This window comes from Mesoplodon bidens (assembly GCF_964165515.1).
Source record: "Mesoplodon bidens genome assembly, chromosome: 9".
Taxonomy (NCBI): domain Eukaryota; kingdom Metazoa; phylum Chordata; class Mammalia; order Artiodactyla; family Ziphiidae; genus Mesoplodon; species Mesoplodon bidens.
In genome coordinates, this window is record NC_138166.1 from 59,345,131 (window position 1) to 59,556,388 (window position 211,258).

At 41.8% G+C, this 211,258-nt stretch overlaps 2 protein-coding genes across 2 annotated transcripts; both read right to left on the reverse strand.

Annotated features, from left to right (window-relative positions):
- Window positions 1-143: 143 nt before the first annotated feature.
- TRIL (TLR4 interactor with leucine rich repeats) lies at window positions 144-2,576 on the reverse strand (the record flags this gene model as incomplete). The annotated part of the gene is made up of 1 exon (XM_081244965.1): window positions 144-2,576. One exon carries the CDS (start codon window positions 2,574-2,576, stop codon window positions 144-146), a length of 2,433 nt encoding a protein of 810 aa, XP_081101091.1.
- Window positions 2,577-43,177: 40,601 nt separating this feature from the next.
- CPVL (carboxypeptidase vitellogenic like) lies at window positions 43,178-157,106 on the reverse strand (the record flags this gene model as incomplete). Its single annotated transcript, XM_081243650.1, is given in 14 exon segments — window positions 43,178-43,282; window positions 69,572-69,714; window positions 69,717-69,753; window positions 93,450-93,623; window positions 95,184-95,282; window positions 105,489-105,620; window positions 106,252-106,374; window positions 119,050-119,116; window positions 124,025-124,035; window positions 124,039-124,104; window positions 125,731-125,789; window positions 126,777-126,891; window positions 149,806-149,921; window positions 156,941-157,106. Coding segments are annotated over 14 exon segments (1,413 nt in total).
- Window positions 157,107-211,258: the final 54,152 nt, after the last annotated feature.

Consider the following 211,258-nt stretch of genomic DNA (forward strand, 5'->3'; position numbering starts at 1 on the left):
GACAAGCGCACAAAAGGGGGAAAAGAGAAGGTCGGATAAAATGAGATCTTCCCCTGAGGTGGGCTGCGGGGGCCCGCGGAGAGGTGGCTCCTCTCCTCAAGGCCAGTGAGATGGTCTCCACACCCCTGGAGGCCCGGATCTACCTAGTCGGCAAATCGCTGCAGGAGATGGTCCTCCCGCCTCAGGCTGCCGCCCGCGCCGCCGCCCCCGCTGTCCATGAAGCGGTCGCACGGGAACTCGATGAGGTCCGCCTCGCTGAGCGCGCACACGGTGGTGCGCGGCCGGTGCGACTGGAAGCCAGAGAAGTCGGCAGACACACCGGTGCCCATGGAGCGCAGGGGCCGTCGGGTAGAGTACATGTGGCGAACGTGGACGGGAGCCCCGCCCTTCCGCCTGGCCCGCAGCTTCTTACGCAGCCAGCGCGACGCCCAGGCCGCCAAGGCCAGGAGTACCAGCAGTGCGTTGACGGCCAGTAGGGCCAAGGTCAGCAGTTGGTAGTCGACGCTGCTCCGGCTCCCAGGCTCCGGCAGGGTGACCAGCCCCGCGCAGTGGTCCCGGGGAGCCACCGGGCAGACCCGGCCGCCTAGCACGCCCTCCACGCACACCAGGTAGGGGGTGTCTCCCCGCAGCTCGCGAAGCGTGGCCGAGTCGCTGCGCTCAGGCAGGTAGACGAAGCGGTGGAATTTAGGCTGCTGGCCAAAGCGGTCGAAGAGTAGGCGGAAGCGCGCGCCGCCCAGCGGCCGGGGACTGCGGTGCTCGCGCACCGCCCAGCGCACCACGGCGCTGTTGGCGCCCACTGCTTCTACGGTCAGGTTGCACAGGATGAACTTGTTGAAGTCACACGGGTCGGATACCAGCGGCGGCAGGCCGACCCCGCCGTCGGACTGGGCGGTGCTCTCCTGCTGCTGCGCAGCCAGGTGCTGCTTCGCCGCGCGCTGCCAGGGGTCGCCGGCTGGCGCAGAGCCCAGCGTGGCCGTCGGGGTGGGCTCCGTGTGGGCACGATCCGACAGAGTCGGACGTCCCCGCTCAGGCTTCTCGAGGAGGTCCAGGGGGTGTGGCGCCGGGCCCGCGGGAGCAGCGGCGTTGGAGCTCGGCTGCTGGAGGCCCGGGCCCCGCCGGCTCAGCCTTAGGGCGCTGCGGTTACTCAAAAGCTCCCTGGCGGCCCCATCCCAGGCCACCCCTGGCAGAAATCGACCCCTTTGCTGTGGCTGTGGCAGCGGCGGCGGCTCCTCCGCGAGGGCACCTGCAGGGGGCGCCACCTCCTCCCCCGGGGCTGTGGGTAGGGCATGCCGCTTGCTCTCGGCAGTCGGGGAAACCGAGGGTGAGGGATCTGTGCAAGACCCGTTCTGCAGTTGCTGGTCATCCAGGTAATCCAGGTACTTGCCCCGCAGGGCCGGAGGGTGGCGACACTGCACGAAGACGGTGAGGAGCCGGCCCTGCGAGTGCCAGTCACCCATCCAGCGCTTCAGGTCCCTCAGCCGGCAGTCGCAGGTCCAGCCGTTGCCGTCTAGATCCAACCGATAGAGGGCTGGGCTGGAGGCGAAGATGTCCCCCGAGAGAGCACTGAGCGCATTGTCGCGCAAGCTGAGCTCGCGCAGCCGGCCCAGGTGGCCAAAGATAGTGGGGTGCAGAGCGGACAGCTCATTGCCGCTAAGGTCCAGCGCCTCCAGGCTGTTCAGAGGCTCCAGCAGCGCCACGGGCAGCTGGCTCAGCCGATTGCCCTCCAGGCGCAGCTCGCGCAAGGCCTCCAACCCCCAAAAAGCCTCGGGCGCGAGGTGCGTGAGCTGGTTGCCCCTGAGCGAGAGTAGGCCAAGGCGCGGCAGGTGCTGGAAGACTCTTGGCCCGAGGTGCTGCAGGCTGTTGGCCGAGAGGATGAGGGTGGAGAGGGAGCGCAGCGGTGCGAAGGTGGCCGCGTGGCGTAGGGAGGGCTGCAGCTCGTTGGCAGAGAGGTTGAGGAAGCGCAGCTTCCCCAGATGGGCGAAGGCGTTCTTGCCCAGAAAACGGATCCGGTTGGACTCCAGATGTAGGTAGAGCAAGTTACCCAAGGGGGCAAAGACGGCGTCCGGCAGCGCCCCCAGGGCGTTCCCGTCCAGCCGCAGCTTGACCAGGCTCTCCAGTCCCTCGAAGGAGCCGCGGCTGAGGCGGCTGATCTCGTTCCCGTTGGCGTAGAGGATGCGCAGCTTGCGCAGCGGCGCCAGCGTGCCCGGGGCGAGCGCCTGCAGGAGGTTGTTGCCCAGGTAGAGCTCCTCCAGCCGCGAGAGCTTCTCGAAGGTCTTGGGGTGCAGAGAACGTATCTGGTTGTACTGCAGGTCCAGCCGTCTGAGCTGACCCAGGCGGTGGAAGTCGAAGGCCGTGATGTTGGTTATGAAGTTGCCGCCGAGGCTGTAGGTGAGCACGTCCTGCGGGCTCGGCAGGGAGCTGGTCTTGGGCACGGCCCGGAGCCCCCTGTTGGTGCACAGGAGGTGCTGGGGGTGCTGGCAGTCGCAGCGCTCCGGACACACCGGCTGGGCCCGCGGCGGGAGCGCAAGGCAGCCGCACACCACGAGCAGGAAGCGCAAGGCGCGGGCAGCCTCCATCGCCGCCCGCCCTGCGTTCTGTGGCCGGATCGTCCTCTTGGCCCGCCGGCTCTGTGTCTCCTCTGCATTCCCCTTGGCCTGGCCAGAGTCGCTAAATGGCCTCTTTCGGACTTAGCAGCGCCGTCCAGCCCCTCCTCCGCCCTTTGTCCGGTGGCTGGCCCGGGGCTCTGCAGGCGGGCTTTGCCTGGCCAAGTCAGGCGGCGCAGGGCGCTCCGCGAGCTCTGGGTGCTACTTGTTGCATTTTTGCAGAACTTTCTCCGGGTGCGCGACGGGGGCGGCGGGGCGTGGAGGGAGGGAGCAAGACCTGAGCTTTTTGTTTGCAGCTTGAGTCCGGAGAGCTGGATTCCCTGGCACGGATTCTCCCCGCCAGCGGATTCCCCAGCTGCAGGCGGGAGCCCTTCCAAGAGCTCCTCCGGGCGCGGCTTGGCTGCTGCGCCGGGGCGTCTCGGCCCCCGCAGCCCGCGCCTCCTCGCTCCTAGTCCGGGACCGGTAGCGCGGCCTGGGTGGAACAGCCCCGGGAGGAGCCGGGGGTGTGCAGGCTGCGTCCGGAAGGGACCCAAGTCTGCGAGTGGCGAGCAAACCGGGCGGAAATTCGTTCTTCCCACACTCTGCCCCCTGGGGATGCAGGCGGGTGGGGGGAGGAGATGGCGGAGGGAGGACAGACCCCGGTAGGGGGAGGAGGAAACACTAAGTGGCTCCGCGTCTGGTCAACCGGAGCCCGGGACGCCAAGTGAGAAAAGTAGGGATTAAAAACAGCTGTACGAGTCGGACACGCCGGGCTGGGGGCGGGGGTGGATTACCGGGCGAGCAAACGGAATTTGCAGACAGAAACCTTTTTATTTTAGACGAGCACACCAGTCGCTTCGAAGCAGTGGGAGCGCGAGTCGTTTTATTCGTTTTTAAGACAGTTGCTCTTCCAGGTGGCCCCCTGTAAGAAGTTGGGGCAGCACGGAACCTGCCAGCGTTCTACGGGAAGTTTCGGGCAGCACAAGGCTGGCTGCCAAGAGCTGTCGGTGGGCTATTGTCAGAAGAGGCTAAGTCAAGCCATTCTGGCTGTTGCGTGCTTGGGTTTTTGACATCGTTGTACTGGTGGCCAATAGCCGAGGAGAGGCACCGCCCCTTCTTAGGGATCTAAACTGAGTAGTTTCTTGGCCCTGCTGTAGGCAAGAGCATGGAGAAAGCTCAGAACTGGTTCTGCCACCGTGAAGGTCTGTCAGATTTAGTCCCATTAATCCTCCTCCAGTCTTAGAGCCTTTGGGGCAGGCTCTGCACGTGTGCATATATATATAATAACCTTCACAGACCCTCTGGTAACTGCTACCTCCTGGGCCCTCCCCCTTTATGCCTGGGCTTGTGGTGATCTTCAAAAATTTTGCCCACAATTTTTCAGACCTGGTTTAGTTGGGGGAGTCTTAACACTTATTATCAATAGGGAATGGAGCATTTATTAATGGCCCCATTCAGGGCAGCCCCAGCTGAGAAGGAGAATGGGCAAGGAAGAGCTGTTAATTACTGTTTGTTCCTGCAAGCTATCCCCTACCCTCATCCCAGGGTGTTCAGAAAATGTAATTTTAAGGACCTACTGTGTGGAAAATTAAAGGAGAGGGACATATCCTCACCTCAAGAGGCTGACAATCTAGTGGGGAGGGCAAGATAGGAAAGGTCAAATAACAATGTAAGGCTGTAGTACGAGAAAGCTGCTGAGATGCAAATGATTTTGAATAATTCCAATGTTCAATGGTGATTAATTGCCTCCTTCAGCGATTCATATAGGCAAGTGAATTTAAAGAAAAATGAGACCATTGGCAGAATAGTCAGTGAACACTTATGGATGAGCAGGGACCTTGGGTCCAGGGAGATGGGGCTGGAGAATGGAAGGTAGTTAGGTAGTGAAATGTCCATTCAGGGCACAGTGAGCAGAGCAAGTTTGCTTGTGGTTTGTTTTGAGATTTCTAATAAAGGATGAACTTGGGGAACCAAGTATCTTTCTGAACAAGCTGAAAGATGAAGTTGCCCAGGCAGTTTTGTAGTTTGGGTTTTAGTTCTCCTTGTGAGAAACCTCTGAAATCCTTTAGTTCTTGACTCCAGTCCTCCTTATGAAGGTCTGGCTGCCCTAGAGGGTGAGACCCAAGCTTGTACCGTGTAGCACAATTTCTGATCTGGGCCCCAGAAGCTGCAAGGAGGACCTCAGTCCTTGGTGGCAACAGAGGTCATTCGATTGTTCAGAGGAAAGAATACTAAGAAGCTGCTGGCTTTCAAATTGAGCCACTAGATCTACCTGGGATGCAGCTGTAGCAGCATCTGCTTTTGAGGCCCTAGCCTTGGGACGCACAAACGGCCTTCTGAGCGGGAAGGAGGTCAGAAACTGAGAGGTGTCATGTGGAAGAGGAAGAAGCAGAAATCAGACCCTCCTCCTTTGCATAAGCTTCCTCTTTTCCTGACTCTTCCAAGAAAACTTTCAGAGTAAACGTGGCTGGGAGGGGCATTCCCTCAGAGGTCACTACAGTTTGGACTAATCACTTACTCCACTGAGGATGTTGTTCCTTTGTAGATGCCTCTAAGTAAGATTAACAAAGTTATCAGACCCCTGCAGTTGTTCAGTATTTTTTTTAATGTCTTGGGTATTATTGTCCAGTGCTTAATATTTCTACCAGTAGTCCTGGATTGCAGGTAAAAATAACATCTTCCATGGTTTCATGTCAAAAGACAATTGGTTTTCCATAACGTTCAGTTTTCTTGAAGTAACACATCTGCCCCATGTAGTTAACCTTGCTTAAAATAGATAATAGTATGCCAGATTTCAAATAAGTAGAGACAGTTTCTGATAAGTGTCACTAGCATCCTCAATCTAGTTTCAGTAAGGGTAAAATTTTGAGATCTGCTGGTAAAGGACGTGTGTGTATGGGTGCGTATACGTTCTTTCTGAAAAAGCGTGATTACCATCTTTTTAAGAAATGCTTCCCTTTTTAAAGGCATATAACCTGAGGTCAACTTTACAAATGAATGACATTTAAAAACTTCAGAGTACACATATGTGATATCCATATGTGCTCCCAATGGTCTCCATGTCTGTGGTGCTATGTGTTCAGGTGTTTGATTTATTCTCAGACCATGTCTCTCTTCAGGAGTTAAAATTTTGCTTGAATTCGGTAGTCTTAGAGCCCCTGCTAGTGAAGAGCTATAAAAGTAACTCTGTATTGCTGCTGGTGATCAGGCAAGAAGCATTTAGTGAGAATTTAGCATGTGCCAAATCCCAGGATGAGCCCTGGGAAGGCAGTGCTGATAAGACACAGGGCCTGACCTCAGGGTGCAACAACTTAGTGGGGAGACGGATGGGCGGGGAGCAATTGCCGTGGGAGCCCTGAGGAGGTGCACCTGGCTGGACTGAGAGCTTGAGGAAGGCTTCCAGAGGAGGGAAGTGCTGAGTACTACCTATGTGATGGCGAGCAGGGCAGGAAGAGGGGAAGCCTGGGGGCAAGTGCAAGAGACTGACTTAGAAACCTCCAAATCTTGTCTGAATCTTTGTTGGTGAGATTCTTTTGACATCTGTGTTTTTTATAGTATCACACAACCTGTTCATACAATGACTTCCAAATAAATAGTCCCTTATTCCCTTTTAAGGCTTTCAGCAGGGAGTTGACATAATCACATTTGCACTGCAACATCAAGAGGTATCTCTGCCTAAATAAAGTAGGTGCCACACAAAGAAAATGTTATCTCTCTAGTTCTTGCCGCCTTGAACCTTGAAATCTCTGACAGATTTGTGTGGGACATGTGTTGACAGAACATCCAGGCCCAGGTATTCACTTATGTAACATACATGCAGGCATTATATAGATATTATATATACAGTACACTCTTGGACCAGGGCAACCTAGGTCCCTACCCTGGACCCTGCACTTTAGAGGGCCGTGTTCCAGTCCTCCTTTGGTTGGCCCTCACCATAAGAGCAGGATTTTGATTTCAGGCTTCCAAAGATATGTAACCACCCACTGCCCACATCCCCATTCCTGCTCAGGATTCCTGGGACCCTGGAATTCCTTACTTAATTGCCTAAGTCTGTGCGGCCTTTTTCCCATCTGTCCTCCTGGAGACCAATCGTATCACAAGTGTATACCCCTAGGGCCAAGAGAAGGCTAAAGGGTAGCTGTCAAAAGAATCTGGAGGTGTGGGTTGGGATTTCAACTCTAATACCTGGGAGACCTCCAGGAGACTCCTGGTAACACAGGACCCAGAGCTAAGAGGAGGAACCATGGACCAGTGCTCTAACCCCAGGCTTCTCAAACATTGGAGACGTCTGTCCATATGTAGCATTTTAGGAGAAGAAAGTACATGTACTTGGATTAAAGAACAAGGAGAAAAATTACAGGAGTTTGAAGGAAAGCATTTTTTTTTTTTTTTTTGCGGTACGCGGGCCTCTCACTGTTGTGGCCTCTCCCGTTGCGGAGCACAGGCTCCGGATGCGCAGGCTCAGCGGCCATGGCTCACGGGCCCAGCTGCTCCGCAGCATGTGGGATCTTCCCAGACCGGGGCACGAACCCGCGTCCCCTGCATCGGCAGGCGGACTCTCAACCACTGCGCCACCAGGGAAGCCCGGAAAGCATTTTTTAAAACATAAATTCTACTTCATTATAACATAGCCTATACCTAATTTTCTATAAAAAGCAATAATTTTTAGTAAGAGTATGTTCAGAGTTGTCTCCATTTAAATGACTGTCTCTTAACTATGTAATGTCTTTGTTTATGGATGGATCCCAGCTTGATCAGGTTCCAGGAGAGACAAGTATTGATTATGCTTAAATGTATAATTTGCATAATCACAAGTAGAGAAATCCAGGAAGGAAAGCTGTTCATAAGAGAAACAAGAGCTTTGTCATTGCACTTTTGGCAAGTTTGCTCTTTACACCTCAAGCACTCTGGGGGTAGTTTCAGAGGTCAGAATCACACGCAACTTTGGGCTGGTTCCATGATACATATATGTGGCATAAAGGTTTTCAGCTATTCTTGCCCAGGCATGGAATCTTGGGCTTGCCAGGGATGTACACACTTTCTTCCCAAGCAACCTGTGGTTCCCTTGATCTTCAGCTATAGAGGCAGGAAGGATTTCAGGCCATGTCTTCAGCAGCCCCTGGAGCTGGCATGAGTTGGCCCAGGCTGCCCTGGTGCAGGACAGGTTAGGCGAGAAGAGCTCAGGCCTAGCTCCCTGCTGCAGGGAGAGGTAGGCCTGCCACTCCCTGCCAGAGCGGCAGGCTTAGCTTACTCAGGGCAGCCTGCAGAGATGGCAGCTGTTTCCTCATCCCTAGTGAGGCAACCCCAGAGAGGCAGTGTGGCCCCTGACACAGATGAAGTAGGAAACCAAGAGTCCCAGTGGTTCCTTGGCATGCTGTCATATGACCCCCAAAACTCTCTTTATCTGAATTGAGCCTCATCTTAGCCCCAGTCTGAGAGGCAAGTTTCTTTGCCTTGGGGATTAGCACTGTGAATGAGAGAATCACTGGTTTACAGTACCTCTGCTGATTCTCCATTTTTGCCCTTAAGGAAATATAGGAATGCAGATTCCTGGATAGGTATTAACCTTATTAAATCAGAATCTCAGGGGGCAAGGCCCCAGCACCTGCATTTATAAGCCACCAGATGTTTTTTTTTGTTGTTGTTGTTTTTTGCGGTACGCGGGCCTCTCACTGCTGTGGCCTCTCCCACTGCAGAGCACAGGCTCCGGACGCGCAGGCTCAGTGGCCATGGCTCACGGGCCCAGCCGCTCCACGGCATGTGGGATCTTCCCAGACCGGGGCACGAACCCGTGTCCCCTGCATCGGCACGCGGACTCTCAACCACTGCGCCACCAGGGAAGCCCGACCAGATGATTTTTATGCACACTTAAGTTTGAGAAAATTAATAGACACTATTTCCAGAACACCTGTTCATGATTGGCTGATCATATTCTAGTAACAACAGTAGTAATGCTGGCACTGATGTAATGCTGAGTGCCAGGCAGTAGTCTAAACACTCTACATAAAGTAACTCATTCATTTCCACACCTACCTAGGGAGGTAGGAACTACTGTTATCCCCATTTTACAGAAGAAGAAACCGAAGCGCTTATTAAAAATCCTAGGCCCAGCCGCAGAGAATCTGATTCAGAATCTCTGGAACAGGGCCTAGCGATCTTTATTTAGCACATTCCCAGGTATCGTCTTAGGTATTTTGACTGAACGAGACTTCTTACGGTCTTATTCAAACATTTCAATGTCTCCTTTTCTAGGAGCCTAGGGATTGACAGAGTAGACAAGGTCCATGCCTTCTGGGAGCTAAGCATGGCCGGGGAGTTAAATGCATATAAGAATCCAGGAGCATGGTGCCATCATAAACAGGATGAGCATCATTTGCTATGCTCATAGCAATTATCTTTTGGAAAGAAAATAATAAAGAACTAAAACCTTTGTAGAAAGCATCAGTCCACTTAATACTGTATGTGTCTAAGGCCATTTACAAGGTGACTGCTTCCAACAGTTCAAGGAAATTATGTCCAGGGAAAAAAGAGTCCAAGGATTTTATGTCCAAGGAAAATCCTTATCCATCAGTTCACAGATGCCTGATTATTTGAAACTGACGTGTACAAATAGATTGTGTATCTACAGGAACTACAGTGAACTGTGGGCAGTCTAGCAAAAGCTAAAAAAAGGAGAGACGGTTGGTGGCTGAGCGTAACATAGGAAATAAGGCAAATCCACATACTGTTTATGGTTACAGTGTACAGTGTTTTTGTGCACCTGAAATTTTATAGCAGTAATATAATGATGTTCTCCCCTAGAACAGAATTGAGTCAGTCGCCTAAGGAAATGCTTTAGGTATAAAAGTGTTCCTTATTCCTAAATACTGAAAAATTTGTCATCTCCAGGGACCAGACCTGTAGTTGAGTATCATGGTACAGCTTTTCAGTACTTTTTCATTTGGATTTCTTCATACTACAGTAATAACATTTATTTAACCATTTTATATCCCCACCAAGCTGGAAGGACATCAATCTTGTTTTTTTGTTTTTTGTTTTTTTTTGCAGTACGTGGGCCTCTCACTGTTGTGGCCTCTCCCATTGCGGAGCACAGGCTCCGGACGCGCACGCTCAGCGGCCATGGCTCATGGGCCCAGCCGCTCCGCGGCATGTGGTATCTTCCCGGACCGGGGCACGAACCCGTGTCCCCTGCATCGGCAGGCGGACTCTCAACCACTGCACCACCAGGGAAGCCCCATCAGCCTTGTTTTATTTCATTTTTGTAGTACTCAGCAACTGTTGTTGAACTGTCAAAGGGTTTTCATAAAAACCTAGACGAAAATTTTTGAAATGTTAACAGTTGTTATCTTTACATGGTGAGAAGATGAATAATTGTTTATACCCTATGCTTTGGCATTTTCTAAATGCTATACAATTACTATGGATTTCTTTGAAATTAATAAAAAATTTTAAAACAAGTGCTTTCATATTTAATATCTGATTTCACCTCAACATGTCTCATAAGGCAATTAGGTGAGGAATATTCATATCCCCAATTTGGAGGCAAGGATGCTAAGAATTAAAGGAATTAGCTAACTTCTGGAATGATCCACCACTGTAATGATAGAGTTCAGACCACAATCTAAACTGTTGACTTCTGACCCCAGGATTTTATAGTTAGACCTCGCTGGGCTCCCTGTTGATACAAGCCTATGTGTACAACTAATGAGGCCAGTTCGGGGTGATAGTCAAAATATTTAGCAACTGGTCCAATAAGAGCACCAGCCAACCAGGTTTGCCAACCAGGTTTGGCGCTGCCTGGTCAGGAGAGACAGAGGCCGGGCCAGTGCCCACCAGCTGAGAGTGCACTCGCCTGCACTTGACTAAACTTTTTGAATGGTGCTTTAGGCATCTCTTTTTTCTCTTAATAACTGCATTATTAAGAACAATTTATGTAAGGCTTGGCACAATAATCAGTAACCATGAGAAACAACACACAAAGTTTTCCTGGGTCCACGTTTCTTCCAAACTGCAAACTTGCGTGAGGCCTGGTGCATTGCAGTCACTCAAACTTAACAGCAGGATGTTGGTGAGAGGGCACAGATGATCCACTTTGACAGAATACGAGTTTTGTTTTCAATATTTTAATTCAGAAATTGTCTCCCACTGTCTTTGGTGGACTGACAGATATATTTGAAGGGAATTTCATAAAAAAATACTATTTTTCTCACAACTTGATCTGAATTGTTATAATTAATGGCTTTAAAATATTTGTAGGGGGCTTCCCTGGTGGCACAGTGGTTGAGAGTCCGCCTGCCGATGCAGGGGACACGGGTTCATGCCCCGGTCCGGGAGGATCCCACATGCCGCAGAGCGGCTGGGCCAGTGAGCCATGGCCGCTGGGCCTGCACGTCCGGAGCCTGTGCTCCGCAACGGGAGAGGCCACAACAGTGAGAGGCCCACTTACCACCAAAAAAAAAAAAAAAAAAATTTGTAGGGAAGACACCTCTTTTGAAGAGTATCAACTTCAAGGATTAGCAACTCATCCTGTAAATATTCAGTGATTTCTTATCAAAATCTGGAATGTACAAGTGGCAAGTACTCCCCAGCCAAGAAACCTCCCCCAGAACTGTAGATGTCTCCTTATTCTAATATCACTGTACGGGGCCAAAATAGTGGAGGCAGTTTCATACCCATGTGGTAATTGGGCACGAAAACCATGACTCTGTTCTGGCAGGAAACACTGTCAATCTTAGTAACGGAAATAATCTTGGACAGTGAAATAATTGACTATATACAGTGTAAAATACCCTCAAACTATTTGCAGATTTCATCAAAAGACCAAATGTTTTTTACTTAAGACCAGGAACATGGCAGGAAAGGAAATCAGAGGAAGGAAGCATCCGTCCCTTTTTCAGTCTCTGTAATTTCTATAAAGATTTGCACTTTGATTATGCTTAGTAGCACCATATGCTGGAGTGGGACTCAAGATCAAAGGTTCCAGCCACAGCACTGGAGCCTTGCTGTAGGCAGGATCAAACATTTCTGTTGGTAGAATGCTAATGTATCTGTAAGGACACTCCTCCAGCTTCTAGGCATCCCTATTTAATTTCCAAAATGTAATTGGTATACCTCAAACTTGAATGCTTTTTTATTGTCTGCTATGATACATTGTAGGTTGAAAAAAAGGTGGTTGTTACCATTTAAAGATATTTAGAACTAAAGAATTTTCAAAAGCTTAATGTAAATTGTCAAGTTTTATAGTGTGTATGACTTAAAATTGGGGGGAGTGAGGGATGGCTGAACCCTGCTTTGCTTTGGTTGATGAGAGAACAGATTTTTTTTTCATTCTACTTTTCTCTGCAATCAAAATTTTCTGCGATGAACATTTTTTTAAAATAAATTTATTCATTTATTTTTTGGCTGAGTTGGGTCTTCATTGCTGCGCATGGGCTTTCTCTAGTTGCAGCGAGCGGGGGCTACTCTTCGTTGCAGTGCATGGGCTTCTCACTGTGGTGGCTTCTCTTGTTGCAGAGCACAGGCTCCAGGCGCACGGGCTTCAGTAGTTGTGGCTCTCGGGCTCTACAGCAAAGGCTCAGTAGTTGTGGCGCACGGGCTTAGTTGCTACGTGGTACATGGGATCTTCCTGGACCAGGGCTTGAACCCGTGTTCCCTGCATTGGCAGGTGGATTCTTAACCGCTGTGCCACCAGGGAAGTCCCTGAACATTTATTTTTGCAGTTAAAAATCTTTGGTAAAAACGTACATGATACCATATTCACTTTTGCTTTCTCCATTGCCCTGCCATGTCTTTCTTCCCTTGTTACAAATTGTTTTTCTTATAAACCTTTTTTTAAAAATCAGTCTTAATAATGTAAATCATCTTGGATACAGTCAAACAATTTACTGTATGCAGTGTAAAAACCCCAAAAGCATTTGCAGTTGTCATCAAAAAGCCAAACATTTGTCATAAACCACCCATGTGATATGTATGGGGTGATCAGAAGATGGAGTCCACTTGCTGGGTCTCTGACCTTGAACCGTGTCACAGTCTCTCTGATCAGTGGTTCATTTTCTCATGTATAAAAAGGGACAAATAGGGCTTCCCTGGTGGCACAGTGGTGGAGAGTCCGCCTGCCCATGCAGGGGACACGGGTTCGTGCCCCAGTCCAGGAAGATCCCACATGCCGCGGAGCAGCTAGGCCCGTGAGTCATGGGCCACAACAGTGAGAGGCCACAACAGTGAGAGGCCTGCATACCACAAAAAAAAAAAAAAAAAAAGGGACAAATAATACTTGCCCAATGTATGAGTTTCGGGAAATATATGTGAAAGCTCTTACAAACTATAAGTGTTAGGAAAATAGGATTGTTGCTAACATTTCAACTTCCTGTGTGCCTTTTCAATGAGAATCTGAGGTCCTCCAGGGCAAGACCAAGTCTTATGCACAGCTTTTTGTCATCCTCTGTAACACGCAACAATATCTTCCTTAAATTGCAGGTTTTTAATAAATGTTAGGCTGAGCAGAAAGGCAAAGAGGAGGAAGGCACATTCTCAGGTGACTGTTTCTTCTCCCTTTCCTTGTAGGTTCTGTTTCCATCTTTTCATTGTTCCTTTGCTCTATTCCAGGCTGCACAGGCCCAGGGCACAAAGTCTTCAGCACACAGGTTCTCTCCAGAGACCTCTACAAACAGGCCTAGATTCTGAGCCAGCTCTGTGATCATTTAGTTCACCAAGTGAATCATTTGGCCGCTCTGGGCATTGTGCTCTAGGAAATGGCTATAATACATCGTTGTTTGCCCGGAGGGTTCTTATCACCAGTCACGGCCCTTGTGAAGTTAAAAAATTATAAGGAGGAGCTTCTGTGGTCAGGATGGGTCATATACCAGGTCTTGGTCTTGGAGAGTCACAGTGTACAAGAGCATGTTCAAGGCTTGGGAAAAAAAAATCCTTCAGAAAACAAAAGAAAAAAGAAATGGGAGGTGGCAGGTAGGACCATGAATCTAGTCTGAGACACACTGAATTAAAGTGATCACTAAGATCCCTTCCAGCTTTAAACATTAAAGAATCTCTTGCATTTCTTCCGTGGAACATTATTCAATATCACTAGAGTTTGTTAATGATAAAGTTCTTCAAATGTGGTGTTTTATTTGTGCTTGACTGATCTGAACAACTCACAGTATCCGATTGGTTTAATATCAATTCACAGTGAGCAGGATGATATATACTGAAGTTGTCTCCAGTCTCTCATCCTCCTGGAAAACTTGTTTTCTTTGCCCCCAAGTTGTCAAACTAGCAAATTACTAGACTTCTCTTTCTAACAGGTTACAGGTGTTAGAATCCCATAGTGGTAAGTGCCATTTGTTGTATTGATGATTCTGGTCTAAGTCATTGTTGATGCTTCAAAATTATTATTTAGCCACTGTACTGGCACTGGTGGGGTGTTTCCTGGGAACCCAGCCATTTGGGAAAAACTCCCAATAGTGAAACCCTCAGGGTTATTTACTCTAGTCTCCCGTGGGTGTAAGAACCCTGTTGATAATCAGTGCATGACTCTCATGATTTTTAGAGGTGACAGACTATAAGTACCAGCTTAACTAATCCAGAGTGATTTTCCATCCGAGACAGGTGGCTACAAACACCTGCCAGAAAAATAAACAAAAATGACTAGCATTTACAGAGTTTGTCATGTGCCAGGCACGGTTCTAAGCCCTCCACAGGTTTTAAATCATTTAATCCTTCAATACCACCATGAGGAAAGTACAGTTATTAGCTTCATTTTATAGATAATGTAATGGAAGCAAGAAGAGGTTAAATAACTGGCACAAGGTCGCACAGCTAGTAAGTGATAGAGCTGAAACTTGAACTCACATTTTATGAAAATGGCCATTCACACTTTTCACATGAATCTTTGATCACAGTGTCCTTGTCATCACTAGAGTCATTTTTCAGATACATAGCATTTTCCAGAATGTCATCTGCCATTTCATACGTGTTGTTTGAACTATAGGATTTTTTAATATGATTCTGTCAGTGGAAATTTTCCAAGCCACTAATACTTATTCACATATAATTAGGTCACATGTTTTCTTTATTCTTACTATAGGTATATAGCCATGATCTCCAAAATACTACCACTTAATGATATTGTTTCTTCTCCCATCACTATACTTATTTTTCAATGAAGAATAGCCTTTTGTTATTACAGAAGCAGTATATATGCATTGTAGAAAACCAGAAAATACAGAGAGCAACAATAAGAAGATAAATATCATGTTCCCACTGTGGTAGGCTGGATAATGGCCCTTCAAAGATATCTATGTCCTGATCCCCAGAACTTGTGAACATGTTAAGTTACATGGAAAAGGGGAAGTAAGGTTGCAGGTGGAATTTAGGTTGCTAATCAGCTGACCTTGAGATGGGAGAGTATCCTGGATTACCTTCATGGAACCCGATTATCACGAAGGTCCTAAAAAGTGGAAGAGGGATGCAGAAGAGAAGTTCAGGGCGATGCAATACGAGAAGGACTTGACCTGCTGTTGCTGGCTTTGAAGATGGAGAAAGGACCATGAGCCAGGGAATGTGGGCAGCCTCTAGAACCCGGAAAAAGCAAGGAAATGGATTCTCCCCTAGAGCCTCCAGAAAGGAATGCAGCCCTGCACACCCTGATTTAGCTCAGTGAGACCATGTTGGACTTCTAACTTACAGAAGAAGTTTAATCCACCAAATTTTTGGTAATTCGTGTGCAATAATAGAAAACTAATACACCCACCAACCAGAAACTGTTAAGTGTTAATATTTTACTATATATATTTCTAGATCTTTTTATACACACATACGTATTTTTTTAAACTAAAACAAGATCATGATGCTGTAAAGAGTTTGTTTTCCTTTAATAATAATCTTTCTCTTTCCCTGTCAATAAATTTTCATAGCATCTAATACTGCAATCATATTCAAATTACCCTAATTGTTCCCCAGCTATTCCCCCAAGCTGGTTTGTCCAAATCAGGATTTAGGTCTGGGCCATGCATTTTTAATGGTTTTATGTCCCTTAGGTATTTTTAATCTAAAACAGTCTGTTTTTTCATCTACTAATTTTCCTTCTCATTGTTTGATTGCTTCCTCATGTGGTCACTTAGCTTGCTTCTCTGTCCCCTGTATTTCCTATAAATTGGAAGTTACATCAAAGAGCTTGGTCAAGTCACGTTAATAAATTTTGTCTAGAATACATTTTGGGTGCTGTTGTGTGTTTCGTACGGCACTCCATCAGGAGGTACATGCTATCTGGTTTCCACCATTAGATACTGAAACTCAGACTGTCCTCTGGTTATGGGATGGAAGCCCAAGCTTGCTGCTCTAGAGGGATGTTATTCCCCTGTAATCAGAAAGTATTCTGTGTGGATTTACTTTAATACCATACAGATGTGCAGTTTCCCCTCAACTATGCACCTACTGGCCAGCTCCATCTGACAGCCCTTGCCTGAATTACTGTTCATTAGAAATCACAAAATGGTGATTTTTCTAATGCTATCATTTTTTTCTACATTAATTAGCTGCCATTTCTTAGTGAAGAGACTCTTTCCCTAATCAACTAGATCTGTTTGGTTACCCTGACAAACATTTTGGATTGGGGAAGCATTTTGGACTGCTTCTTCCTTTAGTCATCAATTCTCAAAGGGAGGAATTTAACAACAACCTCAGTGATGACAACTAATTTTTTTCTGCCTATCTCTTTTCGAGTATCATTATGAGCGCACAGATTTTCACAAAATCAGGGTATTTCTTTCTATAATTCTTCTGTGTGATCATGTTACCAATTTGATATATGTTTAGGTTTTTCAATTCTAGGACTTTTTTAGTTGTAATTTTTTAACAGGTAATGCATTTATGTAATTCAATATCAAAATTATATGGAAAAATATTCACAAAGAATTCTTATTTCTACCCCTGCTCCTTTCCCTCCTACATAACAATATTTTATTTGTTTCTTATTTATATGTCCAGTGTAGTGGGGGGTTTTTGCATATATAAGTGTGTGTGTGTGTGTGTGTGTGTGTCTGTGTGTGTGGTGTAGACATACAGCCTTACTTTAACCCCTCTCCAATTCGTATATATACCCCTTGCTTTTTTTCTTCCACTTAATGGTATATTTTGGAGATCTCTCTATATCAGTACACAGAAGCCTGTCTCATTCTCTTTAGAACTTCTTAGAACTTCATTGTGTGATGTCCTGCAGTTTATTCAACCAGCTGCCTGTTATTGAACCCTTGCATTCTTTCTAACCTTATATTATTGCAAAAAAATGCTTCAGTGAATAAATGTGTACATTTATTATCTTGTACGTGAGCAGATATAAAGGTAATAGATTCCTAGACTTTGCATTGCTGGGTCAAAGGGTTATTATATCAGTAATTCTCTTTGTGTTTCTAGATTATCCTGCAAGGACTTAATACTTTTAACTACTATGCTGAATTGCTTCTTGAAGGTCTTGGTGTCATCACACAGATGAGTGCATTAAAAAAAATGGAGCCTTAAAATAAAAAAATATTAACAACACTAAGGTGAGACCATGTAGCAACTATCTATAGAACTCTTGTACAATGCTGGGGGCGGAGCATAAAATGATACAGTCATTCTAGGGCACTGTTCGGCAATTTCTTTCTTAAGTTAAACATGCATCTATCCCATAGCCAAGAAATATCACCTCTAGGTATTTACCCAAGAGAAATGAAAACATGTTTTAAAAAAAGAATTTAAGAAGAATATTCAGAGTAGCCTTATTTCTAATAAATCTAAACTGGAAACAACTCAAATGTCCATCAACAGTAAATGGATAAACAAATAGTGGTATATCTGTAGAATGTCACTCAACCATCAAAAGGAATGACATGTATTGATACATTAATAATGTGGATAAATCCCAAAATAATTATGCTGAGTAGAAGAAGCCAGAACAAAAAAGTACTGTGGGTTCCATTTATATGAAGTTCTAAAACAGATAATGCTAATTTATGGTGATTGAAATCAGAATGGTGGTGGCCTCTGTGAGTGCTGGGAATTGGCTAGATAGGATCAAGATACTAGGGAACTTTCTGGGGTGATGGCAGTGTTCGATATTTTGATTAAGGTTGATTATGTGAGTGTATACAATGGTCAACAGTCATAACTGAATGCTTAATATCTTTGTAGTTGTTTTATTGTATCATGTAAATTATGCCTTCAATTTTTAAAAATTTGGTCCTCAGCAAGACTCTTTAAGAAGTGACATAGCCTTCTTCCCTCATTACCCCAACCCTGTCTCCTCTCTTGTTCTGGATCTCTTAATACTCTTTACCTCACTGACCCAGTCTTACATTTGACTAGCTTTTACTTTTATAGGCCCCAGTCTTTTTTTTTTTAATTAGTTTCTGCTTTATAACAAAGTGAATCAGTCATACATATACATCTGTTCCCACATCCCTTCCCTCATGCATCTCCCTCCCTCCCACCCTCCCCATCCCACCCCTCCAGGCGGTCACAAAGCACCGAGCTGATCTCCCTGTGCTCTGCGGCTGCTTCCCACTATCTATCTACCTTACGTTTGGTACTGTATACATGTCCATGCCTCTCTTTCGCTTTGTCACAGCTTACCCTTCCCCCTCCCCATATCCTCAAGTCCATTCTCAAGTAGGTCTGTGTCTTTATTCCCGTTTTACCCCTAGGTTCTTCATGACATTTTTTTTTGAATTCCATATATATGTGTTAGCATACGGTATTTGTCTTTCTCTTTCTGACTTACTTCACTCTGTATGACAGACTCTAGGTCTATCCACCTCATTACAAATAGCTCAGTTTCGTTTCTTTTTATGGCTGAGTAATATTCCATTGTATATATGTGCCACATCTTCTTTATCCATTCATCCGATGATGGACACTTAGGTTGTTTCCAGCTCCGGGCTATTGTGAATAGAGCTGCAATGAACATTTTGGTACATGTCTCCTTTTGAATTATGGTTTTCTCAGGGTATATGCCCAGTAGTGGGATTGCTGGGTCATATGGTAGTTCTATTTGTAGTTTTTTAAGGAACCTCCATACTGTTCTCCATAGTGGCTGTACCAATTCACATTCCCACCAGCAGTGCAAGAGTGTTCCCTTTTCTCCACACCCTCTCCAGCATTTATTGTTTCTAGATTTCTTGATGATGGCCATTCTGACTGGTGTGAGATGATATCTCATTGTAGTTTTGATTTGCATTTCTCTAATGATTAATGATGTTGAGCATTCCTTCATGTGTTTGTTGGCAGTCTGTATATCTTCTTTGGAGAAATGCTTATTTAAGTCTTCTGCCCATTTTTGGATTGGGTTGTTTGTTTTTTTGCTATTGAGCTGCATGAGCTGCTTATAAATTTTGGAGATTAATCCTTTGTCAGTTGCTTCATTTGCAAATATTTTCTCCCATTCTGAGGGTTGTCTTTTGGTCTTGTTTATGGTTTCCTTTGCTGTGCAAAAGCTTTGAAGTTTCATTAGGTCCCATGTGTTTATCTTTGTTTTTATTTCCATTTCTCTAGGAGGTGGGTCCAAAAGGATCTTGCTGTGATTTATGTCATAGAGTGTTCTGCCTATGTTTTCCTCTAAGAGTTTGATAGTGTCTGGCCTTACATTTAGGTCTTTAATCCATTTTGAGCTTATTTTTGTGTATGGTGTTAGGGAGTGATCTAATCTCATACTTTTACATGTCCCTGTCCAGTTTTCCCAGCACCACTTATTGAAGAGGCTGTCCTTTCTCCACTGTACATTCCTGCCTCCTTTATTAAAGATAAGTTGACCATATGTGCGTGGGTTTATCTCTGGGCTTTCTATCCTGTTCCATTGATCTATCTTTCTGTTTTTGTGCCAGTACCACACTGTCTTGATTACTGTAGCTTTGTAGTATAGTCTGAAGTCAGGGAGCCTGATTCCTCCAGCTCCGTTTTTCGTTCTCAAGATTGATTTGGCTATTCGGGGTCTTTTGTTTTTCCAAACAAATTTTGAAATTTTTTGTTCTAGTTCTGTGAAAAATGCCAGTGGTAGTTTGATAGGGATTGCATTGAATCTGTAGATTGCTTTGGGTAGTTGAGTCATTTTCACAATATTGATTCTTCCAATCCAGGAGCATGGTATATCTCTCCATCTATTTGTATCATCTTTAATTTTTTTCATCAGTGTCTTATAATTTTCTAGGCCCAAGTCTTAACTCCCTGAGTAGGTTGTAAGTATCCTAAAACATGGTTAGGATCATGCCACCTCAATACCCTTTACAGCAGTGGTTGTTAACCTAGACTGCATATTATTAGAATCACCTGGTGTCTTAGCTCAGCCTGCCATAACAAAATACCAGGGGCTGGGGCTTCCCTGGTGGCGCAGTGGTTGAGAGTCCGCCTGCCAATGCAGGGCACACGGGTTCGTGCCCCGGTCTGGGAGGATCCCATGTGCCGCGGAGCAGCTGGGCCCGTGAGCCATGGCCGCTGGGCCTGCGCGTCCGGAGCCTGTGCTCCGCAACGGGAGAGGCCACAGCAGTGAGAGGCCCGTGTACCGCAAAAAAAAAACCAAAAACAAACAAACAAACAAACAAAAACAGGGGCTGTGTGGCATAAACAACAGAGATTTATTTGCTCACAGTTCTGGAGGCTGGAAGTTCAAGACCAGAATGCCAGCATAGTCAGGTTCTGGTGTGGCCTCTCTTCCTGGCTTTCAGATGGCTGCCTTCTCCCTGTGTCTCACATGGCAGAGAGGGAGAGCAAGCTCTCTGGTGTTTCCTCTTATAAGGACACTAATGCCACCATGAAGGCCCCACCTCATCACTTCATCCAAACCCAATTACCTCCCAAAGGCCCCATCTGCAAATACTATCACACTGGGGTTACAGCTTCAACATATGAATTTGAGGGGGTCACATTCAGTGCACAGCACTTGGGAACATTAAAAAAAAAAATTAGCAGTGCTTGAATCTCATGCCCAGAGATCCTGATTCTCTTGATCTGAAGTGGGACCTGGACATCTGTATTTCTTTTAGATTCCCCCCATAACATGCAGCTAGGGTTGAGGACTACTCTATACCTTCCTGTTCAAGGTGAGGTCTGTGGACCAACAACATCAGCTTGTTAGAAATGCAGAATCTCTGGTCCCATCCCAGACTGGTGAACCCAAATTTGTATGGTAACAAAATCCCCAGCTGATTCCTTCGCACCATAAAATTTGAAAAATGCTGGTTTACGGCATCTTGCATAGACTCTCATATAAGTATAAGAATACTTCATCAGTCAATTCCCGTTTAAATCCAAATAGATGAACATTTTGTCAGCAAACCAAATTTCAGCTTTTTTTCACCTTGGAAGCCTGGCAGGGTGCAGATCTTGCCTACAAATAATTGCACCTTAGTGTGAAGCTTTTATACATTGCCTGTATATCACTGTCTATTAACAAAAAAGCAGCAAATAGACCCAATGTTGAAAGCAAAATCCCAATGTTTTTGAAAATATTTATACTACCATCCCAGCAATTCTATCACAATGAATGATTACTTCCTTAGCTTCAGGTGAGCTTTAAAATTGACAAGGAAACAGAATAAGGTACTTGTACTCCAACAGAAAGAGAAGTGGCATTTAGCATGGAGTCTGAATACTGTGTAACTAATAAATAATTCAGTAAACTAGGGAAAGAAAAAACATGCAAGCTTAAACAAACAGCAGAGAATTCCTAATGCTTAAAATATCCTTAAGGTTGGGAAATGAGAAGATTATTATATATGATGCTATTATGTGGCATAGAGTGCTAGGTTTCAAAAGATTTGATTACAATAATTATGCTTAATACTAAAAAAATGGAAAGGAATGCAGTCTTACCTGATGTTTCAGAAGGCACTTCAAGGTCTTGTCATCCATCAAGATCATCAATGGGGTCTTCAATATGAATGTGGCTCCTGAAAGTACTGAAAAAGAGATTCCAGGCTGACATACTAAAAATGATGAAGTATCGAATGGATAGTTCTTTATTTTTAAGAACTATTAATATGAGAACCTTTGTGTTTAAAATATCCCCTGAATTCAGTATAAGTGTGTTTGTTTTTTTTGTGGTACGCGGGCCTCTCACTGTTGTGGCCTCTGCCGTTGTGGAGCACAGGCTCCAGATGCGCAGGCTCAGCGGCCATGGCCCACGGGACCAGCCGCTCTGCGGCATGTGGGATCCTCCCGGACCGGGGCACGAACCCACATCCCCTGCATCGGCAGGTGGACGCTCAACCACTGCACCAGCAGGGAAGCCCATAAGTGTGTTTTTAAACTCCAACCTCAAGGATAATTTCTGCTACTGCCGATTGGTCACCTTCTCATTTTCCTTTCTGTTCGTAATCGATAACTTCCTCATTATTAATGATATAATTAAATGGTTTGCTAAATTATATCAAAATAACTTTCTGGTTTAGTTCATAGCACCCTTATGTTCTATCCAATAAACTAAAAAGAAAAAGAAAAAAATGCTAATCTATGTTAAGTACACATACATGTATACACACCTACAAATTCACATTTATTTATTTATTTAAAACCTTACATATTTTTTATGTGCCACAGCTTGTGGGACCTTAGTTCCCTGACTAGGGATTGAACCTGCGCCCCCTGCGGTGGAAGCGTGGAGTCTTAACCACTGGACTGCCAGGGAAGTCCCACAAACTCACCTTTAAAAGAAGGGAGCTTCAGTAATGTTTTGTATTTAAATTCCATTTCCCAATGCTTACGGTTGACATTCATCTAATTAGTGATCTGATTCAACCCAAAACGTTTTTATGGGATGCCTATTGTGTGCCCAACAGAAATACACTTTGAAACTAAAAATCTTTTTTTCTTAATTGAATTATAGTTGACTTAAAATATTATATTTGAAACTAAAAATCTTTCATATTGGATAAACATAATGAAAATTTATATCCCGGTATTGCAAATGTTGAGTAAAGACCTTGCTGTTTCAGTAAAAATCAATTTAAAAGGATTTTTTTCCCCATTCCTTCCAAAACACCCTAGAAGATAATGGCATTTCTCCCTTAAACATTATATAAGAAAATCTCCTTTACATTAATAAAGTAATAGAATTTTTTAATTCACTTTTTTCCTTTTAGCAAAGATTTTTTTCTATTTTTATTAAATTTTAATGAAAAATAATAAATACACTTCTTAAAAACAATTGAAACATTAGAAAAGGATATCCAGTGGGAAGTAGGTCCACATCTCTCAGAAGTGTTCCATGCACATACAAACATATGTTTTATATCAATTTATAACTCTATCTTTGCATATCATCTTATTCTCTGCTTTTTTTCACAGGTACCATGTATTCTTCTGTACCCTGATATTTTTCACTTAAGTAATTTTGGAGGTTCTTCCAGAACAGTACATGTAGATCAAGCTCATTTTCAATGCTGCATGGTATTCCAGGTATGGATTTAACCATCCACTATCCATATACATTTAAGTTTTTTTCTAGGCTTTTGATATTATATACAGTGTTTAATAAATAATGTGAAAATGTGTCCTTGCACCTAGATACTAATATCTGCAGAATAGAATCTTGAAAATAAAAATGCTGTGTCCAAGAATATGGGCATCTATAATTTTGATACATAACGCCATATTTCCCTTCAAAATGCTTGACCCAGTATGCAGTATCTCCAGAAGGGTTTGAGGGTGCCTGTTTGCCTGTATGGGTGCCCATACATCATTTTAGCAATTCATTCCTCACTCTCTTATATCATCAGTGTCTCCCGCTCTACTGGATCATTCCAGTCGGAATACAAACATGCTGTTGTTTCTTGCATCTTAAAAGAAAAAAACCATTTACTGACCCCACTTGCCCAGTCCATTACAGCCCCATTTATCTGCTTCCCTTTTGTGGCAAAACTACTAGAAAAATGATGTCTACACTTACTGTCTCTAATCCTTCTCTTCCCTGTCTTCTTGAATCTTCTCCAGTTAGGACTTTCAGCCTCACCACTTTACCAAAACTGCTTCCGGCAAGTTGCCAATGACCACTGCTTCGGTAGTGGTGAATTCTTAGTCTTCATCTTGCTCTGCTTGTGAGCAGCCTTTGAGAGGGTTGATCCATCCATTTTTCTTGGACCATTTCTCGTGGCCTCAGTGATGCCACACTCTCCTTCAACCATACAAACTGCTCCTTCTCACTTTCCTGTATTGGTTTCTTCCCATCTCCATGACGTCTTTTCTTTTTTTCTTTTTTTAAATAAGTTTATTTATTTATTTATGGCTGCATTGGGTCTTCGTTGCTGCGTGCGGGCTTTCTCTCATTGTGGCGAGCGGGGGCTACTCTTCGTTGTGGTGTGCAGACTTCTCACTGTGGTGGCTTCTCTTGTTGCAGAGCACGGGCTCTAGGCGCATGGGCTCAGTAGTTGTGGTGCATGGGCTTAGTTGCTCCGTAGCATGTGGGATCTTTCCGGACCAGGGACGGAACCCGTGTCCCCTGCACTGGCAGGCGGATTCTTAACCACTGTGCCACCAGGCAAGTCCCTTCACGACATCTTGATGTTGGAGTGCCCCCGGTCCCAGTCTTTGGACCTCATCCCCGTCTGTGCCTCTCCTTTGGCAATCCAGTCTACCCACATGGCATTACATACCTTGTCTGTTTCAAAGACCTCAAATTGTCTGGTTGGATCTGGCCTGGATCTTCTAAACACAAACTTGTGTGTTGAACTACCTACTTGATATCTCTACTTGCATATCAGAGGGATCTCAAGTTAGACATGTCTAAAGTGTGGTATTTCCCTAAAACTTCTTTCTTCCACTTGTTCACACATCACATCCAACCCACTAGGAAACCTTGTTGGCTCTACCTTCAGAATATATCCAGATTCTGTCCACGTCTTGGCACTTCCACCTGCAACACCCCCATCCAGGCAGCTGTCATCTCTCACCTGGATTATTTCAATAACTTCCCGCTTCCATTCTCGCCCCCCACCATCTGTTCTCCATAGAACAACACAGCAGCCAGAGTGATCTTGTTATTACCTATCAAATCACATCACCCCCTGCTCAGAACCTTTCCATGGCTCACAGAGTTTAAAGGCAGAATGTGACTCTCCCCTCACCCCCTGAGAACATTCCTCTCTGATCTCATCTCCTATTACTCTGCTCTCTCTGCTCTAGTCCCACTGGCCTTTTTCCTATTCTTCTGGTGCCAGTGCAGACATAAGCTAAGGGATCTAAGGGAAGAAAAGAACAGAATCCAGAAATGGGCTTATCTGTATATTTAAATGCTTTATTTAAAATGCTTGTTTTAGCATTTACTGAAAAGGGGGGAAATGATATACTTTCCAAGAAATGGTTTTGGGACATTCAGGAATGAAATGCAGGCAGATCTAAAGTCTGAGCTTCCTGGGTGATACTCCGTGAAATTGCATTTCATTTCACCCAATCTCCTAGTTAACACTCAGAAACACAGGGGTTGTTTTGCACGCCATGAGTGTGTAGGCACGTTAGCAGAGTCTCGGGAACAGACAGATGTGAGGGAGGGCCAGGATGGAATAAAAGCCCACGAGTGTACTTCTAGGCTACAGTGGAACCCTCAGTGCTCAAGACAGTACCATCCACAGCTGCCTATCTCCTTTGGGGACCTGGGAAGCTGTGTCTGTGTCTGGGAGCACGCCGTCTTTATCTCTTATCTTCTCTATGGAGCTATAACCATCTCTATGTGTTTCCACATCATTTGCCATCATAACTGGTACATTGAACAAGCAGGTCTTAGAAGGTTCAATTGCAAAGCAACATTATTTGTATTTCCAAGTATCTTCTATAATCCATTCCATGGGATATTTCTTCACCATCACCTAGATGAAAATTCAGGCAGACCCCTGAGTTGTCTGGTGACTCTTCAATAATACAAATGGATCTGCAGTCAGTCACTTTAAATCGCAAAACCCCACTCATTTTAGTAATTAAATTCCATGTAATAATTAAAACCTTCCTTTGCAGATAAACCTTCTCTTCCTCTAAGCCTGCAGTAGGGGTGGGGTTGTGATCAGCTTTTTCTCTTTTTGTCCAAGCAGGGCTTCTACTCTTGTTACCCTATGATGCTAAACACAGTTTCTGGCTTCTCCAGGATGGAGATCTGGGGAGACAGAATGGTAAGAAGAATGGAAAAGATCTTTCCTGATTGATATTATTGTGGTCAGTCTTCTCCAGACTCGGCAGATATTTTAAGGTAACTCTCTTATGTGGTGGATTCTTCAGAAACCCACCGATGAAAGAAGACTGGATTTCTGGATTTCCATCAGTGACAGGCTTCTGGAGGGCCAGAGCCAAGTGGCAGCCCTTAACAGCCAGCAGCAAGGTGGGTGCAGTTACTATAATGGGCAGAGTGTCTGCAGCAGCAAGCAGAGTATTTCAGCACACAAGAATCTTTGATGTTTGTTAATTGTTCACGGTGGCCCTAGGACCAAAACAGATCGGGATTCTACTAGGAATCACTTGATTTATGTAACTGCGAAATCTCTAGATCCAGTGACTAGAAACCTGAGTTCAATGTAGAGTCATAGCTCATCACCCAAGTCTCAGATCTGAATCAGTTCAAAGACATAGAAATGCCCGGATCACTGATTTTGCAGCTGGGTCCAAGCAGCAACAGCACCTGGGAATTTGTTAGAAATGCAAATTTCCAGACCCTCCCCCAGCCCTATGGACGAAAACACTCTGGAGGAGGGTCCAGCAGTCTTTGTTTTAGCAGGCACTTCGGCCTGAGTCCTGTGCATGCTAAGGTCTGAGAACTCTGACCTTAAGAGAAGGAGAGGCTGGGAAGCCTTAGAAGGGGCCCTGTAACATTGCTGTAAGTACCTAGTGTAAATCTTCCTTTAAGTCTTCTCCAGAAGATCTGCAGCCATTAACTAGGGTAACTGCAGTGAGGAAGGGGGAATATCCAGGCCTTTGGGAAATTTCTAGACATTAGTTCTGAGTCGATGCTAATCCGTAAAGTTCCAACATGCCTCTGGACCACGGAGAGGGGTTGGGGGTAGGGGGTCTCCTGTGGTGATCAAATAATAAATGAAACTTTGGGGTGTGGCTACCTCACAGTGGGTCTACTCACCCCACTGAATAGAGCTGTAATAGGTGTCCTCAGCAACTAAAAGAACCCCTGTATTGATTCCCTGACCTGGGTGATGAGCCTTATTATGGTAGGCAGGACCATGCGGAAGCCATTTGGAATTTCCTCTTCTTACCTAAGAGTAAACTAAAAGCAATACTACATCCCTGGAAGAATTGCAGAGATTAGTATTTCCATCTAATATGTGAACAATACAGGGGTTGTTCCACCACATCCTCATTTAACTTATCTGCTTGGCATGACAGAAGGAAGATGGTTATTGGAGAATGACTATGGATTCTTATAGAATCATTCAGGTACCGGACCAGATGTCGTCTCTTTACTGGATAACACAACAGTGCTTCTGGTACTTTGAAGGCAACTATTGATCTGGCAGTTGCTTTTTTTCCCTCAATACCAAATTAGCAAAGATCCCCAGATGGAGTTTGCTCCCAATTAGCAGGATCAGCAAAACACCCTCCCTGTCTTACCTCAGACCTCTGTGACTCTTCCGCTGTCTGACAAGATCTAGTCTGCAGGGGCCTTGATCATCTTGATATTCCCCAGAACACCATGCTAATATATTACATTATTGACATGGTGAGCAGGAAGCAGCGCATACTCTAGATGCCTTAATAAGACATATGTATGCCAGAGGGTGGGAGAGAAACTCCAAGAAAAGTCAAAGGCCCACTACCTCAGTGAAGTTTCTAAGGGGTCCAGTGGTCTAAGAAATGTTGGCATTTCCTCTCCAAATTGAAGGGCAAATTGCTATACTTTGTACTACCTACCACTGAGAAAGAGCTACAGTGTTCCCTATCTCTTGATTTTTTAGATAACATAGGCTCTTTCTGAGTGTATTGTTCAAAGCAACATTTGAGTAATCCACAAAGCTGCCAAGTTTTGTGTGGGGACCAGAGCAAAAAAAAGCCTCCCTAGCAGCATTTCTCAACATCAGCAGTGTTGACATTTGGGGGACAAACAATTCTTCAATGTGGGAGGCTATTTGCGAATTGTAGGATGTTGTTTAGCAGCATCCCTGGCCTCTACGCCCGGTTGTGACATCCAGAAATCTCTACAGACATCGCCAGATATCCTTGGGGGAACAAAACTGCCTTCACTTGAGAATCCCTGGCCTACAGCATGTCTAGGGAAGCCTCGAGGGGAGTAAAGCACTGGCTGACACTTAACTGCAACCTCATGAGACCCCGAGCCAGATCTTTCTAACTAAGCTATTCCTGGATTCCTGACTCTCAGAAACCATGAGAGATAATGAATGCTTGTTGCTAAGTTTGGAGATAATTTGTTTTGCAGCCATACACTGATCCCAAGCCATACGGCCGGCATACACAGCAGCAATTGTCATCCAGTGTAGGTAGCGTACACCAGACTGGAGTTGAGCAGGTCCTGAATGTACAGGTGAGCTCCGTGAGCAGGCAGCTCCTTCTCCCATAGTATCTCCTCTTGCTGCACTGTAAGTCTCCCTCAACCCACACCTTTGTCCTTTGGGGACGGACAGATGGTGGAGGAAGAAACTGTTTGGACCAGGTTCACAGATGGTCCCTTACAATTTGAAGGCATCAGATAGATGTGGACTGTAGAAGCATTATAGCCCAAAGCAGGAATGGGGTTAGAGAAGTTCTCTCTAGGCTGAACCCTGAGCAGTTGTCCACTTTGTCTGGATGGAGAGATGGCCAGAGTAGGGGTATATGCCAATTCGTGGGTGACTAGTGGTTTGGTATATTGGTGGCACAGGAGTCTGAGGAAGACGTTTGCAGATGATAATCTCTAAATATGGGCACCCTCACGTGTGAATGCTCACCGTAGGGCATCCGGGATGAGGCTCTCAGTAACCAATTGGACGGGATGCCCATTTTGTGGAATGTCAGGCAGCCCCTTTCCCAGCCACCCCGAGGCTTGCTCAGTAGGCTCATGTAGGATGTGGCCATTGTGGCAGGAAGCCAAGTCACATGTGGGCTCAACAATATGGACTTACCCTCTGCAAGGCTGCTCTGGCTATTGTCACTGCTGGATGCCTAAGCTACTGACAGCAGAGACTAATGCTGAGCCCTGATGCGGCATCGTTCCCCAGGGGGACCAGCCAGCCACCTAGTAGCGAGTTTATTACATTGAACTCTTTCCATTATGGGGAAAAAAAAACGTTATTGGAATAGTCACACTCCTTAGAAAGGAAGGTTTAAATCATCTTGTCAGGAAGGAACCCCAAACAACTGAAGTGTTGGTTAAAGGCAAATGGAACATGGGATAGACACTGGAAGAAGCTCATGAACAATTATTATTCAACTATTATCATATCAATCAACTAGTTTTGTTACCAGTTACCAAAATGAGAACTATTGCAACTCTGCATTTTCTTCTTTGCTTGTTAAGCATAACACTGAGTGTTGCTGGTGGTTAAATTTACAATTTAGTCTTTAGGTTAAGGAATATCCAAGGTGCTATGGTGACTATAAAGAGAACTGACATCACCCAGAGCTCAATACAGTGGCTGAGGCTGCCTCCTTATAGCAGTGCCACTCTGTGTTACCCCCCTTTTGGGGACAGAGTGAGCCTACATTCATTTATATGACGTGGAAGTATGACGTTGGATGGATACAATGGCATGTGTGGATCTGAGTAGCAAAAGAATGGATATACCAGACTGTGTCTCTTGGCTGTTAGGTCCGAATTCATCCTTCTAGATACTCTCCATCCCCTTTTCCAGACTCACTCATCTGGCCAATTTCATGTTAGGTTCTTCCAATGGGAGGCATAGGTAGTAGGTCCCAGTGTGCGAGAAAGAGATTAATCATTTCCCCGGCTACTGGCAGCAGCAAGATTGTGCAGCTGGGCTTGACTACTTGTGCTACAAGCTCCACAAGCCTGGGGGTGGTTTCAGCAACATTGGCAGTAAGTAGCCACTCATAGGATCCAGCCGAGGGACAGTGGCAGCTTCCCATTCTTTAGGTTACAGCTGCCTTTCTCTGCTCCTAGCCCTTCCAGCAGTTTTTAACCAGTTCCCTACACTGCAGCCTTCTCTGCTTGAAATATATACAGTGGTTTCTACTCTCCTGTTTGGACACCGAGTGCTACAGAGATCTTTCTGTATCAGAACAAAGTCAGCTTCCTCATTCTCTAGTTTAAAAAAAGAAAAAAAATGCATCATATTTATATAAGAAGACCCAGATAATGGATATTTAAGTTGCTCTCAATCTTCTTTCTTAATCAGTAAGGGCAATAAAGACATTTCCATTTTAGGAAAGTATTGTCAAGGCATATATTTGGCAATGTTTGTCTCTTCCTCAATCTGGAACGATACCTACTAAAGTTCTTATGCAGGGATCTAAATGGCTGTAATGAGATTCAACTAGACTGTAGAATCTAGAGAGTGTCCATCTGCAGCTAGTTATTTATTGCTTAATAAATATTCTAAAGTATTGTCCACATATATCCTAGTCTTATCTCTTCCAAATGAATTTCAAGCACCTTGAGGCTGGATCTTATATCACCTTTTGAATATGTTAATGGGGTGTGGGGAGAAGTTTCAGTAGTGCCTCTTCCCTTATGATTAATGTCATCTGAATGTGTCATCTGACTGGCAGTCTGGGAAGAGCCCTACATGCCTTCACGCGAATGGGGCTCAGGTTTTCTCTTGAGAAAGAAGCTGATGACGCAGCTAACACTGCCACATAGCGTTGTGGCTCAAATCGAGGTCCAGTTAATTTTATTATTGGTCTTACTCCAAATCCCTTTCCTGGAGGCAGTGCTCCTTAGAAACCATTTTCCCTTAGTTATAAAATATTTTAATTGATTTGTGGGCAGTGCTCTAATTCCGCCTGTGCGGCCTGTCCCCTTGGTCCACCTCGGGGCTGGAAGGCTGCCCAGCCCAGCACAATGCCCTCGTCCCCACGAGGCTGCCTCAGTCCCCATCTCAGCCATCTGATATTCTGCTTCCGCTGGACGAAAGAATGAAGGCCTCTTTAGCTCTTTGCTGACACCATCCTTCTACTCTGTTTTCTGATTGTATCTTCTTTAATTAAACAGCACTTCTGCTATCTTCTCATCTTTTAGGTATTCAGAGCATTCTGGCATTCTACTTCCAGCTCTTAGATTTATTTGAGTTTTCTAAAATGGGAAAGGTTGGGTCCTGTTGACAGTTGCCATGCCAACTCCCAATCAGCCTTTTCCTTGGGAGGATTTTTCTTTAGCTGCTCTACACTTTCACAGCAACTTATAGTGTGACAGGAATCTTCAAACATTCACAAGCAGCTTGGCCAATAGGGATGTGGGGCTGCAGCTCCTAAGATGAATATCCAGGCTTTTTCCACGAGGGTTCTACTTTTATAATCTTCAACATAATCCCTTTAAAGCAAGAATCCCTGGCAAATCTAAGCTGCTACGGTATGAAAATTCTAATTAAAGGCAACAATCAAAGCTGCTTTTGGTGGTAATACCTCATTGTCAGTCAAATTAACAAAATACATTTTTAATAACCCAGCTAATGCAGTGAGAAATAAATAGCCAAGTCCATTTAACTCTCAGAAGCTTAAATGCTGTTAAATCACATTTCCTGTTTATGAGGCTGAATCTGAGAAGATATGCATTAATTATATTTCCAAATAGTCCAAAAAAATGATAAGGCATGCATGAAAAGGAAAATTTTAAAGTTTTTATATTTCAGTAATAATCACACATAACAATGATTTATGATCACTTCTACTACAGTTAACAAAATAGTTTATACTGAACATTTAATAGATTAAACAGCAGTTATCCAAGATAAATGGTCCATTGATATGCTCATTTTCTCGATAGCCACATCCACAGGCTAAGTCCACAACTGGATCACATCCACATTTCATGGTAATTGGTTTTAAAACTATCAAAACAGGAGGAACATGGAAATTCCATCCGCAAATCCTCAACGGCCCATTGGAGATCTCTTAATGCATGTGCTTTTCTTTTCATGGGAATTCCACATGCAAGTTGTGAAGCAGAGGAAGGTGCTATTAGAAGTACCAGGTCTGACATCAACACGAATTGGTTTTACCTCTTGCTGGTATGTATTCCCTATGCTCACGTTCAAAGAAAACCCAGAAAACTCTTAGATCTCCATCTGAATTTCAGTCAAAGGATTCAGTTCTGCCTCTTTCATCCCAGCCCAGTTTTCCTGTCAGGAGCACCACTGGTTTTCTCTTTAGCTGTCAGCACATTTGGAACAGATTTTTCTTTCTGGGAGAAGATTCTACAGCAGTCTAGATTTTAGTTTATAATTTCATTATAAACAAGAGAGACTTTTAAAGAGTCACTTCAGAATCACTGCACAGCTTCATCTGGGATTTGGCCAACAGTGTTAGAGTTCTATTAAATCAGCTTTCTTCTAACAGTGAAAAGAAGAGGTAGAAATTTCGTATTTTCTCAAATCCTCAACCGCTGCATCAAATAGCTAAGAATGATTAAAAATAAAACAACGTGGAGGGCTTCCCAGGTGGCGCAGTGGTTGAGAGTCCTCCTGCCGATGCAGGGGACACAGGTTCGTGCCCTGGTCCGGGAAGATCCCACATGCCGCGGAGCGGCTGGGCCCGTGAGCCATGGCCGCTGAGCCTGCGCGTCCGGAGCCTGTGCTCCGCAACGAGAGAGGCCACAGCAGTGAGAGGCCCGTGTACCGCAAAAAAAAAACAACAACACAGAGTATTTTGGGACTGTACATTCTACGTTTGTTTTGTTTCCCCAAAGATGAAGAGAATTGAGAAAATGTCATCTTAGCATATGTAATTTGAAATCTGTCCCTTCTACCCGAGCCTAGAATCCTCTTGTTAGGAGTAACATAGGGTGAGCAATATGTTGTTATTACAGACAGGGCTTAGCTTGTAGCTGACAAAGGAGTACTGCTATGACAGAAGATGGAATTTTTATTTGTAATGGAAGAAAGGGTTGACTTTCTAAATACCTAGTGGTAGATCACAATTTTAAAGTAAGCTAGATGAAAATCTATTTTAAGAGCCTTGTTGCTTCCTAAGAGAGAAACTAGAATTTCCCTTCTTAACCCCAAGACAGATAAACACTTCTGTTTCACACAAAACACCACAAATCAAACGATGGCCAGACTTTCAGTTTCCCATTAGAAAATACCTCAGTTCATTCAACAGTAAATATTAATGAACACTTGTGAAGTGCCAGCTACTCTATTAGAAGCTGTATGAGTACGGGGTTGAACACAAGAGACCAAAGTCCCTGTTTTTATAGAGCTCATGCAAGCTTCTCGTAAGGGCTTCTGGAGTGAATTGAAACATTAACAAAGCGTTGATATGATGAACAAACTAGATGTTCTTCACTAAATGGGTGAAGTCGCAAATGTGATAAGAATCATAAATTTTAAAATACTACATAAAGAACTTCTGTGACATTCTTTTCCTTTATGTAGCACCGAGGTCCCTGAATTTCTTCACTGTTGTGCTAATTGTAATGAACAGAACTTCTATATTCATTTGTCCTGTGCAAAGGGGTGTTTTCCGGAAACGATCTCGCTGAAGAGAAAAAAGTCTCTTTTCTGGGGAGATTCAGACATGAAGCTGTAAATGATTCTGGCAGGATGAGTGCTGAAGGGAGAGGGTACTAGCAATTGGAAAATGGCTTTGTTGCCAGAGGCTACATATGAAGGCATTAGAAGCCACATGATAGAATTAGACAGAGGATCTGTACAGGTCTGGTTAAGCTCAAAATGTCTAACAAACCACCAGGAATTGATTGTAGGACAGCCTTAGAGCAGCCAAATGTACCTTTTATTATCTGTGAGAAGGGAGTCTTGTTTATTTATTTATTTATTTTTTGCGGTACGCGGGCCTCTCCCTGTTGTGGCCTCTCCCATTGCGGAGCACAGGCTCCGGACGTGCAGGCTCAGCGGCCATGGCTCACAGGCCCAGCCGCTCCGCGGCATGTGGGATCTTCCCAGACGGGGGCACAAACCCGTGTTCCCTGAGTTGGCAGGCGGACTCTCAACCTGTGCCACCAGGGAAGCCCGGGAGTCTTATTTTGACATCCAGAATTTTGGGAGAGTGATCATGACTGAAGTCCTAGATGCTTTGCTCTATTCCACCCACCCCGCTCCTCAGTTTTGGTACCCAGCTCCATCCCACCGTGCTTTCTCATTTGAAAGAGCTCCAACCTTGAACATCCCCATTGCTGAAAAAGGAAAGAGGAAGAGAAAGAGGAAGAAAGGAAATACTTCTCTGCTACTGCAAGTGATTTGAAGGTTTGGGACTGTGCTGGCTGATGCATAGCCGCTTCTGTCCTTAGACACATCCCAACCATCTGGTCACCTGGGCTCCCCCCTCCATCTGGCTCTAATCATCTCAGCCAAACTTAGGGTTGTTTGTTGGTGGTTGTGATTTTCTTTTCTTAAATTTCCCATTAATTTTGTCCTGCCTTAGTTTTGTTTTCCTTTTAGTAATGCAAGTCTTGAATAAATTGATTTGTTGCTCGTGGGCAAAAAAGTGGCTTCAACAACCAGCCCAAAACATCCTCAAGCTATAACAATGTTGATTCACCTGTAAAAATCTGCACTTACTCTACACAAACTTAATGGTGTCTTCCTTTTGGGCCATGAACACACCCATTATATTTCTCTGGGGGCTAAGAGGACACCTTAGCACAGGTCCTACAGTTCTTCCAGAAAGAGCTGTCCCGAAAGCAGTTGGAAGGATAGGAGGCTGCATCAGAGAAGAGCTTAGGCTTGATTTCTGTTAAGTCCTTTCTGATTTTTTTTTTAAAACCCACGCACATGTTTATTTAAATAGCTGAAGAGTTTATAATCCTGAACATTGAAAATAAATACATTTTCTCTTAGGTGTTTTGACTTGGTTTGAGCTATGTTTCCTTGTGTTATGTGCCACATCTTCTTTATCCATTTCATCTGTTGATGGACATTTAGGTTGCTTCCATGTCCTGGCTATTGTAAGTGGTGCTGCAATGAACACTGTGGTACATGACTCTTTTTGTTTTTGTTTTTTTTTTGTGGTACGTGGGCCTCTCACGGTTGCGGCCCCTCCTGTTGCGGAGCACAGGCTCCGGACGCGCAGGCTCAGCGGCCATGGCTCACGGGCCCAGCCGCTCCACGGCACGTGGGATCCTCCCGGACCGGGGCACGAACCCGTGTCCCCTGCATCGGCAGGCAGACTCTCAACCACTGCGCCACCAGGGAAGCCCACATGACTCTTTTTGAATTATGGTTTTCTCAGGGTATATGCCCAGTATTGGGATTGCTGGGTCATATGGTAGTTCTATTTTTAGCATTTTAAGGAAACTCCATACTGTTCTCCATAGTGGCTGTATCAATTTACATTCCCACCAACAGTGCAGGAGGGTTCCCTCTTCTCCACACCCTCTCCAGCGTTTATCGTTTGTAGACTTTTTGATGATGGCCATTCTGACCAGTGTGAGGTGATATCTCATTGTGGCTTTAACTTGCATTTCTTTAATGATTGGCACTAGTGTTTTTAAACCACCCGATTCCAGTTTTCATAACTGGGTGTATTCTAATAACTCAAGTTTATTGAATTCTTTTTCTTGTCTTTGTAATGTTTCCAAATTGAATATGTGACTAACAACTCCTTTTACTCTACTTAAGCCCAGGGAGAAAAAATTCCACTGAAGAGTTGAAAATCCCAGAAAATTTGGAATTGGGGTTCAAAATCACATGCTCCCTGGGCTGGTGCATCTTTTTTACTCTCTGACCACCCAGCAAGGGAAGAATATGATCTAGAAGCAAAGCTACATGGAGTTTGGTTTATTTAAGAGGCCAAAAGAGAATTACATCTCTCAGTGCATAAGAAACTAGAACTCTTAAAGACCTTAGAACTAACTCTTAAATATTCTTAGAACCTCTTAGGTTCTAGGCTAGCAAATGTTAAGATTTTTCAGGAGTAGAAGGAGCCCATTCCAGGGAGCCGTGTCTTATTAGAGATCCCTTTCCCTCTGTCCCTCACAGCCCTACCCAGGAAAGTATATGCTGGTGAAATCTCACCCTGAACAAACAATTTACTAAACAAAATCCCTCTCCACTATTCCCTCTGTCCTGCTCAAGATCAGCTTCAATTTTCCAGTGCAACACCACTCCCAGTCTTTTTTTTTTTGGATAGAATTGATGTATTTTTTTCACTTTTGTTTATTTTTGCCCCAAAGCTTTCGGCATTTCCCTCCAGTGAGTCACACTCTGGGACCATCTCAAAATGACCTCCTTACAGGATGTTTCTCTTCCCTGGGGAGATGGGAAATTGGTATAAGACAGCCTGTCCCAATATGTTACTGTATAGTGTGTGGGGATTTTAATAAAGAAATGCCGTTTCACATGCCACCAAAGCCACTTGATGGATCGACTTACAGGCAGATAGCCTTCTAAATCTTTCCCCAATTCTATAGAGACAAGATGGAAAACGAAAGCATGGTCGTTAGGGGTTTACTCAAATCAGTTGAATATGGGAATCAGTCCTTCTACTTTTTCCATCACAGAAGTTTAGAGTAGTTCTTTGAGAATTCAGATTTTGTAACAAAATAATTGAATTATCAGGGGTGGGAGGATAGAAACAGGAGGAGAGAAGGCAGGGGTGCTCAGAGCCTCACCATTTCCCCAGCACACTTGCGCTCATGCTTTAGGCAAGGTCAATGCTACTCTTGACCTCTGGACCTCCAGCCTTCCTCCACCCCCCAGTTTGGAAAACTTCTCCTCCCCAGGAATAATTCATCACTCCCTATTCTCTGCTCTCAGAGCGCTTTGTACCTTCCTCTACGAAAGCACTTAGCACTCTGGGACTATGGTTATTTGTGCAGTGGTTACCCATCTTCCCTCTCCCATGCTCCCCTCTCCCCAGTTAGAGGGTCTCAGAGGCAGGGGAGTGTTGGCAAAAATTGTCTCTGTATCTTTAGCACCCAGAACAGGTCCTGTCACCTATGAGGTTTAATATGGCACATCCTAGTGCAACCATGATGGCAGCCATGATGGGGCCAGGGATCCAAGAGAATTTCTATTCATAATGTTGATGTATCTGGTTTTCCTGTTCTCTTCCAACAATGCTCCCCCCATCCCCCTCCACAATTCTGTCAGGCACTCACTTCCTTTCTCCCCTTGGATTCATGTAAGAAAATTTTAAGTATCAGCAAAGATGACTAGATGTACATGTGAGTCTTGATTATAAATATTCATTGGGAAATTAGGAAGATTAACAATGTGTATTCCCACTGTATGTCAAAATGTAGAGGTTGGCTTTACTCTTTCTACTGAGCTTTGACTTCTGCATATGGTGGACATTTTTTGGCTCTGGGCTGCCTGGCATCTGGGCTTCCTTTCTCCTAGTGACAACACCTTGTTTTGATTTTTTTCGGTGGGGCGGTAATTGTCTTCCCCCATTGGGTGCAGTCTTAGTGGTACTGAGTTCAAGGTAGCCCACACCCTCCCTTAGCCTGGGATGAGTTATCAGTGGTCACCACTGGTATGGTGTGGGGTTGGGGAGGGGATGTTTTTACTTAACTTTTGCAATGAACAATTTGCAAATTAAAGATTTAAGGAAAAGAGTAATATTGACCCAAAAGATCTGGCTAGATGCAACGAATTTTCCTGTTAAATCCATTTGAACAGCAACCATAGGCCTGGCCTCTTCTACTCAACTGCAGAGCCCAGGGGAATGCAGACAGCCCACGTCACACTCCTGAAGTTGCCAAAAATCCCTTTAAAATGATCCAACAGATGTCCTTCCTTGGGGTCGAGCGGATATAAATCACAATGGTCTGCTCTCAATTCCTAACTCGGTGTCTTAGGGGCAGCAAAATCAATTACTCTCAGGTTTGTTTTCTGAATGTTTTTTAAATCTTCCAAATTATAATAGCAATAACCATTACAGTATGCAAGAAAAGGTAATCTGAGCAGGTAGCTGTATTTCATCCCAGGGTACAAACTTCCTTTGGGATGGTGGAGTTGAATGGGCCCCCATCACTCGTCTTTGCAGCTAGTCCCATGGAGCAGAGAGCAACCCCGAAAGGGCTCAGCATGAAGAATGAAATGGTTTCGGAACTTAGAACCAGGGGCTTACATGGCATAAATATCGATACGGCCATGCCCACATACCATCAGCAGTAAGAGGAGGGGTCTTGTCATTCACAGGAAGAAAGAAAGGGAATGCCAGACTTTCCCAGACAAATCAGGGCTCAAGTCAAGCAGTTTATTCCAGGATCTGTCTTTGGTTTCTGGCCTTATCTACCACGTTTCTGGTAGCATGAGAAAAGATGGCTAAAGAACTTCACATACATAAGTAGTTAAATGAAAGCTCTTAGTACTTTCCAGAGAATCAGGATTCCAATTTAAACTAGTTCCTCTTGGGTGGAGCAGATACAACATCTAGTTTCCAATAACCTGGTGTATATAATATTTAAAAATAAAGCCCATTTTTAATGCTGGTATACACTGTAACCCCAAATGGGGTCACCTGACACTTACCCATTGATGTCATCAGGTGAGAAAGAGCTTCAGGATCAGGAGGCAGGGTTCCTTCTCTGTGGAAAGAGGATGGAGTTTAAGGAGAGACACATGAGTTTGAATCTGGACTGGCTCTGCCATTGGCTCTAGGAACCTCAGGCAAGTCTCTCTGTATCAATGAAGTTCCATGACCTCCTCTGTGAAATGGGAAAACCATCTACCTGGTGATGTCTTGGTGAACATCTGGCGCATTTTAGGGGCTTAAAAAGAATAGCTGTTATTATTACTTCTGATTCACAGAATTAGGTGTCTACAGCTGAAATGAATCCCCAGGGAAGGCCTATTTCACCTTGTGGTAACAACCTCTTAGAGGTCGAGGCTGGGCCTTCCAGACCTACTCATGGGCCTCCCAATAGATTTCCACTGCAACAGAAATGCTTTTCTGCCTCTTTACAATTGCAACCCAAAGGTCAAATCAAGTCACTCCACCACCCCCCCAGCACAATGCAACAACAGCATTCAGCAAGCTCCCCGTGCCCTACTTTGTGCACAGCGGGGGTGGGGAGGGCAGGGCTAACACTGCTTCTCATTCCAGATTCTGCAGAACTCTACACTTCTCTGATCTCAGCAGACATGTGGCCAGAGTCTCCCTCTCTTACCTCCTCAAACCTCGCCTTTTCTTGAACTTTTAGCAGCATCTCCTCTCAACTGTCAGGCTGCCCAGGGAACCCAAACACTCTCCCTCTGGCCTTCTGCTGAGCAGCTTAGTGCATGGACCTATCCTCTGGGCTCTGCTTCCACAGAAACATGACCCAAAAGGCAGTTCTTTCTCTGAGATCCTGGGGCCAGAATTTTAATATTTACATATATAAGCACAAAATGGTATAAAAATCAAAATATACTTAAAAAATTGTCTCTTTCGCACCCATGCCCAGTAACACATTGTCGACACTTCCTCCCCCTACTGTTATTGGTTCCTTGTTTATCTTTCCAGAGGCACTCTATTCCTTATAAAACTTCTGTGTGTGTCTCTCTCTCCCTCCCTTATTTATTTATTTGTTTGATTTTATTTCCCTTCCTTCCTTTCTCCCTTCCTTTCTTATAAATGAAACATACTATATTTTTAGATGCCTTGTTTTTTTTAACTTAACAAAATCAGTGTATAGTTTAAGGCCACTGTTAAATTTAGACTTTTTCTGTCCTCTCAGTGTTCTCCAAACCTTTATGCTATGTCACCCCTATCGTTAAAAAATTGCTGAAGGCATACCAAAATATGTATAATTATTCACACATTTATAAAGTATAACCATGCCACTACTGTACTAATAACATTTATACTATGAAATATTAATTAAAATGGAAACTTTAAAATGATAAAGGATGAAAATTTAAATACTTAATTCTTAAAAATTGATTTTTAGTAGTACAAAATATTTATACTTTCTAAAATATTACTGTTAGTATTTTTAATAGGAGCAATGTGTTGAATATGCTTTGTCATGTTTGAAAATCTTGGGTTACCCTTTTGTGATATAACATTCAAATGTCTGGTTATATGTTCAGTTTATTTTGACACTTGGTTTCCAAGTCCATAAGAGCTGAAAAAGACACATTCCAGAGATGTAGATCCAAATGGAAGCAATACCTCATTAGATGAGCTTTATTAACTTCCAACATGCATTTTTCAATCCCATCTTTTATGTAAAGACATTTGTTGAAATTTTTCCTAAGTTAAGGATTTTTTTTTTTTTTTGGTAATGCACACACAGTAAATGGAAACATTTCCAAACATCGGTTTTCAAAATGCTCTTGCCATAGATTAAATTTCTTTTGAAAAGAAATTACATTCTCACTAATTTTTAAAGTATCACTTCTACCTTGAAAGGGCAGATTATGTGTTTACTTTTTAAAAAAATGTCTGCTAGATGACATACTAACAACAGCCACTCGCTCATCTGCAACCCTTGTCTTTTTGTCAAAGAAAGAAAGAATGCAGGACCCATTCTCAGGTTCTACAGCTCCTTTAAATACACTGCCCTGAGATAGCCCATGTGGTACGAGAGACTGACCTGGCCATTTCCCATCGCATGGCAAAGAGTTATAAAGATCCTACTATTTGAAGACTTTGTTTTTATGAAACGAACCACATTGATAACAACCTACAGGCATGTACATTGCAGTCACTGGCAGTATGCTGGACCCAGAAGCTTGAGAAGATGCCTCACCTGTCCTCACTATAATTCCCCTTGTTTATATAAGTTGTCTGCTTGCAGTAACAGCAGTCATGTGACACTTTCTGCCTGTCTCTTGTCTGGACTAAGGGAGGGCACCTTAATGGATGTATCTCATGGAGGATGCCTAGCCCACTGGGAGAGTCTCTCCACAAAGGACTCTCTCCAATTAAATTCAAAAATTTGCTTTTCTTTAGTCTCTGAACTACCCTCCCCTCCCTTCTTTTAATGTAAAATACCTGTCAGATTCAGTCTCCATAGGACTGTAGCCTCAAGGGACTTGGCTAGGGTTGCTTTGGGAAGGCCTGGCAAGTTGTCCCCAACAGTCCCCACTGGCCTAGTGCCTGGGACAGGGAGATGATAAAAATGACAACATCTAAAACAATGACGACATCTACCACTTCCACTTATTGAGCTCTGATTTAGTGTTGATCCCTACTCTAAGTGTTCCATAAGAACAGTCCATTCTGTCTGTTCACTGTAGATATTTTCTATGACACCTCCCTAAACGCCGAATTAGAGTTCTGAAACACTGCTCCCAGGGAAATCCAGGATTTGGTTCCTACTAGCCTTTGGTCACAACATTTTGGTCATCCAATCAAAACATAACCTTGTTTTATGTGTGTTAAAGAAACCTTATTTAACATATAGCGTTGCTTCAATAATATTGACCTCATAGCCAACAGCATATAACTCACGCCTGAACGAACCTTATCTAACACACATCTTTTCCCCCATAAGGCACATCACAGCCTTCTTGTGCTCAAGAACACTAGACGGCACTTCAGCACTATGCTTGGGAGTCCTTTTAAATAGCAAAGTTACCAATAAAAGCACAAAGATGCAGAAAATGTGGCACTAAGTAGACTGCCAAAAGGATGCTTGTTTACATTAGAAGAGCTGGAACAAGAAGGCAGTGTTGCCTCGTTTGACCTCAGCTGAGAATGTGCACATTGGGTAACTCAAATTCGTCATCACTCTGTGCATGCTCACAAATGACCACAGAGTGAGCAAGTATTGATTTGGGGATTACAAATCAATTTTAATCAGTAGGGGATGCAAATATGGAATCCACTAATAATGAGGCTTGACTATATCATCTCATGGTTCCTTGGTGAAACAGTCACTATGACAATGATATATGAGCTGGAAGGAACCTCAGAAATCTCTTCTGGCTATCTTCTTTGAGACTTTGGGAGGCTAGTACAGTGAGATGACTTATCCAAAACATCCAGTGCATGTGTGACACACCTGGAACTAAATCCCAGGTCTCCCAGCCACAGTTGGTGCTCTTTCCACTACATATTATTGGGACCAAATGCAACTATTTAACTTGCAGGTGGGGCTATATGCAAAGCTTTGTGCACACTTCCCCCAGTTTATTCTCTGCAATAATTAAAATTTGCTTTTGATCAGAATGTTCAATTTGAGGTCTCACAGTATATGGGCACAATGAACTACATGTATTAAAAAAAAAAAAAAAAGGAGGGCTTCCCTGGTGGCGCACTGGTTGAGAGTCCGCCTGCCGATGAAGAGGACATGGGTTCGTGCCCCCGTCCGGTAGGATCCCACATGCCGCGGAGCAGCTGGGCCCGTAAGCCATGGCCGCTGAGCCTGTGCGTCCGGAGCCTGTGCTCCGCAACGGGAGAGGCCACAACAGTGAGAGGCCCGCGTACCGCAAAAAAAAAAAAAAAAAAAGGAAAATCTCAACCCTGAATGAAATCAGGCACAAAATGAGAAATTAAAAGAACTCAATAAAATATCTTCAGCAAGAGGCTTTGACTTTTTAAATTTAGTTCCCCAGTGAGCCAATTCATAGATGGGTAATATGAGGGGGAAATGATGTGGAAAAAGCCAAATGTGCTGTAGAATTAGAGATGTGAGCATGTGATGCATAAATAGGAAAGATGTGCCGAGATGTGATATTTTAGTTGGAAAATTACTCATGTATGCATATTTATAAATGTATATATTTTGATGCAAGATGATCTCAAATTTTTTTGATATTCCAACAATTATTATACAAAAATAGGTTATTCTTTATTTGGCTAAAAAAGGTACAGAATTTAAAACCCAAATTAAAAATGGCTCATAACTAATGTGGCCTGCAGGCTGTTTGATAAATGCGTATATTTCAAATGAACCGACGAACTAAAAAAAAAAAAACAAAAAGAAGAAGGAAAAGGCCAAGATTTAGTATGTTCTCTGATTAAGATCCTCTGCTTATTGTCAATCAGTACATCATTTCTTTTACATATAAGATTTCTAATTCAAAGAATTCCAAGCTACCTTTCTTGCTAAGACTTTCTACATTCCAAAGTCTCTTCCTCACCACTATTATAAGGTCACCCATTCCTTTGGAATGATGTCAGATGTTCTTACCTGATATTTACCAAATCCCTTCAGACGCATGGTATGATAAACTTTTGTTATTTATACAACAAGATGTAGTTACAACTTTATTCATTTACTGTACTTTTCACATCATTTTAGAAGGAATTTAAAATTCCTATTCAAGGCCCCAACATCCCACTTATTTATCCATTTCCATCTGAATCGGTGTCTCAGAATCCATCCTTTTCCATCCTCTAAGTTAAAAGATGTTAATTCTAACTCACGCACAGCATCTTCTTACAGTTAATTTTGTAGTGATCCTCCAAAACAGAACCTCACTTGTTTCAAGGATAATTTTTATTGATGAGAAACATTTTGCAGATTTAAAAAGATAATTTTCTTATTTATGTGACATTTTCTGTTTTGAAAATTTTCTTTTCAAAGATTAAAATCCCTGACGTTCTCTTTTAGGAAAGTAGCTGATCCATCAATAAGGATCCCATCCTCTTTCAAAAATGAATCGAGTAATCATGTCAAAAGATCTCAAAGGCTGATCATAGAGCAAAATGTGGCCTCCACCTCGAACAATTACCTTAAAGAAGAAATACAGAAGAAAAACTGAAATTTCGAGAATCGGATATTCCAGATAAATGGAAAGTTTTAATTTGGATTAAAGTATTCTTAAAGCTTACATGAAATAAAGAACATATTATATCAATCCATGCCTTTGGATATGCTGATTGTCTGCTTTTGATAGCATTAATAATAGGTACCTTAAGGTAAGAAAGTTTTAAAATTGTGTAGTTATTCAATTTTATACCAAGTTGCATTCATCTTTGACATGTATAGAACTGGAAAATTCCTCCTTGTCTTTTTCCTCTTGGGACGGAGCTGTCTGCGCCCCCGTGCTGTGCTGTAATTCTTACCCGGTTATGGCACTAAGGTGGGGAGACCTACCCGAGACCAGCTCTGCCTTCAACTGGGTGGAGGAATCTACTTAATTCCACCCTTCAGTTAGCTGGTCCACTTGGCTGTCACACTAAGCTATACCTTCCACCTTAGCCTGTACCATTAATAAAGGAGATATTTTGATACTCCAAAAAATTAAAACAATAACAAAAGAGAAATCCTTGATAGCTGAAATTTTAAAAGCCCAGTTTTGAGCAGCAAAGAGAACATTCTATTTTTCCTGACATTTTATTATGAAACATTTTCAAACATATAGCAAGTTTGAAAGAATTTCATATATGCACCATTTAGATATTGTCTCGTCTTCTTACAGATGGATCTCACTATCCATCTATTAATCCACCTTATCTTTTTGACACATTCCAAAGTAAAATGGGGGTATCAGTATACTTCTCCCCAAATTCTGTGTATAATTTACATATAACGGAATCCACTAGTCTTAGGGGTAAACTCAACAAGTTTGGATAACAATGGACCCCTCTGTCAGCTCTCAGGATATATAAAGCATCCTTAAAACTTCTGTAGTTGAGGTGAGTTCAGACTCACACAAGAGCCTACAAGGGGCCACCCTTAACGCCGGGCTCTGCACTCGGAAAGTCTATGGTTTCAGCCAATGTCCCAAGACCTCTCTACAACAAGGGCAGGCCTTCATGATTCAAAAAGGGAAAGAACCGACACTGAGTGCTGGGAGGGCACATGCAGGAGAGATCCCTGTGGCCTGAGGGGTCCTGTTGCACATGTGGAGAATGGACAGGAGTTAGTAGTGGCTGATGTAAGTGAACACATGCAGTAAAGCAATCACATTCAGTGACTTCTAGCTGCTGAATCACAATCAAGAATTAAAGACTACTTTTAAAAAGTCCCTTTATTAGAGGCCGGCCTTGTACCTGCATCAATCTGAAAAGAACTGAAGCAGAAAAAAAAAAAAATATATATATATATATATATATATATATATATTTGCATAGTGTGTTGATTATATTACCCCCTCCCCCCAACACCCACTATCTTCCAACCTTGTGTGAGATAAGTGGATCAACGTTATTAGATGAATTTTATTTTGCAGCTTACAGCTGTAGAGGCTGTGCCCTGAACAACGGCAGAGAGCACCCTTCACGGCAGCGTCGAGGAGACTGTTTGGAGCTATAAGGGGGCTTGTCCAGGTCATACAACTGTAAGTGGAGGAAGCAGCTAGAACCCTGGCTTCTAATGCAAACACCAGTGTTTTTAATCAAATTGCAGTACTTACACAATAATTCCTTACTTTGAACAGAACTTTACGGCTTAGTCACAGAACGTTTCACTCGCCTCTGAACAGCCCTCTGAGGTAGGTAAGGACTGAGATTGGCCTTACCCCTCATATACGCCTGGAGACACCTGCTTTATGCTACCCTCCAGCAAGGCCGTCATCTGTGCCTTGCTGCTCTGACAGTGGCGTCCATCTACCATTTGTGTTCCAGCTTCCATCTGGAAACCCACCGTGTCCCACTTTTTGTCACAGACTGAAAGTAAACACATCTGTGACAAGAGCCCGTGCATGTGGCTCTGGAGGGAAACTTCTGCTGCCCCCACTATCCCAGGCTAGAATTCTCTTCCTGTAGCTTCTCATCCAATTCTCCGGCCTTGGCAGGAATCCGATGAGTGATTTCTATGCAGCTTCAGCTCAGCCGAGGACATTTAACGAAGTCATGTTTATGACAAAACCCAGCTGCTTAAGCTGGAAATGAGTTTGGTGGCAACCATCCAGAACAGTAATAAACTGAATACTCAGGAGCTAAAGGTCATCCTGTCTTCCAGACCAGAGCTGCCACTAATGGGGGAATAGCATAGTGCTTGATGGCCTGGGCTCGGGAGTCAAAGTGCAGGAGCACGACCAGAGGCACAGCAAGCTGTGTGACCTTGGGCAATTAACTTCATGTCTCTGAGTTTCTGTTTCCTTAACTGTACAACAGAGAATAAAATATTATGTCCTGGGATAGTTGTATAAGGAATTAATGGAATAATATCCATTGGAACACTTGGCACAGTGCCTGGCCTGGGATGGTACTTAAGAAATATCAGCCATTGTAACTATTCTTCCAGTAATGATCTGTATTCAAAATCCAAGATCAAAATGCTTGTATCAACCTAACCAACCTAGAACATTGTGTTCCTACATTAGCATGGAAAAATCTTGGTTTAAGCGAGTTAACACAGTAGTTCTCAAACAAACGTGCGTAAAAGTACCTGAGCTTGTTAAAGCAGACTGCTGTGCCCCCTGCATTGGCAGGCAGATTCTTAACCACTGCGCCATCAGGGAGGCCCCTAAGAATTTGTGTTTCAAACAGTTCCAAAGTAATGTTGGTGCTGTTGGTCCAAAGACTACGCTTTGAGAACCGCTATTGAAACCAACTTTCTATTTTGTGAGAAACCAGGCAGTTCTGTTCTTACATCAAGGGAGAATACAAAGAGAAATGTGGTTAACGTCTACTCATGACCTCACCTTAGTGTATTTTTTCCTGATCATCTGCTCTCCTGGTGTTTATACACACCCACACACACACACACACACACACACAGTCTCTCTCACACACACACATCCACCTTCTACATCCATGATAAACAAGTGGTAAAGACGAGATGACAGGGGTTAGGTGTTATAATTCTTATTCACAGTGAGTTGCCTGATCCCTGGTCCAATTCTGAGCTGCCACATGTAATGACCAAATGACATCATAAATGATGTCATTAAGATTGGAAAGAAAAGCTCATTTAGGAACCAAGTCTTTTTCACATACCACAAAATTCTTGATGTTCTCTATCAGATTCCCATACAGCATTTTACTGACGTTAACCTCAGAAATAAATTTATGAGTGCTGAAACAAAACCCACTCTGCTGTTTATAGCCAAGCCACTCACCACTCACGAATCAAGAACACAAATCACTACAGAGTTTTTAGAGCTGTGTAAAAAAATGTGACAGGGTCATGATTACATATTTAAATGTGACAAGATTAATCTCAAGGCTCCCTGGATAGAAATGGTCTCATCACCAGAAACTGTATTTTTTGGGTGCTTTCACACTGAAACCCCTAAACTCATGTGTTCCAGATGTCATGAATTTTCAAAGGGTTATACAAAACACTTTAAAGCTTCGTTCCACTTTACATTTTAGAAAACAATACTATGCTCCCCGCAACTAGAAACATGGACCTGGCAATAAAGGTTTCTCAGTTGTGCCTTTTGAGATGAAATAGAGAGGGAAATTCACAATGGGTGTTGACAGAGATGTGTCAGGGGGGACTTCCTAGGAGTCTTGGAGGAGCAGATCTCCGGACAATGGTGGGTGGGGAGGGGGAAAGGGATGCACTAAAGACAAAGGAAACTGTGAGTTCAAAAACAGTGGGGAGGGCTTCCCTGGTGGCAGTGGTTGAGAATCCGCCTGCCAATGTGGGGGACGCGGGTTCGAGCCCTGGTCCAGGAAGACCCCACATGCCGGGGAGCAACTAAGCCGGTGTGCCACAACTACTGAGCCTGGGCTCTGGAGCCCGCGAGCCACAACTACTGAGCCCGCATGCCACTACTGAAGCCTGCACGCCTGGAGCCCGTGCTCCGCGGCAGGAGAGGCCACGACAGTGAGAGGCCCGCGCGCAGCAGCGGAGGGTGGCCCCCGCTTGCCTCAACTGGAAGGAGACCACGCACAGCAACGAGGACCCAACGCAGCCAAAAAAAAAACGAAAACAAAAAACAGTGGGGCATGAAACTGCATGGCACGTGCAGTAACCCAAAAGAGGTTTCAGTTGTAAAGAGTTAGTGGGAAAGCAGAAGGGACAGTTGAACAGGTAAACCCCATATGACAGGCTGCTGGGATGCATGGACCTTACCCTATAGGATTTGTGTGTGTGTGTTAAAATACACATAATATAAAATTATCATTCTAACCATTTTACAGTGAACAATTCAGTAGCATTTAGTATATTCACAGTGTTGTGCAACCATCACCACTATCTAGTTGCAGAATGTTTTCATCACCCCAAAGGAAACCCTATACTCATTAGCAATCACTTTCCATTCCCCTCTTCCTGCCAGTCCCTGGCAATCACTAATCTACTTTCTGTCTCTATGGGTTTGCCTATTCTGGATATATCCTTGAGGGTTTTAAGCAGAGTAGTGATACGCTCAGATTTGCACTGTAGAAAGGTGACTTAATATGTAATGAGGGGGCTGATTTGGAAGGAAATGATACTGGGGTAAGGAGGTAAATTAGGAGACTAGATCTTCAGGTGAGAGATGACGTAGGCTCATAAGACAGATGGTGAGAAGGGGAAGGGAAGAGAGGTGCTGGGACAGAAATAATAAAATTAGTGATTAATCAGACATAAAGTTTAAGTGAAAGCACCCCCCCCCCTCCAACACACAAACATCCTCCCCATTTCAGGCTTCTGACATGTGCAGCTTTGCAAGAAGTGATGTTATTAACCAAGAAAGAAGAAGAGAGGCACATGGCTGAAGCAGGTTTGGGAGGAAGGTGATATAGGATAGTTTATAATCCTTGTTTTCTACTTCAGGTTGAGTTGATGCAGACACTCAAGAGAATCTTGTTTGTTAGTTTCTGATTTATACTAAATTTCATTTATTATTTTTATTCCATTCCACATTTACAAACTCTTACCTTTTTGTTTTCAGACACTAACCCTGAGTAGAAATAAAATAAATATGCACTCAAATAAAAAATATACTAAAAAGAAAGGGTACTTGGTAATGAGAATAAAAAATAAGCCAAAGCTTGTTAGCAGCCACCTCTTAACAAAGAGTGAGGCAAGTCACTTTCAAAAAAAAAACCAAAAAACAAAGTGAAGGTCAAGGCTCAGGGCTGCTCCCACAACACTCAGGGAAAATGCCTTCAGATTCACCACTGTAAGTTCTAGGGTAGCAAATAATTATTGAGGGGGAAGGGTGCTTTAGCTGACCTAAATGTAGCCATCGCAGTGGCATCGTTTCTAGAGTAGTCAATATAGAGCTTTGATGCTACCTTACAGTTCCCAAGAGGCTCTCTAGGTACACCATCTAACTTAATCAGTTGCAACAATATCATAATTTAGGATTTACACTTTTGATTATGACACAATAATAGCATGGGTCAAACCAACCCCACTCTATTAAGAACAACAATAAAAGCTTAAAGGCATGGACTCAGGATTTAGCAGATCTGGGTTGGAGCCCAGCTCCATGACTTGGGCACAATGACTTAACTAACTCTATTTTCCCATCTGTAAAATGGAGATAAGAATTAGGGTGACCAGTTGTCCCAGTTTGCCCAGGACTGAGGGATTACTGCGAACATAAAACTTTTAGTGCTAACACTGAAAAAGTGCCAGGCGATTTGGAATGGCTAGTCATGCTAAGAATATTTAACTTTCTGTGAGAATTCATAGAAATAATGCATATAAAATGTTACATGGCACTTGGTCCACAGATGTGTATTAAGCTTGCACCACGTATCATACAGGCAAATAATAAGCACTCAACCAAAGGTCATCATACTATTATTATCTGAATTTTTATGGTCAAAGGAATATGTTTTCCCTTTAAGAGCAGAGAAAGATTAGAAGTTACTAGGAACTGTAAACTTCCTTACTATACTTTTTCAGAAAGATAGGTTATAATATTTTCTTTAGGAGGGGAAAGATAGATTATAATATTTTCTTTAGGAGGGGAAATATTTCTCTTCCAGGCTTCTTTTATTTCCATGCTATGAATCTTTCCTTCCCATGGGAAAGAATGTTCCAGTTAAAGTAAGAAAGCAACTTAAATAAGAAATCAAACCTCTGTCAACAGGCTTAACTGTCTAGAGTGAATTGTATCCCTTAAGCCTGACAACACCAGGATCCATCCCATTCTTTCCACCCCCTTTCACCTCATGCAATGCCCAACACCCTCTTCTCCCCACACAGAAATGTCAAGCGAGCAAGACCTTACTTGTCTCAGCAGAATGGCAAAAAGCAGTTGTGTCTTTTTTCCCTTTTAAGAACCCACTTTACAACATAGGGTTTCATGCAATTAAAAAGTAATCAGAACTTTACTCCCTCCATGTCCAATTTTGATATTAGATATCCACAAGAGGATAAAAAGCACAATCCAGTTCATTAATTACCCTTATTCAATATCTAGCTTTATGATCCACATTTGTAGTTTTCTTTGGGAAGAGAGAATGAGAATGGGGGAGGAGAGGGCAGAGGTTATAGCTGCAAATGCTCTCTGCCAGGAGTGTTGTGAGGACTTAGATCCTGACTCACTGTCTTCTGGGTAACATGGAAACAAGAGCCAGCCAACTTGCCAAAATTGTGCTTCCTGCAAACAGTAGTGCAGGCTAGCTCCAGCAGTGGTGTGCTGGAGTTCTTTCCCACTGGTTTAGGAGATTGGATTATACACGTGGCTGCCCCACTCCACATTTGGTGACATCATGTTGGTAGCCTGAAATCAGCCATGGTGGGAGCAGTTACACCACGGAAGTTGGCAAACACTACAGATCAGTGGCTCCCCTCCCTCCCAAGCTGGTTTACTCTCAGACCACTGGTTCTCTGACATTTTGATGTTCCTGGGGAAACAGACATTAAGGCATTCTTCCTCTTTCCCAAAATAAATCAAAGAAATATCCGTTCAGATGGGTAAATTATCTTCTCTGAAACCTTGGCGCAGGATATCAGATGGGCTGGGTTTCAAATATTTGCAGGAAGGTAAGAAGGTCTTGTTGCCTGCTTCCATTCCTGCCTGTCCCCACTGAGTTCTAGTATTACTGGCAGTAATAGTTTCAAGACCACACCACCAAGTTGTCAGGATCCTTCTGTGTATCAGAGCCCCTAAGACACTCCAAAGGTGGTCTTTTTGGGGCCACTCCTGACCAGAGAGGGTATCTACATTCAACTGTGTTCCTGACCCACAGCCTAAGGGGACCCCAGACCCGCAAATGCCCCCAGGTTCCGGGAATTTAGAAGACAAAATATGGCGAATGGTGCAACATTTTCAATGATGCCATTTGTTGAACCAAAGAGTTCAAGGCAAAAATAATGCCCTTAGTCCAGCTGACAACATAGCAATACTGCAACACAACTTTGTTTTGTTCCTTCATGCTGCCCATTTCTCTACCCAACTCCATGCTCTACCTTGTTTGTTTTTTGGCTCCATTTACTGTTCCCATAAACAACTTTGTAAATCTGGTTATGCTTCAAATTGAAACAACGAAAAGTTATTGTTTAAAAGGCAAACCCCCATCCCTCTTTGTTCCTCAATAACATTAACTTTTAAAACCCGTTCTCCATGTGCAGATAATACTTTAAGTGTTAGCCTTCTTAGTATTTATTCACTTCCCATAATGAAATGGTTCTCTGTTAAATTTCAATAGATTATTGAAAACCACTCAATAGCTAAGAGAAAATTATGCATCATTGCTGAGCTGTTATACCTCAGCAAATAGATCTGCTATCCAATTTATAGTTTAAATAATACAATAAATTAGCACCCTGAGTATTAACTAAGTGCATATTTGGGTAGCTTAATTTAGTAGCCTTCTTTTTAAGCTCATCAGTCCTCTCTAATGAAATAGAACCACATGAACTAAGAGGACCCTTGGCAAATAATCAGAGTAAAATTGGGAGTTGCTATTGTTTATTATTGCCTTTGTTTTCAAGAAGCAAGCTGTATGTTTTTTTAAGAAAAGGGAAAAAAAACCCTCAAATACCGAGAATTCAATTTTTTTTAAAGGAGAGGACACACTAGTCAGCCACTGAGATAATGAAACTTCTACAACCCCTTCCATAAATTTCTTTCCCAGAATATTTCTCCTTTTTTCTCTTATGTAACACAGAAAGGAAATAGTTTTCAGTGGACATAAACAATGCATCCTTTCGTTTGATGGGCATTGTTTTGAACTATTCATCATCTCAGTATGTCTAGTCTATTTCCTAGAAGAAATTCTGGTGTGTACAAATGGTGAGCAACTATTGCATTCCTTGAGAACTGTAGTATTTGAATATACACACAAATGAGAGTGGTGTGGGCATAAGGTAGGGGACAATTTGATTTTAATTCTAATTCGCTGAACATTTACTGAGTGTCAGGAACTGTGCTAAGGGGTTTGCTACAATCATAAATTGTCCATTATTCCTGTCCTCAAGGAGCTCAGTGTCAAACAGAGGAGGAAGGCAATTGAAGAGGCAAATGAAAACCCAGTGTGGTACATGCAACAGGAGATGTACATAGAGAGAGATGCAGAGAAGGAGGAGTTCTGGGAAAAGGGCTTCCTAGAGGTGATGCTGGAACTTAACTCTGAAAGGCAAATGGGGGTTTTCCAGGCAGTCAGAGGAGTAGGAAGGGCCTTATAAGAAAAGCGGAGGGAATCCATGGGAACTATTGGCTGACAGAACAGTAAGGTGTGCTTGGGGAATTATAAGGTGTTTGGGTTTGTTTTTCAGGATTTAGTTAAGAAGGAGGGAGAGTGAGAGTCCAGGTTGGGGAAGGAAGCAGAGGCCAGATCAAACATCTTTACTCTTCTATGTAAAGAGTTCAGACCTTATTCAGGTATCAGGGAGTTAGTGAGGGATTTTAAACAAGGAAAAACAGGATCGGACTTGCATTTCGGAAAAAGCACAGAGAGAAGGGTAGGTTAGAGAGAAAGGAGACTAGTTAAGACCAGTTAATGAGGCTACTGTAAAAGGGAAAAAGTTTAAACAACTTAAAAACACATATTCAGAGTGTTCTTGAATAGCATCTTTTAAAACTTGTGCCTTTTCTTAAAACACCACAAGGCAAAAACTGTTTCATTCTAGAATTCATAATGTAGGGTAGCCATTGTTTTTTTTTTTTTTTTTTTTTCTTTTTGTGGTATGCGGGCCTCTCACTGTTGTGGCCTCTCCCGTTGCGGAGCACAGGCTCCGGACGCGCAGGCCCAGCGGCCACGGCTCACGGGCCCAGCCGCTCCGCGGCATATGGGATCCTCCCAGACCGGGGCACGAACCCGTATCCCCTGCATCGGCAGGCGGACTCTCAACCACTGCGCCACCAGGGAGGCCCGCCATTGTTTTTTTTATGTCCCCCAAAATGCTGTACGTTTTTTATTGGTTTGTATAAAATCAGTGTTTTTCTTTTGAAGTAGTTCTTTGGGGTTTCTGTGTCAAGCAGTAGGAAGTGAGTAAATCAGGTCAGTGAGAAGGATACTATAAAGCAGATGTGAGAAAGGCTAGCTAAAGAACTGGGTGAGTAGTATTTGCCAATTACTATTCTTCTTAATTTTCTGGTAAGACTCACAGCAAAGAGACTGGCTAAAAAACTTCACTTCCTTGTCATTTCAATGGAAAAGTGATGGAAGTGAGGGGATTTGTGCTGTGTTAGAAAAAAGATTCAGGTTCTTCTCCCTGTGGTCTAGGCCTTGCCTGCAAATCCAGGCTTAAGTTGACATGTCTATTTTATTAGTTGCTTCTTATACTGAGCCACTGTTGGTAAGCTGAAGTGATAAGGTGTTGAAGAAATAAATTTCTAATTTTTTTAAAGCTGGTTATTTTGATAGCGAGCATCAGCTCAGGCCATCCAGAAAGAAAAGTGCATCCACACAATCAAAGCAGTACCAAGACTTGGATATGACATGTCCACTCCACCCTTTCACTGGATGTGGATGCTACAGTCTTTCAATTGATGGTAGCCAGAGAAGAAGACGGGAAAGAGAGCAAGAGAAAAAGAAGACAGACCACATTTATTAGACGTGGGAAAAGACATTAAGTGCCCCCTTCCACTTAACAAGCCCAGCTGAAAGATGCCTAGAGACAAGTCCAAGAGTTGGCGAGATAGTGGAATAACCAGAACCCTTGTACATTACTGGAAAGAATACAATCAATTTGGAAAACAGTTTGGCATTACCTAAGAAAGTTGAAGATGCTCAAACCCTGTGAACTCATCCATTCCACCTCTAGGAATTATTCTTAGAGAAAGTCTTGCATGCAGGCCCAAGGAGGTACTTGCAAGACTGTGTACAGCAGCAATATTTATAGTAGCAAAAAGCTGGAAACAACCCAAATGCCCATCAGCAGTGAAATGGACAAATGATATAATCACACAATGGAATACTATGCAGCAATGTAAAAGAACGAAGCACAATTTTGCATGTATCAACACGATGAATCTCAAAGTATTGAAGAGCAAAAGTATATTGCAAAATCATACAGAATAATTCCTTTTATATAAAATTAAACATGAAAAGTAAAATATCATTTATGGAGATGTATATCTGCAGTAAAACTATTAATTTTTTTTTAAAAAGTAAAAGGGTGGGCTTCCCTGGTGGTGCAGTGGTTGGGAGTCCGCCTGCTGATGCAGGGGACACGGGTTCGTGCCCCGGTCCGGGAGGATCCCACGTGCCGCGGAGCGGCTGGGCCCGTGAGCCATGGCCGCTGAGCCTGCGCGTCTGGAGCCTGTGCTCCGCAACGGGAGAGACCACAACAGTGAGAGGCCCGCATACCGCAAAAAAAAAAAAGAAAAAAAAAAAAAGTAAAAGGGTGATAAAAAAAATCCAGGGCAGTGGTTTACCTCAAGGGCCAGTGAGAGAAGGGGATGGGCTGGTAATGCTGCATTTCCTAAATGACTGGTAAGCACAAGGGTATTCATTTATCATTGTTTGTTTTATCTCACACAAGTATGATACGTATTTTTGGATATTATTCAATTTTTAACTAAAAAAGAAAAGAAAAAACCCACCTACTGATGCTGCCAAACTCACAAAAATGAATCTTTAAGAAATTCAACATGTTCTCTGTTGTGCTTTTTCCTTCTGCCCAACACAAGGATGATGAGATGAACCCTATATCTAAAAACAGTAAGTGGGGAGGATACAGAGAAGCAATTGAAGGAAACAAAGGCAAAAGTGGGAAGTCCCCCTCTGGCAAGCAGAGCTGGTGCCAGAATGGAAACCTTGGGACTCCGGTTGCTGCATAAAAAAATAAATAGAGGAACAAAAACAACACCCACATCTCCATGCTGGACAGCAGAAGAGCAAGAAGTTGCCAAACATTTGGTTTTTTGTTTTTGCTAGATTATTTTTTACTCTCTAAATCTAAGCTCCTAAATTCCTCTTCTTCCCTGTTTCCATATGTTAGAAGCTCAGTTTCAAATGAAACAAAACAAAAACAAAACCAGAACCAAAGCATTAAGGCTGGATGCTTCATTTATTGTCAACAGGGATGTTTCAGATTATTGTTAAACTAGAAGGGACTCAATGCTTTAGAAACATCTCATCACTCAGTTTAGTGATTTTCATATACTTTTGTTAGACTGCCATGCAGCAAAACATGGAACGCCTCCCCAGTCCCCTCTACTTCTTCCATCTCTCATCAAGACAGTCTCCTTGTTATGGTGAAGGGAAAACTGGATACAACTGCAGTATTTCTAGTCCTATCTGATGAATAATACTCAGCCCATTTCATCATCTGAGCCTTTAAGACATAATATCTCTTAAGGACCCTGTTAGATGGGGTTGGGGGAAGCATCTTGCCCTGTGAAAACAGATTCATGCTAGGAGAGGTCAACAAAGACAATAAAATAAATATTTATTACATGCTTACTAGATGTCAGACAGAGTGTCAAGTAATAAATGAGCATTATCTTAATTAATTCTAATAATGAATCCTTCTGCAAGAGAGGTAGGTATTAATATCAACCCCAGTTTACAGATGAGGAACCTCTTGGAGAGGTTAAGTAACTTGCCCAAGTCACACAGCTAGTAAGTGGTAGAGCTGGGAGCCAAGCCAGGTCTAACACAGTATTCATTACCTTAATCCCTAAACTATAATGTCACTTGAGTATGGTGATATAATAGAAGTAGTGAGAATCGTCAAGGAAATAAAAAATAAATAAAATTCAAGCTCATAACTTCTCAATCTGAGGTCACCAAAGGTGGTCCATGGTTTGGGTTGGGGAGAGTCTATGAATTATTTTCAACAATTCAAATAGTCTAATCCATGGGTTCTTTGTCTTTTGTGTGCCTTGGACCCCTATGGCTGTTTAGTGTAGCCTAAAGATACCTCTCAGAATAATGTTTTCTTTTTTTTTTTTTTTTTGCGGTACGTGGGCCTCTCCCGTTGCGGAGCACAGGCTCCAGACGCACAAGCTCAGCGGCCATGGCTCACGGGCCTAGCCGCTCCGCGGCATGTGGGATCTTCCCGGACCAGGGCACGAACCCATGTCCCCTGCATCGGCAGGCAGACTCTCAACCACTGCGCCACCAGGGAAGCCCCAGAATAATGTTTTTAAATACATGATTCACTCATATATATATTATGATACATATCATAATATATATACATATATATTATAGATTACAAATGAAGCCATTACATTGAAATGATCAAAACAGCTAAACATGAATTTGTGATATATCAACATACATCCTTCTATATGAATACATATAGAAGAGCAACCTGTGGGTCTGATAACTCCTGTAACTTTAAAGTAGTGATGGTCATAAGCATTGTTTCTAGCTATTTGCAACAGCATCTGTATTTGGTATGAAAATATCTCTGCTTTCTATGGCGACAAAGTCAAAGGCACTGCTAATACTGCTGTGGTTTGTTGCTTACATTCATAATGGAAGGAAATGATGTTTCAGTTAGAGGTTGGTGAAAATAAAGTTGCAATTTCTTTCCCTTCTAAGTTCATTGACCCTTTGAATCCTAACCACAAACCCTTACCCCAGGTTAGGAATCTATTAAATAACCAACGATCACCTAATGGAAGTACTAAGTTTACTCCTGATAAGGCTTCATTCTAAATCATTGCATTTTTATTTTTGCTTTGGCATGGAACTAATTGTATCAATCTATTATATCAATAGTATTTGATCAATAATTAATATCCAGAATCACACTGTGACTGGTGGGCAACATCTTTGCTGAGAACTCTTCTGGATGATGTTTACAGGAGACCCTGCTTGATCTAGTTGTATCTTTGTTGGAAAGTAACAGAAGACTTTGCACATGAGGATCGCATCATTTCAGTACGGGACAGAATGCTGCTGGGAAAAGGAAGCTAATGTTTTGAGTAAATAAAAGAGTTCTTCTACGAGTCTAAATTACCAATGGTCTATCAGTATTTTGAGAGAACAAAGATCACTTGTAAACCTACAATGCATGGCAGGGAACTGAGGTTTAAAATTTAGTTTAAGGTTTTGGCTGAGGATTTCAGAGAACCAGAGCCATACCAGTAAATACTGCTGACTAGAGGACACTTTTCTAAATGTGATGCTTCAGATCAATGGCTGGTTTGTTAAGAGTAAATCTATGTTCTCAGGTTTCTGGTTGGCCTGTAAGTAAGTAAAATAAGTCAGGGTTTAGAGCACCCTTTAGGCATCAGAAGGGAAGTTTATCCAAACGTAAGCCCCACAGGATTCCTGCAAGATGGAAGTCATTTCCTTATCAATAGAGGAACAAAAGACATCACAGTTTAGGGTTCCCCAAAACCAGCTGCATATTCAATTCCCTAAGAAGCTTAAATATTGATGCTCAGGTCTTACCCCAGACCAGTAAAGTCAGAATATCTGGAAATAAGCCTCGGGAATCTATATTTGCAAGGGTTGAGACACAATGGCTTAGGAAAATGTAGTGGAGAAGGACGGTTCCAAATTCTTTGCCGTTCTTGCCATCAGGAGGAATATGGCCTTGCTCTGTGACTTGCTTTGACCAAGAGAATGCAATGGAAATAACAGTCTGGGGCTTTTGAACCCTGGCCTTAAAAGGATGGGCATCTTTTGCTTCTCAGTTTGGGAGACCTGCTGCTATGCTGTGAAGTCCAGGCCAGGACACTACATGGTTAGAGGTCATATGGAGAGAGTGCTGGAGGACAGGAGATTCCCTTGGAGACTACCTAGGAGACTACCTTAGCCAGCTTTAGCCAAACTCTCAGCTGAATGCAGCTGCGTGTGTGACCTCGGCCTATCCCAATCAGAAGAACCACTCCACGGAGCCCATTCCACCCACATAATTGTGAGAAATAATAAATTATTGTTGTGGTAAGCCAGTAAGTTTTGGAGCGATTCCTTATTCTGCAATAAATAACTGAAAAAGGGAAATATTTTCAGACAATTCTTGATTCTTTTCCCTGAAAGATCTGTTGTTCCTATCTTAAATCTTGGTGTGAACTGAAAAACAAGGCTGGATCCATCTTTCTAATGCAGATAGAAGACATAATGACACTAAGAGCTCAAGTGAAAGCTTACATTATGCAAACAAAGGAAGACCAATACCCCATGTGGCCTTAGGCCATCCACCAACTGCTGCTGCTATACGTTCACCCACCCCCGCAAACCCTGAGAGCTTGCAACTGCATTGTCTCGGTGGTCTTTGTGGTAGACAGATGCTTCATCAGATCCCTTTTCAAGGATGGACTTGCGGCCCAGCTGTGGGAAGTCCAGTCAGCAGACGGCCTCCAGCTCCTCTGGGGTCTGCCTCAGCTGCAGAGCACAGCCTTTCCCCAAAATGATGCCCTTCCTGGGGCATCCCACATTTGGTGACTAAGTGAGGGGGGTGGGTATAAAGGCCTGACCATTTTTGTCTGATGTAAGATGCTCTGATGGAAACTACTCCCTCTGGAGCTCCCTTGCAGGTTGGCCAAGGTTTGTCAGGCCTCTATCATAGTTTGGTTTTCTCCTCTGCCAATTCTGCTTCCTACCCCTTCCTTTCTCAGGTGTTAATCCCTAATAAACATTGTGCACTCCAAACTTTGCCTCAATGCCTGCTTCTGGAGAATCCGTGAAGCTCTTGATGGCAAGTTTTATATTGAGGGCAGGGGTATGTTTTGATTGCTATGTCTGATTTTCTGCCCACAGTCTGATTCCCAAAAGTGGACAGAAGAACTTTCCCCAGGTCTGGAAGATGGAGACAAAGAACCCATGAATCAGGCCATCCCTCTTGGTAAAAATCAAGAGCTCGGAGAGAGAAGAAGATTCTGTTTAACAATTTCTATAACAAAGCCAAAACATCTTCCCAGGAATTAGCTGCATTTGGTAATCACTGTCTCAAATCTGTTTAACAGTTGCTTTCCTCCATTAAATATTGTTTTAACTTCTCATGCCCTATCAAGTAGTTGAATGCAATAGTTACATTTATTGCTCTTTGCTTACTCTGATATTGTCAGTGCAACCAAGGACTTGCTGAAGACCTTTCTGGAACTGTTGGTTTCTTCAGAAATACTTTCTAATGCTCCCTAAGATGTTTAAAATTCTAAATTAAAAAAAAAAAAAGAATTATCAGAAAGTTCAAGAGAGGCAGGTGGCCAGCTCGGTCATTCTCTCTGTGGATTATCCGTGGACATGATGAAATCCTAGCCTGACCTTCCCTTCCACTTGAAGGACTGTGGTTATTCTTTTCTCCATTTTTCAGTTGTGTGTAGTCAAAGAAACAAAATGGTTGATGTTAGTTTTAGAAAAGCACAATTAAGAAGCTGTAGTTGTTAATTGTTTTCTGTCTGCACGCCGGGCTTTCCTCATCTTCCTACTCCTTGTAAGGACTCTGCTTTTCTTTAGAAAAGAGCCTCTTTTTTTTTTTTTTTTTTGGTACGTGGGCCTCTCACTGTTGTGGCCTCTCCCATTGCGGAGCACAGGCTCTGGACGCACAGGCTCAGCGGCCATGGCTCACGGGCCCAGCTGTTCCACGGCATGTGGGATCTTCCTGGACCGGGGCACGAACCCGTGTCCCCTGCATCAGCAGGCGGACTCTCATCCACTGCACCACCAGGGAAGCCCGAAAACAGCATCTTCTATGTGGACTGGATGCACTGCCAAACACACTGGCCACCACCCACACTCTACCCACCTCTGTCACCACCACCACCAAGGGCAGACTTGTAGCCTTGGTCCTGTGGCCAACCAGAATATTCCATCCTTCCCACTCCATGGCCCCCACAGGTACTTAAAGCACAGCGGTGCCAGGGAAAGAGCAAGATGTGGGCTGTCAAATCTCAGATACTATTACTATTTGAAGCCTTAATCAAGTTTTCCAGGTGAAACTTCTGTTTCTACATTTATAAATTAGTAAATACAATCACATAATTTACAGGGGAGCTATGAGTATTCCATAAAATTGTGGATAAGAAAGTGTGTGGCAGACCACTGGCCTGAGGGCTTGCAAATGCTGAAGGATTGGTAGCCATCCTTAGCGTCTCCTTTGGCCTTCCTGACACCCCCATGCACCAGTGACCAGCACACAGCCGGTAAGTGGCAAAACTGAAATTCACATAGGTTGGTCTAACTCCACAGTCCACCTTCCTCTCATTACCCCAGACCGCCTCCCATTGGTCACGACTCTCCAAAACAGTCAAGCTTTGAGGGTGGTGGGCTCCTTCCCTTGGTTTCTCTGTATGTAACCCCCAACAGAAGGTCTGATTCCTGTTGGAAACTCAGGGAGAAGCCCCTGAGAAGAGTGTGGCAGACCACAGTCCTGAGGACTCCATAAGCCAAACCTGGGTCAAGGTCAGAGTATGAGTCATGGCTCAGGGCTTGTGCTTTTGGGGGCTGGGGGACTCACTGTGGCTGCCGGAGGAGGGAACCAGGATGACACCAGCATGCCAGGTGCTCCCTGTGGATACTTAGCTTTCAAGCTGGTTTAACTACACAGGAAACACCATGTCTCAAACAGGGATCAGTCCTCACAGCTTAGACATTACAAAGCTTGTCTCCTCTATTTCAGGACCTCAGAATCAAGTATCAAGAAGGTGGTCTCAGGAAGTAGATGGAGAACCTTCTTCCAATACAGCTCCTAACATGGCTCCCTATTTCCTGGGGATCCTCCTTCTCTGACCTCTTTCTACCCTGAATTCATCCTATTGCTGCCATTTTAAACTTTCCAAAGCTTTGAAAATGTGCTTAAACATCTTCCATGGCGACAAACACTGAATGCTTCCACTATATGAGATACTTAGAGAAGTCAGATTCATAGAAACCGGGTAGAATGGTGGTTGCCAGGCTCTAGGGAAGGGGTAATGGGGAGCTGGTGTTTAGTTACAGAGTTTCAGCTTTACAAGAGGAAAAGAACTGTGGAGATGGATGGTGTCCAACATTATGAATGCATTAATACCACTCAACTGTATACTTTAAAATGGTTAAGATGGCAAATTTTGTTATGTATATTTTATCACAATAAAAAAAATTAGAAAAAAAAACCCTTCAGTGGCCCCCTACTACTTAAACAATGGAATACTCACCCCTTTGCCTATCATCAAGGTCCCATGATCTCTTTCCAGGTTCCTCTCCCAGCTTTCACCCTTTACGCTCCAGATTAGAAACCAGACTGTGTGCTCTGCCTGTACCCTGCCCTGTACACTCTCATTCTGAGGCTCTGCCCACCATGTTTCCTCTGTTCATTTTAGCCAATTTCAGCATCTGTTCTTTTACTAACATCAGAAATTCCCAGGTAAAGCTATAACCTTTCTTAACACTGGATGAACCTTGCCTCACCACCTACTGAGCTCTAGCACCTTTTTATTTTTTTATTTTTATTTTTTTTTTTTGCGGTACGCGGGCCTCTCACTGTTGCGGCCTCTCCCGTTGCGGAGCACAGGCTCCGGACGCGCAGGCTCAGCGGCCATGGCTCACGGGCCCAGCCGCTTTGCGGCACGTGGGATCTTCCCGGACCGGGGCACGAACCCGTGTCCCCTGCATCGGCAGACGGACTCTCAACCACTGCGCCACCAGGGAAGCCCTCTAGCACCTTTTTAAAAATCCCGATACTCTGTCTGTCTACAGAAGGGCACATGCATGTAACTGAACAGCTAACACTGAAGTAAAATATATTATTTCTCAGGCCTGCTTTAATTACGGCAGATATGTATGCAGGCTCCAATTTTAACGGTACTAGTTTACTACTGCCAATCCATCATTCCAGAGGTAGGTGCCCTTGTGAAGTAGAAAACCTCTGGGCTGGAAGCCAGGGGGCCTAGAATCTAATCTCAGCTCAGACATGAAATGGGTAGGAGACTTTGGAACAGTCACTTAACCTCTGGGCTTCAGATTCCCCACCTGGAGAATGAGATCTAAAGTTTGTTTCAACTGGAAAATGCTACCTAGAGTATGGAGATAATCCATCCTGTAATTATTGAATAACCTAAGCTGATATTGATAATGAAAACATAAAATAAAATTAATGATGACTCAAATTGCAATCAGGAAAAGAGAGTTGTTGGAAACAATGCAAAACTCATGGTAGAAGAAGCTACACCCAGTATGATTGCATAGGAATGAAAATTGACCAGGGACTCAAGTCTTCCTTTTAATGTTTACACGGAAAATAATTAATCTCTGTAAGAATATTTTCATTGAAATAAAGATAGAAAAAATGTTTTCAGAAAATTTAGCTTCATGAAGTTTTTTTCTAGAAAGATGTTTTTAAAGAAATTCATCAGTGTTATTATTCTGATTAAAATTTTATATTCTGATTAAAATTTTATACTCTGATTAAATTTTATATTAAATGTGGCATCAAAAAAGTCTTTGGAGTTGACGTGACAATTCAGTGATGTAAGAACAAAATGTCCTGCATTTCAAAAGCAGTGGCAACATCAAAACAGATCATGAACAGCAACTGTGACATTTGGAGAAAGGCAGAGAAAGACCCCAAAAGGAGCAGCAGGGTGGCCTTGACAGTGATGGACATGGGTTGTCATCAGCTAGTGGGAGAGAGAGGATTAGACCTTTGATCTATACTGCAACACTATTGAGTCATACAAACACACACATCACACTCTGAAGGCAACTATCTATTCTATATTGCTTGCAAACTGAGCCCCTCCAGACATTAATAAAAAATATATTTCAGATCTTTCTTTGAAGATATCTTAGCTATAACTCAGTTCAAACCTTGTATTTTACAGATGAACAAACTGAGGCTCAGAAAAGCCTATGACTTCCCAGATGATATAACAAGGGAGGTCCAAGTCTTAGAATGACACAGATTGTGGAGGCCAGACCAACAAGGGCAACAAATAGCACTCATTCTTCATCTGATCTCCGAAGGCTTGATGGAGCTGGTTGGTTTTCCTGGGCCTCCCTTGATGGAGAAACTGCTCCCCATCTCTGTACCTTGACACTCCCCTGGGAGAGCTGTCATTCCTTTAAGTGGACATTTTAGGGAACCATCCGGAGACAAGTCTACTTTGGTTTCGATTTTTAAATTAAGAGCTGTGGAGTTTGGCAGAGAGTGAGTTTTCTTTTTTGGCAGACACATACACATGCTTCTGTTTTGTGTGTCAAATGTTAAAAAGCCAAGTCCACAGTTGAGGCCCGTTTCTTTCATTATCAGATGCCTGACATCTGAACAGTATCCTTAATCCACAGAGAATGCCTTTGTGAACACCAGAGCTCTTTTCCCTCCTTCATCCCTGCCCCTCCCCCCAATCTCCACACACCACCCCCAATCCTATGCTGAGGCATTAGGGGAAGGAGCACTGCCAGCACTGTAAAATCACCTACATAAAATGCAGATCCCTCGCCGCTGTGTGGTAAGACTCTTCTATCACAAACATATGTGGGCCTCGCTTCTTTTGTTAGCCGGTTTTTGGCAGCCACAGGAGTGCCATTTCATCTCTCAATGTGTTTTGCATTCACCAGAAGAGTCAGCAGGCTCAGTGTGATAGTTGTCACAAGTTTCTGAGCGGTGGTCAATCCCTTCTCCCACCTCTACGGCCCAGGCTGCCCTGCAGCCCCAGTCTCACCTCCCAAGCTGGGCATTCCGTGCACAGCACCGAGCAGGACACCTGTGATGCCAGGCACTGGAGCGTTTCACAAGGAAGGTCCAGGGGACATAGAATAACAGGTGGCTGAGGCAGCCGCCAAAGGATCTGGAGGACATGCTGAATGTGCCTGGTGGGATTCTCATCATAAAGCAGTGCAGCGGACAGGGGGTTAAGGACGTGGCCATCGCTCCCTGGCAGCTCGGCATGCTTGTTTGCCCTTAATGTCCTGAATACTAATATTCCAACTTTCCTCTAAGGGAAAATCAAACATTTTCCCTGATCTTGACTTTTACCATTTATAATTTTCCTTTTTTTCCTGTATATTCTTATAAGTGATCCACGGTAACAATAATAATAAGCAAATGTTTCCTATGAGTCAGGGACTGCTCTAAGCTAATTAGCTTATAGAATCCCCTCAATAATCCTATGAGGATACTATAGACTGAGTGGCTTAAAGAACAGAAATTTCTCACAGTTTTGGCATCTGGGAAGTCCAAGATCAAGGTGCTAGCTGACTGGGTTTCTGATGAGAGCTCTCTTCCTGGCTTGCAGATGGCTGCCTTCTTGCTGTGTCCTCACATGGCCGAGACAGAGAGAGGGCAAGCGTTCTCTCCTTAATCCCACAGAATCAGGGCCCTACCCTTATGACCTCATTTAACCTTAATTACCTCCTTAGAGGCCATATCTCCAAATACAGACACATCCTAAGTTAGGTCTTCAACATCCTAAGTTAGGGAGACACAATTCAGTCCATAACAGGTAGATATTATTACTACCCCTATTTTATAGGAGATGAAGTCATGGTATAGAGAGGTGAAAAACTTGCCCAAGGTCACATAGCTATTAAGTAGAAGATTAAGGAGGCAAACCATGGTCTTCCTGACTCAAATACTCTATTACAGTACTGAGGACACTGGAACACTCTATTATAGTATTGGAGGCCACTGGAACACTCTGTTATAGTATTGGAGGCCACTGGAACACTGTAGTATAATGTTGGAGGCCCCTGTAACACTGTACCATACTATTGGAGGCCACTGGAACACTCTATTATAGTATTGAGGCCACTGAGCACTCTATTATAGTATTGGAGGCCACTAGAACACTCTATTATAGTATTAGAGGCCACTGTAACACTCTATTATAGTATTAGAGGCCACTGTAACACTCTATTACAGTATTGAGACCACTATAATACTCTATTATAGTACTGAGACCACTATAATAGTCTATTATAGTATTAGAGGCCACTCTATAGTGGTCTCTAACCACTCTGTTACACAGTCTCTACATATGTTATAGGTATACGCATGTACAACACACATACACAAACACACATATCCATATAACCTAATACTGTATACAGTTTTATTCAGTAACAATGATCATTCCTAAACTAGTCAGTAGTTGACGTAAAAAAAAATCTCCCCAACAGAAAGATGTCTACAAGCAAATTTTTCCTTGTGGGAGAAAAGAACTCAATTAAGAGTGTGGGTGTAGAGGGTCATGATACCAAAGTGGATAGCATGAATATACTCAGAATTTGTACTGGAAGGGATCTCAAACCAGAGCAAGAAGTTTAGAGCTCTGTCTATGGGATGAGATTAACTTTCTGAGTACAAACTCTACCCTGATCCACCAGGCCCCGTATGATATGGCCACAGCCAATCCTCCATCTTTGCTTCCCCTCTTTCCCTATTCCTCCCTCAGACCCACTGGCCCTCCTTCCTTTCCTCAGGCACAGCCAGCTTATTTCTGCCCCTTGGCACATTTAGACATTCTCTGCATGGCAACGCTGGCCCACATCTGCACATGGAGGCTGCTTCATGTCCGACTGTCTCACCTCTTCAGTGAGGCTTCTGGGATCCACCATCCAAAGGAGTCCCTGTACCAGCTCGTTCACATCATCCAGTTTTATTTTCTGGCATTATCTGATTTGTGAATGTCTATATTTGCTTATTTTCTGCCTTTATTTCTTCCCTCCTTTGAGTAAAATCACCCTGATAGAGTAGACTTTATTATCATATTCAGTCTGCTGATCTTATAGCAGCCAGACCATCCAGTCAGTGAATGGGAGGATGCAATCAGAAATAAAAGATTGTGGGCATTTCATCATTAAACTAATATTTCTTCATTTCTAGCCACAGGCAAAGTATTACTGTATTCTAATCACGGGAGGTAAGTTTAGAACCTCATGAGAATTTACAAATATCTTTTTTTTATACTGCCCGAAGGAACGCCTAACAAATGTCTTTCAAACATGTGAAAAGATTAAATAAACAAGTTTTGTTCCTGAGTGTTTCTCTTCTCTTCTATTTAGTTAACATTCTCCACCTTACTGGCAATTAAATATCAGAGGCAATCTGACAGACATAGGCACACAGGCTCTGGGAACAAACTGAATTAAGTTTGAATCCCAGTGCTGTCATTGGATGATTCTGGATTAACTGTTTACCTTCTCGGAGTCTGTTTCCTCATATGTAAGTAAAATGGAAATTATATTATATAATTTTCAGAGGTTATTCTGATAATATCCATGAAGTACCTATCACAACAGCTGGCACATATTTAGTGTTCAACAAACGAAAGCTATCTTTATCATTATTGAACTTAAATATAGATAGATGAGTCCATCCCTTATAACTCTGATCTTTTATTTGCCTCTTCTCTTTCATTTATTTTGCACACAAAAAATCATAATCTATCTTTTGCCTGATTTATTTACATAGTTTATGTAGATCAGTAGGACTACTGACACGCATGATATTCGTTGGAAAATTAGCTTATAATTAATAATAATAATAACAGCAACAAAAGGAAACAACCTTATGTGGCCAACAAGAGGGTAATTAAGAAAATTAATTTTATCAATTCAATGGAGTATTACTTAAAAATAAGTTAAGAATCTATACTGTAACTTTGAAAATATGTATGATACAATGTTAAAAGAACAAAACAGCAAGTGCCACATCCTGTACTGGCAGAAACACTTGTTGCTCTCAATCCTCCTACTAAGAAAAACTGGAAAAGCTGGACAAAATACAGAACACACCCACTTGAAAATCCTGAGGATCACCCAAGGCAGCCAGGATATAAGAGGTATATTAGTTTCCTATTGTTGCTGTAACAAACCACCACAAATTTAAGTGCCTTAAAACAACAATAATTTCTTATTTTATAATTCTGGAGGTCAGAGGTCAGAAATGGTCCCACTGGACTAAAGATGTTGGCTAAGCTAACTAAGATGTTGGCAAGGTTCCATTCCTTCTGGAGGCTCTAGGGGAGAATCTGTTTCTTTGTGATTCCTAGTTTCTAGAGGCTGCCTGCATTCCTTATTAGCTCATGGTCCTTCCTCTAGCTTCAAAGCCAGCAACACAGCATCTCTGAAACCCTCTCTGACTCTGACTCTCCTGCTTCCCTCATTCACTCATAAGGACCTTTGTGATTATACTGGCCCATCTGGATAATCCAGAATAATTTCCCCATCTCTAGGTCAGATGATTAACAACCTTATTTCCATATGTAGCCTTAATTCCTTCTTTCCATATGAAACAACATATTGACAGGTTCCAGAGATTAGGGGGAAGGTCTCTTTGGGGGCCCATTATTCTGCCCACTACAAGGGGCCAGACTTGCAAACTGAAGGAGAGGGCAACAAGCTGAGTCTGGCATTCTCTGGCCCTGTCCGCATTAAAGCAATAGTTGATTCAGCGGCCAAGAGGCTACAAAACCAAGCATAAAGTGGTAGTTAAGAGACTGGAAATTTGAATGGAGCTTTGGGAGACAAAAAGTACAGATTTAAAGTCACTCAATTCCAGACTTGATAAAGGTGCTTGCCTCTATTCTAATTGCCTGACAGAAGCAAAGCAAAATCTCTTTGAAGGTAAACATCATCAGCCAAAAACTCAAACTATCTCCATAATTTTACCTGTTTAATGTCTGACATTCAACTGAAAATTTCTAAGCATATCAGGAAAAAGTACCAAATTACCATACAAAAAGAGAATAAATAAATCTCATGAACACAAAGCTGAGCAAACATACCACACAGGAAAGAGTACACACTGAATATGTCCATTTATAAAAATTCAAAAACTTGCAAAAGTAATCTAGGCTATTAGAAGTCAGGACAGTGGTTACTTTGGGGAGGAGGGGAGTAGTGACTATGGGGTGGGGGGGCAGTGGTTCTATTCTATTTCTTCTTTTTTTTTTTCTTTTTGCGGTATGCGGGCCTCTCACTCTTGTGGCCTCTCCCGTTGCGGAGCACAGGCTCCGGATGCGCAGGCCCAGCGGCCATGGCTCACGGGCCCAGCCGCTCTGCGGCATATGGGATCCTCCCAGACCGGGGCACGAACCCGTATCCCCTGCATTGGCAGGCGGACTCTCAACCGCTGCGCCACCAGGGAGGCCCCCTCTATTTCTTTATTTAGGTAACAGTCACAGGGGTATGTTCACTTTGTGAAAATTCATTTACCTGTATATTTGTGACTTGTTCACTTTTCCATATTATGTTATAACCCAGTAAGATTTTTTTAAGTAACAAAGTAGAATCAACCTTATATTACACTGTTAAAATTATGCAAAAACCTGTACCTGTGAACATATGAATCAATTAAAATGCAATTTCAGATGTTGAAATTGTTGAATTTTTTTTTCTCTTTTTAAAAAATATTTGAATTGCTATATAACTTGTGTTACTTAAAAAGAGACAAATAAACAACAAAATTAAGTCCAGATTATTTTCTGCAACTGAAGAGCCTCCACTTGTCCAGGAATTTCAATATTTTGGAATCTGTCTTCAGAGTTAACTATTTATTGTGGTCCCCAACTCAATACCAGATTCAAGATCGCTCAAGTTTACAGAAGCAGATGGGGCTGACAAGGCACTTCCCATCCTCTCTTGAGATCTCTCTGCATGTAAAGTCACTTCTTTCTGTCCTTCCCTGTCCCATTTTCAGACTTCATATATATACTGCCAGAATTGTTCCTGCTCTGAGACATTTAGTTTGCCATTCCACCAGTAGTTAATTCTTTGGTATAATTTATCTCGATTTAGAAACTGTAATGTTGTATCTTTTCAAAGTTTACCTTCACTTGAGCCCAGAAATATGTCTCTCAGCTGTTTCCGTTGTCCAAGGTAGTTAACATTTTGTGTAATATTTAAATTTCTGTTAAATTTCATGTTATTTAATGGTTAGAATGACCAGGGTAGGGTAGGAAGGCTACCTTTTCACATTAGAATACCCGTAATTTCTGCTGGATCTATCGTTTTTTTAAACATAAATGAGTAATTCAGATGATAACCCAGTGACCCCTGATAAAATACTTTGTGATCTCTCATTTACAATCCTAAAGCAAAGTACTTTTAAAGTAGTACTCCTATGATTAATTTCTGTTTGGAGCATGGATTTGACTAAAGGAAAACTCAAGTATTAGAAAGCTATTCTTCCAAATACTTGGAGGTACAGAATTGAGGTCCCAGCGTTACCTCACATAAAAAATTGGGGAATAAAATCAAGTCTAGAAGAATAAATTTTTCCTCTTGAGACTAAGCAAAACTAAGGGGCTTTCTTAATTTCTCCAGACACTTTCTGGAGGTAAACAGTGTAATCATCGTGTAAACATTAAGGAAGACCTATTCATCTTCGAGGAGCTGAGACCTGCAAACTGGAGGAGCAGTGGACAGGCTTGGCCAGAGTAACAACTGACCCCTAAAGGAGAGGTCACACTAAGGCATCAGATAGATTTTGTCCTGGGGCTCCATGTGTAATACGTGAATGTGATCATAGGTTTGCCAGAGGAGATTACATTGAACCTTCCTCATGTAATTTGTTCACGCTCTCTTTTGTTCCCCAAATAGACTAATTCTCTCATTAATGATTCACCTTTTGGGGTTGAGTATTATCTTTTTTTTAATCTTTTTAATTGTCACCTTATCTCTTAAATAATACCTACACTATTGTCTGACAACTTTTGTCTTAAACATTGAGTATTTGTATTTTAATATGAACTCAGACCACCCTTCCCAGTGGAAAGGAGGACAACAGAAGACACCTTTTGGTTATTGTATGACTTTGCTTAAAGCTGACCACGTCTTATGGGTATTCAGGCTTTCATTTCAATCTCATCACCCCATTCTTACAACCTGCATGATGGGAAGCATTTTCATACCTGATAGAAGCTATCCACTTGCTGTACATAACCAGCCACTTCAGGATCAGATTTAAGGACCTTCCAAACTTTTCTTTCTGTCTTCTTATAATCCTGGGATCCTTTCCAGTTCATGGCCATCAAGGAGCGCTCTGTCAGGGAGTTGCCACGATGATGTCCAGTTGGCCACTGTAGATTAGAACCTGAAATGAAATTGAGCCGTGGGCAAATGCAGGATTCAGCAGGGGAAGCCAGTCAATGTATCTAGGTACAGATAGTGCACACAAGAGAGAAAGGGGAATGTTAGCTGCTCTGGGGCGCTGCTCAGAGACGCCAACCCAGGAACTCAGTAGGGTCACTTTCTTCCAGTTGGCTACATATACCAACAACCTGAAATAAACTCAAGCCTTGTCTCAACCACTGCATTCTTCCAAAAGTTTGATTCTTCATAGGAATCTGCATACATCTCTCTTGTTGCAAAAGCATTTGTGCTGTATTACTCAGCAATATAGGTTTTACTTGGATGTATGGCTACGTTAAGGAAGAAGACTGTGGTTACAGTTCAGTGGAACTAAGGAATGGTACACACTAGGATTGTCATGAAGCCTGCATTTGATTATCTTCACTTTTCAGGCCCCGTAGCAGCTGGCAAGCTGGGCATCCCCTCGTGGCTGCTGCTAATCCATGCTGCTTTCCCCTCGTACATTTCAGTGACAACTATAATTTTTTGAGGCAGACAGATAGATGCAGGTGCCTCAAATTTGTTATTTGTTGGAGGCAACCATGTCTGCTATGCCACTTCCAAAGACCTTCTTTCTTAAATAGGATAGCCACTTGTCAAAAATGAGGAATGTCCTTCAAAATGCCTAAGATACATTTTTTTTTAGCCAAGTTGATGGGTACTGTAGGAGAAACTCTGAGGCAACTCTGGTCTTTTCTTCCCAAACAGCTTTCAAGATATTCAGATAATACCCAATGCTGCTGAAGTTGTGACGCTACTGGGGACAGTGTGAATGGCATTACTCTTCAGGAAAGCAACCATCACTTTTTAATGCAAAGACTTTATAATGTTGAGACTTTGTCCCAGTAATCCCAGTTTGTGGAATAAGCTCTGTGAAAATAAGCCCAAAGGAAAAAAAAATTAACAATATTCACTGAAACTTTATAATGACAAATTTGAACACAGTCTGAAAGTTCCATATTAGTGAGTGGTTAAATAACCATGGTACAGAAATACTATGGGATACTGCAAAGCCATTTAAACTGTTGGACTACCAAGTTGTCACCTCATTCTCCTTAAGTCCAGCCTCTTTCTCCTGAACTCAGGGAGATGGCTATCTTAAGCTTGTGTTCCTCATCCCATTTCTCATTCCAGAAGTGCACATTATGGGGCTCACTGCCTTTATTTCCCTGCTCTTTGGATCTGTGCTCTTTACTGTCTGTGGATAAAGTCTGAAAATTATTGCCTCATATACTATGTCCATCTTATATCTGTTTATAGTGTAAGTACAAACTCAGTGGATGATAATGCCAGAAGAAGAATTCTGATTTTTAAAAAAATTGTTCATCATCAGCTTTCTCACAAAATAGTTGTGGTTCATTTATTCTCTGTAAATAAAAAAATTTTTTTTCCTGGTAAAATAAATAAATAAACGGTTGGACTAAACCATGAAGCAATGTGGAAAATGCTTATCACATAATGTTAAGTATGAAAGCTGAATGCCAAATGTATATCCCAATTATGATATATAAAATGGACATACTTATTTACATATATGGAATGAAACTTTAAAAGAAAGGAATAGAGTTGATTAATTTTGGTGGTGGAAATCTGAGTAATTTTCCCCTTTGTTTTCTACTCTCCTTAGGCTATTTTTTACACTTGTTGATTCTCATAAGGTATTGTCACTCCAGCACCAACAAAGAGATTTTCTTCAACTCCATGCTACCTTTGATCTATTTGGAAGCTCTGGTTTGACTCAAGTGAAGACCTTCGGTTGAATGCTCAAACTGGATATAAAATGTTTCACTGCATGTTTCCATCTCTGCCCTCCTGGTACAGGCTTCTTAAAAGGCTTATACATAATTAAAAAGCCCAGGACTTTTACACACTCCAAATCCTCAAGCAGCAGTGGGCCAGGATTCAGCCTAAGATGAAAGAGCCCTGGGCCTCACCTATAGGAACACAGGGTCTTTCATGTTACTCAGTCATCATCACCACATCCACTCTCCTATGAAGAACCCCCCCTTACAGAAAATCCTGATGGATTTAAAGCCTCTTTAAAAAACTCAACTATAGCAATAAAAATTTGCATTGTTTATACAAAGAAATTGCCTCAAAGACCTTGAATACTTATGGCCCATGCAAAACTCCTACAGCTGTTTTGCCAACAGTATGGAAACAATTACACATGATCTGTACCAGGAAACAAGGCTTAAATACTTCACCATTCTAGGAAGGCTTGATTATAGCTGATTAACGAAGATGATCATCTATAAAGTAATTCTTCTAGAATTCAGTGAAAAGATGCTGATTAACTAGCACACACACAAGTGTAGGTAGCCACCTTTCTTCTTCGTGGCTACCCTATGAAGCTTGCATCCTTTCTGAGTGTCATCAAGATATTGTTACCTTAGTATCATCAGGATATTCTGAAACTGATTTGAATTTTCATCTTTGAGGGATAATAGCAAAATCCACAGATTACAGCAAAAACAGGCTGATATGTACAGCGTTAGGGTACACGTTTGTTGAAATGAATTGAAACGAAGCCCATCCCTGAGCCATTTCCCTTGTTTTTCAAGACATCATAAACAAGAATACTAACACTCCAGAATGAGGCAGTGAAGGGCTGGACTGCATAATTTTGTGCATGTGATGTGCAAAAAGCCTACTTTTCGGGGCAAATGGAAATCCTTCCTTTGCAAAGCAAGGAAAACAATTTTAACTACTAAAGGGCACATAAGCCAAATGCAACAAAAAAAGAAATCAGGTTAATGATCAAGCGAAGTGATTTCAGAGCTGGCATTTAAGGCTGCCTTAAATATAAGAATTCCAGAGCTTCTATTTTTATCTAAATGTCACATTTACTCTCTTCAGCCCCCACAGGAATATCCCAGTTGGGTGCCTCCAGGGCTGGGTGAGTGGGTGAGATATCCCAGGATCCGGTGACAGTGAGCTGAGAACCCAGGTGGGTGTAGCACAGGGCTGGGTGGTCCTGAAGCCGGAGGGCACGTGTTGGCCACCCACATCCTGAGAGACAGAGAAGTTCCAGGACAAGGCTTAAACCGCAGTGGGTTGGCCACTTACGAAGGATCTGCACACATTCGCCCCCTTCTTCCTGGTGGGGTGATCTGTCCCGGTTTGCCCTGGACGGAGGAGTTTCCCAGGATGCAGGGCTTGCAGGCTAAAACTGGGACAGTCTGGGGCAAACCTTCCCCTGAGGCTTGCTGGTATTTTAAGCAACAGGGTGTAAAGACAGAGAGGTGGAGACAGAAATGAATGCAGCTTTCAGCTATGCTTCCCTTGTCAGGAGTGACTCTAACAAAACAAGCGGCAGGGAAAGCGCTGGTTGGAGTAGGTTTCCAGGGACACACCAGGCAGCACCCCTGAACAACCAGTGTCCTCACTTTCCTTTCTGGTCAGCTGTGAGGCCTCAGTTAAAAAGCAGAGGCACTCCTTTTAGAGAATTTTCTTTTCTTTTACTACTTAGAGGTCTGACTGGTTAGTTTGTTGAAACTGATGGTGATGCGAAGACATGGAAAAATACTTCTTAAAAAAATCAATGAAAAACTATGATCCCACTGTGCATGCTCTATAATTACTATATTTTAAAAGGATGCTTCAAACTTGGGAAAAGAATACATCAAAATACTAGCAGTTAAGGTAGTCAAAATATGGGCGATTTGTTTTAACTTGGCTATTTTCTAAGTTTTGGGGGTACGTTGGGATGCTTCCATAACGAAAAAATAATAAAAAGAACAATAACACTAAGAGGTTGGACACAATTTGGCAAAAGATGGGTCTTTATTGGGGAATAATTTGTGCTAACTCAAGTATTTCCAGCTCTCAGTTTTTTTTCATGACAACTAGGTAAACAGCATAACTTTAGTTCAATCATAGATGATCTTAAAAACTCATTCCAGAATTCAAGCATTTACAAGAGATGGCACTAGGTGATTTGGATTACGAGCATCTCTCTCTCTCTCTGTTTTTTTTTTCAAAAGGAAGAGATGAGAAAATCATTTTTTTTAATGTTCTTTACTTTTCAAAGTGTTTTCATGTACACATGGCTTTATTCACATCCAGCTTCACAGGGTGGGGATGAGAAGTATTACAAGGCCCGCCTCCACTTTACTGTAAAGGAAATCGTGACACAGGGAGGTGTCAGAATGCATCCTAGATCCCACACTTCCAAACTTCTTCCTAAAACGCCTTAAGAAAGGAGCTAAATTCCTGCAAACAACAAGCATTTACTGACTCCCCACAGCTACATGTTTAAGTGCTACTCCAAGCCTTAGGAAACAGAGAGTTGGTGGAGAAGGAGACATAGTTCACATCTCCGGTTCAGAAACAATCTCATCTGTTTGTCCAACTCTGGAGACATCTCTCATTCCTCACTTTGGCTCTATGGACCAGGATGTGTGCAAGGACATTACCCAGCTGGTAACAGATGCCTCACTTCTGTTATAGGGACTGGCCCTGATTAAGCAGCTGTGGAACAGCATCAGCTCCTGAAGAACAGGGATCTCTTAGCCCTCACTCCACCTGCAGCCCTTGCACAGTGCCTGATACCCCATAAGACGTATGGACACTTGTAGAGTATAGGCAATTGTGCTCTTTAAAGGCTTTCTGTAGTGCTGTATAGTGATTGCCGTTTTGTTTGGCCCAGGTCCACTCCCCCTTCCCCTGGTAACTGTATTCCCATTCCCTCAATGGATACAGCCCTAGTGGAGGCTGGCGATCAGTGTTCTTCCTCCTCTGTGCAAGGGATGAGCATGTGACCTAAGCTAGGGCACTCAAATGCTCTCTCCCTAGAATTTGGATTGTGGACAGAATGACACAGGCTTCCCTGATGAGTCTGCCCATTAGTTTTGCTACCTGGATCCCCAGAGTTTTCCCTGGTCCCTACCTTTCCTCACTCTAGTTCAGTTTGTCCATGAATTCTGTGACCTATCCTGTCTTCTGACCAGTTCTTTTCATGCTTCAAGTAACCACAGTTGCTGATGTTGCTAAAAGCATGAAATCCAAACTCATACACCATTGGACCAGTGCCTCACATGCCCCAGCATGCAGTAACTGGGAATTCTTGGACATGTGGTTTAACCTCCATGAGTTGTGGTTGCCTTTTCTGGACATGTAGATGTAAGACCTACATCTCACTGTAGTGAGAATTAACGAGAAAATATGAACAGGGTTCTAAGCACAGCACTGGATACGAATTGGGGGAGTTAGGTAAATATAGTCCTCCTCTTCAAGTAGGTTGATAATGTGATAATGACTTGGAAGACTGACTCGACAAAGAACTTCTTCTAGGATAAACCTCCAACATATGCAGATGGTCTTTCTGTGTCAAATCCTTGGTTGTCAGTCTCACTCTTTTAGACGAAGGCCAACAGTAGGAGGGAATCCAGCCAGGGTAAACCTGAACTCTGTGTACTCAAATGCATGAAATAACATGCCTTTCATGACTAATTTTACACACATTGGGCATGGTGTCTCAGCAGTCTTTTCTTGGTACTCAGAGCCATAAGTCTATAAATTACCCTTTAAAAGGAACTTGTAATTTTGAAGCATTCCAAGAAATTTCCCCATACCTAAATGCTAGAAAAGTATGGTTAAGAGTATAGCTTTTAAAAGGACATTTTGGAATAGTAGAACTCTCTCATTGTTCTAATTATGTTGCAGGAACTGTGCTAAGCATTTTACACCCATGATTTTACAACATCCCCAGAAGGCAAGTGTTATTTATGCCATTTTAGGAACAAAGGGACAGAGATGCAGGGAGGTGAGCGAGCTGGTAACAGAGATTCAAGTTCAGATCTGCCCGAGTCCAAAGCGTGTGCTCTAAGCCCTCTTCCACACTGCTCAGTGTGTTCCGCTCCCTCCACTGCCCCCTGCCCAGAGAATACGCTGAACAGGTGGTTTATTCTTTGTAATTACACATGCAAGGAGCAAACTTAAATGTAAGCATGACTCTTTGGAATGAAGGATACATGTTTATAGTTAAGAGCACAGGCTCTGTAGCTGGGTTTGAACCTAGCTCTGCCACTTACTAGCAGGATTATCTTGATTAAGTTACATAGCCTGTCTAGAGGTCAGTTTCCTCATCTGTAAAATGGATAGAAGAGAAATATATATGAGCGAGAGTCAATGGGAGAATTACATAACATAATGCATGTAAGCTCTTTGTGTCCCAGGCACATAGTAAGTGTTCAGTTAACACTAGCTATTATTATTATTATTGCATTTGAATAATTCAACATAGCTATTCAAATAGCTCCACAATTTCCAAATGAGATGTTACCTGTGGATTTCAATTGTGACTTTGGAGGTAAGCGTTAGAATAACTCTTAGGATGGCAAGAGTTCTAATGTAACTGCACTAGGTCATCAATTTCATAAAACAAATGGCAGGGGCTTATAAAAGTCGTATGACACTTGCAGACAGGCGTCTTGAGCTCCAGCCCTGGCTCAGCCTCCCAAGGCCTGTGCTACTGAGTGCCTTGGAGCTGTCATCTACTCACTCTGAGCCTTAATTTTCTCCTCTGTGAAGTGGAATATCTACATCCTAGAGTTCTTGGGAGGACCACATGGGATACTAGTTATAAAAATATCCTATAAGCTGAAGAGCAAGGTTTTATTATTGTTTTTGTTACTCTTTATTAAGAATAATCTGAAAAAATAAATTTCTATAGTGGTGTGCAAACATTTTCAATTGGCTGCATTTAGCTTGCAGATATATTCATCTAGGTCCACATGGTGTTGTTATTGTTTTGGCAATTAGTTGCTGTCATTTAAATACCCAGAGATCTGACCATGCCAGGCCTATATTTCCTCTCGGCCACGATGAGTGCAGGCTGTGCAATAGTTATCTCCCTAAGACACAGTCCTACCCCTTCCTGAGTATCCTTCCCTCACCCCCAACAGAGGTGCAAGGGCAGCTGTCGTTTATTCAATGCTTATGCTATCGTTCTTCTTAGAAGAGAAACATATTCCTCTGTATCCATGTCTCTCTCACGGGTAGAAAAGAAAGATCAATAGGTCTCAATCCAACTCTACTCATTCATTTCATTTTCTTCAGCTAAGTTTCACTTCCATCTGAATGGAAAGGAAGTGGCCTTTTGTCTGAGCTGGAGAAAAGAGTTCGTGTTCACTTATACATGGAATGTGTTTGTTTAATCTGCTCATGTGAAATTTCTATTTATTCAACAGTAAATCTTTGTGGTGAGCCTAAGGATTGGGCAACAAGAGAACAGACATGAAAAGATGTGACCCTGTCCTCCTTATACTCCAGATTTTTAAAAAATTTTTCAATATAGTGAATAATCAGAAGAGGAAAAGCAAGTTTACTCTTTCGTTCTCTAAGTTTTCCTTAAAAAGAGGACTTTAAAAATGTCAGTTTCACTTAAATCTTTCTAAAATCTAAATCATTTTAACATTTCAAACCATAAACTTTTCAGGTTCTGGATGTACATAAATCAGTAGTTTTTTCATGGATTTCACCCTCTCAGCAAGAAAACCTCCCTTTAGGAAAGACCTAGTGAACAGAATCAGATGATGATTAACCCTTATTTTATACAGTATAAGCTTCTGAAGGATAAATATTTTCCAGGCAGATATAAAGCAACCAATTGTGTCAGCTAAAGATAGCTGCACGCCAGTTTACCTGCCAACTCAACTAAGAAGATCCCACACTCTCTAAACTCAGATTTTGACTTCAAGTAAGTTCGGGGGACAAGGGATGATACTCAAAGGGGAAAAGAGACAACTGTGTTTTTGATGGTGCCTGCGAACACTTGAAAGAAGGGGTTTGGGGCAAAAATGTATATAAATGTGCATTTTGTTATATTTTCATTGTTGCCTGTATTGAAGCATTAAGACTGAAAATAAATCACATAAGGCCCACTTTCTGGTCTAAACTTTACCTTTTTAAAAATCCAAACCGAAACACACGTGTTGCTGACACAGAACACAAAGCATTTCTCTTTAAATCCCCGATACCTCCCCTACTTATTAGGAAAATTACAGAGATGCCGCAGAAGGAGGCTTTGGTCTCTCAGCACAACAGGAAAGCAAACTGAGCTTTGGTGAGAAGGCTGGATTTTTGTTGTTGCGTTTTTAGACGAAAGATTTATGCTTATATTTTGGCCCATTTACAATCCATCATAATACTTTGCAGACAAAGTTATGCTCTTTTCCCAATGATCCAGTGACCTTAATCTCTAACATTTTGTGGTTTCCTGTTTGGGGAAACAGCCTAAGCTATTCCAGGCTGCACAGCATTCCCAGTTGGCTGCTGTCTGTCTTAGTTTTGAATGTTCTCCTGTTCGCTAATCAAAAAAAAAAAAAAAATTTTTTTTTAAAAAGAAGCCTTCCCTACAGATGCTAAATCAATGAAACTCCTACAAAGCAGCCCTCCACACTTCCTCTTCTGGCTGCCTTACCTATCATTCTTCTATTACAAACTCCAACATAGCCAGGAGTTCTTTCTGCCTGGAGCAATTAGCATGACCCACCAGTAACTTTCTCCCAAAGAGAAGAGAATTAATTTCATTAATATCCAACTCAACCCAGGCCAATCCCCAAGGGTTTCTCAAAAGCTCAGCTGCAAAAGAAAAACAATTTCAGCTGTATAGTATAACGTTTAGCAATTTTCCCCACTGGAGGCAGAGCTGTTATTCTTCCAGGGACAACGCCTGGGCCCCAGTTGCCCGTCGCTCGCACTTGTGGCCCTACTTCTTCCTGGTGACTTTGCAGGGATATAGGGCTATAACCCCCAGGAAGCCTGAGTCCCCAGGGCCTGCCTGGAGCAGACTGTGGCAGAAAAATAATGCCAGCATTGAATGAAACAGTAGTCACTTCTGCAACCAAGTCGTTCTTCAAATGAGACATATTTTGCTTCCAAGTTTAAGGAAGACAAAGAAAGAGAGAAAATGGACTTAGAATAAACACCCCCATGTTCGTGCCATTCCCCTACCAGCTGGTTTTGCCAAGATGAGTAGAGAAAAATGAGAGTGGGGCAGGGAGTTTGAGTGAGTGTCCAGTGATTACACAAATAATAGTGAGTGTCCAGTGATTACACAAAGAAAATTATTCCTGCTTTCTTGCAACTTAACTTTAAATAATTTAGTTGCTTTTGGAATGGAACAAGAAGCAAAGCCAACTTGAAAATAATCCAGTGAGCCATCATTCCAACCCAGGGATCTTTGAAAAAATTTTAACTACCTAGAACAGCATAATTAACATGACTTTTAATAATGACCCAGAATAATATTTTCCTCCCATTTGAAGAGAAGAGTCCTGGGGGCCCACTCTAGGGGGTCCTTTGCTCTGCTTCTTGTTTCAGGGTCTGTTCTCATAGCCCTTTTCTGATCCCCTCACCTCTCACCATCACCTCTCACCTATTGTCCATCCTCAGTAACTGGATTTAACGAACTCAAAGTGCTCCAGGAGCAGGCCTGTCTCTCCCCCAGACAAGGCTCTCCAGAGAGGAGTGTCCTCCCTGGTTGTCAGAATGTCAGCTTCAAGGTCATGCCAAGGGTACTCTCCAAACACTGCCCCATGCTTGCCAATGTTATCACTCTACTAAAAAAGTGGGCTGAGGAACCAATTTCTTTATCTTTCCACATTATTAAATGTACTTAATTAACCAGTACACATTTGCACATAAACCAAACCAACAAGAAACAGCCCCCAAAAGCAAACAAGAATTGCTATAATTTATAATATTTAAGTCTATAGGAATTGACTCACACTCATCAATACAGTAGCCACTGGCCACACGTGGCCAGTGAGCACTTGAAATGTAGCTAGTCCAAACTGAGATGTGCTCTAAGATACACATTGAATTGTGAAGACTTAATACAAAGAAAAGAATGTATAATCTCTCAATAATTTTTTAATATTGATTAAATGCTGGTATGATAACATATTGGATGTACTGGGTTAAAAGAAAACATGTTGTTAAATTAATTTCATCCGTTTCTTTTGATATTTTTAATGTGCCTTCTAGAAAATTTTAAATTCTATATGTGACTTGTATTTCTATTGGACAGCAGCCATATACCTTGGATTTGGTATATCCTGCAAAGAAAACTGGTCCCTTTGTCAACAGCTGCCAAATGACAGCAGTAACTTCCAAGGACAGCCACGCTTAGAGGAGTGATCTGCAATTCATGAAGCTGGATTCAGCAAATCAGAAAGAATTTCCTATGGAGGAGTGGAGGATGCTCCTACAGTCTCAATCATTACAGCAGAAATAGGAAGGAGCTACAGGAAAACCCCCTGCCATCAAGTCCCCCTGCCAGCTCCCTGTTCCCCAACATTATCAACATCACTCAAGTTCAAAAAAACATTAGTTGTCACCATAAAAATGAATGGATTCACCAAGGATTTTGAGGGTGAACAAAACCTGAAAGCTGAGCCCCTGCCACTAAACAGTGTCACTGCTGCCCCACTACCCGTTGTGCCCAGGCAGGACAGGGAATGATCTCCCTGCTGAAGTTATCCTGAGGGCCAGCTGAGAGCAGAGTGGTCTTGTTGCAGGAGGAATGCTAAACCAGCTGGAAAAAGCTTTAATTTCGAGGCACCTGGAAGCTCCCAAAGGAATATAAACAGTGGGAAGGGAGGCCTTAGAGAGGCCGCAGAGTACTCACCAAGCAGCAAGGTGCAGCTCACTTTGGATTCGGGCTGCCCTTTGAGACAAATCGACCCACTTCTCCCATAATAAACTTTCCTTCTAGCTTGAGAAAATTCTAGTTCTCTGTGGATGAAGATTACTTTGCCTTTCTCTTAGGAGAGGACTAGAGGGACAGTAAGTAGGCCCTCATCCAAAGAGCCAGAGAGGTCACTTCTACAAGTCTAATTCCTACCTATTGTTATCAATCTCCAGGTGAGCAGCAAAGTCAGTGAAAAGTTCCCAGCCAGGCTGATCTCACGAAAGAAAGCAAGTGGCTGGTTGTACGGCTTACTTTTCTTTATCAAAAAAAAAATTTTTTAAGTCCAAGTGGGGGCTTTCCTGGTGGCGCAGTGGTTGAGAGTCCACCTGCCGATGCAGGGGACAGGGGTTCGTGCCCCGGTCCGGGAGGATCCCACATGCCGCGGAGCAGCTGGGCCCGTGAGCCATGGCCGCGGAGCCTGCGCGTCCGGAGCCTGTGCTCCGCAACGGGAGAGGCCACAACAGTGAGAGGCCCGCGTACCGCAAAAAAAAAAAAAAAAAAAAGTCTAAGTGGTGGTCTGGCTCGTTATGTTTCCATCTGTATGGGAAAACCTGGTATCAGTCAGGTTGCAAGATTCTCTGCCCCATACTCTCAATAGTGGTATTTACCAAGGTCCCCTCATTACTCTGCAGTTAGGGTTTTTTTGGTGGTTTTTTCCTCCCCCAAACACTACTCCCTCTTATTTGGTAAGGAAAGCATCCCTTTCCCTTTTCTTCCTAGAGAACGTCAAATGGTCTCAAAAGGATTGTACACATCCCTGTAACAAACAGGGGGACTGTCAGGGGGCTGAAGAAACAGACTTGAAGGTGCAGAGTGAAAGGAGCACCAGGTGAGGACAATCAAGACAGAGGAGGTCAAGGGCTCCTGCCCAGAGCGATTCTTTCGAAAGCTTGGTTAAAGGTTCTTCTGGCTTTCATGTAGTCACATGCCATTCGGCACAAGGACACTGTGCCGGGTGCTGTTACCCGGTGACAACATTCGAGAGCCGCTCATAACGAGCAAGTAGATAGCACAGGCTGCCCCACTGCGGGGGGGCGGGGTTGGACGACTTCTACAGTGCAGGCCAGGCAAATCCAGTGGGGAAAAGCCCCTAGGAAGAGCCCGAGAGGTTGTGAATGTGGCTTCCTGAGGCAGTGGGAAGTACGTGAATGCTGCTCTCCTTACTGGACTGCAAGGCCAGGGCCAAAAGCCACGGAATTAAGTTATCCACATTCAGATGGAAGCAGAGGAAACTGCAGTGCCAAGAGCCCTGGGCCTGGAGGCAGATCCTGTGGCAAACAGACTTAAATGATGATGGTGATGATGATGACTATGATTAGGCAAACACAAACCCAAACCCTGGCCCTATCACATCTGATGTGACTATTATAGAGAGCAAATAAGCGCCCTAGTGCCAATCTATCCATTAAACACGAGTAAAGCTTATTTCTTTTTTTTTTTTTTTTTTTTGCAGTACACGGGCCTCCCACCGCCGCGGCCTCTCCCGTTGCGGAGCACAGGCTCCAGACGCGCAGGCTCAGCAGCCACGGCTCACGGGGCCAGCAGCTCCGCGGCACGTGGGATCCTCCCGGACCGGGGCACGAACCCATGTCCCCTGCATTGGCAGGCGGACTCTCAACCACTGCATCACCAGGGAAGCCCCTAAAGCTTATTTCTTAATTTCCTTTTTTTAAAAAATAAAATATTAATGTACACTATTTCCCCCCCGAGACCCCAGGGGATGGTGGTTGGCACACGCTGCTTTGAAGACCACTGGTTTCCAATGATCCAATCTTTTAGAACATGTTGGCATCGTTTTGCATCTTCTCCTGTTATACTAAGACACAAGAAATAAAGACTGAGAAGCTACTGCAGTGTGGTGACATTTATTGCACAAGAGATACTCCTCATTGTATCCAGAAAGCAATACTCTTCTCACGCTTTCCGTATTTATCTTTTCCAAGTAAAGTCAACTGATGTAATTGCCTGTGTTTCATACCAGCTGGATTTCATAGCAACTGGATTTAAATGTGCATTTCTTAGCTTGTTGATTTTTAGGTCCCTGGAATTTACATAACAAATGGTATCACCACTTAATATCTTTCTTCTTGTAACACCCTCACTCTGCTGTATTTGGGTGGCTCCAGATTAAATTCTACTTTTATGTTGCCATAAATCACATACGTACCTTCTAATGTTTTGAGCATGAGGTACCTTCAAACAACAACAAAATAAAGCCCTGACAAAATGATGACATCATCAACAAGCAAAGCAATTTGAAATAAACCAATTCACACAGCAGAATATATTATCAAATGGCTTAAAGAAATAAGTAAGAGTAAATAAAAATATATGCTGGTTCTCATTTGAGTATTTCACCCCCAACATCAGTTTAAAGGACAAACAAGAAAAGGCGTCAATAGCATGGCAATTTGGGGTGAAATCAAAGTCTGTTTAATAATTTATAGGTATGCTTTTTTCCTTTTATTCATTCAAATGCTTAAAAATCAAAGAAGACCAGAAGGAGCATGCCTCATTAAAAAAAGTTACTGCTGTTCTTGCACTTGGATTATAACTAAAATAGGTAAAAGTAATTCACAAAGAACTCGACAGTATAACTGATTTTCAAATGCATACTATTTTTATTTGCCTGCAAAGTGATGACTGCTTATTGATAGTATGATTACGTAAAACACATGTCCCAGGATTAGCTTCCCTCTCTTCTGTTATGCTTCCCTAAAAACTACTCCCTCCCCACAGAAGTTTTTCACAGAATGGTACTGGCATTCTCTTTATGGTCTTCAAAGGGTTTGAAAGAAAAGTGATCATATCAGATTATAGTCAACACAGCTAGACTTTTCCCATCACAGTCCGATGGAAGCTCAGAGTCCAACTTAGCAGTTGAAGAATCGGACCCAATTAAGTGTTAAATTTTTATTGGTATGCTAGACATTTATCAAATCTAGTTTCCTGGCACTATTACCATTGACATTTTGCCATCAGAAGATGTTACGAAGGAAAATGCCACAAGCAATTAAAATGACTACTAAAATGACTTAGATTTACTAGAAAATTTTACCTTTCAAACTTCTAAGTCACATCCATTAGCCGGGAATTGCCCATTTCTAAATGAAGATCTTTTGATAGCCTAGTATAAGTAAATAAAACTCTTGACGACCTGGGTGTTAAGATTTCAGTCTGGTGGTGAAGTTGAGAAGCATTAAGATCCTGAATTCTGAAGATGCAATTAGTTGAAACTTAATGAGCTGCAGAATGATAAGTGACAGGGAAATGTAACTTTATATTTACAATTTCCTGACTAGATGAACTTTTAAACACAGCAAACTAAGCCCTACCCAAGGGCAATCTAACCTTTAAAAGCAAAAGCATATGGAGGTATTAGCCTTTGGAGATGGTACCTCTTAAAACTGCAGTGGCCTTCCAGACAACTTAGCAACAAGGGCAACCTCAATCCAAGGGCAACATTTTGCTTTGGATCCAAATGGCCTCTAGAGCTGTAGCTCCTGTTTTTTTGAAATAATGGTTTCATACAGGAAATACACCACACACACACACTCACACACACACACACTCACATTCTCTCTCTCATGTACTCTTAGTCTTTGAAAATATAGCTTATATATTTTTAGGAAGGCAAGAGCTGCAACCAAACAGAGAAATGGAGGTTGGAAACATTCAGAATCTCTAGCAAGAATCTTCATAAGAAAATGTAACTTCTTTATCAGAAAGTACTAAGGACCGGGGGACTTCTACAAAGAACACGGGATTCGAAACCAATAGCTTTTATGGGGTATGGGCTGCATTTCCTAGATTTTAGAGATGCCCTATCCCTATCTATCTATCTATCTATCTACCCACTACTGTATTTCATTACTTTGAAAATCAGGATACATCTTACAATCAGTGGATTTGTTTTTGTTTTTTAAAAAAATGCTGCTTAAAAGAGGAAGGAATATAACATACATAATATAATCAATAGTAACTGGAGTGGTGAATTACTTGCACTTACTAAAATTCAAATAAGTTTACTATAAAGACAGTTTATGATGTAAATGAACAGATCATCTGTCTTCTTTCTGTCAGTCTGTCCTTTTCCCCCTCCTTTCCTTCCTTCCATCCCTCCTTCCTTCCTTCAAAGTTTACTGCACACTACTATGTGCTAGTTGCTATACTAGGCAACTAAATCAGAACCTTTGGTGGAGGGGGTCGTAATTAAGTATTTTTTAAAGCTTCTCAGGTACTTCTAATTCAAAGAGAGCAATGTGAACCACAGCTGAAGTGGAAGAACAGTTTTAAGAATGGTAGGAAAAGAGATTAAGGGAAGTAAAATATTCTAAGCAACATCTACTCTCTGTGAAGCCTTTTATTACTTCCTTTGTTCCCAAGGCAATTCTTCTTTCATTATTAACGTTTGTTGAGTGCCTACTATGTGCCAGGCACAGTGGTAGGCCCTGGGTACAGAGTGGTGAACAAGAAGGTAAGATGGCTGCCCTTACACGGTTTGTTGTCTATGAGATAGAATTTTACAGATTAGGAAGTGAAAGGGAGAACTTCAACTCCAGGCAGCTTGACTTCTGACACCGAACACATTTTAACATCACCATCAGGGAGTTGTAACATAATTTGCAAGTAAATTGGCTACCCACCAATGAGCATAGAGAGCCAGGTAGAAAAAGATTATTTTAATTACCTGCTATTTTGGATTATGTAATCAATGTCCTCCAGTGAGGAAAACTGATGGAATTCTCTGTGAGAGTAGATCAGTGTCCTTGCCTCCACCAAAATGCCTCATAATTCTCTGAAGTATGCTGAGGGACTTTAAAGTCATGGCCATACTAAGCAGTCCACATGCTCACAACATGGTCAATTAAATCTCTGCAAAGCACTAATCACAGTCTACCTCCTTCAAAATTTTATTGTATATATTATATATACACCAAAGAATGTATTATAACATATCTGTAGGTTAGGAAGTATAAGAATAAATATACATTCACAAATGCACCAGCCACCTTAAGAACTAGTGTAGTACCAATATCATTGAATCTACCCAGTGAACTTCTCCCCATCCCAACCCGTCTGTCTACCCCACAGAGAGAACCACTATATAATACTATTTCATTTATAGGCAATATCCAAAATAGGCAAATCCATAGATACAGTAGATTAGTGGTTTCCAGGGGGTGGAGGGAGGGAGAAAATGGGAATTACTGCTAAAGCATAAGGGGTTTGGGGGGAACATCACAAAAATATTCTAAAATTAAACAGTGATGATGGTTGCAAAAATTTGTGCATATTTAAAAAACTACAGACTTGAACATTTTAAATGGGTGAATTCTGTATTATGTGAATTATATCTTCAATCAAGCTGTTAAAGAAACAGTATAAAGAAATCCTGCATACTCTTTATGTAGCCTACAAAATATTAACATTTTCAATAACCACCATGCAATCATCAAAACCAGAAAATTAACACTGATATAATACTATTTTCTTGCTACAGATTTTATTTAAAAATTTCCACTTGTCCCTTAATAACCTTTTTCTGATCCTGGATGCAATAAAAGGTCACATGTTATATATATTTAGTTGTAAAGTCTCCTTAATCCCTCAGTGTTTGTGTGTGTGTAGGTATGTGTGTGTCATTCATGTCCTTTGACAAGTACTAGCCAGTTACTTTGTGGCTAAATTTGTCCCCTAATTTGAGTTTGTCTGCTGTTGCCTCATGATCAAATTCATTCATTTCTGGCAACACACATTAGTGTTGTTGTGTCCTTCTCAGTACAACATATCCGGAGGCACAAATGTTGATTTGTCCCATTACTGGTGATGTTAACTTAGATCCTTTGGTTCATATGCCAGACTTCTCCACTATAAAGCTACTATTTTCCCCTTCATCATAAATATTTTGAAGGAGGATACTTTGAGACTATGTAAACATTCTGATTCTCATCATACTTTCACTAACTGATGTCAGTATCCACTGATGATTCTTTCCTGAAGCAATTATTACTGTCCTATTTGTCAAATAATGATTTTCTATTCCATTATTTCTTACACATTTATTAATTGGATTTTTCTCCCATTCATTTTTTATTTGTTTACATCATCATGAACCCTGATTTTAAAGGGAATGCATATTATGTTTTATACAACAGAGTAATGCTTACTGATAGATTTTTATTAGGTCAATTAAGTCCCATACTATGATAGGCTAAATAATGCCCTGTCACAACATATCTAGTCCTAATCCCTGGAACCAGTGAATGTTACCTTCTGCAGAATAAATAAATTAATTAATTACTTAATTAAAAAAATAGAGAGTTTGCATGTGTGATTAACTTAAGCATCTTGAGATGGGAAGATTATCGAGGAGGTCCCTAAATGCAATCTCCTGTATTCTTCTAAGAGGGAGGCAGACGATATTTGACCACAGAAGAGGAGAGGGCAATGTGACCACAGAGGCAGATGTTAGAATGATATGGCCACAAGCCAAGGAATGCCAACAGCCACCAGAAGCTGGAATGGATTATCCCATTAGAGCCACCCTATTGACACCTTGGTTTCAGCCCAGTGAAAGTGACTTTGGATTTCTAACCTCCAGAACTGCGAGAAAACAAATTTCTGTAGTTTATGCCATCAAGTTTTTGGTAATCCATTACAGCAAGCACAGGAAATTAATACAGATACTACTATTCCTCGTTTGCTAAAAATTTTTATCCTAAGTGGGTTTTAATTTTATCAAATCTACTTTTTTGCATCTATTAAGATATAAAATTTTTTTCTCTTTTAACATTTTAGGTGGTAAATTGCATGATAGAACTTCTAATGCAAAAATATCCTTGCATTCATGGGATCAACCCAACCTGATCTTTTTTATTCACTGATGGATTTCTGGGCTCTCTATTCTCTTCCATTTATCTATTTGTTCTCCAACCAATACTATACTGATTTTTTTGTGTGTGTGGTACACGGGCCTCTCACTGTTGTGGCCTCTCCCGTTGTGGAGCACAGGCTCTGGACACGCAGGCTCAGCAGCCATGGCTCACAGGCCCAGCCACTCTGCGGCATGTGGGATCTTCCCGGACGAGGGCACGAACCCGTGTCCCCTGCATCGGCAGGCAGACTCTCAATCACTGCTCCACCAGGGAAGCCCTATACTGTCTTAATTATTGCAGTTTTATAGTAAGTTTCCAAGTCAAGAAGTGTCATTCATCTGACTTTGTTCTCCTTCAATACTGAGTTGGCTATTCTGAGTCTCTGCCTTTCCACATAAACTTTAGAATTAGTTTGTCAATACCCATAAAATAACTTGCTGAGATTTTGGTTGAGATTTCATTGAACGTGTAGATCAAGTTGGGAAGAACTGACATTTTGATAATATTAAGCCTTCCTATTCATGAACATGGAATATCTCTCTATTTATTTAGTTCTTTGATTTCATTCATCAAAATTTTGTAGTTTTCTACATATAGGTTTGTACATAATTTGTTACATTTATGCCTAAGTATTTCAATAGTTTCAGTGCTAATGTAAATGGTTTTGGATTTTTAATTTCAAATTCCACTTGTTCATTGCTGGTATATTGAAAAGTGATTGGTGTTTGTATATTAACCCTGTATCTTGCAACTTTGCTATAATCACTTATTAGTTCCAGGAGCTTTTCTATTGATTCTTTCAGACTTTCCACAAAGACAATCATGCCATCTTCACTTATTCATTCTCCAATACTTTTATTTTCTTTATATAGAGCTGAGTTTCCGACCTATAACATTATGCTTCTCTATGAAGAACTTCTTTTAACATAATTTGCAAGGTAGGTCTATTGGCAATAAATTCCTTCAATTTGTTCTTGTCTGAAAACATCTTTATCTCTGCCCCATTTTTGAGGGATAGTTTCATAGGACACAGAATCCTAGGTTGGTGATTTTTTTCTCTCAACTCTTCAGATATTTCATTCTCTTTTCGCTTGCATGGTTTCTGAGGAGAAGTCAGATGTAATTCGTACCTTTGCTTCTTTATAGGTAAGGTGTTTTTTCCCCTCTCTGGCTTCTTTCAAGATATTTTTCTTTATCTCTGATTTTCTAAAGTTTACATGATATACCTAGGTGTCGTTTTTTTTGGCATTTGTTTGCTTGGTGTTCTCCGAGCTTCCTGGATCTGTGGTTTGGTGTCCGACATTAAGTTGGGAAAATTCTCAATCATTATTTCTTCCAATTTTGTTTCTGTTCCTTTCTCTCTTTTCTTTCTGGTATTCCCATTATGCATATGTTCCATCTTTTATAGTGGTTCCACAGTTTTGGGATTTTCTGGTTTTGTTCAGTCTCTGTTCCCTTTGCTTTTCAGTTTTGGAAGTTTCTCCTGTCATATCCTCAAGCTCAGCAGTTCTTTCCTCAGCCATGTAGTCTACTAAAGAGCCCATCAAAGGCATTCTTCATTTCTGTTACAGTTTTTGATTTCTAGCATTTCCTTTTTCATTCTTTCTTAGAATTCCCATAGCTTCCCTTATATTATCCATCTATTGTTGTATGTTGCCTACTTTTTCCACTGAAGCCCTTAGCATATTAATCATAGTTTGCAAAAATTCCTGGTCTGATAATTTCAACATCCCTGTCCTATCTGACTCTGGTTCTAATGCTCATTCAGTCTTTTTAAAGTGTGGTTTTTGCCTTTTAGTAGGCCTGGTAATTTTCTGTTGAAAGATGTACATGATGCACTGGATACAGGGTACTGTGGTAAATAACCCTTTTGTAACATGGTGGTAAGACGTGGGGGATGGGAAGCATACTAGAGTTCTAGGATTAGGTCTCAGTCTTTCAGGAGCCTATGCCCCCGGACTGCGAACCTCACCAGTGCTTTGCAGTTGCTCCCCCTCACCTCGTAGGTGAGACAGCATAGCTAAAGGCAACTGGAATTGGGTGTTTCCTTTCCCCCACATGGAAGTCTAGAGCTGAAGTTGAGTATTTCCCTTCCCACAGGTAGATCAGGCTCTGATAACCCCTCAGTGGGTTAGGCTGTGGTAAAATGGCTTTCTGAGGGCAGGCCTTGTTACAAAAAACAAAATGCTCTGGTGTATTTCAAGGTGGCTACTTTTTACCTCCTCCTGCCATAAGCAGAAGGGATTTTTCTCCAGTATTCACTGTGAAGACATTGCAGACATCCTGGAGATAAAACTATAAAACTGGGGGCTTCCTCCCATGACTGGATTCCCCTGGAGTTTTTAAGCCTCAGGCTTATCCCCACTGAGCCTCCAGTAACTCATGAATTACAGCTCAGGTTTTCCTATCCTGGCACTGGTTCTTGTGGAGGTGTCTGCTCATGGATTTCTGCTTAGAAAAGTTGTGATTCTCTGTACCCACCTGTTGGTCTCTCCTGTTTGTGAAGTAGTTTGCCCTGTGATGACTTCACTTCTCTCACAGATCTAAGAAGAGCTGTTGCTTTTTCAGTTTGTTCAGCTTTTTACTTGTTCTTAGGACAGAATGGTAACTTCCAAGTTCCTTACATGCCAGACTGGAAACCAGAAGTCTGTCAAGTCTTTTTTACTTTTGTATTTTCCATGGTTTTTTGTATAACTTTTGTATGTAGCAGGTGCTTAAAGGCTTCTGCTGAAATGTGTTGAACCTCATTAGTAATAGCTTATATTTTCAAGCACTTTCTAAGCACCAGTCATTGTTTTAAGTGTTTTACCGACATAATCTATTTAAACCTCATAAGAACTCACCTGTAAGTACTATTATTATTCCCATTTCACAGATGAGGAAGCTGAAGCACAGAGTGTTTTAAGTATCCTCCCCCAAAGGAACATAGCCAGTGAATAGTGGAAACAGAATTCAAACTCAAAATGTCTAACTTGAGAACCCATGCTTATAACCACCATGTGCTATGGACCCAGGTAACTCCTAGAAATCCTGATAATATTTAACCATGATCTGATTTAATCATGAATTCCAATAGTCCAACAGATTATTTCTCATTCTAGTTGTTCTGGAAACTGCTAAAATGATATTTCAATTTACCACCTAAATATCTGAAATTACTGAAAAGAGGATGACTTTGAGTACACATCCCCTATAGGTCTTCACAAGAAAAGGATTATGTTTTCACATACTCTGTACAGAAACTGATGTACGATACCCTTGTTCTTTTAGTTCTATTAGTTTCCAGAAACTGATGAAGGTCTTCCTCAGCCCATCAGATATTCCACATTGCTTAAAATGAGTCTAGTACTAGAAAGAGACTTCCACGTTCCTATGAATAGAAACATGTGCACTATTTTCTATGACAACTTAGTACTGAGTCTTACATAAATATAACCTTGAGGGTACTAATGTTTTAAGCCAACCTAGATTGTTCTGATTCCACTGCATACACATTGAGGTTCACCACCATTAACAGACAAGCCAAGGATAATCGCTGCCCTGTGGGCTATGCCAGCTGTAGCCATGGATATGCGGTCTGTTTCGGCAACAGCCGCTTTTTGGTCTGCACTCAGACTGACTGCATACTTTGTTCTCTTTCTTTCTGGAAACATGGTTTATCTGCACCACTAATCTATTCTCTTTTTCTGACAACTGATTCAGAGTTTGAAAGTTTAGAGAACATTCTGATTTCATTGGAATTCATATTGGTAGGTTTAGGATACATGGAAAACAGAAACAGATATGTTTAAATATCAAGATGCAGGCTCATCTTTAATCAGCATATTCTCCCTTAGCAAGCAAGTGGACACTGTATGGCGATCAGCCAATACCAGGAGAGTTTACACCATCAGGTGAACTATATATCTCACGCTATCCTCACTTGGCTGAGAAAGAAATCATACTCTAGTTAAATTTATACAGTGAAAAAACCTATCATGCAAGGGCACAAAAAAATATACATGGGAACTTCCTTATCTGCTCTCCACTCAAAAAAACCATTTTGCGTTCCTTAATGTTACATTATAGCCCAATGTTTACATCTTGAAAACATAAGTGTTAAGCTCTTTTTGGTTTAATAAATTTGTGGATAATAAATACCTGATGAACAAGTTTATTAGATACATTTTTGATAGACCACTAATTTATAGAACTGATTTTTCATTCATTCATTCATCTATGTGTTACTGACATCTGCTCGAGGCTGGTGCTACGACTGACAGCCCATAATGGCAGTACAGTGTGCTAAGTGTGACCACAGCAGTAGAGAGCACATGGTCTGAGACCTCAGAGAAGAGGACAACCTGAAGGTGCTCAGAGAAGGCTCCAAGCAGGCAAGCACTAAGGGCCACTACATTTCCCTGACAGAACCAAACACAAGAGTGGCTGAAATCCTGACCTCATCTAGTTAGGCCCTTTCTTGCCTACAAAGTAAGTATTTCATGAAGTTCTGCAGGTATATAATGGGTTTGTAGACTCTGCATGCCATTGGCCCTAGATTATTTTGAATAAAAGTTGTATGTCTAGGGCTTCCCTGGTGGCGCAGTGGTTGAGAGACCACAACGGTGAGAGGCTCGCATACCGCAAAAAAAAAAAAAAAAAAAAAGTTGTATGTCTAGGATGCAAACTCTGTGTACTAGAGGCAGGATCAGAAAATAGGTCTTCTAGGTCGGGCATATTCTAAAACACAATCTAGTAAGGGTGCATTAGGTCAAGGGCTCCCTGGGTAGTACTGAAGGTTGTGCACTGAACAATCCCAAGAGACACTATTCCTAACATAGACATTGTTGAAATGTGTTTTCCTTATGTCGGAAAATGGCAGTAAAGAGTCTGGTTCAAATAAAAGCAGTATATTAAGACAATTTTTGGACAGATAGAAATAAAGTATCTTGAGGAGAGGTTGCCTTTTGTCTGATTCATGTGTTGGTTACTGGTTGTCCTGTTTTTTTTTTTTTTTTTTTTTTTTTTTTGCAGTACGCGGCCCTCTCACTGTTGTGGCCTCCCCCGTTGCGGAGCACAGGCTCTGGAAGCGCAGGCTCAACGGCCATGGCGCATGGGCCCAGCCGCTCCGCGGCATGTGGGATCTTCCTGGACCGGGGCGCGAACCCATGTCCCCTGCATCGGCAGGCAGACTCTCAAGCACTGCGCCACCAGGAAAGCCCTGCCCTGTTTTTTGTTCATTCCAAACATTACTCTTGCCTCTGCCAGGAAACAGAGAAAAAGTGGATCACCTCTGGTGGTGATCTTCTCTATCATAACACACTTATCCTGTTGAGCTACCCCCAGACCATGCCTAGGACATATGCTAACAGTCCTGGAGGATCAGAGGAGGAGGTAAGAAGAGAAATAAAGGGGAAAGAAATGCACAAGATGACTGTCCCCCTGTCACCCGCCCGTGGTGTCCTTCCCTCACAGTGAGAGTTCGAGGGTCCACAGTTCCTTTGCTTGAACCTCTGGTACCACCAGCAGCAAATCAGGCAGAACGTCTCAGTCAGATAACACAGTGACTGACTTTACATGCCTCAAAACAGGGACCTTGTCTCATTCAACGCTTCAACCTGACAGACTAGCACAACGTTTGGCTTAAAGCCGGCCCTGAAGAAACTGTGGTTGAGCAACGTGAATGAATGCAATTATCAAGCAAAAAGCATTTTTGGAATAACCAGTTGATTTCATTTATCCCTGACTTCATTGGGATTAACATAACAAAGCAAACAATAAGGGAAAATTGGCTTTTACACCAGGCCAGTCATCTTCTGGGCTCTGCTCTCCTTCTATTTTCAAGAAATGATGAGAGGTGTCATGTGCCAAAGAGAATTTCATTTTTAGGAACTTTCGGGGGGAAGTGATTTAATTAGAAGGAAAAAACTAAACCTTTTAATTCAAAGAAATCAAACAATGCAGCAGTTGTTACTTACATTTGTAAGATATCGTAAAAGTAAAAAAAGGCAGGAGTCAAATTAAGAATAAAAGAAGCTCACTTCTGCTTTGGGTGATCTGAAAAGTTCCTAAAATAGACAGTAGCTAAGTTAAGTCTCTTACCTTATAATTATTCATGATTTCAGTTAACCATGGTTTCACTGACTTTATTGTATCTTCTCGCAAGTACTTTTCAACTTTGGATCCACCACTAAAAGTCTGGCTTCCCATGTGGATGGCTTGTCTCACTTGTGGGAGGGACAAAAATTTCCTGTAGTAACTTTGGTCCTCAGGTTCCTGGCATCAGAAAAATATTAGGGAAAACGAGTGGGTGGTGGGAACAGTACTCTGGGGAAAGCTTCAAATTTCTCCTAACATATATCACGATGAACAAGATGTGACACCACTATTAACGGGTCTCTACCCTGAATATTTTAACTTGGGGGTTTGGGGAAATTCAAATTTTACCAAGCAAATCTGGATGACCTGATACTCTTGGAGCCAGTATACAATTTGCAAATGCTGGATTTTCCTTTTTGTAACAATTAAACTTTTGTGATCTGTAACTCCAATTAAAAACTCCATTCAAGGCAAAGATAGGAAAAATGAAGAGGCGAGATTATCAAAATCAATTTGCTCCTTGTTGGAGGCTCTCGGGAAAGAAGGTGAAATGGACCACAAGGGGCCAGGGAGGTGATGTGGTGGATTAAAAGCTGAGGATTTATTTCTTTTTCATGTTCTGCCGTTTACTAAAACCACACACACAAAATAATCAGCTGACCATAATTTAAGGGGGAAAATATATCAAATGTAAGAACAGATGATACCTTATGAAGGACATAAGACAAAAGAGAAGTTGTCCATTAGCCTTATTTTTTAAAAATACTGCATAAAAGTCTCTGTAAGATTCATTACGCTAAAAGAAAAAAGAAGAGTAAATGCTGTTTTTAAAAAGTTACAAAAGGATAAAAAAAAGAGTTTGAAATCAACAATTTTGTGACTCATCAATATTTTTTGCTAACTGTGAATACATTTTCTTTGTAAAGAAAAAAATTTAATCACAAATTTTGCTTCTTTCTTGCCTAGCATATGTTTTTCTCTTGGTAGAATCTAAATCCAAAACCACAGCATTGGCAAATTCCATTGAAATTAGCTTTATATTTTATTTACAAAATAGTTAATAAGTAAGGCAATTTTAAAAACAGAATGTATTGTCATATCCACTAGACATGGTTATACAAATCCAAATCCCCACTCTGGCTCCCTCTATCTTATTTGATTAATTCTACCCAAAAGACATCAAATTTTGGCCCACTTTTATGAAAGAAACTATTTGAATACTTTGAGAAATATTCCAGAGGGCTTGAAGTGAGGGCCCTACTGAATGCATGAAACATCTTAAGTTAAAAGTAAGACAAAGCAAATATTTTCATAAAGGCTTTGGCAGTTTGGGTTATCCAAGCTGTCTGAAGTACAGAACAAATAATGTGGGCATTTTCAAGAAACTCACTACAGGATTGGAGCTCTGGGACCTGATACCCAGAACTGCAATCCTGGCCTGTCTCCTTCACAAAAGAACTTCTGTATAACAAGCTCTAGTGGGGGGAAATTGTGTTAATCGGAGATTTTTTTTGAGTTATCTGGAATATCACACACTCTCAATGGTCAGATTATAATGTATACAACACTGGCAGGGTAAAAAATCCTATAGATTAGTATAGCAAATAATGCAATACAGTTTGGACATGTTTGTCTAGTGTAAAGTCAGCTCTCCTGTTTCCTAAATTGGAGGAAGTTTGGTTTTGCCAAAAGTTTAAGCAAAAACACTGTTATGTTTTTTTAAATTGTTGTCATTACCGTGCACTGTAAAAGGCTGTAGTAATTAGAACATCCTGTAACATTCTGGAAGTAGGAAGGCTTGCTTATTAAGTCACCATCTAGTAGTTTATCCAGTAACTAGGTTGGGAGAGAGGGGAGAAAGGAAGGAGGAAAACATTAGGGTGGGTAAAAATATACAGGCATCTGTCACTTCATTTATTCAATAACTGTTTCATTCAACAACCACTTCCCACACATCTTCTCTGCGCTACAGACACTGTCCAAGGCATTGGGGAAACAGCAGTGAACAAGGCAGGCCAAAAATGCTCCCTCATAGAGCTTATATTCTAGAGGGTACAATAAACAAGCATTCATAGATAAAATATGCAGTGTATTAGAGAATGATAAGGGCTAAGGAGAAAATGAACAAGGAGAAGGGGAGTAGGAAGTGCCATGGGTGCCTGTGGGGTATGTGTGCCTGGGTGGTGGGTGTGGGGGACACTGCAGAGAGGAGGAAATGAGTCTCACTTAGAAGGTGGCATTTGAGTAAAGACCTGTTGGAAGGGAGGAAGCAAGCCCGGAAAACATCTAGGAAAAGAACTTTCCAAGTAGAGCAAACAGTGAGCCCAAAGGCCCCGACTGCGGGAGTGAGTCTTGTGGGGAAGGGTTACCATAACATGATCATTGACCACTCACCCATGTACGAGGAGACAGGGCAGAGGATACGGACATACACCCAGGCGCTTGGAACTGGTGGAAGTTATCTTTGGACTGCTGACATTGAAACCCGGTCATCAGCTGAAGGTGAGAGCAGTCGGCACAGTTGTGTGCTTTTCTCAGGTCATGTTGAGCTGCACAAAGGCAGGCATGGAGTGGTAGAGAGGGGCATCTAGCCAGGACTGTGGTTTGGCCAAAGGAGTTGGAGGAGGTGCAAAGGGGGGCCGTAGGTGGGAAATGTATGTGACTGAGCTTGGGTTTATGTTGGGTAATTAGAGAAATTAAGACCTGCAGGGGTAGGGGACCACGAAGAGGTAGTAGGATCCATGGACTGAAAGCCAATGGGGTTGCAGGACTGTAATTCAAGTTGGCATATTCAGAGAAGTGAGCTGGGAGGACGGGAGGCAGCAGTTGGGGGAAGATGTTTGAATCTGTTGAATCTGAGACTGCAGAGTGATTGCTGGCTTTTTTGCAGGGGGTAATGGGAATGAGCAGCTAAGGTAAAGAGAACAAGATCACTAAATGAGAGGAGACTAAGAAACTGAGGGGCCAAGCATTAAAAAGATCATTCAAGGGCTTCCCTGGTGGCGCAGTGGTTGAGAGTCCGCCTGCCGATGCAGGGGACACGGGTTCGTGCCCAGTCCGGGAAGATCCCACATGCCGCGGAGTGGCTGGGCCCGTGAGCCATGGCCGCTGAGCCTGCGCGTCCGCAGCCTGTGCTCCGCAACGGGAGAGGCCCGCGTACTGCAAAAAAAAAAAAAAAAAAAAGATCATCCATGTGGAGACTTCAGTCACCAGAAATGATGACAAGAGTAATGCTGGAAAGTGACACTGAGGCAGGAGCCAAAATATTCAGAGAATGAGAAGGCGAACGCCAGGGGTGTGTTTCGGGAGAGAAGCTGATCCCTTCAGCTCCAACTTACCGCTCTTTTATTAACTAAATCATTTTAAGGGATCAGAACATCAAAAAGGCTTTATTATTTAGGCTTGAGATTTTGACATTTGTATTCTCTTGGGTTTCAGGATTTCTTGGAGTCTTGTATTGCATAACGTGAAACACATTTTACCACTAGTTGATTACTTTCCTAAGTATCATTTCATCTATTTCCTGTGAAAAAGCAAAAGCCTTTTCATTTATCACACAAGGTTTTGGACCAGTGGTCACAGAGACATTGCATACCTTCAAGAGTTTTTTTTTTTTTTTTTTTCGGGAGGGGTGGGGGGGTTCTCTAGTTTTTGATGAATCTGGTTTGCGAGAGACCTCATGGGCCATCTTCTCAGTATTTCTGAATACACACAATATCTGAACTTTTCAACAGTTTCACTAATCCTGTGGACGCTTAGGCTGCTGGATCACACACCACAGACATCTTTCTGCCGTCTTTATTCCTTTGAGTCTATCAAATATTCTTGCTCTTGACACTGCTTATGCTTGCTCTTGACATATGCTTCTTCAGAAACACATCAAATGTCTCACTTGCAGACGGGTCTCATGCAATGTAAAATTTCATATTAATTCTAAATTCTAAACGTTTAGTCCTTTTTACCCTTTCTGCCTACCACAGCAGATAGCCTAAAACCAGTCTTGAAAATACTGTGATTGCAAGTTGAAGAATGACCCAACATGTCCCTGATAAGATCCTCCTTCTTTCCTTCACATTCACAATTGCACAAGATATTCTGAATCCACGCTCTGCAGCCACATCAAGTGTCCTGGCACAAAAAGAGGAGCCCGCCAGGGTGCTGCGGAGTGGCTCGGGACTTCCTGAGTTCTCCTATTTACACAGCTTGCTGCTGTCAGAACTCACAACAAGGGCAGTCACTGCCCTGGCACCCTATTTGTAAAATGGAGCACAGCTGTGTTACCCCACCCTTCTCCGTAAGTTTCTGTCTCCTGTTTTGATCTGAACCAGCTGACCTACAGCGCCTAAAAGACTATTAATACCAGGCCTCGGCCTTAATAATAACAATGCTCACTTCCGGGTAAGATGGCGGAAGAGTAAGACGCGGAGATCACCTTCCTCCCCACGGATACACCAGAAATACAGCTACACGTGGAACAACTCCTACAGAACACCTACTGAATGCTGGCAGAAGACCCCAGACCTCCCAAAAGGCAAGAAACTCCCCACATACCTGGGTAGGGCAAAGCGGAGAGATTCCCGCACAGAGGATCGGTGCCAACCGGCACTCACCAGCCCGAGAGGCTTGTCTGCTCGCCCACCAGGGCGGGCGGCGCTGGAAGCTGAGGCTCGGGCTTCGGTCAGAGCGCAGGGAGAGGGCTGGGGCTGGCGGCGAGAACTCAGCCTGAAGGGGGCTAATGTGCTACAGCTAGCCGGCAGGGAGTCCGGGAAAACTCTGGAGCTGCCGAAGAGGCAAGAGACTTTTTCTTCCCTCTTGGTTTCCTGGTGCGCGAGGAGAGGGGATTAAGAGCACTGCTTAAAGGGGCTCCACAGACGGGCGCGAGTCACGACTGAAAGCGCGGACCCCAGTGACGGGCGTGGGACGCTGGGGCTGCTGCTGCCGCCGCCAAGAAGCCTGTGTGCGAGAGCAGGTCACTGTCCACACCGCCCTTCTGGGAGCCTGTGCAGCCCGCCACTGCCGGGGTCACGGGATCCAGGGGCGGCTTCCCTGGGAGAACGCACGGTGCGCCTCGGTCTGGTGCAACGTCACGCCGAACTCTACCACTGCAGGCTCGCCCCGCACTCCGTGCCCCTCCCTCCCGCCCGGCCTGAGTGAGCCAGAGTCCCCGAAGCGGCTGCTCCTTTAACCCTGTCCTGTCTGAGCGAAGAACAGACGCCCTCCGGCGACCAACACGCAGAGGCGGGGCCAAATCCAAAGCTGAGACCCAGGAGCTGTGAGAACAAAGAAGAGAAAGGGAAACCTCTCCCAGCAGCCTCAGAAGCAGCGGATTAAAGCTCCACAATCAACTTGATGTACCCTGCATCTGTGGAATACATGAATAGACAACAAATCATCCCAAATTGAGGAGCCAGGAGTCAGTGCTGTGCCTCTGAGGTGGGAGAGCCAACTTCAGGACACTGGTCCACAAGAGACCTCCCAGCTCCACATAATATCAAACGACAAAAATCTTCCAGAGATCTCCATCTCAACACCAGCACCCAGCTTCACTCAACGACCAGCAAGCTACAGTGCTGGACACCCTATGCCAAACAACTAGCAAGACAGGAACACAACGCCACCCATTAGCAGAGAGGTGGCCTAAAATCACAAAAAGTCCACAGACACCCCAAAACACACCACCAGACGTGGACCTGCCCACCAGAAAGACAAGATCCACCCTCATCCACCAGAACACAGGCACTAGTCCCCTCCACCAGGAAGCCTACACAACCCACTAAACCAACCTTAGCCACTGGGGACAGATACCAAAAACAACAGGAACTACGAACCTGCAGCCTGCAAAAAGGAGACCCCAAACACAGTAACATAAGCAAAATGAGAAGACAGAAAAACACACAGCAGGAGAAGGAGCAAGATAAAAACCCACCAGACCTAACAAATGAAGAGGTAATAGGCAGTCTACCTGAAAAAGAATTCAGAATAATGATAGTAAAGCTGATCCAAGATTCTATTTCCCAGATCCATAATCTTGGAAATAGAATAGACAAAATGCAAGAAAAAGTTAACAAGGACCTAGAAGAACTAAAGATGAATCAAGCATCGATTAAAAACACAATAAATGAAATGAATACTCTAGATGGGATCAATAGCAGAATAACTGAGGCAGAAGAACGGATAAGTGAGGTGGAAGATAAAATAGTGGAAATAACTGCTGCAGAGCAAAATAAAGAAAAAAGAATGAAAAGAACAGAGGACAGTCTCAGGGACCTCTGGGACAACATTAAACGCACCAACATTCGAATTATAGGGGTTCCAGAAGAAGAAGAGAAAAAGAAAGGGACTGAGAAAATATTTGAAGAGATTATAGTTGAAAACTTCCCTAATATGGGAAAGGAAATAGTTAATCAAGTCCAGGAGGCACAGAGAGTCCCATACAGAACAAATCCAAGGAGAAATATGCCAAGACACATATTAATCAAACTGTCAAAAATTAAACACAAAGAAATCATATTAAAAGCAGCAAGGCAAAAACAACAAATAACACACAAGGGAATCCCCATCAGGTTAACAGCTGATCTCTCAGCAGAAACTCTCCAAGCCAGAAGGGAGTGGCAGGACATAATTAAAGTGATGAAAGAGAAAAACCTGCAACCAAGATTACTCTACCCAGCAAGGATCTCATTCAGATTTGATGGAGAAATTAAAACGTTTACAGACAAGCAAAAGCTGAGAGAGTTCAGCACCACCAAACCAGCTTTACAACAAATGCTAAAGGAACTTCTCTAGGCAAGAAACACAACAGAAGGAAAAGACCTACAATAACGAACCCAAAACAATTAAGAAAATGGGAATAGGAACATACATATCGATAATTACCTTAAATGTAAATGGACTAAATGCTCCCACCAAAAGACACAGATTGGCTGAATGGATACAAAAACAAGACCCATATATATGCTGTCTACAAGAGACCCACTTCAGACCTAGAGACACATACAGATTGAAAGTAAGGGGATGGAAAAAGATATTCCATGCAAATGGAAATCAAAAGAAAGCTGGAGTAGCAATTCTCATATCAGACAAAATAGACTTTAAAATAAAGACTACTAGAAGAGACAAAGAAGGACACTACATATTGATCAAGGGATCGATCCAAGAAGAAGATATAACAATTGTAAATATTTATGCACCCAACATAGGAGCACCTCAATACATAAGGCAAATACTAACAGCCATAAAAGGAGAAATCGACAGTAACACAATCATAGTAGGGGACTCTAACACCCCACTTTCACCAATGGACAGATCTTCCAAAATGAAAATAAATAAGGAAACACAAGCTTTAAATGATACATTAAACAAGATGGACTTAATTGATATTTATAGGACATTCCATCCAAAAACAACAGAATACACATTTTTCTCAAGTGCTCATGGAACATTCTCCAGGATAGATCATACCTTGGGTCACAAATCAAGCCTTGGTAAATTTAAGAAAATTGAAATTGTATCAAGTATCTTTTCTGACCACAATGCTATGAGACTAGATATCAATTACAGGAAAAGAGCTGTAAAAAATACAAACACATGGAGGCTAAACAATACACTACTTAATAACAACGTGATCACTGAAGAAATCAAAGAGGAAATTAAAAAATACCTAGAAACAAATGACAATGGAGACACGATGACCCAAAACCTATGGGATGCAGCAAAAGCAGTTCTAAGAGGGAAGTTTATAGCAATACAATCTCACCTTAAGAAACAGGAAACATCTCGAATAAACAACCTAACCTTGCACCTAAAGCAATTAGAGAAAGAAGAACAAAAACATCCCAAAGTTAGCAGAAGGAAAGAAATCATAAAAATCAGATCAGAAATAAATGAAAAAGTAATGAAGGAAACGATAGCAAAGATCAATAAAACTAAAAGCTGGTTCTTTGAGAAGATAAACAAAATTGATAAACCATTAGCCAGACTCATCAAGAAAAGAAGGGAGAAGACTCAAATCAATAGAATTAGAAATGAAAAAGGAGAAGTAACAACTGACACTGCAGAAATACAAAAGATCATGAGAGATTACTATAAGCAACTCTATGCCCATAAAATGGACAACCTGGAAGAGATGGACAAATTCTTAGAAATGCACAACCTGCCAAGACTGAATCAGGAAGCAATAGAAAATATGAATAGACCAATCACAAGCACTGAAATTGAAACTGTGATTAAAAATCTTCCATCAAACAAAAGCCCAGGACCAGATGGCTTCACAGGCGAATTCTATCAAACATTTAGAGAAGAGCTAACACCCATCCTTCTCAAACTCTTCCAAACAATATCAGAGGAAGGAACACTCCCAAACTCATTCTACGAGGCCACCATCACCTTGATACCAAAACCAGGCAAGGATGTCACAAAGAAAGAAAACTACAGGCCAATATCACTGATGAACATAGATGCAAAAATCCTCAACAAAATACTAGCAAACAGAATCCAACAGCACATTAAAAGGATCATACACCATGATCAAGTGGGGTTTATTCCAGGAATGCAAGGATTCTTCAATATACGCAAATCAATCAATGTGATACACCATATTAACAAGTTGAAGGAGAAAAACCATATGATCATCTCAATAGATGCAGAGAAAGCTTTCGACAAAATTCAACACCCATTTATGATAAAAACCCTGCAGAAAGTAGGCATAGAGGGAACTTTCCTCAACATAATAAAGGCCATATATGACAAACCCACAGCCAACATTGTCCTCAATGGTGAAAAACTGAAACCATTTCCACTAAGATCAGGAACAAGACAAGGCTGCCCACTCTCACCACTCTTATTCAACATAGTTTTGGAAGTTTTAGCCACAGCAATCAGAGAAGAAAAGGAAATAAAAGGAATCCAAATTGGAAAAGAAGAAGTAAAGCTGTCACTGTTTGCAGATGACATGATACTATACATAGAGAATCCTAAAGATGCTACCGAAAAACTACTAGAGCTAATCAATGAATTTGGTAAAGTAGCAGGATACAAAATTAATGTACAGAAATCTCTGGCATTCCTGTACACTAATGATGAAAAATCTGAAAATGAAATCAAGAAAACACTCCCATTTACCATTGCAACAAAAAGAATAAAATATCTAGGAATAAACCTACCTAAGGAGACAAAAGACCTGTATGCAGAAAATTATAAGACACTGATGAAAGAAATTAAAGATGATACAAATAGATGGAGAGATATACCATGCTCCTGGATTGGAAGAATCAATATTGTGAAAATGACTCTACTACCCAAAGCAATCTACAGATTCAATGCAATCCCTATCAAACTACCACTGGCATTTTTCACAGAACTAGAACAAAAAATTTCAAAATTTGTTTGGAAAAACAAAAGACCCCGAATAGCCAAATCAATCTTGACAACGAAAAACGGAGCTGGAGGAATCAGGCTCCCTGACTTCAGACTATACTACAAAGCTACAGTAATCAAGACAGTGTGGTACTGGCATAAAAACAGAAAGATAGATCAGTGGATCAGGATAGAAAGCCCAGAGATAAACCCACGCACATATGGCCAACTTATCTTTGATAAAGGAGGCAGGAATGTACAGTGGAGAAAGGACAGCCTCTTCAATACGTGGTGCTGGGAAAACTGGACAGGGACATGTAAAAGTTTGAGATTAGATCATTCCCTAACACCATACACAAAAATAAGCTCAAAATGGATTAAAGACTTAAATGTAAGGCCAGAAACTATCAAACTCTTAGAGGAAAACATAGGTAGAACACTCTATGACATAAATCACAGCAAGATCCTTTTGGACCCACCTCCTAGAGAAATGGAAATAAAAACAAAGATAAACAAATGGGACCTAATGAAACTTCAAAGCTTTTGCACAGCAAAGGAAACGATAAACAAGACCAAAAGACAACCCTCAGAATGGGAGAAAATATTTGCAAATGAAGCAACTGACAAAGGATTAATCTCCAAAATTTATAAACAGCTCATGCAGCTCAACAGCAAAAAAACAAACAACCCAATCCAAAAATGGGCAGAAGACTTAAATAGGCATTTCTCCAAAGAAGATATACAGACTGCCAACAAACACATGAAAGAATGCTCAACATCATTAATCATTAGAGAAATGCAAATCAAAACTACAATGAGATATCATCTCACACCAGTCAGAATGGCCATCATCAAGAAATCTAGAAACAATAAATGCTGGAGAGGGTGTGGAGAAAAGGGAACACTCTTGCACTGCTGGTGGGAATGTGAATTGGTACAGCCACTATGGAGAACAGTATGGAGGTTCCTTAAAAAACTACAAATAGAACTACCATATGACCCAGCAATCCCACTACTAGGCATATACCCTGAGAAAACCATAATTCCAAAAGAGACATGTACCAAAATGTTCATTGCAGCTCTATTCACAATAGCCCGAAGCTGGAAACAACCTAAATGTCCATCATCGGATGAATGGATAAAGAAGATGTGGCACATATATACAATGGAATATTACTCAGCCATAAAAAGAAACGAAACTGAGCTATTTGTAATGAGGTGGATAGACCTAGAGTGTGTCATACAGAGTGAAGTAAGTCAGAAAGAGAAAGACAAATACCGTATGCTAACACATATATATGGAATTTAAAAAAAAAAATGTCTTGAAGAACCTAGGGGTAAAACGGGAATAAAGACACAGACCTACTTGAGAATGGACTTGTGGATATGGGGAGGGGGAAGGGTAAGCTGTGACAAAGCAAAAGAGAGGCATGGACATATATACACTACCAAACGTAAGGTAGATAGATAGTGGGAAGCAGCCGCAGAGCACAGGGAGATCAGCTCGGTGCTTTGTGACCGCCTGGAGGGGTGGGATGGGGAGGGTGGGAGGGAGGGAGATGCATGAGGGAAGGGATGTGGGAACAGATGTATATGTATGACTGATTCACTTTGTTATAAAGCAGAAACTAATAAAAAAATAATAATAATAACAATGCTGTTAGGTAAACTGTGACAGGCTGTGTTCCCAGTAACAAGATTAAAGGTCTCAAAATTCAGTCCTCATCTCAGTTACTAATGTGTCAAACACACAGGCTCTATGGCAAAGGTGACAAAACCCCCCAAGGAAGATTGCTTACACATGATTTTTTTTTTTTTGCGGTACGCGGGCCTCTCACTGTTGTGGCCTCTCCCGTTGCGGAGCACAGGCTCCGGACGTGCAGGCCCAGCGGCCATGGCTCACGGGCCCAGCCGCTCCGTGGCATGTGGGATCCTTCCGGACCGGGGCACGAACCCGTGTCCCCTGCATCGGCAGGCGGACTCTCAACCAGGGAAGCCCCTACAAATGATCTTTGTCTGCACTGGCCAAAAAACAAACGAGCAACAAACAAGACCCTCCTGCATCCTAATATTTAGTATAGTCTTACATTTTAAACAACCAAAAAAAAAAAAGGTTGAAGAATATAACCATGTTACTTGATCCTCAAATTTAATTTTAGGAGAGCGATGTGGCGATACTGACAAATGCCAATGGCTCTTTGTAAAAGTTTCAAGCGACCACCCTTTATACTCTTTGTTCCTGACACACAGGAACATGTGACATGTGTTACACTGTGGCCACTTCCCCAGCTGGAGCCCTGTGTGTGGATATTACCCTCTGAAGGGTTTAGAGCACATGTGGAAGCATATGCATCCACTTTCCAGGTTGCCTTTCTTCTGATTTCTTTATGGTAGGGATGCCTTGAGGGCCTACACAGCATTTCAAGAAATCAAAACAGTTAATGAAAGACATAGTTAGATAAACACCCTGAGGTGATCTCAGGTTTAAAATATGGTTAAAGTAAATTCAAAGAAACCCAGATGGCTCTTTTCTTCCTTACGAGCCCACTGTCTCACCTCCTGATCCCGGGACAGCACCAAGGAAACACTTTTGCTAACAACAAAGATCCAGGCCAGGCACCGCAGTGCTTCCGGGACCTTCTCAGATGGTGCTCATTGTGCCAGGGCAGCGCAGGCCCCAGAACTCACTTCAAAGGCCTGAGACCACTTCTCCTCCTGGATGTATTTCATGCACTCATCACACTGCTTCTGGAAGTACTTTCTCTGCTTCTCATCCAACAAGCCAATTTGGAACAGGAATGGTGCATAGCCCTGTATGATCTGAGGAGAAAAGAAGCAAACACAGACGTTGCATGGAGAGAGAGGGATGTGAGGGAAGCCCACCTGCTTGTGAAATAACCCTTTGTAACTTCTCAATTAGCGGAGCAGGACAACACACACACATATGCACACACACCCCGCACAAACATAGACGTACAACACACACAATGCATACACAACACAAAATACACCACACAAACACACACATACATAAGACATACACACACCACACACATACACAAACACACATACACCACACACACAATTCGTGTATAACACACAAATACACCACACAAACACATATACACAAACACAGACCACATAACCACACAAACACTCATACAACACACATGTACACAAAATACACACAAACACACCAAGCACAGGTGCACACATTTGTACATACACACACTGACACTTGCACTCACAGCCAACGTAGGCTGACATATAGTAAGTTGACAATGTAAAACATTTGGTAAAAATTAGAAGATTTAAATCATTAGAAAGTCAACTGAGCAACAGTATTTCCCTTTACGAAGTTAGGTCTGTAGGGTAAGAGGAGCCTCCATCTGATTAAAGAGTATTTACTCTCCTTAAGGAACAAAACGGAAAGGAAAAAAGAGCCACCTACTGACTCGGGATCAGAATACGCGTCTCCAAGAGCAATTCCCTTCAGGTTGATCTTCATGGTCATCACGGGGTTGAGCACGTGGATGTAGTGGGTGATGGCTGGCACGGATTTCCCCGCGTAAGACTGAGAAGGGTTAGACGTTAAAATGAACCATCACAAATCAATGCTACTAAAATGACGTGTTTATGCAAATGAAAATCACAAGAGAACAATCAGTATTTCCACAAGGCACATGTATTTCTTAACCTCACATTGCAAATTTGACACTAGCACGGAGCTCTGTCCCTGCCTTCTTTTGTCATCCCAAATAGCATGGAGTGACATGCAGGTCACAGGTCAGGAGCGCAAAAAAATAATAAGTGAACATGTCCTAAGTGAACATTCTAATTTCCTTCCAAAACAAATAACATGGACAGCGGTAACACAATTCTGCCACCCTTAGGGTTTTCCTCACCAGACAGTTCCATTGCAAGCTTTATTAAAAAAAAAAATTCCCAAGGCCAAAATTAAGGTTTCAAAATCTGTACAATGATGCCAAAATTTGAAATCAACATGTATTAAAGGAAGAGGAAAAGGATAAATAATATTTATTGGCCACTAAAATGGTCACTTGGACTTACCTCTGTTTCCAACCTTTTCCAATACAAGGCTCTTTTTCAATTTCAAAATAGTTTGCTGACACAACCATGATAATACTGCTTTTAGATTATGCTGAAAAGAGCCACTATTGGTTCAGTAATATTTAAAAATAGTTCCGTGTTTCTTCCATTAAAAAGTTGCCTTCCTGACATTTCCACTTGTATGTCTAATATTAAACTTCTTATGTTCAAAGCGAAGCTCCAATCCCCAAGCCCTCATTGCAGCCTCCGTTTCCATTAATGTAAACTCTGTTCTTCTAACTGCTCAGGCCAAAAATCCTGGTGCCACTGTTTATCTCTTTCACTCACACCTCGTGAAAAGTCCATTAGTGAATCTCATCAACTCTACCTATTCTATCAAAACACATCCGGAATCCAGTGTCTTTGTACACACCCCTTTATCACCTTGCTCCAGGTACCGTCATCTCTCGCCTGGATTCTTGCAGCAGCCTCCTCAATGGGCCTCTGCTTTTGCTCTTACCCTCATCCAGTCTAATTGCAAGACAGTGGTCTGTTAAATTAGATCATGCCACTCCTCTGCTCAAACCCTCTAATGACTTCCCATCTCTCTCAAAGCAAAAGTGAAGTGCTTTTTCTGGGGCATAAGGGCTGACGTGATCTGGTCACTTCACTCACATTATCCCCTACTATCCTCTTGCTCATTCCTCTCCAGCCTCTCTCAGACCAAATCATAATTGTGATCTGTACTGTTCCTTCCCTTGCATTAGCTCTTTCTGTCCCTGGAATGTTCTTCCCCAGATATCCATATGGTTAACCCCCTCACTTCCTTCAGTGAGGCTTTCTGAGGGTTGCCCTCCATGGCCACCCTATCAAAAAATTTAACACCCCTTTTTTGATATTTTATATTCCCCTTCTCTCCTCTTTCATCTTAATCTTTATCACTCTCCAACAAACTTTTACTTTTTACCTTGTGTATTGTTATTCCCCTACCCACACTAGAATAGAAGATCCACAGACACAGGGATATCTGTCCTTTTTGTTTATTAGTGTATCCCCTGTACCTGATGCTGTTTGTTAGTGCTCAGTAAACAGCTGCTCAATGAATGAATCTTGAATTAGACTACATGCATTTGAAAAACAGCAATGCACATATTCTAGATAGACTAGATGCATTATGTGGGTACATATGGATCTGCAGAACTTTCACAATATGTCCAAGGCTCTCCAGGGCCCTGAAGTTCAGAGACTGGGAATTCTGGAGAGCTCTCATTTTTTCCATGCCATAATCATATGCTGCATTATTATCATTATTCCCACTTCAACGTAAGGACATTGGGGCTCAGAGAGGTTAAGTGATAGAGTCAGAATTAAACCTGGTCTGACCTGCTCCAAATCCTAAACCCCTTCCAAATTATGATGGAAGAACTCACACAAGATCCCTTCACTGATGCACTCCTCTTGTGCAATAATAATTATTTAGGCAAAGTATTAAATCAAAGCAGCTTATCCATTCATACTCATGAGTACTTTTTAGCTTCCCTGTCTGAAATTTGGTTTGTTGTATAACTTTGCTATATTCTCCTTTTAGGGACAGTATGTGAACATTTATCAAGTAAAACTTCTGTAAATTGACCAAAAAAGCAAATTTTCTTGACTAATCATTTCACTGGTACAGATGTATTATATAATCTTCATTCAATGATGGTTTACTGGGCAACTGTTCTGTCACAGGTATCATAACAGATACTTGAGTAGACACAAAAATGAATAAAGCACAAAACTTGTAAAGATCACAATATCTTTTAAAAATACATTATGGAAAACTTGACTCAAATGTGATAAGGCAAAGTCTACCATTTCATGGCTTATTATTTCCACAATGTGTACAATAGCCAGCACATAGTAGGTACATGAAAACATAGTTGATAAATGAATGACTAATCTGACATTATTTCTAAACGTGTTTTCTCTATTGGAAATCAGTACAAATGCTAAAGAAGTACACCTTCCAGTGACGCTATCACTCACGTTGTCTTGTTACAAGACCTAGCAACAAAACACTTCTCTTGACGTTTTCAGAGATAGAAGGGTATGTACTTTATAGGTAGTGATGACAAACTTAGGCTAAAACAGTCACATTTTTATGGCACCTTCCCCCTGGTGACCATCATATGTATCTGGGATTCAGGCAGGAGATTAAAAAGGAACACCCACTCAATCTGAGCATCCACCACGAACAGATTATTTTACCTACTTTAATTTTTTTTTTTTTTCTTTTTGCGGTATGCGGGCCTCTCACTCTTGTGGCCTCTCCCGTTGCGGAGCACAGGCTCCGGATGCGCAGGCCCAGCGGCCATGGCTCACGGGCCCAGCCGCTCCGCGGCATATGGGATCCTCCCAGACCGGGGCACGAACCCGTATCCCCTGCATCGGCAGGCGGACTCTCAACCACTGCGCCACCAGGGAGGCCCTACCTACTTTAATTTGAGCCAACGTAAAGTTAACGTTATCTTCCTATATTTTAAAATGATGAAAACAAAGGTCTGTGTGTTTCACATGCCCACCTGGAATTCTGTCCGGGCTTGGCTGCCTCCATGCTTCCCATTTCTCATATCAAATCACATTTCAGTCAAGGGTCCTGGATAGACTATGGATCTCTGGTCCCCCAACCTGGGACCCACCCTTGGATTTATCCACTGCACACTTGCTAAGCGGACCATTTAGGAAAATGAGACAGTGAGATGGGTAGTTCTATAACCACATCCAAAACAGATTCCTCAATGTTCAGTCTACATCTGCTAACCTAACAGTGATGATGTTTACCTAGGTTTTTGCTTTCTAATGACTATCACACACTTCCTTGCCCTGTGTCAGTGTGACAACTCCTTCACTGCCGTTTTCATTAATCATTCCACTGGTTGAGCGACTCAGGCTGTCACACAGTAGACAATTATAGGATTATTTTATGGAAAACAGACACCAAAACATTACAATGAAATTTCAATTATTTTCACTCTCCTTGTTGAGACACATTTCTTTTTTCTTCAAGATCATTTTTGTTTATTCTTCCTGAACCATTTGTTTCTCAATTTAATGATTCTCTGACCACCACGAGCACTTTAAAAGACAACCAGACAATAAATCAAGTATGTTTGATTTTACCCAGTTTTCCCTTTTCCGGATATGTTTTAAATAGAATAGAATGTCAGACTCTGGGGGGAGAAGTTAGGTGTGGTTGTCTGATGGATCAGAAATGGACTATATGGCCCTTAGGACTTATAATTGTGCTCCTGTAATTTTATGAACTCTTGTTTCTTTTGTTCTGAGTTCTGCCCATAACAACAACTAAAGCAATGACAACCACAACTATTAGCCCTGTGGTTTCTCTGATCTCTGGCTGGGGTTCACCCATGTGGTCAGCAGCTGGCCAACGAAGCTCCTGAAGTCTGTGAACTAACATTAACCTTCTACCCTCAGATCAGACACTGGCCCCAAACAAGCTCTGAACAGCAGCATCAAAGCAATTATAAAAGGAAAGAGGAAAAGTGTGGCCAGAAACTGTTTGAACACATACTATTTTAGAATTCAGCAGTGACCTTCAAATGAGGAACTCAGTCAGACAAATATATTTAACTAACATAATAATTCAAACTAGATTAGCAATCAACACATCAGGATTTTAGTTTGCCCTTAGTAATTATTCCTTTCCAATATTTAAAGAAGCTGCAGTTTCCAACACTATTCTTGTATGGCTCCTTTGCCCCACGGTGACCATATTTTGAGCTCACCTCTGACAAGAAGGGCCAGAGCCATTAGGGTATGTTTGTATGTGCTTGTATTTGGAGCTTAAAGAAGCAGTAAACCTCCAGTTTTCCTCTGACATCAGAAGGATCTCAGAATTCAGCTCTCAAACTTTTATTTCCCCCATGAGAGAAAAAAGGTCTCAGCATCAGAGTTGAATAGTGTTTTTGAATCTTGGTTTGCAATCTTTCTGTGTTCTTAAATGATGTTTGGAACAGCCTAATGGAAATCACGTTAGGAGCATACTGTACTTGTAAAAATAGTCTAGAGAGAATGTAATACTTGGTTAATTATCCAGATGTGTAAAAACAAAATGAAATTGGACTTAAAGAAACTTGTAATTGTGTATTCCATCTGAATCTCTCCCTTCTTACATGTTTCAACAACATTCATAGCCGACTTACTGTACCCCTGCCACCCGGTTACTTTTAAGGGAGTCAAAAAATCCATATCGAAAGTCAAGCTTCAATCAGCTCCTCCAGAAGAAACAAAATCGTGTCAGAGAATAATATTATAATGGAAACAATGTCCTCTTACAGAAATTTCACATATGTTAGCAGTTACTATTGTTTAAGCTACTCTTAGTCGTCTGCATTTCTTACTGAAGTTTAGTTTAAAAAAAAAAAAAGTAGATGCAGCTACATTCACTCTCTGACTTGCTTCTAAATATACCTTTTATGGTAAAACTTGCAGAACCTTTATCAGTGATAATGAGCAATGGCCTTTGAACCTGGTTACCAAGTGTCACTATTCATTGGCCCTAGCTCCTCATCTGTGCCTGGAAGTGGAAAAAGGGAGTTGTCATCCTCGGCAATGGCATGTCAAGGATGGTCAGGGCCATTCTATGTCCGTTTCCCTGCTCTGTCCCCAAACCCCCAGCCACTCCAGCTAGAATGAATGTCTCTGAAGAGTTCACTTCGGGGCTGGTGAGAACTCTTCCATGTCTTCCGGGAGGAAACCAGGTGGGCTGCCCTTCTGGAGAGAGTCACATCGGTGTCATGTCCTCTAGCTGTCCCCAAACACAGACTATGGTGGAACCAGCCCCATGTACAGGGGTGGCCAGAGTGAATAGGGGGATATGCCTTGAAGAGAATTTTATACACACATTGAAAACTACAAAACTTGGTGAAAAGCCTAAGTTTAATGGAGTCACACAGGACACAGAAGCCAAGAGGACAGGATTAAGCTAGGGTGACCCTGACTTCATCTAGCCTTGGGGTAGAATCTTACTTCACTTGGCACCATTATTTCTTCTGAGGAGAGAAGAGGTGTGGCCTTAACACGGCCAGTTCAGAAAATTAATGAACGGAGAAAACTGGAGCTTTGGTATTGTGGTAATCTCTACAACTTCCTAGACATTGCTAGACCATGGGTCATCTAATTTCAAGACCACACTGCTGTGATTTAGAAAAAAAAGGGGGGGCTTCCCTAATGGCGCGGTGGTTGAGAGTCCACCTGCCGGTGCAGGGGACACAGGTTTGTGCCCCTATCCGGGAGGATCCCACATGCCGCGGAGCGGCTGGGCCCGTGAGCCATGGCCGCTGGGACTGCGCGTCCGGAGCTTGTGCTCCGCAGCGGGAGAGGCCACGGCAGTGAGAGGCCCGCATACTACCAAAAAAAAAAAAGGCTTCTAACGAGAATATGACTTTATCTAAACATCTATTTCTCTTGACTATGAACTTAAAAAGAAATGTAGAAACTACAGTAATACATATATGAGAAAAACATTTTGATCTGTATCCAACTTTTAGTCACATAAACTTATGCAAAAGTATGTACTGCCTTCCAAATATGTTCTTATTTCGTTTTGAGATGATGCTTCTTTAAAAATTAATTCCATCAGTGACAAACATAGGTGAAAAGGATGTACCTCACCTCCCCCCAACTCTAACTTCAGTGCCAGTTTTGGAGAAATTCATACCCAGCTTGAAGCCAGGTGACTTGAACAGATGAATAAACCCTTTTGTTTAGAGATTACAGTTAATTTGACTTTTAAATAAAGAATGTGAATATACTGGGCCACAGTCAACAAACTGAGTCCTTCACTTGCTCACTATAGATAGAACTCAGAAGGCTGAAGCTGCGTAATAGACATAATTTAGCATTTCTGGTCCCCAGCCTAGACATCTCATCCAATTGGGTACTATTTGTGTCGTCATGCCACTTGGTCTAGCATAGTAGCTCACTTCAGACAAAGCTTATATTGACGTCTGATTTACTCATATTCTTTTCCACGTAACCAGAGAATCAGCAAATATGTGTTGATTTGACTTAGATATGCTATCCAAAAGCCCGAGGCCCAATTTTGCAAACATTTCCATATGCCCCTGTTCACTTCTCCAGGTTGCAGCTTAAACCTTGACTTTTCTAATATTAAATTCATTAAATAGTCACAAATCCGTTTTCAATTCTAAAAGAAAATATTGGCAAGTCAGAGGAACATAACTGAAAATAGACATCTGTCATGAGCTCAAGAGTTAAAGCAGCTCAAATGTCATCTAGTGATATTCAGCAAGTTCCAAACTTTGAGAAATAATTACATTCCAAGGACTTCAAGCCTTTATATCACTTGAAACTCCCATTTATTCCATAAAACTTTATGACCAAAAGACAGAAATATCCAAGAAGCTAGAGAACTTCTTTTCTGTTTGTATAAGGTTAGTAACCCTTAGAGATTCTGTACAAAATATGTAAGGGATGTCCGACTCCCTTGTACAGACAGTGCATCTATTCTGTGGGAAAAGGCAAGTCTTGGAAACAGTGCAGTTTTGAGGAGCCAGGCTCCAGAGAGCATCTTCACGAAGGGGGTTACAATCCTTAGCCCATCCTGTGACTACAGTCTTTGGGTGATGGAGTCTGGCTGCTTAGGTTCCAATCTTGGCTGGGTGAGCTTGTAAAGCCTACGTGACCTCTCTAAGTCTCAGTCATCTCAACTGTAACATGGGGATGATAATAACAGTGCCAGCTTCATAAGGCAGCTGTGACGATTAAACAAGGTAATGCATGAAACACTGCTTAGCATCACGCCTGTCATATGATCCACTCTCAATAAACATTCTCAAATAAGATCTACAAATAAAACAAGGGGACTAGATACTTTTGAAGGCATCCTTCTAATCACCGAACTTAATGATCACAAGCCTGGACTAATAAGATAAAGGTATGGCCTACAGAAAACAATTATAGGCCTATAGTTAGGATAGTTCTCCCTTCCCACCCCTTCACAGGTACGTCAGTGCGTGAAGCTCCCCTATTACAAGTATTTTTCTATGGCTTAGGCTCTGTCCTCTATTCAAGGACAAGTATGTTGGAAGTACATTTAATTGATCAGATTCTCTCTAATGGACAGTGAGCTGCTAAGAAGTCAGAATGGAGGAGAGAAACAGAACAATCATGATGGGGATGGAAGAAGCATGGGAGCAATAGGACCTGAGCACAACACAGCCAAGGAAAGGAAGGCCAAGGGTGGCAGGTAGGGCACTGGATGAGCCTGGAAAATAAGGGAGTAGAAAGGAGGTTCCCAGGGCCTGGGGTGCAGTACAGGGAGAGAAGAGCCATGAAAAGAGATGTAAAACAGCCAAAGAGAAATATCATGGATATTTTTATTTTATCTGGCAAATGCCTTGTGTGAAGCCACTCTATAACATCCATTCAACACCGTGCCTAGTATTGTATGAAACAAATAAAACAAACCTGGCTCTCACCTCCTGGGAGCCTGCCACCGGAACCCAGTGGACCATGATGATTTCAATAAAGAAATCAGACTCTGTGAGCCCAGCAGGACTTCACTCATGCAGATGAAGATAAAGTATCCTATTAAGCTCACTAATTTTTAAATAGCTTCAAAGTTTTGCCTCAGACTCAGCCTTCGAATTAATCACGGTTGCCAAACTGCTTCTAAGGAAAGTAGGCCTCTCCTGCTGATCAGGAGATGCCCAGTTTTAACCACATGCCCTGCCAGTTTGGAAGCGCCCCCACCCATTGGCACAAACGCCTCTACACGCTACATCTTTCCCATGAGTGGACAGAAAGCCACAGGCTCAGAGGACAGTGGGCAGACCCCTCCCTACTGTCACCTCCCTGCCTTCCAGCGCCAGGGCTGTTGTGCTTTGAAGTTTAGCTGGGCCCGCATACACTTGAGTGGATTCTCAAGAGTGTCTGTACCTCAAGAAAAAGAGAAATCTCACTAATAGTTACTGGCTCGGAAAGGATAACACTTAGGAAGAAAGTTAATTATGTGAATTAAATGCAGCTTGTTTCTCTTTTTGAAGTACATGTTTTTCATGCCTCGAGGAGGGTGATTTATAGACACATTTGTCTCTCTTTAGAGAGAATTAATTCCAGTTGGTGTTCTGGGCAGAAATGGAGAGAAGGGAAGGAGACAGGGCAGTTCTTCCTTCTCCGCTGCCCCAGCGGCGGGGCTGCACTATGCCTCGCTGTGGCCTCGCGTGGTCCACACGGCAGGGGCGAAGGGCCTGGGTCTGTCCCCACACATCTTGCTACCATCCAAAACTTCCAAGCTCCACCATCATTTTCTGATGAAGCAAACAATTTCTTTTAAAGATGATTTCAAAATAAGAGGGGAGACAATGCCATACCCCAAGAACAAGTGAGCAGAGCCTTTTAAACATCTCAGCCCCTGTTTACATGCATTAGGCCATATGCTTTGGAGCCATAACATTTTAATCCAGCTTTTCAACATGAATGGTAATAATAGGCATCATATGCTGGGTACTCACCACAGCCAGTCACTCTGCTAAATATTTGAGGAGGATTATCTAATTAAATGCTCAAAACAACCCCATGCAGTAGGTACTGTTATTACTTCCAGACTCCCTTACACCAAAGTTAGGGCGCTGAACAGCTGTTCCAGCCCCTTTGAGCACCAGGCTACCCTCATTCATAGCACACAAATGTGGAGGATATTTAGGTCTAGTACCTTTGCAATCAAAAGCAGAAAACTATTTCTGAGTTTATGCATTTGTTTTCCAAGAACAATTCTACAAATCTAGCAGCATTATTTGTTCAGGAAATGAAGAGTTCACAAGAGAAAAGATTTCTCTTTCTTGAAAAATCTATTACAACATTTTTTTTGGTGGCAGACACAGGGAGGGTGGGTTGGTATTATGTTAAAACTGCAATTGTATACAGATGCTTCAAGAGTACATCTAGGTAACTACAGTTGAGTATCCAGTAAAGTAAAATATCCCCGGAAGTGATCTAATTTAAAAACCAACCCTTCTGATTGTAAGATGAAAAGCAGAGGCCCAGAGAGGTTACAGAACTTGTCTGGAATCATCCAGACAGGCAAAGCCAGCAATGAGCCTCAGGTCTCCTGATTATTAATCCAGAATTCCTTCCACTTCTCCATTCTGCCTCCTAGCCTTAAAACAGAAGACCAGGTGGAACAAAGTAGACTAGAGGAACACAGCATTCTGCCAATAATAAACCATCAAGGCATTATTTAGTGCTCTTTTAGAAAAAGATGTGCCCCCAGATTTAATGTATCTGGTGTGGTTCTCATGAAGATGCTGCTGCCTGGCAAGGGCATCTCCATCCCAGGCTCTGCCTGCCCTCATTCCCATCTTCCTTCATCACTTGGAAGGCACAGGTTTCCTTAAAAGTATTCATCCTGGCACCAGAGAATATAAAAAGAAAATTGTCCTTTGTTACACACATTCAGAAACTACATGCATGAAACCACCAGACGGACATGAAATAGACAAGTCAAATTTTTCATTTGGAATTTGGTAGCTTTGCTGAAAGTTCAACATGATGGTTAACAACATTGCCACATTATTTGCAAGACAAGGAATTACACACTAAGCAGATCACTCTTCTGTTGGTGGTGAACTGGGTGTTTTCCAGGGTTGCTACCAAAATGACAGGAGTGCCACTTCCTCCATCCCCCTAACTCCAGTTATTAGTTCTAGAATGGCCATGGGATTCAAATGGATAATGAGATTCAGGTATATGGTGGAATTATTGGGAAAGAGAAGTTGAGCTGGTAGGCTATACCTAGAGCTCTGGAGTGGGTTGGCGAGTCAAGGGCACAGGTGAAAAGAACTTATCTGAGAATGAAATCAGTGAAGTGCAAAGCCAAGTGAATAGATGGAGAGAACATGAGACAAGATCCTGATAAGGTCTGAGCAACCAGATCCAGCCACACCTGATGCCAACAATTCAATCCCCTGTTTTACTTAAGACACTTTGAATAGGGTTTCTGTCACTTGCAAGCAAAAGAGCCTTGACTAGTACACACATATTTATCCTTCAAAATCCAATTTAGTTGTTGTCTCCTCTGTTTTGTCTTTTCCTGAGGATCCCATATTGAGAGGTAGCTATTTGCTCACCTTATACTATTTGTCTTTAGAGCTACTTCTCTAACTGTACTCTTCATTCTGTGTGGTTAGACTCAGATTTACAGTAGAGTTAACGTCTTAATCATTGACTTTCTAATACTTGTCCAAAGCCTCAGACATAGTACATACTCAATATATGTGTTGAACTGAATGGAATTTGATTCTAAATACTGTTTCAGGGAACACTGAACCCTTCAGTGGTTTCCCAATACACTTAGAATAAAGTCTAACCACTTGGCCATGAGCAACAGGGCCCTACACGATCAGCCTGCCTCCCCCATCTAAGCTCCTTCTACAGTGGCTCAATGCTTTTCCTTGAGTGCATCAAGCCTGTCCCTACCTCAGAGTCTTTGCATTTGCTGTTCCTTCTTCCAGGAAAGCTCTTCCCACAGATATTGCAGAGATCACTCCACTACATCACTCAGGGCTCTGCTTACCTGAGAGACTGGTCTCCTTACCGAAGAGACTTTCTCTGACAATCTTATCCAAAATAATACTTCCATCACTCTCCAGCCCTCACCCTGCTTATCTTTTTCATGACAGCTTTTTCAGACATATCGCTGCCTGACCATCTGGTACATATTTATTTCTTTCATTATCACTGCTTTCACCTCTGGAATGTACGAATGCAGGGAATTTTTCTGTTTTTTTCACAACTGTACTCCTAGCACCTAAGAATTTTTGTGTTCTCAAAATATTGGCTGCTATACATTTTTAAAATAACCTTAAATTTAAAAGGATGAAAAAAAGCAAACCTTAAGATTGAAACCAACATATGCAAATGAACTGTTCATTAAATTGTAACATAATCACCCTGGAAAAAAATAGAATTAATTCCCTGCTAGGGCAGGGAAAGTACAAGATAATCCTATAACTTATAACTAATTTGTGCCAAAGAGCAAGGAAATGCTCAAAGGCTAACGGGGACAAATGGGGAACAGTGTGTCAAACGGACACAGGAGCCAGCCTGAAGGGTTCCCATTGACCAAATATAGGAAAATACAAGCATCAAAAACAATAATGATAGCAATAAAATTTAACACAGCAAACAGAATTAACAATCCATGAGTCCCCAGTGATATATATATTTTTTTTTTGCGGTACGCGGGCCTCTCACTGTTGTGGCCTCTCCCGTTGCGGAGCACAGGCTCCGGACGCGCAGGCTCAGCGGCCATGGCTCACGGGCCCAGCCGCTCCGCGGCATGTGGGATCTTCCCAGACCGGGGCACGAACCCGTGTCCCCTGCATCGGCAGGCGGACTCTCAACCACTGAGCCACCAGGGAAGCCCCCCAGTGATATTTTTAAAGTACATATCAGAGAAGAGGAGGAGGGAAAGATGTTCTCTACAGAAGAATGCCAGATGATATCTAAAGCAAGACAGATCAGAAAAATCACCATTGTATAACCCCCAGTATAATAACTGATTCAGACAGGAATCATCAGTGGATGCTAAAACTACTTGGTGACATATTTGGTGTGTGTGTTGGGGGAAACAGATGTTCACATGGTCTCAGATTATTTATTAATTTCAAAGGGAAAATGGTACCTTTTCAATGGTGAGATCTGGCAGATACCGCCTTGACTAAGTGACCAGTAATGGAACAAAGATGTTATATGCCTTCTGATGTGGTAGACTAGAAAGTGAACAACATCTTCTATGTAGTGGTCTTGCCAAATGTTTTCAGTGCATCTAAGCGTTGGCAAAGAGTCAGACAAAGTCAGAAAATGGGACATTCTACAAGGCACCTTGTCTAGACTCTGGATAATCATCATCACAAATGACAACAACACCAACAAAGACATGGTACTGAGACATGACAACCCGCTGTGATATATGAACCTTTATTGGGCACTGAATTTTTAAAACTACGTTATGGAGGACATCTGGGGGATAATTGGAGGATTTTTTATATGGTCTGAATTAATATTGATGTGTGTGTGTGTGTATATACTGAATGAATAAACCACAAGTGTCATAATGTATTTCAGCCCTGAAGATGTTGGAAGCATGCAAGAAAACATGACTTCCACTCACCTCCCCAGTGGCATAAAAGTCATTGTCTTTATAGTCAGAGAACAACTGGAAAAACTGAGTAAGTGCACTGCAAAAAGAAGAACAACAATAAAAATCACATGGAATCATGCTATGCTACACAATTTCATCCTTGGACAACAGGTTTCACATTTGAATTAAGATACTATTATGCTATAAGTTCCTGTAGGCATTTTTTCAACGTCTCATGTGCATAACACTCCATACTCTGTGGATGGTTAGAAAAATACTTGTGGGCTTACTCTGTGATACTCAAAGTTGAGACAAGTGAACATCAACACTCTGGGAAGGTTTCCAAATCCCTGGGTTACCAACTTGGATCACCCACCTGTTGAGGGGACCCTTGAGCAAAGTGCTACAGGCTTTCACCTATTACTTAGCAATTTGTGGAGTTAGTTCTGCAAACCTTATGACCTCATTAATCTCGGGTTGCGGTGAGGTAATGGGAACCTTAGTTGCTTACCAACCTCTCTCTGTGGGGAAGTTGAACATTTCTATATTCTAAGGGGGCTCCCAGCATTTCAGTGTTTTAATAGCCAAAGAACAGAAAAAGGTGTAAAATGACTGTAGTCTAAGGGAAAACCACCAAATGGTCACAGACATTGAAGTAAATGCACAGTGGCCTCCAGGGTCAAAAGAATCACATTTAGGAAAGAATGCCAACAGCCACCTTGGTAAGCTGAAATAGATTTAAACAGCCTCAAGAAATTATTTTATAATAAGCAAGAAAAGGGTGGATTATTGAAGCATTCTCTACTTGAACAAAATCTTTCAGAAAGGAAACAAAAACTTGTGAAACTCAGAAGCTTTATGAATGTTTTGACCCAGATTGCAATGCCTGAGAAGCTAGGCAGGGTTTCTGTTCCAGTTTCCTGCTGCGGGACTAAAAGCCGTAAACCAGCCAGTGAACATGAAAGGCAAGGAGGCCCTGCAAAACCAGGAGAAGGAGAAAGTTCAAGGGTCACCCAGAGGCAAAACTGGGTCATTACAATCACCGTGATCCTGGAAATACTTAATTTTCAAAGGCTCCATAAAAACCCACCATTAAACTCTACCGTAGAGTTTCAGTTTATTTCTCTGTTTATTATTTATAGTAACTAAAATCTTTGTAGCAACTAAATCTGGGAAGCTGCATTATAAAGCGTCCATGTTTGTGCTGGCAATGAGCTAGCTTTAGAGCTGAGATAAAAATAGTTTATTCTCCAGCTTTCTCTCTCCAACCTTCAGGCTAAAAACTGCTTGTCTTTCTCTCTGCCTGCTAGTTGGAATGGCAATAGACATTTTAATATAGTAAATCTGAACTAAGCCTTGTGCTTTAGCTTAAAGCTTATTTCCTTAAAGAATCTGTTGGAGGATTGTCAGGGCTGCTACATTTAGCAAATAAAAACAAAAGATGTACAATTAAATTTGAGTTTCAGATAAACAACAAATAATGTTTCAGTATAAATATGTTCCAAATATTTCATGCGACATACATAGATTAAAACATTATTCGTTGTTCATCTGAAATTCAAATTTAACTGGGCATTCTGTACTTTATCTGACAATCTTAGCTGAAGGAGATAATCTTGCAGGCTGCTTCCAGCCTGAAAAAGCAGGATTATCTAGCTGAAGTTTCCAAGGCAAGGTCCCACTTGAGGAAGCTATCACAGAGATTTAATTTCACAGTAGGATATGAACAAAAATTTGGCTAATCATAGCAAGGCCTTAGTAGGTCTTTCTTAAATGGGAACGAAGAATGAAACAGGTAAATTTAGTAAGTTGCATGTACATATGTCATTTGCTCATTGAACTGTGTTTTCGTCAAGGACTGTACCATTATGTGGTGAAGGGTTGTTTCAAAATATCTAGAATCATGCTCACATAAAATTGCAAATTTTAGAAGTAGAAATGCCAAAATACATAAGGCATAATACATACACGTGTGTGTGCTACGCACTCCATGCATTTACTCAGGCACAAGTGCCACCTGGCACACAAGGCATGCCTCTTCCAGGTGTGTCCATTTGGCGACCTTGCTGGCATTGTGCCAAGGCCTTGTCAATTTGAGTCAAATTTTAGTCAGAGGCTAACCTGGTGGCAGAAAGGTACATTAAAGGACAATAGGATGAAACACAGATTGCAAGGGTGGATGAGTAGGAGAAAATACTCCTCAGATAATTTTTTTAAAAGGGAAGATGGGTTCGGGGCAGAGAAGGTAGATGTAAATGCTAACACATTATAGATCCAAAGACAGCCTTGGACTTTGGTCAGCTCTAGTGGAGTCAGGGTCATAGTAAATACAAGACATCCAGGAGAACCGAGGTTAAAATAATCTCAGCAGAAGCTCCGTACCAACAAAAGCCAAACAAGGTGTAGCTTTAGTCGCTGACAGGCTGAAAGAAGCACAGCAACAAGAATCTCGGTGGTTTCGTTCTGTTGCATCAGATGGGGAGCCATCCTCTGCATCCATTCATTCCGCTTCTCGTATGGCCAGGCCTGCACCCATCATGCAGTATTGTTCTAATTTAATATATGAAACCTGTTTCAAAGTCACACTGTCATGAAGCTTTGTTTAGCAATACATACTATCTCCCATGCAAACCAATACGTGGAATAGAATAGCAGCATTTCCGTTTGGCTGCTAAGAAGGTAACTTCAGGCACACTGGGAGAGTGGGGACTGGGGAGCTTGCTTACTACTGTATCAGCAGCACCAGGAACCATGTCGGGCACATAGTAGGCAATCAAAAAACAGTGGTAGAGGGAGAGTGGCACCAGCTGGTCTACTCCAAAGTTAGAAAATTTATTATTCTTTAGGAAATTTATATATTTTTCTAAACCAGAGAGGCATTGTGGTCCTAAACACATTCCAAATAGAAAAAAAAAATTTTAAACATCTTGGTAGTGAAAAAGTTTCACTTCCAAACACAAAGAAAAGCAGCCTAAATGTGAATGTCAAATGTCTTTAGGAGTCTCCTTACAGCCGTGCACTAATAATAGTGAAAAGGAATTGGCTTTTCAGAAAAAAAGAAAGATGGTTTTCAAAGGGAGAAAAAGAATGTTCTACTCTTTAAACCAATAGTAGACAATTTATAGGTTTCAAAGCGACCTTCTTATTCCAAACACCCATCTGGACAGCTGGAGAGAAGACTGTAGTCACAAAGGGAAACAAATAGTGCAAACCATAAAGGAAACAGCTGAAATCAGTTTTCTGCACTACTCTTGATTAACTACTTTCCAGTTCTAAGAGCCTGAAGCAAAAAGAACTAAAACAGCTATAAACAATGGATGCTTTGAAATAGGTTCTCTTTACATGTCTTGCAAGAGGAGATGAACCACATGTCAGCAGTAAATATCCACTCAGAGGGTCAACTGGAAGCTGTGACCATCTCTGGGGGAGGGGCAAGAGAGCCAGAAAAGGAAGGGCAAGGGTGCAAGGCTCTGGCTTAGAGGGTCTGATGCATTTCTTTAATACAGACCCTCCGCCCTCAGGGTGTCTGCTAGTTAAACAACTGAGGTTGTTTGGATTTAAGCCAAAAGAGGGTTGGAGTAGGAGGGTATGGGGGAGAAGTGGGTTTCCGATCTGAAAAATGAGAGCTCACAGTCAGGGCTAAATGAGAAAGACATGGCGCTTGAGTAAACTTGTAAAAGACAGCCGGCAGGATTATGTCTGTGGCGGGAAAAAGGAGGTGCGTGAGCTGGGGGCAGGGAAGAGACCCCTGTCAGGATCTGGCTAATCTGCTCCCAGGACCCATTCATTGTATCTGGAAGCAGAAGTGTGGGTCCTATCCAGCCCGCCTAGAAACTGAATAAAAGTGTTAAAATAATGGGACATGTGGCAGATGAAAGTGTGCAGGACAGACAACAGCCATATCATTTTCTGGGGCAGCAGAGAAGAGAGAAAAATCTCTGGGAGAGAGGCCGGAAGTTCTTCCTTCCTCTCCCCCACTCCCACCCCTCCCAGCCATTGGCCTAGGGGAGAAAGAAGAATAAAACGGAAAGCTTTTGTCAGAGATCAAAAAACTCTGACTCCTATTAGATTCACTTTCACTTTGGGGATTGGTTGGGTTTGCTCACCAAGTAATTAGCAGAATGAGTGTTTGGTAAAAGTGGGGGGCAGGGTAAAGGAGCTAGTTAACTCTTCCTGGCCACTAGGATTCTTTTAGTAAATTATTACAATGCGTAAAGGGGTGCCCTAGTGATCTGAAAGAATCCAGGACTTGGTCTCTACTAATCATTTACAGACTGAAAAAAAAAATGTGACCGAATAAGAAAGGTCACTTACTTTAAACACAAGTACTAAAAAATAGCTAAAATGAATGTAAGAAAAAGAAAGGAAGACATTATACATATACTGTTTGATCAGGCTTACAACGTCACATTTTCATTAATTTTTTTTTTTTTTTTAGTAAAAGAATAATTTTGTAATATGAAGGGAAAAGTAAGAGACTCGCTAACAAGCTGAGCTTTCAGCCTGGAAAAGGCATGAAGGAGAAACACAAGAGTAAAAAATTGCATTTTGTGAAGGCCACAAAAGGAGGAAAGAAAACAAACAAACATCCGAGATGTTGTTTCCTGGCAAGAGCAAAGTTCACTATAATGTTGGAAAGCAAGCAGAAACCTCTTAGGCATCTAGTTGAAAGGTTGGAAAATCATCTTTGGTTGAATAATTCTGCTCTGTTTCCATTGTTTTTCAGAAGCTATGTTTACAAAATTAAAATTATGCCTTAAGATGTCAGTTCTTCTTGCTACTTTCTCTACTTTCATACTTGTCAACGATAATGTAATAAAGTGGAAAAAGTAGGCCGTGTGCGTGTGTGCGCACACACACACCTCACATAGAAGTATTCTTAAAAGATCTTCAGGAAATGGACTATGAAGACCAATCAATAATACTTCTACTACTGGAAGAATTGTCCTGTTGAAATAGAAAAACGTTTGGTCTGAAGAAGGCTGAAAGAGTCAGGGTCTTTTACCTGTATAAGTCTCATGCCACGTCATCCTCATCCACTGCATATCCCTGGAGATGTTCAGTAAAACTGAAGCCTGTGCCCACCTGAAGGTGAAATAAATAAGCAGGTATAAACACAGAGAAACACATGTCCTGCTGAGAGATACCACATGGGAAGGAAATCAGTCTTATTCCAAAGGCCATGACTTTGACCTCAGATTTTTGCCATCACCCATATGCACTCAGCCATCCTCACAGGAGGATGCTGCATGTCACCTATGTCCCCCTTCCCTCCTCCAAGCCCAAACAAAATAGCAGCGCAAAGCTCTGCCCTGAAGTCAGTGACTGAGCTGTTCTGATCCTGCAGTGGGGACCCTGCCAGATGTTGCTTTAAGAACAAGAAATTCACCTTTCCTGGCTCCTGCTACAGTATCAAAAGACCCCAAGTTGTCTCCTCTCTGAAACCTGGAGGGTGCACTGCTCTGCCTGCTAAGAAGGAACTTAGGCTGGAGATAAAAGATAGTTGTGTGTGTGTGTAGTTATTTTTTCCCATTTCTTTTTTTTTTTTTTTTTTTTTTTTTTGCAGTACGCGGGCCTCTCACTGCTGTGGCCTCTCCCGTTGCGGAGCACAGGCTCCGGATGCGCAGGCTCAGCGGCCATGGCTCACGGGCTTACCGCTCCACGGCATGTGGGATCCTCCCGGACCGGGGCACGAACCCGTGTCCCCTGCACCGGCAGGCAGACTCTCAACCACTGCGCCACCAGGGAAGCCCTTCCCATTTCTTTATTTATGGGAAATATGGCCACTAAGCCCTTTCACCTTCAGCAGACAAGGGGCTTTAAAATAAAGATTAGCTTTAAACTAATATTTCCTTATACCTAGAAGTTCATGGACAACTGAGCTGTAAATCAATAGAAGAAGCTACTACTTATTTGGGGTCAATAATATACATAAGGAATGCACCCCCTCCACACACACCAGTTGTAAATATTTTTGCTTTTGTTTTTTCTCCAAACACCCAAGAGAACAGGACACTTAATTAAACTTTTATTTAAATATGGTATTATAGACTAGGAAAAAGGATGGTTGACAAAACATGGGGGAGGGCAAGAATGTTGGACTTTTTTCTCCCTATTTTTCTGTTTTATCTTTGAACCATCTGGGAAATGAAAGAAGTTAGAGGAAGTAGTTAGAGGACAAAGAAGATACTCCCAATCTGCAGAAGCTGACCCTAAAGTTACTTTCCTATACTGCAGTTTATAGGATTTAATTTCATAAGAACTTCCCAAGGAGAATTCCACCTTTTTTGCTCCCCCCGAGATGAGGCATTCTGTTCACTGTGATAAGTGACAGGGGCCAGTTTTGACTTTTTATATCTAGAACTCAGTTTGAAAGATTAGGACTTCCCATACTATATATAGCGAAACCCATATCATCAGCAGAAAGAAACGAATCCCTTATCCTGGATGGTATAATTCAGTGATCAGGACATTTTATAAGATTAGAAATGAGGGAAAGAGAGAAGGCAGCAAGTAAAACTCCCAAATTTGGATGTAATGATACATGTTAGAAAAGTTAAATTTCAAATGTGTTCTTTAAATAGACAATTATATTTTAAAAAGAAAAAAAATTAAATCTGTATTTTTTTCTATTTCTTAAGTGTACTTAATGAAAGAAAAAAGACAAGAGAGACCAACACTACCATTTCACAGGACCCTGGGGATACTCACTGGATTATCAATGTAAAGCATGGAAAATATAGTGGTCCAAGGAAAGTCTCTGGCACGCACTAGTAAAGCAGAGAAGAGGTTTTAGACTGGGTCATTAATAAAACATCCCATCTAATGCCTAGCTCTGGTTAGGAGCCCAACATACCTACCTGTCCCCTCCAGGTCAGCGAACCCTTGGTGTCCCTCTGATGTTGCATTATATGGTCATAGTAGGGAACAGATACCAGCGCCTTTTTCTTCTCCCCTCCTCTCCCTTACTTTTCCCAGAACCAGAGAGTTTCTACATCTAAGATGAACTTTGGAAACAAAACTCCATGCAACTGGTTCATGCAGAAACACCCATCAACCAGGGATGCAATAAACCCATCTGTCCAATTGGGTGAAATCATCCTTAATGTCCAATTCCGCAGAATCTGCTTCCTCCCATCCAATGCTGAAGAGAACCACAACTTCAACAGAATTGTGTACATGAATATACTGAGTCACAAACTGGTTCACCCTCCAAATTCTGACCCAGGGAAAGTAAACAGTCTCCCCTCCCCACCAAAAAAATGAGATGGAGGTAAACCTGGGTTAGAGCTGGATGTGGTTCCTTCTCCATTCCTTCCTTCATGCCAGCCCCAGCCCTCAGTATCTTGCTTCCAAGATATCCGATCATTCATGTGACTGAACAGTACAGTGTTCAGTTCATGTGAATAACTAGGGATATAATTCCACCCATTTGTCCTACGCAAAAGGGCTTACCCAAATAGTAATAAATACCAACTGTTTTCATAAGCCCGGATTGCTTGAGTAAGCAGCAGACTGGCAGAACAAAGCCTGGAACCTTTCACCCAAATTTTAAGGGAGAAGGCAGCCCAGCCAGGACACGCACCTTGGTGGCTCTTCCTTCTTGGACAAACATTGCCAGAAAGTTATGTTTTTATAATCTGGAACTGTAAAGCTATTACTAGTGATTCACTGTTCACCCTAAGTTATTTCTAGAGCAGATATAAGGTTCAAATGAAGAACTCTCCATGGGAAAACAGAGTCCAAGCAGCACTTACCGGTCATGTTCCTTGTGACAATATAAGGTCCGTGTTCCACAAAGAGTCCAAACATAGATGAGCCTCCCGGCCCACCCTGCAGCCAGAGGACAACTGGAGCATTCCATGGCTCTATCTAGAAGGGACAAAGAACCCAGTGACTACATAGAGTGCTAAGGCTGCAGAATACATCCAAGCAAATTTACCCCAATCCTCTGTCTTTCACAGCCTTGACTCATCTAAGTCTCATCGAGCCTTCCCAGACCCCAGTGACCACTCTCCACTGTCATCTCTTGTTGTTTTGATTTAGTATTTGTTTCATATGCCGGTATCTATCTTGTGCAGTTAAGTCTTTTCTCACTAATAGCCAGAAAAGCCACAGATTGTAGACGCTTAGCCTTTGTGTGCCCCTAGACACCCAGCATACTGCCTAGGGCACTGTTAGATTTTTTTAAAGCTCTTTAAACTTTCTGGGGACTCTTCCATTTGACCAACATATTCCCAAAGAGGCACAACAAAGAATCCATCCTCCTCAGTGGCAATTTTCCCCTTTCACTGAGAGCCCAAATTGCCTTTCTGATTTTATTTAGAGAAGGTGCCCACAGGGATAACAGGAACTTCATTCAACATGATGAAACTGAGAAGAACAGAGACAGGCCCTGAGGCATCTAGTCCATGCAAACAATAGCAACAAAACCCTGAACAAGGTATGGATTTATTTAGGAGATGTGGCTGATGTAAATAAGGAAAGGTCACTGGCAGGGTTGGGATGCTGGAAATGAGCCACTGGTAGTGGTCAACACCATCACCCCTGATGACAGAGTGGTCTTTACTTCTTTCACGCAGCACCTCGCAGGGGTCAGCACCACGCCAGGAGCAGGTCCTAGCAGAGCAGTGAGTGAAAAAGACAATTCCTTGCCCTCTTGAAGTTTACATTTCATTGGAAATACTGACAGTAAATAAATGAATAAATATGAGGATTAAAGAGGGTGGAGAGGGGGGCTTCCCTGGTGGCGCAGTGGGTTGGAGTCCTCCTGCCGATGCAGGGGACATGGGTTCGTGCCCCGGTCCGGGAAGATCCCACATGCCGCGGAGCAGCTGGGCCCGTGAGCTGTGGCCGCTGAGCCTGCGCGTCCGGAGCCTGTGCTCCGCAACGGGAGAGGCCACAACAGTGAGAGGCCCGCGTACCACAAAAAAAAAAAAAAAGAGCGTGGAGAGGAAATAATTAAGGGTGATGTTAAAAGAGCGAGTGAGGGCAAAGAAAGAGGCATTTCCTTTGGACACAGTGATCAGGGAAGTTCTCAGTGAGATCCTGAGAGTGAAACTGAGACATGGAAGCTGAGAAGGATCCAGCCACAAGGAGAGCCAGGAACGATGCTGTAGATGGAAGAAATCCTCAAGACAGAGAAGAACTGGGTGGGAGAGCAGTGAGCATGGAGGTTGCCTGGCCCTACATGAAGCCTTGGGAGCAATCTGAAAGAAGCTCCACTTGGTCTCCACAAGGCTCAAAGCAGAACCTGATAGTGAGTCCTCATTTGATGTCATGGCTCATCTGATGTGCAGTCAGTCAGGTCTGGATCCTACTGCTTCAGCCCAGAATGAAATCCTGCAACCTCTTACTTAGCCCAGTCACCCAGAGACAAATCAGTGTTGCATTAGAAGGTCAACGTGGATTGGCTCTTCCACCTGGATGATGTGAGGAGGCTGTGGGCAGAAGGCAAGATGAACGCAAGGGGAGGGGATCTGGAACCCACAGCCAAGAACCTGGAAGAAGAGCTGATCTTACAGGGTTCTAACCATGAAAACAGCAGGGACAGAGGGATTTCTCTTATCTAGTCACCAAATATCTACAGAGACCTTTGGCAGCTTTGGGAAGGGGCCAAGGAGCGGGCTGAAAGAGTGGCAGCGGTCAGAACAGCTGTGAGCTGGAGAAGAGCCTCGCTAGGAGGGGCCACCTGGGATCCACTCTCCAGTGTTAAGGAATTAAATGAGATAATATAATATTTGTAAAGCCCTTGGAGCAAAACCTAATGCATGATAAAAAGCGCATTAAGCACGAATGATTATTATAACTAAGGAAGCAGGTAGAAAAGGTAGGAGCCCAGTGTCAGACTGGGAACTCAGATCAGGGCTGTACCTGCAAGAGTCAGCACAGTGTAATGGATAAGTCTTGTGAGCTCTTGTCCCAAACTGGATTCCAATCTGGGCCACTAGCTGTGCGACTGAGTCCTGTAGACCTCAGTTTCCCCACCTGTAAAATGGGGATCATTAATAGTACCTATGCCATGTGGTGGTTCAGAGGACTAAATAAATTAATTTTCATAAAACCCAGTGAGTGGCATATAGTGCATGTTCTACAGATGTTAGCTATTGCTACTGGGTTGGCCAAAAGAGTTCGTTCGGGTTTTTCCGTACCATCTTATGGAAAAACCCGAAGGAATTTTTGGCCAACTCAATATAACAGAAAAATACTAGGAATTTATAGACAGTTTTCATGTAAACCATCTATAAATGAGAGAATAGGAAAAGTGGGTTGTTTGCTTTTTTTTCTTGCTCCTTTGGACATCTTCCCTGGTCAGTTTTTCGCTAGTTGGTTCTCTTGCCTCAAGTGTTACAAATGTCTATAAAGAATTCAAGAGAAGCAGGAACTTATAAGTTGAAGCAGAAAAAATTAACATCAAAGCTGGACTTGTAGAGCCACTGTAGGGAAGCAGAGCGACCCTGGAACTACTTGGCCACGTGATAGCTGCGTAATCCTGGGCCTCAGATTCTTCCAGCCCTCTGCTGCCGCATCCATCAAAGGGCAATAAATGCTCACCTCACAGGCTTGCCCAAGGGCCCTAATGAGAAAATGTATCATGAAATGATATTGTCAAGTCTACTGTGCTGAATAAATATAACCACCTCTGCCCTAGACTGCCTGGCCCCAACTGTGTGTTTTGTTTGAACAAGTGATTTTTATCTCCCCTCCAATCCGCTATCTTGCTATTCAATATCACTCCCCAGGACCACCTTCCACTTGTATTCACTCAGCAGTAGGAGAGTATTAGAGATGGAGACAGGATGGAATCTAGATGGAAGTAGTTCCAGCCTCCCGGGCGTGTGAGATACTGTGAGTCCATCCATTCCAGCGGACCTCCAGCCCCCCACTTCCTTCCTATCGTGCACATGAGCTTCTAGAAGCCCTGGAGAGCTACCCATGAGCCAGTGGTTCTCAACCTTGGCCACTCATTAAAATAACTTGGAGAACTTTTTATAAAAAAACTACTGCTTAGGCCCAAATCCCAGCGATTCCAATTCAACTGGTCTGGGGTGAGGCAGGCATCAGTCTGTTTTAAAAGCTCTGTTTTAAAAGTGGTTAAATGTACAGGCAGGGCTGAAAATCTGTGAGGGTGATGGAGAGTTTGCCCTCTTGGATGCCGAGGGCCCTCTGATCTCCACCCTATCCTCCCCTGCTTTTCATGTCCCTTCCTGTGACCTGGCACATTGATGGGACCTCCGGGCTCTCAGAAAAATAGGCTGACCCTGAGAGGCCACACTACAAAGTCAAGTCCAACACCTCAGTGCCAAACAGCTTTATTATGCAACTTTGAAGCACAGGACACTGCATTCTTGGAATGCTTAAATAATAGGAGATCTGCACACACACACCTCCAACCTCAGCTGACCCTGCTCCTCAAATTTACTTTCCTGAAGGAGGTGAATGAGCTCAACAACCTCTGAAGAAGCTCATTTTTTAAAAGAAAACTCCACGCACACATCTTCTTACTCTGATAAGCCAACCAACCCGTGAACTAATACTACCCTTATCTGGAATGAAATGCAAAAGTCAGATGCTGGAAAAGAAAGGTTCACATGTACATCGCAAAAAGCCCTGGAATTAGTTATAACACAGCCTGCGGACTTCTGTAATATGCTATGACATCACAATGTCATGACATATAACAATAATTATGTCAATCAGAATGGCATAAAGTTATTATGTGATAATTCCTTGGGTGATATATTCAGCTCTCAGTTGGGAGAATGAAACCCTTCTCCCACTCGCTACCCCCCATTTAGGAAAGAATAAAAGTAAATGAAGACACCCTGAACAAAGCCACACTGCAAAACTTAGGATCAAATGAAGTAAGAAACAACTGCTTTACTTCATTTACAGATTTACAAAATTCAGGACTTTTAAAGTACTTATTATTTTGAAACTATAATTCAAGAGTGTATGAAATAAGAGAGAGAATGTGTTTATTTTTGTCAAAATTTTAAAAATTTTTACTTAAAGCTTTTCATATTATAAAGAAAGTACTTATTCTTAATTTTTTTCCAAAGAGGGTATAAAAAAAGTCCCCCTTGCCCCACCAATCCTATTCCCTAGAGATGATCATAGAAATATTTAGTCTTCCAGATTTTTCTCTATACCCCACCTCACCTCCCCACATGTACATATACACGTATCTTATAGATGTTACATATGCGATATACATAAGCACTTTTTTAAAAAAAAATAGAATCAGTCTATACATAATATTCTGTATTTGCTGTATTCACTTAACAACATGTTGTGGAAATTTCTTCGTATCAGTACATATTACCACTTGGCTGAATAGTCCGACACTCTGAATTTACAACAATGTATTAATTCATTTAACATATAACATGAACAGGCATTATTCTAGGGCTGGGGATTCAGACCAGCTCCACTCATGGACAGGAAGGATACTTAATGATTAAGAGCATGGGTTTTGGCACCAGACTGCCAGGGTATGAATTTTAATTATTTGATTTTAGAGCTGTGTGACCTTGGGCAAGTTACTTAACATCTCTGTGTCTCAGTGTCTTCTGCTTAAAAATAATAATAATAATAATGTCTATCGTACAGGATTGCTGTGCAGATTCAGAGTTAATATATGCCCAGCAATTGAACAGTTCCTGACATGTCTACTTAAGTGTTAGCTCGGATTACTTTTCTGGTAAGGTGGGAAGACAGGTAATAAATAAATAAGCAGGTGATTTGAAAGAACAATGGAGGGCTTCCCTGGTGGCGCAGTAGTTGAGAATCTGCCTGCCAATGCAGGGGACACGGGTTCGAGCCCTGGTCTGGGAAGATCCCACATGCCGCGGAGCAGCTGGGCCCGTGAGCCACAACTACTAAGCCTGCGCGTCTGGAGCTTGTGCTCCACAACAAGAGAGGCCACGACAGTGAGAGGCCCGTGCACCGCGATGAAGAGTGGCCCCGCTCTCCGCAACTAGAGAAAGCCCTCGCACAGAAATGAAGACCCAACACAGCCAAAAATAAATACATAAATAACTAATGTAAACTGAAAGAACAATGGAGAGACGTTAGATTGAACACTTAAAGAAGTCCTCTGGTGATGGGCTAACATTTGAGCTGAGACCAGAAAGGTAGTAATCCCCTACTGATAAAAATTTATATATTTAATTTAAAAGAAAATAAAATCTCTACTAATGACATATAGGTCAGATTAGTGTAGCAAGAACTGATGATCAAAAAGAAGGGACAAGGAAATTCTAAATATAAAAGAAGGGACAAAGGAATCATAAATAGTTAAGTGAGAAGTCTTTCTAACAACAGAAGGGTGGGCACACAGGTCCCACAAATCTGCCCTCTTCTTGGTGAGCAAGAAACTATGGCTTTGCCTCAGAAGTCCTTTCAATTCTTCTGGTGACCCCTGGTGGCCAATTCATGAACTTGGACATTCCTCCCTCAGGGTTTGTTCCTAAAGGAACAGCCCAGGAAGCAGGTTATCTATTGTTTTTTAGATCCCTACTGAAGTAAATTTCAGTCTCTCACATTAGCACATTCCATTATTTATTCACTATGATAGTGAAAAAATCTACCCTATGCCTTAATAGATTGCCATTCGAAGTAAGTAAAACATTTATTTGGTTTAACATTAGAAACACCCAGCTTTTTCCTTTCTCCTGGCTTCTAAGTGAGCATAGAGGAGACTCTATATGGGAACTCTAATGAAATGAAACCAGTACTCAACCCTCCTGCCCTACTGCTTCCCACATGGGTAGCATCCCCTTATGTTCTGAGTCTTCCTTTTCATCCCTGCTCCCCATCAAACCATACCCATCTTCATTCCGTCCTCCCAGACCCTCCTCTACATCACGTGGTAGAGATAACCTTCTACTCAGGCCTTACACATAATCACTGAAGTAGTACATTCATACATCGGGGCCAGGGGAGCACTAAAGATTTGCCGATTTCAGTACTCTCAGGTAACAACATTGTATTTTACACAGAGGACTTGCTGGAGTAACTCTAGGGAATCTTAGGTACCCAACAAGTATGGGGGCAATATTTTCTGCCAATGCCTAGGGCTGGGTACATATTCTAGCCACCCTCTTCCTGAACCCCCAACAAGGAACACCACACTTTGTAAGAGAAAACAGCAACTTAACCACTATAGACCCAAATCAATGTACCACTTAAAATAAGAAGTGCAATTAGTAAATTAATTAAGGCTCCCCAGACTTCCGGGTAAGATGGCGGAAGAGTAAGACGCGGAGATCACCTTCCTCCCCACGGATACACCAGAAATACAGCTACACGTGGAACAACTCCTACAGAACACCTACTGAACTCTGGCAGAAGACCCCAGACCTCCCAAAAGGCAAGAAACTCCCCACATACCTGGGTAGGGCAAAGCGGAGATTCCCGCACAGAGGATCGGTGCCGAGCGGCACTCACCAGCCCGAGAGGCTTGTCTGCTCGCCCACCAGGGCGGGCGGCGCTGGAAGCTGAGGCTCGGGCTACGGTCAGAGCGCAGGGAGAGGACTGGGGCTGGCGGCGAGAACTCAGCCTGAAGGGGGCTAATGTGCCACAGCTAGCCGGCAGGGAGTCCAGGAAAACTCTGGAGCTGCCGAAGAGGCAAGAGACTTTTTCTTCCCTCTTGGTTTCCTGGTGCGCGAGGAGAGGGGATTAAGAGCGCTGCTTAAAGGGGCTCCACAGACGGGCGCGAGTCACGACTGAAAGCGCGGAGCCCAGTGACGGGCGTGGGACGCTGGGGCTGCTGCTGCCGCCGCCAAGAAGCCTGTGTGCGAGCGCAGGTCACTGTCCACACCGCCCTTCCGGGAGCCTGTGCAGCCCGCCACTGCCGGGGTCCCGGGATCCAGGGGCGGCTTCCCTGGGAGAACGCACGGCGCGCCTCGGGCTGGTACAACATCACGCCGACCTCTGCCGCTGCAGGCTCGCCCCGCACTCCGTGCCCCTCCCTCCCGCTCGGCCTGAGTGAGCCAGAGTCCCTGAAGAGGCTGCTCCTTTAACCCTGTCCTGTCTGAGCGAGGAACAGACGCCCTCCGGCGACCTACACGCAGAGGCGGGGCCAAATCCAAAGCTGAGACCCAGGAGCTGTGAGAACAAAGAAGAGAAAGGGAAACCTCTCCCAGCAGCCTCAGAAGCAGCGGATTAAAGCTCCATAATCAACTTGATGTACCCTGCATCTGTGGAATATATGAATAGACAACAAATCATCCCAAATTGAGGAGCCAGAAGTCAGTGCTGTGCCTCTGAGGTGGGAGAGCCAACTTCAGGACACTGGTCCACAAGAGACCTCCCAGCTCCACATAATATCAAACGGCGAAAATCTTCCAGAGATCTCCATCTCAACACCAGCACCCAGCTTCACTCAACGACCAGCAAGCTACAGTGCTGGACACCCTATGCCAAACAACTAGCAAGACAGGAACACAACGCCACCCATTAGCAGAGAGGCGGCCTAAAATAATAAAAAGTCCGCAGACACCCCAAAACACACCACCAGACGTGGACCTGCCCACCAGAAAGACAAGATCCAGCCTCATCCACCAGAACACAGGCACTAGTCCCCTCCACCAGGAAGCCTACACAACCCACTAAACCAACCTTAGCCACTGGGGACAGACACCAAAAACAACGGGAACTACGAACCTGCAGCCTGCAAAAAGGAGACCCCAAACACAGTAACATAAGCAAAATGAGAAGACAGAAAAACACACAGCAGGAGAAGGAGCAAGATAAAAACCCACCAGACCTAACAAATGAAGAGGTAATAGGCAGTCTACCTGAAAAAGAATTCAGAATAATGATGGTAAAGATGATCCAAGATTCTATTTCCCAGATCCAAAATCTTGGAAATAGAATAGACAAAATGCAAGAAACAGTTAACAAGGACCTAGAAGAACTAAAGATGAATCAAGCATCGATTAAAAACACAATAAATGAAATGGAAAATACTCTACATGGGATCAATAGCAGAATAACAGAGGCAGAAGAACGGATAAGTGAGGTGGAAGATAAAATAGTGGAAATAACTGCTGCAGAGCAAAATAAAGAAAAAAGAATGAAAAGAACAGAGGACAGTCTCAGAGACCTCTGGGACAACATTAAACGCACCAACATTCGAATTATAGGGGTTCCAGAAGAAGAAGAGAAAAAGAAAGGGACTGAGAAAATATTTGAAGAGATTATAGTTGAAAACTTCCCTAATATGGGAAAGGAAATAGTTAATCAAGTCCAGGAGGCACAGAGAGTCCCATACAGAACAAATCCAAGGAGAAATACGCCAAGACACATATTAATCAAACTGTCAAAAATTAAACACAAAGAAATCATATTAAAAGCAGCAAGGCAAAAACAACAAATAACACACAAGGGAATCCCCATCAGGATAACAGCTGATCTCTCAGCAGAAACTCTACAAGCCAGAAGGGAGTGGCAGGACATAATTAAAGTGATGAAAGAGAAAAACCTGCAACCAAGATTACTTTACCCAGCAAGGCTCTCATTCAGATTTGATGGAGAAATTAAAACGTTTACAGACAAGCAAAAGCTGAGAGAGTTCAGCACCACCAAACCAGCTTTACAACAAATGCTAAAGGAACTTCTCTAGGCAAGAAACACAACAGAAGGAAAAGACCTACAATAACAAACCCAAAACAATTAAGAAAATGAGAATAGGAACATACATATCAATAATTACCTTAAATGTAAATGGACTAAATGCTCCCACCAAAAGACACAGATTGGCTGAATGGATACAAAAACAAGACCCATATATATGCTGTCTACAAGAGACCCACTTCAGACCTAGAGACACATACAGATTGAAAGTAAGGGGATGGAAAAAGATATTCCATGCAAATGTAAACCAAAAGAAAGCTGGAGTAGCAATTCTCATATCAGACAAAATAGACTTTAAAATAAAGACTACTAGAAGAGACAAAGAAGGACACTACATAATGATCAAGGGATCGATCCAAAAAGAAGATATAACAATTGTAAATATTTATGCACCAAACATAGGAGCACCTCAATACATAAGGCAAATACTAACAGCCATAAAAGGAGAAATCGACAGTAACACAATCATAGTAGGGGACTCTAACACCCCACTGTCACCAATGGACAGATCTTCCAAAATGAAAATAAATAAGGAAACACAAACTTTAAATGATACATTAAACAAGATGGACTTAATTGATATTTATAGGACATTCCATCCAAAAACAACAGAATACACATTTTTCTCAAGTGCTCATGGAACATTCTCCAGGATAGATCATATCTTGGGTCACAAATCAAGCCTTGGTAAATTTAAGAAAATTGAAATTGTATCAAGTATCTTTTCTGACCACAATGCTATGAGACTAGATATCAATTACAGGAAAAGAGCTGTAAAAAATACAAACACATGGAGGCTAAACAATACACACTTAATAATGAAGTGATCACTGAAGAAATCAAAGAGGAAATTAAAAAATACCTAGAAACAAATGACAATGGAGACACGACGACCCAAAACCTATGGGATGCAGCAAAAGCAGTTCTAAGAGGGAAGTTTATAGCAATACAATCCCACCTTAAGAAACAGGAAACATCTCGAATAAACAACCTAACCTTGCACCTAAAGCAATTAGAGAAAGAAGAACAAAAACATCCCAAAGTTAGCAGAAGGAAAGAAATCATAAAAATAAGATCAGAAATAAAAGAAAAAGAAATGAAGGAAACGATAGCAAAGATCAATAAAACTAAAAGCTGGTTCTTTGAGAAGATAAACAAAATTGATAAACCATGAGCCAGACTCATCAAGAAAAGAAGGGAGAAGACTCAAATCAATAGAATTAGAAATGAAAAAGGAGAAGTAACAACTGACACTGCAGAAATACAAAAGATCATGAGAGATTACTATAAGCAACTCTATGCCCATAAAATGGACAACCTGGAAGAGATGGACAAATTCTTAGAAATGCACAACCTGCCAAGACTGACTCAGGAAGAAACAGAAAATATGAATAGACCAATCACAAGCACTGAAATTGAAACTGTGATTAAAAATCTTCCATCAAACAAAAGCCCAGGACCAGATGGCTTCACAGGCGAATTCTATCAAACATTTAGATAAGAGCTAACACCCATCCTTCTCAAACTCTTCCAAACAATATCAGAGGAAGGAACACTCCCAAACTCATTCTACGAGGCCACCATCACCTTGATACCAAAACCAGGCAAGGATGTCACAAAGAAAGAAAACTACAGGCCAATATCACTGATGAACATAGATGCAAAAATCCTCAACAAAATACTAGCAAACAGAATCCAACAGCACATTAAAAGGATCATACACCATGATCAAGTGGGGTTTATTCCAGGAATGCAAGGATTCTTCAGTATACGCAAATCAATCAATGTGATACACCATATTAACAAGTTGAAGGAGAAAAACCATATGATCATCTCAATAGATGCAGAGAAAGCTTTCGACAAAATTCAACACCCATTTATGATAAAAACCCTGCAGAAAGTAGGCATAGAGGGAACTTTCCTCAACATAATAAAGGCCATATATGACAAACCCACAGCCAACATTGTCCTCAATGGTGAAAAACTGAAACCATTTCCACTAAGATCAGGAACAAGACAAGGCTGCCCACTCTCACCACTCTTATTCAACATAGTTTTGGAAGTTTTAGCCACAGCAATCAGAGAAGAAAAGGAAATAAAAGGAATCCAAATTGGAAAAGAAGAAGTAAAGCTGTCACTGTTTGCAGATGACATGATACTATACATAGAGAATCCTAAAGATGCTACCGAAAAACTACTAGAGCTAATCAATGAATTTGGTAAAGTAGCAGGATACAAAATTAATGTACAGAAATCTCTGGCATTCCTGTACACTAATGATGAAAAATCTGAAAATGAAATCAAGAAAACACTCCCATTTACCATTGCAACAAAAAGAATAAAATATCTAGGAATAAACCTACCTAAGGAGACAAAAGACCTGTATGCAGAAAATTATAAGACACTGATGAAAGAAATTAAAGATGATACAAATAGATGGAGAGATATACCATGCTCCTGGATTGGAAGAATCAATATTGTGAAAATGACTCTACTACCCAAAGCAATCTACAGATTCAATGCAATCCCTATCAAACTACCACTGGCATTTTTCACAGAACTAGAACAAAAAATTTCAAAATTTGTTTGGAAAAACAAAAGACCCCGAATAGCCAAAGCAATCTTGACAACGAAAAACGGAGCTGGAGGAATCAGGCTCCCTGACTTCAGACTATACTACAAAGCTACAGTAATCAAGACAGTGTGGTACTGGCATAAAAACAGAAAGATAGATCAGTGGATCAGGATAGAAAGCCCAGAGATAAACCCACGCACATATGGCCAACTTATCTTTGATAAAGGAGGCAGGAATGTACAGTGGAGAAAGGACAGCCTCTTCAATACGTGGTGCTGGGAAAACTGGACAGGGACATGTAAAAGTATGAGATTAGATCATTCCCTAACACCATACACAAAAATAAGCTCAAAATGGATTAAAGACTTAAATGTAAGGCCAGAAACTATCAAACTCTTAGAGGAAAACATAGGTAGAACACTCTATGACATAAATCACAGCAAGATCCTTTTGGACCCACCTCCTAGAGAAATGGAAATAAAAACAAAGATAAACAAATGGGACCTAATGAAACTTCAAAGCTTTTGCACAGCAAAGGAAACCATAAACAAGACCAAAAGACAACCCTCAGAATGGGAGAAAATATTTGCAAATGAAGCAACTGACAAAGGATTAATCTCCAAAATTTATAAGCAGCTCATGCAGCTCTATAGCAGAAAAACAAACAACCCAATCCAAAAATGGGCAGAAGACTTAAATAGGCATTTCTCCAAAGAAGATATACAGACTGCCAACAAACACATGAAAGAATGCTCAACATCATTAATCATTAGAGAAATGCAAATCAAAACTACAATGAGATATCATCTCACACCAGTCAGAATGGCCATCATCAAGAAATCTAGAAACAATAAATGCTGGAGAGGGTGTGGAGAAAAGGGAACACTCTTGCACTGCTGGTGGGAATGTGAATTGGTACAGCCACTATGGAGAACAGTATGGAGGTTCCTTAAAAAACTACAAATAGAACTACCATATGACCCAGCAATCCCACTACTAGGCATATACCCTGAGAAAACCATAATTCCAAAAGAGACATGTACCAAAATGTTCATTGCAGCTCTATTCACAATAGCCCGAAGCTGGAAACAACCTAAGTGTCCATCATCGGATGAATGGATAAAGAAGATGTGGCACATATATACAATGGAATATTACTCAGCCATAAAAAGAAATGAAACTTAGCTATTTGTAATGAGATGGATAGACCTAGAGTCTGTCATACAGAGTGAAGTAAGTCAGAAAGAGAAGGACAAATACCGTATGCTAACACATATATACGGAATTAAAAAAAAAATGTCATGAAGAACCTAGGGGTAAAACGGGAATAAAGACACAGACCTACTTGAGAATGGACTTGTGGATATGGGGAGGGGGAAGGGTAAGCTGTGACAAAGCGAAAGAGAGGCATGGGCATATATACACTACCAAACGTAAGGTAGATAGATAGTGGGAAGCAGCCGCAGAGCACAGGGAGATCAGCTCGGTGCTTTGTGACCGCCTGGAGGGGTGGGATGGGGAGGGTGGGAGGGAGGGAGATGCATGAGGGAAGGGATGTGGGAACAGATGTATATGTATGACTGATTCACTTTGTTATAAAGCAGAAACTAATAAAAAATAATAATATTTACGAAAAAATAAAAAAAATAAATAAATAAATAAAAATTAAAAAAAAAAATTAAGGCTCCCTTCACACTTCTATATGCAGAGGCTGATCATTTTTGGTTTAAGTAATGTGTTCTGTCATAATGGAAGTCATTAGTACCCCAAGTAAATGTCTTGAAATTCCCCCAAGTATGTTTGAATGGACTCCCATTTTGCCACACAGATCCCAGTTCAGCTGCTACACTAATGGTATTAATCAAGACAAAGCTTTTTACTCAAAGCAACTGGTTTTGTGCCTAGAATTGTTAACTAGGTACCTAACAACATTTTTAAATAGTATTTTAAAATTAGTTTATTTATTTTTGGTTGTTTTCAGTCTCCGTTGCTGCACGCGGGCTTTCTCTAGTTGCGTCGAGCAGGGTCTACTCTTCGTTGCGGTGCATGGGCTTCCCATTGCAGTGGCTTCTATTGTTGCAGACCACGGGCTCTAGGCACGTGGGCTTCAGTAGTTGTGGCATGCGGGCTCAGTAGTTGTGGTGCACAGGCTTGGCTGCTCCGCAGCATGTGGGATCTTCCCGGACCAGGGATCGAACCCGTGTCCCCTGCATTGGCAGGTGGATTCTTAACCTCTGCACCACCAGAGAAGTCTCCCTAATAACATTTAAATTCTACATACATACTCCCAACACATGCAAACAACTTGCTTAAGACATTCAGTGCTTTTCAGGGGAATTTTACTTACAGCCGTTGGTTTCGACCACTCACTTAAAACTTCCTATACAATGATTATTGCCACTGCACTCATTAATTTGAGCCAACTCACATCCCACTAGAATTCTCTTTACCTTTCTCCTCGTTAACCTTTCTACCTGGCTCTCATTCCTTCATGAGGTAATTCTGGCTTCTCTGTGCCTCCTTTAAGAAAGTTGGACATTAGAAGGAATGGGGGGAGGGTGTTAGAGAAAAGGCCTGACTTTCCTTTCTTAATGCATAGAAAGAAATTGCTGAAAAGGTTGCTTTCTTCTCCATGTTAAAATTTCATTTCTCAAAGGGAATCAGGCATGCAAAGGTTTCTTCAAAGACTGAATATATCTATGGATGGGATAATCTGTAATTTATCTTTTTAAGCTACTTTCTTTTTGATTTGTCTCACTCCACCTACCTTCTACTTTTCTAGGTCTCTGATGCCATTAGTACATAGCAAAGAGAAGATAAACAGTGAAAGTTAAGAAGATAAATGTCTGTGACCTCCACATCTTTACTGTTACTAGTGGATTTGTAGCCATCCGTGGTAGACATATTTTAAGAGATCTGTCCAGACCACATTCCCTTCTCTAAGAATTGACTCTCCATTCACCAATGGAAAGAGCCCATTAGCCATGTTTATTATCACATGACCTAGCAACCTCAGCCTCAGCTGACTGGACCAAGAAAGAACACCTGACCCAAACTGGGCCAATCACACTTTGCCCCCAGGAGAAGTGCTAGTTAATCTCTGTTGATTGCACAATCCAAGGACAGATAGGCTTGGAAACTGTAGGGCAGCCATCTTCTGCCAAATGCCTGTAGAAGCAAAGCAAAGTTGATCTGCAACGAAGCACAGATGAGTGATCCACTGGTCTTGACAGAATAAGGCTGAGACAGAAAGACTGGCTACCCTGGCTCCTGACGCCTTCTCAGCAAACACACAGTAATTTTTCTATTTTTTTAACTACTATTTTTTCAACCTGGAAACACTGACCTTCAATTCTGTTACAAGTTCTAGTGTTTGCCCTGGCCGCCATCAGCCATGAGTATCATATCCAGCCCAGGGCAAGAGTAGGGGCAGAATGCCAGAGGGGTCTGCTTCCCCCTGAGCCACTTCCTCAGTGTTCGCCAAATGCCTGCATGCTAGGCAGGCTTCCTGTGTCCACAAAGGAACAGGGAGATTTTAACATAAAGGGGTATTCATTATAATGGGAGCATAACCATAAATATATAAAGAGAACTCTAAAGCGTATCCTGGGCTGAGGGAGAATGTCCACGGATGGACAAACTCATAAGGTGGGGCGCGGCCCCCCCCAAGGCTACGGTCCAGACCTTGTTGGGTAGCTGAGAAGTTCACTGAGGTGCCCAGGCAAAGCTAGCCAACAACCCCTGGGCAAGTAGGAAAGGCCTCCTGGACAGTGGGCTGTGGTGGCAGGGCCGGGAGTGCAGAGGAAGTCAGGATGTTGGGAGCCTCCTTGCTTGAAGGAAGGCACACAACCAGGAGTGCACGGTGTCCACGTCAGGAGGGCTGTGGGAAGCCACTCTCCGGGACGCAGGTGGTCCAGGCTGGTGAGAGGGTGCCAGAGAAAGCTGGGCCGTAGGAAGCCTGCTCGCTGGCAAGACCTGGGATGAATGGTGTCTATGTGGCGAGGGCCATAGTCAGGTGGTCACTGGGACAGAGTCCAGACTGTAAGCTTGCTGAGGGTCTTCGCGGTCTGGGTGCCCAGCTAAGGCAGAGCGCCACTGGCTGTCCCTCCACACTCACTGCTGACAGACTGTGCAGCAGGGCCAAGAGAAAGCAAAACAGGACAAAGGGCCAGGAAAAGAAGCCAACTTCCTCCTGCAATGTCCCTCCAGCACCCTCTACTGACAAAGCTTAATATCGTGTTCACTGAAAATTCAATACATGTTAAGTTGATCAGTTATTATTTGAACATAGGGAGTATAAGAAAATACATTTGGAGATTACACTAGAGAAAAAATGCAGGAAATAGTCCATAGGGAACCTAGTGTGTTTAATAAAGTTGTTTAAAAATTTATAATAGATTATACTTGTTCGTGGAAACCAATCTGGAAAGCATAAAACAGACAGAAAAAACAAGTTGTTTTAATCCTCCTAGCCTAAAATCATTGTGAACATTTTGATAGCATTTGTATTCTTGCTTTTATATTATGATTTAATATGTAAATAGATTTGCTTTTGTCTTCAAAAAAAATATCGTGTTTGCTGAATAGGAAAAATGTTTCAAACTCTAGTATTGTGGAGTAGGTAAGAGGGTAGAATTGGAGCCGACAGGCAAAAAACAAAAAAAACTGTACAAAAAACACAAAAGCGCACCCACACATACACATACACAAAACCAAAAAAACTGGTACAGTAGTCACCACTCCAGAAGTTCTTTATGTCACAAGGTATCACAAACATCGCCCAAAAGTACATGACAAGAGGCTCTATGAGCTATCTAATGCTGTATAACACGTCTCTAAAATTTAGGGGCTGAAGACAATAATAATCACTTATTATCTCTCTTGCTTTCTGTGGGACAGGAATTTGGGGCTATCTGGCTGGACAGTTATGGCTCAGGGTCTCTCATGAGGTTGTAGTCAAGATATCAGCCGGGGCTGCAAGTTGTCTGAAGGCCTGACTCCAATGTTGACTGGAGGGTGGAGGCCTCACTTCCTCTCCAATAGAGTTTGTCCGTATCGCTGTTTTAGCATCCTTCCAGCATGGCATCTGGCTTCCCTCAGAGTGAGTGGTCCAAAACACCAAGGCAGAAGCAGCATTGTTCTTAATGGTCCAGGCTTGGAAGTCACACATCATCATTTCTGCTATTAATGTGTGGGTCACTAAGGCGAGCCTTGATTCAGTATGGAAGGGGACTCCACAGGAGAACACATACCAAGAAATGAAGATCACTGGGTACTCTCTTGAAGGCCAGTTACCACAGAGGCCACAAATTCAAGAGTTCATTCACAAACCAGAGTTCTCGGATGCTTTTATAACTTTGGTTGCACATTTAGGGATGTTTTGTAGGCAAGCCGACTAAAACTATAGATACCATAGAATGTAAGACTGGGAAGGGACCTTAGGAATCAACTTTAACATCTTTATTTCTCTATGAGAAAATGGGGGCTCAGAGAGTATAAATGCCCTGTCCCAAGTTGTACAGTGAGGAACCGCAGACCTGCAACTAGAATCCCAGTTTCTTGACCTCTAGTTCTCTCTTCCCAAATTCAAGTGCACTGACAACTGCGCTGGAATCACCGTGGAGCTTGATAGAAATACTGATCCCTGGGCCCTCTCCAGATCAAATGAATCAGAATCTCTGCTGGGAGGGGCCACACACTGAGCTGGGGAATCTATCATATTTGTAAAGCCCCACAGGTATGTCTGACGAGCTACAGAAAATTTGGGAGCTACTGCTCTCTACCACCCTGACTGTTACTGAAGCAGTCCAGACACCCAGAGGAGGGAGTGAACTGAGTTTGTGCAGAGGCCCCGTGGAGCCCGATTCCATGTCTGCACTCCCTGGGTGGGCTTTCCTACTGGCTTCCAGGGACCCTTGGGGACCTGCTCTCCTGCTCCCAGAGAGAATGCCTTCTGCTTTGGCCATGAGCATCAGAGTGGCTCACTGTCCCTGCACCGCACTGTGGATTTGTGGACCTGGACTGTGTTCGCCTAATCCCTGTGCTCTCTTGCTTTTCCTGGTGTCTGGTTAAGCAGGGTCAGCACCTGCCTGATCCCGAGAGGGAGGGAGCACCTCAAATGTTGCCTCCAGATGCCTCCCATGCCTCAGCCTATTCTGGCCTTGCTGACTCCTCCGTATGATACGGACCTTACCTTTCTCAACCACCCAATAGTCAGATTCCAGGAATCCCAGCCACTGTCCTCGGTTCAAGGAGCAAGATGGGGCCCTGAGTAAAGGGGCTTAGGCCCAACTCTCAACATCTCAGATTTTGACTCTATGACAGTTGAATAATCTACAGGTTTTAGCTAAATGCATCCAATAAATTACCTCTATTCCTATATCTATGAAACAAAGTTCAATGCTGGATATCTTTTTCCAATGAAAAGGATGCTAATATCAAAAATAATAATCCATATGCCTTTTTATATTCTTGAACATGAAAAATCCCAATTTCACTTTGTAATTTCCTTACCCAGTAACAATTAATCCACATTCTTGGCTGGCATCCAACTCCTTCCAGTTTGGAATTGCTCCTTATCTCTTGCCTTCTTTAAACTCCCCAACTGTGTCTGATTTTGTTCTATAGAGTATTTGTGTTAATACGAGGAAAACTAACAATAATAATGATGATGATGATAATAATGACATAATAACAGCCACTCTACTTACTATGTATCTAAGAGCAACTCAACTTACTATGTATCAGACACCATTCTGAGACTTTATCATATTATCTCATTTCTCTCAAAGCCATTGTACAGTAGGTATTTTGATTCTCATTTTAAAACAAGGAAACCAATGCTCAGAGAAGTGAAGAATGTGCCCAAGGAAGGTCATATTTGGTATAAGGAGTGGAGCCAAGGTTTTATCCAAGCCTGACTAACTCAAGAGCTATACTTTTCGCGGCTGTAATCTATTGCCTTTCATGACTAGTTTTCTCAGGATCAACATGGGATGATCAAGAGCAAAGATTTCTCCAACAGAGACCTCATTTTAAAATCTAATTCTGCCCATTTCTAGTTGAGTAACTTGGGGCTAATTATCTAATCTGTAATCCTCTTCATCTGTAAAATGAGGACAATAATTCCCTCCTCATGTGGTTTTAGTAAGGTCTTAAGAAGAAAATGCACAGTGCTTTATTAGCACATAGTCAACGTTCAGTTAAGAACAGCTATTTTAATTGTTAACATTTTTATTGGCTTCACTGTACTTTTTTTTTTTTTTTTGCGGTACGCAGGCCTCTCACTGTTGTGGCCTCTCTCGCTGCATAGCACAGGCTTCGGACACGCAGGCTCAGCGGCCATGGCCCACGGGCCCAGCCACTCCGCGGCACGTGGGATCCTCCCGGACCGGGGCATGAACCCGTGTCCCCTGCATCAGCAGGCGGACACCCAACCACTGCACCACCAGGGAAGCCCTGTACTTTTTTAAAATAAATTTATTTATTTATCTTTGGCTGAGTTAGGTCTTTGTTGCTGCACGCGGGCTTTCTCTAGTTGTGGCGAGCAGGGGCTACTTTTCATTGCGGTGCGTGGGCTTCTCATTGCAGTGACTTCTCTTGTTGCAGAGCATGGGCTCTAGGCATGCGGGCTTCAGTAGTTGTGCCTCGTGGGCTCTAGAGCGCAGGCTCAGTAGTTGTGGTGCATGGGCTTAGTTGCTCCGTGGCATGTGGGATCTTCCTGAACCAGGGATTGAACTGGTGTCCCCTGCATTGACAGGCGGATTCTTAACCACTGAGCCACCAGGGAAGCCCTTCATTGTACTTTTTATTCCATGCAAAGTGCCTATTAATTTCTCTTGTAGATTGCTTCCCTAACTGCACACCGATTTCAAGTTCTGGAAACCATTATGCACTGATTTGTATATATAACAGGGGAGCTTCACAGAAATAACAGGAAAAGAAAATTAATTTCAGAAACAGCAGTCCAAAAAAATACTCAGAGGATGTTACAAGTGTGGCATCCTTCCTGGGTTTTTCATTTTCTCTACCTTCAGTTTTTTTAAGGGGTCACTTCTCTCCTGATGATCATATCAGCTGCTTCCCTGTGACAGGAAACAAACTAGTATTTCTGCCAAATGAAAGGAACTCTCTCCCATCTCGGTGACCACTGCTTCTCCTTCTCGCATGCTTTATCTCCTTCACCTAAACTTGCCTGGTCCATAATTTACAGCCTGACTGGCTCGGCAGGAATGGTTGCCTTGAGGCCTCGGAGACCTGACTGTGCGTGTGGGCTCCCCTGTAAAGAGGTCTTGGAAAAATCTATCCCAGCTGCCATGTGGTGACACCTAGTACCGTCTGTGGTGACAGCTGTCAATGGTGCCATCTTTTCATCTCTGCCTCTTCCTGAAGCTCAGTCTATCATTTCCAACAGAATACTATGTGTTTAAGCATCTTCTTTCCTACTGTGGTGGTGGTGTTTTTATGTCTTCTGGGATCATCTTAGAATGTATTTAGGGCTATAATTCTGGGCCCAAAAGAACATAATCTGGTCAGGGGGTACATAGGTAGGTCTTCATTTAATTAAAAGGGGGGCCCCAATAGCACAGTTATTGTTTACTGCAGGGGGTTTCAGTCTGGAAACCAGGAGTGGGTATAGCAGACCCTAAGCCCACTTCCCTGACTAGCTTTATAGTCCCAGAGAATCACCAATGTCCTAGGTAAAGCTGTTCACCTCTCAGAGGCAACCTAAAAAGGAAAAGACTGGGTCTTTGTTTGGTTTTCATTTGATCACTTCCCTCAACATTAATTGCTGTTTTCACAAATCTGGATCATTACTAAAAAAAAAGCCACCATGTAGAAGTCAATGGGGAACTTACTGGTATCATAACCAGCCACCGAAGAAGAAGAGAGAGTAAGGAATCAGGTTTGGCAGGGCTGGGGTGGAGGTGGGAGAGGCAGAGGGTGCAGCAGAGGTGTGGAGCCCGGCAGGACTTAGAGGAATACCAAGCAGGATTAGGAGTGCTGACCCCACAGGCTGCACTCACCGCCTCAGTCCTCCATTCTAGCCCTCATCCTAGGCGGATGCGTGGGACAACATATCACCTCTATCAGGGTTTGCCTGCCCTAGGTGTTTCCAATAAAAGGAGTGTGGGCCACTTTGGGGCCAGGAGCATTGAACCCAGGGTGGTAGCCTGTAGGCTACAGTGATGGTTTCTCAAGTGTGGTCCACCTGCTAATTCTACAACTTGCTGGCCTCTCCCAGTTTACAAGTCAGAATCTCTGGGGGAACGTGAAGATCATTCCTAAGTACAATAAAATGTGAGGACCACTGAGAGAGAACATACTGCAAATCACTAATCCAGGGAAAATTTTCAAGTATCCATTTTGCACAGAATAATGGCCTCCAAAGATGTCACATCCCAAACCCCAGAATGTGTGAATATGTTAAGCTACGTGGTAAAGGGGTATTAAGGTTGCAGATGGAATTAAGGTTGCTAGTCAAATGACATTAAAACAGGGAGAGTATCCTGGATTATCCAGGTGGGCCCAAAGTAATCCCAAGGGTCCTTAAATGAAGAGGGAGGCAAAAGACAAGAGGCACAGAAGGTGATATGAGTATGGAGTCGGCCAGAGTGATGCAATGTGAGAAGGATTCAACTCACTGATGGGACAACATATCACTTTGGAGAAAAGGAGCCATGAGCCATGCTTCTTTGGGGAAAGGAGCCATGAGCCAAGGAATGCCAGCAGCCTCTATAGAAACTGCAAAAGGCAAGGACATGCATTCTCCCCTGGAGCCTCCAGAAGGACCACAGCCTTGCTGACACCTTGATTTTAGGCCAGTGAGACCGGTGTTGGACTTCTGACCTCCAGAACTGTGAAATAATAAATCTGTGTTGTTTAAGCCACTAAATTTGTGCAAATTTGTACAATAGCAATAGAAAACTAATACAACTCCTATCCATGATAAATGCCTGTATTCATGATAAATGCCTGTATTCAATGATATGGATAGTTGTGATATCACAAACCATACAGTATGGTTTCTGAAAGGCATGGAGTTTAAGGGACTTCCAAGAACATGAAGAAAATTTCCCCCTGTTAAAAACAGGTCATCTTTCCAGGCTGAATTTATCTCCTCAAGATAGCTGTGCTGGATATTGGGATATTTACTTGGTTGCTTCTGAAGATCCAGTCTCTACTCTGCTCTGTGCCCTGGTAGGCAGATCTCTATGGACCAGACTCCCTTGCCCTTTGGTTTCCAGCTGGGTTCCCCCAATGGGAGGTACCAGCAGGAGAGTCTAGAGGTCACTCAGGTACCAGCCTTGCACTTGTACAACCCTGAGAGTGAGTCTCTCCTTAAATTTTGTGCTCTAGGCACCCTACTTGCCTCACTCAACAGTAACAATGAGGAAGAAATATGTAAGGGGTCCAGGAGAAGCCTTCCCAGAGTGGGTGACAGCCTGAAAACTGCTATGAGCTCCAACTATAAAGTATCTAGAATTCCTCCCCATTTCTTATATGCCTCCTTCCACCCACAACTACCTGGTGAACTGTCAGAGGCCATGGCTGAGAAAGTAGAAATGAAAAATTAAGAAAATACGATCCAACAATACCAAGAGAAGCAATTTAGTTCAAGCAATTTACCCAGTCATTATATATGCAGTGCTGTTATATGCAAATCACATGCAAATATAAATACTACCCTCCATAGGAGGGTAACCTTTTTTTGTTTTCTCTGGCTTCTAAAGCAAATTCAATTTGGAAAATAAAAATAGAAAATTACCCCGTGTTGGGATAAAATTTGTTTATGCATCTCACTACCTCTTACAATAACCCCAATAGTATCCATAAGCCTAAAGTAATTTGTTCCTGCTGAAGAACTGTGTGACCTTGACGTGAGCTAAACAGAATTGCTAAAGTACAAGCATATATGAACCTGTGTCTGTATGGATGTGAGAAGGTAAATAGCCCCCTCATCCAGAAAGCCATCCTGGGTCACTGGTCCTCCCCACCCCTCCCCTAAAGGCCCACAGAGTGAGTTCAATTCTCTCTCCTCTGTACCCCCACAGAGCACTACTCAGTAAATGGGTATTGATGCATGAAGGAGTGAGTGTAAGAATGATAACTGGCACAGCAAAATCCATAGACAGAGCAGCCAAATAAGACTACAATTGACTAAATTTAAACAGGCTTAGACATGCATCACCTGTGAACTTCAGGAATCTCCCCACTCCTTGTCCTTCCTTGGCTCCCCAAGGCCCAACCCTGCCCTAAAGTATTTTTAGAACAAAACAACAAAAAGATAGGAAGAAGACTGTGGCAGGAAGAAGGTGGCAGCATTAATATTCTGAACAAGGCTGCAAGGAATTTAAAAGCCGGACCTCCCCCACTAACGTTTGTTTCCTGCACATAAACAGGAACACCACGCAGAGTCACTGGCACTTATTTTTAGAAAAAAAAAATCTAAAAGATTTAAAAGAAAAGAAAAGCACCCTTAGGTTGGTTGTAGACCAACGTTTCTACCTGAAGCAACAGAGTCAGCTCTTGAGCATCAGTGTCCTGTGAGGGCGCTGTTGCAGGCCTACCTGAGCTGGAAAGAACCAGAAGAAAAGGCCGCTGTAAGTCTTATTCACAGTGATGTAGCCGGAATAACTCATCAAATTCCATCCTGGGAAAGGAGCCACCGAGCTCAACCGTCTCCCTAGTGGGGGAAAAAAAATTTACCCGAGGATTAGACAAATAATAAATACGGGGTGAGCCATCTCCATCTTGGCCAGACTTCTCCCAGGGGCCAGGTCTGGAATGAAGTGATCAGAAAGGCTACAAGGGGATTGGTATAAAGGTGTTTACTGGTAGCAGCCTGCCCTGGCCAGTGCCACATATTCAAAATTCACCATTTAGCCAAGGGCAAGTGACATTTTAAACCTTGTTTTTTGGTTCATATCTTATGAACTATAATAAGATTTTTTTTTTTCAGAAGAAAAGAAAATCACCTATCCTCAGCTCCACTCTAAAGAGTAAACCAAGGTGTTCACATGGGGCTACCTGGAAGGCCAAGGCAGGATAAAGTCACCTAACCACAAAAGGTGGGGGTGGGGGGTGAAAGAGAAATAACAGCTAAGGAGCTCTCAGCCTGGGGGAGGCCTGTGTTCTCCACACTCTTCTTGTGGTGAAAGCAAAGGGCCTGTCACTTCCACTAAGGGAAATGGGCCGGGCATGTGGGGAGTAAGAATAACTGGGGCTGGCTGGGGAGGGTGGGGAGAGGCAGGCAGTGAGACTGTGGGTGATCATGTGGCTACTCAGAAGGAGCCAAATAGGACAAGAGGCAGCTGTAGAGGGCAGAGGTCCTGGTTTTCTAAGGGCAGCAAAAGGATAGGGACAGGGAGGAGGAAAGAGGGAATGCTCAGAGAGGTGAAGCACCCAGGAGTAAACAATACTATTATCAATAGAACTAACACCTATAAGGCCACTATACTAAGGGCTTTACATTACGTGGTAGGTAAAATTATTATCTCCACTTTACAGATGAGAAAGCTGAAGCACAGAGAGGTTAAGTAACTTGGCCAAGGTCACACAGCTAGTAAAGGAGAGCTGGGATTTAAACCCAGAAGTCGGGCTGTGGAGTTAGCCCCTGCCCCTACCCTGCTACACTGCATCTCAGCTAGAGAGTTAGTCAAAAGGTATGAGAAGCAGGGAATGGAGGGGGAAGCAGTGATTAGGAAAGGAGTGGAGAAGGAACAGTAAACAGGTAGGAAGCAGGGTGTGGTGGGGAAGTCTGGGTGAAGAAGAGTCCTTTAGGGGGAACAAAGCAAAGTGTCCCCAATAGAAACAAAATTGTTCAAGAAAAGCTACTTAAGTCTGAGACTTATTAGTAGACAGTAGGTAAGGAAGCTCAATCCTACTCATGTGCCACCAACTAAAGATGTCTTCAGTGGGGTACCAGAGCCCATGGGCCCTGGAGTGCTAATTGACATCTCTTCCCAACTCGGCGTTCAGTGACAGCACAGATAGGATGCAGGAAGCCATGGTGTCAATGTGGATACTGATTTGTCCACCCTGGGCTTTGTGTGAGGATCAAATGAAAACATGCATATGACCCTTGAGCACAGAGATGGACATAAAATAAGGGCTCAGGCAGAGAGGGATGATTCTCATTAGCCTGTGGGCCACCCCAAGAATAGTCTAGAAGACTTTGCCTTTTTGGGGCTCAGTCCAGTTCCCTAGCAAAGATTGTCTAATCCAACCTCTTTACCTCTTCCCCATTCTCTTCCCAATGAGATCTATCCCTCCCCACCAAAAAAAAAAAAAAGGCAAAGAACAAAGGAAGATTTTAAGGGAAAGAAAAGGGAGATGTTTCGGGGAAAGTGGTATGGGCCTGCCCTTCCCATCCCCCACCCTTCCCTCTTCCCATCTTTGCTTCCACTCTCAATTAGCCCACAGAAAGATCACCTCCAGGGCTGGGCAGCCTTTAAAACACTTCTTTTGGCCTTTTTTTTTTAATTGAGGTGTAATTGACATACAACATGACATTAGTTTCAGATATATAACATGATTGAATATTTGTATATGTTGTGAAATGATCACCGCAATAAATCTAGTTAACATCCGTCATCACACACAGCTACAAATTCTTTTCTTGTGATGAGGACTTTTTTTTTTTTTTCTTTTTCTTTTTGCGGTATGCGGGCCTCTCACTGCTGTGGCCTCTCCCGTTGCGGAGCACAGGCTCCGGACGCGCAGGCCCAGCGGCCATGGCTCACGGGCCCAGCCGCTCCGCGGCATATGGGATCCTCCCAGACCGGGGCACGAACCCGTATCCCCTGCATCGGCAGGCGGACTCTCAACCACTGCGCCACCAGGGAGGCCCACCTGATGAGGACTTTTAAGCTCTACTCTCTTAGCAACTTCCAAATAGCAAGACAGTATTATTAACTACAGTTCCCGTGCTGTGCATTACATCCCTGGAACTTATGTCTTTTGTAGCTGGTAGTTTGTACCTAAAACACTTCTGAAATATTTTTCACAAAACTATTCATCTTCTCAAAATCCAACAGAGATCCCCCCCCAAAAAGGAGGGCAGAGAACCAAAGGCTGAAGCGTTGGGAATGAGTGAGATGTGAATCCCAGAGGGCTAAGTGAGCATTTGAGAAAGACAGAGAAAAATGAGAAAGGTCAAAGTGGAATGAGAAAAAGAGAAAACATATAACAGAAAGGAGCTGGAGGGAATGGACTATGGGAGATGGGGGGATTGAATCAATCTATCTCTCTTGAGACCAGCACAACACAAGGTCCACTGGCCTGCTCTGAAAATGACTCAGATGCGTACCCAGTCCTCCCTTTCTGAGCATTGTAAAGTTGTTTCTCTGCTGCCTTATACTGACTGGGGTATACTTTCTACCTTCCCTCCTGGATCAGGGGCTATTGGGAAGCAGGGAATTTGTCTTGTTTATCTTTGTACCCCCAGGAACACAGTATGCTGATTTATACACTTAAGACATTCGATACACATCTGTTAATGAATAAATGTGAATGAATGAACTAAAACATGACACACTGGCAATGCACTAGGATTAGCTTATTTCTACAAAAACCTCCTAAGGCAGGCAGGCCTTATTAAGATCTCAAGAAATTTAGAAAAACTTTTCTCTGCCCCACAAAACAGTGTTTCATCCTGTTTTAAATTTTAAATTTCCTTCAACTAAACCCCAGTAAAATAAAAGATCTTTCAACTAAATTGAGTTTTTGCATTTTCAAATGTCCCCAATCATCCTTCTAGAATCTATTAATGGAATGTGGAAAATAAACTCCCAAGATGGAGGAGTTTCTTTCTTCCTGGAACCGTGACTCATAATACAAATGTTGAAAACAGTTGAAAAAAGGAAAAAGGTTTTCTTTGAAGCGACTTCACTTCCTACTTGTTATTTACTGTGCTTACCAGTGCTTGTAAGAGTAACACTTTCAAAAAAATTAGAGTATGACCAAAGAAGGGCTCGAACCAGTTAATCAGGCACTTCATATTTGCAAAGACTTGCATCATCATCAGAATGGACAGGACACTACCAGGCCATAAGTAATAATAAATTAAGACCTAATAGCAAAATAGTCTTTAAAGTTGGTGAAAAGGCAGTGTCTGGAAACATGCTAAAACTGGCCTCCTACATTCATTTTGTTTCAGAGAGTGAGGATTTATTCTAGCTGCAGAGAAAGCAAACATGCAATTACAGTTACATAAAACTAAGCCAGTTAGTTTATGTTGGGGATTTTCTAAAAAATTAAAATTTCCCTTGTCTTTTTGTGAATTACTGTTTATCTCAAAAATGTTCCATTACGGTATTAAGACTCATGTTCCTAAGATTCTGACAGACTTGATAAACAAAAGGGATTCAGCGGAGTGAGCTGACCATCTGTCCAGAGCTTCCTGAACTTTCAGTAAAGCGGATGAATACAATTATCCTTAATTGTGTTCTCAGGACTGCAGTTGAATACCCAGATGTACCTGATTTTGGATTAGCCATTTAAAATTCTGTTCAAAGATTTTTGACAGAACTTTAGAAAGTGACATTACACCAGATTTAATATTTTAAATGTTGTCACTCCTCAGATGGTGATCTATCAGGCTTAGCACAAAAAAGGACAGAAGATAAAACTATCTCCCTCAGAACCTTTCTTTACTACTGCTGACACCCATGACCGTGAAATGCTTGTAGGCAAGAAATCCAGGAACGGGAGGGATGTGGACAATCTCTCAGGCAGATTTCTCTGTATTCTTTGCACTTGTTCTACCAGATGTACGATTCAGAGACACCATGGCCATGTTGCCTTAATGCTCTGTTTAAGCTGTCTTACTCAGTATGCACAGGTCCTTTCTTTTTTCTTTTTTTTTTTTTTTTTTGCGGTACGCGGGCTTCTCACTGCTGTGGCCTCTCTCGTCACGGAGCACAGGCTCCGGATGCGCAGGCTCAGCGGCCATGGCGCACGGACTCAGCCGCTCCGTGGCATGTGGGATCCTCCCAGACCGGGGAACGAACCCGTGTCCCCTGCATCGGCAGGCGGACTCTCAACCACTGCGCCACCAGGGAAGCCCCACAGGTCCTTTCTTATTTGCCCAAATCTTACCCTACACCCTCAAGTCTGGTCACATAGCACAGTGTTTCATACCTCAGGCTCTGGAGTCAGCAGAGATAGGTTTTTTTTTCTTTTTTTTGCGGTACGCGGGCCTCGCACTGCTGTGGGCTCTCCTGTTGCGGAGCACAGGCTCCGGACGCACAGGATCAGTGGCCATGGCTCATGGGCTCAGCCACTCCGCGGCATGTGGGACCTTCCTGGACGGGGGCACGAACCCGTGTCCCCTGCATTGGCAGGCAGACTTTCAACCACTGCGCCACCAGGGAAGCCCGAGAGATAGGTTTTAATTCCAGATCTGCCACTTACTACCTTTAAATGGTCCTGGGCAAGACACGTAATTTCTCTGGGCTTTAGTTTTCTCATTTGTAAAATGGGAACAATAAGCATTCATTTTTCATTAGAGTTGCTATAAGGATTAAAAGAGCTAATTTGTGTAAAGCATAACACCTGAAACATAGGTCTCAAATTTAAATTCTACAAATATTTATTGAGTGCCTATTACATACAGCCACTGTGCCAGGTACTCGGGATACAATTACTACTAAATGTTAGCTATTTATTGCTATTATTCTTACTACTACTACTACTACTACTTTCTATCTGGATTATGCCAACCAACAGGGATAGCTTCCTTCTAAAAATTTCCAGCATGCCTTCCTCAAATGTAATACTTTAGAACTTTAGTATGCATTGCCTGATTCCTTAATTGTTTCATGCGTGTGCATCTGGTCACTCCAAAAGAGGACAAGCTTCTTAAACAAAGGAAAATAAATTATAGCAGGTGAATTACAGAGCGCAAGTCAGAAAATTTGGGTCTTAGACCCATCTCTACTACTATTACCTGTGTCCCCTTGGGCAAGTCATGTAAAATATTTGAGTCTCAAACTCCTCATCTGTGAATTGGCAGGGTTTGGTTATGAGTATTTAACTCCTTTTCAGCTCTAAACGAAATGATATGCTTTGATTTACTGTGAATAAACATAATCTAAGTCATCAGTATCCATGGAAGCCAAAAGGAAGGCATATGATCCAGTTTGGTGGATTTGGGTTAATGATATTTTGCCTCTTCATTTATGCCTAGTGATATCAGCCTATGCCATTGGGCTACCATCTTTTCATGACTTTTCTACATCAAGCAAAAATGAGTCTCTAAAAAAAAAAGAAGACTACACAGCCTCACTACATTATCACTGACTATATTATCCAAGTTTTTCATCTTTTCTTAGAAAAGAGATGGTGAAACATGGAGCCAATGTATATTTCAGACAAAGATATATGAGCAGGACTCCAATGCACCCTTAAGAGGGGAGAATATTTTAGTTTTAAATCGAACCAAAGACAAAAATGATGACAGCCTATTGACTATGAGAACTAAAGAAAAGTTGCTTTATTTTAAACTTCCAAACAGAGTATATACATTTATTTTAGATCTTTAAAATGATCATTTCCCTAAAATTTCCTGTTTCAGTTCCACATTCCCATGAAATCTACCAACTTATCAGCCTCATAAGCATTAACTCTGCCTTCCCACCTATGACTAAGGATAAACTCTGAAGTAAACACCAAGATCTCCATCCATGGATGCTCATCTCCTTCAAGAAAATGTTCCACAACAGACGTCCCACCCCAATCAACTTTCCCCTCTCTACTGGACTACTTCCATCATTATCTCCTACCCTCCGTACCTCTCTTCCTGACCCTTCCTGACTCCGTAACTCCCTCCAGCCACCACCCCATTTCTCTGCTCCCTTTTACAAACAGCTCTGCCTATATACCAGTTTATAGTTCAGGAGTGTCCTGAGGTCCAGAAAGATTACATAATTGATCCTACACAGTGATTTACCTAAGCATGAAGAAGCATTAAGGGCAGAGGCACGTCATAATTTTTAGTCTCTGATGACATCAGAAGACACTTTTTTTGTACTAATAATAGAAAAACCCACAAACTCTAAAGAAAAGCCATCAGCAAACACTAATATTTAGAGAGCAATTTACAGGTTATAAAGAGTTTTCACATGCATTTCCTCATATGATTCTTTTAACATCCCTGAGACTTGGGTGGGTTGTTTTTTCTCATCTTATTAATGAGGAAACTGAGTCCTAGGATGTTCAGGTAACTTACCAGGCAAAGGGGCCCAGCACAGTGGCTGTGAGCTTAGACTTTGGAATGAAGCTGTCTGGGTGTGAATCCTGCATCTACCAGCTGGTGTCTGTATGACTCTGGCAAGTAACTTCATCTCCTTCTGCTTTAGTTTTCTTGTGTGTAAAACAGATGCACTTCCTGGCTTGCTGCGATGCTAAAATGATTTTTATATCAAATGCTTGGAAGCAGTAACTGACACGTAGTAACCAATTGTAGACAGGCCCTATACTAGTTTTATAAATAGATATGCAGGGACTCAACCACTGGTTAATCTGACCCTGATGAACTTTCATTTTAGCTCTAAACTCTGATACTATATGACACCAAATCATTAATATTTGAAATAAAACAATTGAGTAAAATACTAGAATGTATTTTGGATCCTGTGAGACAACTGCTAAAAAAAACCCCAACTGTTGAAACTATACCAGTGGTTTCTGATTTAAACTTACCTTCTGCAAACTTCCCAGCTTCAATATAAGGAGTTAGAAATAATGGCTGTCCTGGATCTCCTTTATGTGGTGTGGAAACATGGGATTTTCTGTATAAGGAGCGAAACAGCCCATCACCACCAGGGCTGAGCACCAACACGGCCAGCAAAGCAAGCGCCTTCCACATGGCACCAACCGTTCTGTCTAGACCTGGGATGGAAACAATAACATTCCACAAATAAATACAGGGTAAATATTTACCAAGTCCCTTTACACGCAAGACATTCATTTAGTTACTCAAAGAAAAAAATATATAAAGCTCTTTGCTAAGTACCTTAGATACAACCTAAATAAGATAGACCCAATCCTTGCTCACCCTGAAATTAACAGTCTAATGGAAGGCTATTCAAGGGATTTAAAATGCAACTAAAGAAAAGATTTATATTTCTAAAACTGTGGTCTGGAAAGTAAATTTGATGAAGGATTAAATGAAGCATCAAGACAGCAGGGACTCTGTAAATAGATCATGAAATGAGTGGGAGAGACAGTCATCTGCTACAGGCAGAGGACTGAGAACACATTTCAGGCCAAGAGAACCTAGGAAGGCCTTACCAAGGTCGGAGGTGAATAAAAGGTGGGTGGAACTCAGCTAGGCAGAAGAAATGGGGAAGGCATCATTGGTGGGAGGCACAGCTTGAGAAAAGGTGAGACCTGAGTTGTCCCTGGGCATTTTGCATGTGATTTCTGGTCACTTTTCTATCTCTTACAAATCACTAAACTTTGCATCCAAGAACAAAACAGAAAGAAAGAGAGAGGGAGGGTCCTACAACAATTTTCAGGCCCCTGCCCCTATAGCTAGCTGACAAATGAACTCAAGAGTTAGACTTCACACTTCATTAACACAAAGCTTTCCAAGGATCTTCCACTCTGATGTTTGCTTAGAGTATTCATCTGAGCTGATAATAATAATGGCGTAAAATTGTACGGTGATTTCTCTAAACCTGTAAACACATAAATTGTATTTACAATGGGCTTTCCCATGTATTTTTAGCTGATTTGAACATCCTAATAAACCAAGCAGGAAAGCAAGGATTATTATCATCAATCTTAGACAAAGAAAACTTGACTCAAAGGAGTGCCTTATCCATGGACATCAAAGTAGAGAAATAGGAACTAGTATGCAATCAGGGCCGGGACCCAGGTAAGGTGAGTCTGGTGCAGATGCAGCGTGGGAACTCGTCTTTTTTTTAATTTTGAGACTTTGTCTATTGTGGGGAATTTTGTACTATTTTTGATTTTTTCAAATATTGCATTAAAATACTATTTATCTTGATTACTGAGTTTTTTGGCACTCTTAAATTTTATATCCAAGGCAGGCACCTCACTTGCTTCCCCTTAATCCTGACTCTGCTAAGTATTATAATGCCTACATCAGTGCTATTACATTACTCTGCACTGCTGCTAGTTAAATACTCTGCTCACTCAGATCTCTGGATGCAAAAAGAAGTATACAATTTATGCAAATATAATGCCCACTTTTGACTGTTCAGTGCTTTAAAATACAAAGCCACTAAAACACCTTAAAAACTCAAAATGTGTAGAAATCTATTAATCACATGCTTATCACAACCCAACTTGGCATAATAGGAAAATATTGCTTGTAGCAAATTTAAAAAGCTTTTCAGCCACATTTCCCCAATAAGATAAAAGTTTATAATTATAATTTGATTGAATACATAATCCTTGTCAAGTCTTTCATGGTTAACTTAATAGAACCCCCCAGACTTAATGTAAACAAGCTCAACCAAATAGAGTATGTAGCTAAAAAATGCTTTTCTCTATTATTTACTATAATAAGGAACAAAATGAATTTAGAAACTAAATTTAGGTTCTGAAGAAGCCCAAGGGTAATTTAATGATCACTATGGCACTGATAATACATTTTTCTTAAATTATGAGAACTTGTTATGCTAACGTTTTACTAACAGCTACTTTCAAGGAATGCTTGAATCAACAATCTTACTCTCTAACAGGTTCGCAGGGAAAAAAAAAATCTGTGGTATTAAAAACATATTGGAAGAAGCTCTTCCATTAAGAGGTTTTTTCCCATGGGCAGAAACAAGAAACTAATCATACCATCTAATTTCTCAATCTTTCTGCTGCAAACATCCAGCCCCCGTTAATGGAAGTCATTAATATTTAAATAACCAGCACTTCTTCTGTAAGCAGATGTTGACTCAAAGATGTTAAAGACAGAAAGGTAAAACCAGTCTCGTTTTAACTGACATAAATCTAACACATAAAAGTAAGAGTTGGGTCAATTTAGGAGCTCCCATTGACATTTAATCAAATAACTATTAGAGTCATGGCTTCCCATGTAGGTGAATTAAAGCAACAACATACATCATTTCACTGTTTCATTTAATGGTCAGAATTCCTGAACTGTGCTTAGCTGTCATCTCTCCTAATGAAAACGAAAGCCATATCATGAATGGAGAAGTGTTTCTCTTTTTTTAACATCTTTTACAAATGTTTTTGCCTATCCTAAATTAGCCAGAATCTTTTTATTTATTGAATATTTATTGAGTACTTTCTAAACTAATAAACCCTGTACTGGAAGTTATTGCCCACAGAGAGTGAAAAAAAAATTATTAACCCTACACTGTATAACGTGTCTACTTGAAGTGATATGAGAACATTCGTGCTATTTCCAGTTCAAATACATCCTACTGAAGGATTCAGGCAAACTGTTCCTCTTAATAAATGTTCAGAAACAGAATAAAATCTAGGCAGATACAAAACAATATTGGCAGACTCAAATAAGCTAAAGGTCAAAACCATGTGATTCACTAAAACTGTCTTACTAAGCCTTAAATATTACAATTGGAAATCATGTGACTAATGTAAATTTTTTTGATATAAACAAAGCTATTTATCACAGTGTTATTTAGAATAATAAAAACTGTCAACAATGTAAACAATTTAAGGTAAGTAAGTTACCTTACATCAAAAAGATGGAATTATATACAGCAATTAAAATGACTACTGAGAATGTTTTGGAAAATATACTAAAATATTAGGTAAGAAAAGCAGACTATTAAAATAGATGTATGGTATTTTCTCCTTATTTAATACACTTAAGAATTTCTAAATTTTCTACAATAATTAATCTTATAATTAGAAGAAAATTATCTTTGGTTTTGCTTTTTTATCACACAGTGAAGCAACTGGTAGGCATGGCTTCTTCCTTATTCCTTATTACTACCTGGTTATGACCTCTCACGTTTCCTAGGAGAAAGAGTTCTGTCTGTTCTTCTAGAATAAGTTCTGTTCTAACATTCTGTGAAGCTGTGTCCTGATCTCCTAAAACCATAGAACCTCAGAGACTCAAAGTAAAGTTTGTCTTTTGTGAATTAGAAGGCTCTACACTAATGTGAGATGTTGTTTTAATAATAATTACTCTTATTATATTTATATTTAGTTCTGCCTGGAGTCGAGTCCATAACGACTGTGCATATAATTGGTACTAAGCAAATATGTGTTGAATTGGTGGGTCTAAGTAGTGAATCATGGTATGTTAGACATATGGGCGATAGTACATGCTCATATGGTTCAATTCCTTCATCTCACAGACTAGACAACTGAACAACTAGAGAAGTAAGCAAGTAACTTATAAGTAAGATTACACCACTGGTGAGCAGTAGGACCAAGACTCAAAGCCAGGACTCACTTATGGCTCTAAACCTAATCTGTTTTCCACTCTCCCATCTTTGGTTATGATTATATATATTCAAATATTTTAACTCTTATTGTCTCAGTAGATAGTAACAGTCTGTTATAGTCCTAAATCCCTTTCATTGGTCATTAGAGCATGCAGTAAAAAAATAAATAAACAAATGAGTATACAGAAACATTAATAAGTAAGTCTTTCTAGAGAAATTTGGGTTTTGGAAACGATTTGTACTAATTCAGGTTCTAACATGACTCATTCACTGAACCTTGGGCAGGACACTGACTTTTCTGGGTCCTGGTCAACGTGTTAAAACCAATGGTTAGATTTCCAGGAACTGTGAGAGCCAGCTGTTCAACACAGCCATTGTTTAAAATTAAACTATAAAAGCTTACCATTAAATAAGTTATATTAAAAACATAAGTAATAAATACTCAAAACTCATCACTTATTAACTATTTTACTACATTTTACCATCATCTATGCTCTGGAGTTATATTTTTCATATTTGTCTAATGGACAGATTATATAATGGTTTGCTACTGTGCATTCCTTTCCAACTTGGTGTTCAGTAACATCTCGTAGCTTGAAATCAGCCACGGTGGGAGTATTTACACCACAGAAATCAGAGACACCACAAATCAGGGCTTCCCCTGCTCACCCTACCCCAGGGAACTAGATGTTCAACATTTACCTGCTCATGTGAGTCTCCTATTTGAAAAATGAGCTGGAAACTATGTTCCAGCAACTCACACCCCAATCTAATGGAAATGATCAGAAGAGACAAAAGGGGAAAATCTGCCAAGTTGTCATCCGTGTGTAGAAGCAACCAGTAACACTTCCAAATAGGCAAGGCTTCGAGAAAAGAAACCTGAAGAAGCCACTGGAAAGTGTGTGCTCTACAAGTGAAAAAAAGAATCAGAAACAAAAACTCCAGAATGAGGACAAAGAAGCAAAGAGCAAACGTGTCAAGCAGCCCTATGTTTTCCTCTTCTCTCCTTCCCATGTCTCCATTTTACATTATAGATTATTCCAAACAAAGGATAAAAATCGTTCATGTAATAAATGTCATAGCTGCAATTAAAACAATTATTTGCAGTCCCCTCACATATTTAACTGGCTTTAATAGCTCCCAACATAAGAAAAACATTCCCCTGGACAAACAAACAAAAAACAGGCCAACTAGTAACAGACGTTTCCATGAAATCTGTAATTAAAGAAAAGGACAAGAAAGTGATCCCTCTATTCAAAAAAGACTCAGTCACCTCACAAGATTATTCAGGCATATCCAAAGCATTTGAATCCTGTAATGAAGGGCTATTGTGCAACCCTGAATTAAATACCAACCCAAATCCCAAGTCTAGCTATTTTTGTTAAAGGATTTCCATGCAAACAAATGGTAAAAGAAAACCTTTATTTCAAAGGATCCAGTATTCATTTTCCTTAGGACATCATTTTACTAAAATTGATATTTGAAGCACTCTTTTCCCAGAAAGGACATAGTACATGACACAAGGTGATGGGCAACCTTTTGCTGAAGCATCACTGAGACTTACATGCCTATCTCCTTTCCACAGGCTACCCCTCTGGCATCAGACAGTGGTGTCTAATCTTGCTAGTTGAATTAGTCATCCCTATCTCTGCCACCATATCCTTGGGCTCACAGGAAAGGGAAACAAACTCGAGTTTACGTGGCAGGTAGAGAATAAAAAGAATCAGGAAGAGGAGGAAATAATACTATCTGACACTATAGTAGGGAGCTTACCTTGAAATCTCACTCCACCCAGAAGGAAAATTTGCATGGGGGTAGGAAGTACAAGGTAGACATGTCCCAAAATGTTAATAACAGCTTTGAAACAGAAAGACCGTCCCCATGATCCAAGGCATCCTCATGAGAACGATACCAGTAAAAGCTACCAATTATTCAATGCAGTCCAGGTACACGAACTGTGCTAACTGCTGTATATTTTTATTTCTAATCTTTACCAGGTAGGTACTATTATCACCCCATTTTACAGATGAGAAATTGATCCTCAGAGAATTTAAGTTACTTGCCCAGGGTCACACAGCTAGAAAGCAGTAGAGCAACGAATTGAGGCCAGTACCAATCAATTTTCAAAGACCATTTTATAGTCCCATACCAGCATCTCCCAAAATGTGCTATGTGTGCCAGGGGCTTATCTCCCTATTCAGGTAAGTTTGGAAATACAATATACAAAAATAAAATTTTTGCCAGAAGGTAAATGAGGATGAGAGAAGATTCTTCCCCCATGTTTCAGAGGGAACATGTTCCCACCAACACATTGATTTTGGACTTCCAGCCTGCAGAAGTCTGAGACAATAAACTTGTGATGTTTTAAGCTCCCCGGTTTGTGGTACTTTGCTATAGCAGCCCTAGAAAACTAATACATGGATAGTTGGGAAGACTGTGGAAGGAGTCAAGGTGGAGGGGATTACAAAGAGTGGAACTTAAACAGTTCTGCTTTAAGTTATTATTAAGCATCCAAGCGAAAATTCTGAGAGGTCAACAATAAAATGGGAAAGGGAAGCTCAATTGATTTTGTATTTAAGACATGTCTGGCATTCTGGTAAGCCAGGATTTCCCACAGAATCCTTTATGGAACACTAGTTCAGCAATATATAATTAGATTTTATAAGAACAAAACTTTGGGGAAATCTGGGCTAAACAAACTTAAACGGGTTTCTTGGTTACAGAATGAACATTTCCGAGCCTTTCACTTGCTAATGGATAGCATGTGTTCATTTGACTGTTTTACTATCCTTAGGCCCTAAGTTCCGAGATTTATATAAGACATACTCAGATGAGGAAACTAAATCCTAGGTTGACTAGTTTCTCAAGCACTAGGTTTGATTTTCTCAAGCCCCCGACTCAACCACTAGATAGTAAAGCTCGAATATGAAGGCAGATCTAGATGATTCCAAAGTCCATGTATTTTTCATATATCGTTATATAAATGACATAATACAACAAAATCTGCCTCCATGCAACTTTTGACAAAAGCAGAATTCTGGGTAAACTGGATTACCTTGGCATGCCATTTGCAAGATTTATAGGTGCTGAAATTGCAAGTGATTTAAGGGCACGTTGATTTGCAAAGAAGTGAAACTCACATGACCAGAGATTGCTTCAAAATGAATTTCTAGCTTCCTTCTGTTTTGAAAATAATTTGAGGGGATGGATGAAGCCCTCAACCCTCATGGCAAAAGAAATGTCTTCCACTGAGAAATTCCTTATTTTTGCTGAAGTAAATGTAGCCCTATTCTTTTTAAAACGATCCTCCTTTTTGCTATGTACTATGACTAAATTTTCCATACAAAAAATCAGGATACACAGTGTGGCAAATACGAGGATAAGACTGGGTATAATGGATAAGAATATTTTACATGAGGATGATCCTGGGAAATCACTCCATGTTGTCACCTTAACCAGGTGACAGGTAACTCCTCCTTGATTCCAAAAGAGATAATGTTGTCATTGGGAGTAATCTCCATGCAACACTCCCTTAGATTATTTCAGTGCTTCCCACATCTCTTCTCTACACATAGTCTCATTGGATCTTCACCACCACTCTTGAAAGGAGTTAATGCAGCTCTTCAACAGAGGCCCAGGTGGATGGAGCAACTTCCCAAGTAATGACACTCTAGTCAGTAGCAGAGCTGGGACAGATTCCAAGTTCACTGGACCAGTTATTCATTTGATAAACAAATATATTTTAGCTCCTACTATGTGCTAGACTCCAATGCAGGCACAGAAAACAAGAGAGACAAAGTGTCTGCCTTCACGAAGCTTCCCATATAATGGAGACAAGAGAGAGGAAACCTATTAAGAACATCAAAGCAGGGTGAACGGTTACAGAGGGATGGGGTCAAGGAGCGATATTATTTTAGATTGGGTGGTCAGGGAAGGCCCCTCTGAGGTGGTGACAGCTGAGCAGATCTGAAGGTATTAGAGAATTTCAAGTGACTATCTAGGAAGAAGAGAGTTCTGGGCTGGAGTAAGGAAAAAGAGGAACATAATATGTAAACAAGTGGGACAATGGGAAAAGCAGAAGATTGATGGAGTGAAACAAGCAAGTAAACAAATAAAAAGAGAGCTTTTCTCTAGCTCACTTTAAAAAGAAATCAGCAGAGGACTGAAGGTGTGATCTTCAGGAGAATTAATGAAGTGATTGTTAAACTCAGCCTTAGGGGGTGGCATTTCTGAGAGGGTCTGACTCTTCCTGCAGAGTTAAAGAAGTTGAGTGACACAGACATAGAGAACAAACTTGTGGTGGCCAAGAGTAAGGGGGGTTGGGAGAGGGATGGATTGGGGGTGTGGGATTAGCAAATGCAAACTATTATATATAGAATGGATAAACAACAAGGTCCAACTGTATAGCACAGGGAACTACATTCAACATCCTGTGATAAGACATAATGGAAAAGAATATGAAAAAGAATGTATATATATGTATAACTGAATCACTTTGCTGTACCGCAGAAATTAACACAACGTTGTAAATCAACTATATTTCAATAAAATAAATTAAAAAAAAAAGAAGTTGAGTGAAAATAAAATAGGGCAAGAGGGTAGATACCCCACCAATAATAACCAATTGAGCAATTTTGGTTTGAGCTTTCCTCGGAATTGCCTACCAAACCAGAGGGATGAAATGAAGGAACCCACATGTGCAAACACCTGACATAATGCCTGGCACACAGTCAGTAAGTATTTGGGAAGGTAATACAGTCCAATGGGAGGAGCAGAAAGAATTTAGACACAGCTTCAAATGTGGCTCTGTCACTTAAAACCTCTGTACCACTAGACAAAGTACTTGTATACTGAGTGGACCCACACTACCACTCATTGTTATGGTGACAATGATATCATACATATAGAAACTCCTACCAGGTATAGCAGAGAGATGAAAGACAGTCCCTGCCCTCACCTTCTAACTGAGACCTTAGAACAGTCCCTGACCACAGAAGAGATGCTAATTAAATCTAATTTCCTTTGCCTTGTCAGTGAATTATTATAATAAGATGGGTTTACAGACCTGAATATTTATTCAACACATAGAGCATATATGAAAATATTAATATAAAAGGGGAGGGGGCTTCCCTGGTGGCGCAGTGGTTGAGAGTCTGCCTGCCGATGCAGGGGACACGGGTTTGTGCCCCGGTCTGGGAAGATCCCACATACCGCAGAGCGGCTGGGCCTGTGAGCCGTGGCCGCTGAGCCTGCGCGTCCGGAGCCTGTGCTCCGCAACGGGAGAGGCCACAGCAGTGAGAGGCCTGCGTACCACGAAAAAAAAAAAAAAAGGGAGAGTGGAGTTTTGGTTGCTAAATATTTGGATAAAGGCTTGGTGACCATGCATTCAGAATGTGTCCCCCCTGAGGTTTCATTCAGAAAATATGGCCACCATCACAATAGGTTGTTATGGTTCCCAGATTAAGTAGGCACTGCCTTCTGAAAAGATAGACAAATTCATTAAATTACCTGGCTTCCTGATATTTGGTTGACATGGATAAAGCTCTGTGTACTCTGAAAGTCCAAGATAAAAAATGTTTCCCTTTCCCTCTTTCCTGCCCTCTGCCACCTTATTCTCCATCCTCTTTTCACACCCTCCCCCTGTGCCTCCTACAGCGGGGGTAGGAAAGACTCCACTCCACTCATATGGGTACATTTTTTAGTTTGTTATAAGTTATCAAGGAGAACTGTGGCTACAATAATGCCGTAGATAGAACCATCATTAATATACAAACTGACAATTAACATGTATTTTTTTTTCTGTTTCAAGAACTCTATATATTCAGATTTTCCTCAAGGTCCTGCCCTTTTTCTCTCCTTCTGTACATTCTCATTCAACCATCCCTTGATCACTAACTGCTAGTCCAGAATTTTGTTCCTGACCTTGCTGTTGGGCTCCCCACACTCAGAAGGCTCCTTCGCATGGGTACCCAGTTGGTTCCTCAAACCCATCGAGTCTTTTAACAAAACATCAACATCCCCCCTGAACTTCCCCCTCCTCTAACTTCCTGATTCCTAATGACACCCAAGGCTCTAAAACCAAGTCCTCATGTTAAGTCATTCACAAAGTCCCACCTTTCTTCCTCTTTATTTCCCTTTTGGTTCACAAGTCAACCCTCACTTGCCCTGGGGACACTTGCAAAGCCTCCTAACTTGTCTCTCAGACTTCAGGTCCTCTCCACACCCATTCACCCTAAAACTGATGCCGAAGTGAGCTTTCTAAAGCACAAGACACTTCCCTCCTCAAATCCCTCCAGTGGTTCCCAACTGCAACCAGAATAAAGTATAAACTTCCTGCCATGAAATTCAATGTCTTCCACAATGTGACTCTGGCATAACTTTCCAGAGCAAAGTGATACGACCCCTTCATAAATTCTTTGTTCCAGCCAAATCAAACCCTTTTGTGTTCCCTAACTTGACTCTGCCTTCTATGTCTTTATAGGTAAGCATACCTCCAGGCAAACAGTAGGCACTAAATCAATATCAGATGAATGATAATAGAATTTAGGTGGGAGTATAGAGTACATTGTAAAATTCTTTCAACTTTTCTGAACGTTTGAAAATTTTCATAATCAAACATCAGTAAAAATATTAGTCCATTTAGGATGAAAGAATGAATCTCTTGGGAGGTGGGTTATCCTCACCAGATACAGGTACAAGAAGATATGTCAAGGGGTCTTTCTGAAAGATGAGTTAACAGAATATGGAGTCGCAAAAGGGAAAGGAGGAAGAGCTAGCCCCCGGATGCCTAAATAAATATTTTGGCCAGTAAGCAACCTTAGCAATTTAAAGACAGCCACTAACTAGAATCAGAACAGGAAGAGAAGGTTAAGAGGTAAGATCTAAGGATACTGGAAAGATGTGATGCTAAGAATTTGCTTTTTCAGACTAATGGATCTAAGGACATCAAGACTTATTACCACCACCCCAATCTTGCTCCCCAGATTCTAAAGTTAAAGCAGTAAAAGAAAAGCATGTGGTTTCATGTCCAAGGCAGCACCTGCAATATCTTCAAGGGAGAGGAATCTCAATATTCTGGTTTTTGTTCAGTTATACTCAGGCGCATAGGTTTTATGAAGAAAGCACCTGATCACTGTCCTGTGAACTGAGTCTATTGCTTAAAGCTTTGAACTTGCAACTATATAGCATGAAAGTTCAAACTCCATCCCTTGTTTGACCAAGTACAATTCTTAGTCCAGGTTACCCCCTCCCGAATCAATATAGATATTAATGATTTGTTCTTCTAGAACAAATTCTAGAGGAACCTTTCTAATTATGGGAAACTTGTCCTTCTTAAGTTCTTTTAAAATGTTCTTAGTTCAGTTCCTGAAAACCCCACATCATTAAACCGCTGGGAATGTTAAACAAAAATAATCATGTTTACTCTTTAAAATGAACTATACTTCCTATTAAGAATGGGTCACTACCTATTTACCTTGGGTATTTGGCAAAAGATAAAGGGGTATCTGATGTTAGTTGGGGCAGTAACTAAACTCTTCCTCTCTTACTGTCTTAGTTTCATGCACACCAGGGTAATATTCAACACAATTTTTCTTCTAACAAATCATACACTTTCCAAAAAAAAAAACAGTCATTAACAAAATACTGTTATGCTGTTTGCATTTTTTTTCTCCCCACAAGGGGAGTGAACTGATAAGCCCAGTGGACTTCCTAAACACTCTTCTAAGTCATTTGAACTGCCTGTCAGTCAAAGCCCACTTATTTCTCAGGCTATAAAATCAGTCTAATTGAACCCCACTGTAAATTGTTTTATAAGGTGGATTCATATATAGTGTTGGGCCAATTACGTCCCTCCAAAAGAACCAATTCCTATAAAAGAAGAATAAAACAGCTTCTTGCTAAGAACACTTGCATTACATTATAAAGGGTTTCCACTGGACTTAGATTAGCCTGCAGTACAATTCTAGAAAGCCCAATCAGCTAAGGGGTTTGGACAACTTTTCAGACTTTCATATGCCAGCAAAGCCAGTGCAATCTACTTTTCCAAAAGCGTTCCAATTCCTATTTTGAACAGCTTTCTTAAAAGTTATTTTTCAAGTTACTAAAATGCTCCTTGGATTTTTTTTCTCCTTACATCTCTGTTCTTCCTCATCCCTCACCAAAAAAAGTAAAAAGCAGTTGTACAAGTATCTTTCAAATGGGGAGACTGAAGCTTAGTAAGCTTAAATAATTCGTTCAAGGTCACCAACTAGCCAAAGGCAGAGCTAGGATTCAAATCCATATATATGCCAAAGCAGCTTTTTTTTCATGAGGACACCAAGCTGACCTGAAAGACACTGTATGTTTCCATTTACACACATCTCTACGTGTCCCTCTGGCTCCTATGAATTCCCCTGCAAGGACCTAATCCACTTAGCAGAAAGCTGCTTCCACCTGTGCCATGCCCCTGGTTTTTCTCCTAATCCTACATTCCGGGAAAAATAGCCTTTTCGTGTGCCTTCCTTCACTCAAGCCAAGTCTCCTTTTGTGGGACACGCACTAATTAAAGGCATTTTCCGCTTTTCTCCACAGCACCCACGAAATAAAACATCCCAAAGAGACTCGGTGAAGGAGAAGGAGGACGTGTCTGACGCCCACCCCTCACACTGAGCGTGATGGCGGACCACACAGCTTCGCGCTTCCCTGGAGGGGCGCCTGGCCTGGAAGAAGCCCGGGGGCGACCTCCTCAGTTTGTGCCAGAAGCCTTCGGGAGCACGTTCCAGGCTGGGCGCACACAGAGCAGAATACCAAGCATCCCCAGGACGCCAATTTGGAAACTACCAGCCGGCCCAAACCACCTGACCCCAAACTCACCTCACCTGGCTTGCTTTCTCTACGGTGCTGAAGGCTTCTGAGACCGCCCTCCTTGCGCTCCGTGCGTCCGGGGAGCCGTGACCCCCGCGGAGCCGCGCACTTACGCAGGGCACGCGGCGCTCCTCCCTGTCTCGCGGTGCGCGGAGACTCGGTCCCGCCAGGTTCCCGAGTCCGGAAAGAGTGAGGCGGGCTCCCCTCGTCGCCCCTCGCAGTCACGCGTACCCTCCAGACCGCGAGTTTTTGAGTGCTCCTCTCAGGAGGAGGAGACCCACGTGACCTAGACCTACGGAGCCAAAGGTACGTCCCTACCTATCTCTCCCCGCGACCTGGCCGCGCCCGGTCAGCGCTTTCCGTCGTGGAAGAAGCCAGCAGTCGCAGAGTGAAATCTTAAAAATGAACAGAGAAAGACTGACCACGGTGCAGCTTCGTTTGGTTTGTTTGTTCCTTTGTGTTCCTTTTGATTTTCTCGCCTGCTTTTTTGAAGCTGCTATCTTAGAATTTCCACCGTATTTTGAAATAATGTCCCCACGCCCGTGCTTGCAAGCCTGGTGTTTGCATCTGGAAGCAGAGTGGGGTTTTACTCCCCCCGTTTAAAAGGCCCACATGCATTCCTGGGTAGTTATTACACATGGTAATGGCGGTAACACTGGGGACACACTGAGAGCCAGTACTGTGTCCAGTGCGTTCTCTGCCTTACTGCATCGGAATATTAGAGCAACCCGATGTGTTCTGTGCTATAACTATCCCCACTTTGCAGGCGGGAAACTGGGACTTAGAGAGGTTAAGGAGTCCATTCAGGGTCATCTCTTGTAAGTGACCTACCTGAGTAGGTAGTATTAACCACCACCAGGTGCTGGCCACTAAGCCAGACACTGGAGGAAGACAGAGACTTGTTTAAAAAAAAAGAAACAACAGACCCAAAATGGGGTCTCTCGTGCTAAGCCCCTGTCTCCAAACCAAGACCTAATACCTAACCTGATTGCAATTCCAACCTTCCCTATTAACATAATCTTAACCAGTCAGTCTGAAATTTCCTGGTCAGCACCAGTGAGGTAATTCACCTGATGGACCCTTTGTCCCCCAAAAGAAGGTGATGTCGCCTGAAATAGCCTAAAATAATTCTTTTTTTTTTCATTTATGACTTCCTATCCCACCCCCACCCCCGCCTTTAAAAACCTTTCCTTTTCTGCAGCTTTTTGGGACTCCTTTCTATTTGCTAGATGGGATTCAGATGGGATTATACCCAGTTCACGATTTAACAAAGCCAATTAGATCTTCAAATTTACTTGATTGAATTTTGTTTTTAAGACTAAAAAGGTAAGGAGATTGCAAGAGCAAGGGGATAAGACAAAATACAGGAGTGTCATCATTCCCATGTCTAAGTCCCCAACAGGTCCCGTGGTTCAGAGAAGGCACAGTTATTAGAGCATCCCAGCCAGCCCACTTGGCTTTGAATCCTGGTTCTGCTATTTAGCTACTAGCTCTGATCCATTGTTTTTAAAGGTGGCCATGCTCCTTTGCAGGGTGACTTGGCCGTTCCTCCCATCAACAGGTGAAGTCTCTCTTCCCTCCCCTTGAATCAGGACTGGCTTTGTGACGTGTTTTGACCATTAGAATATGGGCAAGTGCCAGGAATCAAAAGGCCTTGCAGCTTCTGGTCTGAGACAGCTGCCTTGGGACCACCATGACAAGAAGCAGGTGTGCCTCCTGAAGCGTGAGAGGTCACGTGCAGGAGAACCGAGGCATCCCAGAGACAGGAGCACAAACTGGGAGACTGGTGAGAGAAGCCATTGGGACCTTCCAGCTCAGCCCACCCTGCAGCAGAGTGCAGCTGCATGAGCTAGCTCAGGTGAAACCAGCAGTGGAACAGCCTGGGAAGCCCACCAATTAGGGAAAAAAAAAAATCACTGTTGTTTTAAGCCACTTCAGTTTTGGAGTTTGTTATGCCCCTAAGGCTAACTGTAGCATTAACTTTCGGATCTGGAACAAATTGCTTAATGTCACTGAGTCTCAGTTTTCTCATAAATACTTACTTTATTGGGTTGTGGTGGACACTAAATGTAAGTCATCTGGCCCAGAGTATGTGCTGGGTGGCTGCAGCCATCACTATCTGCCATCATACACTATGCAAGGTAGTACATTCTACACACTTATCTTTTTATGGAGAAAAATTTATTGGTGGGAAAAATTTTTCCTTTAAGACCAAAATCAGACCACTCTTAACAAACTATTAAATAAAATAGGTGCAACCTTCCTACCTTGACAAATACATCTTTGTAATGACCTGCAAGGCCAGATACAAACTCCTTGATGACCTGCACCTAAATGTGGTGATGCAGGGAGAGCTGGTCTCCAGCCCCTGGTCTGCAGCCACTTGCCTTTTTCCCACTAAGCTCCAGTTCCAGTATACTTTACTCAAGTATAGTTGATTAACAATGTTGTGTTAATTTCTGCTGTACAGCAAAGTGATTCAGTTATACATATATATTCTTTTTTATATTCTTTTCCATTATGGTTTATCTCAGGATATTGAATATAGTTCCCTGTGCTATACAGCAGACCCTTGTTGTTTACCAGTCTTTAAGAAACTTGGAGTTTAGCTGGGGGGGCAGGGGGAGGGAGGCACTTGAATTGATCCTTTAATTGACACTTAAATGCTAAGTACTATCATTGAGGCCTATTAAAATCGCTGTAGGAACAGAGAACAGGGACCAACTGACTCTGCATAGGAGCCAAGGAAAACCCCTCAGAGGAGGTGACATGAAGCTGGGCGTTAAAAATGAGTAGACATTGAGGGGAAAGGGTATAGCACAAGCACATAGCATGCTGTCTGTGAATTGATGCTATGTTCTGGGAATGATTGACTGTTTGGAGCTACTGGATGCATTTGGGATGGATCAGAGGTTGGCTAAATGGAGGTTAAAAATTGGTGTGGGAAAAGCTTGAATGAAGTCTGATGACATTCAGAATTAGTAGACTGGAAAATCAATTTTCTTAATGAAATAGGATAGAATAGAATAGAAAAGAATAACATGTATTTGCCAGGACTGCTATAACAAAGTACGCAAAACTGGGTGGCTATAAACGGTAGAAATTTATTGTCTCACAGTTCTGCAGCCTACAAGTCTGAAATAAAGCTGTCTGCAGGGCTGCATTCCCACTGTAGTAGGAGGATTCTTCCTTGCCTTTTCCAGCTTCTGGTAGCCCCAGGCACTCCTTGGCTTATGGCATCATAATTCTAATCTCTGCCTTGGTCTTCATAGGATGCTCCCCTTTTTTATAAGAACACCAATCCTATCAGATTAGGGCCAGCCTAATAACCTCATTTAACTTATTACCTCTGTGAAGACCCTATTTCCAAATACGGCTGCATTCTGAGGTACTGGGGAGCGGGGGGGCTTGAGGAATTCAACGTATCTTTTTGAGGGGACATAAATCCATGAAGATGGGAAAGAAAACATCAGAGTATATCATGTGTTATGAAACTGTTTCAATGTGTGTACATATGTGTCATGGCATTAGTTTCCTGTTGGTACTGTAACAAATTACCACAGTTTAGTGGCTGAAAACAACTCAGACTTATTGTCTTATAGTTCTGAAGTTGGAAGTCTAAAATCAAGGTTTCAGCAGGGCTGCATTCCTTCTGGAGGATTCAGGGGAGAATATGATTCTTTGCCTTTTTCATCTTCTAGAAGCTGCCCACATTCTTTGTCTCCTGGCCCTGTACTTGCATCACTCCAAGAACTTGCTTCCATCCTCACATCTCCTACTAATCATTCTGATCCTTCTGTCTCTCTCTTATAAGGATCCTCATGATCACAGTGGGCCCAACAGATAATCCAGGGTGTAGGGAAGCAAAATTTGCCACCCCAAAGTGTGTCTCTTGAGTCTCATTTTTCTCATGGGGCCCTTGTAAGTATGTAATTAAATTTGATTTTCTCCTGTTAATCTGTCTCAGGTCAATTTAATTTTTAGACAAGCTAGAAGAACCTAGAAAAGGTATGAGGAAATTTTTTTTTTTAAATAGGTGGTGTATCCAGCAAGATCCTTCACTGGCTGGGAAAAACTGCTTTCCAGAAGACCACTGCAGCTAAAGAGATCCTGGGACATCTGACAAAAGCTGGCAGAAGGTAAGATTTCCTATTACATCAGCCTTCCAGAATCTCTGTTTGTGGGATTTGGTAGAGCAAAAGTGGTGTGAATGTTTTCACTCTCTCTTTCTAAATATAGATTAATAGGAGAAAATATCTGTGGAACTACAGTACCTTGGACTTAGTGACTCTGATCAATTTGGTATTTACCAAATGGCTTTAATGATCCATTTCCTCCCAGAGACAGTCACTGTTTTTTCTTTGTCCTTGTCTTTTATGTTTGTCATAAGGAGGAAAAACCACAGAATAATTACAGAGGCATAGGCTGTATAGGGCCCTATAACCTGCAGTTCGAGCCTCAAAGACTAGTGAGTTCACAGTTCTCAGCAGACTGGCATCTGTTTAGACAAACTTTGCTGTGGATTAATAGGCACATGAGGTAAAAGCTGCTGCTAAGGGACATCTTGGAAGCCAAAGCCACAAAATTGGTTGACATGGATCAAGCATTTAAGAGCCATTAGGGTGCTTGCCACCTCAAAAAGGCACCCATGAGAGGATAAGTTGGTCACGGAATGGGTTAGATCAACACTAGATCACCTGCCAACCTCAAGAACATTTCCATGTAATGAGGTACTCTGTAAAACAACACATAACCCCCAACCCCATGGCATATTCCTCCTAGGTACTTCACTTACAGGGTTCCTGGCAGCCTTATCAGGTGTGTGAGAATGGTCACTTCCTGGAAGGTACAGGAACCTCAAGGTATTTTGGGGACCTTGAGAAGAGAAGAATTCACTGAAATGTGTAGGTATTGCACATGAGTCTGATGGCAAATCCTTAGCTTGGCTTCCTGGCCTGAAGAGGCATTTAAAAGTCCAATCTGGGGCTTCCCTGGTGGCGCAATGGTTGAGAGTCCGTCTGCCGATGCAGGGGACGCGGGTTCGTGCCCTGGTCCGGGAAGATCCCACATGCCGCGGAGCGGCTGGGCCTGTGAGTCATGGTCGCTGAGCCTGTGCGTCCGGAGCCTGTGCTCCGCAACGGGAGAGGCCACAACAGTGAGAGGCCCGCGTACCACAAAAAAATAAATAAATAAATAAAAAATAAATAAATAAAAGTCCAATCTGAAATTGCTTATGAAAAGTTCCAACAAAGCAGATTAAAAGAGTTACATGGTCAATTGCTATTCTTGCATGTAAACAGGCCAAGTTTTTTGAAACTAAACTTGTTTTGCAAACAAATTAGTCCTAAGTTGTCTACCTTTGGTAAAAATTAGGATGATTTTAGAGAGAAAAATTATGCTTTAGTAATATACTTGTAGCTATTAGATTCTAATACTGTCCCTTGTCTTTGAGGTTTGTTTTCTACCTATAAACTGGATTGGATCCTGAATTCTTCTAGTTTCCTCCAATATTTGACTACAACTCTCCAAACTAACATTTCTAATTTTCTCTCCCACCCTTTTGACTTGAAATCGTTAAGAACTAAAATTGTCCTTTTTCTGAAGCCATGCAAGCTAAAATTGGACAACCTGATATAAACTTCAGAGAAATCACCATGATAGCTCATATATAGTCTTCATATCTGTTGCCATATAAGCCGCTCAGAAAGATCACAAGAGATATTCAAACTACAAACTAGGAAAATCTGTCAGTTTGCCACTACCTGCCCTCACTCTATCTGAAAACGCTTTGAGCCAGACATCTAGAAATATTTACTGGCTACCCTCAGAACTCAGAAACTGGGATTATGTTTTGCTCCAATCACTAGCCATTATTTTACTTTGTTTCCATAGAAGTGCCTCTTATTAAACACCTGATTGCTTGCACCATAGTCCTAACTCTGGGAGCTCACCTGCATCACCACCTCCTGAAATGAGTTTAGCCAAAGTGACCTATTCTCAGGACTAAGAACCTGGTTCAGTGAGATAGAACAATCTACCAACTCAGCATTTGGACTGTGAAACTTCTTGGGGGAAGTTTCAAAGGCATAACTGTAGGGAAGCAAAATTTGCCACCCTAAAATGTTAGTCTTTGGCATGAGGATTATTTTAGGTTGATTGTCTTTAAGAAACAGAAGACTTAGGAAGTCTTTTTTTTTTTTAACCTCTCCCTTAAGCTGCTTAAGAGAATTTAGATACGGGGCCTGGTCCCGGAAGAGCACCATCACCAGAGATATCTACAAAGAATATGGGTTAGGTGTGGTAGGGGGACTCAGCAGGGCCTTAAGACCAAAGTTCCCTCTGGGTCCCATTGTCTTTGCATGGCATAGCAAACATTTGTTTACCAAACATTTGTTTTTCCACCTCCATATGAATTTCCGTTCTCCCCTTTGAGGTTCCCAAACCCCTACCCCCTTCTCCTTCTCTCAGATGGCATGTAAGCCTCAATTACTAACTTGTCCATGGCTCTCATTTTTCTTATGGGACCCCTGTATGTACATAATTAAATTTGATTTTTTCCTGTTAATCTGTCTTATGGCAGTTTAATTCTCACCAGCCAGAAGAACCTAGAAAGGGTAGAATGAACTTTTTTCTTTTCCCAACAGTGACATTCACAGCTTCTGGAGATTAGGGTATAGACATCTTTGGAGGGAGTGGCATTACTCAGTCTACTATAGTCATAATGCAAACCATATTTGTTACTAGGAGATGAGGTCAAAATAGCTTGAAAACCACTGAACTGGAAGTCTTCTGAATTTTTCAAGTAAGCTATATTGCTTATTTTTTATTATGAGCATAATACATGATCATTATAGAAATATGAGGATATATAAAAAGATCAGATAAAAATCCTGTTATGACTCCTAAGAGATAACCAAATGATACATTTTTTTCTAATCTTTTCTCTATACAAACATATGTTTAAAACAAAACTGAAATTATACAGAGTTATTTATCTTCTTCAACAGGTAACATATTATATCCCAGTTATTTTCACACATAGTTAATTCAAAAACATAATGTTAATGGCTGCATAATGTTCAGTTATATGAATATACCATAATTTATTCAACCATTTTCCAACATTTGGTCATTTGAATTGCTTCCAATTTTTTCTTGCTCTTAATTCACTAAAACTAATCCCTGCAAAAGATGATGAGGGCTTGGGCCAAATTGTATGTGGTAGTCCCTATATTAGTTTCCTAGAATTGCTGTAACAAATGACCACAAACTGGATGCCTTAAAGCAACAGAAATTTATTCTCTCACAGTTCCGGAGAAGTCTGAAATGAAGGTGTTGGCAGGACTGCTCTCTCTCCTGAAGCTCTGGGGGAGGATCCTTCCTTGTCTCTTCCAGCTCCCAGAAATCCCCGGCCTTCCTTGCCCTGTAGCTGCATCACTCCAATCTCTGCCTCCATGTTTACGTGGCTTTTTCTCTGTGTGTGTCTCTTCATGTCTTCTCCTCTTCTTATAAGGATGCCAGTCATGGGATTTAGGGCCCATCCTAATCCAGTATGACTTCATCTTAACTAGTTCCATCTGCAAAGACCCTCTTTCCAAATAAGGTCACATTCTGAGGTTTTGGGTGGATATGAATTTTGAGGGGACACTATTCAACCCACTACATTCCCTATAGAAAGGGTACAACTTTGAAAGATATTTAGGTGCATTGAGAGGATTGGGGGACAGCTAACCATGGGATGGGCAAAAAGGATGAACCCGTACATTTTCATGAAATAATAATTTCCCTGTCTTTATTCACACCCATTCTCCAGTGAACTGTGGCTTCTGAAATGACACATCTAGTGAACCCATGAGCCAATTCTGTTTGGAAACGACACTGCAATGGAGGAGATCATCTGTAGGGTGTGCTTGCATCCAGACTGTGCAGGTATAATTGGCAGCAGCGTGGGAGGGATGATTTTGATGCGTTTCTTTCCTTAGAGACAAACGTATTCCTTTTCTACACTATTCACTGGCGTATTTTGGCATAGCTGGTCAAATATTACTAATACTTTAAAGAGTATTTCTTTACATTTCTCTCCAAATGACCATAATTGTAATCAACCTAACAGCTGAAAAATCAAAATATATGACTTGCAGAGGAGGATCAAACTGCTAGAAATAGTATTTTTAGCCCATTTCTCTATCAGGAGTTCTCAAAGGTGGACAAAAGAATGGCTTTGTAAAAAGATTGGTTAAGCCTTCTTCTCTGATTGGCTTTTCTGAGAACAACTTTAAATTGGCCAGTTGATCAGTCCAGATGACTTCAGGATCCCCTAAGCCCTTGTGTTCTCTGCACCCGCCTATCCTGGGGAGGTTCTAGCTTGTTAAGCCCTGGTGGTTCACAGCATGAGTTGGACCCAGGTTCAGATCTAGAACCTGCCCTCTGGTGACCTCAGCAAGTTACTTAATCTCAGCTTTTTCAACCATACATGGTAAAAATAATATTAGCTACCTCACAGTGTTATTAAGAGGGTGGAGTGAGAGCGTGTCCATCAAGTACTTGTCATATAGAATGGGCCCAGTGAACCATAGCTATAGCAATAGTAATGATGAGCATGACAGTCTGTGAGGTTTCAGGCCTGTGACTGTCATGTTTTTCAGCTGTCTCACCCAAGGTACTAAATTGTGTCCTCTCCCCCAGTGTCTTCCATTGTATCTGGACACCACAGAAAAGTGTGTCCCTCACTGACCTACCGCCGGAGCTTTGCAGTATGTCTTACATCCTGTCTAAGAAGACACAGAGAATAGCTCATTTCCATGTCTCAAGCAGGTAAGTACAATTTCAGTCGTCTTGGCTTTCATGTTTGTAGCTGCTGCCGCCAAGAAAATGTGGACCTGGAATGAAAACCAAGGGAATGGATTAACCTTGTAGACAGCCGTGCCGCTGTTGGAAGTGTCTGTGTCTCTCCCTACACTTGTCATGGCCTCTGCCATTGCTCCTCTTAAGTGCTGTTAGTATCTTCAACAGCGCCTCATGGCTTGAGAACACAGCTTGGAGGCACATCAGAAAGAGGAATGTCACAGCCTGCCCATTGTATTAACTTGCTCTGTGAGCCCGTTGCTTCAGAAAAGAAGTCAGATGTGTCACATTCACACACTTGCAAACGTAAGGTAGATAGATAGTGGGAAGCAGCCGCAGAGCACAGGGAGATCAGCTCGGTGCTTTGTGACCGCCTGGAGGGGTGGGATGGGGAGGGTGGGAGGGAGGGAGATGCATGAGGGAAGGGATGTGGGAACAGATGTATATGTATGACTGATTCACTTTGTTATAAAGCAGAAACTAATTAAAAAAATAAATAAATAAACTTAAAAAAAAAAAAAGTCATTGTGCTATGAGGAGAGGAGAGGAGAGGAGAGAGGATCCAGTGGCTGAGACCCCACAGCTCTTCTGCCCCTGGGCCATCAGCTTTGAGAAGTAGGCCCAGGTGGCGTTGACCCAGCTGTAAGGCACAGACACATGCCCTGATAAATTTATGGAAGTGCTTCAGTCTCCTTACACTTAGTTAGGAAGGACCACCTCCTAAGACTAGCCACAGGCTACAGCCTCAGGGAAGTTGTGGATAATTACATGGAAATTATTTATAATAAGTGCTTCCACTCTCAGCAGGATTATCCTTCCCTGGGTTGCTTGCCCTCTTGTGCCTGGTTTATGTAGGGAAGGAATGTCCAAATTAATCTACATCTTTTGTAAGTGAATCTAGTGTCCTCTGATGATCCAGCACCCTTTGGCAGCAGGTGTTAAGACTTCTTTACAGAAGGCATATTTTCAGTATCCCTTTGGTTATAGAGAAAGCCAGGCAAACAAGACTTTGGTGGATTAAGGCTGAATTATGGGATTAATACAGACTTGGTCACTAAGGACAGCAGAGCTACCTCTGTGTAAAGCCGTGACAGATAATCACAGTGAAGCTTTGCAGGGCCTCATGGTTTGCCGAACACTTTTCATATATATCATCTCTTTAATTTGCACGCCAGCCCTGCAAGGTATATATTGACGTGATGATGAACCTGCCAGTACGCTCACTAGAGTATCTGATTAAGGGCACAGCATGGCTCATGGAGAAGACTGATGGGGATTTGAATCCCAGCTCATTAGCGGTGTGACCTTTGCTGTGTTAATTAACCTCTCTAAGCCTTCAGTTTCTCATATATGGAAAGAGGACAGCCCTACAGGGCTGATCTGAGGATTTACACTTGCACGTATAGCTGATATAACAATGCCTGGCCCATTGCAAGCAAGTTATTCATTTGTTGTTTGAAGGCAAAAAATTTACAAATGATAAACAGAGGTCAAAGGAACCAAATTGGTGAAATGGCATGTGGTGTCTCCTCTTTTTCTTCTATTCAGGTTTTATTTTATTTTCCTCTGATGCCAGTAGGGGTTAGTCCAGGGGCTCTCCTTGGTAACAAAATATTGTGCCTGTGATTAATTGCATGATTCAAAGAAGAGTTGGCCTAGAAAAGGGATTCTCTATTTTTCTGCTTCTGTAACCTCTTGAGGGCTTCCAAGAACTTCAAGAACTAAGTAATATTACCAAATAAAGGGATACAAATGAAATAGGTGAAGGGTGGTCCTCGGCAGGAATGCTCAGTCAATGACATGAAACATCATGTTTTTGTTTTTGTTTTTTTTTGCGGTACGCGGGCCTCTCAATGTTGTGGCCTCTCCCGTTGCGGAGCACAGGCTCCGGACGCGCAGGCTCAGCGGCCATGGCTCACGGGCCTAGCTACTCTGCCGCATGTGTGATCTTCCCGGACCAGGGCACGAACCCGTATCCCCTGCATCGGCAGGCGGACTCTTAACCACTGCACCACCAGGGAAGCCCATGTTGTTCTTTATATAGGGTGGTTCAGGCTAAACTGCTCAGAACCTCCTGCTTGGTTGACTTCTATGGGTTTAAAAGATTCTCCCTTGAATTTAAGATGGCTGTACTCTCGGAGCACACAACAGTTGGGAAGAGAGGATGCACTAGAAGACCAGTTCCAAGGTCTCTTCCTTCTCTAGTCTCTGTCACTGGCTACAGCCTGTCTCTCAACTCTGGTTTCCTCATCTGAAAGTGGATGTTGTCACAACTCATCTACTGCATCCACCTTTACTACCATCCTCACCCCAGAGAGTGGTGATGGATGACTAAGTGAGCTGAGGAATACGAATGCACTGGGCTAATTGTGCAGGGCATGTCGTGGGTGGCACAGTGATCACCAGTGTGATATAAACTGCCAGTGCTTAACTGGTCCTCTTCCACCCCACACAGAGATCTGTCAGCAAAAAGAATAGAAAAGGAATGATCCCTTCCTCTTCTCAGAAGAACTCAACACTAGAATCTTAAAAATCTGGGTTTCTTTGCAACCGGAATGGTCAGGAGAGTTAATAACCCCAGTTTTCCTCTTTCTGTGTACCCAGTTGTTCATTTCTCTCAGGAAATTCTTGACAAAAACAAGCAAACAAAACAAAACACAGTCACTATTCATTCTTTGTGGATTCCATATTTGCAGATTCGCCTCCATGGTTTGGATAACACGGCCCTCAGAATTCCTTGCCCAAATGTCTACAAGTCTGATTGCAGAGCCTGCATGCTAATCTTTTTTGGATTCCGGCTCCCCTTGGGGGTGTCCAAGGAGCATACTTACAGGTCTTGTATGTATAGGATAGGGTGTCAAGGAGCAGGACAGGCTAAAAGGCTATCCTGCCCTATACTACTGTGTTCTAACATAGAACATTAGGGAAGGAGTCTCGGAATTCTAAATTCAAATCTCATTTTCCAGGTTGTTATAAAGGCATATTTTTCAACGTAAGAAGTGTCCAAAGACGGAGAGAATGAAGAGTGCCCACCACTGAACTAAGAAGGTATCATGAGACTGGAAAATGAGGTAGGCAGTTGCAAATAATCAATGGATCAGCTTATTATAGGATAAATTACATACAGAGTGGAATTGGGTAAACGGTGATACCCCTGTCTGTGCTGTAATTCTCTGCTCCACTGAGGGGCCTTTGGGACGTTTTTATAGTTAAACTAGGATATGGGGGTATGTGCTCAGAGACGAGGAGTGTATTCCTAAGTCGCAATCGTATCTGACTTATGATGGGTAACTAGTCTTGTGCCTGCCAGAAATGCGTCAGTATCATTGTTTGGAGACTAACAGAGCATAGAGGCCACCCAGAACTAATGAACATTAAACAATATCTATTAACTATAAAGCCCTTGACAATAGAGAAGAGATTTACTACACAGTACAATCCTAGGTAGGTTCAGTGGAAGGACAGGAGGAACTGAACAGGCCCAAGATGGTATTGGTTATGCTAACAGCCATACAAGAGGGTAGAACGTATTTTGTTTGTTACCTTGGTTTATAACTTTTAAATACTTAGACATGTGGTACTTGGGGCTCCATTCATACTTTAGGTTTGGAAAGAAATGAACCTTTGGTGAGTCGGGTTACTGGACTATCATAACCTGGTTCATTCTGACTATTATACCAGGGTAGTGGGTTCCACGGTTTCAGAACCTCTGTAGCCGTATGATCTGGCAGCATGGGTGCCAGTAGGGAGCCTCTGAGAACGTGACTGTGTTCTGTGGTGAGGGCTGCCATGGGGGCATGTCGATGCCGACAGATACGGAGCAACAGTCAGAGCTGCACGGAGTAAGTGACAGAGCAGTAGGACCAGAAAGATTGTGAATCCCGAAGGTCAGGCCCCTTCCCTTATATATATAAGGAATAGCTACTAGCATGTTCTAGGATCTAAATGGGAGAAGGGAGACTCCCCATCCCTTCTCCCTATCCCTTTAAACCATTCGTTTTTGGACTTCTCTCCAAATTCAGCAAGGGTGAGCTCAAACTGGATTCTTTTTCAACAATATAAAAAGATAGGACATTTCTTATACTCCAGGTGTGACAAAACAGTACACATCTGACCAATATATAAAGTACTCTTATTATCGTCTAAACTTGGTTGACACCATTTCAGAGAAAACAAATACATTTTAACGGCCTAAATAAAAAAAGCAATTACCGAAAAAATAAATCTCTTTTCAAAGTTAGAGGGGAAGACAAGGACCCTCTGGTCCTTGAGAAAGGTATTGAGCTCTAAACACAAAAAAGGCACTGAGCCCTAAAAAAACAAAAGCTATTAAGCCCTTACTATTAGCCAAAAGCCATGCTAAGTGTATCACGCACATTATCTCATTTAGACCTCACCCGAACCCTAAAAGGTAGGTATCATAGTCTCCATTCTATAACAGAAGTAACTGAAGAACAGAGATGTTCAACAATTTGTCCAAGGTCAAAGAGCTACTAAGTGTCAGAATCAAGATTCAAATTGAGTCCTATCTGATACTAAAACCCCCATCCTTTTTACATCTATGTCTAGTGGCCTCCATTCTGGAGCTTAAAATAAATAATTGGATTATTCACATCACCTGCTCTGCTTCCCTGTTTCTAAATCCTGTCCCTTTAGCAAGGTCACCAGTGGACAGTCCTCCCTCATCTGGGACCAGGAAGTTAGTCTGGCTGGAGGGGACCAGTTGATAAGTCTCATCTTTGTGGTGGATTTCCTATAGGGTACAGAGCAGCTGGAGAGGACACTTCTTAAATACCCTCTGTTTGTGTTGAGACAGTATTAGGGCATCCTGTCAGGGTCTGAGTGCTGGGCAATAAGCCATGAGCTGACGGGTCCATTGGAAGCCACATACTCCTACAGAGTGGATCAAGCATTCACCCTTTGGCTGTTGGTTTAGCAAACTTACTTTTACATTCAACCTTGTTTTTTCCTCTCAAATGTAAGGAGGGCCAGGCATAGAGCAGTGAAGCATGATAAAATGGAAGAAAGTTTAGATACAAGGTTATCCTAGACTTCAGAGAGAGGCGCTTTGAAAATCATGCATGTACTTTGAATTTTTTGACATCACGATCTCTTTTGTCTTCCCTTCCCCTACCAGACTAGTCCATTTTCCCTCTATTTGTAAATTCTCACGTGACATGTCACCTTCCTTGCAAATCTGTTGCGAAGTAATCACATCTCTGTATTAGGTTCCATTTCTAAAAATGTCAAAACAAATCTCAATGATTAAATGCAATGGATTAAACTTTAAGCTTTTTACTTCTCTAAAATTGACATGATTTTAATTAGAAAATTATAAATCTAAGCCACTGTATCACCAGACCACCTCCAAAATATGTATAAATCTCTAACTCTGAAAAAAAAAGTTAAATTCTGTATAATGACAGTGATCTTGTTAAATAACCAGCCACATCTCGTTTTATTTCATTTGGGTTGAAATTTTGCCCTGAGGCATCTGAGAGTAAGACATCTCTTATAAAGGTCATCTATGAGAGAACCTTTGAATTTTTTCTCTATCTATAAACTCTAATTAAATATGCATTTATTGGTGTGATTTTGACCAGGGAGCTTTTTATTAGTATAGAAGTGGCTATTACTCTCTGGCATAGTTTATCCATGGCATTATGCTAAACGTTGAGATTTTTCGGTTCTGCATAGCTAAAGACAAAGTCCAAGAAGTCGTAATTCTTTATCAAAACTGACACTTGTTTTATGCATTTGGGGATCTGTGTAGAGAACGCTGCCCTGCATTCTCAGCGTTAAAATCCTGTGGCTGTCAGTCACCAATACATCTAATTTTAACACAAGAAAAAATGTCTAGCAAACATCAAAACAAAAGCTACCCTTTGAGCTTAATTTTCTTTTTCATACATTTGTCCATTCTGCTCCCTCTTGGTGTCAGCAGGAAGTAATCTCACTTTTGGAAAGGAAGCCAGTACCCTAGCTGTGCTGACAAATTGTAGGGAAATGATTGCTGAATTTTATCCCTCTTTATTTCCAAAAGAAGAATAATGAAGAGCTCTCTTTTCTTCCACTTAACATCCTAACGATCCACATCTGCAGTTTACATTGCAGCTACCCATACCTCTGCACAGGAAGAAAAAAAAAAGAATGAGATGTGATACCCCTCCCCCTCCCCTGCCACACCCATTGGAACCTGTCACTAGTACATCCTTAATCCATCTCTGAAATTGCTGTGGGAACTATACAATCCTACCCCAGTCAATGCCCAGCCCCTGCTGGTTGAGGCAGCTACATAGCTTGTGGTAAACTGCTATCCACTATTCCTCTATATTTAGAACTTCTCTAGAGAAATGGCATTATCTCAGTCACTAAGCTGAAAGCTGCTTAAAGTTAGTTTTTCACAGTTGTTTATTCTCAGTCTGTTTCATGCACCCTTCATTCACCTTGCTTTAAAAAATTTCCGATTGATGCACAACCACAGAAATGCAAACTGTTGAAATATCGCCTCCTAGAAAATTGACTGTGATTTGCATTTTGCTAATGTTGGAGTGGGTCAAAATGTTATTTTTCTCTCTCTTCTCAATAATGTTTCATTAAAGGTAAATTCTACTCCCTTCTACCAGTGAAAAGCCACTCGATGACCTGAATAAGATCTGGTGATAGGAAACATATTTTCAGTAATACTGAACTCATTTTCCTGCCAGAACAAATTAGTCAGTAGCTATCGTGTATGTCACAGAGGTTTTCAAGAGGCACTTAGGAGGATGCTAGAAAAAAAATCCTTCTGTGTAGATTATTAGAAATGTCATGGTGCTAATGGAAAAACGCTGTGGTAATCTTTTTGTTTTATTCTTCTCTCCTAAACTACTCTTTCTTGTTTGCAATTCTGCTCTTAGAAGATATCTTTTGAAAAATGGTTCCAAAGAGAAGCAGAAAGGAAATTTTATAATTTATCCCGGAAAAGGCAAGATAGAGGGGTAATCAGATAATGGAGGCAAAGATGCAACTGAACTAATCATTCCTCTGAGTTCCCATTTTCACTGAATACTGAATAAGGAAAGGGAAGTGGGCTGGGTTTAGAGGATGCTTTCCTTAGAGTAGAGTATGTTAGAAATAGAGTGAGTCTCTGAATGAATGAATAAATGACTATAATCAAGGACTGTCTTCCTTGATGTTCTTTGGAATTTGAAGGAAAAGCAGTTTACAGCATACGTATAACCCCTTGGGACCTCAGTTTCCACCATCTTGTAATAGAGCAAACAATTGCTACATTTATGGGCTGTTGAGGAGATTAAATAAATACCATGATGTGAATGAAACATCTAACATGATGTCTGGTCCATAGTCATAGAAAACCAGAGTAATGTGTAAAGCTATGATGCAGATTTGTAGGGGTGGGGGTGGCTAAATCATGAAAATTCAGGCAGAAAGACTGACTTTATTTATTGTGTAGCCTGGTCTTTATGTGATTGCATTACTATCAAAGTTTATCAGAGAGGAAAAGTGACTCTTCGGCATCCTCTGCATGATCCATTTTCTCATGTGTGGAGTTGATTGTGTATTTGTAGGGACAATTTATGCATTTCCCCCAACTCTCTGCTATAATGAGTTATTAGACATGATTTGAGTTAACTTTTTTTGTATTTATTTATTTGGCTGCATCGGGTCTTAGTTGCGAGAGTTAACAGTTTAACATCAAAGTGTTCCCTGGGATTTTGCTGGTTCCTTTTGGCTTCTACTCGAACTTAAAAGAGATTATTAGAAGTAGTATTTGTGGTTTCATCCTGTCTTAAATATTTACAGATGCTTAACTCTTAGATACTTTTCATTTTCCAGCAGATTTAAAATTTAAGTATAAACATTCCTTTGGGAGCTTTCACTTTGTTCTGAAAGTGAAAACTATCAGAGGAATGTGACTTAAACCTGATTTCCAAATGAGACATCCTCCAGCAATCGAAATATCCTATGCAGTTATTATTCCACTGGAAAGTACCCTTTACCCCCAAGGAATGTGCTATAAGAGGAAACTAACACCTAGCTGCCCAAATTAAAGCCTATTCAGTCATTAGGTGGCTCTTTAGTCTTTGTGAGCCTCGTTTGCCTTCTGGGTTGCAGGGAACAAGAAGGCCTTCCAGAGCAGGTGAGAAGAGGCTACTGCAGACTCCTGTAAGCAGGAGTGTGATTTATCTAAGAATCACAGAATTTAGACCTGAGGAGAACCTAGGGCATCATCCTCTTCAGCTCCCTCAATTTGCAGACAAGGAAACTGAGCACAGAAGAGGTTAAATTGTTTTTCCAAAATCCACAGCTGTTTGTGGAAGACTCGGAGTTAACCCCCAAATCCCTACAACATCCTGAAATCACAGAGCCCACTAGTCCTGAAGGTAGGGTGAATTTCTCTAGACCCATGTGCTTTGGATGGTGGATTTTGAAAACTCTCTGGGTTGATGGTTGCCTCAGAAGAAATAAAAAACCTATTCTTTTTAAAAGGTAGAGCATTTACAATGTGTTTTATTTCATAACATATCATGTACTATCACTGAATTGATCCTGAGTTCCATGGTGTCGTGATATGCATTTGATCTGTATTTTGTATAAACAAACTGCTAGTGATCACTACCTAAAGTAGTTCGGAAAGCAAGGTAATTGAAAATTATGAATTCGACTCTTTTGAAAATGCAATTTTGGCCAAAACAAATGTCTCCTTTAAAGAAGCAGAAAGAAGAATCTGCTTGGCTTGTTGAAACTAATTATTTAGAGTCAAAGGATCTGGGAGCTGGAAGGAATCACACAGATCAGCCAATTCAGCCCTTTATTTTACAGAAAAGGACACTGAGGCCCATTGAGTTTACCTAAAGTCGCACAAACCAGTGACAAAACTGGAAAGTGTAGCACTCCAAAACAAGACTGATCTCTTTTTCTACTTAACTGGAAAGTCTCACTTAGAGAACATCAGGGTAGAATCATGATGACTTCATAAATGTTCTCTAAATTTTTGTAGAATTTATAATTTATCCAAATCTTAAATCCAGTGCATTGATTCAGCTTACCTGTCAAGGACTAATCATTCCCATGACACTGTCCAGGTTACAGTTCTCACAAACATTAACTGGAAAAGTATATTAATGTGATAATAACAAGCAACAATAAAATTAAGGCAATTCATCCTTAATCACTTAAACACAAGCACTATATTTTGGTGTTAAATGTGAAATGGCAAAGAAATATGAAATCCACATCAGTGCCAAAAATCGAAATGGGCATACAGAGGTCCTCAACTTTGTTTCAAGGAGAAGCAGTGGCTCACTTCCCTGATACATTGAGATCTCTCAGGGAAGGTTTGGAAGGCCCATGTTTCTAGAGGGCTGGAGGCAAGGCAAGTTCCAATAATAAAGTCCCTCTGTAGAGCAGGGAAATGGGATGCCTGATATTAGACACAGCCTTCCCACAAGTCCTCTTGGCCATCCTTCACCTCCTTGGCAAGTTTGCTCAGTTGTCACCTTCTCAGTGAGATGTCCCTGACCACCCTGTTTAACCCCTCCCACAGCGCCCACCCCAGGATTACTGACCCCTTTGACCCTGTTCTATTTATTTTCCATAGCACTTAATCACTTGCTAACTTAATTCACTTTGCAGGCTGTAATTTACTCATTATTATGCTAGAATATAAGCTCATGGGAGTAGGAAGTGTTCCGTTGTTTTTGTTGGCTAATGTATTGCAAGTACTTAGAACAGTGCCTGATATATAACATGGTCTCAGTAAGTATTTGCAGAAGGAACTAATGCTTTCTTCTCAAATGGCATTCTCTGGGCTGTCAAAGGTGCCCACCTTTTTCTTCTTCCCATTGGTGGTCACTGTCTTCTGCCTGGACATGCCCTGTCCATCAACACCCAGTCATGGTGAAGAGCCAGGCTTCATTATTACCTTGCCCTCCTGAAAAATAAACACTGTGGGTTTTGGCTCTCTGATAAAGATAGCCTACTTTCTTAATATCAGTGTGATTTTTCAGCCCTCCTAAATATTTCTACATACTCAGTTTGCCACCTTCTACATTCTACATTAACCTAAAATGTGTATTGAGCACCTACAATATGCACAGTTGGTGCCAGACATTCAATGGTGACAGGAAACATATGTAGTATGTTCTGGAATTTATTAGGCTAGTGTCCCATAAAGCTTCTCTAACTACCTGATACTCCTCCGGTCAATTCTTTTGTATTTCTCTGGGGCAGACAAGGTTACTTGCTTATCCATCAGTCATTCCCCTTCCTGTTTTCTGTCTCAGTTTAGTTTGGGCAGGGCAACAATGTGCTAGGAGTTGAGTCATGTTTGACCTCAGTCAGTCATGGCAATTCCTTTCCCCTTTGCCAGTGACTGTTCTACAAGTGGTCATGTAACCCAGTCCTGGTCAGTGAATTGTAATGAGAATTCTAGTGGAAGGCTTGGGATAGATTTTCCTCCCTGTTAAAAGATAGGAGAAGTTCAGCAACCCCCACTCCAAATCCCAAAGTCTTGATTCCTCATTTGGGTGGTGTCATGTGAGAATGTGATACCTGGTGCTGTGACAGCCATCTTATGACCATGAGGAAAACCATCACATGTGCACTAAGGATGGCAGAGAGGAAGGACTGAAGCTGCCTGGGCTCTTAATGAGATTGTTAAGCCAACAAATCCAGTCTAAGACCACTCTTATCTCCTGACTTATTGATCGCATTCACATATCTCTTAATCATTGATATCTCTTAATCACTGATATCAAATCTGTAGTCTTTTCTATTTTTGATCAATGTGAAAAATTATAGACTATTTTTGTCTAAAAATGTCTGTCAGCCTTGGGATACTAATATTAAGAGAAGATTTTACTTTCTTGGGCTTCTCCTCTATCATTTAGTTTTTCTTACTTTTGTTAACTTTATTTTCTCAACCTGCTTTTATACAAACTTGTTTCTATTAATTTATTTTCTGTACAATAATACCTATAAGCTGTCTAGCTTCTTACGAGATATTATCTTAAGCCCCTTCTCTGTACCTTAATAACAAGATAGGGTAAGGTGTTCAAGATTAGGGGAAAAACTTTAATGTTTTCATCATTATCCCAGACCAGGCTCTCATGGCTGAGAGTTTGGAGAGGGAAACAGGAGGAAGGAGAGGAGAGCATGGTTGCAACATTTCCAGTCCTCTTTGAACACTGCTATGAGTGAATCTTCCTAAAACACTGCCTTCAGTCACATCTTTCTCCTGTTTAGAAAGTCCCAAGGACTCTGTAGAGCCTTCCAGATAAGGCTTCCACCCTCTTCTTAGTGTTCAGCATCTTTCACAATCTAGACCCAATTGACTTTTCCAGCAGGAGCATCTCTGCTTGTCCTGAATCTCACTCTTTACCCAATTGGATCTATTTGCCTGTAACTTTTCTTACCCATTCATGCTTCTGGTTCTGTTTATATTGGTCCCTCACCTGGAAGGATACCCATCCAAATTCTACCCATCCTCTAAACTGTGTTATTTACTAGTTAGCCACAGGCTCCATGTGGGTACCTGAAAATTGCATAGTGAAACTGGCCTTTTTATCCAATTTTTAATTTAATTCAATTTGAATTTAAAAACTGATAATTGAAAATTAAAAACTTTTGCTCAGTGAAAGACCCTGTTAAGAGGTTGAAAAGATAAGACACTGACTGGGAGAAAAAATTTACAAATTATGTATCTTATAAAGGATTCATATGTAGAATATATAAGAACTCTCTGAACTCAACAGTGAGAAAATAAAAAATTGTTTATAAAATAGGTAAAAGTGTTGAATAGATATTTCACCAAAGATATATGGTTGGCAAATAAGCACATGAAAGTTGTTCAACACCACTAGCCATTAGGGAAATACAAATTAAACTCCTAAAGATGTGTATCAATACACATCTATTAGAATGTCTAAAATAAAAAATATAATAACAAATGTTGGTATGGATGCTGGGAAATTGGATCTCTCAGACATTGCTGATAGAAATGTAAAATGATACAGCCACCCTGGGAATCTGGCAGTTTCTTATTAAACATATGTTTACCACACAATTCAGCAATAGCACTTAGGCATTTATCCTAGAGAAGTAAAAATTTTAGAGTTGATGCTGGAATGAGTTAAGACTTTTGGGGCTGTTGGGATGGAGTGAAAGTATTTTGTATGTGATAAGGACATGAATTTTAGGGGGCCAGTGGCAGAATGCTATGGACTGAACGGTGTCCCCCAAAATTCATATGTTGAAGCCCTAACCCCCAACGTAACCCCAATAGGGTCTTTTAGGAGGTTAAGTGAGGTCATAAAGGTGGGGCCCTAATCTGATAGGACTGTGACCTTATGAGAAGAGGAAGAGAGCGAGATCTCTGCTGTGTGAGGACACAGTGAGGAAGTGACCGTCTGCACCTCAAGGAGAGAGTTCTCACCAGACACTGACCCTGCTGGCACCTTGATCTTGCACTTCCAGTCACCAGAACTGTGTGAAAATAACTTTCAGTTGGTTAAACAACCCAGTCTGTGGTATTTTGTTATGGCAGCCTGAGCAGACTAAGACAGAGCTTTTCAGATTATCTGTTTCTTTTTGAGTGATCTTTGGGAGATTGTTTCTTTCAAAAAGTTTACTTGTTTCATCTAAGTTGACAAATATATTGGCACAAGGTTGTTCATAATATTCTCTTATCTTTTAGTGTCCACAACATCTGTAGTGGTATCCTCCCTCTCATCACCATAATTGGTAATTTACATCATCTCTTTTTTCTTACCAATCTAGCTAAAGGTTAATCACTCTTATTGGTCTCAAATAACCAGCATTTAATTCTAATGATATTCTCTATATTTTGTTTATTTCCTACTTAATATTCTATCTTTTGTTTTCACTATTATCTATATTGTTTCCTTTCCTCTCCTTACTTTGAGTTTAATTTGTTTTTTCTCTAGTTCCTTAAGGTGGAAGCTTAGGTCACAGATGAGAGATATTTTCTAATGTAAGGATTTAATGCTATAAATTTCTCTCTAAACATTTGTGATATTGTGATCTGTAATTAGAAATATGTATTTGGTCTTTGTCTCCATTCCTGGAAAGAGCTTCTAAAACTTCTGGAATTTCCTAAGTGATAAGAGTGATGAAAGATTGATGAAAGTGTCTTTTGTTATTTAGAACAAATTCTTTTCAGTCACACCTGAGATTGCATTAATGAGGTGATTGAGAGCCCCTAAAGGTGGGGGCTTTTGCAAGGGAATAAACCCTGTTACTAGAGGGTTGAACTTTCAGCCCCATCTCCTGACCTCCAGGGAGGGGAGAGGGGTTGGGGACTGACTTAATCACTAATGGCCAGTGATTTAATCAATCATGTTTAGGTTGTGGAGCCTTCATAAAAATCCCTGAAGTATGAGGTTCAGAGAGCTTCCAGGTGGGTGAACTCATGGGGGTACTGAGAGGTGACAGGTCTGGAGAGGGCATGGAAGCTCCACACCCCTTCCCCATACCTTGCCCTATGCATCTCTTCCATAGGGCTGTTTCTGAGTTATATCCTTTGTAATCAACCTGTAATCTAGTAAGTAAACTGTTTTCTTGAGTTCTGTGAGATGCTCTAGCAAATTATCAAACCCTAGGTAGGAGTCATGGGAACCTCCAACTTATAACTGATATGTCAGAAGCACAGGTGACAACCTGGACTTGAAATTGGTGTCTAAAGTGGGGACAGTCTGTGGAACTGAGCCAATAACCTGTAGGATTTGATGCTACCTCCAGGTAGATGGTGGTAGAATTGAATTAAATTATAGGACACCCAGCTGATGCTGAGAATTGCTTGGTGTGGGGAAAAAACTGCATATTTGTGACCAGAAGTGAAGTATATTAAGAGCAGAATGTTGTAGGAAAGTAGAGGAGAAACAGGAGTGATTTTCCTTTACAATACTACTTTAGCAACATAACACAAATTTTGATATATCTTGTTTCACTTGCATTGAGTTCAAAATACTTTCTAATTTCTCCTGTGACTTCCTCTTTGACCCATGGGTTGATTAGAAGTGTACTTTTTAGTTTCCATTTTGTAGCATGCTTCTTCTCCTAAAGGACTTTTTTTCAGTGTTTCTGGTAGTGCTGAACTGCTAGTGAAGTATGTCCTTAGCTTTTGCATCTATCAAAAAATCTTTATTCTCCATTTTTGAAAGATATTTTTACTGGGTAAAGAATTCTAAGTTAACAGTATTTTTTCCCAAGTACTTTAAAGAGTTTACTCCAGTCTTCTGGTTTGCATTTTTTTTTTTTTTGAAGAGAAATCTACTGTAATTCTCATCGTGATTCCTCTGTATGTAAAATATGTCTCCCTTTCCCTTCCCCAACCCAGCTCCTTTTAAAATTCTTTGTTACTGGTTTTCAGCAATTGATTGTGATGTGCTGTGTTGTAGATTTTATCAGTTTAAAAAGTTCATTGAACTTCCTGAAGCTGTATATTTATAATTTTCTTCATATTGGGACAAATTTCAGGCATTTTTTATTAAAATATTTTTCTGTCTCCCCTTCCCATGATCCCCCTGTGACTCCAATTATACATGTATTAGGCCAGTTGGTGTTAATGTATAGATCACTGATGCCCTGTTCATTTTTTTCCTGTCTTTTTTTTTGTGTTTCATTTTTTTCAGTTTCTATGTCTTCAAGTGCACTAAGCTTTTTTTCTGTTGTGTCTAATTCGTTAATCCCATTCAGTGGATTTTTTTATATCAATTATTATTTTTTCATCTCTAGAAATTTGATTTGGGTTTTTTAAATATTTTTAATTTTCTCTTCATTGTGTTCATGGTTTCCTCTACCTTCTTAAACTTGACTACTAATTCTACCACTTGTGCCATTTTGTTTTTTTCCTATTGATTGTTTTTTCTCCACAATATGAGAAGTATTTCACTGTTATTTTTGTGTGTGTGTGTGCACAAATAAACAAGAGTGTATATACATACAAGTTAAAGAATGCTAATAAAATAAACACATGTTTAAAACTCCATTATTAAAATAATAATAAGCTTATTGTTCCAAAAATAATATTACCACCACCTTATCAGTCCCTCCCTGATCACACCCCTCCCTCAGTCCACTCAGAGGTGACATCTGTGTTGAATTGTGTGCTTCACTAAGATGTATTTATTTATTTACATACTTATTTATATTCCTAAAACAATATATTATTTTTGATTATTTTAAGCCTTTCCCAAAACAACAGTTCTTGACATATTTTTCTCTCAATTTGATGTTTTTGAAATTGAACTGAATAAAAGTGTATATCTTTTGTTTATTCATTTTCTATACTGAATGGTATCTCATAAATAAATATTCCCCAAATTATCTATTTTACTGTTTCTGCATGTGAAAGCTATTTCCAGTTTGATTTTTATTTGCTTACCAATGGTGCTGCTATAACCACATTTCCAGTTATCCCCCTTTCCAAGCACAAAGAAGGAGGAATTACACTTCCTGACCCCTTGTGGTTGGGTTAGTTCATGTGACTTGTACTGACTAATGAGTTATGAAAAGATGTGTACCACTTCCAGGCTGGAGCAATTAATTGCTGATGCAAATACCTCCCTGACTCTCTTCCCTCTGGAAAGGAGACCTACAACATTCAGGAAGTGACTGCTGTATGACCTTGGGAACATAAGTGACTATGATGAATAGAGCCTCCCAACTGACCTACAATGGCTAGTTAGTGTGAGTGAGACATAAAATTTTGTTAGTATAAGATTCTTGGGTGTTGGCAGCAACAATATAACCTAATCTATCATGATGTAGGAAATATCTTACTGTGGTTTTAATTTGCATTTTCCTGCTTACTTAATGAGGCCAAACATCTTTTGATATTTTGCTGGACATTTTTTGTCCCTTCATAGAATGCTCATTGATGGCTTTTCCATTTTTCAATTGATTTCTTTGTCTTTCTTTTATTGCTTTATAGGAGTTCTTAAAACATTTTGGATTCTTAATCTTTGGCCAGTTTTGTTTCAAATTTCTTTCGATAATTTATGGTTTTTCTTTTAATTCTATGGTTCTTTAAAAAAATAGCTTTTCATTTTTAGAAAATTTCAGACATATACAAAAGTGGAGAAAATAGTATAATAAACCCTCATGGAGCCATAACCCAGGTTCAGCAGTTATTGACTCATGGCCACTCTTGTTTCATCAGTAATCCCTATTCATTCCCCTCACTGGTGGATTATTCTGAAGAAAATTCCAGTCCTCACATAATTTCATCTGTGTATGTCTGAAGAGAAGATCTCTTTGCTATTTGTAGACTCAGCTTTGTGTAAACTCTGTTCCCGTCTCCCACCCTGCACAGGCCGAAGGCTTTTTCCCCTTCCCCTCAAACCAAAGCTTTAGGCTTCTGAGGAGCATTTGTGTTTCAGCCAAACAGGTGGCTTTAGCCATCCTTTCAATTATATTGGGCTAAAAGCACTAGAAATACTTAAGTTTAGTATATACTCATGTTGCTTAGATATTTACTAGTAGGTGTGTTTTATGCTTGTATGTTTTTTACACGTGTGTGTATTTACCACTGTCCATTTTAACCTATAAGTTTCTAAAATGTATGAATTGTTCCTATTGGCCTTGTTTGAAATAATGCCCAGCCCAATGTGATTCAGAATTAAATATAGAATAAATTATATTTGGTGAAAGTGGACATCCTGGTAGTTGTTAGCATATCGTGAGGAAAATGAACTCAAGTTATGGCTTGATTTTCATAGACAGTTATAATGGGTATAAGAAGAAATTTATCTCACGTGGAACAAAATGTGGGATTTTTCCGTGTTCTACTCATTTCAGTTTTCTTTCTTTCACACCTATTCTAGGTAGTCTATGCATTGTATGTTCAGCACTGTTGTTTTTTAAAGGTACTTAAAATATGTGGTCCTACTATGGATAAAGGCACTATACTGATATTACCATTTCTACAAGAATCTGGAAGGAGCATTCTGTCATTTAATCCCTTCAACTGTATCATCTAATCAAGTTGCTTCTTCTCAGTTTTTTGTGTACAGTGTACTTTGTCTTTCAGAGTTTAACAATTCCATTTGCATACCTCTCTAAAATAATGTTTTTAATAGTTATTTTAAGCAACACTCTGTTAGTGATTTCTGTCCTATATTTTTTTATAAATGTCTAAATACAATGATTTTCTGTTAATTAAAAAATAGATACAATGGTTTCATTGCTTTTATATTATCTTTCACTTAAAAAAGGAGGAAGAGCAGATTAAGTAGCTGACAGTATATCAAAGAGTAACTGAAAAGACCAACACAGGATCACTGCCTTTTCCTGCTTTTTCTCCTTTGGTTTCTACCAGTTTGTGTCCTTTGCAGGGCAGTCATTGCAGCGCTGTCTCTTTTCCTTGGGGCTTGCTTAATACGTTTGATCCAGAAATGCCCCTCCCTTCCCTCTGACTGCAGCTTGCACAGTTGGCATGCCTGTAGCTCTGCTTGCCCTTACTCCATGGTTATCTGGCAGGTATAAGAATTGTGCATCCCTTTGATCCTTATATTTGACCTTCTTGATTAACCCGGTGCTTCCAGACTTCCAGCTGAAGCCCATGGTCTAGAGTTGTGCTCAAGGAATCTCACAGAGTAGAGAGGCTTCCCTGAGCTCTTTTTTCTTTTTTTCTTTTTCTTTTTTGCAGTACACGGGCCTCTCACTGTTGTGGCCTCTCCCGTTGTGGAGCACAGGCTCCAGACGCGCAGGCTCAGCGGCCATGGCTTACGGGCCCAGCTGCTCTGCAGCATGTGGGATCTTCCCGGACTGGGGCATGAACCTGTGTCCCCTGCATTGGCAGGCGGACTCTCAACCACTGTGCCACCAGGGAAGCCCTTCCCTGAGCTCTTGAACCTGCTTCTAATGTGCATTCTTGGCCACTTTATGTTTAGCAGTTGATTGCTGGTGATACTAATGAAACTTTTCCTTTGTTTTAATATCTGACACATTTTTTTCCAATCTTCATTACCAGAGCAACTCTAGGGAACAACGAATCTTCAAATGCAAGATTTTAATATGCCTTCTGTATTAGGGTTCTCCGGAGAAACAGAACCAGTAGGATATAGATATAGATGTAGAGAGAGAGAGAGGAGAGAGATTTATTATGAGGAATTGGATCATACAGTTATGGTGGCTGAGAAGCCCCACAAGCTGCCCTCTGCAAGTTGGAGATCCAGGAAAGCTGGTGGTATATTTCAGTCGAGTCCAAAGGCCTGGGAACTAGGGAAGCCAATGGCGTAAATCCCAGTCCAGTGTCAGGAGATGAGATGAGACGAGACGCTCTAGTTCAAGCAGTGAGGCAGGAAAAAAGGGGCAAATTCCTCCTTCCTCCACCGTCTGTTCTATTCAGACCCGAGTCTACCAATTCAAACGCTAATCTCATTTGGAAACACCTCACAGACATAGCCAGAAACAATGTGTAATCTAGGCATCCAGTGGTCCACTCAAATTGATGCATAAAATTAATCATCACACTTTCCTTCATGCCAGTGTTTCTTTTATCTGCATCCTTAATAAAACATTTGTTCTGTTTGATCCCAGAGGTTTGCCCTTCCTTTAAATTAATTTGGATGCTGTGAATGTTAGTCCCCCTGCTCCCCACATAGTTCATATTTTCACCAATTGTTCATCGGATGGCTCATTTAAGTAACTTGTACCTATCCCCACTTTATACTGGCTTTTGAATGTTTAGTGAGTATTTCTAAGAAAGACCAATCATTACGTGACAAATGTATGTCTTCTAGTATTTTTGTTCCCAAGCTCCGTGGAATCCTTCTGACTTTCTGATATCTAACCTCAGGCAAAAACAACTTACAGTCCTCTGTAACTCAGCTGATCCATTTCTCTAATGGATACGAACCCACATTTCTCTTATTGAAAATGACTGTTTACCATGTATGTCAATCAAGCTGAAAGGTGCTGAAAGTAAGGAACTGCCAGTTTGGTTCCCAGTTCTGACCCTTGATTGCAAAGCCCTGTTACTACTTACAGATGCACTGCTCGTTCACAGGAAATAACGGCCTCTGACAGCACCTTATAAGCTTCCCACTCCATTCTTTCTGCCACACTCCCAGAAACCAAAAAGCCCTTAGGAACACCCAGGGGATTTCACAGGTCTGTAGGAAGAACAACCTGTTAATTGGGCTTAGTTATTCTGTGGGGATAGCATCCAACATAATATGTGCATAATGGAATAACTTACAGCATTAGCCAGTTCAGAGCCCTGAGGATGAGCTTGCCAGGAGAAAGGGCACCACGCCCCAAATAAGTGAGTAGGGTGGGACCCCAGAGGGAATGAATTTACCCAGAATCCTCTTCAATTCAATCCTGAGGTTTTTATCAAGAGTCTTCTGTACACAGAGTGTAAGGTCAGAGACTTTTAATATTTCATTCACGTGCGGGCAGGGAAGACAAGCTCTAAAATCTTGAGATACTATTTAATCAAATTCCACAAACTAAATATCTGCCAAGAGACAAATAATTCAGAGCATAAACTTGTTGCAGCCAAATCCAGGCATGTGACATAATTAAGAAAACTACCAGTGTGTCTCCAAATAATGCATGTTCGTTTTTCAATATAAACACATGCCAAAAAGGAATAGGCCTAATCTCAAGCCAATACCAAATTAAAATACTAATGTTGCTGTTTAAAAGTAGCCATTCCTTGATTTGGAAAATAAAAATATGGTTCCTTCTCTCATATGGCCTTTGTCTCTAGGGTATATAGTGTGACAAATAGACAGGAAAACAAATAGGTTCTGCAAACAGTGCAGAATAACAAACCTAGGTAAAACCTTTTCCAGTTATAGTTAAGAGGTTTTTGGTTGTTCTTAAGGTACAGATGTAATGGAGTGATAATCCTTTGACATAGAATTTAAGGGGTACCAAGGAAAGGATACCCAGTCCAAAATGTTTTCTCCATATCCATATCACAGTGCCTGAAATTCACTATGCACTCTTGGGAGCTAAGTACCTCCGAAATTTTAGTCTCTAGTAGTTTTGATGCTGAGAACTCAGCCTCTTTGCACTGGTGCCAAATCGAATCTCAGATTCGGAGTTTTGGGTGAAGTAGAAAAGAATAGCTTTATTGTTTTGCCAGGCAAAGGGGGACACAGCAGGCTCGTGCCCCTCAAAACTGTGTGTCCCAACCCAGGAGGATTTAGTGTAGAGTTTTGTAGCAATAGTTCAAGGGTGGAGTTGCTAATAAGGATCAGGGTGTGTGCAGGGCCTGCAGTCCTTTCATCTGGCCTCAGATGGTCTCCTGGTGAGCTTCTCTGGTTCTCCAGGCTATCCAACCCTAAACTTCTCTCTGGAATGAGGACTGCTTCATCAAGTAGTTTATCCTCCATTTGTTGGGGGTTTTAGTTCTGTAGAAGAGTTCAAAGGTAGTGTTATGTGTATCCCTTGAGGTGGAACCAGGACCCTGCCCCAAGGCTGCAATATTGTTTCTTGGCTGCTCCTCCCTTGTCTCTGCATCCCTCCCTTCCCTGATTAGCAACTGTTCGAATCTGCCCTTTGGAGCTCAGGGAATGTTATGGAGGCTGGAGTCTATTCCCTACAAATAAGAAATAGGGGACATGGAAAGTCTCTGTGCCCAGGAGCCCCACAGGGTTCTGCCTGGTCTCAGTTTCAATGAAAAAGGTTAATGCATGAGCACATTAATCAACATTATCATCTTGAGTAAGATTTTCCATGGCTTACATGTCTCCTTTTAGAGCCCTAAGAGTTTGAGATTGGAGACTGGAGTGGGGAGGACACATCTAAAGCATGAGGTTTTCCTTGGGAAGGATTGAAAAATAAAACTAGTGATTTGCAGCCTATTATGTTCTAGGCATTGTGTGTTGTGCCTGAGGCCATCATGATCAGTTCATTGAGCAATCCAGGGACATCCATACTTTTATCAACCAGGCCTCTTGTAGTGGTAGGGAACACAGTCAAGCTTAAAAGGCTCTTCTCTCTCTCTCTCTCTCTCTCTCTCTCTCTCTCTCTCTCTCTCTCTCTCTCTTTCTTTTAATTAAGTTAGGTAACTAAAAAGTCTAGAGGTTATTTCTTTCAGGTACAGCTGGATGTGGGTGCTTGAACTGTGCTTTCAGAATCTCTTAGCCTTTTTTTCCTTTGGAGTTATCCTTATGAGATCTCCCGGTTTACATGGCCTCTGTTTTGGTTTGTCATCTCAAGAGGAGAAACATACTCTCTCTCCCAGCATCCCTATCAATCCCAAATGGAACTTATAAGGGACTTGGATTGGCCTTGCTCAGCCCTGTTGTTCACCTGGGTAGTGGGGCTCCCTAGACCATCACAAGAACCCAGGAAGGCACTGGAATACCTGGGTAGAGTCAGTACAGAGTAAATCATAAAGTGGGTAATGAGAGACATGAGAACAGGAGGCTGTGTTAGTTTCCTAGTGCTGCTGTAACAAATTACCATAAATCTAGTGGCCTCCAGGAACACAAATATATTATTTCATAGTTCTGGGGATCATAAGTCTGAAATGGGTGCTCACCAGGCTAAAATCAAGGTGTCTGCAGGGATGCATTCTTTCTTAAGGCTCCTGGGAAGAGTCTGTTTCCTTGCTCATGCAGGTGTTGGCACAGTTCACAAGTTGTGTTCGTAGGACTGAGGTCCTCATTGCCTTGCTGGCTCTTGGTCATGGTCACTCTCAGCTTTTGGAGGCTGCCTGGATTTGCTCTCTCATGGCCTCTTTCGTCTTCAGAGTCATCAACAGTGGGTCAGGTCCCTGTCTTGTTTTGAATCTTTGCTGCCTCTTCTTCCACTGGATTTCTCTGACCACAGCTGGCAAAGAGTCTTTGTTTTTAAGTACAGCAGTCCCCCCTTATCTGCAGTTCCGCTTTTCATGGCTCTGTTACCCGAGGTCATGCACAGTGAAAAATATTAAATTGAAAATTCCAGAAATAAACAATTCATAAGTTTTAAATTGCACACCTTTCTAAGTAACATGATGTAATCTCGAGCTGTCCCGTTCTGTCCTGCCCAGGACCTGAATCATCCCTATGTCCAGTGTATCCTGAAAGTCACTTAGTAGCTGTCTAGGTTATCTGATCCACTGTCGCGGTTATCAGATGGACTGTCGCAGTGTCTCAGCGCTTGTGTTCAAGTCACTTTTATTTTGCTTAGTAATTGCCCCAAAGGTTGAGCGTAGCGATGCTGGCAATTCGGATATGCCAAAGAGAAGCTGTAAAGTGCTTCCTTTACAGGTGAAATCTCTCACTTAATAAGGAAAGAAAAAATTATATGCTGAGGTTGCTAAGATCTATGGTAAGAACGAATCTCCTATTCATGAAATTGTGAAGAAGGAAAAAGAAATTTATGCTGATTTTGCTGTTGAACCTCAAACTGCAGAAGTTACAGCCACAGTCGTGATAAGTGCCTAGTTAAGGTGGAAAAGGCATTAAGTTTGTACGAGATATTTTGAGAGAGAGACACCACATTTTCATAACTTTTATTATAATATATTGTTATAATTGTTCTATTTTGTTATTAGTTATTGCTGTTACCCTCTTACTGTGCCTAATATGTAAATTAAACTTTATCACAGGTATGTATCTCTAGGACAAAACATAGTATGTATAGGGTTCAGTACTATCTGCAGTTTCAGGCATCCACTGGGGGTCTTAGAACGTATCCCCCATAGAGAAGGGGCCAGGGACCACTGTCCTCATTTGACTAAATTGGACCCACTCAGAATCTAGGGTAATTTTAAGATTATCTCATGATCTATAACCTTAATCACATCTACAAAGTCCGTTTGGGCATGTAAGGTAACTTATGCATAGGTCCTAGGGATTAGAGTGAGGGCATCTTTGGGAGGCCATTATTTGGCCTGCCAGAGAGGGGTAGGGAAATGCCAAAAAAAAAAAAAACCTATCGAATCCATCATTTTAAAGGAATGAAGTAATTGTAACTGAAGCTTTCAAGCATGCCTTCACATATAGTTCCTACCAATGGAACTTAAGAGCTGATTTGGAGGGAAGCCCCCAATTCCTATATCCTTGACTATAAAGAACAGTCAGTCCTGTCTGAAAAGGTTGTCCTCCTCCATTGAGCACTCAGGGTGCACAGGGGAAAACTCATGGAATAACGAAGGAGGAAGAAGACAACCATCCAGTCAGCAAGATCAACCAAATCAGATGGAGGGTCTAACGGATCATATTAACATATTGGGATAACGTTACCTCCTAAATGGAACCCAAGAAGTAACTAGGTTTGTTATGTAGGGAATTCAGGCAATGATCCAGTCCCTTAATGAAACATCTTACTGTAGGTCATTAAAAGTCAGCATTATCTTCTCTCCAGGATCTAGTCCCACTGTGGTCATGGTAGCATAGGTGCTGTAGGCATCTTAGCTGATTTCTGTTATTTGATTGGTTGTATCTAGTTGATCGACTTTCTGACCCAAGAATCCTCTGACTTTCAGACTTAGGCTCACCTTTGCTTATGATGAGATCAGTGTCTAAAGTTTACATTAGTATAGTATAACAACAATCTATGAATCTGTCTATTTATCTGTCATCATGTAACCATCCATTCATCATTTGTCAAAAATTTTTTTGTTAAAAATAACTAACCTTTTGGATTCAGGAAAATCTTCAAAATCAATTTTCTTTCTCTTGCAGTTGGAAAATGAATTTTAAATTATTCATGTTAACATCCTCTAGATAAATTGAATTTTTAGAGTATTTAAGAAAAGCTTAGTAAAGTCAATCTTTTACATTAATGGATTTCATTTTTAAAATATTAATTTCACATTCACCGTTGCTTTTTGACTTACGCAGCCTTCTAATCAACAATTTTGAGAATCATTCACCTTAAGAAAAAAAGTAAATTATTAAAATTTTAACATTATAAAACACTTTTTTTCAACTTTTGTTTCTGGCCATATGACTTATTCGATATCTGGAAGAGACTCTGTTATGTATCACTTTAAAATACTGGATAAGATAGTTTTTAAAAAAACATCCTTTTAAATGCATGTCTGAGCTTACAGAAAAATAAGGGAAATCATCTCAGGCCAGCAAAATAAGACAGCAGGAATCCAGAGCCCTGCAGCTGGCATTGCCCTGAAGGTACCTGCCAGGTGCTCCTGGCTTTGAGCCTGGGCCTGACCTAAAGTGGCCACGTAGTAATTTATCCTCCAAACTGGAGTGCTTGGGAAGGGAAAGGTGGTGCTGTTTGGAATACACTGGGAATTCCGCTCCTGCTCAAGATCAGGAGGGCTGCTAGAGAGTGTCACTCCCATCCTAACAACAGGAAAATGCTTAACGGTGTACAAAATCAATCAGTTTTCCTGAACTCATCAGAGGGCTGAGGTCACTGGCAACCAGGAAACTGAATTTCAAATAGTAAAAAGTCCCCCTCAAGGAGAGTCAGGACACATGGATTGTTTTACCTTTGACAGTGCATGGGAGGAAGAGGCGGCTGCCATAGGGTGGGGGAAGAAAAAATTAAAAAAAAAAAATTCCTAAAGGCTGAATAGGCACTAGTATATCAATTAGAATAACTGGGTACCCCAGACACATGGGGATTTGTACCCACTCCCCAAGCTCCTCCCCTTGGTCTCCACTGGGCGCTTTTGAGAAAGATTTTGGGTAGGTCAAAGGCTGGAGAGAGCCCCTTTTGATGGCACAGGATACAGGGAGGAGGTCACTGCGGCTGTGCCCTGATGCTCCTCTCATGGTGCATAACTAAGCCTTGTCATATAGTAGGAGCTCAGTTATTATTTGTTGGATGACCATTTGACATTAATTCCACAACTTGGGGTAAAAAAGTGGTTACATCATTTCATTTTTAATAATCAGATAATCTGGCCGGGATCCCATCTACCAGAGCTAACAAGAATTTCTACCCTCTCGGTCATTGTTAAGTGGTCTCTTGACCCCTTAGGGTTGCGGAGGATCCAGGAGTGTCTCGTGCTGTCAGGGAATAGGAAACCATTCTCTAATTTGTGCTGACACACTTATACCCCTCGTGGTCCCTTTGAAAGCAATGCTTCCATTTTCTTTTTGCCAAGCCTGGGCATGAGGCTTATTTGCGTTAGGTCACACCGCCACCTGGGAGGACCCTTAAGAAGGTTCTGTCCCCTCACAGAGCACTGGGTGATGGTGGGCATGGGCTGCCATCCTTGAGAACTGCCACCCCCACTCCAAGTTGTGGGGAAGTTTGCTCGCTTCACTCCCTGGAAAGATCACTTGTGCCTCTCCACGACCCAGCCTCAACCTCTCGGCCAGCCTTGATGGAGAAAGGACTCCTGGAGGTTCTGCTCAGAAACCTCAGGCTTAAATTTTACCATAGTTGTTTGACCACCTTCAGACACTAGGGGACCCAGGAACCCAGGCTCAACACAAAGACTTCTTGCGGTAGGAAGGGAAAATTCTCACACTTATCCTAAGTCTCCTTCAGCAACAAGAATAAGGCAGACATCAATATGTCAATAGTTTATATATATCTTTTGTCAAACAGAATTATTGTGATATATGTAAATAAATACTCTCCTTTTCTAAGTAGAGGGACCAGGTATAATTACTATGCATTCACTTCTCAAATGACAAAATATAAAATACTTAATAACTATTCTGTATCATATGAATGCAAAGCACAGTTGAGAACTAGACATTTGTTGGGATTATTTAGTGTTCATTATGTTTATTTTTTCTTATGCTAGACCTTCAGTGAGTTAGTGCACATGAGGATATATTTATTATTTCCAGCAAATTAGCTTAGGTATTATAAACCTCATCTAATCACCACCTTATTTTGAAAATATTAGAATAATTTACATTGCTAAGCATTTGATTGATCTGTTGTCTTATATTTTCGATTTATTATGTTCCCCTAGAGGTGGTAGAAACACCACTGAGAATTATGTCTCATCATTAATGATGTAGATTATTTGATTTCCAGATATTCACATATTATGGTTACGTGTTCCATTCTTAATATTCCAAAGTCGGTTCTTCCTCTAATAGTTTTTTTTACTTAGAAAGGAAACTATCATTTCACACCAAGCATTTTAATACCTGAATCAAATTTTAAATATTTAAAACGTGACAGAGGGCTAATATCATTGTTATACAAAGAAGTCATGTAAGTTGATATGAAGAAAGGCTTAAATCTATAGTATATCAAGTTAAGGCAAATAATGAGCCAAGAAAAATGTATTTGCTACAAATTTGACCAAATTTTATTACAATTATTATATAAAGAGTTATTACAAACTAATAAGAGGAACACTGACATAGCAATGAAGGAGCACTATAATGCAATGATGAAGAGCCCAGGCTCTGGAGTTAGAGCTAGGTTCAGATCCAAGTCCTATCACTTGCTGAGGGACCTTGAGCAAGATCCTTAACTTTCACACACTTCTTAGTGTTCTAATGTGTAACACAGAGTTACTAAAAGTGACTGCTTACCATGTAATTGAGAAGAGGTAAGTTAAGATCATATGTGTACAACTCTTAGTGCAATTACTGGAATGCAGTACCTATTGTGATTTTGGCAAAAGGCATGAATAGGCAATTTGCAAAAGAAGAAATACAAGTGACTCATAGACATCAGCAAAAATTTTAATCTCACTAGTCATCAGAGATAAAAATTAAAACAGGAATGAGATACTATTTTTTTTCCTAGCAAATTTGCAATGTTCAAATGAAGATATGTTCTCATTCTTAGTTTTGATATGTATGTGGTGAGTCCTGGAATGAATCTACACTGAGACAATTTTTCCAGAAGGCAATTTGCCAGTTTTTATTAAGGGCTTTAAACATTTCCTTCATCTTTGACGACACTCAACCGTTGCCCTACTCCCGCGGGCTCAACTCACATTGTAGTTTGAAATTGCACCATGTATATAGAACACAGCATGTCTGGTGCCCTCAACAGTCACACATCTGGGGGCCCTGCCCGTGACATGCACAACTTACAGCAACCAAGCCTAAGGAAGTAAACAGAAAGGCACCTACAGATTTATGGGCAAGAATGTTTATCCCAGCATAATTCACAAAAAGCAGAAACCATGGAATAATTTAAATTTTAATTAAGACTATGTAATGACATGGGGAATATTCATATAAATTTATTCTAAAACAAAGGTAGCTTTCTTACTGATTCCAATATAAAAGTAAAATGTAATCATTTTAAAGGACACAATATAGAAAATTAAAGTAGTCATAATAATTTCAACGTACAAAGAGCTAGCCACTTTTGATACATGTCCTAACAAAGTATTTTACACATGTGTATTCATATTCCTACATAAACTGCAAAGAGCTGACAGCTAAACTGCTAATCCCCACAGGGAGAAAAATACCACAAAAATATTAACATAGTTATTCATGTGGACGGGATTATGGGCAATTCGTCTTTTCTTTTGCTGATCTCTTTTTTACTTCTAACACGTCTACAGTTAGCATGACTACTTTTTAAGAAAAACATTTTAAATAACAAATGCTGTAAATGACTTGATGTTCAGCTAACTTATAACTGTTTCCTTCAGTGATTTGAATGCAGAATATAAAAGAATAGACATATTTCTTTAAATAACATTCATTAATCACTTTGCCGTCTTCCTCTTAATGAAGACATGCAAATGCTTATGCAAACAAGCTGAACTTCTGTTCTGAGGCTATGACAGGATGCTCTGCAAAAGAGAAGGTAATGATAGAGCTTGAAAAATAGGAGGGCAGAGGAAGGTTAGCAGTGATGGAAGATTTCTATTCTGAATGCCTTAAAAGAATTGTATGAGCCTATAGTGTTCTGTCTAGCAATAATAAAATAAGATCACAAACAGCATTAAGAGAAGAAAGCTAGTCATTGCGGTATGACACACAGAGTGTAACCGAATGGGGAGATGAAGACTCGTATCAAAATGAAAGTGTATAAAGTTGCAATTTTGTTCAGACTTCTCCCTAAGTCTTGCCAGATCATCATATTCAACTACTTGACAAATTCAGTCAATATTACTCACTTATAACCCTAGGATATTTTTACCCAATATTACACATCTGGATCAAAATTGAAAAAGTCAGTTCAACATTTAAACATTTTATCTACACAATTCCATACATTTACATGTCTAGAAATATAAATTGAGTGAACTCGGTGTCCCCCAAGATCATTAGGGTTCAGTAGAAAAGACTTCAACATCACAAGAGGGTGTGAAACATTAAGATTCCAGATACAACTGTCCCAAAAAGAATTGGAGCTAGGCTTATAGAAGGTTAAATTCTTTGGACAGGGCAGAAGAGAATATCAGACAGCATCCTATCGTGTTCATTCTACTCCTGCCTTTTTGTGTGGAAAATCAGGACAGCCTGCCGCCTTTAAATGGCTTGGGAAACCAGAACAAAGATAAACACTCAGCTGGATTTTACAAACATTTTTGAAATTCTATTATAGGAAAGGTTCTTGGGGAAGGGAGATGCAAAAATTGGCAAAACATCATTGCTGCCCTCCAGAATCTTCCCATCACATGAGAGCGCCAGATAGAAAGAAAACAAATCATGGTGGAATTTTTTTAAGGGCTGAACTGGTGGTATAAACACAGGAAGTGGAGATTAAAGGGCAGTCCCCTGGAAAGGGGCTGTGATAATTATTACAGTGATGGTAGACCTCTTCACTCAGAGCAGGGTTCATGGAATAGCATCGCCCAGGAGCTTGTGAGAGATGCAGACACTCAGCCCCTCCTCCCCGCCCAGACCTCCTGAATCAGAATCTCTGAGGGTGGGACCCAGTTTTAACAGCTCTGCGGGTAATATTCATAGGTTTTAAAGTTGGAGAAGCCACATTGCTCTGAAGTATACACACTTGTGATGTAAGAGGATATGGTTCTTCTGGTTGTTCATTTAATAACCCACAATTTAAAAATCAGTGATTATACAATCTCATTTTTAGAAAAATATGAAAATATGGAGAAATACAAAAGATGAAAAAATTGCCCGTATGAATTATTAGTCAAGGTTCTCCAGATAGACAGAATCAATAGAATATATATGGCCAAGCCAATTCCTTTATATATGGAAACCGGTAAGTTCCAGATCTGCAGTGAGCAAACTGGAGACCTAGGAGAACTGATGGTTTATTTCTAGTCCAAAGGTAACAGGCTTAAGACCCAGAAAGAGCTGATGTTTCAAATCAAGAAACAAAGGCAAGAAAAGAACTGGTGTCGCAGTCTGAAGGCTTTGGGGAAGAATTCTCTCTTACTCTGGGAACATCAGCCTTTTTGTTTTATTCAGGCCTTCTGCTGATTAGATGGGGCCCATCCACATTAGGGAGGACAATCTGCTTTACTCAGTCTACTGATTTAAATGTTAATTTCATCCAAAACCAGCCTCATGGAAACACCCAGAATAATGTTTGACCAAATATCTGGGCACCCCATAGATCAGTCAGGTTGACACATGAAATTAACCATCATACCTGAATTAACTGCTGTAAACATTTTGGTTTACCTTGTCACCTTTTCAGTTTCAACCCTGAGGAATGGGAGTGTATGTAGGTGAGGATAAATTCTTTGGGTATAAAGAGTTAGCTAAACTACCTTTTGCCTGCCTGCTGCGGCCACATAGGAAGTGGAGGTCAAGTTCATTCACCTATGTTACTACCTCTTTATGTCCAACCTGAGGGTTTCATTTTCATATATTCATAACACATAAGAAGTTGAGGGGTTTTCTTCTCCAAAGCGATTTTTCTAGCTGTGGTGTGAAGTACTTCTCTGGCATAAACATCACTCTTCAACCCCATCTGAGCTGAAAATCCCATCTCTAATCTTCTTTCTGATTGAGAAATGATAGAGTGGATTTGCTGGGAAACATCTGCCTCCCTGACAGCTGGTGGCTCTTGTGGGATTGGCCCTAAGTTAAGAGCATATTGATGCTTATTCATCGAGAAGTATATTTTAAAAATCATAATGTGGACTAAAATTCAAAGAAGAATTGCCCCCATGTTGATTGAGAAAAATTTATCTGAATGTTAGATTATATTCTGTTTTCTTTCATCACAGTGGCAGGGGTCATGTGGTCTTATAAAAGGTCTTGACAAGAACTTGATTCTCTCTTTTTCCTTTATGACCAGAGACAGTCCTAAAAAAATCATTAAAGCAACATTAGCCCTCCCCATTCCCAACTGACTCCTTTGACAGTACGTTCTCTTTTCTGAATCCCGGCTTTCCCATAAGTGGCTCTAAATCTTAGCAGTACACTGGAATCACCAAGGAGTTATAAAAAATACTGATGTTTGGTTCCCACCTGCAGAGATTTTCGATTTGATTTTCCTGGGGTGCAAGCTGGGCATTGGGATTTCTGAAAGCCTTTTAGGTGACTCTGATGTGTAGCCAGAGTTGCAAACCATTGCCCCAGGACCCTTGCTATTCAAGGTGTATTGATGCACCATCTGCATCACCTGGGAGCTTGTTAGAAATGCAGAATTGGGGTCTGCCCCATACCTGCGGAACCTGAATCTGCATTTTAACAAGACTCCTAGGTAATCTGTAGATACCTTAAATTTTGCATAACCCTGTCCTATGTATTGGTGTTAAAATCAATTAAAATTCATATAAAATCCCTGGGTATTAAAATCAGTTTAGGGGATAGGGAAACTCACTCAAGTGAAAATAGCTATGGCTATTTAGGTCCCCCAAATGTGATTGAATTCTAGTAGGTGTTCACAGCACTGTTTGATTAAGTCAGAAGTGAAAATTCTCACCTGAAGCTAACACAACATTGTAAATTAGCTGTACTTCAATTAAAATTTTTTCCAAAAAAAAGTGAAAGTTCTACTTATGGGACTTCCAGCAACTGGAAGCTGGATAGGATGGAGTTTTTTTGTTTGTGTTTTTTTTAAATTTATTTATTTATTTATTTATCTATCTTTGTCTGTGTTGGGTCTTCATTGCTGTGCGCAGGCTTTCTCTGGTTGCTGCGAGCGGGGGCTACTCTTCGTTGCGGTGCGCGGGCTTCTCATTGCGGTGGCTTCTCTTGTTGCGGAGCACAGGCTCTAGGCGCGTGGGCTTCAGTAGTTGTGGCACATGGGCTCAGTAGTTTTGGCTCGCGGGCTCTAGAGCGCAGGCTCAGTAGTTGTGGCACACAGGCTTAGTTGCTCCGTGGCGTGTGGGATCTTCCCAGACCAGGGCTTGAACCCGTGTCCCGTGCATTGGCAGGCAGATTCTTAACTACTTCACCACCAGGGAAGCCCTAGGATGGAGTTTTTGATCAGGAGCATTTGTGGTTCCCTGAAATCCCCTCACTTGGGCAAATGCCTTAGTATCCCCAACACTATGTCCGTCCCTGCCCAGGCCCTTGGAGTCAGATCCCAAGCTCATCCGGTGAACTGTCCAGAGCCCGGCCTGTGCAAAGGTGTGTGTTTTAGGCAAGGAAAATGATAGTATCCTTCTGGGTTCAAATAGAGAAATACCAGTGCTTAAAGCAAAGAAAATGCAAAGACTTCATTTCTCACCTGAGCAAAGGCTCAAACAGGAAAATGTTTACCAAAAAAGCAGAAAGAAACTTCAAACAAAAACTAAAAGGTAAATTTTCTTTTCATGTGTTCAGAAAAGAATCAGCCAAAGCTGGGTTCAAATTGATGCCTGTAACCGTGATAAATTATGTACCCTCTCTCACTTGCGGTTTTCTTAACCAAATAAAGTGAGGAAGATAATACGTACCACTAGGTTTGTAGTTCATTTTAAGATGTGATGTAAGTTTTTTGGCCTCAGTTTCCCCAAATGGAAAATGGAGCTCACGATTCTGACTTCAGGATTGTTGTGAATATGGGGTTAACATGTACAGCATGGTCCTGGTGCACAATAAATGCTTATTATGTGGAAGGTGATTTTTCTGTATCAGTAGTGGCAGGGAACGTCCTGAGTGGTGATAAAAGTAGCAGCAATAGTAGTTGTCAGCAAATATGAGTTTTCTCCCCTTTTTTCTTATGGGGGCCAGATTTAACAGAGAGTTTATGTAATCTGCCTACATTCTTACACTGAACCCTACTTTCAGATTCTACCAGGATTCTTATCCAAAGAGGCTGGTGGGAAAATGTCTCAATGTGAGGCATTGCCATCTTGTGTAGGGGTGTGTGTGTGTGTGTGTATGTGTATGTGTGTATGGGAGAGAGGGAGAGAGAGGACTTGAGTAAAACTTTTTTTTTTACATCTTTATTGGAGTATAATTGCTTTACAATGGTGTGTTAGTTTCTGCTTTATAACAAAGTGAATCAGTTATACATATACATATGTTCCCATATCTCTTCCCTCTTGCGTCTCCCTCCCTCCCACCCTCCCTATCCCACCCCTCTACATGGCCACAAAGCACCGAGCTGATCTCCCTGTGCTATGTGGCTGCTTCCCACTAGCTATCTACCTTACGTTTGGTAGTGTATATATGTCCATGCCACTCTCTCACTTTGTCACATCTTACCCTTCCCCCTCCCCATATCCTCAAGTCCATTCTCAAGTAGGTCTGTGTCTTTATTCCTGTCTTACCCCTAGGTTCTTCATGACATTTTTTTTCCTTAGATTCCATATATATGTGTTAGCATACGGTATTTGTCTTTCTCTTTCTGACTTACTTCACTCTGTATGACACACTCTAGGTCCATCCACCTCATTACAAATAGCTCAATTTCGTTTCTTCTTATGGCTGAGTAATATTCCATTTTATATATGTGCCACATCTTCTTTATCCATTCATCCAATGATGGACACTTAGGTTGTTTCCATCTCCTGGCTATTGTAAATAGAGCTGCAATGAACATTTTGGTACATGACTCTTTTTGAATTATGGTTTTCTCAGGGTATATGCCCAGTAGTGGGATTGCTGGGTCATATGGTAGTTCTTGAGTAAAACTTTTAATATTATACATGCCACTCCCTGGAGATTCTGAAACACTCTCC